Source organism: Alligator mississippiensis, chromosome 2, assembly GCF_030867095.1.
Source record: "Alligator mississippiensis isolate rAllMis1 chromosome 2, rAllMis1, whole genome shotgun sequence".
Lineage (NCBI taxonomy): Eukaryota > Metazoa > Chordata > Crocodylia > Alligatoridae > Alligator > Alligator mississippiensis.
The window spans coordinates 28,313,462-28,557,254 of record NC_081825.1 but is presented as its reverse complement, the minus strand read 5'-3'; the positions used below and the strand labels follow the sequence as shown (position 1 = coordinate 28,557,254).

The 243,793-nt window shown below is 42.6% G+C and overlaps 1 protein-coding gene and 2 long non-coding RNA genes across 3 annotated transcripts; 1 reads left to right on the top strand and 2 right to left on the bottom strand.

Moving 5' to 3' along the window:
- Nucleotides 1-2,080: 2,080 nt before the first annotated feature.
- On the bottom strand, nt 2,081-2,794 carry LOC132248512 (uncharacterized). The gene has a single exon (XM_059721572.1). It carries the CDS (start codon nt 2,792-2,794, stop codon nt 2,081-2,083), a length of 714 nt encoding a protein of 237 aa, XP_059577555.1.
- Nucleotides 2,795-11,940: 9,146 nt separating this feature from the next.
- LOC109281167 (uncharacterized) lies at nt 11,941-118,842 on the top strand. The gene is made up of 4 exons (XR_002087731.2): nt 11,941-12,030; nt 33,027-33,238; nt 110,443-110,567; nt 113,645-118,842. It is a non-coding gene; the product is annotated as an uncharacterized LOC109281167 (long non-coding RNA).
- A 5,282-nt stretch (nt 118,843-124,124) lies between these two features.
- On the bottom strand, nt 124,125-128,464 carry LOC132248511 (uncharacterized). Its single transcript, XR_009459709.1, has 3 exons — nt 128,409-128,464; nt 127,359-127,455; nt 124,125-125,569 (listed from the first exon to the last, which is right to left on the bottom strand). It is a non-coding gene; the product is annotated as an uncharacterized LOC132248511 (long non-coding RNA).
- Nucleotides 128,465-243,793: the final 115,329 nt, after the last annotated feature.

Sequence of the window (243,793 nt, the reverse complement as noted above, 5' to 3'; positions counted from 1 at the left end):
TAGCAATGAGTTCAGCCTTTTGAGCTGAAACAGATGGGTTTAAAGGTCCTGCTTCTATCACATTCTGTGTAGTCACGATAGCGTATCCGGATTTTCGAATTCCATTCTCTATAGTCGAGCTGCCATCAGTGTAGAACTCCAGGTCAGCTTTTTCAAGAGGTCTGTCTCTCAAATTTGGTCTTGAAGAATAAACAGCTTCCAATGTTTGCAAACAATCATGCACAAGATCTGGTGTGTCACCCATAGATGGCAACAGTGTTGCTGGATTTACATTGCGAGAAATGGCCAATTTTATTTCAGGCTTATCTAGGAGGATGGCCTGATATCGAGCCATTCGTCCCGGAGTTAACCAGTTCCCTCCTTTCTGTTCCGAGACTGTAAGTACTGCGTGAGGAACATATACAATCATTTCATGGCCTAGGGTTAATTTTTCAGCTTCTTGTATTAGCAGACAGGTAGCAGCAACAGCCCGGAGACAAGCAGGCCATCCACATGACACAAAGTCTAATTTTTTTGAAAAATATGCCACTGGTCGCTGCCAGCTACCCAATTTCTGTGTTAAGACTCCCACGGCTACCCCACCTCGGTCATGCACAAAAAGGGAAAAAGGCTTACTCATGTCCGGTAGTCCTAAGGCGGGTGCTTCAATAAGAGCCTGCTTTAACTGGCAGAATGCTTGCTCACACTCTTCAGTCCATTAGAGTACCTTTTCATCTCTGTGTGTTGCCTCATATAGAGGTTTTGCAATAACCCCAAAATTTGGAATCCAAATCCTGCAAAAACCTACTGTACCTAAAAATCCTCGTAGTTGTTTCTTTGTTATTGGGGGTGCCAGCCGGCATATAGCTTCTTTTCTTTCAGGCAACAGGGCTCTCTGACCAGGCTGTAATTCAAATCCTAAGTATGTTACTTTCTGGGATATAGGTTGCATTTTATTTCTGGAAACCCGATATCCTTGTTGACCCAGAAAATTAAGGAGGCAAATTGTTCCTTCCAGGCAGCTTGCTTCAGTGGTGGCTGTTAAAAGCAGGTCATCCACATATTGCAAAAGAGCACAGGACAGTGGCAATTTTAGCCTGTGTAAATCCTTGCTTAATGCATTGCCGAATAGGGTTGGGCTGTTTTTAAATCCTTGGGGTAAAACAGTCCAGCACAACTGAGTCTTAATGCTAGTATCTGGGTCTTCCCATTCAAATGCAAATATTTCCTGAGATCCCCTCTCTACCGGTATACAGAAGAAAGCATCTTTTAAATCAATAACCGTAAACCAGTTATGATCTGGGTTCAAAGCAGATAGCAAGGTGTATGGATTAGGCACAGCCGGGTATATACACACAACCACTTTATTTACAGCTCTCAAGTCTTGGATGAAACGATATTCATTACTCTTAGGCTTCTTCACAGGCAAGATGGGTGTGTTAAAAGCTGATGTACATTCACGGAGAAGGCCATACTCCAGGAACCGTTCAACTAACGGCTTCAGTCCTTTCCTGGCTTCCATCCGCATTGGATATTGTTTCACACATGGAGGCTGGGCCCCTGGCAAAAGTTGAATCTTCACAGGGTCAGCATTTTTAGCCTTCCCGGGTCGGTGACCTGCCCATACCCATGGAACAACAGCATCGAGCAGGGTTTGAGGAATATCCGGTGTACTTTCCTCTCGGAGAAGGCCGAGAAGGCAAGCCTGCAAATGCCACCCCTTTTCAGGAGGCACTGTTAAAAACATTTGCCCATCCTGGAATGACAACGTAGCTTGCAGTTTACAGAGGAGGTCTCTCCCTAAAAGGGGAACAGGGCAGTCTGGCATGTACAAGAATTGATGGGTAACTTTGGCCTGCCCAAGATTACAGGTCATTGGCTGTAGGAAGGGTCGTGTTACTGCCTTCCCTGTAACCCCTACCACCGGTACAGTCTTTTTACTTAAAGGTTTCAGTTTTTGAGTTAAGACAGAATGGGCAGCACCTGTATCGACGAGAAAATCTACCAATTCATCTCTGTCCCCTAGTTGCATTTTAACCAGAGGCTTGTCAGGGGACACTGGGATCTGGGTTATCTTTCCCTCCCGGGCCTCCGGTCCCCTTCAATCTGAATCCCTTCCAAAAGCGAACAATCCACTGCTCTCCTCTTTTTTCTTTTCACCTTCCCCAACTTTTCGATAAGGCCATTCCCGCTTCCAATGTCCTTTTCGTTTGCAAAAGGCACATTGATCTTTCTCTAATGGACCCCGTCTCTGCGGCTGTCTCCAGGATCCCTCATCTCTAGGTTTTCTCGTGATTGCAGCTGCCACTAGGGCTGCCTGCATTTTCATCTTTCTCTCCTCTTTCTTATCCTGTTTCTTTTCCTGAACACTTTCTCGGTTAGTAAATACTTGGTAAGCAATGTCTACTAGTTGGGAAATAGGCATACCTGTTGCTCCGTCTGCCTTCTGCAATTTCTTTCTAATGTCTGGTGCACTCTGACCTATAAAGATCATATTTACCATGCGAGCGTTCGATGCATCCTCTGGATCCTCACAAGTGTATTGCCTGAAAGTATTGTAAATTCTTTCCAAAAAAGCACTTGGGGTCTCATTAGTCTCCTGTCGAATCTCATACACCTTACTGAGATTTTGAGGTTTTTTCACAGCATCTCTCAATCCTCGGAGGATATATTCTCGATAGGCACGGATGGAGGTCATATCTTGGTCTGGTTTCCAATCTGGCTCCTGGATGGGGACATGATCGTCTCTATTTCCTTGCAGGTTCCCTGCAGTAATTTCCTTTTCCACGTACTCACGAGCTTTGTTCACTACCATTCTCCTTTCCTCTGGTGTCAACAGGATATCTAAAAGAGACTGAACATCTGCCCAAGTTGGGTTATGGGTTTTGAAAATAATTTTAAACTGGTTTTGTACCTTTTCAGGATTCTCTCTCAAGCTGGGGTTATTGTTCTTCCAATTATACAAATCTGAGGTATTGAAAGGAACGTGCACAAAGGTTCGATGGTAGGTTGGCTCACCGTCATCTTCGAGAGGCCCGGGTACCACTTGTTCTCTTAGGGGAAATACCCCATTTCCCTTCCCACGGCCAGGATCAGATTCCCTGTGATGTTTTCCCTTAACCCCGGAGTCTGCTTCTAACTGTACTCTCCACCCTCCTCCCGGGCTTATATCAGGAGAAGTCAGGGAGTCTGGAGATTGCCAAGCACCTGACGGCCATGGTTGGCGCTGTTCCAGATCCCTGGGTCGGGGAGTATTTACAACTTCTGCCTCAGGGGGGGAAAAAGCAGGAAGAGCAGATGCCAACGAGGAATCAGATGAATCAGGAGGAGGAGGAGGAAGAGGAAGAGAATAAGGTAAAGGCAGCAGGGGGGGGGGAGCCTCCGGCTCCGGACAGTCCAGGACAGGATTTGCAGTTGGTCGAGCCACAGCCATCTCACAGATCCCAACTCCCTCCCCCAATCCACATTCCTCCAAAACTTTTTTATCTCTACAAAGAGACATAAACACTTGCGCATACATCAATTCCTCCCATTTATCATTCTGCCGGCAGAACAAAATCAATAGTAAGATGGTATTATAATTAACACTTCCCTCCTGAGGCCAATATTCTTTATCATCTAGCTGATAGCGTGGCCACGCAGTTTCACAGAAGAATTTAGCTTTCTTCTTAGTCATAGGATCCTCACCAAACTCTGCCCAATGTCCCAATACACAAGAGAGGGGGGTACATTTCCTAACCTTACTGTTAATAGTACTCATCTCAGGGCTGCCTTCCCGGTTCTGACCGTCCGATTTACCTGGGATCCAGGGATCTGTTCTTAGTCCTTGTCCTCACAAGGGAAAAAATCACTGGTCTTGGACTCGGGCCAGACAGAATACTTACAGAGATAATCCCAGGCAGACGTACTGACGGTAGGCCTTATGCCCTTTCTACCCTCTCACCCAGGTGCCTGTTACTGATACTTTCACTCTATGGCATTGCACCGTTAGGCTACTGCCGCCTCAGCGATCCAGCTCCTCCTGAAGCAAAAGTCTCACCGGGAAAAGAAATCCCGGGGCGCGCCCGACATTTGATAAGGAAAAGCAGATCAGCTGGTCGTCAGTTAGTCCGGGCAAAGCTTATCTACGGCAGTCCCATCTGGGGTGCCAAAAACTGTTAGGCCCCAGCTCAAGTCTGGGTTCGTGCCCGGTATGCAAAGGCCAATAAAGATACCAGGGGTGAAAATATAAAAAAGATTTATTGCTAGCAATAAAAGGTGTAAGCGGAATAATTTCACAAAACAAGCACAGCAGATATGCAATACTGAGCCCCTTATATACAAGAGTTTGAATCTTCATAAGCATCCTTGTTTGCTAATTGGTTATAAAGAAGTGACGCAAGGAGTTCTTTACTGAGCATGTCTCTATACCTGTGTTTTAGCTATGTAGCTCATTAACATACATATGTTTCATTAGCATATATCTTCCCCGCCTAGGGGTGTGATTTTTAGTATTTTAATGAGCTCTTTGTTCCAGTAACTCTGATTCTGTTTTTGTTTTCAAGCTTCCTCTACCTAAGACTGTCTGCTCCTTATCATTGCAGATGGGCATTCGTCACATAACATTCACTTTTGCTTAGGCTTTGCATAGTAGTTTCTAGGTCAAACCTTACACTAGTAGTATTCTACCCAAAAAGAAAAAAAAAATCCTTAATAGTATCCAGAGTTAGCAGATATTTCTGGCTGCTTACATACATTAAAAAAAAAATATCAGAAGTGTGTTACTTTGACCTGGCTCTGCAGCATCTGTGTAGATTGGCTGCTTCATTGTGGCTTTCGGGCACTTTTAACTCAAGCTGATTCAATCAGCTATTACATAAAAGTGCCAAACAGCCCTACTAAAGTGCTTGATCTATACAGATACTGTAGAGCTGGGTCCAACTAAGATGCTGAGTCTTCTAGACGTGTGATGGGATCAGCGTGGGGGCACACCGAGTTTAAAGAAAAGGACTGCTTTTTTTTTTTTTAATGTCTGCAAGCAGTCTCTTTATGTTAAATAATACAGAGCCGTGTTTGTGAGGACAAACTATCTGTACTTTATCCTGACTAAGTGGGCAGAATTTTAAACTGTAAGAGCCACTAATGCTAGTCTCTTAAGTTTTCCTGTCCCCTGTATTTCTGAAATATGATGTAGCCAGATTTCCAACAAAGTTTAGTACTACTTAGGCATTTAAATAAGATTTTTAAAAGTGTCTGGCACACAGCTAGAGGTGGATCCATTGGTTGGGAGGGGGAGGTACAGTGGCATGGTTGCATTCCCATTTGATTCCTGGTCCACCCAAAGTTTAAAACCAACTGCCTAGAAGTGGCAGCAGACTTCCTATTCAGGCAGCAATGGTGGAGTAAATTGACTTCATGGCTCATTATAATGTACCTGATTCCTTCTCAACTCTTCCACAGGTGTTAATGATCCTCTCTTCTTTTTTAATAGTCTTCATGTTTCATTAATCAAGCTATCCTTTCTTTCGCAATTCACCTGCCTATTTTGCTGCTCCTGGTAGTGCAGCTCTATTTCACAACCCTCCAGACTGCTTTTAACTCTAGCTAAAAACATTAACCGAGGTGTGGAAATAACTGTCAGTGGGCAAGTCTACATATGTGCATTTAATGAGCATTAGCCCAATTTCAGGTGCATTAAGGGTGTGTGTCTACATGTGTGTACCCTTACTGTACCTTTAAAATGGCAATTTTAGGCTATTTGAACCTAAATTTGATACCTGCATAAAGCAGGCATCAAATTTATGTGCAAATAGCTAAGTCACATTAGCGAATGTGTAGATGTGCTAATGCACATTAACGTGGTGTGCATCAATGGATAGCCACCACTTAAATGTGCATATGCACATGCACTGTGACATCGCTATTTGCATCTAAATTTTATGCACCATAATGTGCATTAGCGTGTCCACTTGTAGATGCACACCTAAATCACCTTAACCAAAGATGCATTAAGTTTAGGCACATGTAAATACACGTGTAGACACACCCAGTGAAACATTGTGTGCACTGTTGAGATGCTCAAGAAGGCTAGATTGTGTTGTATTAATCTGAAAAAGAGATGTCTATTTAATTCTGCCAACTGCAGGACTAATGAAACAACACCTTTTGATTATTTTTGCCTGCTTTGTTGTGTTTTTTAACATAATATATGATATTGCAATTTAATGTAGATCCCATTTATATTTGCTTTTGTTATGAGTTATATAGCCATAAGGCACTAGCTTATTAGTAAAACTTTTTGTTTCTTTTTAATTTGATAAAGCATTGCTTTATAAGCGATAAAGCACCACATCATCCATAGTGCCACCCCTATAAAATCCTACATCTACCCATGCACACACAAGTTCTTATTGTGATGCTTATGATAAGATTTTGCAGCATATATTAGACTCTTGAAAATCTGGCCCTTGTTATTCCACAAAAAGTGAAACTAAGCCAGTGGTTCTCAAACTTTTTTTTGCAGACCATTTGAAAATTGCTGAAGATCTCAGTGGACCACTTAACCTTTTTTTTGTTCTACAAATCAAAGCACACCACTCATATTTTAATATCAGTAGTCTTACCTTACAAGTACAGATATTCTCGATTGTTCCGCAAACTTTCTGCGGATCACCTGAATGGGCCATGGGGCAGGGGGAGGTCTGGGGGTCACCCAGGATCAGAAGAAGCACCAAGATCCAAGGGAATATACAGAATCTGAGTACAGAGACCCAAGAGATCCATTTTGGGAACTGAGTCAGACATCCAGAGAGTCCGTCAGAGCATGAGGTCAGGAGGCTAGCCAGGTCTGGTATCCAGGGGATCAAACCAATTGGGTCAGGGAGCCAGAGGGGTCCGGCCACACTCAGGGCCTGTGGGCAAGGCAGGTTGAGTATCCAGAAAATCTGACAGAGTACCAGTAGCAGCATAAACCAAGGGTACAGCAGCCTAAGTACAAAGTCAAAGCTTGTTGCCCAGACACTCCCTCTTCCAGGCCAGGAGTTTATACTGGAAGGGCTGACCACTCCAATGGTAGGGAGTGGGATTCCTCCATTTTTAAAGCAGTCTACGTGTGCCAAACTTCTGTTCTGTTACAGGTATAGACTGGTTTCCAGTCACTTGTACCGGTAAAAGTGTAATGTCCATGCCTGGCGTAGAAGTCTTTTCTGTTGTAACTGTTGGTTCAATCTATGCAGGTTAGACTAACTTGAAAAGATTCAATCAATTCAGGCTCAAGCTTTTTGAATGTCTGTACTTAGCTACTGAGTTTAGTAATGGAAAAGATTTATTAGGTCATCCTTGCCATCTCTTCACCATTTCAGGATTATTCTCTTCAATGGTGCTAGGTACAGACATTTAAAAAGCCTGAGGCAGAATCAGTATAAGTTATACGGTTTTCTATCAGCAGTGTAGTTTTGATCAGTAGCGAACAGAACATACATCAAAATGGTTTATATGTAGCTTGAAGTTGCATTGTAACTTGTAGTAGCAAGTATCATAAGAAATAGGCAAACCTAGGAAAGTTTGGGATTGAATTCTGCTTTTCACCACATAAACTGTTCTAAATCTGAACCTATGTACTCTGTGCTCCAGGGATGGGTACACAGAGTATAGGGCTATTTATGCAGTCACATATATACTTTATTGGATCTATCTTCATTTTTGTCTTCTGCTAATGAAGTCCCAGAGCTTTAGCTCTCTGGAGAAGGAACTACTCCTATTTTTATTCCTATAATTTTGTGAAGGGTTCCTAAGTAAAGTGCTGACACAGTACCATGTAATTTTGCTATGATGTTAATAATGACACTAAGTCTGCCATATTGAATCTTTCAATAAAGATTTTCAGTTCCTATCCCTCAAGCTGACTGGAATTTTTTGCTTGTTCATTCATGTAGAGATACAGTGAAGCAAAAGGCATATTACATACCTGTAGTTCACATGGTTCTTGTCATTTATGCTTTGTCCTCTCACAAACTATCTACATTGTACCTCAGTAAACTAATAACCAGAATAAGCAGTTTTCTACTAGTATGGGACAGTCATAGATTTTTTACATACTAGAACAAGAGAGTAACCAGTAAAAGGGCGCATCTACATGTACCTATTTAAGGTGCACTAGCCATTTTTAAGGCACATTAAGGGTGCAAGTCTACATGTGTGCGCCCTTAATGCATGTTAAAAATGGTGATTTTAAGCTATTCGTACCTTAATGCACATATAGATGTACTAAGACACATTAATACTGTGTATGTTGATTGACTTGGGACTAACTGTATGTGTAGACACGTGCTTAAATTGCCTTAATGTGCATTAGGCAAATGTGCATTAAGTTTAGGCGTGCATAAATGCAGATGTAGACATGCCCAAAGAAATATAAATCAAGTCACTATTTCATCTCTGGATTGTTCCCGGTGTAGTGCATCTATGTGCCGTCCCTTAGACTGGCTTGAGGAGCCTTTTTCTGTGAAATGTTAAGCCTAAATCTTGTCTTAAGAACTTACAGTATGAAGTTCTTCAGGGAAACTTTTGGCTGAATGAGGAATAAGCACAGATGTCAGGAAATGATCATAACTGCCCACTAAACTCAGTGAAATTCAGAGTTTTCTGTCATTTTCAGGAATAATATCTTACTTCAAATGTAGAAGAACATTTCTTCTAAGACAGTATTTTCACTCTTATGAGGACTCTTCTATTTGGCCCCAAGCTCCATTTTATGAAGAGAGATTTTGAAATGACAATATGATTGGAAATGTTGTCATGATTTGTTCTCGTTATAATGAAAAACTTTTTGTGTTTGAAATTTCCGTCCACTTTGGTGAATCTAGGAAACATTGTGAACGCCTGTGAACCAGCTTATGAAGCAAACCTGAAAGTGGCTATTAAAACAAATGCTGTTAACTACTCTGTTTTCAATTGGCATTTTACTGAAAGGGGAGGTACTGAAAGAAAAATTAGATTTTAAAAGAAAACTTTAGGCCAAATTTTGGCTGGCGTTTGTGCCTGTTTGCATAAGGAAACACTTTAAGCCGAGTTCCCTTCAGAAGGACCACATCACAGGCTCTCTGCAGAAGCTCAAGAAGCAGCTTTTCATGGTAGAAACTAACAGCCAGGAATGTATATTTTAGTATGTAAGTACGCTGGTCTGGCCTCATTTACCCTGTTCTGTGAGGGTGACTCATGCTCCTGGAAGAAGTAATTTACACAGAGGGATTGTTCATGGGGCCATTGTGGTCACACCATTAACACAGCAATCATTGCTGTAAGGCTTAATGTCTGCAATAGGAATGGTGTATCATTGCACCACCATAGTGGGACACCACAACCCCACCTCCCTCACTGCCCCTCCCTGTTGCCTTTGGGGTTACTTGGGTCCTAGAAACCACTAACAGGAATTGGGTCTATGCCCAGCTATTGCATATGGGACACAAAGCTTCCTTGTGCTCTTTCTTCCCCTGTATTCTAACAATGATGCCAATTTGGAAAGGAAACTGAAGACAACAAGAATTTAGCCCATAGTCTGGAAAACCCAAGATAGCATTAGTGGACATGGTTGAAAATGTTTTACCACAATGTTTTTCCTGCCAAAAATCTTAATCAAACACAAGTTTATTTCTTTCAGGAAAACAATTTGATGGAAATTTTATTTTTCTGGGAAAATTCTAAGAACACAAAGGACATTATTTAATTTCAAGGAAGTTTTTTTGGTTTTTCAAAAAGTGTGATTAAAATCAAACTAGAATAAAATTGTCTATTAGAAATAAAAATTAATTTTGGTTATTTTTGTTTGCTTTTAAAATAACCTGGGGGGAACCCTTTTTTTATTTTTATTTTTTAAACAAAATCTAGTCATTAGCAATAGAGGGAACAACATCCCCTTCCTCGCTTACTTTAAGTAAATGAGTGTTATGTTGAAAACCTCCCTATAACCAAATATCCTTTTCTCATTTACACTTCACATGGAAGTATTAGGAATGACAGATTTTAAATCTGAAAAAGGCTCCACAGGGCAGTCTCAAACGCATTTCTGAAATGCCATGGAGAAGAAATGTAACCACATCCTGTTGAATATCTGGATAGTAATAACATGGTGTGAAATGTTGAAGGGGACGTGTCCCTGTTAATTAACCTCTTTGGCCAGCTTCCTTTTGTTTGGTGCCAATTCCCATATGGAACCTCTAAAGCGTTCCTTTACCATGGATGGAGAATGTGCGGTGTGTACTGCAGTTATTTTACTTAAAGGTAGGTGTAAATGATTTTTAAAAAGTCCTTTGCAATCTCATCTCATAAATAAAATAAATATTTATACAAAAAGGTTTAAATAATTACCTATTCATAAAGAAGTGGTGAGCTTCTAACTAGTGGATGGTTTACCAATTCATGTAAAATTGAAACTGGTCTAAACCTTTGCCAAGAAGGCAAACTAAACCAAATCTTTTCTTCAATTAAACATCCATTATTTCTAGTGGTGTTATATATTTTGCAGTTACTTTTGCTTCTGTCCCCTTTGATTGTAGCTGAGGCTAAATGCACAACTGCCCAAAGAAGAGTGTTCTGTCTAGCATGTTCTCAACCAAATGCAAAAACAACCATAAATCTCGCAAGAAAGCAGGCTTTCTTGAGAATCCCAGCCCCTAGCCTTAGTCCTTCCTGCAACAATCAGTGGGAGCCTGTTCATTGCTTTTAAAGGGAACTGGCCCAAGTCCCAGTATTACAGATCTAATTGTTCTGGATAGTTTGCTTGGGTTGAAGTTTAGATAAGCATATTCCCATTTAATTCTGTACCTGAACCTGATTGAATTCACAACATGGAGGATACATTCAACACTAGTTTCTATTTTTCAAGTTCTGAGCTCAGGGATTTGTGTTTCCTGTGCAACAAATAATCCTATCACTACCATGATCATGCAGGAGTGTTATCTTTTTCAGTGTTTTCAGGCAAAGAGCAGGGCAAAGAATAACTCATTCAGAAAGGCATAAGCTTGAATAAGCAACAACTGCCTTCAGAAGCGAAAGACTGCATTATAGCATATACTGTAGGCTGTTGAGGAAATACAAAACACATTTGATACAGACAAGGCCCTTATAACTGGCTCTCTGGCTTTGGTCTAGCTAAACCGGGTCTGTGCTGCCTAATATCACTACCTAAGAGTTTGGCTGAGTAGTCAGGGAAGGAACTGCTCACAATTTCAAATTAAAAAGTTTAGATCAGGAACCAAATTTTACAGCTCAGAGCAATATTTAATGGGTCTGGGTGCTAGTGATTGATTGTGGTCCTTATTGCCTAACCATTACAATATCATTTTTACAGAAGGACCCAGTCACTAACAACACTCCGAACTCTCTTGTTTCAGCCTGTGTAGCTTCATTACGGACAAACTAATTTTACATGACTGATTTTAAGCTGCATTTAAAGCAGTGCTGCATTTGTAACTTCTAATCTACATATGTGTTCTGTTAGTGATCTGGGATCTTCTTGTTGTATGTTTAAAGCATTTCAGTTCACCTTTAACCACAAGTTTCTATAACATAAGAGGATGCTGTTTCAACATCAGAGCTATAAGCTCAAGGGTCTTCAGGAGCCTGTGACCCTTGAAGCCTTTTGGGCTGGACAAACCAACAATCAACAGAGGCCACAGTCCCCAGGCTCTGCCACCCCACCTTCAAAGCAGCTGTGGGTGCTCACACAGCAATTTCCTCCTCCATAATCTGACAATTACAATGTAGTCATGGGGCTTTTCTTTCTCTCTCTTTTCCCCCCCTGTTCTTGGTGCCTTTTTCAGCTACGCAGTTGTCAGAAGTCTGGCTTCAATGGTCTGAAGGGAGACAGATACTGATAAATTCCCTTTTGATCTCTGCTCTGCAAAACCACTCAGTCAGAAAAAATAGAAGGGTCTGTATGCGTAGGGGCTGGAGGATGTGAAAGGCAGAAAGCACCCTCTCATGCTAGAGTGAATATAGCTGCCATTTCACATTAGATCTAAAAGGGGAACATAAAGAGTTTTGTATATATTTTGCAAATCAAGACAACACAGTGTAAGTAAATGAAACCAGCTAATTAATTGGGGATAATGATACTGATTTCCTTTGCAAAGTGCTTTGTGATCTATCAGTGAAAAACATTATATAAAAGTTATATAGTATAAGAGGAATGACAATTGCTCTGACCAAATAATTATTTTATTTAAAGCATATTTATGACTATCAGTATTGAAAATCTCAGGTTTATAATCTTGAAAAATCTACTTTGATGCTATTTTAATGAGATTGAATAAAAATTAACTTTTATTTTGATGAGAACATATTAACTTGCATGTATAATTTGAGGTCTCATTTGTACAACTCCTAATCATGCTGGTGAGTTCTTACACAAGTGGTTCCATTGAAGTCATTTGTGTCTGCATGAATTTTTGAGTGCATGTATAAATGTGTTCTGCAGCATAGTGAGCTGACATAATGGTAAAACTAAAACCTTTCATATACAGTTTAACAGTGTTTATACTATATTATTTGTAGTTTTTAATAAGGTATCCAATGTGTCTTTTGCTTATTACACCACACTATGAAGAGATCATAACTTGGTCCCAAATAACACTGTTTGCTAAATACAAGTCCAAGTTACATGCAGATACTATGGCTGGTTATAGTAACTTCTCAAGCACATAGTACAGTAAGAAGTTCTCACAGAAATTTAAAAAATACCCTATCCATATGCACTGCTATATGGAATATACAAAAGCAAAAACAAAGCTGGTTATATGGCTCTAATTTAGAGTTGTGTTCTTAATTCAAAATGCTGCATTTCCAATGGTCAACAAAAAATCTATTATGTTTTCAAATAAACCATTTCCTTTTCTCTGGAGGCTTACAAGGTTTTGATGCAACAAGTTGTATTCTTCCACAAGGTCTTTAAACCTTATCACGGAACGTAGAGTATTTTGACCTAGTATTTTTACAGGAAATCTCAGCTTAATATAAGCAATGTTGTAGTGGGTTTCTTTGAACCTTGTTGCAGCTGCTGGGTTTAATGCCACCCTTTAGTTGAGATAGTTTTGGGAGAGCATCAAGGTCCTTTAAGGAAGTAAAAAGTTGAAATGATCAAAACTTCCAAACTTAAAACACAAGGCAGGTGTCTCTACCCATAACAAAAGTAGCAGAGGGCCATTTCTAAATAGTATTTTGGATGTATATGTGTGCCAAAAGCATAAGGAAGGGGGAGACTAGAGCACCAGCCCTGGGCACTGACTTTGGGGAGATCACACAAAAATAACATCACGTGTGCTGTTAGCTTGGCTGCTGCCACCATCATCACCAACTCAGCCACTGATGCTGCCCCATGTGCCACTGCTGCCCAGGGCGCTCAGGTGTCCAGTTACGGCTCTGCTGTATACAGACACTTGTACACTCAGGTCTCTCTTTATGCAAATTTGTTTTGTGTGAATTTGCTTTCATGCAATGACCTTATTTATACCAGAAACCTGCTTTGTGCAAGAAAAATTTGATCTTATGCAAAGAAGCATGCAATGCGGCTATGCAGTGATGTGAGTGAAGCACTGTGGGAGGGTGAGTGAAGCAGTATTTGATGCCAACACACACTTGCCTCAGTCTTGCATTGTCCATTGTTCCAAGCAGTGCTACACTACTTGCACTCGTATTGTGGTGCATCTATTTGTCTTTATTACTGAATTTAGTGAAATGTATTCTAAGTGACCTTCTAGTGCATCTCCTAACCCCGCTCCTGAGCCAGCCATGAAGCGAAAAAGGAGACTGGTATGTATTCCTATTGATTACTAGGGGTGTGCGAAACAGGCCGTATTTGATTTGGATTTGGATTTGGATTTGGGCTGAATCGGGGACAATGATTTGATTCATTGATTCAGATTACTGTCCCTGATTCAATTTGGCCAAATCCAAATCTGAAGATTCGATGCTGATTCAGAGAATCATCAATTTAGCCATAGACAGAGCTTTAAATGTTTTTTCTACATACCTCGAAGTACCAGGTGTGGCTCATGAAAGCTGCGATGGTGGGGCAGGTGGAGTGTCCCACAGGAGTATGGTGGGGCCCCGCACATGCTTGGTGGCAAACCTGGAAGTGGACTGGAAGTACTTCCAGTCCACTTTCAGGTCTGCCGGGGATTGTGCTGGGGGCCCCCCCTCACCTTGGCAATCGGCCACGGGGGGCCCCAGGTGCCCCCTGAGACCCAAGAGGCACCAGTTGCTGAGCCTGGGTATGGGGGGGCCCTGCTAGCACGCTCCCCAGTGGACCCGGAAGTGCTTCTGTTCCACTTTCAGGTATGCTACTGAGTGTGCTGGGGAGCCCCCAAGCTCCTGTGGGATGCTCCATCTGCCCCACCATTGCAACGTTGATGAGCCACCTGGTACCTAGAGGTATGTAGAAAAAACATTTAAAGCTGTGTCTATGTCTGAATCTCTGAATCTTTCCGAATCAATTCAGAGGGTTCAGATTCGATTCAGAGAGATTAAAGGGTCTCCTGATTCTATTCAGATTTGGAGATTTGGCCACTGATCAGGCTGAATCTCTGCCAAGTTGAATCAGGGACTGAAGCTTCACACAGCCCTATTAATTACATGTAATAATGGATTCACTTTATTTGAATTCACTTTATGCAAAGTTTTTTTGGAACGCAACCCTCGCATAAAGAGAGCTCTGAATGTACAGGCACACAGGAGAGACAATTCAGGTGGAGAAGCAGAGGCAGAGCTCACTCACAAACTGAGAAGAAAGAACTGGCATGTGGCTCTAGGAGAAATCTATAGAATGGGCTGCTCAGTAGGGATTTTGGCTGACAGAGGCTTGAAGCTGTGAGAATGGAAACTGTCTGTGGTTGTTTGTTTCCTCTTGTGCTCAAGAAAGTAGAATGTCATGTTTTCATGTAAATAAATGGAATCACACAGAAGACATTTGACTCTATCATCAATTACTCCTATAGAAATAACCTGTAAGATCATGAATATTTGCTGGCTGAGAGCAGCAATAATACCTTTCTATCTACCTTTAAAATTAATTATGGAAAATGTTTTAAATGTAATTATTTTACAGTATAACAGAAATCAGACATGCTGACAATTTCAGGTATCTGGTTACAGTTGAAATTAAATTCATTTTATTAATTCATATCACAGTCTTGTCTATGTTCCTTCTAGTTTGTTCTTAGTGTTTCCTTTGTGGTGATCATCTTTTCTTTCTTCTCGGCCTGATGCTCATTCCACGGTCAAGCAATCTCCAAATGGTGATTTATCATGAGTATTATTCTGAGTCGTAACAATCAGTCAGACCTCTAGTTTCCTGGCTTCTAGTGGTCTATCCAGTAAAAAGGTACATTTCTAATGGAGCTTGGTTCATTTTATCATTTGCTATTACTTGATCAGGTTTGTGCTCTTACCCTTTCTGACTCTCTCAGATAGGGAAATGTTTTGTTTGCACAGATCCTAGGTAAGGGCATTGGTGACTTATGTTCTCCCCAGTACATACCTGAAGACAGAGTTGAACTGCTGATAATATTTATTATTAGTCTTCACATTAGTTCTTTTTTGTTGTTGAAAAGCCTTCAAGGTTTATGGACAGCACTGTCAAGGCTGATCCTAAGGAGGGCTTATGTCTACTTCAGTCACGAGGCATTATAATTGGTTATAATTGAACAATCTGTAGGGTCAAAATCCTGGGTTGGAGTGTTATCAGAATTCTCAGGTATTACTAGGTATTACCTGATAGGGCTCACAACATGAATACTTCTGCTATGACCCCTTGCTATTATTTTACTTATAATAGTAAAAAGGAATGGACAACAATACATAAACTAAGTAACAACCCACAAAAGGTAGATCAACATCATAATGTCACTGCTAACCAAGCTGCTCACCAAATGCTTCTCAATGGAAAAAGTCCCAACCCCCCAAAACAAACAAACAAACAAACAAACAAACAAACAAACAAACAAAGCCCAACAAAAAAACCCCTCAGACTGGAAAGACCTGGGTTTTACAAGCCCCTTCCTAATGACTTGAGTTGAATGCTGGTGTTAACACATTGAAGACCAGGAAAGCAGCAAGCCTTGATGACATACTTACAGAACAAATCAAGACATTTGGGCTCCAGACTTGAGAATGGCTCCTTTGCCTATATAACACATGCATAGTCAGTCAAAAAATTCCAAAGATATGGCAACATACTTAGGTAGTGGCACTTCTAAAGCCAGAGAAAGAGCTTCAGACCTGTCTCCCTGCTATGCCACACATACAGATTGTAGGAACAACTGATATTAAACTGGTTGCCCCATACGTAGATAAATACCTAATCTCCAAATAGGGTGGCTTTTATCCTGGAAAATCAATAATGAGCCAGCTGCTTAACCTAACTCAGTATATTAAGGATGGTTTTCAAAGATGCCAAATCACTGGAGCTGTGTTCATCAACCTAACAGCTGCCTACAATACAGTTAACCACTGATGACTCCTCCACAAGACCTTGGAAATGACAACAGATCTACACCTTACAGAGCTGATATGAACCCTACTTGAAAGCAGACATTTTTTTGATGAACTGGATGGGAAGTGAAGCAGATGGAGGAGGCAGATTAATGGCCTCCACCAAGGAAGTGTACTTGCACTGCTAATCTATACAAATGACCAACCAACTGATTTGGAAACAAAATGTTTAATCTATGCAGATGACCTGTGCATAACAGCCCAAAACACTGGTTTTTGACCATGTTGAAAAATCCCTAATTGTGGCATCCCTCATACTACATTGAAAACCAATTACTTGCCAACCCAATGAAAACACAAGTATGTGTCTTTGCTCTGCAAAACCATGAGGCTAACTGCCACCTCAACATTACATGGTCTGGGACCCCAGTATCCCACTATCCAATTCCAGTTTACCTTCGATTCACCCTTGACTGAACCCTCTCATACAAAGAACATACCATGAATACAAAAGCAAAGGTAAGCGCAACATTTAATATAAGCTCCCCAACTTGAAATGGGGAGCTAGCCCTTCAACTATCCAAACCACTACTTTGACTCTCAGCTTCTCCTCTGCTGAGTATGTTTGCCCTGTATGGGAGAGATCTGTACATGCTAAGCACATAGGTCCCATCCTGAATGATAGCTGCTAATGCATCACAGGGACCACATCTACGTGAGATGCTATATAAACAAGTACTAAATGACTGTGCAGTAACCTGAGTTACTGCGCAGTAGCACTGATGAACACCTTTTTGTGATGTATTAGGCTACTGCACAGTCAGTGTCTCATGTAGATGTGGTCAAGATGTTGAAGCCTATCAGCTTAAACAGTATGGACTTGTTGGCTGGCACTGCTTTGTCTGACATCAGAAAAGCAATAGCCAGAGGAATAGAACGATTGAGACAAACTGAAGATGTAAGCATCTGTTATATGACCATCCCACAACACACAAATGTCTGCAATTATGTAGGAGCTTCCTCACCAGCACCTAACCTCTTGATGCCACACTCAAGGAGACACAACTACAGATATGGAATGAGAGGCTGAAGAAAAAACCTGACAGAAAAAATGGACTTTCCAGCAGCTGAGTCTTTACCACCAGAGTCTTACAAACTATGGCAAAGGTGGTGATCCCTCAACTGCCTACACACCGGAGATGGACACTCCACGGAACTAATGAAGAAGTGGGGCTATACCATGGGTTCATTGGCACAGAGCCTCAGACTATGCAACACCTGCTGCAATGCCCACTGCTTAAAGGCACATGTACAAGGAAAGACCTTGCCAAGCACAATAAACTAGCACAAGCATGTGTAACAAAATGGTCAAATCAGGCGTAGAGACATGAGAAGAAATCTCGACATGTGGTGCATCTTCTGTATTTGTCTTTGGTTTAATCAGTTTTCAAACTGGTATCCCAGCCAGTTTGTGTGAAGACTTATGTAGATGTAATGAGGGTTTCAAGTGATGGCTTTAAGTGGACTGGTTTTCATCAGCATTCTTAAGAATTGTCATGCATTTTTCATGCAGAGGCTTTTTTCTTTAACTCTTAAAATGGTCTTTGCATTCTGCTTAGGTTTGCTTCAGGCTTTTTTCATAGTTCTTTATTTACCCAGTCATTGTAAAGCTAGTACAGGGTGTTCTTTGAGATACGCGGAAAGGGGAAGACACAAAGACTTAAATCCTATATGCCTCTAAAGTGCCTCTGGTGGCCAGTCCCATTCTGTCCTGTGGAGGTGCGTGCTAGGGCTGTGTGAAATTTCTCTGGCAGTTTTATTTTGATGCTGTTTTGACTGTTTCGAGCTTGAAACAGCAAAATCAAAATGAAACAGAGAGCTTTGAAACAGCCTTGAAATGAAATGAGGCAAGTCAAAATGTTTTGAAATTTTCGAAATATTTCAAGTTTTGAAGCTTAAGCTGGACTTGCCTGCAGGGAAACAGAAACAAAAGTAAGGAGGGGGAGGAGTGCTCTCATTATTGACTGTGTAGCTGGCCAGTGACTGTCATCCTTCCCTGAGGTCCCTTCCAATCCCAGTGCTCTGGGGGAGGGATGGAAAAACAGCATAAAAGACAGCATTGTTTGAACTGCCCGGATTTCTGCCTTGGTGTCAGTTGAGTGGTGGTGCACCTTAACACACACAGTGTCACCCACCCATGTCCCGAGTTTTGCCTGTCAGCAGCTAGAGGTGCAGGGCCCCAGAACCCAGACTCCCCCCTGTACCTATCTCCTTGACAGCTGGCAGGCTTTGTGGCCGCAGCAGGGCCTAGCAGGCCTGCAGTCTCCTCCCTTCCCTGCCCTTCCCCACCATGCCCCAAGACAGACACAGTCCCACAAGCACCCATGTTACGCGTTTTGCCTGTCAGCAGCCAGAGGTGCAAAGCCCAGAACCCAGAAGCCCTGCACCTATCTCCTTGATAGCTGGCAGGCTTCATGGTCTCAGCAGGGGCTAGCAGGCCTGCAGCTTTCATCCTGCTGTATCTTAACACACACACTGTCACCCATGTCATGAGTTTTGCTTATCTGTAGCTTGAGGTGCAGTTTTCCCCAAACCTCTGCACCTATCTCCTTGAAACTTGGCAGGCATCATGTCCTCCAAAGGGGCTCCCATTCCTGCAAGTTTCATCCAAATCAGACCAGAACTGACAAAGTTATAGGTTGTTTTGAGCTTCCCCATTATAGCCTATGGGCGAAACATCAAAACAGCAAAACTGTTTCAACGAAACGAAATGGAACAGTGGTTTCAAATCAAAACAAAATTCAAAGCGAGACGCTATTCAGTTGAAGCATTGAAACACAAGTCGAAATGGGATGGTGCCATTTCACACAGCCCTAGTGTGTGCCCCTGCTCCCCTGTACTTCTCTAGAGGGCATTCATATTCTGCAGCAGCTGGCTCTACTCTGCTCCAAGGAGATGCTGATACTAATATTTGCTTGTTGAATTGGTGACATTTTCTTCAAAGTGGTGAATAGTGGCAGGAGGCAAATGATTAAAAGCAGGAATGGCCAAGAAGTTCCTTGGAGCATTATTCAGTATATATTAACAGTGGCTGAACTGCAGTATTGGATGGTGAGGTGGGTCTTCTACATGGTCAGAACCAAATCTACACATTTAATGGAGTTTTTCATTGTGCTATACATTCCTAATGTTTTCCATGTCCATGAAAGTGGGACTGAATCAAAAACCTTTTAGTAGTCTATCTATATTACGCTGAGAGTATTTTTCTTCATTTGGCAGTCTTCATGACCAGCTTGTCAGTTAGAAATTGCTCTTTGGTACTACTTTTATTTTATTTCCTTCTTTTATGTTCCTATTATGAGTCATAATAGATCTGATCTAGTATGATTGATGTTAATAATCTCCTCATGGGTAGGAGTTGTGATTGATCAGTAGCTGAAAACTATTTCATGATCCATGCTTTTATTTTTCATAATTAGCATCATTGTGGCATGCTTTATCCATTCAGTGATTTCTCCTAGAGGTGCTATGCTAATTTCAGACACAGTGATGTAAAGTGGTTAAGTCAAAATCTATGGGTCCACAGATTCTAGAATCCAATTATTTGTTTTCTTGAATGATATCTTGAACATTTTTGTTGAGCCAATTTTTCCCATTTATGAACCTTTTTTCCATCAACTATAATCCACATAGTACCATTATACTCTGAATACGGTAGTCTAGATGGCTATGAGTGGGGCAAGAATACATTTGTGAGGCAGTAATAAGATGGTGATGAGACCTTGGATGGATCAGAATGAACAGGATATTATGAAGAAAGAATATACTAGATTTAGACATAGATTGGATGTGAAGACTTAGACATCCAAGTTGAAGATGCCCTAATTTTTTGCTTGAGGAAAGGGTAGGATGAAAGTGCTCACACTAATTGAGCAAGGAATTAGCTCATAATAAAGATATAGATTTATTAGTTATTCATTGTCACCATACGTATAGGAGTTGAATTTGTGAGACATTATGAATGTTCAGTATGAATGAGGTACAGAGACTTGTGGATCCCCCTCTTGTCCTCCTGTCTCCCCCACCCTAAGGAAGTTGGAAAAGAAGGAGGATTTCTGAAGGCCAATTTAGAGGAACAATAGTAGGGCAAGGAGAGAACCTAGCAATGACAGAGTCATAGAAACCAGGGGAAGACAAGTTTTCAAAGAAGATCATGTTTGATAGTATCAAAGATAAATGATGGGCGAAGAAAGGTGAGGGGATGGAGTACTGGTTCTTAGCTGTGGCTAGGAAGAAGTCTTAAGAGACTTTGGCAAGCATGGTTTTATCGGAGTGCAAGAGAATCTGGAGTGGAAAGGGTCTAGAATGGAACTGAAGAAGAGGAATTCCCAATAATGATTTTAAATGGTATATTCAGTGAATTCAGAGATGAAACAGAGAAGTGAAATGGGGAAGTAACTGGAGAGGCAAGGGGGCCAATAATTATTTTCTTTAAGATGGCAGAAACTAAGATATGTTTGTAATATGAGAGGAAAAATGCAGGTTAAGGAGGAGAATAAAGGAGAAGATAGAGTGGGGATGAGCATGATTAGTAGGGGTGTACGAAGTGGGCCCTATTTGATTCAGATTAGGATTCAGCCTGAATCGGGGCAGTGATTCAATTTCTTGATTCGGATCACTGTCCCTGATTCAATTCGGCTGAATCTGAAGATTTGATGCTGATTCAGAGAATCAGAGATTTGGACCCAGACACAGCTTTAAATGTTTTTTCTACACGCCTCGAGGTACCAGTGTGGTTTGTGAACACTGCAATGCTGGGGCACATGGAGCATCCCACAGGAGTGTGAGGGGCCCTCCACGTGCTCAGTGGTGAACCCCAGGTCCACATCCGGATCCACCAGGGAGTCCACAGGGGGTCCCCCTGCCATCCCCCTGGCTTGGCGATCAGCCACGGGGGGACCCTGGGTGTCCCACCCCAAGACCCAGGAGGCACCAGTTGCTGAGCCAGGGAGTTTGTTGGGGGGGCCCCCTGCGCACTCCCCAGCAGACCCAGAAGTGGACTGGAAGTGCTTCTGGTCCACTTCTGGGTCTGCTGCTGAGCACGCTGGGGAGCCCCCCATGCTCCTGTGGGATACTCCATGCACCCCAGCTTTGCAGCATTCACGAGCTGCGTGCTACCTAGAGATACATAAAAAAAACCATTTAAAGCTGTGTCTATGTTCAAATCTCCAAATCTTTCTGAATCTCTATGAATCAATTCAAAAGGTTCCGATTCGATTTGGAGAGATTAAAGGGTCTTCTGATTCGATTTGGATCGAATTGAATCAGGGACTGAAGCTTTGCACAGCCCTAATGATCAGGGTATCTGATGGAGTTACTGAGGGAAATGGAAGATTAGAGGAGGAGAGCAAATGAGGATCAAAGTTAAGTGTGAAGGACAGTGAATCATAGAGCAAACCCATCATATCAATGTAAAAAAGGAAGAGATGGCAAGTCAGAGAGGGCTCAGAAGAACTTGTGAAGTCATCAGTTCTGTTACAGTGGTTGTGGCAAGGCTGAGGGAAAACTGAATGATCTGGCATGGTAGATAATTCTGAAAAAGACTAAGTGACTGTCAGAAACTGGAGTCACAGCAACCGAGGAATATCTATGTATTTTAGAAGCGTTACCCTTGTGACTAAGGACTTCTCTTATGGAAAAAAAGTTGCAGGACTGGGACATATCTTTTGTGGTTTATATTGTGTTTCATCTGAGGATTTTAACCTGCTACTACAAACTTCAGGGTCATAGCCTTCAAATACATCTGTGAATTAGCAATTACCTGTACTTAAGTTTCACTTATAATTCCCAAGCCAGCCTTGCATCAGGGTGGTAAGAACCTATTGTGTCCCAGTGGAAAGACACTGGGTGGGAAACTCACCATTCACAGTCATTCCTGGACCTCTCTGAAATATGGAAAGAAACATGCTCTCTGGACCACCTCCTAGACTAGAGTTCTTTATTGCCCTTTCTGAGATGAGCTAGCTCTGTTCACCAGTGTGGTCAGTAGGAAACCCAAGGTAGGCTGTAAAATGTGCTTAAGAATCAGAGTAAATTAGCCCCACTGAGCTACATGATACTGTGGTTAAAGTGCTACCAGTACCCAAGTTAGATAGCTTAATACTAATGCAGGCATGGTGAAATGCACTCTCATAGTGGAGTAGGAGCCCTCTTGGCAATCACTGCTTTACTGAAAACAAAGTTGTAGTGAACTTGGAGTGAAGATACTCCAGGGGCAAAGAGTCAGCATGGATTCCCCACAAAAATGTCTTGTCCTCCTGCAAACTCCTGCAGGTCCTAAAGTGTTTCCACTGGTTTATTAACCAACTCAATGAAATTATTCCTCTCCTGTATGAGAAAGGATCAGGGAGAAATATCTTTGAAGTTAACCAGTTAGTTTCCTCTTGCAGGAGACCACACTTATAATCAACATTTTTTTTTCTGTTTTCAATCTCTTAAAAGGGGCCTTTCTGTTACTTCAAGTGTTCAATTACTGCCATGAACATCAAGTAGGTTTGTAATGAATATTCACAGCAATTTGCCAGATGCAAAAATGTCTTGAGTAATACAATTAAGCTTAAATTTAGATTCACAAATTCTTTCTTACATTAAAACTTTATAGGAAGAGTAGAGAAAACCTACTTTAATAATAAACACATAATTAAAAACACTCAAGGTGCATGTACATGTTTTATTAGTGATTAAAAGCAATAATATGTTGCAATTTATTTATGTAGGCTGGTTTAGCATCATGTTATGTACCAGTTACACAGACATGTGCCACGGGCTTAGTCATAAAAGTGTGGAATGCACTACTAACAAATGTAACTGTTTTTTTTTTTGAAATGGGTCACAAAACTCCTCTTTTTCAAAATGGAAAACCACATATTATCCCTCATAAAGAGCTCAGTCCAAGAACAAGTTGAAATAAAGACAGTCCTTAGAGAAACAGCCCTAGATCCCACCCCCAAATCAGTAACTTAATGGGAAAAGAAGACAAGAGAAAAAAGGCTCCTTTCTTACAAAGAAACTGCTGCTTGTAACAGAGCGTAGATACTATGATGACATCAAAATGACATTATTTATGAAATAGGAATTAGAAGTGTAGGAGTCTAAGATAATATGTCTAGGCACCTACCAAAATTGCCATTTTGTGATTTTCATAGAAGCTGTGAAATCAGTAGGTCCCCCATGAAAAAGCCTGTTCCCTGAGAAAAAGTGCAGGAAAACCGCGAAAAAGCAGGAAACAGCTAGTGCATGAGTGGGGGAAAAAAAGGCAGCTGAAAACAGAAAACAGCAGGAAGCCCTGGTGTCCTGGAGCATGGGGGGAAGTAGAGGGGAGGAGAGGGGGGGAGAAGGAGCAAATGAGAGGCTAAGCCCCTGACATAGGCTCAGTCCAGGAGCCAGTCAGGGGCCAGCCAGGGAAGCTGGGGGCGGGTTTTGGCACTCAGTTTTAAAATGCCTGCAGGCATGCCCCTGCAGCATGCCTGCTTGCTTCTGTCTGAGAAAGAAAGCGCAGACATGATCACCAAGAAGACTTCCAAGACCATCAAATACGTTTCTGCTATGGACCATACAAGACAGTATCCTGTAGGGACCCTGCACATAGATGGAGGCAGACTCTTGTGTACTTCCTGCAATGTAACTGGATGTGTCCAGGAAAACCATCGTCGATTGTCACTTGGAGTCCAAGGCACGTGTGAAAGAAAGACTGCTGCATGGGCTGAGGGTCAGATCAGGAAGCAAGAAACCATGTCCTCCCTATTTAAATGAACCATGAAAGCAACTTGACAAAATAAGAGTCAGCATTTTCCCCTGTGGAGGCTTTTGTGACAGCCAACATCCTGCTGGAGAAACTTGATAACCCCAAGTTAAAGGACTACCTGAAATAAAATCTGCCCGCTGTTGGCAGTTTTCTGTGTGCCAACAAGCTTCATCGGACTATCTCCCTGCAGTGAATTCTTCACATGTAGAGTCCACAAAGGCTGCCTAGGCATAGTATCATTCCTTTTCCATTACGGCTAATGAAACTACCGACCCTTAGGACAACTATGTGATGCACATTTTATTTATACCAGGGAGCTGGACTGACTGGGGCCCGCCTGTGTTTCAAACTAAGCCAGTCCACCTCCTCTCTGTCAATTTTTTCACCTTATCCCAAGCAATCATGAAGGTAATTGTCAGCTGTGGTGAAGACTTCAACAAGATCTCAGCATTCTTGTCTGATAATGCCATATATATGTAGGGAGGTCCCGGACAATTGGAAAAGGGCAAATACAAGGCATTTATACATGTGCTCTGGGAGCGGGAGGAGGAGTGTGTGTGGGGGTGCTTTAATTAGTGCATCTCCGAGAGCCACTCCAATTAAAGCGCCCAGAGCATCACATGTATCAGCTTCCCCGTGCTGAAAAATGGCAGTTTTCATTAAAGTGCCCCGCCACTGTTTTTCAGCACAGGGCTGCTGTTACACATGACGCTGGAGTGTGTTGGAGTGCAGTAACTACTACACTTCAGTAGTAGTTGATTGAGTCAGGTCTGACATGCTGTAATTTCCCATAGTGCCCATCTTTAAGAAAGGGAAGAAGGAGGATACAGGGAACTACAGACCAGTCAGCCTCACCTCAGTCCCTGGAAAAATCATAGATTCATAGATTCATAGATGTTAGGGTCGGAAGGGACCTCAATAGATCATCGAGTCCGACCCCCTGCATAAGCAGGAAAGAGTGCTGGGTCTAGATGACCCCAGCTAGATACTCATCTAACCTCCTCTTGAAGACCCCCAGGGTAGGGGAGAGCACCACCTCCCTTGGGAGCCCGTTCCAGACCTTGGCCACTCTAACTGTGAAGAAGTTCTTCCTAATGTCCAATCTAAATCTGCTCTCTGCTAGCTTGTGGCCATTGTTTCTTGTAACCCCCGGGGGCGCCTTGGTGAATAAATACTCACCAATTCCCTTCTGTGCCCCCGTGATGAACTTAAAGGCAGCCACAAGGTCGCCTCTCAACCTTCTCTTGCGGAGGCTGAAAAGATCCAGTTTCTCTAGTCTCTCCTTGTAGGGCTTGGTCTGCAGGCCCTTGACCATACGAGTTGCCCTTCTCTGGACCCTCTCCAGGTTATCTGCATCCTTCTTGAAGTGTGGCGCCCAGAATTGCACGCAGTACTCCAACTGTGGTCTGACCAGTGCCTTATAGAGGGGAAGTATCACCTCCTTGGACCTATTCGTCATGCATCATGGAGCAAGTCCTCAAAGAATCCATTTCTAAGTACTTGGAGAAGGTGATTAGGAACAGTCAGCATGGATTCACCAAGGGCAAGTCATGCCTGATCAACCTGAATACCTTCTGTGATGAGATAACTGGCTCTGTGGATGAAGGAAAGCAGTAGACATAATATACCTTGACTTCAGCAAGGCTTTTGATACAATCTCCCACAGTATTCTTGCAAGCAAGCTGAGGAAGTATGGGTTGGATGAATGGACTATAAGGTGAATAGAAAGCTGGCTGGAATGGCAGGCTCAACAGGTAGTAATAAATGGCTCAATGTCTAGCTGGCAGCTGGTATCAAGTGGAGTGCCCCAGAGATCAGTCCTGTGGCTGGTTTTGTTCAGTATCTTCATAAATGATCTGGAAGATGGGATCGATTGCATCCTCAGCAAGTTCACGGATAACATGGATAAGCTGTGGGGTATAGTAGACACTCTGGAGGGTAGGGCTAGGATTCAGAGTGACCTAGATAAATTGGAAGATTGAGCCAAAAGACATCTCATGAGGTTCAACAAGGACAAGTGCAAAGTCCTGCACTTAGGATGAAAAAGTCCTAGATACCGCTACAGCCTGACGACTGACTGGCTAAGCAGCAGCTCTGCAGAAAAGGGCCTGGGGGGTTACAGTGAACAATAAGCCTTGTTGTGAAGAAGGCTAACAGCATACTGGGCTGCATTAGCAGGACCATTGCCAGCAGATCGAGGGAAGTAATTATTCACTTCTATTCTGCACTGTAGAGGCCACATCTGGAGTACTAGGTCCAGTTTTGGGGCCCCCCACTGTAGAAAAGATGTGGACAAGTTGGAGAGAATCCAGTGGAGGGCAATGAAAATGGTTAGAGGGCTGGGGCACATGACTTCTGAGGAGAGACTGGGCTCATCTAGTCTGGAGAAGAGACGACAGAGAGGATTTAATAACAGCCTTCACCTGAAGAGTGGTTACAAAGAGAATGGAGCTAGACTGTTCTCAGTGGTGGCAGATGACAAAACAAGGAGCAATGGTCTCAAGTTGCAGCATGGAAGATTTTGGTTGGATATTGAGGAAAACTTTCTCACTAGGAGGGTTATGAATCACTGGAACGGGTTACCTAGAGAGGCTGTGGAATCTCTATCCTTGGAGGTTTTTAAGTCCTGGGTGGACTGATTTGTTGGTCCTGCTTTGAGCAGGGGGTTAGACTAGATGACCCCCTGAGGTCACTTCCAACCCCAATTTTCTATGATTCTGTGATTCTATGATTCTGTGTGCAAGGCTTTCTCCTATGTGCCCCAAGGAATGCTGCCCAGTGCTGTTCATGTCACTTGCAATGCACACATTCTGTCCCTAGTAAGTAACATTTGGTGTGCACAGTTTTTTGAGATGGATAGCCTGGTGTCTTTTTTCAAGAAAGCCTTCAAACACTGTCCAGGTCATAAGGTCTGGTTCAGGTGGGCCATCACCAGTCAAAATGGGGACTCATGTGCCACTGTGCTGCCGCCACCAGAGTCTGTGCTCACACAGTGGAATTCCTGGTTCAGCACAGTCTGTTACCACACCAAGCACAGGCAGCACTATCAGCAGATTGTGAGTGAGGGTGCAGGGAGGCTGCTCCAATGCACTTGTAATTACGTGTGTTGGAACAGACTAATTAGCATGCTCCAGCAGCCTCTGCATCTTGTGTGTCAGTGTCCCCACATTTCAAAATGGTGGTGGGGATACTTTAACTAAAGCTTGTTTGATTAGCTGTAGTTAAAGAGCCCCTGCTATCATTTTGAAGCATGGAGATGCCGATACACAAGACACTGCAGGCACTTTAATTAGAACACCACCCTCCCCACCTTTGGAGAAAGTGTAAAAATGCCCTGGAAATCACACTCAGCACACAGTGCATGCTCAAGCTTCGCAGTCTCTTGGAGTGAGGTGACATTTGTGGCTGACAATGCCACCCAGAGCTCTTGACCTGGTTTGAAGCCTGGGAGGCAGTGATTCACCACAGACACAACAAGGTGATGGACTTGATAAGCTGAGTCAAAGACAGAGCATCACAAGAACTGTCAGGTTGCCTTCATGAAAACCAGCACAGTAGGGAGTTCTTCTAGGCAATAGCTGTGAAATTGAACCATTACTACAGATATGACCCATCACTGCCACCATGGTTCAGATAGCTGGCTGTCCCCTTCCTTAGTTCTGTTCACATTTTGGACCCAAACCAGGTGTCTCGGCTGAGTTGTGACCCTCAGTTGCTGAAAGCAATCCCATGATGGGATAAAGAGCATGACAATGAACATGCTGCCTACATGAACTTTGTGAAAGAGTGCCAGATGTCTGTGTCCGTGCCTGTGTTCTGAGACTCTGGGACTGGTTTCCAGTTTTATGCCCTGGCAGGATGCTACCTCATCATTCCAATGAACTAGGTGGATGCTGAGCATGCAATCTCAGTGTATTCACCCCACAGAGGAAGAGAATGCCTCCAGCCACTGTGTCTGGGTGCACCATGTTTGCATTTAATACATAGCCTTAACTGCCTGTCCTAAGGTTAATGTTCAGTTTCGGGAAAGTCCTTTTTATAATGTCCTTTAACATAGTGTATATAGTTGGTATTAGTTACAATTCATGTGCACAGTACAGCTTTGTTTTCATAAACTATTTCAGTTTAGAGTTTGATTTAAGTGCTTAGATGGTATTATTTAATAAAGTGTATATAGGTTGGTATTACTTGCAATTCATGGTCTCCATTGATTTATTTTAATAGGATATTTTACTTTACATATTAATTAGGTGCTTAGACTGCTTAATAATAATGCAGCAATTAATGGCTTCTATGAGCTTTCCTGCCGTGGAAAGCCATTAAGCGCTTCCTAGACTGCTTGCTAACGTGGCAATTAATGGCTTTCCCAGGCTTGATCAGGGATCAAGCCTGGGAAAGCCATTAAACACATTCTAGACTGCTGGCTAACATGGCAATCCCCTGATCAAGGCCAGGGAAGGCATTAATTGACTCGTCATCAAGCAGTCTAGGACCCAGTTAATGGCTTCCTTGGGCTTGATCCCCTGATCAAACCCAGGAAAGCCATTAACTGCATCCTAACCTACTTAATAACATGACATTTAATGGCTTCCATAGGCTTAAACCCCTGATAAAGCCTTGGGAAACCATTAATTGCCCCGTTAATAAGCAAGCCCCAGTTTAGGGCCATCTGTCAATCTTCAGGGAGGGGTGGGACTTTCAGTGCCCCTCGGCCAATCAGAGGCATGAGGGTTTGCTGAGCTCCACCATGAAATGGTGCCAGGACAGTGAAATTGGGAGGCAGCTGCCCTGAATTAGGTAGGTACCTAAATATGGAGCAAGAGCTTCAGCTGGTGCAAATCTGCACAACTCCACCCAAGTCAAGTTTTCCACAGGTCTAGCAGCACAAATGGGCTACATACCTGCCTTAAATAGTCACCTGGAGATTTTATCACTACCTTTGGAACTTATCATTTTTACCTGAATCTAAGACCATGATTTTAAATTTAAGATGACCCCCCTAATAATTAGATTCTATAAAAGAAAAATTATGTTTGTTATAATTTTCCATTTATAGACACTAATTACTGGAGGTCCATCTTAAATTTGTTGTCCTCACCACTGTGTTGGGGAAAGTAGTGACAGGGGGCAAGCAGCCTTTCCCCACCCCCCCATCTGACACCCTGCCATTTTCCTCCCAAGTGGCTGCACCTACCAGTGCCTTCTCCCCGCATATGCTCCACTTCCCTCTGCCATGTATCTTCCTCACCGGTACACAAGTCATCTTAAGCCATGCTGGCCCCAGCTAGGTAGTAGCAGTGGTGACAGCCTGAGCCCCAGCTCCAGCCCTGGCAAGGGGCTAGTGGCAGCTGCAGCTCTGTCCCTCAGCCTGGGCCTGGATCAGGGCTGGATACGTAGCAGCTCCAGGCTGGAACTCTAATCTAAGATAAAACATTTCTTTCCCCCAGATTGAATGGGGGAAAATAAAGACCTTCATTCTGGACTTGAGCAAATATAGTATATATTTAATTAAGTCAGTGGCAAAATAGCAAAATGATAGTAGCCTGTTCCAAAAATCCCAAGACAGGAGTGTGTTTAGTCTGTCATTGGCATTATTTTGAAGAATGCTATGGTTCATGAAGTTCTAAACTCTTTTGATTCCCTGGGACTATTTAGGTGCAACTGAGAGATACTTTGGAGTATGTTACCTGTTACATTACATATAAGATTATGAGTTAGCAGCGGACAAATTACTGTAATCTCTGGCTAATCAAGCCTGTATATGCATATCTGTATGTCACTTATCATCACTGTACCTAACAACATGTAAGTGTGAGATCTCTAGAAATGTTAGCAGAAAAGCAGAACCTTTGTTTGGAGCATTTCAGCTAAAATGTCACCAGTACCCAAATGTTAAAGATAGAGTCTAATTTTGGCAAACATGGGGTGGATTTTCAAAACTAGACAAACAAAAATCCTGTTGATGTCAATGGTATCAGAGGCCATACAGCATCTCTGGCCTAAAGGTACAGAATTTGGGTACTCAGAAATCAAGGTCAACCAAAATTAGAAGTAATTTTCAGAAGTAGTTCAGAGTAGGAAAGCTGCCAAAGAGGCAGAAATGCTACTTTATGATTTGTTATCAGAGTTACTCCTGTGGATATTATAAACCTTGCTCCCATTTTTGTTCTTTTTTTTTAAAATCATGCTTAAAAAGTCCTCTGTGTGATTCCATTTATAGCACTTTCCATGCTCAGTAGTTGGTTGTATTTAGCTTTTACTTATTGACCTGCTTATTGACTTTTGGGGGAAGGAACGTTGAATCTGCATGTGTACTTGTTACATGACAGATAGACCTGTCATCAGAGATCAGAATTTCTATTCTCTAGAAATGCAAATATTTTGAAATTCTCCCTTTCTCCTAAATTGGGACAAAATTTAAAATAGAAAAATGTAAAACTGTCTTATTTGTTTTGGTATGACTTTAATCTGTGTTCCACTGAGCTGCTACACTGTTTCTTGGAAGTGGTCGTTTGAGTACCCTATATCCCATTTTTTCTCTGTGTTTACTTACAAGATGGATTAAATGTCCCTTGAATGCCTTGTGATCACATAACTTTCATGTTCAATCAGAAGGCAATTGTAGTGCATCATGAAGTTGTAGACCCAGAGTTGCCAATTGTCTGTAAATTTACAGATAGTCAGTAAAAAAATCAGGCTAAAAATGGCATAAATCTATATAAACTTTGGGCTGTCTGTAAAAATTTTAAGCAGCCAGAGCTGATTGAAGATCTGTGGTGGGACAGCAGCTGGACACAGTGTGGAAGCACAAATGAAGCACAGCATTGCCCCCTGGTGCCTAAGCTGAACTGCAGCACCTGGGAGGGAGCTCTTCACAGGGCTTTGTAGACTCCTCCCTCAAGCCATGTGCTACTGCTGCCAATTTTTTCAGCTGCCTATAACATTGCTAGATAACAGGTAAGCTTCTTTGGGGGTAAGGTTTGGAGGTAGGCTGTGGATAGCAGCATGATGCAGGGTGCAGTGGGGGTCACTAGGGTGTAAACTGGATTGTCAGCGCAAGATTTTAGTTTACTGCAGCCTTTTTACAGATTGACACTTCTTTAAAAACTAAATTTGAATTCATCTCTACTAAATGGGGCCTAGTTACAGGGCACAGCCTGGCAGAAGAGTTACATTTGCATTATGTAAAACATATATCAGTAAAAATGTTTGGTTGTTAGTAAAAAGTTTGCAGATTTTCAGTAAAAAGAAAATTCTTGGATTGGCAACCCTGTATAGTCTACCCAGAGATTTTGGAACGCAGGAGACAATGAGGCACAAACTATAACTTATCTAAATGATTACCACAGTTCAGAAAGATAGAAATTAATTAAAAAAATGACTTGAAACAAAACATGGGACTGGAAGAGATTTCCTGTTTCTATGAATCTGGTCTCTTACTGTTGCAAGCAATCACTTTATATAATCTTGTTCATAAATTTATGAGGCTTCAATTCAATTCAGTTAGACAAACCAGATATTTAGATTCAGGTTGACCCAACCTGAAATAAAAAAATTGTTTGTATTTTCCTAATAGAATGGAGAAAGTAAAAAAGTCAAAATCTAAAAGTTGTGGCAAAAAATTCAATTTGGCAGAAGTTGCATTTTCTGTAGAATATCAACTCATGGAAAATTCTTGCCTGGTTTTAATACAAAGTATTTTAGGTGCCTTTTGATCCCTTTGAAAAAGGAGAGATTAAAGGGACTGATGTATCAATTGAGAAGTTTTTTTGAATAATGTAGCTATGCTATAAGCACTGCAAAAATTACACAGTAGAAATACTAGTAAGAAGACGAGCAACAATACTACTACTGCTACTACTGATAATAATAATACTAATACTATGACTACTACTACTAAGTATAAGTGTTGTTGATGCTATCATCATCATTATACATTCATACTGAGATAATTAAAGCATGTAGGGCCTATCTCAGGTCCCTGTTCTGTGAGATAATGGAATGGAAATATAATCTAAATGTAATCCTGCAAACTAAAGCTATCTAAACAATGTTGAAATGATTCTACGTTGCAGATATATTGGCTGCGTCTACATGAGATGCTTACTGTGCACTGTACAGTAGCATCACTGGGCACGAACCATGATGCAATGCTACTGTGCAATAGTAACAAGCTACTGTTCAGTAGTAACGAACTACTGTGCAGTAAGCATCACTAGGCAACAGTGCCAGAATGCTACTGTGCATTAATGCTGGTTGCTGTGCAGTCATTTAGTACTTGGTTATTCACTTGGTAACAACTGCACAGTGGTCATCTCATGTAGACTTGCCCACTCTAGTGTAACTAGATTGATTATTAAATAATTTTTGTTAAGCCAGTGCATTTTCTACTACAGATTGGGCATGTCTGCACATGCAATTAATGTGATTGAATAAACTCCGTCATAATTTGAGCTGGAGTAAACTAATTCAAACGTCACTGTCTATATGTGCATTTAAATGCAGTAATTTACTCCACTGTCAGATAGTATTAGTGTCTGACAGGACTATCTAATGGTTCAGTAAATTAGTCTATGCTCACTTATGCTCAGATTTACATGACCAAATTCATAGGTAATATGTAAGTAGGGGGTTAAACTGTGTGAGATGTGCTACTTCCATTGATTTTATCACCACTGACTCTAAGAATTGTCTATTATTTGAATTACGGTAGTTAGCATATAACAGGGGAGAGAATTGAGCTCTAAAATAAGTCCAGTTTCTTCTAAACTTTTTGCAGGCAGAACTCTAGTTCAACCAGCAGCACCATGACTGTGTCCGCACCCAAAGCATCTCTGGAATCGCAGAACCCTCCTTTGTGGCAGTAGAGTTACTCTACCTCTGCTGAGGGGAGTGTGACTTCTGCTGACATCTGGCAGCTGGCATAAGGCACCTGTGGACACACCTGTTTCCTTTGGTGTCTGCTATAGTCTTGTCTAGATGGAGTCTAAGGTAATGTGTAGTATGTTACACTAGAGGATGGAAGCTACATTCTTAGAAGCTTAGACTTCCTTAAGATACTACCTCTGTCATTAACCCCTGCTCTGTAAAAGCTGAAGTTGATAACCTGGAGAGTTCACATAGATAAACAGCTACCAGTAATCCCCAACTAGAGACATTACACTATGGAAATGGCATCACTGGTTTATTGCTCATTTGGATTAAAGAAAGAATCCCTTTAAATGCCACCAAGACTTGGCAATCCCTTGCAAGTAAACTAAAGTATAACCTATGTGGTATATTTGCTCTTTAAAAAACAGTATTATGATCTTTCTGATGATTTAATACTTTTTTTGTCTTCATGGGATAATTTCCTTTCAGGAATTGATTGTGTTATCAACTCATACCAGCAGTAATATTCCCTCACAAAAAAGTAAACAATATAAAAACCTTGCTGATAAAGTCAGGTTTAGGAACATATAAAGGAGGGAATATGTTTACATAGACAAAATACAATTTTATTGCATACAAAAAATACATTAAGATGTTAAGGTTCTGCCTTAAACCAACAAAACCTAGGTTATCTCAGAGGTGAGGTTATTTTCTCTTCTCTTAATTTGCTCCTTAACCATTTAAAGGAGGAAATTAAATATGACGCAGTTTCATTTGTGGCATTCTTTGCACTCCTCTATATAAGTTTATTAAACCTAGTATGACAGTTAAGTTAGTTCAGCTCAGATACTACTATGATGGAGTAGTCCATATATAAAAACTGAATTTTTGAAATCTGTTCTTATGTGAAATGTACGTTAATATAAAGGGCATTTTGCCTGACCTAGGGCATCAGACAGCTAAGTTGTTCTAGTTTTTTCTCTCTTTCACATACCACAGTAACTCCTAATTCTCATGATCATTAGGCTTGATTGGGAAGCGGTTTCCTATCTCTCACAAGCAAGAAAAAGAAATAGCCCACCCCAAAATAGCCAACAGTTAAATTACTTTCTTGGAATATACAAAGGCCAAAGTTCAGTCCTACTCTGATTCAGACCTTGGACTTGAACATCAGTGTCCCACCTCTCAGGTGACAGTGCAAACTATCCAGTTGTTCACAGATAGGTCTCTGTGGCAGCTGTTTCAAGTTATATGGATCACAAAACATTCATTGGTGTAGATCTGAACACAGCGGAGGCTTCTGATCAAGGGACTATTCTTTGTTAAAGTGTGTGTCTTTCATTTTGACCAGAAATTCCATCTTCATCAAACTACCACACAATTCCCTGAAATTCCCCAAGAAGACTTTTCTAACATAAGCATAAAACTCAAAGCATTTTACACAAACCTTGCCTCAAAGTCCACTCAAAGTCCACTCCTCCACCTCCAAGTCCCTTAAAATAAAAGTAAATTAATGGAGATGACAGGAGGCATGCTCAGGGCCGGGCCTCAAGTCAGCTTGCCCCTCTGTCTATGTAGGGCAGGCCACCCAGTCTCACCTGCCATGGCTTGTTGTTCCATAAACTGGTGTAAAATGTGGGAGGCTGCCCAACTTTAATGCCCCAATGCCAGGGGGTGCTGTCCATGGCTCCGTACCATCCCTACACCATGTCCCATGCCTTGCAGACTCCGGCTTAAGGCCAGGCTAAATTCAGTCCGCTGTTGGGCCTCTTACACACTGTCCCCTTCTGGGCCCCATTCATACTGCCCTCCTCTCACTGGGGCCTCTTCTACTCCACTCTCTCTCATAGGGCCTCTTGCACAGTGCTCCTCACTGGGCCACTCTCAACCTTCGCTGCTCCCTTGAGCAATCCCCTTGGGTCAACAGGCTTGGCTACTCTCATGCTGGCACTGTACACGCAGCCCTTCAGATCACTCGTTCTCCCCTATTATACATGGCATAGTCCCTGTGCCTAACACTGGGCTGATTCTGCCCACTGCCCCTCACTGGGTGACTTTCCACTTTTATATACTCATGGGGGTTGGCCCATGTGCTGCCCTTCAGGCTGCCCTTCAGCCCTAGTCAACACACCCCCGGTGCAGCCCTTCAGACTGGTCTTCAGTCCTACTCTACACCTTGCTTGTGCACAGTCCTTCAGGTTGTAACGATGCCCCCTACCCTGTGCAGGCCCACCATACATTACTGCCCCCTCTCTGGGGCCACTCTCCTGCTCTTTCTCTGCAGGTCATGTACTGACCCCTCACTGGGGCCTCTGGGGTCTTACGCACCTGTGGGGCTCAGGTGTCTATAGATGTGCCTGGCCCCCGTGCCTGTCTCTAAGCCTGGGTGATCCACCAGGATGATGGGACTGGGGTTACAAAGCGCCCCTCCCCACCTTTCACTGGGGACGCAACTGGCTTGGCATTTCTGGGCAGTTCCCCCACCATGGGTACCCCCACCAGGCCATCCTTCCCCAGCAGGGTGCAGTTTTCAGTCATGGTGTCTATTTGGTGCTTCCTTGTTACTTTACTTTGTGTGGAAGTCTTTCAATGCTATGATGATGGGTGGTGGCATGAAAGCTTAAGATCATGAGAATAATTCTAGTTTTATGCCAGGTTTGCACTGGTGCAAGTAAGAGAAGTCCTTCTATGCCTTTTATAGCTGAACTGATCTTTTTGTAATTTGGATTTCTGATTTATAACAAATGAGTACAAAGACATCTGGTCCTGTTTAAGTCAGACACTCTTATGCAGGGTGGATGTAAAATGCAAATTACATCAAATTACATTTAGACTTGTGCAAAGCAGTAGTTAATATATTACACAACTTTACATAGATGTAAACTCTACCAAGTATGAGGAAGTATCCCTGCTTTCTTATTGGTCACCTATAATTATACTTCTTGGTTCCAATTTTTAAAGCTATTTAGTATGAGCTGTGAAGCAAGTTATAGGATTATATTAAATAATACATTAAAAGTTTGATTAATCAGGGAAAGTGTTCTAGCAGTCACTATTACTAACCCAATATGTGATACCTTGTTTGTTTGTAGAAAAGAAAAAGAAAACATCTATAGGAAATTCTTTCAGTGGAAAAAAGTAATGGGCAACCAAATACATGGATCTTTTAAATGTGGATTATGATTAACATTTCATAAAGCTTGTACGGAAAGTTCATATTTTTTAATAATAAAAATAAACAAATTATATATCTATATAAATATATAAATATATATATGTATAATGCCTGGTTAACAGTTTGCTATCTGAAGTGGTTCAGTGGTTGATCTGGTTTTGTTTGTGCTTCATGACAAAGAAAATTTGTTAGACTAAGTTGCCATGGTTTTTGCATCTGGATTTTATGATGTTTGGCTTTATAATGGCTGTATACAGAACTGATTTCAGGATTTAAAATTTTGACTAAATGTAATTAGCTTAAGTGCCTAGAAGATGAAAGTTTATTTGCTTTATACTGGATTAAAGCATAAGTAGCAAAGGTAGTAACAACAGACTGTATAAGTTATCTCTAGCTATTGAAGTTCCAAACATCTACATACTAGTGTAGGACAGTGGTGGCCAGGAAGTTCAGAGTTGTTTAAATTTATTAAATTTGTAGTAAAAAAATACCAAATATGTACAATGAAATACAGAGGTTAAGTGAAAACACAACTTGCATAATGAAGTGTTTGATCATATTTCTTCACAGAAATGTTATCATAAATGGGTTTCATACAGGTTTCCAGCTTGAACAGTGTAACAAGCACATAAAATTTCTTGGTTTATTATACAGCCAGGTTTTTCTCACCTTCTTTAGCTTTGATAGCTTTGATCCTTGCTGCCCTGGGCACAAGAAGATAAGGAGAAGGGGGATGAACAGGTGATTATTAACACTAAATTCCATTGTGGCAGCAGTGATTTATTTGAATCACTAGCATAGGAAAGCAGGCGCCATAGCACTGACCACCAGATCCCAACCCCTTGCAGCCCAATTTTACTGTTTATGAATCAGTAATATGTGAAAGTACAATTTTAGATAACTGAAAATAAGATTAGAATGAAGTCTGAATGCCAAAACATTTCCACATGGGAAAGATCACTACTGATTACCAGATCTGGAATATATGCAATACAGATAAAACCCAGCCTTGTAGACAGAGGCTACTGGCAGATGGAACGCTTTTATCTTTTCGAAGGAGATAAACATGCATGCTTGAATGGTATTCTTTATTTACAAGAGCAAATTAAATCAGGTTTTTTTAACACTTACACATTCATGTAAAACACATGTCATCTGGTAATTGTTTTGAACTGTCTTTAGTGCATTAAAGCTAGGCTTATTTACTGCTTTTGTCGTTACACAAATTTCTTTTTTTTCTTTTATGCTTGATTTGTAGTTGACTGAAATTTCTTCACCATTTCAAATGATCTTTGATAGGACAAACGCTCAAAACTCTTAAGCGCCCTCCCTCCTTCCCCCCCACCTGCATTTCTCCATGGGTAGGACTTCTCTTTTCTTTGACTTAGTTCTGTTGGTTCTACATTTGGAAGTATATGAAAGTACAATGAATAAGATGTACTTAAATACATTTAATAGCCCCATTTGCCCAATTTTTCTTTGAAAGGTGGACACTGCAGTGTATGCCTATGACACTGATCACCTATTCTGAACCTAATGGGATGGAGGGTTCTTAGACCTCCTCTGGCAATGGAGGTGGGTTTTGGGGCCAGGAATACACATAGGACTACAGCCCACCCTCACTCACCCTATAATGAAACTATTGTGGAGACTCAGGTAAGGTTTATAAATATATTGTAAAATCACAAATACAACAAAAATAAGAACCTCAACAAGTGAGACTAGTACAACAATTATATACACTGGTTTGAATATAACAAACACTATAAGCAAGACTGCCAAAGGGCACAGCAGAGGGCAGTGTCAGGGCCTTTTTAAGGCTCGCTGAACCACTGTGACAGCCAAGCCCTCAGTCTTTTCCATACCGTGGACTCAGACCAAGAATGAAGGGAAAGGTATTTACTAGGGCTGTGTGAAGCTTTGATTGCTGATTTGATTCGGCAAAGATTTGGCCCAATTCAATGGCTGAATCTCCAAATCCGAATCTAATCAGGAGACCCTTTAATATCTCTGAACTGAATCAGAACCCTCTGAATCGATGTGGAGAGATTCAGGAATAGTCGACGATTCAGAGATAGACACAGCTATAAATGCTTTTTCTGCATACATCAAGGTACCAGGTGGCTTGAGAATGCTGTGATGCTGGGGCGCAAGGAGCATCCCCTAGGAGTGTTGGAGGGGGTGGGGGCCCCGTGCGCTCGGCAGCAGACCTGGAAGTGGATCAGAAGCACTTCTAATATTTACCAACTCCAAATGATGATTGAGGTCCCAAATGAGTACAGGTAAGTCTTCAGTTAAATAGTTCAAATAATCCAATAAGTCATCCCTCACACACACAGTCACAAGCAATCCAAACTCAACCAAGCCCTCTCAAAATCAATCATCAATCAATAAACCAGCAAACTAAATCATCAACTCACATGCACCAATCATTCCCAATCGTGCACCCAAAATCCTCACAGGATTCCTTTTATACCAACAAAGACACTCCATTTGTCGATCATCCTCCAATCAATCATGCCCATGTGCATACAACACCCATAATAGGGTACATCTGGCACTCAGGTCTAGCACACAGCACTACAATGAACCAAAGAGGCTACTGCACATGCTCCCAGATGGAAAGTGGGTCATTGACATCATCATCATTGAAAGTCCAGCTGTTCCAGAACCTTCCCACCTCTAATCAATGTACGCATGCCTAGGAGGGAAATCCATAATGGGACTCTGTCCAACATCTTGTCACAAAACATTTCTAACATCACACCCATATACCCATATACCCCACATTTTCAGTTTTTATGTCATGCAGAAAAGGGGCATGTTTGTATTGACTCTGTAAGTCAAACTTTTAAAAGTGTTTGCAGCTCAAAATAAAAACTATATTTCCATACAAAATAGTCATATTTCTAAGCAAAATCCCCTGAAGTTACTTTTTTCATTGGAGTGGACCAAGTGGAAAATGCAAACACCATAAATATGAAATGTAATAACACTGAGGTGGTAATATTTCCAGCTATGGATATCATTGTAACTGCTAAGTCTTAAAATGCCAGAACATCCATCCCCCTGCAGGCATTTCACCTCACAAATTATTTTTTCCTCTTTTATGAGCCTCTTGTGTAGTTCCTACTGACGTGAGAACAGATAGGTTTCACGTTAGTCATTTTTTCATTGGGAAATACTCTGTGGATTCAGCTATGATATAGTCAGCTGAAGGTTTGCTTATTTAACCATTTAAGTAGCTAGAAAGCATAGTGTCAACCTTTGCCTGCTAAAGTGTGCTGGTAACCTGAGATATATATACTTGTCCTCCTGATCAGTAGTGTGACTGAGATACCAGCTCTGGGCACTGACTTAGTGGGGTTGTGAGAATGATATCTCCTACTACTGCAGGTTCTTTACTTTGGTAGCAGAAGCAGTGGCAGCTGCTGCCACTGCTTCTGCTACCAAAGTAAAGAACCTGCTTGTTAGGCCTCTGCTCCCAAGCTCTCTGTACCATCCATTACTGTCTGCCTTCCCACTATTGCTCAACAAGTAATTGTAGAGAAAGCTTCCTTGACCTGACACTTCCTGGCACTTCTGATCCCACCCCTAAAAACTTATTTGCTGAGTATATGTCTTCTCGGCAAACAGCATTGCCAGTTATTGTTCTTTCCCCACTTCTGTTGAAAGCATTGATGAAGCAGGTTACCCTCTACTTTGCTCCACAAGTACTCATGCCAGTGGGCCTACTTCACTGACCACTTAAAAAAACAGGGCTTTTCCAGAACATTTTCCCAGAATGCCCCTTCAGGCAGCAAAAGCTCACAGTGGGCACATCTACATGAGATGCTACATTGCTGTAGCGACAAGCTACGGTAACGTAGCATCAGGGGGAATGAACCATGATGCCGACACTACTGTACAGTAGCAACAAGCCAAGTAGTACCTTGTTGCTACTGCACAGTATGGTCTGAAATGACCCATGTGCTGCTGAGACTGCACAGTAACAGTGGTTACTGTGTAGTCATTTAGTACTTGCTAAAGCACTAAATAAAGTACATGCTAAAGATAAAGCACAGGTACTAAATGACTGCACAGTAAAAACTGCACAGTCTGGTTCATGTGTAGATGTGCCCAGTGAGTAGTTCTTATGGTGTGATTGCTTCCTATTTGAAAGGTGGGACAGCATGCGCCTTCACTGTGTATAAACTGCTCCACAAGAACTACATCTGTACACACTAATATTTCATTCTAAATGGAAGCTAAAATGTGGTAAGTTAGCCAACAATGAAAGAAGGATAAATTATGGTGGTTTAGCTTTCGCTTACTCCAAGAGGTGTTAAAAGGCCACATACTATGTCCCTGGTGAATTTGGAAGATACATTTTTTTATTTACTGGATAGACTTAATTTGCTGTTTCTGTGAGGCCAAAGTTTCATTGAACATGAACTACCAGGGTCATATAATAATCAGCACATAATGCCAGGAGTGAATTATGTATAGAAGAGATGAAATCAGTGTCCCCTAGAGGGTTACAGTTAGAGAAAATTTGGAGGAAAACTGAAAAATGTTTGTCTGGAGAAGAAGAGAAGTAACAATGTAATTGTCTCTGTTAGGCTGGTAGGATTAGATACATTTGAGTCATTTTTATATAACTTAAATTTGAAGTTAACAGGAAAGAAATGTATGAGTCAGTATAAAAATTAGACATATAAAAGTGTATCATGAGGCTATCTGTTTCTAGTCCACAACTTGTGTACAGTTAGAACTGTCTCAGCTATTTATCTTATGCTCTGGATTTATGCACCATCTCTTCTTTTAATAATCACAGAATTTCCTTAGGCTCCAAAACCTGGCACTTCATGACTAAAAACCTGGCACTTCATGACTTCACACATATATTTCCCTTCAGAGATTAATTACACCCAGACATTTCTTTGAATCAATGACTCAAAACCAGATCTCTTTAGAACAGGGGCAGGCAAAATATGGCCCTTGGGCCGGATATGGGTTGCCAGGCAATTCCATCTGGCCTGCAGGGCCCCTCCATCAGCCCTCTGTAAGCCCTGGGCTGCACCTCTGCAAACTGGTGCATCCCTGCAAGAGGTGCAGTTCTGGTTGATAAGCAACTACCCCCAACCCCAGCCTGGTGTGATCTGCCAGGGAGTGCTAAAGACAAGAAGCTCCTGCCTGACAGGCTTTTACTGGTGACCCTGTGGCTGTTCCCATCCTGCAAGACTGGAAATGCAGATAAGGGCCCAACCAGGCCAGGGCCAGGGACTCCCACTAGGGGTAGGGGGGCCGGGAGCAAGGGGAGCTGTGCACTATGGTGCCAGGTGTGGCTGGTCCGACACATTGCCACCACATGTGGCCAGGGACTGGGGTGGGAGGGCAGGAGCTGCATGGGACTGGCCAGGTGGGGCTGGCCCTGCTTGCTGCCACCATGTGCAGCTGGGGACTGGGATGTGAGCACAGGAGCTGCATGTTCTGGGGTCAGATTGGGCTGGCTCTGCACATTGCAGGAGCACAGAAGCCATCTCCTATGCAGCTGGGTTGGGCTGGCCCTGCTCACTGCCACCACATGCAGCTGGGGACTCAGGTGGGAGTGCAAGAGCTGCACACTATGGAGCTGGGTGGGGCTGGCCCCACTCACTGCCACCACAAGTGGCTGGGGACTCAGGCGGGAGTGCTATTGGGCTGCGTAGGGCTGGCCCCGCATGGTGCTGCCATGTGCAGCCAGGGACTGGGGCAGGAGTTGTGTGTTACAGGACCAGGTGGGGCTGGCTCTGCACGCTGTCACCACCTGCAGCCAGGGACTGGGTTGGGAGCACCGGGAGCTGTGTGCTATTGGGGAGGGCAGGGCAGAGCAGGGTTGGCCCTGCTTGCTGCCACCACATGCAGATCCAGGGACTGGCACACTCCAGGGACTCCAAGGGCCACCCCGTCCACACACACACACACACACACACACACACACACCCCACCCTGCCCTGATCATATCCCCAAACACATCCACACAATTCTCCCACACACTCCCACACACTCCCACCCCCCACCATACCCATACACCCCCCCTTCCCACAGCCCCCACCCTAACTACATACCCCACACCCCTCCATACTCACTGCCTCAGCATACCCACACTCCACACATACACCCCCCATGCCTCACCACACACACAGAACCACTCCACAATGACAGAAGCCCCACATACATCCCTTACCCCCTTACTGCCACAATATACAAGAGTAAGACTGTATTTTGAGCTATTATGAAATCACCCCTAGATATACTACACAAACACACATAAATTAGGAGAAATTAAAAAAACCCCATATGTTATAGTAGATGCTTGATTATTTTAGAATATGATTTGCTTTTTTTCCTGTTTCAAGATCACCCTCCTCCCAAAGGAGTACTTCTGGGGCAAGGGGAGGGACTTTTAGTGGCAAAGGTCAGGGCTTAGGGGTGGGACTTCTGGTCTCAAGATAGTGATCAGGGGCCAGGGCACCTGTCAAAGGGCTACCCTTGTGGCCCTCAACAGCTCACCATAACTCATTAAGCAGCTCTCCAGCTGAAATAATTGCCTTCCCCTGCTTTAGAATAATATTTATTACTTATAAATGTTCATAAATAAAAGGATAGCAATTCAAAATGAGAAAGAACTTGTCAAAAACTAGGTTTAGCCAAATTGTTGTTATACTTACAGTACATATTTTCTTGTATACAACACATCCACCAAAAAAAACCCATGCACCTTGTTTTAGGAAGGCAGAATGTAGAAATAAAGATTTTTTTAGAATTATGGCCAACTATGTGCCATAGAGTAAGTCTTCATGGAAACGCAGATTGTCTGGGAAGTGTGGCATCCCAGGAGACAGTGTGGGTGAGGTGGCAGGCAGCAGGAACTTTCTGGTGTGGCAGCAGCGAGGGCGCAGCTTCCAGCTCTCTGACCCAGCACTGTTCCATTGGAAGCTACATGTGCATCACAGCCAGGAAGTGGGGGGCTGGGAGAAGCGCCAGTGGCATGGGCACAGCTTCCATCCAGATGGCATCTGTGCCAAGGCTAGGGAGCTGGAAGGTGCTTCCACGGTACTCCCACTTCTTCCTATCCCTGCCCCAACCTCATTCTGGCCCTGGCACAGCTACAATCCGGCTTGCACCACAGCTGGGGAGCAGGGGACTGGGAGAAGTAGTGATGCAGTGACATGGGGACAGCTCTCAGCTGTATGGATAGCGCAGGAGTGCAGGGAAAGCTCCCCTCCCCTACTCCTATAATTCCCCTCCCCCCCACTGCTGATGCCACCTTGCCTGCTTCAGACCAGGGTCAGATTGTTCCAGCCTGCAGATTGAAAAAGGTTGATGGCCCCCATTCTAAGCAGTTCTTTAAATACATTTCTGTAAATAAAGTGTTGTTTCTACAGCACAAGGCTCATCAAGATAGTACCAACATCTGCCTTTGTGCTTTAAGCACAAGCAACAATGCTCAGACAATAACTATAGCTGTGAGAGGGTTAACATAGGATTCCCCCGCTTTATCTTGTGAAGTTGGACATAAGCAGCAACCTTCATGACAGTAGCATGGCATGCACCATGCATCCAAGCATGCTTCTTTTTCCAGTGAAGAAGACAGTTTCCCTGCTTAATATGTGCACCCCACTTTGGGTGGGATTGATTTGGTGTGGGGCGGAAGGTGCATTTTGAATGTGAGAAAATGTGGTATATGACGCACAATAATAAGGCATAACAGAGCTCTAAACACAGTTTGTATTTTATCATGTCTCTCAGTATTTTAGACCTATTCCTGACACTCATTGTAGATCTTTTTTCTCCTTTTGACTTTTGGCTAATAACCAGATAATATTTAAAATTCCTCCCTTTACCCTCACGTCAACATTTGTTTAGACTATTCCTTATTGCTGATTTTGAAATAACTTCACATATACAAATTAGATCTCTGATGATATAAATAAGCTGAGTTCTGCATATTGCAGTATTCGCTATAAAAATGAGTGTTGGCAGCACTGGATACTTCTAGGGAGGTTATCATGTGGCTAAGCCTAAGTGAAAGGGCTGTTTACACAGCTCTTTAAAATTATACTATTACAGGGCTAGTCCTTTCACCCAGAGAGCTACAACCTTTGAAATACTATTAAACCTGATTGTAGAAGGTAAGGAGAACACAAAACTATTTATTGACTTACAATGAATAAAAGGCTAAAGAATCAACTTTGGTAATTTTGACAGACTGAAACAGCATTAAGAAAATGGCAGAAGATTTGCTGGGATAGATTGACCTTGTATTAGAAAGGCTCTTAGACTTTGCAGGTGACAGAGTTGGCTCTAGAATAAGGTATAAGCAAGGTGACTGGTAATTCTTTGCAGTCATGTCTATTTTTATATAGCATGTATAGAAATCAATCAAGAAAAAAAGGGATTTAAAGGGAACTAAACACAATGTAGAAACATGCGTGAAGACAGAAGTGTCACAGAATGAAACTTTGATTCAAATGGAAAGGACAGTTTATATCCCTTGGACAAAGAAGTAACTAACTATAGCCAAGTAGAGTTGTTCATCATTTGGGCTAATACAATCACTCTTGTGAAGAAGAATAATGCATGCAAATACTATAAATATTCACATACCACACACTTTTCCCACTAAAATCAGTCCTCCAAATTTGGTGTGTGTGTCTTAAGCAGGGAAACTAATATTTTTTTTGCTCGAATAGAAGTATGTTGACACTGGGGTCTAATGCTACCAGGATGGCTGCTCTTGTCTCTGGCCAAAGTAAGCAGAAGGGTAGAGTCCTGTGTTAACCCTCTCACAACTATAGCCATTGGCTGAGCACTTAGTCTGTGCCTAAAGGGCCAGCTGAGCTGGCTTAGAGCAAGTGAGTTGCTGCATGCAGTCTGTAGTATCTTAATGAGGCTCCTGGTGTGGAAGCAGCACTTTATTGTTTACAGAAACTTATATAAGGAACTTTTTTACTGTAAAGAAGTCTTGCTGCTGCTGTTGTAGGGATCTTGGGCCTAGACTTGCTCTCCTGCCAGATCAGGGAATTCCTGCTGCCTCATCCAGGCTGTCTCCTGGGGATGCTACAATTCCTGGACACGCTGAGTGATTTTACATGTGCTCCAGGGGTGGGGATGGGGCACTTTAATTAGAGTAACTCTGAATTCTGTTCTAATTATTAAAGTGCCTGCAATGTCTCATGTATCAGCACCCCTGTACTTCAAAATGGCAACGGGGGCACTTTAACTAAAGCTTGTTCAATGTTCAAACACATTCAAATACATTCAAGCTTTAGTTAAAGCACCCCCGCCACTATTGTGAGGCATGGGAACACTGATACATGACATATAGAGGGTGCTGGAGTGCACTAAGTAACACACTTCAGCAGCCTTGATTAATTGAGTCTGCTCTGGTGTGCTGTAATTACAGCAGGTTGAAGCAGCCTCCCCACACATCTACAGGCACCTACTATGTTTCCAAGAAGACCTTCTTTGTGTCACAGTGAGCCATGACTGGAAAAAAGTTTTTTCTACATTCTGCCTTCTAAAAACAATGTCTTTGTCTTATTTGGGGGTATATGGTATGGGAGAAAATATGGTATTCATATTAGACCTTCATGAGATTTAGGTCAGGCCCATATTTCTTTAAATTTCAAACCCCAGAAACATATAGCCTGAAAAGGAATACTCCATGCCCCCTATTCTGGATCCCTAGCATTACAGTTCTCTGTCATCTGCACTGTCAGGGATTCCTCAGCTAACAGCTGTACCTAGAGACCCCTTAAAGGGGGATTCCAAGACATAGTGGTGGTTTCTGGTACCATTAAAGCACTCTTAAGTTATACCAACTTTTTTGCAGATTTATCCCTGGCTTCTGGTGGAGAAAACACTATAGCATACATCTCCCAGACTATACTATCACACAGTCTGTGGACCTATGGTCCCAGTAGGCCTTCCACAGATTTGGGAAGAGAAATGGTACAACAGGGGCCGTAGGTCTTACTTCTAGAATGAAGTGGGATTTGTACACAGAAGAGAGGTTTAGCATGTAGAAGCTTGGCTGCCAGTTTCCCCTGTTACAATCGGATTATTTTTCTGAGTAGAACTGATTTTTGGGCACACTGATCAGGATTCTAATTTGGGGATCTAGAGTCTGGAATTTGTGGTGCCAGGGTTTCACCCTGTATGCTCAGCCATGCAAACCATTCACTTAGGACGATGATGTTGATGATAAATGAATGTCCCCACACTCATATATTAGAAGCATCAGGGCCAGAAAGCCAGCAACTGGTAGAATGGTCAATGTCAATAAGACCTTGGACTCCTGAAGGAGGGCCATAAGGGCACTCATAGATGATGTGGTCAGCTGTCTCAGCTTGAGCACCACAGCTGTAGCCGGCATTGTCGGAGAGGCCCCGAGAGTTCAGGCTTGCCTTAAACTGTCGAATGCCTGTTCTGAGGTAGTTAAGAGCAGTTCAGGCCCTGCAGGGCAGCCTCTATCCTGAGATGAAGAAGCTGTTGTTGGCGATTAAGTTCTTCAGCTTCAATTCTTGTACAGCATATTTCCTGTTCCACTGATGGGAGGTCCATGCTATAGGTGACATGTCGTCTGCATATTTGATGAGCTTATTGGCCGGAGCAGAGAATAGGTTCCAAGACTTCAGCTGGTAGTTGGTTTTCTGGCTTGTGGCTACCAGGCTGGAGTGCAAAGAATCGTCTAGAAGGCTGGAGTTCAAAGAATGGTCTGGGTGGTCAAAGAATAGTCATGGCAACCGTCTTTTGGTCTATTCCACCAGGGCCTCTTTGAGAGAAGCTAATGCCGCACACTTTTGTTGCCGCCCTCACATTTGGATTGCATCCTCTTAGGAGAAAATAAGAGACTGACTGATATAGCTATAACCAAATAATCAGGTACTGCTGCAGTTTTAGTGAAAAGTAATAATATTGATGCTTAGCTTCTGTTTTAGCATTGTGATATATATATATATATTTTAGATTGCTTTTTATTTTTGTTTTCTGAGCACTAAAGGTAAATACCCTGCCTGACTTTCATTTTGAAAGCCTTGATGTGTTTACTAATTTCAAACAGTATAGACTAGAAATCAGAACTTTTTTGATACTTCACAGAAAACATTCTTTAATATATACATTCTTAGTTTTGTTGCTGTTTCATGAATGCTCATATAACTGTCCAATGCAGACTGAAAACTGTTTGAAGGCGTGGGCCATCTCTTTTTATATGCTTGCAAAGGGCTTTGATCATGAATTTGGCTAGCAGCATATCTCGTAAGTTCAGGCTTTAGCCAGAAACTTTCACTTGACCTTATTGGACACCCTTGCCTGGTACATGCAGATTCATAGATTTCATAGATTCATAGAGTCTAGGGTCGGAAGGGACCTCAATAGATCATCGAGTCCGACCCCCTGCATAGGCAGGAAAGAGTGCTGGGTCTAGATGACCCCAGCTAGATGCTTATCTAACCTCCTCTTGAAGACCCCCAGGGTAGGGGAGAGCACCACCTCCCTTGGGAGCCCATTCCAGACCTTGGCCACTCTAACTGTGAAGAAATTATTCCTAATGTCCAGTCTAAATCTGCTCTCTGCTAGCTTGTGGCTATTATTTCTTGTAACCCCCGGGGGCGCCTTGGTGAATAAAACCTCACCAATTCCCTTCTGTGCCCCCGTGATGAACTTATAGGCAGCCACAAGGTCGCCTCTCAACCTTCTCTTGCGGAGGCTGAAGAGGTCCAGGTGCCCCAGTCTCTCCTCATAGGGCTTGGTCTGCAAGCCCTTAACCATATGAGTGGCCCTTCTCTGGACCCTCTCCAGGTTATTCACATCCCTCTTGAAGTGCAGCTCCCAGAATTGCACACAGTACTCCAACTGCGGTCTGACCAGCGCCTGATAGAGGGGAAGTATCACTTCCTTGGATCTGTTCGTCATGCATCTGCTGATGCACGATAAAGTGCCATTAGCTTTTCTGATGGCTTCGTCACACTGCCGACTCATGTTCATCTTGGAGTCCACTAGGACTCCAAGATCCCTTTCCGCTCCCGTTCCACCAAGCAGGTCATTTCCTTGGCAGTAGGTATGCTGGACATTTTTCCTTCCTAGGTGCAGCACTTTGCATTTCTCCTTGTTGAACTGCATTCTGTTGTTTTCTGCCCACTTGTCCAACCTGTCCAGAGCTGCTTGCAGCTGTTCCCTGCCCTCTGGCGTGTCCACTTCTCCCCACAGTTTTGTGTCACCCGAAAACTTGGACAGAGTACACTTCACTCCCTTGTCCAAGTCGCTGATGAAGACATTGAAGAGTATCGGTCCAAGGACCGAGCCCTGCGGGACCCCACTGTCCACACCCTTCCAGGTCGATACCGACCCATCCACTATGACTCTCTGGGTGTGACCTTCTAGCCAATTTGCCACCCACCGGACCGTGTAGTCATCCAAGTCACAGCCTCTTAACTTATTCACCAGTATGGGGTGGGATACCGTATCGAAGGTCTTCCTGAAGTCTAAGTATATGACGTCAACCCCTAGTCCTGCGTCCAGGTGTTTTGTAACCTGGTCATAAAAAGAGACTAGATTAGTCAGGCATGATCTACCTGCTATGAACCCGTGCTGGTTTCCCCTCAGCATAATTTGTTCTGCTGGGCTCTCGCAAATGTGAGCCTTGATAATATTTTCAAAGACTTTGCCAAGGATGGAGGTGAGACTGACTGGCCTATAGTTGCCTGGGTCCTCCTTCCTCCCCTTCTTGAAAATGGTGACCACATTGGCCCTTTTCCAGTCCTCTGGGACCTGGCCTGTGCTCCACAAGCGTTCAAATATTCCCGCCAGTGGCTGTGCAATGACGTCAGCCAGTGCCTTCAGTACCCTCGGATGGAGCTCATCCAGGCCTGCCGACTTAAACGCATCCGGTTCCTCCAAGTGACTCTGCACCATCTCAGGGTCTACACATGGTAGTCTGGCACCCTGCTGCTGCCTCTCCACAATCCCAGTGAGAGACTTGTCTTGCCCCTCACTTAGGAACACTGAGGCAAAGAACTCATTGAGGAGTTCAGCCTTGTCCCCCCTTTTTGTCACCAATTGCTTCTGCCCATTTAGTAGGGGTCCTATTCCACCCTGGGCCTTCCTTTTACTCCCTATATAGCTAAAAAACAATTTCTTATTCCTTAACTTGGGATGCCATCCTCAGCTCCATGGTAGCTTTGGCCCGTCTAACTGCCTCCCTACAAGTGCGAGCAGAGGAGGTATACTCCTCTTTGGTAATCTTTCCCTGTTTCCACTTTTTATATGCTCCCCTTTTAGCCCATAGGCTGCTCTGGATTTCTCTGTTCAGCCAGGGAAGCTTTCTGGCCCCTTCTCCTCTTTTTCCTTGCATCGGGATCGTCTGCCTCTGTGCCCGAAGGATCATTTCCTTAAGGCACAGCCACCCTTCCTGGGCTCCCATCTCTTCAAACTCCTACTCTGCAGTGCATCCTTGACTAATCGCCTGAGTTCATTGAAATCAGCTTTCCTAAAGTCTAGCAGTTTCACCCGACTAGTTACCTTACCTGCTTGACGTCTTATGATGAATTCTATTATTTGGTGATCACTATCTCCCAGGTGACCACCGATCTGTAGGTCCCCTACCATGTCATCCCCTGTTGCCAATACCAGGTCCAGTAAGGCATTCCCCCTACTGCGACCATGTACCTCCTGCATCAGGTGGAGGTCCTGTACACAGGTTAGGAACCTGCGTGAACGGTGGGACTTTGCTGTCTGCGTCTCCCAGCAGATGTCCGGGTAGTTTAGGTTCCCCATGACTACTGCCTCCTTAGTTTTTATGGTCTCTGAGAGCTGCCTCAGGAGCCCCAAATCTAGCTCTTCCCCTTGGTGTGGGGGTCTGTAGCAGACCCCTACCACCAAATCCCAGATCATGCAGTACACAAGAATTCCCAGTGCTCAGTCAACAAAATCATCATAGGTCAAAAGGCATCTTCAGTGTATGTGGCTCACTGGACTATCATGGTTAAGAAAGACCAGTTTCTGTGGTTAGCTTGATAACCATCTGCATTTGACTCTTTAGCTCAGATAAGCTATTTGCAGCTGAGTTGACTAAGAGCAGTAAGGCTGCATGAAATTTCGCTGGCTGTTTCATTTTGATGCTTTTTCAACTCATTTGAACATCCCACAGCACAAAATGATGCACGATGTGGAGACTTGGTGGAACTCCACATACCTGATGTTTGAGAGGCTGCTGGAGCAACAGAAGGCCATCCATGAGATGACCTTGCTTGGGGAGATTGGGATTAGCAGCCCCCTTAACAGAGCTGAGTGGGATACCATCTCCCAGATCTTGGTGGTCCTCAAGCCCTTCCTCAAGACCATTGAGACCCTCAGTGCTGGTGATGCCCTCCTTAGCCGGGTGATCCCCATAATGAGGAAACTTCAGAGCCAAATAGAGAGCTTCTAGGGGATCTGTCCCAGCCACCTGTGGAGGGTTCGGGATTGAGAGTATGGTCAGGAGTAGAAAGGTAAGAAAGATTTATTGACTTAACAAAAACACAACTACGCATAGTAACAAGACAAACAATGACAGACAAAAGCAATTCACGTCGGCAACTTATCGGCAGCCCCCTCTGATGCCTGATACACAGCAAGCTTCTATTTCTACAAAGTTCAGCAAAGTCAGGCATCCCTGAACAACACTGTCCAAAGGGGTACAAGGAAGGACCCTGGAATGCAGTCCTTGGGCTCCTCGAGGTCCACAGGCCCACTGATCCAGGCAACACCTAACTAATCCTTTTCACAGAGCTGTATCTTCCTTCTGAATGGTTTCCACATATTCCAGTCAATTTAAAGCTTCTGAATGATTCTGATAATGTACAACCAATCAGATTCCTTTTACTTCAACTGTCCTTAGACTGACCAATAAGCAGTACAAGCCTTACATTTCTTTGATAAGGTAATTTTAATTTTAACTATGCCACAGGGCCTTACTACTTCCAGGCTTTGCTAAATTTACTAGGCTTTACTTTATACAATGCCTCACTACATCTTAGACTTTAATTAGGCTTTTAGCAACAACATATAGCTTAATAGCTAAACAAATACAGAAAAAACACTTCGTTTAATCTTCATAGAGCCTTCAGCAAGCACCTTTATTACACAGACATAATTTCAGCTGTCACAGGATCAATGTTCCAGGTTGGAGCAAGCTGCTGTCACCAAATGTGCAGGCACTGGTGAGGCAGTTGAAGGAGGGCATCAGGAAACAGCTTGAACCCTTGCAGTCTAGTTCGGTCCATGTGCTGGCTGCCATGTGTGACCTGAGGGTGAAGGGCAGTGTATGCAGCAGCCAAGCCCTGGATCAGTGGACAGAGGTTCTGGTGAAGAGAGTCAGTGAGGCAGAATGGTGAAAGCGGGGGGATGTGGAAGAGGGAGATCCACTGTCCCATACTAGCACACCATCTACCAGTCAGTCTCCAATGTGGGCCAAGGGCCTGGCTTCCATGGTGGGGTCCAGAGGCACAAGACCCTACCATCAGGCAGCTAGCACTCAGGCATTGGTGGCTGCCTATCTTGCTGAGGATGTGAAGCTGCTGCTGTGCAACCCCATGGCCTGCAGGGCAAGCCACAGCCAGATGTGGCTGGATCTGGCCACAGTTGCCCGGGAACACCTCTCCTGTCCACTGACCAGTGTTCTGAGTGAGAGGGTGTTCAGCATTTCTGGGGTGTAGTGACACCCCACCACACCTGCTTGGATCCTGGTTTGGTGGAGTAGCTGGTGTTCCTCAAGGTGAACCTCTTACTGCTGGGGTTCCCCAAGCTCCAGGTGCAGATGGAATGAATGCCCCAGGTCCTAAGCATGACCACTAAAACTGAACTCTGCCAGGGTTGGGGGGCAGGGTGGGGGGTTGCTGGCAGTGCAGCAGCCCCAGGAAAAGCCAGGACTGAGGATCCCCCTGGTGAAAGGTGGGTAGGAGGTGCCATAGCCTCCAGCCACCATATGCATGCACACAATCCTGGCTGGGGAAAGCCCAGACCTGTCACATCTTTGACAGGCCTGAGATGTGCTGGTTCCATTGGTGTTCTGAGGCTCCAGGTGAGCTCAGCTTAGCTGCCTGGGATGCCAGCTTTTGGGCTAAAAAACCCTTCGTCAGGCTGAGAAAGCACCTGCAGTTGGTGTGTGTGTATGCTGTTTCTGTATGGAAGGAATAGTAAAGAAGCCAGAAGCTGGCATGCAATGCAGGCAAGAAAGCCAGTCAGTGAAAATGGAAATGGAGGCATCAGGGGGTGAGGGACAGGCCGGGGTTAGGGGGAAGGGGGATGTAGCAGTGCAGGTAAAAGTGGAGAGGTACCTGGGGAATCAGATGTCCAGTGGGTTGTAGTGTGTCATAAATCCAGTGTCTGTGTTGAGTTCACGAGTTTCTGTATCTAGGAGGTTGATGAAGTGCAGTTCATAGACTTGTCTGTGAAAAGTGGTTTGTAAATTCCCTTGAGGATCAAGCCTGAGAGATTGGAGACAGGTGGAGTTCTGTTCTTGTCTTTGATAGATTTTTGGTGTGCACTTATTCTGGTGCGCAGTTGTTGCTTGGTGTCTCCGTGTATTTTCCATCAAGGCACTTGGTGCCCTGATAGAGATATGTATTTGTAATCTCCCGTGCTGTTCACCTGTTTGTTGAGTCTGTAGGGTCTTTTCTGGTTTCGCCGTTGTTTAGGAAAGATACAGGTTTGTTAATGGACTGACTTTTGGTCAGTCTCCCACAGGGTCTCGCCTGCCACATCTTTGTTGGAAATTATTTTAATTGGGAGGAAGATGGTCTAGCCCACCTCCCCTGGTGCCTTCCTTCAGTTGTCCTGATTGTCCTTCTTGCTTGGGGCTCCACCTCCCCTACACCCCATTTGATGCCAACCAAAGGTGTTGCTTCCTGGGCCACTAGCACTGGTATTGCATGCACTTCAGTGTTTTGGCTGTCTTAATTTACGACTGTGGGATCTGGACGTTGCTTTGTCCGAGTGTTCCCTACTGCACGCTTATCTTGTCTATGTATCTTCTAGACCCCGGGCTGTACTGTCCCCTGGCATCCCTCTCTCACTTCCAGTTTGATACTTGCCATTGGTCAGACATGCATCCATCCCTGTCCTATCTTGCCCTGCCAGGATCCAGTCTGAATTCTTGGTGTCTGCCTTCCACAGTATTTCTTCAGGTAAGTTATTGAGCCTTCCCTGGCTCTGGTCCTTTGAGAAAACCCCTCCCTGGGGGAACCACCACGTCTCTACAGAGGGACTCTGCTCCTGTTCCAGCTCCAGCTCTGGCTCCTCCATGCTGGTCAGGGACCTCTCTTCTGGTTTCCCTTGCTGGTCTTCCACCAGGCTTTTTATCCCAGCCTCTGGGGTTCGGGCAGCAAATTGGCCCCGGCATGCTGCTATAAAGCATGCCAATGCTGATGTGGGAGCTGGTCCTGGCTCCTCCTGGCTTTGCCACTTTTTTCTTTTTTTTCTTTTACCATGGCGGCCCCGTCTGCCGTGGTTTCACTTTTGCTGTGCTCCTGTTCCGGTGTGGCGTCCCGCCAGCTTCACTCTTTGCCCAGCTGCGGTAAGTCTTTTCCACATATCCCCCCACTTCAGTTGCCTTGTGGTGCAATAGATTTTGGATCCTGATCATTAATTGTCTTGGCAAGGGTCCTGTGCAGAGGTAAGAGCTGAGGTAAGTCTTTTCCACAGTATTGTATTGTGAAAATATCTCTATACTGGAGGTATTTTTGGCAGGTTTTGTGTGTCTTGTCATGGCATGGCCTGGATCAATTCACTGTGTTTTGGGCTGTAGGAAGTTGGCTTCTGGTGATGAGGTTAGCGAGTGTTAGTGCATGTTTGAATTTACAAACCACTTTTCACAGATGGGTCTATGAACTGCACTTCATCAGCCTCCTAGGTACAGAAAGTCATGGACTCAATAGAGACATTGGAATTCTGACACACTACAACCCGCTGGACATCTGACTCCCCAGGTACCTCTCCACTTTTACCTGCACTGCTACATCCCCCCTCCACTCCACCCCAGCCTGTCCTTCATCCTCTGATGCCTCCATTTCCATTTTCACTGACTGGCTTTCTTGCCTGCATTGCATGCCAGCCTCTGACTTCTTTACTATTCCTTCCATCCAGGAATAGCACACACACACACCAACTGCAGGTGCTTCTGTAGCCTGACAAAGGGTTTTTCAATCTGAAAGCTTGCTAAGATATATTTCTGTAACTATTCCATTGGTCTGCTGAAAGATACCAAATTAGATTGACCCAAAGGGCCTTGTGTGCCAGTGCCATGTCCTTAGACTAACACCCCTAGCAGCTGACCAGAAGGATGCACGGCCCTGGGCACATCTAAGCCCTAGGGTTGGGGGTGGCAGGAAGAGTTGTCTGGCAGCTGCTGGAGAAGAAGCTTCTGTAGGAGAGGAAAGAAAGGCTGTAGTCTGTGACAGTTTGGCTGCCTGAGATGCTGCTGGTGCTGCTGTGCTGCTTACTAAGTTATTTTTTTTATGTGTTGTTATTTAAAGTGGTGGACCAGAATGAGGCTGTAGGGGAGGAGGAGACCTCATTGTGGCACACTACTGTGTCATGTTGAGGCCTTAGCGCCAGTAAGGTCATGTCTTAACACATACGCCATGTCACAAGTTTTGCTTGTCAGCAGCTTGGGGTGTAGTTTCCCAGAAACCCCTGCACCTGTCTTCTTGAAAACTGACAGGCTTCATGGCCTCATCAGGGTCTACCATTGCTGCAATTTTCACCCCGCTGTGCCTTAACACACACACACACACAGTCACACGTCACGAGTTTTGCTTGTCAGCAGCCTGAGGTGCAGTTTCCCAGAAACCCCTGCACCTATCTCCTTAAAGCTTGGCAGGATTCATGGTGTCAGAAAGGGCTACCACCCCTGTAAGTTTCATCTGGATCAGGCAAGAAATGACAAATTTATAGGCAGTTTTGTTCTTCCCCATTATAGCCTATGGGCAAAACGTCAAAACAGCGAAACAGTTTCGACAAAATTAAACAGAACAGTGGTTTTGAAACAAAATGAAACTTGAAATGAAACACTATCTCATTGAAACAGTGATGGTGCTGTTTTGCATAGCCCTGAAGAGCAGCCTTTTTTGAGAATCCAGGGTAAGATTCAGACTCACACTTCTGAATCCTTTAGTGCTGTAGCCACTCTACTTTTGTTCCCTTAAAAATGCTCCATGAGTGCCAAGGAAACCCCGCCTGGAATCCCCAGGGCCTCAAGTGTGGTAATTTCAATCCCCATAGAAGAATAATGGGCCTAAAAAAATCTAAAATTAAATCAACAAACTGAAAAAAAGGTGGAGTACGAAAAAAGTGAACAGAGCCAACTGTCATTAAGACTGGAACTACTCCTAGAATCAGTTACGGATAAACTATTCATATGCAAGTTAGGTGTTACTGTTAAGATTTGCAAATTTTAGTTTGCAAAGTTGAAAGAGAAAATTATGAATTTTCTCTGCTCTGGTCTCTCCTTGATGTTTCCTTTTTCTCTTTCTCCTAACTTTGGTCTGAATTCAGCACAGCATTTAATGCACAACATTAAAATTAACTTAAAACATATGAGTTGTACCATTGACTTCAGTGCTTTGTTAGAACAAAGCATTTGAGTCTTTTCCTAAAGCAATGGGACAACCTGTGGCATGAGATCCTAACCAGCCATCAGAGGTAAAATCTAGCTTTCAGTTGAGTAGAGATCAGTGTGAGAAGATCATCATAACTAAAGTGTAAAAATCTAGCTAGGGAGATTTGCTTTTAAAATGCTATCTGCCAGTTGGTTCTTCAGGATTTTGCTAATGGTTCAGTTCTCCAGTGATAGCATTTATGATATTTAGTGTACAACTAATATAACAAGCTAGAGATGAGTTTTTAGCAGTGACTAGCTATCTTCACACTAACAGGCTGATTGCATGACTGATCGACATCTCTTGACTGCAGCAAGAATGTTGGTGTTCTCAGGATCTTGCAGGGTCAGGCCATAAGTTTTCTTTTTTTTTTTTTTTAACTGTGGTCCTACAAATATAGGTATTACTACTATTTTTCAGGTCTAGACCTACTTATGACTCAGAGAGAGATGTATAATTAGAGCAGCTCTACACATAAATCTTTCAAGTAATTGTCCTAACAAGTCCTCCTCTAATTTACAACCTTTGCAAAACAGCACTGTTTTTGTCTTTAATCATTAAAGATTATAAGTTAAGATAATATTTGTGACCATACCATATAAAATACACACTCTCAACTTGGTGTTTCTGGCTTTGTGATCTCATTTTTTAAAAAAACACAGGACACAAACAACTTCTCTGTATCTCCGCTTTCAGTTATATTCCAGATCTCAAAACAGTGGTTAGCTTTTATCTGTGCTTTATCAACTCCTTTCTTGAATGGCTTTAAGACCCAGGTATAGTAATTTAAGCTCTTCCCCAGATTTCAATAATGGGCATTTATTGACAGAGTAATTTGTACCGCTGGATGAAATACTCAGGAACAAACCTATCAAGATGGTAGGTCATGTTCTTCTACGATAAAAATATATGAGCATGTGACAGCACTTGCTTTTCATGTTGTTTGCATTGTTGTACCTATTTAATGAAATATACACCGTGATGATTCCAGATCCCATTCTAATCAATGGGAGTTCTTCAATTAACTTCAGCATGATCAGGTTTCACCCTCTGTTTATAAATGGAGTATCACGGGGAAAAAATCATGTATATTGAACTGATTTTTATTTTTAAAATGATATTTGCTTCACAAGAAATCTCCATTTATTGCTGTAACTCAATGTCATTTCTCCATACATCTACTGTTACAGTATTTAATTCCTACCACAGTTAAATAAGTACCATTTTGTATACCCATATATTTCTCTTTTTCAAAAAAATCATATTTCCATTGATCTGGGCTTATGTCTGCTTATTCTATAAATACAACTTAATATATATTACAAGAAACAAAAATTAAAATGGAGTTTAAGAGACTACAGAAAGCTAAATGATGTTTTAATTATACCCAAAGCAAATTATGAACTCAGAAAATCTAGAGTTCAGCTTAAATTTAAAAGTAATCCTCACATGCTAATATAAAGAATGTAGGCAGGCCAGATTCTTTGGGTAGATATGATATCTTTTATTAGACCAACTGAGTAGTTGGAAAACAGTGTTTTGCAAGCTTTTGGGCGCAATCACCCATTGTGCCTGAAAGTTTGCAAATAACTTTTTCCTAACTACGTAGTTGGTTTAATAAAAGATATCACATCTACCCAAAGAATCTGGCCTGCCTATGTCTAAGGATGGCTACAACCAAAAACCCAGCAAGATAAAGAATGCACAGTTCAGACATTCAAACACCTTTAATAGTGCCCTATGGAAACACAATACAATAATTCTGTGATTATGATGAAGGCATTTCATATTTTGCGGCTCTATATGATATTAAACTGTTTTTTTGTTTTGTTTTTTTTAACCAGTAGATTGTATAGCATTGTTGCATAGCAGAGTTAAGGCTATTTAGGAGTCATACTGTGCATTTATCATCTTAAATATGTTTGGATTTCTATTGTGTTTAAGCTTAATCAATGAATAGACTGATGCACAGGCTAAATTTCTAAAAGGCACATTTTGTAATTAGTTTGAAGTTAATGGATTTCCTAGTTCTCAGAACAATTGTGTTCTGTACCTGGGAAGATGTGCTGAGTAGGTCATATAAAACAGAAAACATAATTTTTACTTTAAGTACAAAACAGAACTCAGTATAGAATTACAGTATCAGGACATACAAAAATATACATCCCTCTGTATGTACACACACACACTTGCACACACACATATGCACGCACACACAGATATGACCCGATGCAAAGCTTACTGAAGTCAGTTGGAGTTTTTTCCATTGACTTAGAAGCCATAAAATTAGGGTTTGAAGGGACCTGAGTAGGTCATCTAATCCAACCCCCTGCCCAATGCAGGACCATCCCAAACTGTGGCTGCATACAGATGTTCAGGGAGGTTAGATTGAGTTTAAAATGGCCACCCAATCCAAGGTTCAGGGGGATTGGGAGGTAGGTGGGGTTTGCAAGAGGGATGGAGGAAGGCAGGGTCTGTGGGGAGATCAGGAGGAAAGTGGTTTTTGTGGGGGGACTTGGTGGGGTCCAGGAGAGTTTATTGGGCTCAAGGGGGGCTCTCAGGGACGGGGGGGGGCTTGGAGGGATGCAGGGGGCTCTCACCCCCACCCACCAGGACCAGCGGCTATTTTTAGCCCTCTCACCCCCTCCAGTTGAACAATGCCTCCAATGAACCAACCCCTCCCTACCCCAACATATTTTCTCAGCTCCTGGCACTGGCAAACACCAGTAAAACTGGCGCTGGGAGCAGATTACAAGATGGGGGTTTGGCAGGATCAGTGGGGGCCTGGCTGGTCCATGGGGGGGTGGGGTTGTGTTGGGAACTGTACAGAAATTCAGTACAGTTAGGTTGGTCTAAAAATGGTCAACGCAGTCTAAGTTAGACTTCCTTGGAAATAGGGTCAACTTAGATTGGATCTGCCATTTTTACACTGATCTAAACTTCCTGATCTTCTGTACAGTTTGCACTTAGATCAACTTAACTAGGGATCTAAGTGTAAGGTCTGCAACCGAGTGAACTAAGTTAGATCAGGTGGCTATTTTTAAAATGATCTCACCTCACCCTAACCTTCCTGAATCTGTATGAACCCTACATCATTCTAGCTAAGGCTTTGTCTAGCCAAGTCTTAAACACTGCTAAGGATGGAGATTCTGCAACATCTCTGTTCCAGTACTTTACTATGCTGCTAGTGAGAGAGTTTTTTCTTAATATCTTACCTAAACTTTGCCTGTTGCAACTTTGGACCAGTGCTTCTTGTTCTCTCATCTGCCAGCACTAAGAACAGTTTAGCTACATCCTCTCTGGAACCACGCTTTAGGTAGTTGGAGGCTGCTATTAAATCCCCTCTTCAGTCTTCTCATCTCCAGACTAAATAAGCCCAGCTCCCTCAGCCTCTCCTCATAAGTTATGTTTATCAGTCCCCTAACCATTTTTGTTGCCCGCCCCTGAACTCCCTCCTATTTGTCCACATCCATAGTGGGGGGCCCAATACTGGACACAGAACTCCAGATGTGGCCTCACTGGTGCTGAATAGAGGGGATTAATCACTTCCCTTAATCTGCTGACAACGCTCCTACTAATGCAGCCCAGTATGCTGTTAGCCTTCTTTGCAACAAGGGCACACTGTTGGCTCATATTTACCTTATTGTCCACTGTAGACCACAGGTCCTTTTCTATAGACCTTCTGCTTAGTCAGTCCCCAGTCTGAACAAATATGCTTTGGTTCAGGTCCATAATCACAAGTAGTCATTGCCCCCAAATTCTTACTTTCAAAATAGGCAGGCTGAAAGAAAAATCATTTTATATGGGAAAATACATTTACTTATTTATATTCTTGAGCTTAGAAACCCATAGAAGAAAAAACAGGACTCATACAATGATGTGATGGGTAGCAAGTTTAGGCTTTGTTTACATTAAAGGTGTCAAATATATGGCCTGTGGGCTGCCTTTGACCCACAGACCCTTGCCATCTGGCCCCTGGCACTACCCCTGGATCTGAGCAGACCCACATGGTGTGTGTCTGTAATGCAGAGCCAGTCTGAAGGCTGGATATGGCCCACGGACCCCATCTCCCTCTCCCTGCCTCAGCATCCTTATTTGATTGGTGTGCCAGCCAGTCCGGTACTTGTGTCGTGTATGGTGCGGATCCTGGTGTGGATGGAAGGGAAGCCACCTGGGGTGCGACATCTAGCTAGATCAGCAGCTGAGCTCCACATAGTGGCTGCCCATGCAGGACTGTGCCACAGGTGGGGCCCCATCCAGCCATTCCAGGATCCACGTTGCATGCAGCATAGGTCTCAGACAAGCTGAAGCAGCAGCTGCATCAGGTGTGCTGCGAGAGGGGAAGCATAATGGAAGGAGGCCCATGGGCTGGATCTGGCCCATGGACCGGTCCCATGCCACTTATCAGTCCTATGGGACAGTATGCATTTGACACCCCTTCTTTAAATCATGTGGGAAGTGCCTTCTACAGTGGAGGATCTTGCTGATAGAAAGCCATTGCCTTTTTTAGGTAGTGAATAAAACAGGCAAATTATATGGTGCTTTTTCAGCAACTTGCAATGTGCAGCATTACTACTATTAAAGGATCTTGAAGTAGAAACACCTTTCTTACGTTGGCATTCATTCAACTTATAAATTGATTGTACAAATATCGCTATGTGCTACCACATTTCCCAAATTGTTGATTATATTAGTAATACTTATAGTATAGAGAATTATTTTATGCAACTGTGCTAAAAATCTCCCTGCCCTTCTCATGTTGTTACTGAGTTACTATCTGGATCTTGTTTTGTATCTCTTCTGGTATATGATTATATTGTGCATTTAAATGATCTTCATTTGCATCTCTTCTGGTATATGTTTACATAGTACATTTAAATTACTTTCATTTAAAACACAATACACTTGCAAATAGGATTTTTCCAGGACACAATTAATTTTAAGACTTGACACAAGTTGTGACCATATTGAGTTCTATAGGACAGTAAAACCAGGATTAGAATGTAATTAAAGCCAATGATAAAGAGTGAGCTCATGGGGTAATGTTAGACTGGAAGAGTACAGACAGATCAACAGGATGTAAATTCTCTTTTTAACTCTTCACCGAGTTAGCAGTTTTTACAGCAATTACAGTGTGTTAGAAATTCCTGATTAAATCTTTTCATCAAAGATCAAAACCCCAGTTTGCACTGGCTTATGAAAATACTTTCAATTGTTATTAGCAGACCTTAATTGCACCAATATGCTCTTCAGTGCTTAGAAAGGCCTTTGTTCTTCACAAATAGTAATACAAAGGTAACAGCAATACTTTAGTGGCTGTTACTGCTTGGATGCAAAATAAGAGTCTTTAAGCTTTAAAAATCTTCTCTTTCAGAGATACCATCTTTTGCCGGAGGCTAAAGGAATTAGGGGATATTTACATGATTTAAGGCTAATTTTATACCATATTATGTTCCTCCTTTGGTATGGAATGAAATATAAGAGGAGTTGATTTTTAAATGTTAATATTGGTAGAATGTAATAAAACTATTGTTTGTATGGGAAATTTTCATACTAATCTGGAAGCAATATACAGTATTTGAATTGTGTAACTCAGTGGTCAGCAACAAGAGAAAAAACACCATGGAAGCTCTGGAAAGATGTTCTCTAGAGCAATGTCTACAAGAAAAACTAATATATATATGCTTTGATACTTGAAATAACAATAGAAGTGAAATATGAGTCCTAAAACCTTGGTTTTTAGGCAATGGAAAGGAAAAAGAGAGATGAAAAATGGAAGTTAGTGTAATGTGACAACGGACATATATCTCAATCAAAATAATTCAGCACACTATTTCTAAAACTGCATTTTGACTATCACTTGGGCTTTCCCTATGTGTATTAATTACTAATAAAAATTTGGTAAGGGAAGTAATGAATGAATAGGTACAGAGTTAAGTATGCCTGTTAGTTTCTCTGCAGAGTTATTTAGCTCCAAACAACCACTGAGAAAAACACAGTTACAGCATTATGAGGCCTATTGTTTTATACAGATGTAAGACTTGAATACTTGTTGAGAAAGACAAAAATAGCTACATACCTTTAAAAAAGTATTTGTGCCACTCAGGGAGAATTATATGAGGAGAAGATCTAATAAGGAATAGTATGAAAGTCTATACTGAACCAAATATTTTAATATGTAGTGTAAGTCTAATGACTTGAGTGGGTAAGGCACATGATTAAGATGACAGAAGCTAAATTGAGGTGCAATATTTTCTTTCATTGGTCCCAGGGGCGACGCGTAGGGGGTGCACGCGGGTGCATGTGCACCCCCTGAGCATGGTGGCCTGCAATTCCTGCTGGCCGCTGCTGCTGGTGCCAGCCATGGCTGCGGGTGGTCGCTGTCCCGTGGTTGGTGCTCACCATCCCCCCTCCCGCCACTGACAGCATCGGCCACGGCTGTGGGAGCTCCCCCACTTACCACCACTGGCTCCCGCCACTCCCACTACTGTGGTCCTGATGCCCCCATGCCCCCCCCAGCCTCTGGGGGCACGCACCATTCATGATTGGTCCTACTGTATAATTGGGAGAGATGTTAGACAAAATTTTGAGTAAAATGCTCCTCTTTAGCTTACCGAGGCAACCTAGAAGAAGGACATGTTGTGCCCAAAAGCCTGTCCTACATCTGTGCCAATGACACAATTACTCTAATAAAAGATATTACCTCACCACACAAATCCTACTTCTCAAGTTTTCCCTGGACAACATTACAACATTACTACATTAATGTCCCAGAGTCATTCTGTCATTCCACCATCCTACCACCTACCTCTGCCTTGACTGTAAAGAATATGTTTTATGTTCCATGACAGAAAATATCAGTGAAGCCATATTTTCTGGCAAAAAAATGATTGGTTCTTTATGCACATATTTACTTGATTTGGCAACCTAGACTGGTGCACAAACAATAGCGCTACTGGCTCCAAACATGTAAGCCTGCACCAGAGTGGTTTGTGGATCACAGTTTAAATAAACCTCAAGCATGCAGGCTGTAAAATTATGTGCCAAAACAGCTCTTTCTTTGACTTAAAAGTTCATGTACTTAATATTAGCACTTTCAAGCCACAAGTTGTAAATTTTTAACAAAATATACTGCACTTTCATAGTTGTCAAATTTCCAGACAGTGTGAAGTCTCAAACTTGAGTGATTCTGGTTTGTTTTGAACAGAAACTGAAAATCCCCTACAGATCTTTTTTTTTTTCTTTCAAACTAAGTTCTTATATACAATTTGACTTTTCTTTTGCCACGATCCCAAGGCTTTGTTATAAGTTTCTCTCAACAAAATATCCTTTTACATTTTTGCCTGTTGTGTGTTTTGTTTTAATGATAATATTTAGCCCATGCGTAACACTTTAAATCTTCAAAATAGCACTGAGATTTTAGCTTGAGTAAAAACTTGGTCAGGGCTTGACATTTTTATATTTTCTATTAAGTGTAACATTAAAAAAAATACACATAAAGTTCATTTTACAAGAACTTTTAAATGCTGTTTGACCAGCTTGGCTTTGCAAATGAAGTTTGAATATATAGTATATTAGAAGAGAAGATACTATTTTTATATTGGAATATAGTAAATGGAAGAAAATTGTCATAGAAGTGCATTGCTTTAAAGGACTTAACAAACAGTTCTAATACCACGATATCAAAATACTGCAGACTTGCAGTTTTCAAGACAAACACAAGAGGGGGCTTTTAGATCCTGTTGTATCTCACCTTTAGTTGTGGCTATACAATCTTTCAGCAAAACATTGGACTTGAATAGCATATTTATATTTTAGGGCTCTCGTTCTTGTCTCTACTCAGCTTTATATTGTTGTAATCCATAACTTTTCAATGAAATTACATCACATGTATACCAGTGTCAGAACAAGTTTTTTCATTTACCTCCACGGCTGGGAAAATGTTGTGTTGAAATGTGTGGGTATATTTAATTATATATTATAGACACATACTCCCAAATCTTCATGACCTTTGTGTGAAGGTTGCTAGACTGCACAGTCCACAAAAGAAAACAAACAAGCAGTTAAGTCATTCCACACCCCATTTAAAGTCCACTCACCAATTTCTCTTCTCAGCCCTAACTGTTTCCCTTCCACCACCCACAGCCCACATATTTCCACCCTCAATCCAGAACAACCAGCATGCACCCTTGTACTGTGATCATGTTTGTTGGTTATACATTTCTGTGTTTTAATGATTACTCTAGGGTCAGTGTGGCTTTCATGAATTACACTCCAAGTTAGTCTGCATGTGGTTTTCTATTGGGGTGTATAAATAAGTGAGATATCATGTCATACTGTGAATGGTAGCTAGCTGTATGTTATATTTCACTAATGTTTAGGGAAATGTCTATGAATGGATGATCTATGTTGCTGGCAATTGTTCTACATTTGGTATTAATTTTTTAGGAGGAAATTATAGTATTGAAACCTACAAATTTGTGTGTCACACCTAAGAGCTTAACGTTAAGGTTGGTTGTCCAGGTTGTGGGTGGAGGTATGTGGGCTGTGCCAGGTTGGAGGAAGGCGGGTATTAGAGACTGAGAAGGGGAACTGATTCACGAAGCATAGATGGCATGTGGAATTCCTCACTGGCTTATTTCCTTTCTTTTAACAGTTTACCTTGATAGGATTTACAGTCCAGCCAGAGTTGCTGAAAGTTAATAGTGGTTTGTTTTTGTTTTTTTGAGGGAAACCACCAGCTTTCTAAAATGATGTGGCAGTGCTGATAATTATTCAGCTCTATAGCTTTCACCACTTGTGTCCATATCCCTCCCTCAGAAGCCTCCATGTCCTATTTGCCCTGATATTTGTGAATCTTTCTTTCCTTCCTTAATATTTCCTGTGCTCTTAGGCCTTCTTTTTTCAGTCCCCCTCTCAACTCCCAGCTCCTCAACACGCTCCTCCCATATACCCACTCAGTTTTAATGTTGCTATGCACTGTCACTTATAAATATGCATACTATTTTATGAATTATGTTTGAATATTAATTTCAACATTAATATTGCATACTGAATATGGTAGAACAGTTGAGGACAGGATGCAGAGCTGGTGTGTGGATGGGGTAGGAGCAAATGAACAAACAGGTATGTAGTGGGATGTGGGGCTGTAGAGATAGGTAGATGATAGGAGACCCTTATGGAGGTCTGATATGTATTGGATGCTGCAGGGAAGTATGAGCGGGGAATGGAACTGTTACTGGGGCTGAGGATTCCACCAGGTCCTACTGTCAGCAACAGGCTCAGGTTCAATCATAGATTCATAGATTCATAGATTGTAGAGTCGGAAGGGACCACAATGGATCATTGTGTCCTACCCCCTGCCCCTGGCAGGAAAGAGGACCGAGGTCAGATGACCCCAGCCAGGTGACTATCTAGCCTCCTCTTGAAGACCTCCAAGCTAGGTGATAGCACCACCTCTCTTGGAAGCCCATTCCAGATCCTGGCCACCCTTACTGTGAAAATTTTTTTCCTAATATCTAACCTAAATCCACTCTCAACTAGTTTACACCCATTATTCCTAGTCACTCCCTGGGGCGCCTTAGTAAACAGCGCTTCCCCTATTCCCCGTTGACCTCCCCTAATAAATTTATAGGCGGCCACAAGATCTCTCCTCAGCCATCTCTTGTGAAGGCTGAAGAGATTCAGCTCTCTTAACCTCCCCCTGTAGGGTCTATCATGAAGGCCACTAATCATGCAAGTGGCCCTCCTCTGGACCCTCTCCAGATTCCCCACATCCCTCTTGAAGTGCGGCACCCAAAACTGGACACAGTACTCCAACTGTGGCCTGACCAATACCACATAGAGGGGGAGCATCACCTCCTTTGTTCTATTAGTCATGCACCTGCTAATGCACGACAAGGTGCAATTGGCCTTGTTGATGGCCTCCTTACACTGCTGGCTCATGTTCATCTTGGAGTCAATTATGACTCCAAGATCCCTCCGAGCTGCTGAGAAGGACACTCCCTAACCTATAGGTGTGCTGGGGGTTCCTCCTTCCCAGGTGGAGTACCTTACATTTATCTTTATTAAATTGCATCCTATTTCTCTCTGCCCATTGATCTGACCTGTCCAGGTCAGCCTGAATCTGCTCCCTGCCCTCTGGTGTACTAACTTTGCCCCATAACTTGGTATCATCAGCGAACTTGGAGAGGGTGCTCTCCATGCCCTTGTCCAAATCGCATCATCTACAGCAGGGCTGTTCAATGACTCAGTAGCCAGGGGTTGCACCCTGTGCAGGCAGCTCTGGGGCCTGCATATCACCAAGATTGCAGTACTGTGAGCCAAGGCCCTTCCCTGTCTCCCCCAGACAAACTTTCCCATTGCATAGTGCATTCAGGCAGCTGCTTTCCCTGCTTCACTCTGTGCATGGGCAGCCCCCCTCCACTGTTACACCATGCTACCCTTTAAAATGTTGTGCAAACATGCCTCTCATTTCATCTACACACGGCCGAGGTTCCTTCTGAAGACCTAAAAAATAACACTCTCTTATGCCCCTGATCTTTATGCTCTGCCTAGAATAAATTACACCTCCCTAAATGTCCTTCATAGGCCATACATCCCCAGTAACAAATACTGAGTCCATGGTATTAAAAAAGTAAAACTTTACCACAGGTACAGCAGACCACAAACTAGTCTTGAAAACCAATAGTCGTCAACAGTATTTGTGACTATATACATACACCTGTAACTCTCACCCTTGAGGTTACTTGGCAACCAGTTAGTCTGTAAGGCGCCACCCTGCCCTACCTCCTGCCTGATTGAGACTAATCCAGCTAACCACCTTTCTAATCATGATATTAGTGTCCCATAAAGCACGGATTTCCTGCAATAGTTCTAGCAGAAAAGTGCTGCCCAGTCTGTTTCAGGAGCTCTACCACCTACCCAGTGGTGTAATTAGGGGTGGGCAACTGCGGTATCAGCCCCGGTGCAAGAATGGCTACCACCATTGCTGGCCTACCTGCCACTACTGCTCTGGCTACTGTTGTCACCTAGAGCACAGAAATAGCTTGTTATGCCTGTTTACCTACCCCAGTCTAGTGATGACAGCTTTACCAAGAGTCGTCCCTCATGTTTTCACCAAAGGACCTTGGCACACAGATGAGATTTACGGGAGGATGTTCTCAGATGACCTTAGGATTTGTAATGAAACATAAGGGAGAAGGTGGGCTGTTAGGTCTGTAGAGCACATACCAGGTTGCTGCATATCAAGGACAAAGGCATTATGGTATATGATTTTGGAATGTAAAATTGCTGCAAGCAGGGTAAATTTTGAACTATCCATCCCCCTAGTGCTACTATATCATAGAAAGCTTATCTTTTCCATTGGAGAACTTGGTATCTGGCTTTGTTAGAAACTAGACGCTGGACGTAATTAACCATTGACTCAATTCAGGACTGACAGCTTTTTATGTTCCTGAAGTATAATAAAAGTTAACAATATTAATATTTCCTCTCCCATGCTGGGTTCATTCGAATGAAGCAAGCTCCTTGGAGATTTTACTAGAACATTTATTGGAATTTAAAACTGGGCATAACTTCTATATACAAAACTTTAAAAAGTAATGGTCCTTCTCTCCAAAGAAATCATAGCAAGCCAATGATCCAGAAAATGCTTCTGAAACTATTTATCATTTTGTCTGGTTTTTAATACTTTTGATATGGACTAAAACATCTGAAGTTGGCAACTATTGTCTAGTCTCCCACCAGATTTAATCTTTGGCTAATACATAAAAGTTCACAACATTATCACACATCCAAAAATATCTCAGTAAAATTAAAAATGTTCTTTACATTTAAAAGCTGAAGTTGTATGACAAGGCATTTGGTTAATTTTCAAGTAGAAGAATAATTTCTTATTCTAACCTTACCATTTTAATCACTTCCTTCCTGACCACTCCATTTTAGCACTATGTAAAAACTGTGTGTCAGATTCACACTTGGATTTCCCTGTGGAAATCCATAGATGGAGTCATGCCCACTTACACCAATTCTGAATTTTCCGTGTTCTTTTTCTGCTGCCTTTGTACATTGTTCTTGGTCTCACTGTAACCTGTATGGTACTATTTTGTCTTCTCTACTTGCTGAACTCTTAGCAAGAAAGGGGTGATTTGCCTCCCTAACATAGACCTTCCAAAGCCACCAACTGTGGTCTTTTGATCTGCAGTAACGCTGGGATGTCAAACATGAACCATAGGGTACATTCAGCATATGGAGTCATGTCATCTGGCCCACAGGGCTCCTAGAGAGGTTGGGAATTTGGGGGCAGGGTGGGTGGGGTAGGGGCCCTCCACCAAATCCAGGGTACAGAGCTTCACTGGGGATGCACCACTCCATGGTGGGGTCCAAGTGATGGCTGTGTTAATTCCTGAAGCTGGTCACCCTGCTTCCACTGCCACTTACTCCAGCACTGGATGTGGGTCCAGGTGTGGCTTGCAAGAAGCCCCATCATCTGGGTCCAGCCCAGGGGGGAAGTCAGTTTGAGACCCCTGAAATTTCAGAATATGACATTTGGAAAGGATTATTTAAAAATATCCAGTGTGGGAGTGAGTTCCATCAGAGGTAGGGAAATTATCTCAATTCCTGTTAACATTGTGGCAAAATTTTAAGAAGGGTCTCTTGACCCTCCTCTAACACATCACTAAGTGAAAAATTGGGCTGTGTGTATTGAGCAGGTTATCTGTATTGTCTTTCTGGATCCATGTACAACTCTGTATGATTCACAAGGGCATTGCTAAAGGATCTTTAACTCTGAAGTGGTCTGGTGGTATAATGCTAATAGAGCCTTGAAAGCTGATTAATTTATAACAGTGAGGGAACAGCATGTGCTATGAATATTTCTGCTGGTGAATAAAATAACAAGCATTAGGTGCAAGACCTCTGGAAAAAGGAAACAAATTTACCTGTACAATTCTAATCTACAGACTGATCATTTGTAGAGCTCTGCAGATTCAACCTTCCTTGGCAAAAGTCTATGTAGTTGTCACTCACACTAAAGGGACAGAGGTCTGCTATGCCAGTTCCCAAGCAGTATGTTCATAACAGCAGTTCTTGTGTGCAAACATCTCTAGCTGCATTTCAAGCATTCAGTTCTAGTAGGGAATATTTCTTTAGTCATGAATCTTTTTCTCTCAAGTTCACAGCCAGCAAATTCCTCATTCACGTCAGCATGAAGCATTCCTTCCAATTTCAGATATTCATTCAATTCAGGCTACAGGAATTGGTTCTTCAGCTATACAAAGGGCACATCAGTTTCTTTGAAGTCCTGTGCTTTGAAAAATTCTTTTCTCTTTATTATATAAAGTTGCTCTCTCTTCTAGCAGCACAATGGGATAGGAAGCTCTGGGCTATGGAGGTGCCATTAGATCCAAGTCCAGGGTTTAGACAATTTCTTCTGCTTATTTAATAATAGACACAGTTGAATCACTTCTTTGCCTCATTAACTTTTCTTTGACAAAGTTTTCTTGACATACCCTGCTCTTTATTGTGCTTTGGATCTCTTGTAAACTTTTATTCCTGACTTGTCAGGGGTTTTATGAGGGAGGGACATTAAAGCAAACACATTTACAGTTGCAGTCTCCTATTCAGAGGCTGCTAGCTTTTGTTTTTACATCTCCCCATGTAATTTCCTTTGCCATATGACATATGACGGGATAATAACTTCTAACAAAGCCATCCTTTTATGAAAAGGGTGAGAGGAAATGATTTAATGGCTCATTCTCACCTTAAAATATATGAAATGATGAGCATCTGTGCACCCACAGAACACTCTTGTTTTGGTTTATGTATCATCACTGTTATATATAATATTCTATTATTTATTAATACATAAATAATAGAATGTGAACAACAGCATTTATAACTTTTTTTCCTAGTGAATTCACAGAACTATCTGGTCACTGGCAAAATATAATAGATTCTCCTCAAGGCTGTATGCCAGGATCTACATGGTGAAGACTAACACTTTTCTCCTGCATGCCATATCTATGTAATCTCGAGTTCCATCAGCTATGACAGAATGGTATTGTGAATCACAATTAATTTCCTTTACAATAGTGTGGATAACTTCATGGCTCATTAGACTGATGATTTCATTCTGAATTGTTGGACTTGTGTAATCTTGTTTTCTCTTCAGCTAGCTTCCCAGGGTCTCATTGTCATTTCTGTGAAGCTTCAGTAATTCAATAAAATTCCCTTCATCAATCTGATGGCCATGAATTGCCAAGCCTTGTCTACTCCAATAAGGTACAGAGAGTATTATTTTAAACAGCGTGCAAAACTGGTCTCTTCTAACATTTAATCTTGCCAGTCTTTGTCCAGTGATGCTGCAAGATGTGTGATTCTGATATTACAATCAAAGTGAGCATTTTGGTAATATTTAAAGCTAGCTGGTACCCTGGAGGCAGCCCTGGTGGATGGAACTGAGCCATCAGAAGTTCCTGTCCCTTTTCTCTCCTCACTACAACTGTCCTCTCTCTGCTGCTGTAGGAGTAGCTCACTGTTGGGTGATAGAACTATGACATCAGACATTGTGCAGCATCAAGTGATGGGTAAAGGCCAGATGAGGACAATCATGTTTTATATGACTATACAGTAGTAACAATTACTGCTAGAATTCCATGGCTTGGCTTAATTACCAGGCCAGCACATTATTTATTGAATTATACATAGAATGTGGTGCTTTCATGAATGACATTGTAGGAACATGTAGTCAGACTTCCTTATCATGGAACAATCTAAATGAAAACTAAACGGCAAAACAGAGAGGGAGAATGGGCATTCACTACATCTTGCAGGTTTTCAGGAGGGGCTGAAGGCAGCAAGTGAAGAATCTTTTTATACATGAAGAAGACAATTGAAAGTTCTTTTTAAATCGCTGTTATGCTGATATGTAAACAAGAAGATGTGATTGTGTGGTTGTTTTTACCCCATTTCATTAGAGATAGTCACCTATACTCAGGACCTGGGGCACATCATTATACAGCCCTTTGTTTGTACCATCAGGTCCATTATTACATGTAGTCTTCGGAATTAGAAGTTGAGAGGTAAGGCAAAGGCTGCTCCAGTGATTAGTGGTTTTGGGAGTCCCAGGTACAATTCCTTACTCTGTTCTACCCTGCATAGCATAGAGAAAATTAGGTAACCTCTAAGTACCTTATCTCCCCACCTGTAAAATGGGGAGAACAGCATTTTCTTATCTCCTAGGGGATGATGCATCAAAGAATATGAGGTGCTTAGATGCTACTCTTATGGGGGTCATATAAATGCCTATGGAGACCTATTTTAAATGCCCAATGACCTGAAGATACTTGTCAAATAAAATGTTCTATGATCATATACTTCCTTAGATCACATTTCAACCAAATATGATATTTCTTCTATTGACAATAAAAAGACAGCTAGTTTAGAAACACCACAGACATTATGCAGGTGCTATTTGTTGGTTACTCATCAAATCAGTAAGCTGATTCATTTGCATGTGTCGCAGAGCACTTAGGTGCCCTGCTCCTAACAAGGGAGAAAACTGCTAGGGGAAGAGCCCTAGCAGTGAGTAATGAGCCCAGCTGCTGGTTGCCAGGGCAACCAGAGGAGGTCAGCTGACCAGAAGGGGCAGGGCCTGGCTCCCATATAAAGCCCAGGGGCTGAGGCCAGGCTGGCAGTTCCCTGCCAGTGGCCAAGGGGGAAGGAGCTGTCTCAGGGAAGAAAGGGGAAGGAGTGACTGCAGGAGCAGCATTTGACACTGTGGAGGGATGGAGTATTTTCCGGTAGGCTTGAATGATGTTTTAGCCGGGCGGCTTTAATTTATGTTACAGCCCAGGGGCTTGTGTTTTGTTGCTGTTTAAAGACCGGTGGTTTGGGTGAGGCTATTAGGGGTTGGAGGAGGCCTCATAGGGGACCCACAGCAGCGTGGGTACCCCAGTGCCAGTGAGGGCGCAGCATTCGGGGTGCACTGACCCCAGCCCCAGGAGAGGGGGGTGGCCCTCTGAGAAGCCCCAGGAGAGGGGAGTGGCCCTCTGAGAAGCCCCAGGAGAGGGAGGCAGCCCTCTGAGAAGCCCCAGGACAGGAAAAGGGGCCAGATTATAACAAGGCTCAGACTGAACAACATCAATTCCATCAGCGAGGCATGGGCTGCAGTGTAGGGGAGGAAACAGAGCCGCAGATAGCGCCCCCTCACATTGGGGCAGTAAAAGGGCAGCCTCCCGCTAATTAATATAAATTAACAACAAGGCATGGCAGGCAAGAAGGCAGGCGGTTGCCCCAGGAACAGGTGTGCGAGCCACATTTAGATTGGCCCAGAGCGGACACTTGTTATAGCATGTAAAGGACAGTTATCAAGATCAATTTTAATGTTGAATTGCATTAAACATGATGGAGTTAATTAAATGAAACCATGTGAAGTTCTGCTTTCTAAAATATCACTAATATGAAGCTAATATAACAAGCTCTGTCAATAAATGAGAAGTTTTTTGTGTTAATGGCAATGTACAATACTAAGCACCAAAATGATGGTAAAGAAAAAGGATGAATTATCACATGTGTAATTTCATATGGCTTTTGGAACCATGTGCTGTGTTTGAAATGTGCTTTCAAAGTCTTTCAGTATTTTCCTCCTCCCACCTCCTTGGGGTATGTGGATTCTGCTGCTATGACCATTGCACAAGAGATGCATAGACAACTTTTATACACTGCAGCTATTGGCTAGACAGTCTTTCATCACCATCATACTTAAAAGGCCTCTATTGTGTTTTCTTGAATAACTGGCACCTCAGTTTCTCAGTCTGAGCATTTAGTGAGTGTCATGAGGCTTAATCACTACATTAACAGCGGGCAGGCTTATGCATTCTTTTATCACTGACTTTATCAAATTATAGTTGAGTTACTTCTCTCTCAGTAACTGTTATATTGCCAGGATGGTTATATTGTCAATATAGATATACTTCCTATAGAATTAATATAGATTTAAGAGTACAACTTCACTACATATATCAAAAGAAATGCCATCTTTAAGCTAAGCCTCACCAAAAAGTAATTATTCTCAGCCTAGACAAGCAAGAAACACCCTTCTCTTTATATTATTTGAGTAGAATTCCACTGTTCATTTCTGGTTTTTGTGCTCGCTTTGGCAGAACATATACTGAATTATGCATATGATTCTAGCTTGCTTCATTTGGTCATTCCACAAATTCATATTGTGACATCAAAGTTCCTATCATAGTAATAAATGATGATGTCATAGCTAAACACTGCAGAGCGATATAATGAAATGAACTGGAAAAAGAAACAGTTTAATTAGAAAAGAGGTTTTTTTGATTATACAGAATTATTTTAGTATCAAGCAACAATGATAAGGAAATGCTGTGCTTTGTAACAACTGTAATCATGCTGTAGTTACATTGCTTTTACAATGTAATTACACTGACTAACTATGGCTAATTCATAGAACTTGAAAATTTACTGTGTGACTAGATTACTGATAATGAGCCCTTTCTTTTCATATTTAATTCATGTATTTTTTAAAATCTGACTGTATTAATTGTATTTTATTTACATTATAAACCTTCTAGTTCTGAGGATTATTGGATGTTAAATCACATGCTTTAGAAAGCATAATCATAGAATAATTACATTGTCCTACAGTGTAGCTAGAGTACAATTACTACATTATAAAGTGTAATTGAAATACTTTTTCTGCATATGACAGCTGAACTGGCTTTGATTAAATGTAGTTTTGAATGGAGGCCAATCTGTGTGCACTGGTCCTTTAGTATGTGGTATTACAAGATGCAAGTGACAGTCCTGAGCCCCAGTATAATCTTTGCATTATATTGGTTATGTTGTCATTGGCTTGATTTAAATATTATTTGGAGATTTTTCCTTTGCATGAGGATAAATCATAAAGCTTCTACATGAAGTCTTTCATCACATTCTTCCTTGAACCCAACATAAGGGGTATGATGGGTACTGAAGTAAGCATGGTTGGACTGTGCTATGACAGTAATACTCAGTTGGCACACAGTACCTTGGAGGCTGATACAGTAAAATTATAAATTGAAGCAGCCTTGGGGTGGCTCCAAACTTCTAGGAATGTAGAGTTGTAAGATGTATGGGTAATATTTGGCCCATCAGCTGTAAGCAGACTGCTTTACAACTTGACATCAAAGTTTAAAAAGATATCTTCTGTTTTTAGGGAACCTCTCTAGTTAATGATTTGCATATGCTCAATAATTTTCCAGATGCATTTGTTGAGGTCCATTGGAAAATCTGTTCAAGTTAAGTTTACCTTTATTCATTTATTTTATAAAGTGTTGTAATGTATAAATATGTGGTATATCAATCTGGGAACTCTGAGACAAGAAAACATTTTATTTTATTCCCACAATGTGGGTTTTTTGTATCTTCTAAAGGATTACTATTTTCTACTTCTTACCATTTTGATTCTTGGGAAAAATAAGAGATGCAGGATTTTATTCCTTTGGGACCTCTTCAGTGGTTTCTTGACTATCCATCATAGTATTAGTAAGTCTAGACAGTTTAACACAAGTTGTATACTGTTTTCTTGTGATCTTAATATCTCAAATTACACTCCCCATGGAGTACAGTCTTTTAATACTATAGCTAAATTGTTATCCACGTCAGTAAAAGGGGCCTGCTTTCCCTGTTTGATCTAGGTGAAAGACTGGCCGTGGATTGCATTTTGACATTTGGAAATACTGGGGACAATTACCCAGCTGTGCACCAAAAGCGGGTATGTTTTTCTCCAGTAAATTGCAGGTATTTTACACATAGTTCTCAAAGAAACTCCTAACTGTATGCATTAATTCTGTGACAAATCTATCATAGGCTTTTTTTGCAAAGCAGGGAAGAGACTTAGGCTTACTGAGGATTTATAAAGAAAAGCAAGTCTATGTGCCAAACTGTCTGTTTCCATTTGGAACTAGCCCTTTTTATAATTACATAGGTTAGGTCTTATGGGCATCTCTCTCCAAATAGTACAATGCCTTTACTCCTTGAGATACAAGACTTCAACAAGAGTGATATGGTTCACTTACATTTTTCTTTGTAGCGAGCTGTGTCAAAACCCTCAGTTTGGCATAGCCCATTCAAGGCAACAACTCCAGATTTGATTTCTGGGTAAATTTTAAAGATGATGATTTTGATGTATGACACTCTGAGTGGTTAGTGATATGGTTTTCTCAGAAGTTGCCTTCAGACCCTCATGGTATTACTTATTTCTCCTTGTATACGCTTTCTTATTAAAACCACCACATCCTGAGAGCTACAAATGCTCCCACTGCATGGGCAGCAAAGAGAAGTGATTTCCTGCTCTGCATTCTAGTTCACTTTTTTAAGAACACCTTAAGTTTCAATCTCTGTAACCCTCCAGCAACAAACTGAGATTGACCTGGGACTTTTCTCCCAAACTCTTTTTGGACTTTGTCCATTCTGCGCCATTGTTGCTACAGCCACGAACAATCCTTTATCTGGTCCCATCCAGATAAACACTTAACTCTAGCTGAGATCAATGGCTACTCAGACCCTGTGAAGAGCCAGGCTCTTGGACTCTGCTCTTCTACCCTGTAAAGTCATGGAGAACTTTGCTATCAGTTTCAGTGGGTGCATAATAGCCATAAGCAACAAGGATGTAAATTATAGAGAAACTTCAAAAAACAAAAGGAAAATGAATTCTTAAAAACTACTTATTCATCCATAAAACACACGTGCTAGGGTTTGGGCTAGTTTGCAAATTAAAGTAACCTCTCAGGAATTTTAAAATATGGTATTTTGTTGGTATTTTTGTGTCAGAAGGATAAGATGGGTAGACGTCTCACATAAGAATGAATTGTTTTTAAACTAATTAACCAACATGCAAATAGGCATCAAGCATGTATGCATCCTAATTCTACCTAAGTTAGTCTGAAATATATATTTTGTGGGCCATGCCAGGAAATTCTTGAGAAAATGTTAGTTTGGATCGGCGAGGGGTAGGGAGTGCACATGCACCCCCTGAGATCAGCCATGCACCCCCTAGAAGCTCCAGCTGCAAAACTGGAAGTACCGCCGGGAGTGCACTTCTGGTTTTACCGCTGGCTTGGCGATTGGCTACTGAGGAACCCCCTGCCTGATCAGCGGTCAGGCACTGGGGGACACCCCCCCCATCAGTGATCTGGTGCCCCCCCCCCCCAGATTCAGTAGCCCATGATTCAGTTTCTCTACAGACTTGAATTTCAAAATGCATTTGTGACCTTTGCAATTTTGTATTTTATTGTTTTGCATATTCATTGTATTTTGACTTTCATAAAGAATCTTGAAAAGCCCTTTTTTTACTCTTTGTAGTTTGTCCTGTTCTTCCAAATGGCATATACTGAATTTAACCTTTTTAAATTTCTTTCTTTTCAAGCCAACATTTTTGGCTGATGTTATTTAATCTTCAAACATTGCCTTTAAAAAAAGTGCTATTTAATTAGTAGTGTAAGAGTGATATAGCTATGATGATCCAGAAATTATGCAAGAGGCAAGGATTTCTTAGGGTGATATGTTTTATTATACCAAGCATTTAGTAGATCTAGACAAGCTTTTGAACACAAAACATTCTTCCTTAGGTCTGACTAGATGACTCAGGCACAGCATAGTAGAACAACAGTAGTGGGAGTCAGTGCGAGAAATTCCCAGGGGTAGCAGACATAATTAGCAGAAGAAAAGACGCTGATGACTGGGCAATCAAAATCTATTAAAAGGGTGGAGGGTCATTTTCACCTTTCATGTGTGGAAAGAATTCAAGAGTCAAGTCAAATATAATGTGCCATAAAACTGGTATCAATGTTTAGACCTTGGTTCTTAGTATCCAGGTAGCTTATGAATTTTTCTTTCTAAATTCACCTTTTAAATGGGTTAAGTAGTTTTTTATTGAGCATGGGGATAGTGATGTCAGAGAGAGCATAGCTGTTCCATGATAAATGCGCTCCTAATGGCATGTGTATCTGTCCTTTATATTTTTTTTCTATGAGTGTAGCAGAGATCCATTCAGACTCAAGGGAAAACAGCAAGCCCATTCTCCCAGGGCAGGCTCTGCTGCATTGCCTGACAGGCAGCCAGCATGTGATAAGCGTTCCCTAAGCTCCACGCAGATTGGGACAGGGGGCAGAATCTCATCCCCACATGGGCCTCAGACTGCAGCCCAGAGCAGGTAGCTGGTGCATGGAGCACTACCTGGGGCCCAGAGGCAACAGCTGAATGGGACACTGAACCCCTCAGGGGCTCCTAACACTTTTTGGCAGCAGCCAGGCATGTGGAGGCAAGCGAGGGGCCAGATTGGCTCATGCTGGCCTAGAAACACCTGTATAACGATGTACCAATCCCAGGACAAGGGGAATGCATTGACAGATGAGGGCTTTCACTGTGTTTCCCCACAGATGCAGGGAACAAGGAGCCCAGGACCTGCAGCATCTGAGCTCTCTGAATGGATGTTGGATCACCATGCTGCCAGGAGAAGCCAAGTACCCTTAGGGGCTGAGCCAGGTTACTTCATTTTCTATGTGGGCTATGTCCAGCTGACTTTGAACTTTCAGTAAAACCAAGTGAACATAGCTGGGACATACTGACTCTGGACAACCTGGCTGCTTCTTTCTCCATCTGAGCTGCAAGACAGTCACTCAGGATGGCCAGATGTGAGCGTCCAGCACCAACTAGAGCCCCGAGTGGAAAGGGGTGGGGTGTAGGGGAGGAGGAGCCCCACATGCTGACCAATGCTAACCTCAGCCAACTCTCTACGAGTAGGTACTACCTCCTTATATCTCTTTCTAACTACAATAAGTCATGGTAGGTGAGATTTGAAAGCAAGAGAGTGAGACAACCACTCAGTGTGCAGCACACAGACTCCATCTTGATGTAGCTGCTTGGCCTGGGTCTTGCTACAATCAGAGTTCATGCCTGTGTGTAGTTGCTATTTAGTTTCATCCAAATAGTTGCCACAAGAGTGCATTAAATTATGCCAATTTTTCAAAAGTGCTCAGAATCCTAGGTGCAAAGGAATATTCAGGAGAGTTCAGCTCTTATTTAGAGTGGCCCAAATTCCAAAAGAACTAAAATTGTATTTAAAGACTTTTGAAGACCTGGCCACTTTATTTGGGCACCTGAAGGAGACCTGAGAAGTTCAAAAAATCTAGCCCCATTATTATTCTAAAGCAACAGACTGTTCTACCCTTAATAGAGTGCTGAGAATTAAGATCATACTATCATTGTGGATGTAGAAAGACAGAAATAGGAGGCTATTCTCTGACTTTAGAGGCATGCATTTAGCTCCTGTTGGCTTCACTGGGAGCCAAGTGGGTAGATCCAACTGGTCTCTTTGTAGCAGATAGATCCCTTTATGCTTTTTTTGTGTGCTTTCCATAAATCTCTCTCTCTCGCTCTCTCTCTCTCTCTCTCTCTCTCTCTCTCTCTCACACACACACACACACACACACACACACACACACACACACACACACACACACACACCCCATTACAGATGTAGTAGATTCCTGTCTGGCACTGAAATGGTTTTAAAGTAAATCAAATCAAATATATTTTTCTAATGATTTGTCTAACTGTAGCACCTAGCTCCCCATTATCATGGACAAAGATTCCACTGTTTTAGATGCTGAAAAAACAGTGTTCCAACCCTGAATCCCCACAACTGGCACAAGAAAGAAGGAGGAGTTCTCACTTTTTTATACAGAAAATTATAGAGGTTAAGGTCACAAGTCAATGGACCAAAGGGAGGGAACAGGTAAAAGGGAAAGAACATCAACACTGTGGTAACATATACTCAACACCTTAATTCCCCTCCCCGCCCCGCCACACACATCTAGAGGTGTCCCCAAACAAGCCTTTAGTTTCTAGAGCATTCAAACTACAGTGCTCAAACTGAACCAAGTCTGAATTCACCTCCTTCAGTTCACAGTCCTGGATAAATGAGCCAATGAAATCTCCAGCTCTACTGTGCACTCCTCTGTGCAGGGCTGATCAGGTTCCATGTGCATGCTACTCTCTCTTTCCCTTACTCCTATAAAAAGCTGTGTTTTCCTTGGGGTTTTTTGGGAGTTGCAGTCCAAATTAACAGACATCACAACTCTGGAGATTGCCTCCTGGCTCCACCTGCTGTTACACATGTTATAGTCACATTAAAATAGAATAAAGGAGTCCTTGCCCTAGAAAATCTTACCATCTAAATATAAGATGAGAGGCATAGGTGGTGGATGGCTGAGGCTAGTGGGGCTTATCCCCCACAAATGCAGGCAGCCTGGACACTGCAGCAGAGTGGAGGGATGGGCATGCACAGACAGAGATGAGCAGCTGGAGCCTGCAGGTGGTCAGGAACTCAGCCTGGCCCAGCTGTGTGTGGAGCAGTGCCCAACAGGTAAATGTGTGGATAGGAAGAAGCACGGGGAAGGGGAGGGGTGTGGGGAGGGCAGAGTGAGGCCTCAGCGGGGAGAGGGGAGTAAATAAGGCCCTGGGGTGGGTTGAGGGATGCTTGGAGCTCGAGCAGCTTGTCTAGGGGCATGGGGGGATCCTGCCACTGCAGGCTGGGCTGTGCACTCTGCTGCCAGTGCTCAGCCCCCACTCCCGATCATATTTTCTTCCTCCACCTATGATGAGAGGGAATAGATGGATGCAGACAGAAAGGGCAGTGGCAGGAAACAATGAAGCAATGTTGATCAACATGGTGGTTAGTGAATTCAGCACAAAATAGTGGCTCAACTGTTGTCAAGCTTTTGTAAACATCATAGAAAAGGAAATTTTTAAAGCAAGATTTTAAGAAAGCAGCTTGGCAGTGTTTCTGAGGAGTCCCACTCCCCCAAATGTAAAGGTGCAGCATTGGAGAAAGTATGGAGGTGCTTGTTTGGAAATGTTACATGTGCAAGGGAGGCAAGAGGTGACCTCTTGTTACTAAATGAGAAGAGGGTGTATGGTAGAGTTCATGCCCAGTGTAAGCTGCCGTGTGGGGGGTTAGCACCACCAAAATGTGTGCAAAGCAGCAATTTAAAAGCCAAAAATCTGGCATCAAAAAAGGAGACAGGAGGAACCCTTTGAGTGTATTGATGCCTCCCATCACAGAAGCAGCTTCTCCAAGAAGCAAAGAACTTGCCAGTGTAAACACAACTGTTGTTCTGCTCTTACTGCTGGGGCCACCGCTAAGAATGTGCAGAGTGCTAGAGGGGAGGGAGAGACACCCCCAGTCTCCATTGCCCAGAGTTCATGCCCTGGTCACCCACCCATGCTTACACTGGATGTGGTGGGAAAAGGTCAGAAAGGCCTATGAATGTGAAGATGAGGAGCTTCTGTATGTTCTGATGCAAAAGGAGCCAGGGAGAGGTGCAGCAAAGGGGATGAGATGGTCAAAGTTACAGACCAGGAAAATGCTCTTTGCAGCAAATTTCTAGACAGATATAGAGTGGAGTGGTGGAGGAGAGTGTCACAGTAATGTGATACTGTGACTTGGATGAGAGATTGCAGCCTTTAGCAAGAAGAGTTGACAAGAATTGGATGAAAGGCCCATTTCAGGTTGGGCTCAGAGGGGAATTTAAGTGTAATTTAGGTGCAGGTCCTTGCAGCAGAGACTAGAACCCATAACATCCACCTCCACCGGGGTAGGTGGCTATCACAGGACAGACACCACTCTGCTCTTTCTTCCCACCCTGGATCTCTTCTTGCACAAAGTTCACTTCCTTTCTAGTACCCACCATGTAATATAAACCCTATTAGGTGTTAATTAAGAAGGGAGGCTCCCTACAGGTCACATGGATGCTAGTGTGGTGCTCCACATTCTCTCAATTTTGGTTTTCTTGTCCCTGGTCCAGATAACTGGTCTTAGGCCTTTCTACTCCACTGCCTCCTGCACTCTTGTTTCTCTCAGCAGGACCTTGGTGTGTTCTGCACTTCTCTGGGCTCACTGGCTCTGTGCTCACTGAGCCCCTTCTCATTGTTGGCATTGGATTTATGACCTGGATACCTTGTTTCAGGTGGACCCAAGCCCTCAGGCTGACCATGACTTCTCCATTTGCTAATGGGGAAATTTTACTGATACACAGTGATAGCAGATAAGAATAATGCAGGCAAGGCAAACAAAATAACGTCCCCTGCCAATTCTATATCTACCAGTCCTAGGGCTGTAACAGAGGAAAGATACATCTGGCTGGTACACGAGCTTCATCCTGCGGTTCTTTCTTGAATGTCAGATGCTAGCAGCCTAGAGATCAAGGGCCAAGGCCCACCCCACCATTGGGGTAGGTGAGACGGGCTGGTGGTGTGCCCTCTGTCCTTTGTGGCCTTGGGTTCCCCCCATGGGGACACTTTGCTGCTCTGAAATCCTTCCTTTTGTATTCTTTCTCTCCTCTGACTCTTAATTCCTGGGTATCCTTGATTGGTCTCCCTGTGATCATCATGCTGTCCACGTTTGGTTCTGTCAGCATATTCTTTTGTTTCAACAAACCCATGACATGTGCATATCTTAATTTGATCATTTACCAGCATCTTAATTTGGGCCATCCACCAAAATCAGAAATCACAGGGGCTCTGCAGCTGGTAACTGTGACCTGGCCAATGTGGCAGAATCTCTTATATCTGTTTTGGGGTTTTCAGGGAACACTGTGGCAGAGCTGGCCCATCCTATACTGCAAAACCTAGAGCTCCAGGGGGCCCTGCAGCTAAGGGGCCCCCTTTATCTGGCTGCTTACCACCCGCACCCCTCCTGCTGCCTCTGCCAGCTTCTTTGGGGCAGGGGGCCCTAAAACTATTTCTTGAAGGGGGCCCAAAAAAATTGTGGGCCAGCACTGCACTATGGTATATATCTTCAATTTCCCAGCATGAGTGTCTGTTGACTTCAGACATGGTGGGTCTTGAAGGAAACTGTCAGAAACAGGCTTTTAGAAACCAATTAACCCTTGCCATTGCTCTGGACCATTGTTCTAATGCAATATCTACTTGATCTACAAGCCAGTTCCCAAAAGCAAACCTCTAAATATCATTTTCTATCCATTAGTCTTCTATACTCCCCCATATTCTATTGCTTTCTTTCTTTGTATGTGACCCTGCTCTGGTTCTTCCAGGGGCCTCCTTTTTACCTCTTTTCTAGTCCTTCCTGGCCCTTCAGCTAACTAAACCAAATCAGGCTGCCTCAGCTCTCACAACACATAAAAAAATATATTCCCCTTCCCCATGGTAACTATGACCACCCTGTCTCTAAGCCCTGTGCTTGGGCTTTACTGTCTGTCTCTTTAAGGCTACAAGTCTTCCTGCTGTTTCACCAGTCCACTGGCTTTGGGGTAATGCCTTATAGCTCTTCCTGCTAGAATCCTAGCTGCTCCCTCACCACAGGAGAGGCACTCTTTTGATAGTGGTTGTCTCCACTCTGGAGCTTTCCTCTCTCTCCCCTTTCAGGTTCCTGCATCTGCCTTTATGGGCCTGGGACAAGCTGCTCATTACTCTGCCCAGCTGTCCCTCATTATCACTGCTGACTTCTTGGGTGCCTCCTCCCTTCAGCTGGTTAGTTCCCATAGCAACCTGACCTGTAGGCTGACTTTTGGGGCTAAGTTTCAGGGTTCTATCCCTCATTCCCTGCCCACTGCCACAGTGGTGTTATCATTGGGCTACAGAGAGATGCTCTCAGGAACCTTTCTGAATTTTACCTTAGGCAATCATTGGTTAAAAAACAGGAAATAACCCAGCAGCAGGAACCATAACCCAACTAAGACTCCCTTCTCACAGGAGAGGACCATAACTTCTGTATTACAGAGTCAAGCTCCCTCACGCTTATTTTCCTTTTGGCCCCATGATTCTTGCACACTTGACTGCCCAGAGGCTCAACTTCAACAGGAAGACTGGAGAGGTTCTTCACCCAGCCCATTTAAAAGTGTGATGATGATTATGGTTCTCTCTTGTTAAGTGGGAGATATATATTCAAATCCCCTCAGGCTGGCTAAGGCCTAGAATCCAGCTTTCCCTCATCCTGGGTGATTGCTCTCACTACTAAATTAAAGACGGGCATCAACTCCACCTCAGAAGTGTAACTAGGCATAGTAGATTGTAAGTAAATAGATGTAAGTAATGTGAACTCTGAAGGTGCAGACATAAATTACATTTGTCATGTGATCAGCCCCTTGAAAGTGGCTGCCCAAAGCCATGTCCAAACAGAAGAGCACAGCTGCAGAGCACTCAGATAGCACAACAAATTTACCCTCATTTTATGAGGCTTCAAATGAAGGTGCTTCAAAGCGGACGGCCTTCATTAACTTCTGTCTGCTCTGGTGGCCGGGCTGAAGCTGTCCACCTGCCCCGCAACTGGGGCAAACCCTAGGAGATCTCTCCACCCCATCTTCTCTCCCTCCTATCCTGAGACAGCACTAGGGATCGGGTGGGTGCAGGGTTAGGGGAAGAAGTTGCACACAGGCAGCCTCTCTCATTGGATCAGCTCCAAATCGGAGCTTGATTCCCCACCCTCCTGATCCAACAGCTAACATCTGTTTTGTCCTGTAGTTCTTCTTACTGGTTCCCCCTAAGGCAACTTTGGACATTCTGAACTGCTTGAACTTGGATGCACCTGCCTATACCCATTCTCTGTATAGAACACCTGCATAGTCATACCTAAACCTGGTCAAAGCCTGGTCAAATTTTTTAGAGGCACTTAAATCTTCCCATTGACTGAAAAGCGATTGTAGGTGCCTAAATATGGTAAACTGGATTGGTTTCCAGGCCATACTGCCTAGATTTTAGGCAATGGAAACCTAAATGTAGGTGCCTCTGGGCAATATTAGATATGGTCCATAATATAGATGAATGAGGCCAAGTCAAAGGTGGTACCCAGGTTTCAGGCTCGAGTTACAGGCAGGATGGTGATGTAACCAAGAAGGTGGTAATGAAGGAGATCAGGGTGGGGATATAAACAGTTCTGTTCATTTTCAGCTTGAGGAAATGGCTTGACATCCACAAGATGTTAGAAAAGCCAAGATTTTAATTTAGATAGAAGGTGGCAGGTGTAGAATTGCACCTTATAATAATTCTAGGCTTTTATTTCTGGGTAATTCACACGTTAAGTGCACAATATACCATTGCTGAAGATATTTTAACTCAATTCATTAGACACATATATATTGAAAACTTCTTCCTGTTCACAGAGTTGACACATTTCAGGTTTTCACTGCAGTTGACTGATTTCCTTTTCTTTTGAATTTTGATAAATATATTTTACCAAAACAGCTAATCCTGAGCCTTCCAAAACACCCAACTTAGAAAAAAGTAAATTAAATGTTCATCCCAGCCCCTGCCACCCCACTTTTGGCCAGTTTTTCATCCAAGCTGATTTCCAAACCTTTTTTCTATGTTAAGAGCTTATTTGAAACTAGGAAGGACTTCAGTAATTAAAAAAATGCAAAGCCCTAAGCTTTCCAGTCCTGAAACAGCACTCTTCATTTTCTACAGTCTGAATTGCAGCCCACTGGTCAAGAGTTGACAAAAAGTCCTAACCATCGGACAGCTCCTATAGGTTACCCACCTTTGAATGAAGGCATATGACAAACAGGCCAGATCTGACCAAAGATGGGCTTCAGCAGCATTCAGAGGTAGAGGGTTTTGAATGAAGGCACTGTCCCTATGCTGCCACAAAAAGAAGTGGCAGCTGCGGGTACTCCTCCTGTGCCACCATAGACAAGCGGTTGTGGTGACTGGGTCCTAGCACTCATCCACATACCTGCTTCTGACCCAGGGTGGCTCATTCTGGCCCACATCTAGAAAAGATTGCTCACCTCTGCACAATTTCATTTGCTAGTGAACAAATGTCCACCATGCTATAAACTATATTTGCTGTCTGAATAGGTAGATGATACAGACTGAACCACCTTCCAGTCTATAGGGCTAAGTACAAACATTCAAAAAGCCTGAACCTGAATTGATTCAATCTTTGCAGGTTAGTCTAATCTGTGTAGATTGTACCAATTTGCAAGTGAAGAGACATTCACTTTCCAGAAATGCAGCCACATGCCTGCAGTGGTTCAGGCTAGAAGCTGGGGAGTGCTAGAGCAAGCCATCCCTTCCCTTTGGCAGCAACCACAAGGCTGGAGGGAAGCTGACCTCCCTGACAGGCCACAGAGTATGAATGGGGAGTGGTTTAAACCCCTGCCCTGGACTGCAGTGACCCCAGCTGGGGTGTGCCTGGAGGGGGAAGGGGGCAGCAGCCCTTGACAGGTCTGTCCTCAAGGGGGGAGCATGGCCAGACACTGGCAAGGGCAACACTTCAGGCAAAGGGGGAGTAGAAAGAGGGATTAAACTCCCTTGTCTCTCCTCTCTTCCATGGGCACAGGAACCCCACCTGGGGTCTGCCTGGCTTTCCCCCGCTGGCCACTTGTGCAGTAGGGGCATAACCAGAACTGGCTGGTATGGCCCCATCCTCCTCCCACCTCATTTGGGGCTGGGGCTGAGGCTGGAGCTGAGGTGGGGTGGGGCTGAGCCGGGCCAGCCCATGGGCACTGCTGAGGGTGGGTGTAAGGGAGCTGTCCCAGGCTGGGCTGCGGGGGCAGGGCCCTTCCCAGCCAGCTACGGGAGTTGTGCATACAGATTGCTCCTGGCTCCCTGTGCCCAGGCCAGGCTGGGCTGTCATGGAGCTACAGTCAGCTGGAAAGGACCCTGCCTTGCAGCCTGGCCTGGCCCAGGGTGGCTCCTCTGCACTTGCCTTCAGCAGCACCCACAGCCAGCCTTGCTCAGCCCTGGGTGAGGTAGGTGGATAGGAGGGCTAGCCTGGGCCGGGCCACAGGGGCAGGGCCCTTCTCAGCCAGCTGTGGTTCTGTGACAGCCCAGCCCAGCATGCATCGATGGCAGCTGACTGGGCAGCGGCTCAGAGGCAACATTACTGCAGCTGCAGGAGGGCACCTTGGCAACTGGACTGGCCATGTGGGACAAGTCCTTTGTGCCTGCAGCTGCCTGGACTGGCTTGGAGGTGCCAGCAGGCCCAAAGCCCAGCAGCCACCTGCTATGGAGGCTCATGTGCCTGCAGCTACCACCACTGCTGCACAGTGCTTGCTTGTCTGTCTATAGCGGCCATGTGAGATGGACAAGCAAGCATTGTGTGGGGGGTGCAGTGATGGTGGCGGCAGCTGGGCTTTGGCACCTCCAAGCCTGCCCAGATAGCCACAGGCATGAAGGACTCATCTGCCAAGGCCCTGCCCCTGCCACCGGAGCAGCAAGGGAGGACGGGGGGAACCTGGCTGTGACTCTGGCTGTGGTCCCTCGGGGAGAGAGGAGGGAAGGGGTTTCTCTTCGCTGCCCTTTCACATTAGGGGGCCATGCAGGCCAGCATCTGGTCACACCCCTGCCCTTGCTCTGGCTTGAGAGTAGAGGGATGGGGCTAGCCCTGCTCTCTGGAGCAGACGGCAAAGCTCAAAAGCATGCTGGGATACTGGGGGACTCTGATTTAAGTTAAATCAGGCAGAAGTTCCATAAATTGGTTTGACCCAAATCAGTTAGGTCTGATACTACCAGGTTTATCTTAAACCAGTTTCAGCCATTTTGAAACTGGTTTATACGCACTGAACTTCTTATAGAAACTTAGGGTTGGAAGGGACCTCAGGAAGTCATCTAGTCCAAGCCCCTGCTGAAAGCAGGACCATCCCCAACTAGATCATCCTGGCCAAAGCTTTGTCTAGCCATGCTTTGAAAACCTCCAAGGTTTTGAAAGCCTCCTCATTCATGCGTAATTTCTGTCCCTAGCCTAGAAGTGTTTAACCATTTAGTGGTTAAGGTGTTCCCTACAGTTGGTTGAGCTATACAGGCAGTCCTCGCACTTAGGGCTGGGTTATGTTCCTGGAAAAGGCGCTGTAAGTCTAAACGATGTAAGTCGAATCTGATTTTCCCATAGAAACAATGTTATAATAGGGGAGTTATATTCCTGACCAAGGGCCTGATGTCCAACTTTTTATAGAAATGACCATAAACACCATATTTAAATCAACTATTTAATCAACTATAAAGATATACACTGTATAGTACAAAGCTTTCTAAAGTGTACTGTATATAAATCGATTAACCAGGGCAATACAGTAACTAATCACATACAATTTTATTTAATCAGAAGGTGAAGGAACACCTTCATCAGGGTCATGGAATTCATAAGGGCTTGTTTGGGGAGATTTTGGGGAGACTTAGGGACACTTGATGGCTTTTTGAGAAACTGATCCAGGGATGTTTGTTTTGCTGCCTTCTTTTTCTCATTGTAAATTTCCCTGTAGTGCTGCAAGTGTGAGGATCCAGCACCGTAACTAATAACATGGGGGTAAATGGCGGAGCGCCTCAAGTGCAAATCACCATAAGTCGAAATGGCATAAGTCAAGGACTGCCTGTACTTGTTCTAGACTTGATAAAGTAAAACTGGTTGCTGTCATCTAAAAGTTTGCTTAATTAAAGACTCCAGGAGTGGCCTTTGATGGATTCCTATGTATGACCTTTAAAATAATTTAGTACATTTTATTGAACTAACCAAATAAAATGTAATTCAGTGGCGGAATTAGCGGGGACTCTGAAATTGCAAGGAGTCTAGTTCATGGTCTATAGTAGCTGCAAACATAATAGTGCCCCTATTCTTGCTTTAGGGTCTATTCAAACGACCACAATGTATCCAACCAGAAAAAGTTAGTCTGAGTTGCAAAGCGAACTGCAAAGCTTTTTGAGTGGTTTAGAATCACTGAAAGTTTTACATTAATAGACTCTTTATGCAAATCAAACCTACATGCTTATTTGAAATTGGATCCAGTGTACGAAAACAGATTCCCCCATTTTAGCCTCCAGGTAGTTACACATTAAAACACCATTAAATCCAGTTTGATACGCCTCCAACAAGTTTACAACTGGCTCAGGTTTACAACTACTTATAATAAAAGAAAGCTACAAGAGCAATGTCCTTAGTACATTAGTTTAGCAGTCCTAAAGCAAAGCTCTCCCCTTCAGAATGAATGAAAAAGTAGGCTCTGTGATTAGCCCTAAAAGTTAGCATCTAGTGGATGTCCATTTTTGGCCTATATGACTATGTAAATGAGGGTTGTGACTATTCCTATACAACCCCTAGCACACAATTATACTGATTCAAAGGTGCTTTGTACAGGTACAGCTTCTTTCCCTTGCCATATATGAATACACTATTTCAGTAACCCACTGGTGAGTGTTTTTTATGGATCCCTCTCTGTGTCAAACCCAGAAAGTTGTTAGTTATTACAGCATGTGAGTTGTTATAGCTGCTGTCAAGAGTCTTAGCTCTTCAGTTTAAGCTGCAAGCAGCTTCTGCCTGTGGTTCTGCAGGTCCCTGCAGCAAAAGAGCAATATTGTGATACCAATATGATGTTTCCAGCACTGGCAGGATCACTGTCACTTTAATTATACTTGTATACATTTAAGGTGGCACAACTTTTGTGTGTGAGCACAGTCTGGAAGCCTGCTGGATTATATTGGGATACAATTCCAGATTTGAGGATTGCATGGAAAATGTTCTCTCAACATTAGAGAAGTACTAGCCCTTACTGTCTCACTGATTATTAAATGTTGTGGCAAAACATGGGGAAAGAACTAATCTCTAAGGGCTCCTATATACATGCAGGGAGGTTGCTCCAATGCACTGTAATTCCAGTGTATCAGAGCAGGCTCGATTAATAGAGTCTGCTGGAGCATGGAAATTAACTCACTTCAGCAGCCTCCAACATCATGTGTATCAGTGTCCCCGTGCTGAAAAATGGCAGATGGGCGCTTTAACCAAAACTTGTTCAAAGACCCTTAGTTCAAAGCTCCCTAGCACCACTTTTCAGTGCTGGGACACTGACACACACGACACTGGGCGCTTTTAATTGGTGCAGCTCTCTGAGCTGGGCTAATTAAAGTGCTCTTCCCCCTCCCCCCCCACCAAGCCTCCCAGAGCTCATGTATAAATGCCCTAAGGTAGCAAGTGAGAGCAAAACTAATGCTAAATTGCACTCTGAAGTGAAACAGAAATGCATGTTATTCCTGGAACACTTAAGTAACATTGTTCTTATGGCCAGTTCTACTAAGCAACCGGGCTACTGCATTCTGCACCAGCTGGAGCTTCCAAGTGACTTTCAAGAGCAGTGTGTTGAGATTGTGGCATAGTAATACAGCCAGCCAAGAAAAAAAGACATGACTATGTGGAGGGAAAAAAATGAACCCAAGGTCAGTTAAAGTGTCACTGCTGAACTCTCATTTGTTCCTGTATTTCCATGTGACACAAATGGTTTAAAGTGCAAACCTTATTGCTGACAACGGGAACATCGTAGTAATGTGTACAAATACGAGTTGCCAGAACCATAGAAAAAAACATTCATTCCAATTTTCAGATTTTTTCTTGCAAAACATGTTTCCATGCCAGAGATGCAGCTCCTTACTTAATATATGCATCTCCTGGTATATTGTTCACCTTGGAAGTCAATATACTGAAATGGATTTTTGCACATTTTAAAACTTGTAATTGCCTTTGCTATTTGTACATCCTAAATAACAATCAGACAGCCCAAGCAGAAGACAGATCCTTTATTTAGTGGAATGGCAACCAAATTACACAGCATTCCAGCTTTGCTGGACAGTTCTTTTAATTGGTTTTGATATGGGCACTTCTGATGACTATTATGTAGTATCACAACTATTATGTATTATGACACTATAGGGCATGTTTACACAAGATGCTATGTCACCATAGCAATGAGCTACTGCACTATAGCTCATTGCTACAGCACAACAGCATTGCTGGGCACGAATTGTTACGCTGACACTACTGCACAGTAGCTCATTGCTACTGCACAGTAGCAGCTAAAAATAACCATGTGTTGAAATGGGACTATGCAGTAATGCTGGTAACTGTGCAGTCATTTGGTACTTGCAAGTACTAAATGACTGCACAGTAATAGCTGTGCAGTCCACCATACATGTAGACATGCCCTGTAACATGTAGTTTGAAATGAATATATATATATTAGAGCCTGATCCTGCAGCAGTTATTTGAGCAACAGTGAAGTCAACCGGTGAAGTCAACAGTGAAATTTAGTTTAAGTCAATGAGAATAAGTTCTGGCCTTCAGAGTCTCTTCTTTCTTTTAGCCTTTAGGGTCTAACAAAAGAACAGAGCAGACCAAATCTAGAGTCTTCTTCATACAAGAAGACCAACTGTCTTCTATGTCTTCCCTTGTCCTTTCTCTGAATAAACAAAGTTTATTTGCTGCATTTGCCTATTTTTAATATGGTCTGTATTATTCTGTGGTCACTTACAACAAATCAATGGTATCTCCTTTAATGGTGTTGGACTTTTAAGTACTCCGTTGTAAGTTTGAATAACTGTCTTGAAATCAATAGGGTTACACTGTTATAACAGGGTAGAACTGCTCTTTGGCAGCAGTTGAAATTTCACATAGTTTCCTGGTACTGTACTACAAACTTCTAAGTTATACTACAGATGCTCAGTGGAATTTAGGAACTGTCATAGCTATGAATCAGACCCATTGTCCAACAAGTTTACAGTTTTGTTTCTGACAACAGCCAGTATCATCAGCAACTAAAGAGAGAGGTATAAGAAAGTTCTTGAAGGCAATTGTAGAATAACTTGCCCACAAAGACTGGAACATAGGGTATAGCTAGGGAAAAAGTACATATGAAAACAAGGAGGACATTGTAAGACAGGCTTGAAAAGAGATTCTCCCTCTTTTTTCTAAAGATATGTGTAAATGAGTTCCTCAGTATTTAAAGCACCCAAGAGTCATCCCTTTTATTAAATATTTAGAGTAAATTCTATTTAAAAAATGCTGGATACTTCTTTTGCATCCAATGAATATTCATTGGGAAGCTCATTGGTAAGTGCCTATTCAAAACTGAAAGATCAAAAGGGAACTGTGTCAATTTTGTCCTTTTCTGGGTTGACTGCTATTTTTTGATGTAATAAATTGCCAATTTTGGAGGGGTAAAGAACAGAAATGGAAACGAGTATGCCTTTCAGCAGACTTTTGACTGTGCCATTATGAATAGTCTCCAAACAAACAGCTTGTAGCAGGCCATTCAAATAGTAGATAGACATCCAATTGTTAACCATGCAAATAGCCATATCCAATGGTCAGACAGCTGTTAGCTGGCTTTTAGAATGATTGGTAACCAGATTTCAGTAGAACTTACGCATGCCTACGGGGTAAATTCTACTGGGTCTCATCTTTTCCTGGAAATCTTATTAATACATTTACTATGTTTTTTGCACTCACAAATGTTGAGAAAAACTCATAAGAGTTTATTAGTAGGCATGACATATGCTTCTTTAAGAAAAGGAATGAAAACCATATTTATGTGTTATCTTGATCATCAGCATTTATTCCCTGCAGGAATTTTATATATAAAATTAAACATACTTCGTATAACTATTGTACAGCCTTTGTACTTCTGAGTATATGTATGTGTTATATATACACACACACACAATGTTTATATGCTTCTATATACAGTTCTTAGGGACATAACCACAGAGCTACACCCTGAAAATGCACACAAGTGGAGCATATAGTAGTCTTGAAAATTTAGCTATTGATGGGCCCAACCACATTGTCTATGAGAGTCTTTTATGTGCGTTTCTTTAGAGCACTGGAGTTTTACATCATTAAATTAAAAGTTTTATGTAGTCTTCTCATCACTGTGAGAATCATTTCCATGTTGCAATGATGTATTTTATCTGTTGCAGTATATTGCAAAAAGAATTTGTCTTATGTCACCACAAATAGAGACAGTTGATTTTTATATCTAAATTTAAATATATAAATGGAAAAAAAATCAAGTGCAATTTGATCATTTCATGTAATCACAACAAACATCTGGACTCAGATTTGGCAATCAGATAAGCAAACCATCCAACAGACATATGTGCAATTAAATAAAAGAACACCACCAGGGGTAATGAGACCTGATTGGGACTATGCAACTTTATGTGCATAGAAGGATCATGTAAAGGCAAAATATATTCTCACATAGCATGCACTGTAAATTTAATTTTTAGTATAGCTACAGGTCAAAAAGCATTCCCTATAAATAATTTGTATGTGTCACAAAAGGGATGGTGGTCTAGGGATTCAGATACTAGCCTGTAATTTGGAAGAGCAGGCTCCCAGTCTTTGTTCTACCAAAGACTTCTTATGTGAACTGTACCTAGCCACTTAGGAGTAAATCATTGGATGACTTGCCTACCAGAGTCTAAAATTAACTCTTTAGCTGCTACCTAATTTTTTAAAAGCAGCATTCCCTACACATTCATTTCTGGACATGCTGAGGATTGCCTGTCCGGAGCAGCTAGGCACCTACTGGGATCCAGCAACGATCTCAGGAGTGGACAATTATTTTGGCTGGAGAGATGCTTTTGGTGAGCTGTGGAGGGCAAGGGTAGCCCCGTCCCCTGACAGGTGCCCCACCCCCTGGTCACTGGAAGTCTCACCCCCTAACCCCCAAACCTTTCCCACTGTAAGTCCCTCCCCTTACCCCTGGAAGTACTCCTCTGGGGGAGGTGGGGGTTGCCATCTTGGAAGTATGTTTGTGTAGTGTATATAGAGGAGATTGCATTATAATACAAAATAAAGTCTTATTCTTGTATATTCTGTGTGGGGTGTGTGTGTGGTATGGTTGGGGTGTGGGGTGTGTGTGGGGAGTGTGTGTGGAGGGGATGTGTGTGTGGGTATGGAATTTGTGTGTGTGTGTGGGATGTGGGGGAGGAAGTGAATGTGTGGGGGGGTTTGTGGGGGTTGTGGGTATGTGTGTGGGGGGTAGGGGTGCGGAGGAATGCGTGTGGGGGCCCTCCCCACATGCTCCTCCCATGGCGCACATCCCCTATTACCAGGAGCAGCAGCAGGCAGGCCCTCAGGGTGCGCATGGCCCAAACAGGCAGAGTCCCCTGGCAGCATGTGGCACATGGCTCTGGCCAAGTCCTGGGAGCTTCATGTGGTAGCATGGAGTGGGGCCAGGCTGGCCTGGCTTCATCTCATCAGGCTCCCTGTGGCTCATGTGCAGCTCCCAGGAGTTGGCTAGAGTTATGGGCCTCCTGAGGGGAGCCCCACATGATGGAGCCAGCAACCTGGCACTGCTCCATGCTGCCATGTGCAGCTTCTAGGATTTGGCCAGGGCAGCAGGGAGAGAGGCTAAGCCAACCTGGCTCCATTGCATGGGCCTCCCTCCCACCCAGCTGCAGCTTCCCCCCTGCATCTACCACCACTTCTCTACCTTCCCCCCAGAGTGCTGCAGCAGGGACAGGAAGAGAAGCCACTGGAGACTGGGGGGAGCAAAGCAGTTCCCTGGGTGGCTGCAGCAGTGGCAGCAGCCTCACCCAGAAACTGTATGTGCTGACTGGGGCCAGGGCCCTCCTGCAGGTGAGGATGGAAGTGTAGCACACTGCTCTGGTAGGAGTGGGCAGGGCTCAGCCCATGTGGAGTGCAGCAGGGGCAGCTGCGGGCCAGGATATAATTAATTGGTGGGTGCCCTCCCACAGGTTGGATGAAATTGCCTAGAAGGCTGGATTCATCCTGCAGGCTGTATTTTTTTTGCCCCTGAACTATCTGCTCACTGTGCTTGGGTTGATCAGACCTCAACAGATCATACTAACTAGATTAGGCCCTGCATAGAAAACCATGTGGGAGACCCAGGATCAATTCTTGTCTTATGACTTCCATCACCTCTAATCACCAGGCTGTGGGTTGTTCTGGAACATGGGCATTTTCTCAGTCCTTCCTTCTGAAGTTTACATTTTGCATCTAATAATGAAATATTTGTTGTGTTAAAGAGAAACTGGACATAATTCTACAGCCTAGTTGTTAGTGCACTTGTCTTGGACAGGGGACACCAGGATTTTAGGATTTATACCAATGAATACCAATGTATTTTACTTTCTTATTTATTGCAGCAGGGTCTGGAACCTAGATCTCTCCCTGCCTGTGAACGGCTTAACTGGTAACTAAAGGGTTAATAGGCTGCAGTATCTTTTTTTCTAGACTTATGATTTTAACTATGCCATGAAAAGTGGAATAGTTTCCACGGGACACAAAGACCCTCACAATATCATATAGGCTAGTGGCTAAAGTGTTAAAAAGGTGGGATATGCAGATTCTCGTAAAGGAGGGATTCAACTCAGATGGCTCATATTCTAGGTGAGTATTCTATCCCCTGAGGTAATTAAGAAAAAAGGGGCAACGGTACATGCATAATTAGCAGTCCTGTTTTGTGAGAAGGGCTGGAGTAGGCATTCAACATCAGAGTATGGGAGACAAATCTAGGGTAAATCCACATAGCTCTATGAACTTCAGTAGACTTACCCTGATTTATAGCAGCTGAAGATCTGGCTGACTATGCCTGGTTTGCCTCTTGCTTTGCTAGGATATGACATATTTAATTGAATATATATTTGATTCCTTATAATAATTGTGGGCCTGATCTGGGTCATGTTAACTGAAGTATCAAAGTTACACTTAGTGACTAACTTAACTGCTTTCAAATGAGAGAATATATGAGCCAATGCTATACTTCTCCAACTATGGCAAGATGTTGCAAAAGACCCTGGCAGCACACATTGCTCATCTGTTTAACTTCACTTTTTATCAATAGATTCTTCATATTCACCTAGACCATAATATATATAATATATATATATATCTGTAAAATATGTTGAAGTGCCCCCAGATTATGGTTTTGCTCTTCTCATTTCAATCAGAATGCAGTAGCGAGTAAATGACAACTCCCTTAGAAGAGTTAGTTAAAAATGGAAATTCTGGTTGACCCTTAACAACAGTGGTGCTAAGAGGCACTGCTTTGATAGTCCAGAAGTTGAAAATTTGCAAGCCACCCTACAGCAAACTTCCTGAGACTTCTAAACACAATATGACACAGTCAAATTGGGAAGGGAAAGTAAGCTATTTATCTGCTTTATTTTAAATAGACCTCTCTTTTTTAAGTAGAACCATTAGTTTTTATTGATGGGACTAATGCTTTTCATTTTGCCCAAATTACAATAGGAAAGGAGATGCTTAAGGGTAACTGGGTGATGAAAGGACTACATTAGTGTACAAGTCCAAAGGCTGCTGTTTCCTATTTGTAATGCTGAATCCACATGCAAGTCATATTTAAGCTATAAACGGTGGCGCCTAGGGAGTATACACTTAGATTGCCTTGAGAAATGACATACTTTTATCAAATCACCAGATGGCCCAGTATTGAAAAACCATTTTCCTGAACAACATAGTTTTTAATATACCTACATTTAGTTAACTACATGGGCATTTCAGTGGCTCATATGCCTTAGTTAGCATACTTCTCCTTACCTTTCATATTATTTTATTTAGGCCTTTGATAGTTAATTATATTTAGTCTGCACAGATATAAAACACTTTTAATAGTCAGTGATCTTATGTAGTTCAAATAGCATCATATTTTTCACCACAAAACAACTTTGATAAGACTCATTTCCTCATATCTCAGAAAAAATATTTTTACAGGGGAGTGATTTTGGTCAGTTGATACTATAAGGTTTTGGCTTTCTAAAGAAGCTTAGAATATTACATGGGTGACATGGGGCAAGGTAGCAGAATAAGGAGAAGGATATAAGCTATAAAAAAGCAATGTCCTAGATTGTAATTTTAATTATTCTAGTGTAGACAGGAAGACTCAGCTTCATTATATTTGAATGGCTTCTGTAATCATACAATCACAAGAAAGTAGGGTTGGAAGGGAACTCACAAGTCCAACACCCTGCATAAGGCAGGATCATTCTTGAATAAATCATCCTGCCAAGTGTCTGTCTGAACTGCTCTTGAAAGTTTCCGAGCATAGAGAATTCACACCTTCTCTAGGGAACCTATCCCAATGCCTGACCACTCTCAGATTAGCCTCTTCCGATGGTCTTTACTTTAAGCAACAGTATTAACCTCCAATTTTCAAAACCTGAAATTTTATTAATTATGGTTTAAATTAGTAGGAAAATAGTGGGAAAGGAAAGGTTTTGATAACTTACTTCAAGGTAAAGTGTCAGAAAGGGTTGTTCTGATACAAAATGATGAAGAAGAATAAGAAAAGCATATATTTTTATATGTGTATATGTACATCTTGCAAACCAAGCAAAGCCAACTAAAGAGTAGCTTACATCTCAGGATTCTTAAGTGCAATGTCAGTATAGCTATCTGGAAGAGATCCAAAAGTAAGAAGATCACTCTGTATCATAAGCATGTACATACAATGCTAGCAGCTTGAGTGGGTGGTAGGGTTACAAAATACTCTGGTGTTCAGAGGTGTTGAGCTCCATATGCTACCATAAACACAGGGGTAGCTGCAGAAGCTCAGGACTGCTGAAAACTAGGCAGCTCATCTTCCTATATAGCTATTGAGATATTTCTAATGTGTCTGTCACTGTAGTAGCTTAGGTGCCCAAGTTGTCTGATATATGTGACACCATTGTTAAATAGCTAGATAGCAGCTGGATGTCAAACCTGCAGTAAGGGGCAGGCATATGGTCTGAGCCACCATAGGTACTGTGCATCTGACTATAATTCCTATGAAAATAAAAAATGAAAGGAATAAGGAGTAATTGGGTCTTTCTGTTAAGAATACAGAAGAAGAAATTGATAGCAACCAAACAAGGATAACTAAGGTCAGTTAAAATTTGTAGGGATGTAGAAAATCACGATGAATTTTCTGCTTGCCAGAAGGGAGTAAATAAGGTGTTTAAAATATGTGAGCACTAAAAAAAAGAAGGGTTGTTCATAAATGAGAAGCAGGATGGAAACTAGCAATAATTTTCTTAGTGGCTGAGATAGTGTCTTTAAATCTGACTTTAATAAGAAAAATACTGAGAATGAATGTCATGTAAACCTAAATCAATCCCTAGTAAAATAACAAAGCAAATGTGTAAAGAAATTTTACCAAATCACTTGGCCGTCTATTGTGGATTTTCTAAAGCACTCCATGACAGCCTAACTTCGGTCCCATTCAAACCAATGGTAAATGGTAAAGCTCCCACTGACTACAATGGGAGTAGAATTAGACCAGCCCTGAGTGCCTTTGAAAACCCTGCCCTTAAAGGCTAACTGAACCATCAACAATAAAGCTCTGTAATGAGTAAACCTTGCCAGGCAGCTTGTTTATTTGTTTTTTCTTTTCTTTTATGGGAAAGTATTACAATGTTCTTAGATGATGAAAACGGTCTGGGAAGATATTTGAATTCTAGTAAAAGCTTGATATTGTTTCTCATGAAATCTTATACCTTAAAGTTCATTTAGTTTGGCTTTCTTGCAGAAAGCAATACTGTCGTATGGACTGGAAATGAGTTGAATGGCTGTGGATAAAGTAGAAAATAAAGGTTGAGTGGAACAGAGGTGTGTAAAGGAATGGCAAAGACAATAGTCTGAAGTCTTAGTTAACATTTTTATTAAGTGCCTGTAGGAAGAAATTTGCTGAAATTGAAATGGGTAAATTCTTCAGGGCAAGATTTTTCCTCATGACAATATTTTATACAGCACCAAACACACCACTAGCAGTTACCCCCCCACCTCCCCCCCCACCAGAGGAAAAAAATATGACACTGGGCGCATCTATGTGAGATGCTGTGTCACCATAGTGATGAGCTACAGTGATGTAGGCCATCACTATGGCAACATAGTGTCAGTGGGCACTAGCTGTGATGCCACTGCTACTGCGCAGCAGCTTGTTGCTACTGAACAACAGGGTTGAAAATGACCCATGTGCCGCCGGGACTGCACAGTCAGAGGCACATGCAGACATGCCCACTGCGATCTTGAGGCTAGAAACACAGGGAAAATATGATGTTAGACTTCAGTGGGGAAGAATCCAAGATCACCATGGTGGAAAAAATAATTCATAATACTGATCTTTGTTGGGAGTGATTCACTTCTAATAACTAACAGTTACTCTGAAAGGAGTAATGCCAGCAAAGGAAGAGACAAGCTGTGGGTTGGGGACAATGCTCAATACATTAGATATAACATGCAAGCTTGTAATGCAATATGTCAGCAAAAAATCAGTTTCCACAGAGGTGTCACTGGGCAGGAAAATAATGGAATATATACTAAGGAACAGAATAACAAAAATCTGTAGGGCTCTGGTAGGACTGCCTTGAACATATTATATTACAGTCTATAAACTACACTGCCAGAAAGATGTACAATTTGGGCAAAGCCCATATAAGAACAGCGAGGATGCGAATCCAAATAATAGTTACCTAGACTGGCTTTTGCTAAGTATTAAATTAAATGTGTTAGGCAGACTACTTCTATTAAGCTGACTTTTGTCTATATGTACTTAATCTCATTTTACTACAACTCACCATGATGTGAAAATCTCATACAGACCACCCTGAAGAAATGAAATATCTTCAGCCTCTAAGCCTGTGCTTCACTTTTTGAAAGAACTCTTTTAATGTAACAATGCACGTCTTTTTGCAATAGAGAAGTTGTATTGAAGATAGGGTTTCCAGAGAGTACCATATTCAAGGTCCTGGTTAAAAAGGAAAGACTAAAGAACGGGAGTTACATTAAGGAAAAACAGCTCTCCTACTGAAGTTATAGAGGGAATGCCCTTTCATTTGTCTTTCTTGTGCTTGAGGGAGTGCGTGTCTGCTAGGGCAGCAGTTGGCAGCCTACAGCCCATGGGCTAGTTCCATCCCACCAAGCAATTTTTATCTGATCTGCATATGTTGGCAACAGTTTGATGGCAGGGAGCTTCTGCAGCAAAGATATTTGCATACGTGGTAGTTGGGTAGTGGAATGAAGCAGTGGTGGCTGGGTCGGAAACACTGGACATACCACACTAGCTCTTCATGTCTAAGTACAGACAGTCAAAAAGTGCGAGGCTGAATTGATTCAGTCTTTGCAGGCTAGTCTAAGCTGCAGATATTAAACTGAGAAACAACTGGAGAGACATTCACTTTTGATTCAGGAAATGTATCCACATACCTGTAGTGCTCAGGCCAGAAGCTGCGGGGTGCTAAAGGACAACTCTCTAGCACGTAGCCAGCATGGGCTGTGTTCCCTTCCTCTTCCTGCTGCCCTTATGGTCTCTGGGATTTGCAGTCCAGAATCACAGAAGTAGGACTCTGTAGGATTGCTCATCATTACCTCTTCCTGCTTCTAGGTGCAGGGATTTGTAGTCCATAGTTGCAGCCAGCAGTATGTTTTTACCAGGGCAGCTCTGTACTCAGGGAAAGGGGAGTTTAACTCTCCTTCCCTGGGAATTAATTTAAGTCCCCAAGCTGGGAATTGCCTGGGGACCAGTCCCCCCACCCCCACAACCCTTCTCTGCTGGATAGCCCAGCCCAGCTCAGCCCAGGACTGGAAAGCATGCTGGGATGCTGGGGGACTCTGATTTAAATGGAACTGGAAAGGGGTCTGGGACAGAAGTTTCATAAACCGACTTGATCCAAATCAGTTAAGTCTGATACTGCATTCAACTTGTTTATCTTAAACCAGTTTCAGCCATTTTGAAACTGGTTTATGTGCACTGAACTTCTGTTCTGTTACAGGTTTAAACTAGTTTCTGATCACTTAAATGGGTTTATGTGTAACTTCTGTCCCTACCCCATGTGCTCTCAAACCAGAAGTAGTTAAGTTGCCTTAGTGAGGTTGTGTGTGTGCCAGTAGGCTCTGCCTCTCAGCCTCCTATTAGCACACGCAGTGTGCCTCATTAAGGTGATTGCACTACTTTAGGTTTGAGACGTAGAATGTGGAGCCTGCACAGTGTGTCTCAGTACAGCATTCAGATGCTACAATAGGGTGCTGTAGAGATACTCTTTGGATGAATGTACCAGTAGCAGGGGTGTGGGAGGGAGGTGGCAGGGGTAGGGAATCATGCAGGAGGACCTGTTGTGAGAACAGCATTAAGCATTGTGTAACTAGAAATGTATTGCATGTCAAGCCTTTCTCAGTTACAGGTAGAGCATAGACCTTGACAAAACTAGCCAGTTAGAGGCACTGGGCCAACAATCTCAAAGAAATCTGTGTTCTGATGTCAATGCAACAGCCAGCTAGAGATGAGGAGTCAATACCTCGTGCGACTGGTATCTTGAGAACATGAGTGCTTATGGCATGTTTCTAATATGATACAAAATACAGCCAGAGTAACAGTTTTCTTTTATCAATCCACCAAAATGCTTCAACTAAGAAAGAATGTATCTGGCAAAAGCAAGAAGGCTGTTCATTCACACGCAGTCCCATCACCAACCATGAATTAAAAGTGATTTCTTTTTGTGATCTTTTTTTCATGATATTTGGTACTTCTCTTGAAAGCCCCAGCTTCTGGAATAATTATGTGGCAATCTCCAATTTCATTTACAAAAATTTCTAGGCCTTATGGCTATGGAAAAAGAGTTTTGAAAAGGTGAAATATAAAGGCTAAAATACAAGATGACAAATACAGGCATAAAAGCTATGTTTAAAAATCTCATGATCTCAAAGTGATCTCATGATATTTGAAGGCTAGATCATGATCCTTTTTTCTTTTTTTAACATTTAGGCCTGGTACTATTAAATTGGTACCAAGTATAATTAAAAAAAAAAATAGGTTGCATTAAATATAAAATATGTTTTGGTACCCACCAACCACCAGCCTGACTTGAATCAAAGACATCTATCTAATTTATTTTACCTATCTACATGATCTGTCCCTCCCTCTTCCTGAAAGTATTTTTAAACATCAAGAGTTAAAATCCTTTTGTTTTTTGTTACCAGTCTTCAGAGCCATTCAATCCCATTAGTATTATTTTCCATGTAAAGAAAAGGACATTTCTGACACAGAAGGGCTGTGGTAGGAGAACGGTTTGAAATATTTTATGGTGAGAAATATTTGGAACTTTCCTTGTTGGCTAGAGATGTATAATGTCTAAGCCAAGTGTCCATCTAGGATTATGCAGTAAAACTTTCACTGGTGTAAGAAAAATGAAGACTTTCATTTTGTTTTATATGGCCTGTCATGCTGCTTTCCAAACTGATTGTCTTTCTGTATGGTTACACAATTACTTTTAGTGAATCACCTTTTTAATGAGAGCAGAAGGGAAACAGAAAAGCAAACATTTCTCTACAATGTTTTCAGAAAGGCCCACTGGAATTTTAAATGGGTCTTATTTGGTGTACTTTGCATAATTTGTTACACTAAATATGAAACAGATTTCAACTGCAGCTGTAGCGCATGTGTTATTCAGCACAGCTCAAGTCTTACCAAATGCAATGTCTAGCTAATTTGCAGTCTGTTAAAATGATAATCTTTGGACAGAGTGACACTGTCTAGAAATGCCGTCCAGCACCAAAACAAAACAAGCTGTTGGGGGCAGGAGAGATCCAGCTGAGGAATGACACAACATTTGTTGCTTGTCACCTTTTTGGTAAACTTCATTATTACTTCATGTTATATAGGCTGAGGGAAAGAGCAGCAAGTCTCCCAGCACTCTGTCTGTCAGTAGTGTTATCCCCACTAGGGAACACAAGCAACAATAGGCCTGTCTGTGCTGGGAGTTTTCCAAACTGCATCCATCAAGGGCCAGCCACCAGCATAGTTACACCATTGCAAGCCCTAGGTGTAGGTAGTCAAAACTGTATGAACTGGAATTTGTACCAGTTCAGCAGTTTCAAGGAAGGACAAGGTGCTCTGGACTAGAACTGGAGCAGACAGAACAGACTGGGTGAAATAGGAGAGAGGCTGTTCAAAAGTGGTTATGGGGACAAGTTAGGCAAGAAGATAGCAATACAAGTCCTATGGACAGGGCCAATCATGTAATTAAACACTCTGTTACAATTCACATGCACAAAAAGTCTGAATTAAGGCTTCCTAGACGTCTTTGTATCTGGCATTTCCTAACCCTGATTCTTTAACTTTGTATGCTTTTATGTTCCTTTAAAGCAGTTTTAGTGCAATCTATGTGATCTATGGCTTCCATACACATGTCCATTCCTAACATCCAGCTTTGTGCATAAAATGTAAGCCTATTCAAAACTCATAGACCTCAAAGGTAGGAGACTCAAAATGACTGACTTCAGCATTTAGAAGTGATTTGGTAAATGCTTCTGCCATATACTGCTATATTTCTTAGTTAAAACATGGTAAAATCCCTCTCTTGAAAAGGACTGGCTTACTCTGCACTAAATACATTCCTTTATGAAGTCTATAAACAGTGAAGGTTGGACTGTCAGCAGAATTTGAACATGTGACCTTCAGCATGAAAATTGAGGCTCATCTGTTGGAGCTAAAGGGCTACATTCTTTAGCTAACAGCTATAATATACTCATTAACTTCCAATATGGCTCAGCCAATAGGAAAGGACAGAGACTTACATTCTTTCAGACAATCTTCCACTTAAAGATCATCTGCTGACAACAGACTTGGCAATGTTGTAAGGCTTTAATTGTAAGCTGTTGAGAAAACCTTACTGAATCTTCCAGGGGAGAGTTCTGGGGCTGCCTAGACACCCTAAAAATCAGAAAAGCATTTGCAAAGGGCCTGCTCTTGCTCCAGTAGAAATCAGCACCACAATTCCTGACTTCATGGAGATCAAAATCACACTCTTCATTTTCAAACAAAGCATTTTCCCCAGCTTTGTTTTTAACTCTTCTCCTTGCTGCAGAAGCTCCTTTTCTTCTCCTTCCTTTGTGTCAACTCAGTTATGAAGAGTTTTGGTTGGCAGGAGAGAACTGTTTTAAAGTGTCATTTATTCGTATTTGGTGTTAAGCAGACATTGCAGTAAGTAGAAATGATCCAGATAATACAAATATAAATCCTGATGCTTTAAAGATAAACTAAGCTTGACTCAGTCTAAAGCCTTCTGCCAGGAACCGCTGACACACTAACCAGTTATCCTGGCCTTCAGGTATGGGAAATATCAAAGGAAGGAATTTTAAATGCTAGGTGTGCAAAAAGGAGACAGCAAATATTTCCAGACTGGGACAAAGGACAAGAAGGTGATGATGCTAGAAGGCAAAAGAGACAGCAGCTACTGTTTAAAGAACAGAGACTCCCTTTCACCTCGATGACACACTTTGCTAAGTATGGGAGAGTGTTTCAAATATATGTTAGGTATTCATTTCCCCTTAAGTCAACAGGAGTCAGATGACTCTTGTCGCTTGCATCTTTCCAATTCTTCCAGTGTTGCTTCAGTTCTGACTGATATAACCTCATTCAGGAGATCTGATTGGGGAATGGATGCCTCAAAGATGGTACTAGACTAGCCTGAACCAAGGTGCAAAGGGGCAGAAGGAAAACACATTTTTGAAATAGCTGAATCTAGAGGCTGTCTCTTGGACCTGCCTGTCCAAATGTGGGGAGAAAACAGGGAGACAGGGCTAACAGCTAAGTGGTGCTTGTGTAGGCAAATAGCTACGTGTTTGGCACTTAGCATGCAGATGAATTACACATAGCTATGCTTGCCCTGCACTTCCTTTCTGAGCATGCACTATGGTAAGTTCTCAGAAGGAAGAGGCTCACCTGAGCACCTGCATGCTGCCATGTTAGTCCCAAAACTCTAGTCACAGAAAAACCAGGACTAGTGGATGTTTCTGGTGGCAGGAGAGTGGCCCTCCTACTTATCTTAATTACTCATACACCATATGTACCTTCCTCCCAAAAATCAGTCCTCCAAAATTGGGGTGTGCATCTTAAGTGAGGAAGCTGATTTCTGCACTGGAATTGAAACACTGGAGCACTGTAATATTGCTATTGTGGTCTGTGCTTCTCTCCCAGCCCAAAAGGGAGGGGCAGAGCGCATCCTTCAGGATCACAGCTAATTTTAACCCTGTGATAGTTGCTGCCAAACCGGCAGTAGCTTTTGGTTGAGCAGCCAAACCCTGATGCTAATTTGGCAGAGTCTATGACAGTGTTAAAACTGTAGTTCTGAAGCTGCAGATAGAAATTGAATGATGCTGCTGAGTCAGCTGTTTCCCTCCTGCACAGCCAGCATTTAGCCAGGTTGAATTGATGCTGTGAAAATTAAGTTTTTGAAAAAATCTTTTTTTCCCTTCATTCTGACTTCCCCAAACAAAGTGTGTCATATTTAGGGGCATGTGATTTGTGAGGAAATATAGTATTAGCCCAATAGCTGGGGCACTTGCCAAGAGAGTAGGAGAAACTCAGGCTCTAGGCCCTTCTTGCCTACCAGGGACTTGAGCCTATATTTTCCCAGTCAAGTTGCCTAACCACCAGGCCATGTTGGGCTCTACCCAAAGCATTCACCAGCTTTCCTCTTGAAGCTGGCAACCAAGGAGGGAAGATATGTAGGGCCAAGAGGAGGTGATAAAACCAGGAGCTCAGTGACATGTTGATGTCCTAGAAGAGTAGGGGCTCTGGGTTTCTAACCTAAGTCCCTTCTGCCAGTGGAACTCTCATATCTGTTTATCCAGTGGATTTTAAATATTGCATGGGAGGGCCCTCCTCTTCCTCTACGTCTTTTCCTCTTCATCTGCTCCACTTCTGGCAGATATACAATCTATTCATCCTGATATACAATCTATTCAACAACAGGTATAAATAGACTCTCAACTGCTCATAAATGCTAAAAAATGTTGCTATGCCAGTTGGTAAGTGTCACTTAGGCATCTAAAGGTGAAACAGAATTTAGCCCAAAGGATCTGAGGGGAAATGTTACCATCTAACTTGGCTGGATGAGTTTTGTAGACTTCCAGACTTATTTTGTCCTGCATTAATGTGTTCTCTCTTTATTAGACCTCTGGACCTTCAGGAATGTTGTGAATATTATGCCACAACCACCTTCAGCCTCCCAGAAGTAGTGAAGTAATAGGACCTGGAGCCCACCTCATTCAGGCTTCTCAGTCAAAAAAGCACAAATGGAGGACTTCTTTTTTTATCAGTTCAAGAATTATTTAGAGGAGATAGATGCTTTCAAGTCAGTAGGGCCAGGTGAGATGTACCTTATGGTACTGAAGTAATTGGCTAAAGTAGTTTCAAAGCCATTAGCTGTCATCTTTCAGAATTCTTGGAGGTCCTGAGTATTTGGAAAAGGGCAAATATATGGCCCATCTTTAAGAAAGGTTAAAGAAGGATCTGAGAGTTACAGACCAGTCAGTCTTACTTTGATACCTGGAAAGCTCATGAAGCAGGTCAAGGAAACTATTGTGAAGCACCTAGATGTGTTCAAAGTGATCGGGATTCACCAACAGCAAGTCATGCCTGACCAACCTGATTTCCTCTTATGATAAGGTGACAGGTTTTGTGGACGGGGGTAGAGCAGTGGGTGTAATATAGGCTTTTGACACTATCCCACAACATTATCTTTAACTAGCTTAGGAAATACAGACTAGATAAAAGTACTGTAAGGTGGATACATAACTTGCTGGATAATCATGCTTAATGGGAGCACACATCAGTAGCTCAATGTCTAGTTGGGAGGATGTTCCTTAGGAGTCTGTCCTGGGACTGGTACAGTGTAACATCTTCATTAATGATTTGGACAATGGGATGGAGTGGAAACTTAACAAATTTGCATTGACACTAAATTGGGTAGAGTTACAGACACTGGTGGGTAGGGCTAGGATCCAGAATGATTTGGATAGTCTGGAAAAATGGTCCATAGTCAATCAGATGAAATTCAAAAAGGGCAAATGTGAAGCTCTGCACTTGGAAAAAAATAATTATGCACACAAATACAGACTGGGGAATAATTGGCTAGGCTTCAGTATGGCAGAGAAAGATCTGGGGGTTACAGCAAACCATAAGCTTAATATGAGCCAGCAGCATGCTCTTGTTGCAAAGTAAAAAAAAAAAAAAAAAAAAAGCCAACAACATCCTGTTGTATTAAGTTAAAGGTAGAGGAGAGGATGAGCACGGTAGGAATAATCACCTTCCTACTATAGCCATAGAATTGGTGTATGACCAATTAAAAAAATTAGATGTACAAGTCAGTGGGATCAGATGATTTTCACCCAAGAGTGCTGAAGGAGCTGGCTAAAGTCGTTGTGGAACCCCTGGCAAAACTCTTCCACAACTTGTAGCGCTCTGGAGAAGTCCCTGAGGACTGGAAGAGGGCCAGTGCTGTGCCCATCCACAAGAAGGGCAGGAGGGGGGACCCAGGAAACTATAGGCCAGTTAGCCTAACTTCCATCCTAGGGAAAATCCTAGAAAAGTTCATCAAGGAGTCTACCTGTGATAAGCCTGCAGAAGGTAAGATTCTGAGCGACAGCCAGCAAGGCTTCATTGGGGGAAGGTCTTGCCTTACCAGCCTCATCTCCTTCTACGACCAGGTAACTCGCCACCTGGACATGAGAGAGCAAGTTGACATTGTATACCTTGACTTCGAAAAGGCCTTTGATCTAGTATCCCACAATGTCCTCATGAGAAAATTGGAGGATTGTGGGCTTAACTCCAAGACAGCCAGGTGGGTGAGAAACTGGCTACAGGATAGGACCCAGAAAGTCGTAGTGAATGGATCTATGTCACTCTGGCGAGAAGTGGGCAGCAGTGTCCTGCAGGGGTCAGTGCTAGTTCTAGTATTTTTCAACATCTGTTGTTAACGATTTGGATGTGGGGGTGAAGAGCTAACTGGCCCAGTCCGTGGATGACACCAAGTTATGCAGGAACGTGGTCATGCTTGAAGATAGGCTACAGATACAGGCGGACCTAGACAGGCTAGCAAGTTGGGCAGATTGGAACCTGATGAAGTTCAACGTTGAGAAATGTAAAGTGCTCTGCCTTGGGATGAGCAACCAAACAAACTCCTGGAAGATGGATTCAGGCTCAACATTAGGAAACATGTCTTCACAGTCACGGTGTTCAGACTGTGGAATAAGCTCCCTGTAGAGGTAGTGAAATCACCTACCCTGGAAATCTTTAAGAGGAGACAAGACAGTCACCATGCTGGGGTCACCTGACCCCCAGTTATCTTCCCTGCTTGGTGCAGGAGGCTAGACCTGATGATCTTCCAAGGTCCCTTCCAGCCTTACAATCTATGAATCTATGATTAAAAATCAAGGGAAGTGATTCTTCTGCTCTATTCAGCATTGGTGAGGCCTGTGTCCAGTTTTGGCCCCCACACTTCGAAAAGGATGTGGACAGCCTGGAAAGAGTCCAGTGGAAAGCAACAAAATAATTAGAAGCCTGGGAAACATGACTTATGAGGAAGGTCTGAAAGAACTAGTTATTTAGTTTGGAGAATAGAAGACTCAAGTGGGAGAGGGATTTGGTAACAGTCTTCAAATACTTGAAGGGCAGCTACAGAGAGAATAGAGATGGATTTTTTGTCTAAGGTCAGAGTGGAAAGGACTACCAGCAGTGGTCTCAAGCTGCAGCAGAGGAAATTTAGGTTGGAGATTTAGATTGGAGATTTTCTGATTATGAGGGTGGTCAGGCATTGGAACACGCTACCTACAGAAGTTGTGGGATTTCTATATCTGGAAATTTTCAGGAGCAGATTGGACAGCCACTTGACTGGGATGGTTTAGTCAGGGATGATCCTGTCTTGAGCAGAGGGCTGAATTAGATGACTTGATGAAGTCCCTTGCATCCCTACTTTCCTATGATCCTTTGATTATGGCAGAAGTCCCAATGAACATGGGAAATGTATGCTGAGCACAGATGACAGGGACTAAGATAGCGCACCATCTGTAACCACAGAGAGCCAATGGACAGGGAGCCTCTGTTGGTGTAAAAAGACAAGAGCTTTATTGAAGCTAGTAAATTCAATGTAGTCTCTGGTGTCAATGGAGGTATGTTCCTTCTGATTTTATTCTCAAGCATTTGTAATTCAAAACAGGATGATCACAGTAGTCAGAATACCAATGTGAAAGAGATGGGGTTTGCTTCTCCTTTTGGTTACATTGGTGTAAATCAGGAGCAATTATATCAGTTCTCTCTGGCGATACATGTGTAGAGATAAATGCAAGTTAGAAAAAAATCAGGATCTGTAGTCTGATCTGAACCCTTTTGGAATTGATGGGAGTTTTTGCATTGACTTTACTGCACTTTGGATCAGGCTCTTAGTTCCTTAGATTACAGCAGCAGGGCTTCACAGAGTTGCCAACATTTCTACAGTAGTCAGCCATGCTCTGCTTCACTGAATCTAGGAGGGCCTTGGGGGCATGCTCCAATGAATATATTTCTACAAAACAAAACCAAGTTCTTGAGTGCATTCTCTCCTTGTTTGCCATGTAAATAACCTACTAGACTGCATGTCAGGGAAGCCACAGCTGTGCCATCCCATTTCATCTGTGCAAAGCGTCATGAAATCCTATGATGCCAAGTATAAATGCTAAATCAGGCTACTTTACCAATTTAAATAGTGAAGATTTATATCTTCCTTGTGTTTCCAAGATCTGGCTATCTGGGTGTCTCTGGATCCATTAAGAGACACTTTAAAAACTAAAAGAAATGACTGACTGTTTTATGAGTCAAAGTCCTGGCATTTGCTTTCAGACTGATTTTTCCCCATCCTCTTTTCCAATTATCATTGCCTTCTTTATAACTTTATTATGAAGCTGGCAGTACAGTTAACCCTAATCAGATCAAACATTGCCAATTTTTTTTATCAATGCTGCTCTAGTCTGATTTTAATGAACAAGCTAAAATATGCAGTAATGTAAAATGCTGGCAACACTTCTAGGAGCAAATGCAGATTTCCTTTCTTCTTTTTCTTTTGAGTAAGAGAAGAGCAAGGGAAAGGAGTTTGAAATTCAGTAGTTTAATGTTGCCTAAACACTGAGTTTTAGCATAAAAGAAACTCTGAGGCTGTTCGATGTGTCAACAGGTCAAAATACTTCCCAGTTCTTCCGGCTACTTAATAAAGTACCAACTGTTTGAGGATTTGACAAGTCCTATGGGTCAGAAAACTCATATTAAACAGTGTTAAAGCATTTTCCCCCTTCAGTATTGAACCAATGTTGTATGATGTAAAAGGAGCTTCTCCCTTCTCTTATTCTTGCCATACAGGGTAAAAACACTTCAATCTCTTCTTTTGAGGGGTAGCATGGAAAACCTTTCCTTTCTCAACATACATCCACATTTCCCTACTGAAAAGTGAAGATACTGAACATGAAGGGGATAACGGGAAGTAAAAGGAGTGGGAGGCAGGACTTTAAAGGACTTGTAGTAAGGAAAAGAAGCACCCTTCTTCTCCATTTATTCCTGTAGTCTGTCTTAACTCTTTTTTCCTCATTCACCTCTTTTTGCACATCTTTACCTTTTTTTCCTAACCGGTCTCTTTTCTCTTTCCTATTTCACGAAATCATTTTTTATTTTTTCATAGAACCATAGAAAATAGGGCTGAAAAGGGACCTTAGAAGGTCATCTACACCAACCCCTGCTCAAGGCAGGATTAGCCCTTCTTAAACTATCCCAGCAAAGAGTTTATGGAGATGAGAATTAACAAGGACAAGTGCAAAGTCCTGCATTTGGGACAGAAAAATTGCATGTTTAAAAAATTGTTTAAAGATGGGTTCTAGATTTGCCTTCTTCCAGTCATTTGGGACCTCACCTCACCTGACTTCCATGAGTTTTCACATAACCGTCAATGGTTCTTGCAATGTCCCCAGCCAATTTTTTGAGCATTCCTAGGATGAATCTCATCTGGCCCTGCTGACTTAGAAACATCCAGCTTCTCAAAAGAATTTCTAACTTGTTCTTTCCCTATAGGCTATTTAAGTATTTATCTCCTCCTCTGTCCTTACTACTTGCTGTGCTTATTCCCTGATAGATGACTTTTTTTGTTAAGGCTGACATTAAAAAGGCATTAAATGTCAGCTTTCTCTGAATTGTCCATTCTTGGATTCTACTCCTCATTCACTAAGGAACCTATATTTTTCTTTATCATCCTCTTACTTTTAACATATTTATAGAAGGCTTTCTATTTTCTTTGATGTCCTTGCTAATGCTATATAAATTTGGACCTTCATTATTTATGTACGTATATTAAAACTAATCTATCCAGAACTCTAAACACACGTTCCTGAATTCCAAAGCTACCATCACAGGCAGATGTATCTTCTTTGAAGGAAACCTATTGAAGACACATACTTGAGGAAAAGTCACTCTGCAATCAAATGGACAGACACTCCTATTCACTTCATGCTTACCATTTGTAATGGCTAGATGTTAAATATTTTAAAGCTTTTTCTTTTCTTTTTTTCAGCTTGTCCTTTATTCTCTGTCCCAGGACATCTAATTATTAATATGTCTGCTAAAAAGAAAAAAATCCCAACCTCTTTCCAAAACTAGTAGAGTTTGCCTTGCTATGGTTAAGGAAGAATTTCTGTTGCTTTGTAGCTCTCAAGGCAATAAATACCTTTTGAGATTGATAGAAGGCTTAAGCAAAGATGAAGCATTTTCTGAAGATTTTCCAAATCTGTTAATTGTGAGCATACTAAGAGGCAATGGGAATGGTTATAGTTGTACAATAAGCCACAGTCTGAAATATTATGTCTTTCTTTCCTTTAGGCTCTCAATATTTTGTTCAACTTCTGCTTCATAGGCCAGCAACAAATCTAGGAAAGCTTGGGGCATGGAGACTAATAATAATTCAGCTTGGGTGATATTAGACCTGACTGACATCCTCAAATACAGTAAGTGGATTTTGAAGTGAACAACTTATGTCTGTTTCTTCCATGAAATAATTTAGTGACCAGGTTCATTTTGCATGAATCAGTGTTTACAGTGCACTTGTGAACACGGTGAAAATTGCAGATCCAAGGGCCATGTTGCACATTAAATTTAGACATGTTAACTGCACTTAAAACACTGGCATCCACATGCTCAAGCAGTAAATCAAGTGCCAGACATTATATGAGTTCAAGATAGTGAGGGGTGTATACAATGAGATGATTATCCGTCATAGCCCTGGCACTGCACTAGAACCAGTTCAAGACTACCAGTGGCAGGTACAAATCCACTAGCAAGTGTAGCACCCTTTCCTGAGCTTAGGTCCCCATGCATCATACCACCACCAGCAGAGAGCTGGCTTGCCCCAGTGTGCCAGGGCCAGGTACTCCCAGGCTGGGCAGTGCTTGGCATACAGTAGGGAGGGTGTGGGGGTTTTATGTCCTCATAGGCAGACATGCAAGCTGTGATGCCCAGTTTTGAGGTGGGGGTGGGAGAAGGCGGAAGAGAGACAACCAGCTCCAGCCCTGTTCAAGGCAGGCTGAGATCATAGTAAACATTACTGTATGACTGCTCAGAACATGTTCTAACTTTTAATATGACACGGTAATGTTTCCTACGATCTAAATAAAACATGTGCTACAAGGCCTTAGTATCTCTTTCTGTCTTTCTGGCATACACACTCTTTGCTGTGGTCTACTTAAAGAATATGAAACATCAGTGTAAATACCAACATATTACATGAGTGCTGCATAACACAGTTTTTCAAGAACAGGGGCTGTCTAGTGGTGAGGGCTCAATCTTACAATACTTTGACAAAAGGGAAAGAAAAAGAAGAGGAAAGAAATCACATTGACTTCAAGTGATGTATTGCCTGTATAAAAATGAGCAGGTTTCAGCCCAAGTTTAGTAATTATCACAGTATTTATACAGTACACCTTCAAAGGGTCATTTTGTTGATGTCCTTTTTTTAATGAAACAGCAAATAATAAGTAACAAGTGAACAATCACGTTGTCTTTAATTGGCATCTCATATGTTTACTGACAGGCGATCAGCCCATCAAAGAATAAGAGGCATAGCATGGAAAAAATGTGCCAGAGGTAGTCATCTCTTATATCCCCTCCCTTCATGTTCTCTTCTGGCTTACAGGCATAGAAGTAGCAGAAAGCAGATGGCTGGACAGTGTCACGGAGTGCAATGCATTCTGGGAATCTTAGCTTTTTAGCATGGCAGTGGAGTTTGCTGCTGAAGTCCATATTCAGAGATCAGAAGACAAATGTTTGGGGGCAAAAAATGGGGTCAATTCTCTCCCCAGCAGCAGTGAATGCCACTGCCATTCTATAGATCCATGATTCCCAGAATGCCTTGCACTATATGACACTCATTGTCTGTGTTGATGGCTTCCTGTAGCCAGAAAGTGCAGGCAGCAGCAAGGAAGGCAGTAGCCTCAGGGTGAAGGCCCCTCCTCCCACATCCTTCTGGTGCCTCTCTCCTTAGGCAGTCCCTGGGGCACATGGCCCACTCACCAACCCCATGTTATAATGTTACTATGACAGTCTCATTTACAGCATGACTATCAGCTGATATGATACAGAGCAGTGGTTATCAACCATTTTAGTATCGAGGCAGCCTTCCATACCGTTTGTGAATTGAGTGGTACCCAATTTCAAAAACTAATGTATATATTACAGTGCTTACCTCTCTGCAGAGGGGTTGGGCAATTGAGGTTGGGGGACAGTCCAAGAAATGACAAGCCTAAGCCTGACTTACTTATCTTTTTAGCTTATGTGCTTATTTCTTCATACCTTGCTTATCTCTGCATACTTTGTGGCACCCTTCAAAGGATCTGGTGGCACCCCAGGGGGCCCCAGCCCCCTGGTTGAGAATTACTGCTATGGAGGAACCAGTTTTGTAAAAGAGAAGCACGTGAAAGGCCAGAGTAACTTTTCCTTTTGATGTGTAGTGCTATATTGCAGCCATCTAGTTTAATCTTACTAATAACCCAACCCTGCAGTAGCATGTTGAAACCACATGAAACTTTAACAAATGCTATAAAACTTTAATGCTAAACTATTTTGATGATTTTTAACTACATTTATTTTACAGTTATGAATAAAAACCATTTAGCAAAATATCAACATTAAAATGTGTAATTCATTATAGTACCCAAACACCAAAAGCATTTGTACCACAGAGCTGTCACAGTATAATTTAACTGTTATCTGTCTTTCTTAAAACAAAATCAATATCCTATTCTGGTTTGCACTATATCTTTCTCTCAATGCCATAAACAATCACTTCTTCACACTTTTCTGCAACTAACTCCCTCTTTCAGTCCCACACTTCTCCCCTCCCCCCCAAAAATCCTCTGCAAATACAATTCCGGAAAGCTATATTTTATTTTGATCTGTTCCTCTTTTGCCCATGAAAAAAATCCCTAAACCGTAGACAAGCAAGTGTAATATATTACCTCTGTTGGCTTAGCTGGACAGCAGCAGGGGCTTGTAATAAGGATGTGGTAATACACCACAAGGAATCTGTAGACTCATAAAACTTGACCTTATAAATCTCTACGTTTATCAATTCCATACAGCAGCCACTCCCCGTGGTGGAAGTCTCAGACCAATAAACCTGCAGTTGATAATCATACAATTTATCCTTGATTTTTACCCTCCTTCCCTCCCCTCCCTCCCCAGACCAGCTAATCATACTACATTAATAATGCCAGAAAAAAATTGGAATGTCATTTTAGAATAAAGATACTACCTCGTTGTGCTCATTACTCTGCATATAATTAAGATGGTAAGCAAACTAATTTACATGGATAGTAAGGAGGCCTAGAAATGCTTAGTCCATATTTGTTTGTTTCCCTTGCTTAAAGGACCCTCTCACATAAATTGCTGATCTTTTTTTTTGTGCTTTATTTGGCTTCCTGAAACAGATCAGCTTAATAATACTTCTTTGAATGTTTATAATTTAAGAAATAAGAACATAAGTGTGAGCTGCAGGTATAACTATTGGACGTGTCCTCTTTTTTTTAAGGTTTCCAGTTCCTTACAGTGTGAAGATACATGGAAGTCCTGGCATAGGGGAAACTCTACAAGGGGTTGGAATAGTGTGAAGCATCAGAGTTGCAGAGGCTGCCGTGAAGCCTTCATCCTGGCTGCTCATTCCTCCTTTCTCTGTCGTGATGGGGGAGAGGCTGGAAGATGTGGATAACCCTGCTTATCTGCCTATTTAGTATTTATATTCTTATAGAGTTCCAGGCCAGAGCCCATAGTATTAAGTACAGCACAAGTTGGTTGACTTTCTTCAGAGCTGTGCTCTCCTGAGGTACACAGGATGTACCCATCTTATCTTAGCACCTTGCTTCCTACATAGAATATGGCAGGATTTGCTGCTAAAGACCTGATTCTATACTTCTTGTATATCCAAATCTGGATGCCTAGGGTTGCTGGCATAGGTCCTAGCTTTGCCTGTACGCAGTGACGAAACAAGAATTCTTGGATTCCCAAGCCCATGTCCTTCTACACAAAGTTTCCAGTTTCACCTATACAAAACTGCCAGGCTAATTACAATGTTTAGTCAGTCAGAAATTCAATGATCTAGGTAGTGCTTAGCCAGCGAGTATGAGGATTAAGTTGGGCTTATTCACTTGATATCATGCTCCTTTTCAATGTGATTCTATGGTATACAGAAAATGCATAGTGGAATTTTTTAGTTTCATCCATGATAACATGCAAAATTAGACTCAGTTTGAGCTGCATAAGACCTTGTGATTGCTATACAGACAAATCTTTCTTGCTTCAGAAGAAGAAAAGAATATCATCTCAAGATTAAGATCATATTGAATAACTGACCATTTTGATGTATTTCCATGATTCTATGAATGAAATTGGCAGTTTTAAGTTTAAAGGGTACAATTTTTGTCTCCACTTAAGCTTTTAGTTTCAGATGAGACCTTAAAAAAGTCAAAGTTTGAGCTGCTGTCTATGATTACTAAAGGTTCTGTGGCATTTCTCCTCAGAGCTGGGATTTTTTCTGAGTCCTCAGCCAAGAAAATACCCTTTATTCCTGTTACCATGCATCACTCTACTTCAGTAGCTTTTTTGTTGTATTTCAAAACAGAACTGGCTTTTATTTAGTCTATACTATGTAGAGTTTGAGAGGTGCAGTGAGATAAGAAAGGCTATAAATATTTAAAATATTACAAATGAGAAATGAATATATATCTGCCTTACTTTTAAGGCTTTGCTTGCCATTGAATGCTCCTGGGTAATCCCCAGTTACTGTGATGTTAATGAGCATTATGCAAGGCAGTTCAGAAGAGACTTGATCCTATAAATTCTTAGTTTAGGCAAATAGTTTAATTGACTTCAGTGAAACTATTCAGCATCAGATAAAGCCCAAGTCTACAGCCCTTACCCATGTGAATAGTCCCATTAACCTGAGTAAAGTTGATTGCATCTTGTTCAGCTTTGCAGAGAAGTAAAATTTCTCAAGCAAAACCACTGCAAGCTATATAGGACTGACCTATTTGCACCTTGGGTTTTGAGTCCTGATGTGGGCCAGATTACAGCCTTGCACACTGGATAGTACAACCCACCTCAGAACTTGTGGGTAAGAAGATGAAGTTGGACAGAAGTGTTTGCTTTCAGTGTCTCTTATGCTTCCCTGAGCCAGTAAAAGGTGGGAAGTATATTGTACCCTGTAAAGAGGTATTATTGCAACTTCCTTCCCTCCACACCCAATGGGGGAGAAGAGGAGAAATTGTGATTCAAAGGCACTGTTCATTCCTGATAGTCTCACTGAAGCACAGATACACATCTCTCCCTGCCCCATTACTAAAGGATGAGCATAAAGGCTCAGTTTACTTCCATGAATTCTGGGGAATTTAGGTCCTGACTTTGTGAGCTATGAGAGCACCCAATATAGAGCAGGATAAATCTTGGAATGGTGGAAGAGGAGGGAAGCACAACTAACACTCAGTATAACTGCAGATGTGTCAGCTGCTAGGGTATGAAACAACACAATGAGCTGTAGAGAAAATATTCTGGGAAAAGGAAACCTACACGTAAATCAAAAAATTGAAACAAAAAAGCAAATAAGCTTTTTTGTGCAGGGAAATAGCAGCCATCTTCAGGAAACCAATTCAACCTGACTATTAAATCACCATGAGAATAAGCAAAGTAATAGCAATGGCAGGCCAAAATGGGAGTTCTTTTTCCAGTATTATTTTTTCCTCAAAGGCAATCTTGAAAAGCAAAAGCAGACAGTTCTCATTTCCCTGGAGTGGAGAGTCTCAATATATATATTGTTTTTAGGATTTTTTTCTTTAATGTAAGTTTGTAGCCAGGCCTGACTTGTATTCTAAGCTCCTAATCAAGTGATCATTTTCTTGATTGTTTTAAGGGTATATTTATACTTGTTAAAATTGTGGTGTGATATGCTGGCCTATAGAACTCAATGGTGATTTGACATTCATTTATATAGGGCCAGAAATTCTACATGTAATTTGATTAGTTATGTACAGCAATTCTGTATTTAACTAGCACTTCTCATGAATTATATCCAAATGGAACAAATATTGTGTTTTCAACAGAATATGATGTCTGCCAAAAAGTATTTTTTAAATTATATTAATATTTGTTTCTATTCTTTATCAAGTCCAGCAGAAAATGAGACTATTTAAAATGTGTATCCAAATGTCTGGTAATTGCCCCTGCAAGGGTTGAATATAAGATGGTAAACTGTAAATGGTGGGGCTTATTTTGCAATCACTGCATATTTGTAATGCCCATCGACCACAAGAATTGTATCCCTGTAAAAAGAAAACAGCTGATATACTTCTTATGAGGACAATCTTTACTCATAAACCCAGTCCTATCAAAGACAGTCATATACAATGTTTGGGATTACTTGGATGATCTATGTCAGGTCAAACTGCTAGTCATTTCTGTATTATTTCTTGCCTTATTGGCTCCCTAGGGCCTGATGCTGCAAATACTTATTGAGGCTCTTAGTTGTCCAAGTGAGATGTGAGCAATCCTGCTGAGTACCTGAACACGATCCAAGGCAAGGTACCTCAGGTAAAAATGTACTGTATCCACACTCGGAATCACATGTGTCAAGGAAGTATAAGCTATTACTGTCTTAGAAGTTGCTGAATGCTTCCTGTAACTTTACATTAAGTTCTTAGAAGTGATCGATGGGAACTGCAACTGCTAACATATGGCAGATTAGGGTCTCTATGGCCCTGGCTACATGTTATACTTAAGACATGATTACTTGGTTAATCACACCGTAAGTTGTGACCCAACTACAGATTTAACCAATTAATGGTGTGATAAAACAAGCAATAAGGTACAAAGTTATTCCACAAAACTGTGGAATAATTTTGCAGCTTGTTCTAATCATGCCGTTAATTGAACATGCAGCCAAGGGGGAGCCCCATCACCTGAGGCACTCCCAGCCACTGGGGTGCACCACCCACTGCCAGCTCCGCAGTGAGGGTAGTGGGAAGAACGCTGCTGCTGCTGCGAGCCTTGTGAGGTGTGGGGCTTGCACCAGCAGCAGCTTTCTGTGTGCTGCCCCGCTGTGAGTCCCAAGCTGATGGTGGCTGTGGGGCTCACAGCTGGGGCAACAAGAAGAAAACTGCCCCTGCTACAAGCAAGCCTTGTGCCGTACAGGGCTCACAGAGGGGGTAACAGGGAAAATGCTGCTCCTGTTGCAAGCCCAATAGCCAACAAAGCTCACAGTGGGGGCAGCATTCCCGGTATTGGCCCTGCTGTGAACCTTACAGCCAGTGGTGGCTCAGGACTCACAGCTGGGGCAAGACAGGGAATGCTGCCCCAACTGCAAGCCCTGCTGAGCCCTGTTAGCTGCAGGACTTGCAGCATGCGAGCCAGTGCTAGGGGAGCCCAGGTTTGTGACCCCAAACTCCCGCTGCACCAATTAAAAGACACGATGGGATCTCATGTGCAATCCCACAATTGCACCTCCTGCCACATATGTGTGGATCATGCATTATAATCTCATTGTGCCTTTACCTGCACATGTAGAGGGGCCCTAAGAGTGAGAACAGGTGTTGCAGTAGTGCCTGCTCCTGATCCAATCTATGCAATTTAGAGAAACCTGAATAGATTGGATTGATTCTGCCTTGGGCTTTTTGAACGTCTGTACTTAGCCTGGGACTCCATCTGGTGTGAGGACCATCCTGAGCTCAGTCTGACAAAGGGTTTTTATGCCTGAAAGCTTGCTAAGAAGAATTTTTCCAACTATTTGAGTTGGTCTAATAAAAGATATCAGATTTACCCAAATAATCTTGTCTGCCTATGTCCTTAGACCAACACAGCTACAACCTACACCCCTGTATTGAAATCCATGGAATTTAAGCACAAATTTAAACACATAATAAGAGTTTTGCTGAATTTGGAACTAAGGAAATTCAAGTTAACTAAATATCTGTCCCAGTGATCAGGCTCCTAATTTTATGCTGATTCTGGGTGGCATCATTGGTCTGCTATCTAGCTTGTAACAAGGGGCGGCAGCACATTGTTGAGCTGAAGCTGGTTTGGGAATGACTTTTGGAGTAAAAAATCTAACTCCTGGTCTGCTCACTTCTTTACTACAGCAGCAAGAAATGACAGATCTGTACCTTTTGCAGCATACATGCCTTGATATGCTGGCATAACTATGCCACTGGTTTTGTTGGAGGGCAGAATCAGGGCTCTTTTTGCTTCCCATTTTTTTGCTTCCCTCCACAAGGATGGGGTGCAGTAGTTCTGCTAAGCCTTCAGAGTAGTGGTACAGTGCAAGGCAGTAACAGGGCTATTTTCATCCCCTGTATTTGGTGAAGATGGTATATAGTATGGGACATGATCTGGCTTTCATCACCTCTGTGGCATCCTCTAATCAAACTGTCTCCTGCTTTGTGTGCAAAATCTGTGTGTTTTCTAAAAACCTAACTGTGTTAATACCTTTTCTATCCTGCAAAAGGGCTTCCAACATGTGATTTTTGAGGCCAAACTTCTATGCAAGGTTTTGGGTTTTTTTGGAGGGGTGGTGGGGGTTAGTGCTAAATTAAAGGAAACGGTTGTGTCAAAAGAAAAGAGGTTAGGACCAATTCAAGCAAGAAAGCTTTCAATTTAGATAACTGTAATGTACTAATCTATTCAGCATATTTTTTTCTGGGGCTTGCATTTATCCTTTTTTAATTAAATCATTTCTAAGCTTTAAAACTTGGACAAAAATATTTTATTGGAATTTCATTACCATTGTTTTCCTTGGGAAGGCAGCCTATAATCTTCATGATATTATTGTAAAGCCATCACTAAGCAACATGCTTTGGCATTTGTATAAGCTTTTGTCCTCCTCCTTCCTTCCACCCAAACGCACACATTTGCATTTACTGTTAAAATATTATGGATGCTGACACCAGTTTAGCCACAAGACCCAGTGTTAGACTGCCTCTAATTGATTTAATTATTCATAATTGCTCAGCTGGGGCTTATGCGTACTTCAGCATGATTAAGGGAGAACATACAAGTCTGGAGCTAATGATGTGTTCCATCATAATTTACAACCGTGAAGTCTCTAGAGCTAAATTGTATAGGCATAGTACACTTCTAATCCTGTTTAGAATGCTATTTCAAAACTAGCCCCAACAAACAGTTTTGAGGCACTACATAGTTTCAAGGACTGATTGGAACAGTCTTGAGACTTTTTGTTCATTGGCTTGCTTGTTAAAATAAAAAAAAAAAAAAAAATCAAGAGAATCACAAGGTAAGCTGATGTATGTCCGTAGCGTACATGGTTTCATTCTAATACTTTTCCTTTCATTGCCACCTCTTTCCTATATCTGCTACTGATCTAGTGCAAAAAACAAAGTAGTGATATTTTACTTGGAAAATAGTATGGCATCTGTGGTCACACACATATAAAAGTTACTTCTGTTGACAAGATGCCTCACAATGATCACACTGTCGTTTTCTTAATTGTCACCAAACATGTTTTCTTAATTAGTTCAAGACAAGCAATTCAGACAATGCTGGCTATGTTTTATGAGACAACATCTTTAAAAATTAATTATGAGGGACACTGTCTGTCTTGTCTTTGGACAACACTTTGCACCTTGTGAATGCTATTGGAAACAGATAATAATAATGATAATAATAATAATAATCATACTATAAATGAAACATTATTTCCAGCCATTTTCAGTAACTAGATTTCTTTTTAAAAAGGACTTCTCATGAAGGAAAGAATATCTTGTTTTCTTGAAGGATATGTTTGCAAAGAACAAAAGGGAGTGGTTCATTGTGAATGATGAACATTGTTCAGAGATTTTATATAATCATGACATTTTTTAGTATTAAGTTCAGCATTTCTGAATAGTGAATTTATTTAACCCAAGGCTGAATTGGTTGGGGGAGGGGGCAAGAGAGAACAACCAATTTTTAGGATTCAGTTCAAGTTAATATTAGGCAGAAGGAGAAATGATGCAAACTAGAAGGTGTACCTTTCTTATTCTAATATTAAAGGCAGACTGGTTTCATCCAGAATAAAACCCTAAATGTTGCTAACATGGTGTTAACTTGATATAGTGCTTTGTATTTTGAACGTCTCTGAACAACCCAAAAAGAAGCTTATTCTTCCATTCTTGATTCATTGCACTGAATTGTTTTTGGACCCTTGGACAGACACAACATGCAGCATTTAGAACTGAAATGTATTATCAGAAGGATGCAATTACAATTATTTATTTAAGCTGGTTCTGAACCAGAGAATCCTGATATGAAGCTGGAGCCAGTAAAGGCTTGAAAAACTACTGACAATAAGCAATTCTTCATGGAACAAAACTATTACAATAGAGAGCCTTTGATCTTGCCTGTCTCCTGTTGCCAATTGAACTTTGTCACCATGCACTGTCATCCACAAGGGAGCACTTTTGAATTAAGCAGTCTACAGCAATTTAGTCTGTTCCAGCTTTGAAGTGCCAACATCAGTCAGGCCAGTACTAACTTTTTTCATTAAAAATTTTTTTGAGTTCTCTTAGGAGTTTTGCAGTCCTGGCATTTAGATAACTAAAGTCAAGAAACCAAGGCACTAAGACATCAAAAGCCAGAGGGGCCTCTAAAATACAAATGTGAACAATCATTAGGCTCTAATGGTGCACTTCATTAATGTCCACTTCAAAGCAAAGGTTTACTGACTTTGGGATTGACTAATTTACACATTGTGGGAAATTGCTGCCAGCCATGCATGTAACCACTAAATGTTTCTGGAATAAATAGAAACGCCCTCTTCCTTCAGAAATCAGGAACTGCAAACTGAGCCTTTAATTGCAAGATGGCCTTTCATTTGAATTGGAATAGAAAACCTGTCTGGTGCATAAATCACTAAAGCTGTGTGTAGTTATCACACAGACATGCAGATGCCAATCAGCATCTTTTTGCAAATTCCTCTCTCTCCTCCATGCTTAACCCTAGAAAACAGAATATTTTTACAGATATTTTTCTTCTGGAAATGTTCCTCTTTTTGGAATATTCACTGGAAGCAGGTGAAGTGATCAAAAGGACTTCAGGGAATTAGGAACCATGAGCTCATTTTCAAAAGTGATTTCTGGCACTTGAGAGGCAAAATCTTATTGAAAACCAATGGGACAGTCTCCTTAATTACTTGTAACTATGGTTCTTAGGTCCCCAAGGCATTCTATAAACATAAGAGTTGCAGTGCTTTAACTAGATACTTAGGCACAGTCACATCAGTATAAATTGCACTTTTGTGCTGATACACCCGTATCCACCCTGAAAGATGCACTTGTATATCAGCAAAAAACCCTTCAGCAATCCCCACTTTCACCTCCTTCTACCCATTAGTTTTGCTTGTACAAAGATGCACACCAACTAGATCTAAGTCATTTATGCACTTTTGATATTCATCAAATTCTCTCAATCAAAAGCAATAGCGTTAACAAGCAAAGTTATGCAATGCATGGTCCAAGCTATGCACTTGTGTAGGGAAATTTGAGATATTGTGGCCTGATTGGCAAAAGGGCTGAACACACACAACTTACCACATTGTCAAGGGGAGCTTGCAGACATCCCAACAAGTGATTTGTGTTCAAATACAATTCTGTTCAACTGAGTTAGTTGACATGATGCCAGCCATGACTTGGAGGTCAACACAGCCCAGAAAAGATTGTGTTCAGCTGACAATATGCTGAATATAATTTGTCCTGGTCTAAACTAACCACTAAGTGACAGTAGCATCCTGCCACCTATCTTGATTGTTCCCAAACTTGTATATGTTATGAAAGTAAATTATGTTTGAACAAGTCCCACTGCAGCTATAAGATCTCTGCACCTCTGAAAATCAGGTTAATGGCTTTTAATTATGAAAAGAAATTTGAAAATACTCTACCAAAAGGGCACTAGATAAGGTTTGCCAGATAGCCACACCTTATCATGCATTCTTGGAAAAGAAAATCTCTTAAATTTGTATTGACTAAAATTTGGGGAAATAGTTGCCAATGTATATGATAAAAAAAAATAGGTAAAAACATACAATTCTGCTGCTTAAAGTTTCAACTAACTTTCTTAATTACAGAAAATGTTTAGCAATTTCCCTCTCCTTGCAACATTTTAATAAAAATGCTGCCTTCATGCCTGGCAGGGAATCTGACTTGCCGTGGGCAAGAATGGCCAAAAAAAAAAAAAAAAAAAGGAAAAAAAGAGGAAAAAAAACCACTTAGCAAACCACAAATTTCAGAGACCTAGTCACATCTGCGTTTTATCAGCTTTTTCCGGATAGTATTACACCAAACAATTGTCTGCAGATCGGTAGACAGCTGAGACTTTAAAGTGCTGAATTACTGAGAAAATGCTAGAGATAAAAAACAGCACATGTATCCTATCAGTGTAATGAAACCAACCTGCTGCTAGCGCCATAGTGCCTTAGTTCTAAGTACCCTGTAGAGGAACGGAAGGCTTTCATTTTAACTCTTAAGAGGAAAGTAAGGGAAAGAAGAGTAAAGGTCATCTAATACCAGCCTTAATCACAGAACAGAAATACTTTTATATATATGAAGAGAGGAATGCTTGGTGTTCAAAATAAAACACCAACTGCAGACAACAAGAGTGTGTCTGATCATATTGGGGCTAGCATTTCCTGCTGGAAATTCCCAAGCTTTACCCTGATGTCAACTGGAGTTAGAGATCTATGGAACACAGCAAAGGATGAAATGAAAAACAAAACACTAGTCACTAAGCTCTGCCACATAAAGATGAATTCAATCTACTAGTAAGCTCGCAAACAGAAGGTAGATTATTCAGTATATCAGCCAGAAGGTACGTTGGAAATGAATAATGGATATTTCCTGAATCGAACATGGTTATTATGCATCAGGGCTACTACTCAATGACAGATGTAAAGGTAGAAGTTCTGTTTAGAACTCCAAATAGCATTGTGAAAAGGCTGAATATTTATTAGATATAATTTCAAACTGATGTAAAGCACTCCAATTAATGAAAGGAAAAACTAAAAATTGAGTGGATTCAAATAAGTTCCTTTAGTTGTGTTAAAAGTGTTTATTTTAGAATACTTCACTTGTCATCATTTGGCTTTACACAAGGATTTCAGTGTAGATAAAGTCTGAGATTTCATTGCTAATCCTCTCTCACCATGATATTTAGACAGATATCAGAAGTGGATTTACTCATAAAGGCCTAACCCCTGCCTCTTCTCTCCTCCACCAAGTTAGGGGTAAACTCCTGGAATGAAACCCTGGTCTTACTAAAGTCAGTGAAAATCTTGCCATAGATTTATAAAAAAACCAGGCTTTCACCCTATTGCCTTCCACTGGAATAGGATCTGGCCTGAAGTGACTGCATAGTAGAATAGAGGAGATTTACTTCTTATTGCTATTTGACATTTTTAATATTGCAGCAGCCAAAAACTCTAATTACCCCTTTTTTCTAGGTGTTGTACAAATACAGAAATAAATATGGTGCCTTGCCCAAAGAGATTAAAGGACACCAATTTACAAGGAACGAAAGGAATGGAGGTAATCCAGTATTAACAATTTTGTATTTATACGCATTTTTATTAACTTTGTACTTTAAGGCATCTGCCCCAACTCACCCTCGGCAAACATATTCAAAGTTGGCTAATTTCTTGTATTGTGGCAGAAGCATGTAAAAGAGTTGAAGGGAGATTAGCTTTCAGGCAAGGCTTCATTCCATGAATAAAGGGTAGCATAGAGGAAAGCACAGAGACATTTACTGGGGAATGGAGAAGATGGCAGCTGATGCAGGCACCATTGGCAGTGTGACAGGGGCAAATGAAGATAGGTAGGAAAAGGTGACTAAAATCCTTTAGGCTAAAACAGCTGCACGCCCTGTTAAAAACTGTCCATCCTCTTAATGCTTGCTACTTTTTATTTAGTGGGTGTTTTCAAATGTGTCATTTTGCAGTGCCTCACATTTTATCTAAACTATATAAGAGGCAATCATTATTGGGGGTGGAGGTGGGGGGGCATCTTTAATGGACCAACTGCATGGTTGAAATAAAGTAAGCCAAACTTTTGAATGCAAGATATTCTTCATCAAGTCAATTCAAATCAGACATTCAAATGATTCAAAGACATTCAAAGATATCACTCCCCCAAAATGATTGACTCTTGCATAATTCCTGAATCATTATGGCATTAATGTCACTCTAATATAACTATATGCACTTCCTGGAATTGGACACATTATGCAGATGCATAATTAAAGTGTATTTGGATATGTGGAAGTAAATAAAATCATGAAGGGAAAAAACACTCCATGCATTTCAAATAAAAGCCATTTTTAATGTACTCTATTATGCAACTAAGTGTGAAACTGAGGGAAAACTTTTGTGTGCAAGAACTTAAATTTAACTTCACTCATGCTTCTGTTTATTGGCATTTTTAATGACACCTGGTGAAAAACTGTGTAGTTCATAAGGTTTTTTGTTGTTGTTGTTGCTTTAAAAGAACTCTTCCAACACAGGCTTCTTAATAGGATGTCTGAATCCCTCGAAGTGGAATATAGGCATATAGGTGGACTCATCTGAAGATCCAAATATGAGATCTAGAAATCTTTTATATATCCCTTCTAATCGAAAATTGGGCTCTGTACATCTTGAACACTTCTGGAAACCTACCGGCAGTTATCCTTTGCACTACTTCATACCTTACTAGCTACTAAAGGCAGAGTAGGTTGCTTATATATTGTATATTTTATAAGCAATATAAAATATTGTATAAATTGGATATTCTGTGTTGAAGGAAGCAAATATTTAGCTGTTTTGAGATTAGCATAATGTTGAAAGATGGGATTATGTTTCAAAAAACGTCATGGAGCAGTATAAGTATATGACTGGACTCACCCTATCTAGTATGGTTTCAGGGAATTTGAGTGATGAAATTAGTCCCATCAATATACAAATATAAAATATTTTCGTTTTGTTTACAGAGCTAGGATTTCAAAAGTTTCCAAGCAATAGCGCATGTCATTCACTTATTGTTCCAATTCCTTTCTTCTTTAATGTTGATTGATTTGAAAAGATTGCCTTTAATTCAAAAGCTGTTTCCATTTTAGTTTTCATCTTTCTGTCATGTTCCAAATGAGATGAAATTGAATTACCCACAAGGATAAACAAAAGAGTTTTGGTTTTCCTATTTGGTTTATCCCCCAAGGATTACAAAGATTGCAAATAAGCATCTTTCATTTCTCCCACCTCCACTCCTGAGAACACTCATCAGGCTGGTATGGTCACTGATGGTGTAAATTCTTTAGTACAGCTTAAAGTTTGCACACCAAGATATTAGGATTAATTATGCCATCTTTCATGGAACTTTGTTTGCAGTCCCACTCTGTGCCCATAGATCATGTCTTCACTGAAGTGCGGTAGGTAGTTCAGCTTCTAGAGATGAAGTAGCTTAAAAAGATAATGTCAAAGTTACTAGGCCAGAAAGTTTACATATATTTTCACAGTCTTGTCTAGATGGTTTGACCTTTCAGAATCAGAGCTGTTCATGGGATATAATTATTTTTAAAATTGATTTTTGTTAAATAGGAAAACCAAACAACAATCCAATGTTTTGATTTTTTGTAGGGCTAAGTATAAATACTTGATAGAACTGCGTACCTCCAGACATACAATTTTCTTTTCATGGAGAATATAGTGGGAGGTGCTCTATGCAAAGCAATGTAGAAGTAGAAAGTACAACAGTAGCAAAACACACCAAGGGAATTCCATTGTTATAAAAGGCATGTTGTGTCCAGTATATGTCCCTCTAGAGGAAATACAGTTGCAACATATGTGCTGTGGCATATTAGATGCATATCTGAATGGAATGGGAAAGCAGGTCATGCAGAAGCAAACAGAGGCCCATACTTCAGTGCCATGCCTTAGTTTGATGCAACTCATACTGATTGAGAACTATGATGTGCACAGAGACAGAGAGAACCATGAGAAATAGTTTATGCAGTATTAAGCACAGTGTTTGTATTTTATCTACCTTGTTTTTCTGGGACTGTACAATGGCTCACTGTACTCATGCTCTCTTTTTTAAAATCATTTTACTATTTCCCCAATTTCTTTCATTCTTAATACAGTTCATGCTGTGTGCCTTTCTTGTGAGCAATATTGTGCTTAGCACAGCATTGCACCAGTTAGCCACATTTGTGTACCATAGCCAATGGTATTTTAATTTTCATAATATTTCCTTACATAAGGCCTGCTGGGTGAACTTGGGATCAATTTGACTTTCCTATACAGGAGAATATACATGAGGCTGCTGGTTCATTGCTCACCAAACAAAGTCAAACACTGATGTGTGTGTATTAAATTTCCAATCAGGCATAAAAAAAAAAAAATCTAAAAATAAAATCCCTTAAAATAAAACAAACACTTTAGGAGTCCAAAAGGTCAGGCCAATCCCCTCTAAACTAATGTCAAGATGCTGTAGGTCAATATTTTTGGCTTTATAGGCTTGAAAATGTCCTTTAATATAACTAAGGCATCTCAGATCTCATCCCTGCTTAAGGGCAACCTAAGAAAATATAGCTCTTGTAACAGCCTATGAAAAGTGGGAAGATAGAACTTATCCTGAAAATGTTTAGTGAATAAAAGGACTACAGACATGCCTTTGCTTAGCACTTTTGACTTGTATACACAGTTGCTGGAGCACTGCAGTGATTTACTGGGATTTGCTGAAGTGGCACCCTGGCTTCTTTTATGGTTTGTTGTTTTAGCCAATCATGTAGCAAATTGTTTTCCTTCCAAGACAGTTAATCTAGGTTTGCAATTGAATAGCATATACTCAACATGCTACTGAGTGTCAGGAGTGTTTTACAGCCCTTCTGTCTTTTTATTAAATCATAATGGGAAAGGAATCAATATTAGTTTGTGGGATTTTGGATGTATATAGATGCAAAGCTTAAGCACCTTTTATAAAATAAAGCCTCTTTGACAAGCTGTTGGCTTAGTTTCTGGGTAGGGCTTAACTCTACATTTTTTGAAGAGAAAAAGACCAAATCTTGTTGGTGCTCTATTTTTAGTTGACTATAGGAATAATTTAGATTGGGGATATACTATGCAGCAGAGAAATAATAAAATAGATCAACTAGATTATAAAGTGAAGCACAGATTGTTTGCCTCCAAGACAGGGCATGCAAAAACATTTTACAGGTATAGTCACATTTAGGTCATTCTCATCTCATACCCCATTAAAGATTCAGCTGGAAGAAGAATTGGTAGGGAATGTAGCAGTAGATGGCAGCTTGGGCATCAATGACCATGAGATGATTGAGTTCAGGATCCTGAGGAAAGAAAGGATGGAGAGCAGCAGAGTAAGGACCCTGGACTTCAGAAAAGCCAACTTTGACTTGCTTATAGAACTCATAGGCAGGATCCCCTGGGAAGCCAGTCTGAGGGAGGGAAGAGTACAGGAGAGCTGGCTGTACTTTAAAGAAGTCTTACTGAGAGTACAGGAACAAACCATCCTGATGTGCAGGAAGACTAGCAAGTATGGCAGAAGACCAACTTAGCTTAGCAGGGAACTCTTTAGTAAACTAAATCACAAAAAGGAAACTTATAAGAAGTGGAAACTTGGACAAATAACTAGGGAAGACTATAAGAGCATTGCTCGGGCATGCAGGGATAAAGTCAGGAAGGCCAAAGTGCAGTTAGAGTTGCAGTTAGCAAGGGATGTGAAGGGTAACAAAAAGGGTTTCTACAAGCATGTCGGTAGCAAGAGGAGGATCAGGGAAAGTGTGGGTCCCTTACTGAACGGGGGATGCAACCTTGTGACAGAGGATGTAGAAAAGGCTGGAGTGTTCAATGCCTTTTTTGCCTCACTCTTCACAGGCAAGGTCAGCTCCTGGGCTACTGCACCAGGCAGCACAGTTTGGGGAAGAGGTAAGCAGCCTTCAGTGCTGAAAGAACAGGTTAGGGACTGCTTAGAAAAGATGGACATGTACAAGTCCATGGGGCAGGATGGGATGCATCCAAGGGTGAGCAGTGGGGGGGGGGAGCGGCGAGGGGAGCGGTGGGAGTTACAGGGGGGAGTGGTCGGGTTGGGGGGAGGGGAGCTGGTGCATCTAAGGGTGTTGCAAGGGAAGTTGGCTGATGTGATTTCGAAGATGATGGCCAATGGCTCTGCAAAGTCATGGAGATCAGGAGAGGTCCCAGATGATTGGAAAAGGGCAAACATACTGTCCATATTTAAGAAAAAGAAGGAGGATCCAGGGAACTATAAACTAGTCAGCTTTACCTCAGTCCCTGGAAAAATCATGGAGCAGGTCCTCAAGGATTCCATTTTGAAGCACTTGGAGGAGAAAAAGGTGATTAGGAACAGTCAACTTGGATTCATGAAGGGCAAGTCATGCCTGACCAACCTGATTACCTTCTATGATGACATGACTGGCTCTGTGGATATGGGAAGACCAGTGTATGTGATTGTAACATGTGGGCCTTCCCGGGGCTGGTCAGACGTTGGCCCGCCCACTTGTTCCTGGGCTAACTGCCCACCTTTCTCTCCTACCACGCCTTGTTGGAAAATGATTAAGATATTACACAGACAGGAGGCTGCCCATTTTCCCGCCCCGCTGCCAGGGGGCGCTATCTGTGGCTCTGTTCCTCTCCTACACCACAGCCCAAGCCTCACAGATGTTCCCTCCAGCTAGCTAGCACTGGGACCTGAGCTCCAGAGTCTCACTGGGATTCTCACTCCCCACCGGATCTCCTGTTCCCAGCACCCTCACACTGGGTTTACTTGGTACACACACAAAGCAACATACACCAGGTCTTGTGCCCACACACTGGGCTCCAACCCCTTCCACACTCTTGGGGCTCTGAGCCCTGCCCCCAAAGCCCTCCTTGGGCAATCCCCTTTTCCCTGGCCCCAGGAGCTTCCTTAATAGTTCCCCAAGGCTCAGGGTCCCACTCCCCTGGAGCTTCATGCTGGCTTCTATATGAAGCTTCATGCCACCATCACAGAGTCTGGGTGCTGCTGCAGGTCCCTCCACCAACCTTGGCCCTGCCTCAGTGCTCCACAGTGAGCCTGGGCCACCCTTACTCGATCTCAGGTTGGGGCACCTTTTATCAGGGTGGTAACTGGCCTGGTATTTTCTGGGGGCTCCTGCACCACTGGGACCCCCACCAGACCAGCCAGGAGCAAGAGCATCCTGGCCATCCCCATCAGCTCCTGCCCTTACCTCCTGAGTTGTTCCTGCTGCAGCTCAGCTAGGCAATGTTTCTGCCTGGCCTAGCGGCAGCAAACTACACCCTCTTTATACCTGGTTCCCAAAATGGCTGCTGCCATCAGGCACCTAGTAGCTGCCTGACTGCCCTTAAAGTGGCAGGCACCAAGAGTGCCCTGACACAGTGATATACCTTGATTTTAGCAAGACTTCTGATACAGTATCCCATAGCATTCTCACAGACAAGCTAAGGAAGTATAGGCTGGATGAATAGACTGTAAGTTGGATAGAAAACTGGCTGAAGCATTGGGCTCAGAGAGTAGTAATGAATGGCTCAATGTCTAGTTGGCAGCCAGTATGAAGTTGAGTGCCCCAGGGGTCAGTCCTGGGGTCCATTTTAATGTATTTCAAACAGTGGAACTGGCAAAACATATATATTTTTTATCTTTATATAGCTCTTTTTCCCTAAATGATCCCAAATTATTTCATGAGCGTTGCTGAACAAGAATCAGCCTGGACTGGATAGTGATGGATAGGAGTACAAAGAGCTCTGAATATATAATGAAAGAAAAAGAGGGGATATTTTATCAAAATATGCCTTGTACAGGAAGCGCCATGGATTTTTTAATACTCACAAAGAGCCACCAAGGCCTTGGGTTTTCAAATCCCCTCCCCAAAATATTAAGCTATATGATTCAGTGTTTCACTGGAAAAATGAAGGTTTGGATACTACTTTGCAAGAATCTAAAATTCTGGATTCAGGGAATCCATATTACTAGCTAATCTATGTAGTTACTACTAGTATATAATAAAGATGTTGAATTGTTCAAGAGAAAACTAGAAGAGTATTGGTTAGAGTGGTGAGGTAGTGCAGATACTAATGTGTACTGTTGATAACCCAGAAATCACAAGTTCAAGGCTCTAGCAGACACACTCTGAGCACAGTCCTGTCAGATACCAGTGAATCTATGAATGCTGCTAAATGCTTTCTTGCAAGGGTATGAAAAAGAAAGGAAGTGTTGGTCATGGATGATTTAGGAGTAGATATTCCTATGTACTACTGTGGGTATATTTCCCATGCTTTTAGGCTTTGCTTGTTGCCACATAGAGCCAGGAAGGGTTTTTGCCCGCTTCTGTTGTTATATAGAGGCTCCCGTCTAGAAGGACTTACCCATTCACTTTGGGTCAGTCTGACTATGCCATTTGGAGTCAGGAAGGAATTTTATCCCATGACCAGGGTCTTTCTTTTTTTGTCGTTCTTTTGGTGGGAAAGGGGTCATGGTCCTCTCTTTGGATCTCTTGAGTGTATTTTAACAACCCTTGCAACAGAAGAACACCGACTGCTGTTGTCTCCCTGGTTTACCTGTGGTAAGTTCGCGTCCCATGTCCTGTGGGTGCGTGACAAGGTTATCTGTGTAGTTTTAGATATCGATTAGACAAGGAGCAGCGTTCCCTCTAAGCTGTGCAGTGTGTGTGGCTGCGCAGGCGCATCTGGCAGTGCAGCATGAGCATGCCTGCGTGGCCATGCACACCACACAGCTTAGAGGGAACACTGACAAGTTGTCTGGGATGGTTTGGGTAAGGATGATCCTGCTTCAAGCAGGAATTTTAACTAGATGACCTCCAGAGGTCCCTTCCAGCCCTACTTTTCTATGATTCTATGATCTTAACATGGCATTTTAAAAAGATTTGTTTCTTTAGACAATGTGATTCAAATATATGGGCTGATTAAGATCAATTGATCACTAGATTCTGTCTTGTCATAATTTAGAATAATTTTATTTTTCATTAAATATTTGATATTCTGTCTTTTTAATGATGTAGAGCTATAGTGCGTTTACAGGTTTATGTTGTTGTTTATGAATTTGGCAAGTGATGGCCAAGGCTTCAAACCAAAAGCCTTGCGTGAATTGCAGGGGTCAAATTCTATGCCCTGAATTGCAGGTTGGACCCATCCATAAATTTACCCAGATTAAACCCTAAATTTCACTCAAAATGAACATTGTCCTTGGGATGGTTCATTAAAGCTTAAGAACCCTCAGGAAAGTAATGCATTCAAGTACCTGCCTCTACAAGGCAATAAATATGAATTGATTCATTAACAACTCTTAAACCAATACTGTATTATAAATTTAGTGGCATTAGTGGAGGAAAAATAACATTTTCTTTTGTTTAGTGTATATTAATTGTGAATAGAAACAGTAAAGATAAGCATTTACCAACTCCACTAACTTTAACAGTCCATTCTGTATGACAAAGTTAAACACAGAGGAAAGAAAAATACTCTTGGGGAAGCTGGGAAGCGCAAAGAAAAGGCAAAAAAGAAAAAAAGTGGGATGTCATGTTTGTTTTTGTTAGCTGAATACTACTGTTTGAAGTCTATTCTTGTTGTTAGATTACTTTATCTGCTTCTCCTCAGGTAACAGACACTATGCTATCATTTTGTATACACTCTACTGATAGTGCTATTGCACTGGGGCATTGAAGTACATGCCTTTATTTATTAGAGTGCTTTATTTTCCCCAGATCTGTAGACAAAACCAGCCCATGAGATGGAAAACCAGCTTGCTTTAATTTTGCAAGTTTAGGGCAAAAATGTTAGAGTTGGGGGAAGGGGCAGTAAGAAGAAAACCAACCAAAGATCACTGAAGGAACAAAAATGTTTTCTAAGCAACTGATAAATATAAGGAGAGAAACCGGCCTTAAGAGAATCCATAGTAACCAGATCAGCTGTGAGTAACATTTTTGGAAGCACTGAAGTGACTTATGAGTCCCAAGATGGTTCTTTGGGATTTGGGCTCCTAAATCACTGAGATGCTCCTGAAAACTTTACCCCACTACCAGAATAATGACTCTTTTCCATTTATATAATAACTTATTCTGAAGGATCTTAAAGCATTTTAAAGGACTCTTTCTCTTTCTCTCATTATACATATATAATATAGCCACAAAGAGAGGTACTATTTCACCTGCTACTGAAATGCACCCACTTCTTTTGTGGAACAGGGATGTTTTCTCACCACACACAATAATGTAGTTCAAGAAAAGGGGCAAAATAGATTGGGGCATCCCTGCCTAATTATTCTTTCACTGAAATCAAAGGCTGAAAACGTATTGGTTCCAAAGGGAGCAGGAGGAGGATCCAAATTAGAAAGTTGGCTGGGACATGGAGTGAATGCCTTTATATCCACATGAGATGCCCTGGGAACCTTTGTGATGAGTAGAGATTAGAAATTTAGCTTTGTGTTAGAAAGACAGTCTTTCCAGCAGCACAGACCTAAGCATATTCTGAGACCAGCCCCAGAAGACATACCTGTACTAGCTTTACTCATGCTAATTTTCACAACACCAGCAAAGACATGATGGCACAGGCCAGAAAGCCTATTATGTAGCCAGTGACCTTGCCAGGTGTGTTCAGGTCATGCTGTGTGTCTTCACTGTTGTTGCTATATGAGCCAGCTCAATGAAAGTCACCAGAGTAATGCCTACCCATGCAGACACACCTTTAATTGTATGATTGATGTCACCTTCATCAGGGGTACAGGGGATTGTCCATTGCAGAACTGGAAATATCATCAATGGTTTAATTGGAAAGAACATTTCTGGATAATTTTGAAAGTGAGAAAAAGGCAGTACAAAGAACTCTAAAACAGTAAAAGCTCTGCTATCCAGCATCCCCCCAGGAATGGGGGATGCCAGATAACAAAATATACTGGTTAAATGAGTGGCCCTAGCCGCCGCTTCTCCTGCAGCATCTGGGGTGTCCCTCTGCCCCTCCTGCCGCATTGTCATCCCTCTTGCTGCATCGCCGCCCGATCCATGGGCCCTGCAGGCACTGCGGGCCAGGGAGGCAGGCCCCACACAGCCCCATGCAGCCTGTTATGCCCCCAGCCTAGGGGGCTCAGAGAAACCGGAAGTGCCGTGGTGGGCACTTCTGGTTTCACTTTATCTTACAAGCTGGCGCACTGGTTAGTAGAGCATGCCAGCTTGGAAGATGCCGGATAGCACAGCTTTTATTGTATATGCATAAGTCTGCTGCTCAGTTAAACAGGAATACAAAGGGACCTTCTACCTTGTTATCTGAAAACACAGGCATATATGAATGAGAAGAGCTAAACAGTTAACTTTATTGTAGATCAGTAGGTAACCTCTTCAGACCCTTGGTCTCTCCCTACATAACTAACTACATAACTGATGGAGCATCTTCCATAACCAACTTCCTTAGTCTCGTCAGTTAAAGAACATCTTTAAATTTCAACTTCTATCACTACAGGGAGGATCCCAGTGATAGGAACCTTGACACTGACTGTGGCAGCGAGAAGCCAACTGCCACCAAAAGAGACCTACCAAAAATGCATGGAAAGCTCCAGTGGAGGGATGAACCAACGTGTTTGATGCCAATGTTGAGAAAAGAAACCCTGGAACGGGCAACGGCCTGCTTTATTAGTGTGTGCCAGCTCTGATTGGCTGGGTGGAACCCAGATGACAAGATAAAAGCCTCCTGGGGCACAGAAGATGAGGGACTAGAAGTCCCTCATCTTCTAAACATCAGGACGTGGCAGAAGAGAACATCAGGCACTATAATACTCAAGTCAGCTGGCCAAACTGTCTGCCTGTAGGGGTGAGAAAGTAGGGTGGCATGCCAAGTGGAGTAGATGCCCTGCCAGAGAGCTGCATGGTCATCTATACTGACATACATGTTTCATATAAAAACCGCTTAAGAAAACTAGTAAGTGGTACAGATTAGAGATGAGTCAGTAGGAATAGCTTGTTTCTTGGAAGCACACATCTGATATTTGTATTTCACTGCTTAACAGAAGCATAAAGAGTTTTGGGGTGAGAAATGGTAGCATAAAAGGACAAGTCTAGTAAAGCTTACCCATCACCTCAACTGGTTTCATTCACTTCTTATACTCTGAGCAGAATTAAGAGTTTGCCTACCAACCCATATACTCATGTTTGGTGAAAGAGTCTTTGGAGTGAAATTAGACAGTTTGCAGCATATCTACATATAATAATACTCTCTGGGCATGTCTATACATGCACATTTACTGCGCAGTAACTGAAATTACTGCACAGTAACCGAAAATTACTGCGCAGTACGAGCAGTGTCTACATGTGCCTGCCCATACTGTGTAGTAAATATGGCGACTTACTCTGAGTTGGGTATAAATTTGATAACTACATCATGCAGGTATCAAATTTATGCCCGATTAGTTACTGCATAGTAACACACATGTGGACGCCTTACTGCACAGTAACACTGTGTGTGGACTGACTTGGGACTAGTTTTATTTCCAAATTGGTCCACATGTAGCATTGCTGTGCTTTAATGCCAGGACATGTAGACACCAGCCTAAACCCGCTTACTGCACAGTAAGTTACTGCACAGTAAATTTAATGTACAGTAAATGCATGTCTAGACATGCCCTCTCGATATAATACATATATAATCTCTACATATAATAATAATGTCATTTTCTTGTCCTTGGTTTCCTTTTTATACTGTACCACTGTGGGTAAATAAATACATAAAGCAAAAAAAGAGCCAGGTAATAACTAAGTGTTTTTATCAGTAGATCTCAAAGCACTTTACAAAGGAGGTCAATATTATTATTCCTATTTTATGGATAAGAGGCAAATTGTTTTGGGTCATCCCGCAAATCAGGTTGCATGCTTTACATTTCTAATGCTATTACAAGGGAAAGTAGAGGAGCTCACTGCTTCCTTAGCCTCCAATGCAGCTTCATTTTCCTTATTACCTGTATTATTAGAGGTGAAGAGCCTAGATCCTAAGCTGCTGACATTCAAATCAAATGGAAGTTTCTTTAATCATGGGTTTTTAGCTTCTTTTTGAACAGGTGTGATTGTTTTAACGAGGATTCGTTTTTATTACAAGGCTTCTCAGGCTGGAGTAAAGCAAACATGGGTAAAGCAAGTATCATAATACTTGAAAATTTGCTCCCCAAAATATACTACTTAATTATCAGTGGGTTTTGCTTTATTAGCATATTTATTTTTCAGTTTAACTGGGCCACAATCATTTCAGTCTTTCTCTTTATGTAGAGTAGGGGCCCTTTATCTACATCACAAAGTGAGTGTGGAATATTTTCTGACAACCAGGTTATCAGTGTTCAAACAGTGAGTTGAACATTGAACTTCTTAAAGGACTGGGTTTTCTGGGAAATCCCCTCTAATCCTCTAATACAGGGGTTGCCAACCTATGGCCCACAGATTGGATCTGGCCTGTGAAGGGATTGTATCCAGCCCATGGAGAAAGGATGGCAGGGGAAGTGGCATTCAGCAGTTGGGGAATTGGTAACAGCTGGGTTGCAGGCCTTAAAATGTGCTTTGTTAATTTGGCCTGCCACTGCTCAAAAGTTGTTACCCCCTTCTCTAATAGGAAGATTTCCTTCTCTGGTGGTACTGAAATAAAGAAGAAATGGGAGCATGATAATACATTCAAATGATGTCAGAGAGGAAAGCCAAATCAGCACTCTGAGGTTTAGAAAAGAGGGGCGTTGTTATGTGTAATAGAACCCTAAAACTATTCTGAATGGGATTTGAAATGCCTTCAAGGACAGCAGGAGCACCATGCCCCACAAGTTCCTGCACAGACAGCTTACAGCTGTAGTCAAGGAACCAAATTGTTCCCTCAGTTACATCTGTCCAAGCACATTAACTTCACTGGGATTGGAGTACTATCAGTGAGGATCAAATTTGTAGGTCAGTCACACAGTGTAACCTAATATATGGAAATAATCAGGCCCATATTATACAGGGCGCTTCACATCTTTCATAACAGACTTCCTTTCAAGGCCATGCCCATTAACGATGAGACTTTTATTTTCTACCCAAACTACATCCTTCAGTCACTAGGCATATTTATATCTTAAGATCTTAAGGCATTAAAGAAATTAATAATAATCACATTTCCTATAACTTGGCTACAAGTCCAGTTTTGTAGGTGTACCTGAACTTACTCCAGATTTATAACTATGTAACTGAAAACTGAATTCAGTCCCGTATTTTTTTCCTTTGAGCACTACCTAAAATAGACTGCAAGTATGTGCTTTGTTCTTTGCTTATGGTAATCTACTGTAACATAAACTTGTAGGTCTGAATTTACTTTCATTGTTTTCATAATGAATTGTAGAAACACCAGTATGCAAATGATTGTCAGAAAATGTGGTGCTGGTGGTGGTGGGGTGTTTACCTCCCCTTTAAAAATAAAGATTTGTAGGCTCTTGATACCTAAAGGAATCATGTATTCCATCTGACTACATACACAGCTCAAATATTTTTTTCTGAAGCTGGATTAAAGCACAGTTTAAAAAAAACAAACACTGAATTCTGTATCAAGGACTCCAAGCAATTGTGACTCCATCTCCTCCCCTCCTAAGCTAAAGTATAACGTATATAAAATATAAGACGTGTTAAACAGCCAACCTGATATTCATGATCTTCATGAATTGCTGGCTGTTCTTTTCTTATAGGGGTTGATAACTAGTTATCTAATCAAAATGCATAAGCAGTGTCTGCCCCTTCCACTCCCAGACCCATTCATTTTCTACACAGGATCTCTGCTTGGGGTAGTATAATTGCTTTAGACATAATTTACTGCTTACTTGGTAATGCAGCATTTCAGTCTCTGATAAAAACCATATCAAATCACAACACTGGTCCTGAGCTTGAAAGGGAGTTAGTATAATCGTTTTCTTACCCTAATGCATTGCCATTTCATTTTTGCAAAGTAATGATTGTTAAATGCTGGCTCCAAAGACGGGCTTCCGCTTCCCAGCCTGCCCATTCCTCTCTGTCTGGCTCCTTTGTTGTACATGGAGGCAGCAAAGAAACTTTTCATGGTTTTGAAATTCATGTGAGTAGAGTCACTGACCAATAAGACATCAGACACCTGTCCTAGTGCAGGGCAGAAATATAATTATCCCAGAACTGCCAGAGAGGAGAATAATAGTCTGTGATGGTCTAGGAAAGTAAAGGATTACATCTTGGAATTTTTGTGTTATGTTGTGTTCCTTCCCCTAACTCTTAAATGGTTCTGTTTATTAACTCAATTGCTGGGAATATTTCATAATAAAAGTAACATAATCACTCATGTGTAACATGAGTTTCAAAGGGTCTCTCCAGAAGAGGGCTGCTGTAAAGTTGTTAATTAATGTTTTTTCAGGGAATTAGAATCCCCAATAAGGATGCTGTACAGCAGAAGTAGAAAATCAGGCTAATTCTAATGAATGTGGGTTTTGCTATTTACTGCAATGGGATCCACTTTGGAACTAAGGTTGCTTATGTGCAGAATCTTTTTTTTTATATGTGAAAGGGAGATTGAGATGCCTTCCTAGAAACATCTCCCTTATCCCCAGGATCTGCCAAGAGCCCCCTATAGGTATGGTGAAGCAGTAGCATAACTTGAGCAGGGTGACTGGGGTTGCTGTCCCAGGCTCTGACTTGCGGAAAGGGGGAATTGCTTCCACTGCATCTACACAGTCACGCTGCTGACATGGCCACAACTGGATGTCACTGCTGCCCTTGTGTGTGGCAGTTGCCCACAGTACCCAGCTGGGTCATTATGCCTTTGCCAACAGGGCTATTGCAGGAGGCAAACAGATCTCTTCTCCTCCCCTTGCTCTTTTTTTCCTTGAAATATCTAGCTGGAAACAGGGAGGCAGATGCTGCAGCTGTAGCTGCCACCCAAGTCTGGGAGGAAGAGGGGAAGACCTCAAGAGAAGCAGAAGTGAAAGCCTGAGGGAACTGATGTAGGGGGTTGAATTGATAGAAGGGGTCACAGAAATCAGATATGATGGGGTCGAAATAAATAATGGGATGGGACTGATTTGTGGATTAATGGGCAGAGTGAGGAGGATGGGCAGATGTGGGGGTGATGTTAGGCCACCCTTTAAAAAAAAAATCTACTTCAATCCTGCCAAAATATACTTAAATCCTGACAAAAATCAAGGCGAGCTGGGTAACAGAAGGGAGATGTCACCTCCCCAGCTATCTCTTTGGAGCTTGGTAGAAAGATAATATTCTTTAAGGCTTGATCTGTGGTGGGCAAATAGGATAATTCTACTTTCCAGGGCCGGGTGCTTTCTGGCCTCTGCTGAGATATGCCAAGGTGGCCAGTCGGCATAAACTGTGGTTTGTGCAAAATTTACATATGCTTCCAAACCTACTTTCAGTTATAACAGTGTGACCCCTTTGTCTTCAGTGGACATCCATGGAAAAGGAGCAGAACCTGGACCAAGTCTCCTAGGAGCTGGGCTGAGATAATCCATTCATTTCCCATGGGTCACTGAACAATCATCAGATGTGTCTGACTATTGGTCACTACTGACAAGTGACCACTGATGTTTCAGCAGAACTTCCCAGTCCTATTCCTACTTTACTTTCACCTTTTCCACTAACACAGAACTTTCTTGGATCACTTGCTTCCCTCATGTTGTGTGCCTGCATTTTGAAAGAAGGTGAATGGAAGGTATGTTGTTTGCACATTGTTATGAAAAGCTCAGTTAGGCTTTAATAGAAAAGCAGAAACGTTTTAGGAAAAGGGGAGGTAGCCCTGTTTTGCTTTCTTTTGTGATAGTTTACAGTTCACAAGCCATCAAATATACTCTGCTTCATATTGGGACAATGAGCTATACATTCACAGCATGAATTATTCAGAATTAAAAACATAGTCTGTGAATCACATAGTGAAATTCTGCCCCCAGTGGCATCCACCTAGTCCTGCTGAAGTCAGATTGTTTGGTTCTGATAATCTGTTTTATCCTTATTGGAAAAGAAAAGCAATAACTCTCATTTAATCTGATGGAGTGTTCTTGACCCAGTGAAGTCAGTGGGTATTCTCCCCTCTTTCAGAACCAGATCCATAGACATGACTGTATTTCCATAGTGGGATATCCATGCTGTAGTTAAGAAAAGAGTTAGAGGTTACTGAAGACAGGTAAGCATTCATTGCCAGCTGGCTTTTCTATGTTGTTAAATCTAGTGCAAACTAAGTTTGTTCTTTGAAGCTGTAAAATGTTCTACTTTTACTTTGGCAACAAAGTAAAGGTCAGTATTTAGCACAAGCCACTATGGTATAGAAAGAGACAACAAGCATGAAAACAGGGTTTACAGTGTATGAAAAGGTAAAATAATAGGTACTCTACAGTAGATAATCTCCTTTTTTCAAAGAAGAGAAAGAAAAAAAGATTTGTTACAGCTGGGAGTCAAGAAGCCAAAGAACTTTACAACAAAAAGTCTTTTCTGGTGTCTACTGAAAGTTAAACTCTCAGATCTATGCTGGCATCACTACTTTTAACACATAACTCAAGACGCTTTACAACCAATACTGATGCATGTAGAAGACTTGTCTATTTAAATAAAAAAGAGATAGTAAACAGCTTTCTGGGCTTCAAACAGTGCCACGTTCTATTCACATGTGAAAAAGCTGTTAAAATATTGTCAGGGCCATAGAAATCAGGAAATTAAGTTAAGACTGAAACTCTGCCCTTGGTTCACCCCTTGTTGTGTTAACACTGTAGCTCTCATGTTATATAACATCACCTAGTATATTCCAGCTACTTGGAAGCGTGCATCAAATGCATTCCAAGGAACAACGGGGTGAGTTCAGGATCAGGTTTTAACCCTGGATTGGGGACCTTAAAGGCTAAAGATTTCAGTGGGAATTTTGCCTGAATGTAGGTGGTAGGGTTGGGCACTAATATTATTTCTGTGGATTTGAAAATGTTGCTAATACTGCATGTTTACTATCTTGATTTCCTTTTCCTTAAATATTGTTTTTTTTCAAACTTAAAAACTATTTGAGATTTAAAAAAAAATCTTATATGTGCCCTGTAGACTGTTTTCAGGTGTGCATTTTTTACTTGACCAACTATAAGCATTCTAATTGATTGTAAGAAAGCTGGAAAAATTGGGACGTTCTTTCTCAATTTTGTTTTGTTTCCTGCTTTCTCATTTTAAAGGTGATTTATGTACTGAAATAAAAGGATGCTCATCAAAAAGTAGGTAAGAGCTCATTGAATGGATTCTGGCCCTGATCCCATAAAGAATCACCCATGCCATGTGCTTAAATACAAACTTGGTATTTGTATGCTGGAAGTGAAGTACATAAATAAGCCTTTGCAAGGCTGGGATTTGTGACTGCCATGTTGGAATACATTTCTATACCAGATTCTACTACCTTCTGTATACTAGTAGTAGTCCCAATGAAATCAGCAAGATGCTTGTCAGATTAACGGTGGGGCAATTGGGCCTGCAGTAACTCTTTCTTGGAATTTTAATACATCAAACTTTAGTGAACAATAAGCCACATTTTAGGTGCATCAATGTAGTTATTAACCTTAACTATTTTAGAAGTTAACTATCAGTCCAAGGTATAGGCTAAGGACATAGGAAAAAAATCAGATCAGAATACACCTATTTTCAATTTCTTTATGGCTATTTATTTATGTAAGGACAACTCCTGTAAGAGCTCACCAGTGGGAATAAAGGGTTTGAAAATAATTATAAACTTATTGGTACTCTTACTAAAAATGTAGATATCACCCCTGGATTGTTTTAATTGCTTTAAATCCAGATTGCAGCCTAACTCAAATTAGGAGCTGAAGCAGGAGATTATTACAGAAGGAGAATAAAGATTCCTAACTATATCTCTGCCATTGCAGCTGCTCTCATTTAACTGATAACGTTCTGGTAATTTAAAAAGACTTTACCATGAGCTTAAGCATACTTGTCAACTTTGTACTGAGACTGGAGTGTATTTTCTGGTGTTTGAACTACATGCTCAGGTAATTTTAACCTTCTGGTTTAAATCCAAATGTTTCAATTGCAGGAAGCACTATGTTCTCTTTACACATCCATTACCTCTAGTGAATTCAATGTGTCATTTCCATCAGAATAATATTTGTAGTAGCTGATTTTGGATTGCTTTCCTGGGACAGAAATTTAGAGGTTTTAGTTTTACGAACTGAAGAACTAGCTAGAGTTTATTCTCGATGGATGAGTATTTTAATAAAATACTATATGCCAATGTAATGAAGTATAATAGGTAGAGGTGATGGCCTCAGTTTTTTGAGATGCATTTCTCCACATTTCCAAGTATCATTCACCGAGCATAAAACATCAGTTAGTAATAAATAATAACTTATTCATAAATGACAAGTAGGGCTGCAATGGACCTCTGGCAGTCATCTAGTCCTACCCTCTGCCTGAGGCAGCATCATCCCAATCTAAAACATCCCATACAAATCCTTATTTAACCCATTACTAAAACTACACAATCAACCCTGTCATACTACTGCAAGGCATAGCAGCCTAACCTGCTAAAGGAAAAGCAGGCAGACAACAACAGTCAGTGAGCTGCTGGTACAAGGATTGTTAAACCATGCTTGAGAGATCCAAGGAAGAGCCTTCTCCACCCCCTTCCCCACCCCCACCCCCCCACTGCTGAGAGGATGGCAAAAACAAGCCCCTAACACGTGTAGCAGCAAAGGGAGAAGAAAAATCCTTCCCCGCTCCATGTGGCAACCAGCAAAGTTCAGAAACATGGGAAATACCCAAAGCATAGTTTAGGCATAGGTACTCCTAGATCATCCCTGACCAATGCTTATTCAACCTCTTCTTGAACACCTCAGTGATGGAGATTCCCCAACTTCCCTAAGCAGTCTTTTCCACTTCCTCACTGTTCAAACAGAGAAGAACTTTTTCCTGATAACCAATCTAAACCTACTTTGCTACATCTTCAAATCATTGATCCATGTTCTGCTCTCTTCAGCGAGAGAGAAAAGGTGGTCTCCCTCTTTTTTGTGGCATCTCTGGCATGAATGTGTAATGGACTTACTCAGAGCCTTCCTCTCTCACCCTCACACTAGCACACGCTCTCTCAAACACATATCCTTATAACCTGTGAAAGAGATAAAGCAATCCATAGCCCCTGCAGTTGGAGAAGCACAAAGTCTGCTCCCTCTAGTCAGTGTCAAATTAGACCTTGGCTCTGCATGTGCTTCTCACAGTCTGAGTTTTTTAACTGACTTGAAAAATTACTTAAATGTTCTGTGCCTCAATTTCCCCTTTGGTAAAATAGAACTCATCTACGGTCCTACTGGAGGAATGCACACACTCTCATCAGATCTCAGAAGCTAAATGGCCCCAGGCTTGTCTAGTACTTGGATGGGAAAATAGAAGTCCCTATAACTTATTCAAGTTATAAATCTTTGTAAATCTTTTGAACCATTTGGTGTTTACTGCATAAATAAGACAACTATGAGCATATCAGAGACACTGAAGATGTAAATGATGCAGGTCTGTGGGCCCATAAACCTGCAACTATTAGGGAGACTGTGCAGGAATAAAAGACTGCTTGTTCCCTCTCAGTAGTTCCCACTGGCTGTACCACTGGTCTGGCTGAGTCTGAGATGCCTGCTGCTTAGCACCAGGATGATTTCAGAAGAGAGCTTTGAATTAATTTTCAAATTTTGGTACACTATTCACTTGAAAATTTAGGCTGGTATAAATTGACAAAATCAAGTCAATTTGTTTTAAAATGGATTGAATTAAAATAAAAATCTAGCTTTTAAAAAGTCATTAGTACTGAAACAGTTATGCTGAATGCTACAGCTATATTTCAAACTTCTGCTGCCCAAGTCTCAGTCTGCTTTACAAATGTTAATGACTTTAGCCTGATGAATTCCCTCTGAAGCAGCTAAATACTACTATCCTATTTCTTAGGTATGGAAGCTGATATGCAAAGAGAAATATGGGGACTGTTCCTGACTTACAGGCTTTCATTGGAACAAAGATTTTCCCTTAAGTTAGAAAGTCTCGGGAAGTCTGTGGCTGAACATGGAGGCCAGGGACAGATATTACACATAAACCAGTTTAAGTGATCAGAAACTGGTTTAAGCCTGTAACAGAACAGATGTTCAGTGTACATAAACCAGTTTGGAAATGGCTGAAACTGGTTTGAGATAAACCTGGTTGAATGTAGTATCAGACTTTACTGATTTGGCTCAAACCAGTTTATGCAATGTCTGTCCCAGACCCCTTTCTGGTTTAAAATAAACCAGACTTCCCAGCATCCCAGCATTCTCTTTGGGCTGGGCAGGGCTCTCTGCTCCACAACAGGGCTGGCCCCTTCCCTCTGCTCCCTGGCTGCAGCTCCAGAGACTTCCAGGCTGCTATTCTTCTCTCCTTCACTAGTCCCTGCTAAGCAGGAATTCTCCCCTCCCCTCTGCCTTGCTTAGGAGGTGTCTGTGTATTAGCTAGTAGACCACATGCTGGATACTATCCCTGCTGAATCAACAGGCAGAATCAACAGGTAGCTGGTAATGTGCCCCTGTTGTTTTCTTAATGGGGTGATAAACACTAAGTTAGGGGTGATAAACACTGTTTTCAATTCCCTGCTGGGCTAATCAGAGTGTCCTGCTGGGGCCTGGCCATGCCCCGCTCAGCTCAGTGCTATGGAAGGAAGGGAGGGCTGCTCTAGCGCCCCCCAGCTTCTAGCCTGAGCCACTGCAGGCATGTGCCTGGGTTTCTGGGATGTGTGTCTGATCACAAAACTCATTCAGCCTAGCCATGTTAGACTAATCTGCAAAGATTGAATCAAATCAGGCTCAGGCTTTTTGAACGTCTGTCCCTAGCCTAAATGAGACACTTCTCTTCAGTACCACTTCCATATTTTAGTTAGAAGCCTATCCTTCCTTCCTTCCCAAAAAGGAGAAATCAGTAATGAAAAGACCTGCTACAGAAGACCAACCTCTTTCCTTTCTTTCTTTTCTTTTTCAGTATTGTAGGCTGGACCCAGGAGACCAGCAAGGGTATACTTTGATTACAGGACCAAGATAATCCAACATTATTCAATTTCTATGACACTATATAATAAAGACAATTAAAATTTTACCTCTTTAGAGGAAATCATTTATTATCATTCTGTGATATTTTGTGTTTAGAGGTCTGGTTTCTAAATACATTCAGGTCCAAGGGTGTTGTTATCACAGAACCTAGATCTAAAAACTTGAGATATGATCTGATGTAACAGTTAGCAAGAAGACATGATACAAATAAAAGTGGGGCTGAGGGTGGCTGAAGTAGATGACTTGGGTGAACTACCATCTGTTTTCATAGACTTGTCCTTCCTCAACTTCCTGCCCTTCCTCAACTAACATGTCCTGGACAGTGCAAGAGATTTCTACAAATAGATCATAGCAGAGATAGTGTCAGCCTAATCTAGCCCTATAAAGGGCATGTCTACATGTTCGTTAATGTGATGTAGTTACTGCGGTTGACCAAGTACTAAATCTATGTACAATAACTTGTGCTACTGTACAGTAGTCCCAGGGCATAGGTTTTTAGTGATGCTTACTGCACAGTAGCCTAATACCACTGCATAGTAGCATATTGGCATGTTTTTTGTCCAGCACACTACTGCACAGTGTTATTAGGCTACTGTGCAGTTAACATCTCATGTAGATGCATCCAAAGCCATGCTGTGGCCCTGTCTTGGGTAGTCATATAAGGTATACTGCAATCATTTTCAATGAGCCAGCAGGTCCAGGCTATCACAGACAGCTTGGACGCATGTAGGGAAGAACAGGATGCATGGAATCATCCTTCTTTACCTTCCCCCAACCATGAAAAGAGCAAACAGAAATTTAACTCTTGAGCAATCTCCCTCCCAAATGTGTACATGAAAGAAAGAAACAAACTACGTCTAACAGTAAATTGCCAGGAACGGGGTGGTGAGTGGGGGTGCAGCAATAATCATCTGAGTCACAATTTTGTCCTTGAGCATCACTTGAGAGAGCAAAAACTACAGAATCAAACCTGTGAAGCATCTGAGGCTCCCCTTTAAGGCAAACAGTTTGCTATCTTTGGTACAGTGATCCATTTCTCACTTCTAATTAATTTTGGGCAAAATTCAGACTGCTACTTAGGCACCTCCAGCCTTGGTATGAATTTGTGAAAGACTGTGCACGGAAGTGTCTCTCTCCAGAGTTTAGGTACCTGACTTAGATAAATTAGGCCCTTCCAACCCCTCAAGATTACAAAGCACTGAGTTTTTGTCAAAGAGAGGCATTCAACTGACAGTTAAATTGTTGGTGATGCTGCGTCCTTCACCCTTTTACATGGCATCCTAATGGTTAGAGTTCTTATCAAGTAAATTGGGAGACCTGGGTTTTAACCCCTCGTCCCTGAACTCTTTATCCTTTTTATATTAGATAGCTTATCTGCATGCTACTTAGCTACAGAACCCTGTAAAAACTTTGCAGAACACACAGAGTGATGTGGTATATTTGAGGGTACCACTGCCAGGCACAGTGAGTTCGTTGTTTAGTCCTGGCCTAAATGGATCATTATTTAGAGATGCATGTTCAAACCCCGAGTAGATAAGAAGGACCAAGAACCAAATTATTCTGTTTCCTTGGTGAATGCCTTAGTTGCTGGGCAACTGGACTTAAATGTAGAAGGGCTGCCCTCCTTCTGCACCTAATATCTACTAGTCATGGGTTTTTGCCAGGTACATTTAAGAACTTAAGCTCAACCAGTATTTATTGTCTATATTGCATATGGAATAAAAGCACAAACTGTGTGTATGTGCCAAAAATGGCAGTTACATGACTGGAAAAGTGCCATTTGGGCATGCAAAGTGAAACAGGATTCTCCCTTGACTGTGTGTTTCTTATTTTATTTTCAGCCTAACTTGAAACCTTTAAGTTTGATTTGCAGAGCGTCAGGGAGCTCACAACTGCAGTTAAAAGCTGTGCTCTCAACCTATTAAATGCTCTGTGATGCTATAAAAATAATGATGTGAAAAATCAAGACCTCATCAGCTCGGACAGGGTAACTAATATTAGTAGATACTTCTGAGCCTAAATTCTTTGTACTTGTTTGCCATCCCATTCCGTCATCTCCTAGGAGCAGTCTGAAATTAAATTGATTTTTTGTGAAATATTCAGCATCTATAGTGACGAGCATCAGAGAGAAACCCACAAGGAAATGTATGATTCTATCTTCAGCACAGGGTTTGAATGTTGTATAGCACGTAAGGCCTGGAGGCACACACTGAATAATGAGGAAAAAAACAAGTTATTGCATAGTTGCTCCCAAATGAGTACCATCCATCTGAAGGACGCATGACTCCTATGGAAACAATAATGTGATTATGTAATTCAAAATCGCATCATAATGTATTTGCATTAGATGGCTAAATTAAAGTTGTACAAGATCCTTATTTCTAAGTTTTCTTATCTTTTAAGTTTTTGACTTTGCGACCTTAATAAACTTTTGAAGTCGGGGGGGGGGGAGGGGGGCTCACGTTGAATAATACTTTATATTCAGTCACATTTGAAGGCCTAGAATGTAAATTCTTGGTTTCCAGCATGTCGCTTCATTCTCTCACCCCCTGTTGTTTGTAAAAAGAAACAAAGACTAGGATTTCATCTTTTTTCCACAAGTACAACAAAGGTAAAATTCCAGCTATTAATAAGTAGCAGGTGTTACATTTTCACTCTCTTTCTCTGCTGACTAGATCAATGACTTATCCATTGCAATATTATGACTAGAGATGTGCTAAGCTGTCCAAAGTAATTAGTGGCAAAAGAGGGATGCCTGCTAATCCCAAGGTAGTTTAACTAATTGGCATGAATTTGTTTCTCATTTTTGTTCTGAATTTCCACCTTGTTACCTTCACTTGTAGAATGTCAAATGGTGTTACGTTCTGGCAGACACAGTATTACTTTGTGCAACATAACATAGTTCTATGCGGCCTGATGACCTTATCCCTTTCACTTTTCAAAATACGCTAGAGTTAATAATAATTCAATAGGTGCAAACTAGCTGTTACAGCAGAACGTCTTACGTGACACGTGCTATGCACTTTGTTTAGGGATATCATTTCAATCATTTCAGTAAACACATTTTTACCCTGAAGATTCAGATTTATTATCATGTGGTGAACTTCCTGTGGAACTTTCTTCTTTTTTTTAAATAATTTTGTTTTTGAGTAGTTATTCTGAAGGTTTCTGTGGGATCATTTGTTCATTGTCCATGAACATGTAACACACTGGGGAAGACATGTTCCAGCTAAGAAGAATTTTGCCTGAAGTTTAGTGTAAGCACCAGAGGCATAACTACATGTGAGCCAGTCCTCTCTCCACATTGGCAGATCCAGGTTTTTGAGACTGGGGGGTATGGGAGCAGCAACTCGCACAGCAGGGGTGGGTGGCTGTAGTGCTCCGCTCCCACCCCTTCCCCAAGCCAGGGCAGGCAGACCATGCTGAGGGAGCAGCAGCTGGGAGCTTTTATTTAAGAGTCCCTGCATCAGGTAACAATTTTCCTCCCAAACCCCTGCTGTCAGCATTCACTCCCTTCTAGCCCATGTTCAGTGGCACCTCTCTATCTTTCCCATTCTGCGTCCCCCCCCCCCCTTTTTTTTTTGTTTTTGCACCTCTGGGCACAGGAAGAGGGCACTTGTCTGCTACCACCACTGTCCTGACCGCTTCTGGCCTGCTCCACCCAGGGCTGTGCTGGGAGCTGGACTTGGCCATGGACAGTGACAGTGATAGGCAGTATCTCCCTCCCTGTGCTGGCTCCCATACCGGCAGGGAACACGTAGGGGGACTGAGCAGGAAGAGGGAACCCACCCTCTGTTGCCGCTGCTGCTGTCTTCAGCCAAGTCTGGCTCCTCATGCAGCTGCTCCCTACAGCCTCAGCTGGAGCGGGGCAGGAGCAGCTGTGGTGCTCCCCTCCACCCCCAGGTCAGCCATGGATGGTGGCAGCGGCAGGCAGGTCTCCCCTTCCTGTGCTCAGAGGCATACGTAGTGAAGGGGCGGGCAGGGGGAGTGCCAATGAGTATGGAGGGGAAAGAAGGGGTTGGTGAGAGCAGGTGGGTATTCTCACCTGCTTCGTGGACTTTAAAACCGGTCCTCATCAGCTGCTCCCATGGTGTGGTGTGGACTCTGTGAGGGACTCAGGTATCCGGAGCTGCTGAACTACACTGTGGAAAGCAGGGTGCAACCGTGCCACCCATACTCTCTCTGGATCTGCCCCAACCCTCTCCCTTCCTCCCATATAGTCTGGCTCTGGAGGCTCTGGCAGTAGGCAGGGCACCGGAGGAGCAGTTGATGTTTGCAGCTGCTGACAGGTGATGTCACCCCATTTTTTGCCACAGGTGCCCAGGTTGAGTTGAGTGGGCAAAAAGCTTCATGTTTGCAGTAGCAAAAAAATCAAATGACATCTCCTCCCAGCAAGCTCTGATGCTGCTCCACAGAACCACATTTCCCGGAGTGCCCTCACTGACATGCACTCCTGCGCACTGCTGCTTCCTGTAGAAGCTGGAGCTGGAAAGTGCTGGAAGACGCAGAACAGAGGATGGGAGGGTGAGGCATAGTCTGCTTCTTTCTGGTGCCCCCCACCTTAGGCAGCACCTCCGACTCTTACCCTGCTCACTCACTCATCCCTGGCTATCACTGATGTGTCAGATAGTGTGGGAGCCAAGCCATCATGCAATGTACTCATTAACTTGTAAAGTTAATAAACTGTAACCATGATCCATTTTTTTCATGGAAGTAATGCTAAAAAAGAATTCAGTGCAGCCTTTCAGGGGACTTGTATTTGGGACGTACATGACCTCTAGCTAGGCCAACATGGAGCTCAAAGTCAGGCCTGCTCTCTGGCTTTATATGGAAGTCAGTCTGCATTAATCAGGGACCACTGAATGAATGATGTGCAAATAGAACAATGGTGCTGACATACAGGAAATAGGTTTGATGAATAACAACCATTTTCTATCCTCTCCACAATCTATGGCATTTTTTTTCCAAGCACAAGAACCTAGCTGCAGATGATGACTGTTCCTGCCATGTAGACAAAGATTGCCTTTCATTCCAAGGTGATGGAGATTCTGGTATATTATTTCAATGCAGTGTGTGGTCCTGATTAACTGAAGACTAACTCTGCCTAGTGACTGGAACAGAGAGTCCATATGCTTTACTTCAGTTCCAGCCTAATCAAAAAGAAGCCCTCAATGATGCTAGTATAAAACTACCCCAGGCAGAAGACGATCACCTCACACTTATCATTATTTTCTTACAGTTATAGCGAGACAAGAAACATGACCCTTGCTTTCCTCCCTGCATTAGGACAGAATTTCACCTATAGGTTGGGCCAAAGCCCTAGCAGCAGCAGCTACCTAGAATCATGGGATTGTGTTCATTTTTTTCATAAAACCTGAAATAAATGATAGAGAAGATCTTTTAGAAACAAACCAGAAAACATGATTCACATATGGTACTGCTTTTCTAATGCAATGCACAACCATAGTTTTGTTCCTAAATCTTTCTATTTTCACCCTTCATGACACTCGGCATGATGTTGTTTGTGGTTCCTCCTCCTATGCTTGGAGAATGAATATGGAATATGCCAGTAGTTCATTTTCAGGACAAAGAATTGTTACTCTTTTAAAAACTGAATAGTAAGTTAGAATTCAGAGCCCTGTGGATTGTTTCAGTTAGCAGAAGAAAATGATAATGGACCCAGGCATCTTTGATGCAGTTCATTTATTTACAATTTACCATTTGATCCACTCACTTCCCAGTTCCTGCTGAATCTGGGAAGGGCTTTTTTTCAATGAGCCACTAATAGCTGTCTTTTTTTTCCCCCTGTAGAATCTTCTATTTGAGATACATCCTGTCTATTTGGTTATAATCAGAGAATCATTGGGCTTGAAGGGACCTTCAGGGTCAGCTGGTCCAGTGGGGAATTAATTAACTGTCACAACTTTTTCAGATTCAGTTTCTATATGTTCCCAGTTTTGGAGTCGGACATTATGAATCCTCGCTCCTGATACCTCCCAAGATGGCCTGTATGGATAGCTTTGAGTTCGTCTCTGGGACCCAACTATTTCCTAGCTATTATTTAATGCAGTCTAGTTAATACAGCTGGGGCACTTCCCAAAGTTTATTTCTAGGATTTCCTCATTATTCCTAGGGTCATGGAACCAAATCTGTTCCCTTGTTTTAAATGTCTTCCTAAATGTCCTAATATCATAGAATCTATTCTTTATACAAAAAGCTTCACATTTTCCTTGACAAAGGTATAGCCTTTTTTCAGTTTTGGACTGTAAAATTTTTATTTCTCCTGAGAGGCTTAAATCCCTCGGTTCCTCCAGTTCCTCAGTATGTACTAAAAAAAGAGGATTCCTGGGTCCTTTGCTTATGAGGCCCTGCAACATGGCCATCTGGGTTAGTTATCAGGATTACCATGTGGTGCCCAAGACTTTGTGTGAAATCAGAGCATTGCAATTTCCAACCGCCTGACATGTCATCCTTCAGAGTTTCTGAATCAAAAGAGTCATTGTGCAGATGCAGGGTCTATCTTGACCACAAATTTTACATAAATAGTGATAGAACTATTGTACAGATTTAATCACTACCTGGAATTCCTTTTCGGTGGTGCAGTAATTCCTTTCCAGAGAATGCAAACTCCTGTTGTAATAAACTACCATCCTCTCAAGTTGCGTGTGTTCCTGTGACAATACTGCAAGCACTAGCACCTGCATACAGAATGGAAGGATTTCAAAAGCATGGGTAGGCCAAGAAAAGAACAGTTACAAGAGATATTTTTTTATCTATGAAAATCCTAAACCACATGCTGTTGCCACTGAAATGGTTCTCTTGCCTCACCCAATTTAGGCAGTGATTTTTTTGTATGGGTTAAACTCCCAGAAAAAACCTTCTTGAATAGAAGCAGTATCCTACAAAACTCTACACACCTGTGAATGTTTGGGGAGCCCAGCAGTTCTGCACAGCTCCAGGGCTTTTCATCAGTGAAAATCACTCCCCCCCACCTCTCGTGTGCTCAAGATAATTTAATTAAAGTGGCTACAAGAGTCATTCTAATTAAAGAACGCACAACATCATGTGTATTCAGTGTCTTGCACTTTAAAATGGTGGTGGTGGTGTTTGAACTAAAGCTCGTTGATGAGCTTTCGTTCAGGTGCCCCCACTGCCATTTTAAAGCATGGGGACACTGAATAGATGTGACACGGAAGCTGCTGGAATGTGTTAATTAACACGCTCCAGCAGACTCAATTAATTGAGTCTGCTCTGACGCATACTAATTATCGGAGCAGATGTTCAGCATGTGTATAGGTACCCATAGTTGCTATCAGGGGGTGTGTATGAGGATTATGTTTAGAAAGAGAAAATTGAGCTTTGTGTGGTAGAAACACTAGAAGTTCAAGCATTCACAACACTCAGTCTAAGAATGGCACGCATGTTTCAAAATAGACCTCATCTGATGTCTAACTTGCAACTGATAGGGATTAGACTGATTCATAGATTCATAGACTCATAGATGCTAGGGTTGGAAGGGACCTCAATAGATCATCGAGTCCGACCCCCTGCATAAGCAGGAATGAGTGCTGGGTTCAGATGACCCCAGCTAGATGCTTATCTAACCTCCTCTTGAAGACCCCCAGGGTAGGGGAGAGCACCACCTCCCTTGGGAGCCCGTTCCAGACCCTGGCCACTCGAACTGTGAAGAAGTTCTTCCTAATGTCCAATCTAAATCTGCTGTCTGCTAGCTTGTGGCCATTATTTCTTGTACCCCCAGGGGCACCTTGGTGAATAAAACCTCACCAATTCCCTTCTGCGCCCCCATGATGAACTTATAGGCAGCCACAAGGTCACCTCTCAACCTTCTCTTGTGGAGGGTGAAGAGGTCCAGGTGCCCCAGTCTTTCCTCATAGGGCTTGGCCTGCAAGCTCTTAACCATACGAGTGGCCCTTCTCTGGACCCTCTCCAGGTTATCCACATCTCTCTTGAAGTGTGGCGCCCAAAATTGCACGCAGTACTCCAACTGCGGTCTGACCAGCGCCCGATAGAGGGGAAGTATCACCTTGGATCTGTTCGTCATGTATCTGCTGATGCACGATAAAGTGCCATTGGCTTTTCTGATGGCTTCGTCACACTGCCAACTCATGTTCATCTTGGAGTCCACTAGGACTCCAAGATCCCTTTCTGCTTCCGTGCCACCCAGCAGGTCATTCCCTAGGCTGTAGGTGTGCTGGACATTTTTCCTCCCTAGGTGCAGCACTTTGCATTTCTCCTTGTTGAACTGCATCCTGTTGTTTTCTGCCCACTTGTGCAACCTATCCAGGTCTGCTTGCAGCTGTTCCCTGCCCTCCATCGTGTCCACTTCTCCCCACAGTTTTGTGTCATCCACAGACTTGGACAGAGTACACTTCACTCCCTCGTCCAAGTTGCTGATGAAGATATTGAAGAGTATCGGTCCAAGGATCAAGCCCTGTGGGACCCCACTGCCCACACCCTTCCTGGTCGATACCGACCCATCCACTATGACTCTCTGGGTGCAACCCTCTAGCCAATTCGCCACCCACTGGACTGTGTAGTCATCCAAGTCACAGCCTCTTAACTTGTTCACCAGTATGGTGTGGGATACCGTATCGAAGGCCTTCCTGAAGTCTAAGTATACGGCATCAACCCCTACTCCTGCGTCCAGGCGTTTTGTAACCTGGTCATAAAAAGAGACTAGATTAGTCAGGCATGATCTACCTGCTACGAACCCGTGCTGGTTTCCCCTCAGCATAATTTTTCCTGCCAGGCTCTCACAAATGTGAGGCTTGATAATTTTTTTGAAGACTTTGCCAAGGATGGAGGTGAGACTGACTGGTCTATAGTTGCCTGGGTCCTCCTTCCTCCCCTTCTTGAAAATGGGGACCACATTGGCCCTTTTCCAGTCCTCCAGGACCTGGCCCGTGTGCCACGAGCATTCAAATATTACCACCAGTGTCTGTGCAATGATGTCAGCCAGTGCCTTCAGTACCCTTGGATGGAGCTCATCCGGGCCTGCCAACTTAAAGGCATCCAGTTCCTCCAAGTGACTCTGCACCATCTCAGGGTCTACGCATGGCAGTCTGGTGCCTTGCTGCTGCCTCTCTACAATCCCAGTGAGAGACTTGTCGTGTCCCTCACTTAGGAACACTGAGGCAAAGAACTCGTTGAGGAGTTCAGCCTTGTCCCCCCTGTCCATCACCAATTGTTTCTGCCCATTTAGTAGGGGTCCCATTCCACTCTAGGGCTTTCTTTTATTCCCTATATATCTAAAAAACAATTTTTTGTTATCCTTTACTTGGGATGCCATCCTCAGCCCCATGGTAGCTTTGGCCCGTCTAACTGCCTCCCTACAAGTGCGAGCAGAGGATGTATACTCCTCTTTGGTAATCTCTCCCCGTTTCCACTTTTTATATGCTCCCCTTTTAGTCCATAGGCTGCCCTGGATTTCTCTGGTCAGCCAAGGAAGCCTCCTGGCCCCTTTCCCTCTTTTTCCTTGCATCGGGATCGTCTCCCTCTGTGCCCGAAGGATCATTTCCTTAAGGTACAGCCACTCTTCCTGGGCTCCCAGGACTGGTTTAACAAATGCTTGGATAGCTCCCTTATTGATACAAGTTACCCTTCTGTCTTCCGGCATCCCAGTGTACATGGCTTCTGCCTCCCTCTGCCCCTGCAGGAAAACACTAGCAGTCAGGCCACGCTCCACTACTACAGCCAAGCGCAGAACAAACACCACCTCTAGCTGTCTCAGGGCGAAAAAAGCCCACTCCTTCTTCCCAGCTCTGCCTTGTGCTCTGGGTGGCAGGGTAATGTGGGGGGCTTAGCAGAGGTGTCTCCCACATGTGACCCAGACCTCTGGACACCCAAGACCTTGGGCCAGACCCCCACATCACTAAGATCCCATGCAGAAATTTTGCAGTCACTTCACATCGTTCCAGGTGTCCATGACAACCTGCTCCCACCAGTCACTGCTGGTCTTGCAGGCCATAAACCACCACTTGACAGTCTGGAGGTGCTCCCACAGCACTCTGGAATCAATGGCATCCAGGAAGGCTTTTCCTTCATTGCCCAGGTAGAAGTAGTTGGTTGATCAGCAATGCTTGATGGCCACAGGATCCAGTAAGTGGTACTGCATGGGACACTAGGTTCCTGAGTCCTAGACAGGAAGGTGCATGCCCACACAAAATCTGCTGAGTCATTATGTGTAATGTCCTACAGCCTCTGGTGAGAGTTGGACAAAATGACAAGTACATGCAGCAGCTCCTGGGTCCATGGGGATGTGCACAAGGGGTAGGGATCTATGGTGGGATCTGGACAGGGAAAATTATGTGTTTTCACTTAGCAAGAGAAGGGACTCACCCTGGGTCTCTTTTAGAGGCCTCTGCCCCTAGTTATGCTATTGGGTGGGACATTTATTCAGTGTAAAGTAATTGCTTACAAATCACCTGACACACCTGTCAGCGAATAGAATTTCTACAGGGTACCTGTGAGGTATCGTAATTAGAATTAATCACCAAGTTATTAGATAATCTATAACCCACAATAATAATTACATAAGCCACCACCTCAGACAGTGACATTTATTGCTTATCTTTCCAGAGTTACAGTTCTGAGCACATTTTTTTTACAGGAACTTAGAAAGGTGCATTCTTCAGTCACTGTCTCCATCTGAGGTGGGCCCCCAGAAGTGCTTCAGTTTTGGTTCCCTTTTGTCATAGTGTTTGTGGAATGGCTCGTGTAATAACTGTTAGGTCTGATCGCTATTTTCATGCATTTCAAAGGTCCGGTGTAATACAAAAGTTCCCATTATTGTTCAGTTTCCCAGATTTAAAGAAAATCAATACAGCTTGTCCTTGTACTCCAAACCTTGTCTTTTTAGCTCAATACCTTTCTCCCACTCCATTTTCTTAGCAGGGAGAGTGACTTTAACTAGGCATTTGTGATGTTCTACTGTTGCCATCCTTATATTTATAGTCTTTCTTCTCATGGTTTATTTTCTCACAATATCAACATTTGTACTTCTTCCCTGAACAAAACTTTACTGAAATGCTCCCATCAGTTTTTTGATTATTGCTATTTCCCTTACAAAGCAGACAAGTCTTTTTCCAATAGTTTCAAAATGTCATGAACTGGGTTAGAATGTCTTTTCCCATAATTTTGGAGTGTTGGTTGTAGCCGTGTTGGTCTAAGGACATAGGCAGACAATGTTCTTTGGGTAAATGTGATATCTTTTATTAGACCAACTAAATAGTTGGAAAAATTGTTCTTTGCAATATTTGAGGTACAAACACCCTTCTTCAGGCATAGGGAGAATCTGCTGGTGTTTGTGTGCTCTCCAGCAAGTTCAAGTCCAGCTGAGAGTTGGACCATTGCCAATTTATGCTGAAAATTATTGTTGGTATCTGGAAATACCAAGCTCCCCTAACAATCCAAGTGAAGTCTGCCATTTTCCTCTTCTCATAGCTCTTAACTGAGTCTTGGAAAGCTCAGGCTGCCTTCAAGCAACAAACCTAGGGCTTTGTCCAGGTCTAGATATGACAGCTCAAGTCCTGTAACATCATCTAAGCAAGGTCAGTCATGTTGGCTGCTAGAAATCTACCTTTTCTTTCATCTTCTCAGCCATACATTCGGCTTCTGATGTTGAGCCTAGCCAAAAAGGAAGTTTTCTGTAAATACATTGTTTTACATTGCTGCTGCTGTTGCTATTAGATGTTATTTGAGCCTGGTTAAACTGACACTCTTTTGTAAGTTACAAATAATAGAAAACTGTTGGTAAATGTCAGGTCTTACCAGATTCTTCTGACCCATCCAGTTCCATCTTCCACACTTTGATTTTTCTTTCCAATGTGATAGTTCAGCTCTTTAAGTCTTTGCTGAAGTAGTTAGTGAGTCCATGTTGGCCAAATGCTTTCTGGTCTCCTCTACGTAAACTGTCTGATAATACAACAATACAGGAGAGAAAAGGAATATCTGTATTTACAGATATTATGGAATAGTGTTTGTAGCTTTATGCGTCTGACTGGTAACAACTAATGAAAAGGGATTTGTGGGAAGGTACCTTTCTTTCAGAAGTGGGGACAGGCCTTTGAAATCAATGAGTATTGCAGGTATATAGGATGTTTGATAATTGAAATGCTCTTATTCATATCCCAAAGATCATGTTTAGACATCTAACTGTAGCTACTCAAGGTAAAAATGTTGGCCTTTATCATTATTTTTGCAGAAAATTGCAAAAGGTTTGAATGGCACTTAAAATATTTCTTCTAGGTGAAAGTAATTTGAGTCTAGATAGGTTTAATTACCAATACTTGGTGTCCAAAATGTGAACTCTAATTCCAGGGCTATTTTTCTTTCTCCTTCTGCTGACATAATATGTTACAAGAGGGAATCATATGAGGGTGAGAAAACATATTTGGAGACACAAAATCAATCTGAATCCAAAAGATGCAAATCAATGTATTCTATTGTGAAGGAGCAGTTTTACTATTATGTTGAAACATTCCACATTATAGTAACACTCATTAAAGCCAAAACATTTTGAAGCTAAACTTTCTTCCAATTCTATGTTTTATTTCTCAGAAATCATTTTTAGCTCTGATATTTTCTTTATATTTTATTTGACCACAGTTGTTCAGCTACTCCTTGTATAAACAGTTTGTGGATTTGGATCTGCATTTCAACTCATAAAGCTTAATATCCTCATATAGAAATACATATTGTATATTTATATGTAAAGGATATATAGTTTTAACCCATTCATAGAATCATGTACATTCTTGCATGACTATTAAACATTACTAACAAGGATAGAAATGTCTTACGGCAAATTCAGTTACAAACTGAAACCAAGAAAATGATCTTAGAGAAATTGGCCATCTTGTTAAAGTAAAAATAATATATCCTGTTGAACTTCCTTTTACAGGCTACCTTCTATGACTTATTAACTGCCCTTTTACTGTCTGTTTTACAGAAGGCAAGGTAGATTACAGTCATACAGGGCATGTCTACACGAGATGCGTTACTTCACATTAGCGTAGTTTACCATGCAGCAAGCACACACATCTACACCCTTAATCCCACTTAAATTTGCTACCTGCAAATTTAATCCCATTTAAATGTGCAAATGCAGGTATCAAATTTAAGTGGGGTTAGTTACTGTGCAGTAATGAATATGTAGACACAACCCAGGGCAAATTTGCTCCCTGGTCAGCCCTACTACTTGGGCGCTGGTCTAAGGCCAACCCCAAACCTTTGTGTTGGGAGTCTGTCCTGCCCCAGGGCTGGGTTGCCTTTGTGGCAGCCCGTCTCAGGCTGTAAAAGGCTGCAGACATTTTGAACCCTGGAGCACATAAACAGGGAGCACTCCAGGCCTTGTGTGTCCTCCTGGGCAGGCCACAGGCTGCCTGCACTCCAGCGCCACTGCCCACCTCTGCACTGCCATGCAGCTGCCTGGACCACCCTGTCCAGGGCTGTAGGGAGCTGCAAGGTGCTGCAGGCTGCTCCAACCAGGCCTGTCAGCCCTCAGGGCCAGCTGCAGAGAGCTCCTGGCCAGCAGTGCTAGCTCCACCAGCCCACAATACAGCCCTAGAAGCCTTCCTGGAGCCTGTGGGTACTGCAGGACATTGCCTCTGCCATGCAGATGACTATCCCGTTCCATAACTCTGCGCTGGGCACTAAAGGCAACTGTCCAGGCACAGCAGCTCAGGGACAACTGCATGAGGGCTCAGAAAGCTGGTGCAGGACCCACAATGGCCTTCTCCCCATCTGCAGCCATGACCACACCTGTGCCCTCCACCTGGGTCCCATCTGAACCAAGGAAGAGATTGGGGACATTGTGGTACTGTGGGGTGAGGCACAAGTGCAGTGCCAGTTTGAGCAGGGTGGAAGCTCCAACATGCAGATGTATAAGGTTTTGAGTTTGAGTTTCCAGTAAATACAAGTCAGTTTATGAATGGTAGGCACACAGAGACACTTTAGCTCTCTTGATATCAAGCACAACTCAGTGGTTTCATCTGACTTCCACGCTGAGGTTTCAGTCTAATGGGGAAAAGTGTGTGTACATATGCCTGCTGACTCAAACCCTTGAGATTCCCACTTTTCTTAGCCTCTCCTTTCATGTATAGCTTGAGTAAATCACACACAAAAACAAAATGAGTAGATAAACCAAAGACATTTCCAAAACAATGAATGAAATAAGGATCAAATTATGGCTGGGAAATGGGAGTTCCCACCCACAGTACTTCTGGGCAGGAAGCAGCAATGATTTTTGGCTGTCTGCCCTACCTGAGCTGCAGGGAAGATTAAGTGCTGCCAGGCAGTGCTGTGAATATGTCCACATGTCAAAAGTCAGCATCCTGCAGTAATTCCCTGACCTGGTTTGTATGCTGTAGTTTATACTATGCAAGACAGTGCTATACAGAGAAGCTTAAGCTAGCTCTGCATATACTACCTGTGGAATCAGAAGCAGTATAACCACTTTAGTGTAGCACTGCAATGGGGGTCTATAGCCTGTGCCACACTAACATAACTCTACTGCTTCTGGTTCTGGAGCTGGAGTATGCAGAACTAGTGAGGAGTTTTTATATGCTCCTTGCCTTGCGCTGTATAGACATGCCCAAACCAGAGGGGCTTGTCTGGGTGGAGAAAAGCCCAGAGAGCATCCTCAGAGCTATAGAAGGAACACATATGTATCTGGCTTCCACATGTGGACCAATGGCTGTAAGTGAGCACTCTCTCTGTAGAGTTCCTGTCCATGGCCTGCACGTATACAGTGTTTGAGTCACCACTCTTTGGGATCGAGGGCCACCTCCATCCTACTATGTTTGTTTCTCCCTTTGTCCCCATAATACCCACTATGAAGTGTTCATTACATCCCATCTTTCTGATTCTGCTCTGGTTTGCTGTTTGTAAATCCAGAATAATTCTAGTAAAGAGAATAAAGACTACTTATTCGTTAAGCTACTTCTCATCCTTGCTTTGCTAGGACTTCTGGACAGATCACTTCGGTTCTCAGCTTTCTGTCTGGAATACTGAGGTCATCAGGATGAGGCTGCAGAGAAGACAAGTACATTAAGGAGTGTGACATGGTGTCAGCCTGTGGCCTTGAACCTGGGGCCTCAGCCTGCCACCATATGGCTCATCAAGGCTGTCCTGAAGTCTCTAGTAGGGCCTCATCCTCCACCCATACCCTATTACTGGCTGGGGTTATTTGACCCTCCACCTCTCACATACAAACACCTGAACAGGAACAGGAAGCATTTGGGCAAAAGGGCTCTACCTGACCTATAAGAAACTCTGCTGCTTCCTCCAGCTCACTCCTAGATTTCGCTCTCAGTTTAATCTCCTGGCTGTCTGACTTGGCTCATTGGTAACCTAACTCTCTGTCTACTCCTCCTTTGCTCTTTACTCAGCATGATTTCAGACCCCACTCTCTGATTGACCTTGTGGCCCTCTGAACTGGTTTGTCCCCCAGCTTCCACTCACTCATCCAGACCTGGATCAGCACCTTGATCCTTGAGTGGCCCCAGACCCAGCTGCAACATCCTAGCATGACACATGGGAACATAGGACTGGAATGGGCCTCTCAAGATATCCAATCTAATCCATGCATTTGCAAGCAACCATTTTTCTAAAGAGCCCTATAAATTGTTTACTCCAATTCTTCACCACAAACTTTACCAAACAAAACCAAAAATAACCCAGAAGGTGAAAAACAGGGGAGACAAAGGCAGTGTGCACTGCAAGGGTGGAGAATGCTTGGATAATACTGTAATGGTCACCAGATAAGCACACTAAATAAAGCCACTGGATTGTGTCAGCTATATCAGAATCAGGTCCTGTGTTTTAAATTTCTTGCAAACTGGAAGTTTGTGAAAATTGAGAAATGCTTTTGATTGAGGCAAGCAAAGAAACAAATCTGAATAAAGAAACAAACATCTCATCCTGTCTTTTGACTGTTTGCTATTCCAGTTTACACCATGAGAAACTTAGAGATATCCCATTGCTTGCCCCTTCTCAGTGTGTAGCTGTTCCAAAAAAAGCTCCTTATTATTTGACCTTGGCAAGATGATTATATCCTTTTTTTCAGATATAGTCTTCTTTGCTGCAAGCCTTGCCTTTAACACTTTGGGGCAGAATGACTGGATTTCACATGTGTGACACTTTAAAGTTATTCAGAAATTGCGGTGGTGTCATGACTTGCCTTTGTCATTTTAAATGGTGCTTCAGATAGGAAGTATGCTACTCCTGTGTCCTGTGATTTTCAGGGATTCATGTTTTCCATTTCCTGTGGAAAAACACAAATTTTCCCCTTTAAAGGAGGAAAATGCAGATTTTCCCATTTGAAGTGGGAAACTGCAGGTTTCCCTTTTTGCAAACAGCTCTCTGCTCTCTGTTCCAGCTTGCAACAAGCTGCTTGCAAAAAGGGCATGAAACCCTAAGCCCTGGGCTGGCTCAGACTCCCTTTGCTTTCTGTAGCCTTTGGTGTATGTAGGGCTTGCGGGGCTGGGGCTTGGGGGCAGCTGGGGGTAGGCAGCTTGGGCCATGTGGGCTGTGCTGTCACTACTCAGAGTCACAAAGCAGCAGGGGGCACAGCCGCAGCTGAACCCATGTCCTGGTGTGGGGGAGGTGAGGGTGGGGAGAGCTGCTGCTGGGAGGGAGTGAGTTGGGGGTAGGCAGGGGCTGTGGGTCAAGAGCGAGGGGCACTGGCAGGGCTAGGAGGGGGGGCTGTGGTTTGGGAGTGAGGGGCATTGGCATATCAGAGCTTCTTGGTACTACAAAGCAGTGGCAGGGGGCAGGGGGAGGAGGGAGGGATAGCTACAGCTAGACCTGCGTCCTGGTGAATGAAGTGGGCAGGGACAACTCTGATTTTCCATGATAAAAAAGCCAAAATCAAATGCCAAAATATATAGGTATTTAGAATTTATTTTATTATAATGATTGAGGCACTGGTAGGCTTCCAAACTACTTTAAAATTGTAAGTATATAAAACAATAGTGTTCAACTGATACCTCTGTATATATATAGTGGTGTTTAATTTTAATCGCAGAAACACATGGATTTGGGGATTTTGGTTAGAGAATTTGGGGGTTTTTATCAGGGAATTTTGGATTTTTTAAGAGAAAACCAGGATTATATTGGTGATTTGTGTCAGCTCTCCAGTTTAAAATACTGGGTTTGTCTTGGAATACTGAAAAGAATTATGGAGGATGAGGGGGATTTGTTGAATTGTTTGCGACATTTCTTTTCTTTTCTTTTCTTTTCTTGGATCTTTGGCCAAGTTGCTGGATTTTTAAGTATTTCAAGCTTAAAATTCAGGATAAGCACTAGCCAGAACTACTAGCCTAAGGGACAAGGAAGATTAGGGGGAAAAAATTAACCACTGTCACCAGCAAAGGAACCAGTATCAGACCACATTTTGACACCCATATGTTTTGACATCTGTTGAACTTCTCAGGAATAATGGAACCTTCATCTGTAATGCTCACTGAACAAGCTCATTTCCTCGCTTATTGAACAACATGTTTCCTCCTTTACTGACTCTCTTATTAGCTCCTTGCCTTGTTACTCTGATGCTTGGCAAACTTTGCAATTGTTTTTATTGCCTTGTTTTACAATGTGGTTTATAGTGTTATTGATCAGTTGCTAAATAATTTCTTTGCAAACACACTATTCACTTGACTCTGACCTTTCCACTATTCACTTGACTCTGATCTCTCTTGAAAATGGCCTGAGATTACTTTCCCACTAGGTTCACAGTACCTTTCCATCGTGCCTCATTTTCCCTTCTTTTCCCTTCTTCCTACTCTTTTGCCTTCCCTCATCACTTTATTTCTTCCCTTGTACTATCTATCATCTCTATTTTTGCCCTTCCCCAACCTTTCCCCTCCCCTTCACGTTTTCTCTCTATACCCTCATTCTTTCACATCATCATCAAAGGCCTGGCCAACACTACTTAATTTTCAGGTTTGGGATGAAAAGCCAGCATCTCATAATTTTTCACAAAATTCAACCTTCTCAAAACCATGTTATTTTATTATTATAAAAGAGCACAATGATACTAGGCAACTGGTAGGGGGTGAATGGGAGTGCACATGCACCCCAATGGGGCCAGTGCCTCCTCTGACGGCCAACACTGATGCTGTCGGTAGGACTGATGCCCCCTCCCCCCCTGACAGAGCTGCCGCTGTGGGCGGCATCTGCAGGTGCCCCCCCCAGATTTTGGAGGCACCAGTCACTCATGACAATAATATCAAATTGATACTATCTGGTAGATAATTTTGACAGAATCACTGCATCCCTACAAAAAGTTTAGATTTAATTGAATCAGCATTTTAAGATAAGTTTTTGTTTCACCATATCAGCGACCCTTGTTTAACTAACTTCTGAGGGGTGCTTGTCATACGCAATGGGTGTGTCTACACATGCATTTAAGTACAATTAAATTTAATGCACATTAAACTAATGTGCATTCAGTGATTTTTGTCAGGTGTCTACATGTGCAGACACTTGGCACTGAAGTTAGTGCTAAATCCCTGCAGCCCTGCCATGTGCCCCTAGTGGCTGAGCAGACCAGGCACAACAGTTAGTGCTGGGTTGTGTCTACATGTGTATTAATGCACTTCAACAAACTGTGCCTAAATTTGCCATTTTTAACATGCTTTAAGGGTGTGCACGTGTAGACATGCACCCATTATGTGCGTTCAATTAGGCTAATATACATTAATGCATCTCATGTAGATGCACCCAATAATTGGCAGAATTTAGAAATTCCGTCTCATGTGAAACTATATGAAAACACTCTGTTATAACTCAATTGACTTTAGTGGACTCAGTGCCAGCAGAGAATTTGGCTCATTGATTCAGATACATTTCTCGCTTTCCAATATAAATATTTAGGATTCAGTTCTGCAGCCCAGACATATGTTGCGTAGTGCTTAATCCCACAAGAAATCCCGCTGATGTCAGTGGAGTAAGTGCTATCGTTTGTGAAATTGGGACTTCATAAAGTTGGAGACTACTGCTGAGTTAACTAATCTATATGCTCATTCTCTGAAGGGGTTTATAGCCCTCCTGAGCACTTACTCTGCATTATAATATTTGGTTTGTTATAAACATCTGAAGTCTGATTATTTTCAGGTCTTTCTTTTTTATTTTTTTTCTTTAGTCTTAACAAGATTTGAATTTGTATTTTATTTTTCTCTCATCTCTTTCCTGCTTGCTTTTACCATTTGTTTTCCTTCACAATTGGTTCTTTGCACATGGAAAACATTTTGTATGTGGGATGGGTTGCCATGTTAAAAAGATTATCACACCATAGAGTCCATCCACGTTTAGTGACAACAGCACTTATATTTTGCTAAAACTTCCTTTATCTCTTAATCATTATTATCTGACTAAGATTTATGACATCTTCTTCATCCAGAGATAAACTCAATTAGTTGAAAAATCCTTAGCTTGTTAGCCGTAGTCAGAAAACTAACTGCTGTCTTGGATGTGTATAATTGTATTTTCCAGTTCACTGAGCATGTGCACAGGAAAACAGCAACAACCCACAGCAGGGAGTGGTCAGCTGATCCCAGGCTATTCAAGGATCTTGCCTGCAGGCCAGCTTTCAAAGAAGGGGGGTTGGGTCCTAAAGAGCCCAAAGGATTTTCTCCCGACCCTCTTGGGTAATTTACACCAATCCTAAACATGTATGTTTGTCTGAAGTCTCTTTTATCAGCGTGGTAATCCCATTACTGACAAATGAAGATGTAATCACAGTTTATTCAAATAGCTTGAAAGCTTTATCCCCTTTTGAGAGAGAGTAGAAAGTACAATTGGCTGCAATTGACTTCTTTCACTCCTACTGGGACATCAGCAAAGAAAAATGATTTAAAAAAGGCATCAGGATTTGGGGCAGAATAAATACATATAGATACAGATTTTAAAATGGGTTCCTATGGAAGGGGTTTCCTCTTTTTTGCCCTGGTGTTACACTGGGATCAGCGTAGTACATACTCATTCATAGCAGTGGAGGTGAGAGAATTGGGCTCTCTCTATTTGGCCTTTTCAACATTAGCCTTTTTCCAGCAAAAAATTCCCACCATAGCTATAACTAGTGCAGATCTACCAGTGATAGTAACAATGGAGTTGCTAATAAAGAGAGGCCTCCATGAGCCCCTGGCATTCTAATCACTCTGAGCATATCTTGGTGACATGCTGGTTAAAATGCCAATGGCCTATGTACTGAGTAGTCCCCACAATTGTTGCCAAAAAAACTGCACAATAGATAGCAAACGTTAGAGGAGAAAGGCTAGAATGGAAGCTCCCTTGTATATCTAGGCATTTATCAGACAGCCACTGCAGTGTCTTTAAAAAGAAAATAAATCTGTAGAATTTAAAATTGTAGTCCTCCCTTACTCACTTAAAATATATATAATGTCAATATATTATTGTTTGGTGATTATACTATGACATGATAGCCTCCTGACTATGTTATACTGAGGTTTGGTGGCATCAACACAGGGAAGATCATTTTATATAAACTGGTCAAGAGATTATCTTGTTCAACAGAAACCTTCTGCATAGTAGTTTTCTGGCTAAGATGGGACACTAGTATAAAAACACTACATATCTTGGTATTTTTAATTCTCCTTTTAAGCAATCCTTTGTCTATATATTGTCTGTACCGCATGTCTCTCTTTTCCATCTCTTACTAATTCTACAACATGGATCTAATTTCTCAGTTTTTGGCCACAGAAATGTTTTTTATTTATTTTTCTTCCCAATGTCTTGTAAATTGTATTCAGAAGAACTTATGAATACAGTCATACAAGGCCAAGTTCTGCAGTCTTGATGCATGGCATTGTTCTGTGAGAGGCTGATTATCCTGAGATGTTGCTTACCTTCAATTCCCATGACCAAAATCAGTCCCCTAATTGGTATTCAAGTAATTAATGCCAGTGTTATTGGGTTTAATATTATTTTATTTACTTGTATTACCTAGAGTCTTTGAACCAAGACATGGGGTCTGTTGTGCAAATACATAGTAGGAAACAGTCTTTACCTTGCAGCACTTACAGTCTAAACCGGGGTGGGTAATTATTTGGGCTCAAGGGCCTCGGGCCCCCATCATAGCTGTTTACACTGCCCAGCGCGGGCTGGGGGGGGGGGGGGCAGTGCTGGGGCAATGCCAATTGATTCTATCTGGGCCCAGCCACCCTGCACCCACTGGTGGGGGCATCAGATGAAGTGGATAGGTGGGTAAATTCTCCATAGAGACTGGCTCAGAACCCCTATGGGCAGGGTGTGCTTGGCCGGGCAGATGGGAAGAGACCACAGGTGGGTGGGGAGCAGCATCTGAGACTGGGACAGGTGGAAGGGGCTAGGATTAAAATTGGGATCGTGGGGTAGTGACAGCATGGGGCCAGAGCCTGGGGAAGAGCTGTGATCTGCTGCCTACATGTCCCTGCAATGGGTGCTGATGAGCCCCTGCCCATGGAAACAGAGCCTTTCACGGGGACATGCAGGGAGTGAATCACAATTCTGTCCTGGGCCCCGACTCCATGCTGTCACTGCCCCATAGTCCCATCTCCATCCCCAGCCCTGCTCACCTGTCCCGCTCCTGAACACTGCTCCCTGCCTGCCTGCAGTCCCATCCCATCTGTCCTTGGGGGTGCTGAGTTGGTCTCAGTGGAGACCCCACATGCCCTCTTCATCTGGCACCCCCAGCGGAGGGTGCAGGGCAGATAGCCTGGGGTGCTTAGGCAGCAGGGCCAGGTCCAGCAGTAGCAGTCGAGACAATGGCAATGACAGCTGAAAGTGTAAGGGCAGAGAGAACTGCCACTGTGGGGGCTGCTGGGAAGCTAAGTCCAGCCACCACACTACCTCTGCCCCATCACTGCACCACTTGGCCCTGGGGACTATAGCTCCCAGCATGCCCAGGAGCTGTGCGTGGGGATAGGGCAGACTGCATTCTGCACCAGGTGGCACCCTCCCACCCAGGGGTAGTGGGATGGGCTGCAAGTGCCACAGCCTGGGCTACCCCCATGCCTGGGCCAGGTACGGCTGAAGGACCCACCATGGGCTGGACAGAATCACTTGGTGGGCTGAATCTGGCCTGTGGGCCATGTTTTTCCCCACTCCTAGTCTAAACAGGTAAAACAAATCTAGGAAGGGAAACAGAAACATAGAGAGGTGAAATGATTGCCCAGCTTCCCCTACTAAAATGGTGGTAAAAGCAGGAACGGTGCCTAAATCTCCTCATTTTTATGTTAGTAACCTATTACCTGGAGCACACTGCCTTTTCCCATTTGATCTATAATTAAGGAATTAGGAGTGGAGATGATCCAGAGCTAAAAGGTTTGTAGGGATGGAATTTCCTGCTTCTTCCTATAGGAGAAAGGGGAAATATAGCTGCTGGTAGGCTTCATTTACATAAATTATATTGTATTTACTCACAGTCCTACATATGTATAACTTAATGTATCATTAAGTTATATCAAGCTATATCAAGATGTAACCAAATTAAAGAATGTGCATGTCAATGATGCAGGATATAGTCTGGTACGCATGCTGGCCTTTTAGGCAGTTGACTCTGGGCGTTTAGGGAATCTGGAATCATAAAGGGAACCTTGGCTGCAAAACACAGGGCTTTTGGACTCTGGTGGTGGAGCATTTGCTAGATTGCAACATGTAGCAGTGTTGCCAAAATTAAAGGTTTGACAACATTCTGAGTAGAGCTGGTTTGGAGCTTTCTGACTAAATTATTTTTGTTAGAAAATGTTGATTTATTAAAACTGAGATACTGTGGTGGCCTGCCAAGTTAAAAAAAAAAATTGTAAGCTCTGTATGAGGGGGAGGAAGACCCACCATGAAACAAAAAGTAAGGTGTTGGCCAAGACACACAGTGGGTATGTGGAAGAATCAGGATCATGGTCCTATTGTGCCATTTTCCCATAGCTCAGGTGAATGTCTTAACCATCAGGCTTAGGGCAGAGGTCCTTTTTTGCTTTTCATAGGAAGTCTCGGAGAGCTTGCTTTCCTTCAGATTAAAAATACTTTCTGAAATTTCAAAAATTTTGAGGAACAGGAAACTGTTTCCCACACAGCTCTAAGTCCTGATGAAAAAGTATTGGAAAAAAAAATAGGTTTTATTTCTTTGGAATATTGTTTTGTTTTATTTGAGTGGGGTTTTTTTGAGTGTGCTTATGCCCTGCATGCAAAGGCTTTTTAACAACTAAGAGCTAATAAACAGTTTTCTTGCTTTTTTAAATGAAAGGTGAATTTCTAGGTTCTAGTAGTAGGCATTTTTTGTCTTTTAAGACAATAGAATTACGCCGAGTGAGACATCAGCTTCCTAAACACTCCTCACTTGAAAGATAAAGCGAAGCTGGAGTGACTTCTCCAGGGTGCAAAAGTCTGGGCAGTGTATATAGAGACACTGAGTTGTCCACCATGATGGCATGAAGTAAGTTGAAATAAAATCATATGCAAATCTAGCTCTATATCAAATTACTGAACTATGCCTTCTCAAATGCCAATCACTGGCTTTTCAAAAATGGTAGTACCCTAATTCCTTGCCCACAAAATCCCTTTCTCGTATCCTGTATTTAGGTCTTTTTTGTATTTAATGGGGTTAGTTAAAACATACCACTTCTGACTAATTCAACAGAGAGCATCCAACATATTTGCAAATTTATCAGAGTTCACTAAAACAAAGGTTTTCTTATTGCAGGTAGAAAGTAGTTGGGGTAACATACAATACTGGCAACCATTTTTTGTGTGTCCACAAACTTGGTGAGACTGAGAGCTGACATGACTGTGATGGAATTTTAGAATGAAAAAAGGTAGAGAAACTTTGGTTATAAAGAAAAAATATTGCAAAATTCTGAATAAATTCCTGTGAGTTGGCAATACCAAGATATGTAGCTGAGAACTGTCCTTTGAGGCCCATTTGACCAGCACATAGACGTAGTCTACATCAGGAGTGGCAGACTCACTCAGTCTCTGCCCCGGACCAGATCTGGACTGTAGGGTCCCTTGTGGGGTGAAACTGGACATGGCAGGACAAACAGCATCAGGGAGCTGTGGGCATTAATGTAGCTATTGCTTGCTCTCCTGCTGTTGACACTTGTTCCTAATGAGTGTCCATGCTTCAGATTTCAGCAGCAGGCCCTGCCCCCTCTCACCTTATCCCTGAATTCGTGGTCTCTCTAGGAGCCCTGTGGGCCAACTGACCTGGCTTCAAGAACTGGATCTAGCCAGTAGGCCATATGTTTGATACCCCTAATCTATATGATGGGGCTGCTGCTACTTTCTCTATGGTGACAAAGCTAGGTGTACCTCTTTCTGACAGGAGTTTTCTACTACCAGAATTACACCCACTCACTGAAATGGCAGAAGCTTTTTTGGCAGAACATGATCTTTTCATACTGCTTATGGCATAACTGAGTTGGCAGAACTGTGTCATGTAGATAAAAGATATAGTTTATTGTGGTCTGGGAATGAGATTTTAGGTTAGTGGAGCTTACTGTGTGAACTGTTCCCAGCTTCAACAAATTGGACGATTAACACTTGGGACAACAGATGTCATTAGCCATGTTAGTTTGAAGTCAAAGGCCAGGTAGATTTGCATCTTCTGGACTAACTAAGGTACTAGATACATATATAGCACAACATTTCATGGGCTGAAGCTTACTTCATCAGCATCTGATGAAATGAGCTTCAAGTCATGAAATCTATCCTGCCTTCTACAGTGGAATTGGCCACTCCTGTCATAAACTGTTTGGATTTGGCTTGCTTTGCTTTTTATAATAATATGTAATTATTTTCATAATCTTTCTACAAATAAAAGATATATGTAGCTTCAAAAAAGATTACCATATGCTTGTAAAGTGGGAAGAGATACCTGTAGAGGTGACCTGGGGACTTATTTATTATGTTCTTAAAATCTGTATAAGGTTTTAGGCAGTCTTCAAACAGATATTACATTTTAGAAAGGGCTGCTGAAGTATCTTATTGAACTGAGCCATAGTTCCTACTACAGATAGAAAAGATACAATAGTCATTTATATCAGCTGCTCCTAACCTGCAGTATTCCTAGAGCACAGTGGTTCTCAAATTTTCAGACTCAGGATACCCCTCAGAAAATGCCAGTTCTTCATTTTCTCTGATTTTTCGACTACAGAAAAAATAGAGTAATATCTGCAAAAAATTCAGGACAGATTGTTTTTAACACTATGAATTCCTATTTGAAATTTCTGGTGTTTTCTGTGAATTAGGTTTGCACACCTAACAACACAAACATTTCTGGGTATCCCACAGCACCATTGAAAGGATTTTAAGGCACACCAGTATGCCAAAGAACCCTGGTTGAGCATCACTGGTCTAGCACGTATACCTGTAATAAAAATGTGCATGTTACAAAACAGTAAAATTAATAGTTGAAACTGTTTGAATTAAAACTTGTAGAAGACTGAAAAAATGCAGTGCACAGTATCCTTAGTATTGTATTGTGTGACCTGAGTATTTCTGCATGCCAGAAGTATCTTTGGGTAGCTGTGTAAGTCTGGTTGGTGGCTGTCCAACCCAAGATTAAAGGTACCTCACTGGCTAGGACTTGTGAGATATGTGTTCAAATCCTTTCTTCATTAGAGGTGTTCTCTATGACTTCGGAGAAGTTATGTAATGTCTTTGGTCTCTATGCTGAAGGAACATTCTTACTTCATTGGGTATGTTAAGATCATCAACATACTGAAGGTGAGGTACATAGATATGGAGTCTATGTAAGTATTTTTGATAAATGGTAACAGCAACTAAGTTGGAGGCTAGTGTCTGGCCCAGTGTCTGTGTAGATAGATTGGTACATGAGTCTCCTCTTGCTCACTTTAATCTCAGGAATCCAAACACTCAAGCTAGGGACAGAAATGACACACAAACTAGTATAAGTAATGAGAAACCAGTTCAAATCTGTAACATAGCAGCGCTAGGGACAGACATTCAAAAAGCCTGAGTCTGACATGATTCACTCTTTGCAGGTTAGTCTAAGCTGTGCAGCTTAAACTGATTAATAACTGGATAGACATTCTCTGTTAAACCAGGAAATACAACCACATGCCTGCAGTGGCTCAAGCCAGAAGCTGTGGGGGGTGCTAGAGAATGCCTGCCAGCCACTGCCAAAGGGGAGGGAAGAGAGAAACCCTCCAAAGCTCTCACCCCTCTCCTGCAGGAGTAGAGGGGGCAGGGCCAGGCACCAGCCAGGGCTAGCATATGACACGGGATGCCAACCACTAGCCTGGTGGGGGGGGAGGCAGGCAGGCAGCTGCTGCCAGACTGAGGAGTGGGGATGGGGAAAAAGTCCTTTCTCTGAAGTAAGCATGTACTGAACACAGCAATTTGCAAAGCATACAACAAGGAACTACCAAAAATCTTTGCCTATGCCAAGATACAGCTTAGCAAAACACAGCATACACAGCTTAGTCTAGCTTAAAATGTAAACCAGGAAGACAAGAATTAGTTTTACTAATCCTGAGGGCAGAGAGTCTCTTTATAGCCAAGCATTTAGAAAGGCTTTGTTTAGATATGTAGCTCTCTGCATTCTTTGGTGAAGCTGTCTGTAACTTCCCTTAACTACATCTCCAACATGTGTGATGATTGTAAGGTCTTTCCAAACACTTCCCACCTCTCAGTCTGGTCCTGCAGGTCTTAGCTCTGGGCTCACAGGTGCAGGGCTTGGATCTGCACACAGAGGACTAGCTTGCCCCTCTCCCTCTCCCCACCCTCCCTTCTGGGACACACTGTGGAATTAATCCCCTCCCAAGCCACTAAATCCTGGGAGGACAGAGGAAGGAGTTAACTCTGTCCCTGCCTGGCTGCAGGCAGACCATGTAGGTGTGGCTGGGGCTGGCAAACAGCAGCTGTGGTTCCCAGGGTTTGCCAATGGAGGGGCAGGGGGAGAGGGGACAGAGGGAGGAATATGCCTCAAGGGCCATGGCAGGCCAGCGTCTGGCCACACTCTGCCCCTGCTCTGGCTAGACAGCAAAGGGGAGGGGCCAGCCCAGCTCACTGGAGCAGAAAACAGAGTTCTGCCCAGCTTAGAGAGCATGCTGGGATGCTGGAGGAGTCTGGTTTATCTTAAACCAGCAAGGGGTCTGGGACAGACATTGCATAAACTGGGTTGAGCCAAATCAGTTAAGTCTGATACTACATTCAACCAGGTTTATCTCAAACCGGCTTTGGCCATTTTCAACTGGTTTAAGTGCACTGAATGTCTGTTCTGTTACAGGTTTAAACCAGTTTCTGATCACTTACCTGGTTTATGTGTAATGTCTCTCCCTAGCCTAGAAGTTCAAACACTTTCAAAATGGCCAAAACCAATTTACGACAAACCTGGGTGGATGTAGTATCAGACTTAACTGGGTTAAGTTAAATCAGTTTATTGAACTTCTGTCCCAGATCCCATCCATATTCAAGTTAACCCACAGACCCCCAGTATCCCAGGATTCTTTGCAGTTCCCCCACAAAACCCCTCCTTGCAGAGTAGGTGGGTTAGTCTTGCCCCAAGCTTTCTGTTCCAGCTGAGCCCCCACAGCTTCTGGCCTGGGCCATTGCAAGCATGTGGCTACACTTATGGAATCAAAAATGAATGTCTGTTCATTTGCTTATTGGTTCAGTCTTTGCAGTTTAGACTAACCTGAGAAGGTTGAATTGATTCAGCTTTGAGCTTGTTGGCTGTCTGTACTTAGCCTCACTCCCTATTTCTGATCCAAAGCCTACTATAGTCAATAAGAAGATTCCAGTGAGCTTTGGAATGGCCCTTGAGCATCTCAGAAGACCAAACCAGAAGGCTTCAGTCTGCCAAAGCCCTTTGTGTTTAACAGGTTAGCATGCTAAGTTCTGTTCTCTTCTTTACTTGTGCTGCTCACTACTGGAGAAAGCTGATGTTTCACAGCTGTGAGCAATGTAATGTTTTGATGCTCTGCAAAATTGTCAGAAAATCTCTGAAAGTTGTGACTCATTTTGTAATGGGATTGTCCATAATGTGTCAAGAAAATGTATTTTGGTCCAGCTTCTTTTCTGTCCTGCTGGTTGTTAAACTCTGTTTCTTGTTTCAGTTGCCAAATTCAATAGTATTGGAAAGGAACTGCCTGCTGGAAAAAAGAAGAATTGTGATACATCCTGTTTGCTCTTGCTGTGGGAAGGGGTACACCAAGCCAACATATAGTCTGACACGATGCACTCAGCAGAACAGACCCAGGCACAGGGCTGTGGTGTTTGTGTCTAATTGGAAACATCCCCTTTATGGAGATGAGTCATCTGCCTATAAAAGATTCATTCTTTCAGGTGCAACTGCAACTATAATAATGTAGATTTTATTGAATGAGTCATAAAAGGCACCTTCCCAGATCATTTATGATGGCATTCCTGGCCAAGCTATTAAACAGACATACAGCAAATGGAGCCCTGGTGAAATGAGATCCATTTTCACACAGAACAACTTTGCTGAGAGTGTGAGCACAAAGAATACAATATGGATATCATCCATATCTGGTCTAAATCAGCACAGCTCCATTGTGATTTATAGTCACTTATGACCAGACCCGAAAAATATCAAATGAAGTTTTGTCTGAGATCTTAAACACCTGTCCAAATGTTGAAATTCACCCTTAAAGTGAAGTTAAGCCACAACCTGCAGTACAGCTCATCTGAAGACACTAATTCAGGCTGGAGTAGCGGTAAGTGCGTTTTTCAGTAAAAGTCAGCATCTCTTTATAGATGAAGGCAGTCTGAGGAACAGGGCTCCCACCCTTCTCATCTACCAATCACCTATGGGCAAAAACAGAGGAGTGTGATCAGGATCTTTGAACATCTTTTAAAAAGGGTGGGGTGAGAGTAGGGAAGAGGTTAGGGAGGGAAAAGTCCAGGAACTTTCATCAGATTTGGGTCTGGAAGGACATCTTACCCTATTGGGAAAGAAAGAGCAGCTGGTCCAGGGGGATGGATGGAAGAGAGCACTACTTTTCTAGGGTTACTCACAGCTTGGCTGTTTCGGTATGTGGCAGTTATTTCATCTTGATAGATTTTAAAATCCTTCTCCCATCTTGCCTTCAGCATCACTCACAAACCCCTGTTGTTTATAGTTGGCACAAATCTTCCCTTTGTTGTGTCAAGCCCACCTGTACAGCTGGCCCTACTGTACTCCTCTCTAGTAAGGTATAGAAGATATGGAGACGGCCGTGCCACAGAACGTAGCCTGGCAGCAGAATCTGGCTGGACCTGGAGCTGCTGCGATTTGCCATTGTAATGCCTTCACGTAATTCTGGGCTTCCATTTTCTTTATTCTGAGTGAATTGTACTGCTGTTCCAAGTACTAAATTTTCCCATTTGTTGCCTAGTTAATGAACTGGAAATGGTGAGTGAGTTAGTGTTTTTCCCAGTGCACTTGTTTAAGAATCCTGTGAAATATGTAATAGTATGTTTGCGGAATATTTTAGTCCTGCCTCTGTTTAAATCTCCTGCATATAAATATAAGGTAGCAACAAAGGATACCATTTAGATCCTTTAATTGAATGGTGATCCATGATTACTAGAATTCAGACTGTCCCATCCTCCCCACCCTCCTGCAAACAGAAAATGACTTTTCAACCAAAAAAAAGATATCGTGGAAAGTTTTATGTTTTGGTCAACTTTTGTGTAATAAAAAAAAAAAAAAATCAAAACAAAATTTCCATAAAAAAAAAAAATCAAATCGACAGAAAAAACATTCTCAAGTTAAAAACAAACCCCCAGTCTTTTTCCAATGGAAAAAGTGAACATAAATACTAGAAGAGTTTCCAGTTTACAACAACAAAATTATATTTTTGTGAAATTGTTAAACATTTTAAAATATATATTTTAATGCCATAAACTCAGTGGATATGATTGAAAAGACACCAAAGCAATCATTTTCTGTCAGAAAAGCATTTCTATCAAAACAGGAATGTTTTGCATCCTTCCACCAATTTAAGAAATGGAAAAATTATTGAAATCTTCTGTTTCAATATTGTAATGTTTTGTGTCAAAATCACACTTATTTTCAATACTGTTTTGTATTAGGTGTTATAGTATAACATGTCAGAATTAAATTGGATCATTTCAATATTGTTGGAATTAAACATTTTGATAGACCTGATGCGTTTTGGAACTTTTCTTTCCATGCATCTAAATGTTGGAGGTTTATTTCAAATTAGGAGAAAATATTGAAATCTCCAAATTGTTCAGAAAATAAAATTGACGTTTTTGCACTTTCCTGATGTTTCCTTTTTTCCAGTCTGCGTTACAATGATATTTTAGGGGCCAAGAAAGATTGGAATGCCTTAATGAAAAGCTTGTTAGCATAGAAAGTCTGCCCAAAGGCTGCCACTGTGTATTTATGTACAATCAGCTGATCAGTCTCTGAGAGGGAAACTAAATGTTTTTGAATATCAAGCCAAGTTGACTGATCAGTTCCATTGTCCTATACAGTTCTCAGGCTGTTTTTAACTGTATTCAGAAGCTATAGTGATGGGCAACTAATAAACCCATGAAATAGTAAATTTTGTCTTGAGTGTTTAGAAATGCACAGGCTTCAAAGCTGTGGGACTCAGTTCTCTAGTTATATGCAGTCAGAATTTAGATCTTGTATTAATCATTTTTTTGCAAGTTTGAATTTACTGTTTCCTCTGTAAACTGCCTTAATATATGGCACAAAATAAGAAACAGAATGCCATCCTTAATTATATGTTATCAAATTCCTTATAGCATGTTATTATTATTTCCTTATGACTTGTTCTAGTAAACACTAAAAAATAACACCAATTAAGAATCTGGAAAACTTTGTGGGCTCAGTAAATTCTCCAAACTCATCAGAAGCTTGCTCTCTGGCTCTCATCTAGTAGTTCCACTGAAATCCTAATGCATGTGTAAGTGCTTAGTGGTTCAAAACTATAGTGCTCAGCACTTTACAGTATCAGGCCCCAAGACGGCAAAAGCAGAGGCCAGCTTAATTAAAAAGTGCCTGCTGCTAATAGAAAATAAGCAGTAGTTGTTGTAACGCTCCTACGGGGTTTCCCTTGTTGCCTTAGGCATATCTTAAGATCCCGTTAGCAATGCCTGTCTTCGTTTTTGCTTTTCTTATTTAAGCAGCAGAACAAACCAATTTAAATAAATATAAACCGAATGACAGAGCGGGTGTTCACAAGTCTTCTTTAAGGACATGGAACTGGCAAAGTTTCTGATTTGCTTCGGGAAATATGTAATCCCCAAAGCGTGGGATCAGCTGCTGACAATCTGACATTCTTGATTCAAGACGGTGAGCTCTCTACAGTTTTTGCTTCCTGTAGAGGATTCAAGAGGATGCCTGCAACCATTATTCTTTGGGGTGGGAGTTCAGTAAAACTTAGAGGCTATGCAGGACTGGCTTCCCTAGACTGGCAAAAAGCAAGCTTCTATGGCTGGGAGCCCTGCACACCCCAGTTGAAGGGCTCCCAGCTGCAGGGGTGCTTCATAGACCCCTGGGGTTGGGGCATCACCACAGGGGCAATCTCCTCTCCCCATTCCAGGGGTATGTGAAACCGCACATCCCTGGGTCAGGGAGATCACCAGGAGGCAAGCTACCAGAACCCAGTGTCCACAGCTTTGGGACTCTGGGCCAGAGTCTGCAGCTGCTGGGGCTGAGAGTCTCCAGCTCCAGCTGAGCAAGGTGCAGCCCCATGGCTGGGAACCAGCCCCATCAGCTAATGGGAGGCCCTGCTACATGTACAAATTAAAGCTTGATAAAGTTAGCGCGCATTTTTGAAGTCTAACTTTATAGCTGGTTGGAGCTTTTTATTGTGTGATAGCTCCTTTGCACATGTGGCTGGTTTCAAGGTAATTTGCACAATTAACCAGTTAACTGCCCCATACCTGTAATGTGTAGAGGGGTTTTCTAATGTCCTAGCTACATGCCAGCTTGAGCATTTCCTTCTGCCTGCTTGCTGTAAATACTGGTTGATAAGGTACTCTGTCTCATTTTCTGCCTCTTACCCTAATGGCTGCCACATTCCTCATTAGAAGAGGGCTGTATTTAGGATCTGGGCAAAATGAAGTCATCCCCATACATGTGGTGCCTGTAATTATTCATGGTATTTTTGACCCACTGTTATTACATTTACATGAAGAACCTCTGAACGTACACTGCAAGTAGTCCCATTGACGTCATCGGTCAATGTGATTACTTGATTTCACAATGATTAGATGTGTGAAATCAGATAGTAATCAATATACTACTCAGTATTTTGCGACTGAAATGGAAGGTGAAGAGAGTTCAGGAATCCACCTTCCCCTTGTGCCTGTTGTTTTTCTATTAGCATAACACCCCTCATAATGGATGAGGGAGGGCTCCTTTGTGCTGGGCACTGTATAAACATAGAAGCAAAAGACACTTCCTGCCCCAAAGAGTTTACAAGATGAGAGGTGACAAGAGATAACAGGTAAAAGTATCTTGGCTCTCTCCTGCTCCCGACCTGTCGTATGCACATAGTAGCTTTTTGAGACTTTTGTTTTTTTGTATTAAGGGTCTTAAGTTTTAAAGGTTGTTGTGGGAGTGGAGGGGGGGGGGTGGATTGTTTTGTGACTTGTAGTGTACAGGAGACTGGATTGGACATTGTTCTTCAGTCTTCTGGACTGTTTCATGGCTGTCTGCTGGAGCTGAGGACCAGTCTTGATGATGCAAGTCATCAATTCATATTATGTTACAAACTGAAGCAGAGGATTAAAAGGAAATATTTTTCAGCTTGATTTGCAGTAGTCTCATCACCTCAGCAACCTAGCCGCTGTTGTCAGTGGCTTTTTTTGGAGGCATCATGGCAAGAAGAATGTAATAGAGGGATTTGAAGGAGAACCATGAGAATGGGTGAAAGCAAGGTGCTTGTTTGCAAATTTATTGGATGGGCAATGGAGTGTGGGGTTGATTCCTACAGGTTCAATGAGAGGTGACAGACAGGATGAGGATAATCTGGGAAGGACCTTAAAACTGATGATGGGTGCATCTAGTCATGACACTGCAATGTAGAGCCTGTGGGCATCTACATGTGACCAGCAGCTACTTCTCTGTAGCGACACGCTCCCCCAGTATAGTGCGCTGCTACAGCAAAGTAGCTGCTACAAATAACTGTCCGCGATATGTGCGGTGCAGTACAGTCTGTTACTGTGCTGTGATTTAGTACTTCCAAGAGTAACAATGTCGCCATAGTGACATGTGTAGATGTCACCCAATATATACCTAATATTTGATGTACTAAAGACAGGGCAGCCAGTGGGAGTTGCAAAGAGAGGGGTGACATTATCAAAGTGATGGGCTGAGGTAATGATGTTTGCAGAATATTCTGGACCAATCTTAGCAGAACAAGACTGAATTTATCCAACCCAGAAAAAGGATGTTTTAGTGACTGGGATGTGAGTTGATGGGAGTGGAACCACGGTATGATATGATAATGTTCCATTGCATGTTCTAAATGAAAAGACCATTTTAGATGCATGATGTAGCAGCAACAAATCTGAGAGCTATCCAGATTTTATCACGGAAGTGAATAATTAGATACAGTGTACAAAAGAACAAGAGTTCATATTGAGCTAATAATTATCACTGTTTCCCATGCCCTTTCCCCAAAATCCCCCAAACCTATAAATTTGCCAGGGGTCTAAAGCCAAGACCACAATTCAGGGAGACACAGAATAGTAACCTCTTTCTTTTCCAGCTTCTGACTAAATGATAAATCTAGGTTGGAAGGACATGGAGGCTGCCTCAACTGGCTTGAGCAGCCTTTGCAGAAAATTGTGATGTATTAGGCTAGAAATACTTACCAACGGGTATATACTATAAAGGAATAAAGTGGATAACTTCTAGATGCTTCATTGCCTAACATTTAGACCCTTTGCCCCTGAAGTGGAATCCATAACACTGTAATAGATGTCTTGGCTCTCCAAACAGCACATGGAGAGGTGACTCAGGCACCTCAAAATGGGATTCATAGTGGTCAGTACACAGAGTCTAGCCATTAGGAAAAGCTGAGAGCAGGGGTGTATCTTAAATTTCACCATTCCTTGGGGCTTAGGCACATCACTGCTTCCATCTGCTTGGGACTTGCTGTCCACAACTGTCCCATAAGGGGAGGCACTAGTTCTTTTCAAGAACAGAGCAAGAATCACTCTTCTTCTTTTAAAATGGGACCCAGGGATGAGTAAATAGTTGTGATGTCTCCCCTTTATTACTATACCTTAGTGGGTAGTATACTTGCTTAGGAAGTTGTAGACCTGGGGTATAATTAGGGGTCTGCTTAATTCACAGTTTCACAGTTTTCATGGAGACTGAGAAAAATGGCATAGTCCAGAATTGCCAGGAAATATTGCATTTCCCGTTCAATCAATCTTTTAAAAGTTTATTATTGATATAATACACTGTTTTAGAATGTCCCAATGCTTACCACAATACAAAAACAACATAACAATCACTGCAGCCATAGATCTCATGGTTGAGACTCACCGTCTGCTAGTGGCATACGTGAAGGCACCAGTCAGCGCAGTGAAAATGCTTCAGCACCACCTCTTAAGAAGTTAAATGTAATGCTGCAGTCTGCATATTCTATTTAATTGTATATTAAATTGTATATAAATTTATAATATATTTACATTTTGATTTAAATTTAATATTTAGATTCATAATAATATGATACATTATATAATTTACTTTCCATGGAATTTGCTATTAAATTATATGGTATATGCCTTTCCGCCAATCAGGGGTGAGGGGTGAGGCTGTCAGGATATGCCCATGAAATCAGCTCTTTGTGCTGTGACCAGGAGCAAAAATTGCTTTGTCTTGTCACAAGTTAAGTGGGCCCCCTAGGTGTAAGTCCTCCTGTTCCTGAGTGGGTTCAAACTCATCTCCCATCTCCCAGAACCATGTCCACTCCGTCCCTTTTGTTGAATATGTGCCATTCTACAGAAACAAACGAAAGGTTCATGGAGCCAGAGACAGAGGACAAGAGGAAGGATGACTGTCTATACCACATCCTCAACGATACCTCAGTCTACACCATTTCCACACATACCGGGCCTACCTGTTTCCCATTGCACATACAAACACAAAAATACAGTGATGGAGCTATTCCAGGGACACTCCCCAGGTATCACTCTTGAGACTTCTGCTTTTGGAGTCCTGAAACCAACCACTGTGAGCATGCATGCTCAGGAGCTTCACTGCATTTCTGGGTTTGGCACATGCAAATGAAAGTGGGTGGATAGGACAAGCTGGGGAGGACATGCCAGAGAGGCAGTGTAGACATAGCCTGTGTATCTAGCTTACTGATTTGGGCAGTCACCTAATGGGTAGGAACCTTGCTTTTTGGTCCCTCCTTCTCTATGTTGTTAAACTAGTCTTGGATTCCTGGATGAACGCTGTTACCACTAGGCCCGGTGTCAAATAAAGTGTTCACACCTGCCTTTAGTGAGAGGCCTGATTCTACCAGGGAGTGCTAGGTAGGTGCTGAGCATAACCTACTACTTCGGACTTTCCAGGGGACTGGGAGCTCCAGGGGAGGGTAAGCAGAATTAGGCAGGAGATAGGTACTAAGTAATTCAGCTGCAGGAGCAAAACTCTAGGCACCTGGAGAACTTTCCAGTTAATTGGGGAAGTGCTAGTGAGTTTAGGCTTCTCCAGGCCTGGGTGGTAGCTGTAATCTTACAAATTATAACATCTCAAGTTAGTAATTTGATATAAATCAAGTTTTTCACAAGATCATCTGAATGATCATGTTCACTGAAATCTCTGTCAAATTCCTAATATTACTGTTATCTTTTTCTTTATTCCTTAAAGGACTGAGGTTCATCAAAGGAAGATAATCTTGTAGGTCATGGCCATTAAAATAAATGAAGTTCATTTGTATTTTTGGTGCAAAAGAACTAGTGCTTTAGGGACCAGGTCTTGGTAATTTATTTTAGAAGCCTGAAAGGAAAATAAGCATAAGGTTTCAGAGTTTACATTTGATAAACAGTGGACTAGATTTTTTACTTCTTACACTGATGTAAATCAGGAGCAGTTTCATTAAAGTCAGTGAAGTTACACTGTTGAAAAATGGGTGAGAAATCACAACCTGACCAAAAAAGCCTTCAGCATTAATCATTTGGAAAGATCCATTCCCTATAGCACTGAATTTCTAGGAAACAGCACAATATGACATTACAAGGATCCTACTTAGAGACACTCACTCTGCAGATCAAAGCAGGGACTACTGGAAATGCTTTCTGAAGGTATGTGTAACTATAAAATATTTTGAGTGGCTGCCAGTATTTTGTAATCAGTGTTGTAAAGTTTTGTTGATACTCTTGATGTCTGCAGATGTTATGTGGCCTGTGGCACAAAGCTGATGTTCTAAATTACCAATTATATACTTCATGGAACTCTTAGAATAAACTCCTACTTTCCTATTGGTTACTGGATCAGTCTTTAAATGCTAGGAAAGGACCAATATTGTAACCATAGCTCTGTCTCCATAGCAATGTGCAGTTCCATGTTTAGTTTTTCAAGACTTAAAAAAGCAATCATTGTCTTTTTTTTCTCCCCTCCCCCCCACACTTTTTTTGGTTTATAACAGCAATAATAACCTCCTGAGTTGGACATTTCCTGGCAATTAATGACTGACTGTATTAAGAGTCCTTGGCTTTACCGCAAGCCTTCAGATCCTCCAGCCAGTCATTAACTGCCAGGAAATGCCCTTCCCCATAGTCATTATTGCTTAAGAATGTAAACCTGAACTAGAAATTTAATTACATAGTTCCAACTTCCTTTTTGTCTCTTCTACCATCCATCCACAGTAACTACCATGATTATCTTCTGGATTAGTTGAAAGCTATTGTGATCTGAAGTATCACTAGTTATGGCAATACTCTTGGTCAGCTTTTTGAAACCATTTTCTTCTGATTCATTTTTTCAGTTACTGCCTTTCATCTGTTGGTCAACAGATGTTATCTCGTCCTTTCAATATATACATCAAATGAAAAAAAATTAACTCCACAGCTCCAGCTGCCATTGCCAGATGTTATGGTGGTGTTAAAGTGATGTTGTAGGCATGATGATCTAGAAATTATGCAAGAGGCAAGGATTTCTTAGGGTGATATATTTTATTAGACCAACTGTATAGTTGGGACAGAGTTAGACAAGGTTTTGAATGCAAGGCATTCTTCATAAAGTCTGAATGAGCAAGGCATAGCATAGTAAAGAACAGTAGTAGAAGGGGCGGGGGGAATAGAAATTCCCAGGGGGAGGAATAAGGAACTGTATTTTTCTCATGTGATTTTTTTTTTCATCTGTAGCATCTGAAAGCTTGTCTAACTCAATCCCAACTACACAGTTATTCCAATAAAAGATAAGACCCTGAGGAATTCTTGCCATTAACAATTGTATAACACATGACTCATGGCCCTGATTCTGCAATCTGACCCCCTATGGGTTAGTTGTGCGCAATCTTTCTGGGTGGCAAGCTAGGTGAATGGTGCGGGGGTCAGTCCTTGGGCCAGATGCAGTACATGGGATTGGTCTGTGGGCATGGTCCAGCCCCACACATGCTGGATTGGGCCCGCTGTCCTTGCTGCAACCCCAGCCCTGGCCCCCTGTGCACTGGATTGGGCCAGCTGCTCTGACCCAAGGCATGCCAGATTGGGTACACCACCCTGGCTCAGCTCCAGCCCCATGCATGCCAGATCTGGCCCTAGCCCTGGCCTTAGCCCTAGCCCTGGTCCTGACCCTGTGCATGCTGGATTGGGCCTGTTGCTCTGAGTCCATGCATGCTGGATCAGACCTTCCACCCCAGCTTGTTCCAGCACATGGGCCTGTGAGGCTTGGAAATTTGGTGTGGGGGGAGCAGTGGCACTGTTAATTGTCAGTACTCCCCCACTGCTAAATTACTGGACCAGTGGGGAGTCCTGCAGGCCAGATGACACAACTCGGAGGTTGAGCACCACTGCTATAGGTGGACCATGGAAGAGTCTGTCTTCCTGGATCTAGGTGGAGGGGCAGGGCTTGTCCAAATAATAGCTACTATAGCACCTTAAAGAAGGCAATGTGAGTATGCAGTCAGTAGGGCTAACTGCACCTTGTCATGCATCCACAGATGCATCATGAGTAGGTTCAAGGAGGTGATCCTCCTCCTCTATGCGAGACTGGTCAGGCCACAGTTGGAGTACTGCATCCAGTTCTGGGCACCGCACTTCAGGAGGGATGTGGACAGAATCAAGTGGGTCGAAACGAGGGCCACTTGCATGATCAGGGGGCAGCAGGGCAGACCCTATGAGGAGAGGCTACGAGACCTGAACCTGTTCAGCCTCCACAAGAGAAGGCTGAGAAGGAATCTGGTGGGTGTCTATGAATTTACCAAGGGGGACCAGCGGGGAACGGGAGAGACCCTGTTCCCCCACGCACTACCAGGAGTAACAAGGAATAATGGCCGTAAGTTGACTAAGAGTAGGTTTAGGCTGGACATCAGGAAGTACTACTTCACAGTCAGGGTGGCTAGGATCTGGAACCAACTTCCAAGGGAAGTGGTGCTCATTCCTACCCTGAGGGTCTTCAGAAGGAGGCTAGATAATTACCTAGTCAGGGTCGTTTGACCCCAGCTTTCTTTCCTGCCCCTGGCAGGGGGCTGAACTTGATGATCTGCTCAGGTCCCTTCCAACCCTACCAGCTAGGAAACTAAGACATAGAGTACAGTTACTTCATTTCCATCAATGCACCACTCACTAGATTCATAGATTTTAGGGCTCAAAAGAACTACTGTGAAATCTAACTTCTGGTATTAACATAGGGCATAGCATTTCATCCATTCGTTCCTGTACTGAGCTCAGCATGCTTTAGTCAAGCTAGTTATCTTCCAGAGAAGCATTTACTCTATCTTACAGCCTCTTATACACTCTTATGGGTGCCTTTCCAAACTCTTAGCATGCTACTGGCTTCAGACTATTTATCAATGCTGAAACGATATCATCATTTTTGTTCCCTCTGAATTTTAGAAGCTTTGCTTGAGTAAGAAGCCCCAATACATGGACAAATGAAAAGCAAAACCCTAAAATTTATAATATACATATTTGTGGAAGAGCTTCCACTGCATCATTAATTTCTGTTTCTGACTAGTGCAGCCTATATGGCACCATTTAATAATGACTTAGTGTCCTTGACATTCTGTATAACCATAACTACTTACGTACTTCATAAAGTGCCTCAGTGTTAATTGTTTTTATGTACAAAGGGCATATAATTTGGATCAAAGGGCACTTTTTGCAAAGTCTTAATGATGTATTCCAGCACTTGTACAAAATATTACTTCTTGACATGTAGGTCATGTTCTAATAAACAGGAGAACCACAATAATGTGGACATGAAATTTAATTATGATATTATTGAATCATCTCTTTAATTTGAAGTACTTTTAAAAAGCACTGTAGGCCTAACTGCAGCCTACATCAATTCCTTCCAGAAGTGCTAGTATATTATAATAATAAAATAAAAGCACAAAAGTCTTTTGAAAGCTTTTTAATTGTAAACATTCCATTGATGTCTGTTTTGTACTTAAAACAATTTAAAACTTCCGTAAGAACAAAGCTAAATATTATTAAATACTTCTACATTTTTTTTCTTTTCACATTTGTCTATAATTCATTTAATTTTATAGTGCAATGGCTGAAAAAAATCCAGTAAGCTTAAAGTACATGCATAAATAGTAGACCTTATAGCCACCTTTATGTATGATGATAATTAAGCTACTGGATTGTTACGTTTCCTTTCTGAAAATGTATGATATATAATTATGCTGTATGCATTTACATGTGCCTTCTTGGTATAACTTAAAAAAATAAACTCCATATAAAGCAAACAGAAAGAAGCCCAGTAGCTGGATTCTGGCTAGAATCCAATGCAGATTCTTGTAGAGTAGAGCTCTTCAGCGGTAGAAGGTGGTACTTGAGCCATCAAATTTCCATCTCCACATATGCTGTGTCTGAGATAAGGGGAGCGTGGTGATGTGGGGCTTCCTGCACAGAGATGCTGAAGAAGACAATAAGCCCACTTTTGAGGTTTTCTTCTTGTTTCTGGTGCCATGAGACTCCACCCACAGTCAGTGTAGCTCTGATTCATTTTTTGGCATGGCAGGAACATGAGACCACATACTGCTTTGCAGTGCAGTTATTCTTAGGAAGTAATAGGAAGGGAGAAAACTGGCTGTAAGCTGTCAGATGTACATAACAGGAGTGCTGCAGTAATGCACTGATCATGATCTCTTCACCTTACCAGGCACCCACTACAACCAGGGTTGGAAGGGACGGGTGAGAAATATTCGGTCCAGCCAGTTCTGTGTCATCCAGGGAACTTCCTTATGCTGGGGACATTCTCTGAGTAAGACCACTGCTTGGTTTTATGCCCCGTTCTGCCCTCAAAATCTTATAAAAGAGACTTAATGCAACAGAGAATTGGCCTCAACATTTATGCAGAATCAATCCCTTCAAGGGGAATTTTCATGCCAAGATATGTGCTTACCATCTAGTCCACATATTGGACAAGTGTATAATTTGCTCATCTGTATAATGCTAGTCCCAGTTTGTTATCTGTCACTTACACTGCAACAAACTCTGGTTATCTGCACATCAGTGAAGTGTATAAACTTCATAAACGCATAGGGACGGTCACCCCACTGTCTACTTTGTAACATAATTGTGCTCAGTTTCAGTGCATAATTGGCAAAACTGAATAGAAGAGGTCATTTTCAAGGTTTCTAAAACAACCTTGAACTGACTACTGCTGCTACTAGACACATTAAGGCCAGGTGAGAAAGAGGGTAAGAAAATGTGAGAAGTGACTCGTGGGCTGTTCCTGTAGGTAATGAACACTGCTTACCCTGAGCTCCAGTAGTGCAGACTCAAGGTAAGTGCATAGCTTTACTTCATTCAGGAGAATGTGTACTTAAACAAAACACACTGTAAACAACTTCTTCCTTCCTCAGTGAATTTACTTTTCTCTGGATATTCTGATATTAAGTAATTAGCCATATATTAAAAATTAAGTAAGAGTTTTTATCTCCTTCCTGGAGCCCTGGGAAGGCAGTATGCACAAAAGGATGCAGCACTGGCCTAGGACTCGAGAGCTCTCAGTTCCAATCGTTGTTATGCTACTGGCCGGCTGATGATCTTGGGTAAGTCACTAACTGGAAAACAACACTGGCTTCCTTTGAAAAGCGTTCTGAAATCTATTGATGGAAAAGTATTTTGTAAAAGCCAGGGATTATCACCATCAAACGTGAACCTTCAAAGAATTAATCATTTATACTTAAAACACTAGAGTCTATCAGTTGCCTTGTGAACTACCCTGATGGTTCAAATTTAGCGTTTTGACTGGACTGTAAAATCTAATCAACTGAGAAGAGGGACTGGGAGGGAGAAAAATGTTGTTTAAATACAGAAAGGTAGATCCTTATCTCCTGTGGGTCTGTGACAATTTACGCCATCTGAGAATCTGACTCAAATAATTTTGTCACTTTATAGCCCAGGGATAAAATGCTAAGGAATAGAAATTAAAGTCAGTGTATTTAGATGGGATACTGTGTAGAGTGGGATTTAATTATTTTGCCAAAATATCAGCAGATGAATATAAATGAATAACTCTTTTAACATTGTATTGTAAGCACATTGTATAATAGTCTGAGATATTAAACAAGAATAAATGAAATTGTTAGCAAAAAATTATAATCCAAATTATCTTAGTGACTTGAGATTTCCAGTAAAATGCAAGAGACTTAATTCCAGCCTATCATTAACAGATACATTTTCATTGCCCTGCATAGTAGATTAGATGGACAAATTCCATTAAAGGGAGTTGTCCATCTAATTTCCTGCATATGAATTCAGAGTCACTAGTAAAGACTAGGCAAAAATCGAACTTGTCTAAAAATATGGAATAGATCATAGGAAAGTAGATCTGAATGGGATCTAATGAGGTCATCTAGTCCAACCTTGTGCTTAAGGAAGGATCATTCCTGACTAAATCATTCCAGCCAAGTGTCCACCTAACCTGCTCTTGAATATTTCCAGAGATGGAGAATAGTGCTTGTAAAAATGAGGTTTCCATTCTAGTATGCAGTAACTACAGCTTGATCTGAATTCTTTCATTTGTCAAAGATTTATTTCAATCTGCATATTTCACGACTTTCCTAGACCTAGAATTAAGATCATTCCAGGCCAATAATTTTAAACTAAAGATTACAAGATTGAGTTCCAAACATCATTGAAGTATTAGTAAAAGTATAAAATTATAAAATTATAATATTTTAAATATTATAATAACAGTTATAAAATAAAATATAATTAACTCTGATATCTTTATCTCGAAATCCATTTTACAGTGTTTCTCTGCTGGTACCAAACTAAGGGTACAATCAAAGCAGCTATGAACTGATGAAATTTGCATCATCTTTGACCTCTCTCTCATGTTTTACTAACATAGATTCTGATAAAATTGTCTTAGCACTTCTCTGCACACAAGACTAGAGCCGCTTTAACTGCATATTGCTTTAGTTAAATTGCTTTGACTCTAGTTGAGCATGTTTGTGCTGTTATACTTGGGACTACACAGTGCTGTGCTGTGCCAGTTTCCATACAGGTTGGATAGGTGCCAGATTATCTTTTTGCTATCTGTCTGTTCACTGAATTCAAGGCAATTTTTGTGATATTTTGTGGAATGCTTGACCTGTGAGGAAATTCATGTTAAATACCAAATATCTGTTCTATTGTATGTTGGTGTAAGGGGGAGAGGAGGTGAAGGTGACCAGGAGGCCACTGCACTACATCTGAGGTACTGATTAGAGGGCTGCACAGATAGGAGGAGACAGAGGAGGAGATATGTTTTGATTCTGCTCACTTATTCATTTGATCACTGGGAATACTATTATTGTAGTGGTGCTACTGACCTGCCAATATTCTGCCTGCCTTGCCTGGCTTCAAGGTTCTGCAGACCTCAGTAAATCATGGGGGCGCAGATTTCTGTTGGATGGCCTGGAACAATCCCTGAAGTGAGGATACCCTTATTTTCTAATCTATCTGAAAACCTGCAGTGAGATACTACCCCACAACCACTATCTACTAGACATTGAGGGAGCTGGCCAGCTACTGTTCTGGATAACTCAACTTAGACCTGGCTTCATGCTTGAACAAAACCATCTACTGACTTTGGAAAAAAATAACAAAAATAGATTCATAGATTCATAGATGTTAGGGTCGGAAGGGACCTCAATAGATCATCGAGTCCGACCCCCTGCATAGGCAGGAAAGAGTGCTGGGTCTAGATATGACAATACATTTCAATAATGTATTCAAAGTTTGATTTTTTTCACCAACTGTCTAGAGAGCCAGATATGACCACTTTTATTTTGTTTCTTGATTTTTTTCCCATAAAACTGGATTTGTTTGTTTCTTGATTTTTTGTTTTAATTGACCAGCTCCAGTTCCTGGAAGATAGAATATAAAATAATATACTGGACTTTAAAGTTGTATGAGATTCTGGTGTTATACCGACCTTCTGTATCTCTTGGTAAAAGAACAAAGAAAAAAACTGCTTCCTAATTGTTCCTAATTGTTGCACAAACCTTTCCAGATGACAAAAATGATGATGCACACAATGAATAAGGAGAGAGGTAGTTAGCTGTATTAGTCTGAAGTCAGGTAGAAGGCAGGGAAGGGTAGAACCTTAATGACTAATTCAGAAAGGCATAAGCTTTCATAGGCTACAAACTGATAAATCTTAATGAATCATATAGTGAATGAATTTTGCATTGCTTGGTTCTTAGGCAAAATAGGAGATCTGTATAAGCAGCTTTATATAATCTATAAAACCATGGAAGATGTACATAATGCAATGACTGATGAAGGAAGAGAGGAAAGAGTTTACTAATTAGACTAATAGGGGTTAAAAAATGCCAGGTAATCTGTGATGAGTGTCAGAGGTCATCTCCAATTCTCCATATAGTCCCCCAAAGTTCCTGGGACATGCAACCTTACTGACCTAGCCATAAGATTAGACAAGAGCTCTGAGACTTCATCAGCAAACAGCAATTTACTGGTAATTGATAGACTTCTAAGAAAATGTGTTATACAGGAATGAGGGAGAACAGACTTGTCAAGAGAAGAAACTGGGTGTTGGGGAGAGTAGTGGAAAGAATGAAAAGAGAATGGCTACTTTTCTGCCTATTCCTATACTGAAGAGCTGGTACATGAAAGAAGCTTGAGAGTAGCCTCATTCAGATATAAGAGTTCAGAAATAGATTTATATATTCATGCTGATTTACCAGCCTTACAGCTTACCCGAGCAGAGACTTGGTGCTTAATTACTTACTGAGGTATTTCTGGAATCCTAGGAGTTTTTTTAAGCCATCTGAAGTGCTTGATTATTTAAAAAAAATGATGTCTTGATACACAAGCAATACCTAGCTGCATACCATCAGATGCATAGCTGGATGCATAGCTAGATAGTATACCAGATAGATGCATAGCACATCAATATATAGGATAAAAGGTTGTCTATCCCTAATTTGCAAACTCTTCAGGACCTTGTTTTCCTTTGTGTTTGTACATCATCCACCACAATATCCTGGCTGGGATGGTAGGACAATACCACTTCAATTAGTCATAGTCTTCTTGAAGAGAAGGCATGCTCAGAAAAGACTGGAGTGAGGGAGCAATCTACCATTCTCCGGTATGCTTGAGAATGCCTCATTTCTAGTTTTGGCAGGTGTGGAAAGGGAGAGAGAGACAAGGTCTGTTTCGCCATGGCAATCTCAGTAGTGCTAGAAAAGTGGTGTAGACATACCCAGTGACACTTTCACATTGGTATGTTAAAAAGAACTTTCTTTTTTAGCCTACAGAAAGTTTGATCATGCCCCTGGTCATGCCCAGTTCCCTTCCCCTTTCAGCATCCACTCTCTGCCACTATGTGACTAGGCTACTGGGCAAGATTGACCTATGGCCTGATTCAGTAAAGGACAGTTCCTATGTTCTTATGTTTGTTCTTTTGTTACCTTGAGCCCTGCATCACCAGCAGGTCTAAGAGAACGAGCTGGATTCTATTCCTTCTCATATGCGTTGTCAGCAAAACTGTTCACATAGAAGACTTATGCTTAGCCTAAAAGAGCCCAGTTTGGCTTTCAGATCCTATGTTGGGCTTGTAGATCTGGAAAGAAAATAAAAATACACCTTTTTATCTGTAAACTGAGCAAATTTGATACCAAATAACTGGAGAGAAAATGAATGTGGAACCCAATAACACCTTTCTACAGGGTTGTTGTATCAAGAGGGAGAGCTGATAAGTGTGATGAGTGAAATGAAATCACAGAAGACAGATAAAGTTTCACCAGCTCACTCCTTCCATCCACCTTCCTAGATAAAATAATTGTTCAAAAGCCTGGATGGTTTATTTAGTTAAACAAATTTACTAAGAGACATGATTGACTGGTTTTAAGCTGAATGGTCCCAGTAACAATTACCTGCGTTCCTAATGTCCATGAGCCTCAATAAACAGCCTGTGGATTTATGTCTTAGTGAGAACCAGCCTATTAGTTTCAGCCGTAAATCTCATGTGCCTTGTGTGCAAAGTGAATTTTAATAAAAATCATATAAGGAGCCAGACTTGCTAGGCAGGGCTTCACATAGCTGCCAACATTTGAAAGCAATTAATAGGGATCTTTAGGGGGAGGGTAAGTAGAGCCATGCCTTTAGCTCCTGTTGAAATATGCTGGACTCAGTGAACTTTCCTGAAGGACAGAGAAGAAGAGTCTTTGGAAAAAATAGGGGCCATTGCTTCTAAATAAGTCCAGTTGGTATCTGTCTTCTGAGCTTGCAATCTATTCTTATCATCTTATACAGCTTCCTGCCACACAAACAGCATTAAGCACCACAAAAACTACCCAGTAAAATAAAATAAATATACATCTGCGCTCTTGTGAGCTCCTATGCTGAAAATAGATTCTGGCTGTAATGAACAGAAGGGGAATGTGTTATAATAAGCAACGTGTGTGTTCATTTACAAAATTCTTGCCTTTCCATATCCATTGTTTATCCCCTAGCCTGTGAAACTCTGGAATGAGTCAGAAATAAGATGTAAAACTAACCCCTTTTATTAAGAGGTAAGGTAAATGGTACAGTCCTGAGTCCTAGCTACTTGTGCTGTCTCCGCAGTGCTTATCAACTGGAAAGTACCTCTGAAGGCTAAACCATGGATTCCCCTAACACATGGGGCATAGACAGAAGTTATGTTGGTCATGTGATTGGCCCCCTAAAAGTGCTCTACAGCTATGCTGTGATACGTGTACATGGCTGTAGAGTGCTTTTAAAGTGGCTGATCATGCAACAAATTAAGCCTTATCAAATGAGGAATCAGATGGGCTCCAAACTTGTGTTCCCTGGGATTAATGTGTGCCATGATTGAGGCTGTCTGCAGGAAGGGAAGAGGTAGTGGGGAGGGAGAGCAAGCTGCTGCATGGGGTTTGCCCAGCCCGAGCTGGAGGGGTGGGGGTGGATTGGAGCCCCACTCCTCATGGGTCCTCCCCTCTCCCCTCCAGCTTAGGCCAGGCAAAACCCAGCCAGCAGCTTACTCTCCCTCCCTTCTCTCCCCTCTTTTCCTGCAAACAGCCCCAGAGCCTTGGGGGGGGGGGGGGAGAGAGGTGGGGAATAGTGGCAGCTCCTTGGCTGTAGGAAGGCTCCTTGGGCTCCTTCAGGCAGGCTCAATTTTCCCCACCTGACCCCACAGGTGAGCGTCTGCTGGGCTGGGGAGGGGGTGCTCTAACTCATGGCACTTTATGTAGAGCACTGTGAGTTAGAGTGGGGGCCTTTATATCTGTCAGTGCCCATGAGGTATATCAGGAGCAGGGTGCATGGTGCTGTGCCAGTCCTGAAAGGACTGATTCAGTAAATCCAAATAAGCAAAGGCCCTAGGCTGCTCCAAATTCTGTCGCAGCCTTATTGACTTCTGGCTGGCAAAGGAGTAGAGAATGGAAGGGGGTTTTAGAACTGCCTTTCCTTTCAGGTCTGCTATATCAAGTATAAACTTGGTGCACTCTGAGTGTTTATCCAAATTTTTTCTGAGTGGTCAAGTATTCGTGGTTCCTTCTGTTTTTAATAGCTATATAGGATTGCCCTGTGTCTCTGAGTCTAGGACAGCTCTGGCAGTGATAATGGGCTGGACAACCCATGGTTCACTGATTTTAACAGGGAGTTGAACATGGCTTGAGGAGCTGAAGTTACATATCTTAGCACCTATGTGTGCCCAAGGCTAATCAAATACAATTCAGTCATATCCCATATTTAACTAGTCCCTTCTCTTTGGATTTCATGATGATAGAAGATGAACAGCGCTTCTATTTTATAAGTTTTCTTAGGCAGTAGAGGAACAGATCCTGTTATCCTGCGCCATGCATGTGTACCTCTTAAACCAAATGCACTGAGGCCTGGATAAATGATTGGGTGCAAATATATGATCCATTCCAAACTGACTGGATTTGAGCCAGCTGTATCCAATTCAAATGTACAGATCAAGGTTCAGCAGGCTTTGCACTGTAACCCAGGAGAGCTTGTGGGTACCAGAGCAGGATTGGATGCATGAGGAAGTACCCAAACAGTGAGGGGTTGGATAGCCCCACCCTGAGCTTGAGGAGGAGTGAGCAGTTTCCCAGTCCAGCCAACTGTCTTCTTGTTGTTCCAGGTTCATGTGATGTGCTGGTCTAGCTTCACTGAGTCAGGTAGTTATAGAGAAGGTCACTACATCCTGGTAAAGTTTCTATGAAACACACTCCTTTCTCCGTATTCAAGCATAGTTAAGTGCCACTTTCCCCTCAAATATATACATTCGTTAAGATCTGAATTAACATATTTGAGGTCAGATTTGACTGTAATGGTCCATATTGCTTAGCACAGGGGAGTCAAGGAAAAACTAAGCTAATCAACACCTTCCAGGTTAAGGTTCTATGAATCTAAGAATCTCACAAAACATTGAAATGAAAAGCAGAATAGAAGATAAAACTTCATCTTTCTTCTAGGCCAAAGGATCTATCTTGTATTGCAACACATCAGATAAGTTGAGGGCTTCATCTGAAACTCAGTCAGTATTTCCATTGACTTTGATGGTCTTTTGAACCAAACTTTGAAATGCCTTCATGTCTTGCATTGCTGCTTAATTAGGTTGGGTAAAGAGTATAATTTCAGCCTCGTGTCCTTGTCTTAGGGATTCTGCAGAGAATCTTTATGCAGACTAAGTGGCTTTTGCTTGTACTGGATGTAAGTTTGTAAAGTTACATACAATGTCCATAGTTTGGTTCTGTTGTTCCTTAATGGTGCTGTTAGAGTAAAACAGATTTAGTGAAAAAAATATGCCATTGATGTGTTACAGGGTTCAAAGTAAAAAAGAAAAAGAAAATCTTTCCAATGATGTTTCATAGTATCGACTGATAACCTGCCAAATTCATTATAAAAAAGAAGCAGATTTCTTTTTTTAGTTAAAAAGGAACAAAAAAGTTCTCAAATGCCTGTGTGTGGTGTTTTCTAATTTTTAACTGCTCTAAAATGCTGTGTTCTTATTTTCCTAATCTCAGCCCGGAGCACAGTTTTATGATCAAGTTATCAAAACCCTGAAAACAGAGGTTCATAGCAGAAATCTTGACAGATCTTTAGCTGCATGGGTGGGCATTGCTATAGCAATTGCATCTTTAAAAGCCTTATTCACACTATCATTGTAATAGTAGCAGCACCTGCTAGTAATGCTGCTGCAGTCTCTCAGTGTTTCCATTATAAACCACACTTTTCATGAGTTCATTTCTTGGCTAATAAAAGTTTACTCATGGGTGAAAGTTGGCTGAAACTGGCTTTGCCTGGGAACAATTATTATTAATATTTTTTATAAATTTCCCTTTAAAAATCTTTTTGTTATTTTTAAATTAAAGGAGAGAGAGAGGTTTACTGGTTTCAGATGCCTACACAGCACTTACACTACCAGATCTGGCTGCCCTTTTTAGAATTACATGCCAGCAAGAAATTAAAGATCTGATTATCTTGTGGACTGCAGGGCACATGAAGCTATAAAGGTGGCAGTTAAACAACAGGGCCATGGAAAAACAGGGGTGCTGTTATACTGCTCCTATGAATGTGGAGGATATCAATTCACGTCTGGAGTGCATATTACAGGTTTGCCCGGGTGCAAGTGGGCATTGCTAATAGATGAAATACCCTCCACAGTGCTATATGTATCTGCCATCCCCCAAATCCCCTATTAAGAATGAATCAGATAAAGGAAGGGGCTAGAAGACCTTAACATAAGGCAGCCTAAGGAAATATTTATCTATAAATTTGAGAATAAGGGACTCATCAGGAGGCCTGTATTTTCCGTGGCTATGTCGTGTGGGAGTGAGGAGAAGCTCACCACGTGTTGGCCACGATGATCTGGTGTTTCCTTACTACTCCTGTTGATTCACAAGTTGTCTGCTCTCCAGCTGCTCACTTGTATGGTCCATTGCTCTTGCTCCTTTCTTCTACGGTAGCTGCCCAGCACCATGTGCTTCAGTGGACATAGTACGAAACCCTGACTAAATAGTTGGTTTTGCTGTTTCATATTCTGATTGCAAGGTTGAGTATTGTCCTGTTGTAATTTACTTTTTGAGGAAGGATAAAAGGGGTAGTCCAGTGACTAAGGGAAGAAAATAGATATGGAATCCAGGAACTCCTCTGAGTAGAGCCTGATAAACTTTTTTTAATTAATTTAATCAAAACTTTCTAAATAGTTTGGTTAGGGGAAAGTTGGAACTAGATTCATACAAGTCATATAAGAGGAAGGCACCCTACCCCACATTGTTCCATATCTTAGGGGTGAGAGCACTTGCCTAGGAGAAACCCGATTCAATGACATCCTTTGCCTCAGGGGCATTTAAACCCCTACATCTTCCGCAAGAATGCCCCAGCCACCATCTTGCTCATGCTATTCCACTTTGTACAGATAACTACAAATTCAATGGAGAAAGGATTAGGCTGGAGGGGGAGGGGGGTGGAGTACCTCACTACCTGAGTGTCCTAACCACCAGGCAAGAGAGTCATTCTCTACTCTTTTACTCTGTCTCAATGACAAAGTGGAACGGCTTCAACCAAAGGAAGCATTTTATTTCAGCCTAGGGGTTAGGCATTCCCGTGAAGAGTTCACTCTGTATCTCACACACATGAAGTATTTTGAATCAAAATCTCCAACTCCTCAGGTGAGTGCCTAAGGCCCAGTCTAATAGCATTTTCTGAGTCCCTCTTGTTTGAGTTGTTCCACCTGGTATAAAAATTATCATTTAATTAATGCCTAAAAGAGAAAGAGAGTGAGACTGACTCTGGCAAGCTGATTAAGGCTCTTTGTCATGAGTTACAGAGTTACATTCTAGTCCCTATTCAAGTGAATGTTTAAAAGCTTATACAGAGTGCAACAACATCAACAGGAGGGTCTGAAAGCACATTTTATAGCTTGGTGGTTAGGGCAGACTTCTGAGTGATATGGGTCCAAACCCCCTTAAGCAAAGGAGGGAACTGAGCCACATTCTTTCTTCACACTCTGGCTGATTGCAGGACAGACAGCAGGGAGACAAGATGACCCAATCTCCTCTGGTAGTTTGGTAAAGCTACCCCTTCCTTTTCTTACTTTACAAATGTCCAGAGTGTTTTGTGATGAAGGTAACATTTTGTGATAAATGAAACTAAATGTTTTGATTGTTTTCATTTTAGCAAAGAAAAAACTCACAGCTTTTAGATTTGGTTTGATCAGAACCATTTTGTTACTTCCTCTTTGGCTGCCGGACTGAACAGTCATGTATTCAAAGAGCCCTCTTCCTGAGGTTTAATTTTACCTGGCGCACCTACTGAAACAAGTCACTCAACTTCTCTGCCATATACTGTCCATTTTTATGTTGAGGCCTACTTACCTATGTGCCCCACTATTGTGATCAACCTAATCCAAAGTACTTTGCTGCTTTATATGAGCTGGGATACTAACCCCTCTCCCCAGTGTAAACTAATTAGAATTTTCCCCCTTACATTTTCAAACCAAACCAAATTTAAAAGGTTTTGAACCAGCTCAGCCCCATACAAGGCCCTGATTTTTATATTTTAAATACTTCAAAAAAAATAATATTTAGGCCTAGATACAAAAAGAGATTGTTGAAACCACAACACAGGTGCTTTCAGGCCTATATTAACAATGGACTGCCTGACCCCCCAGTTATCATTCCCGGAAGAAGGATAACTAAATCTTACATAGAAGAAAATCACTATTTAGGCAAATCTTTACCAAATACAGGCTTCTTCTCTTCTCACTTACACTTTTCCAATGCTTTTATTGTAATTCTATTGACTTTATTGGCATTGTTCCTGATTTATAGTTGAGCAGAGAATCAGGCCCTTAGACTTCCAATCCTGTTATTTTTGACTAACAATAATTAGATGTTATGCAGTTAAATAACAACAGAGTGGAAAAAACTAAGAGGAATTGTAAATATATCCTAATAATTGTATTGCAGCATAGGATTTATAATTACTAAATGTGTGATAACTGCTTCCTAAATGCCCATGCTCTTTAAACAACCTAATTTATAATTTAAAAAGCTGACAACTCTTAAAGTGTTTTATTTTATCTTGTCTGAAATAATTGAAGAGTAAGTTATTGAAAACCTTTATTTTTCATTAGCCTTAAATTCAGCTACAATTAATGTGCCCAATTTGATTATAAACTGCACAAATTAAACAATAAAGAGCTGTCTAATGAGAAATTAATTATGAGGAACAGAAGAGGAGCTGGGCTGGATAAAAGTAATAAGTTATGGCCTATGGCAGGTTGTGTCAGGTTTTAAAGGAGACAAAGGGCTTTTTCCTCAATGTGTGCCAGTGCTGATAGGGCTCATCACAGATCAGTAGATCCAGAAGCCATAACAGCACGGTAATTGAAACTGCCAAAATCAATAGTGCTGACAACCTTAATTAAATTAAATATGTCTCTGATGAGCTCAAACAGCATGGCAGCGGACCACTTGACCCTTTCTGTGAGCACTGCTTGATAGAATGCAGCACGCAGCATGATGGATTTCACCCCTGAGGACAGTTGGAGCACTCTCGCTACTGTAGAAAATTGCTCCAAGAGTAATGGTCTCCCCAATGTAACTCTATCTTTGACTTACAAAGTACGGGGCTGGAGTTCCTTCCTCGCTGCAGTTTTTGCTTTGCATAGCCACCGCTTTCTCCTGGGATCCTTACAGAAAAACTTCTTCATCCCATTGTCTTTCCCTACCCATCCTTCTCCAAGAAAAAAGGAACATTATCTTTTCAATACAGTTGAACACCTTTATCAGTTGCAATCGGCTGGCTCTGAAACAGTTCTGGCTATTGGTCTGGTACCAGCATTATAGTCAAGGGATCAAGTTAAAATCAGATCACATTTGTTCCTGCTTGTGTCCTCACTTTTTAAAGTGAAAAGGAGATTTGATGGAGAAATGCACCCCCTTAGCGTTACCTTGAAGATCATCCTGACATATATAGGTGGAAAAACGGTATGTGGAAAAGTGTTATTAACGTGCAGGAGACAAAGAAAAACTCTCAGGGCTTAAATCACAGGGCCTGCATCTCAGTTCGACTGTATACTCAGCATTTGTTTTTCTCCCTAGGAAATTGCACAAGTAAATATTTTCACAGAATGCTGTTCTGTTGACTGTGTAGTGCTGACTTCCTAAACAACATGAAATAATCACACCTCGAGGTTTTCAAAATGTTTATGTCAGCATTAACAAACTGTTCCTTCATTATAAGCCTGTCAAAGATCAGAGGCTTAGATTATTGAAGTAGATTCCTTTCAAATGCTAAAGTTGTTGCTGTGACAACTGCAGGAGAGAATAGATGGTTGGAGGTGGACAAACTGTGGGTTTTCCATTCCAAAAGATTTTAAATAATCCACCTCCCTATTTAGCAAAATACTTTAATCACGGTAAACACTGCCCAGCTAAACACAGAGGTCTTAGGAAGGTAAAATGTTACGGTGCATCTAGAAACCTCTGGTTTTAAATCATGCTGCTGAGCGCCATATATATGAATTAGGCTAATCTTAAAGAAACGTGATCTAGATACTGTAATTCTGTTTCATGTATAACATTTTATGAAAGACACCCATTCAATATATTTTGGAGCATTGCTATTCTGCTGGCATCACTTACAGAAATTTATGGCACTTGAAAAATTATACAAAAAAACGATGCCCTTGAATCACTATCCGGGCTTTCCTCTCAGTGCAGTTTATTGCGTTGCTAATTTAAATATCATTCTGTCAGGCAAACTGTTTTATAGCAGCCTTTCTAATCCAGCCTTGAAAACTTTCATATAATCCAAGAGCATCAGAAAGCTACTTGCAAGGTGTGGGGATGAACAACTGAATTTTAGTTTTTGGAACTAAATGGACCCAAGTCACTTTTTCCTTATATTTTTTTTTTTTTTGCTTTAGACAAGTAAAAAGAGTCATCTAAAACTCTGATTACTGTATTATCTTCAGTATGGCTGGGGAAATTTTTCAAAGGTGCAGAGAGCAGTGAGGTGTCAAAGTCCTGTTGAAAATCACTTGGAGTGAGTGTCTCATTCTTATTTGTGTCTTTGAAAAAAATCACCTGCTTTGTTGTGGTGTCAGATAATTTCAGGTCAACAATAAGCAAATGTTTTCCACTTTACTGTATGGTCCCAAAAACTGCTAAAGAAAAAAGAGTATATTTAGATTGAGACCACAAGATTCATGGTGCTTTGATGTGTCCAAATGGGAAAAGGTCTTCCAGATAGATGAGCCTTCCAGGAGAACATTCTCCAAACAGCCATCTCTGTGAGCGGAGGGACTCCAACTCAAAGGCTTTCACTTACTGCAACTTTGGCAGAAGTTGAGAGGTGATGTGTCAGGGAGTGTGTTGGCAGTAGGTGACATTTACTCCCGCGCAGTGGGTCTGGATGCAGCTTAAGTGCCACTTAAGCAGCGAGGGCTTCCACCTGACAGTTCTGTCTCCTTTTCTCTTTGGTGATATCATTAGAGCTTAATAGGCATTATTTTTCTGTCTGCAATTTGGCTGTTTTCCCTTAACTTCCTGCCACCCCACCCTCACACATCCTTTACAGTCAGCCTCCTTCTCCATGTATCCATATTCCTCTCTTCCCTTCTCTCACTCTTCTGTTTGTCAACTCTTCTTTTCCCTCGTTCCATCCTTGTCCCCACTCCTTTGCTTCTATGTATTCACCCATCCCTGCCATTATTTATGCCCAACTGATCATACTAACCCAAAATACCCATGTATCTTATCCAGGCAAGGGTGGTCCAGTATGTACTTAAACTGGTCAATTCTGGCCTATTATCATTAGTTAAGATAAGAGATGAGATTCAGGTCCAGCTGAAAATTATTATAAGAGAACATTATTGTAGGTGTGAGCATTTAAGCAAGGAGCTCAGATGGTGCTTTAGGCAGGAAGCAGTGCCATGAAAAGCTGCAGGGACTTAAGCTATGGGACAATAATGGTAGTTCCAGCACTCAGAGCAAAAGATGGCCACAAATATTTGAAAGGCAGGATGACTGAATCCTGCTCACCTTTCAATGCACCCTGATCTGAGGTCCTATGAAGTGCTGTGGTGTGTGATGAGGATAGAAGAGAACATCATCCCCTTTTTCTCTGCAGATCAGGACAAAGGACTGGACTAAGAGATATACAAGGCTAGAGCTGACAAGATGATGAGAGCTCATTTTTTGTGGCCACTTTCAAGCTTTGAAACGGTGTTTTTGTTTCTCACTGTAGCAAAACTAAAACCTTTCAAATGAGTTCACAAAAAAATAAAAATAAAAAAATGAACTGTGCTAGACTGTTCATTTTCAAATAAAGTTTTTGGAGCCAAAGGTGCCTGGTTCAGGAAGAGGGATCAAAATGGCTGAGAACAAGATCCTGGATTTCTGTATGTAGGAGATGGGGGTGGATATGAGGGGACTGTCCTGCAATAAGAGAGTCAGTCCCTACTCTGCCTGCTGCAAACTGGAGATTTTGTTCCAGGTCACACTGGTTCAGTTGCACTAGGTATGTAGGGTTGATGGTAAAGGTTCGGGTGGGGGGGCAGATTCCTGGCTTAACATATGTCACCCTTAGTGTGTTAACTATAGCCTCACATTGGGAAGTAGGCACAATTTTCCGCTTCCTTATCTCCACAACAGATGAGACAATTAACTTTTTCAGGCTTCTTCCTCATTCATCTCCATTGTTGGCATCCCTGAGGCATAAGCCATTGTTCCTGGTCAAGGTGGAGGTGCAGCCACAGCGTGTTTAGTAGTTGGCTGACCCGTGCCACATTACCAAACAAGTGAGGGGATAAAAATAGAACTAGCGCAACCTCCTAACTTCGCTGGCTTTAAAACCAGAAGAACTGTTGTGCTCCAAGTAACATATTGGACACTATGATCAGAGCAGTTGTGTTTAGTTGTGCTTTGCAACCTAGATACAGGTAAGGGTAACTAATTAACCTCTCATGCTTGTAATCACATCTTATTCTGTTTGTCAGTCTAATGTCTGAAAACAACTATTAGAAAATTGTGATAAAAATGGTGCGCACATGGAATAGGTCATGAGATTTATTTACTTATTTATTAGCATGCCATCCTTCCTGAAAAGGCTCAGGGCAGCTTACCATAGAAGATATGTCTCCCCAGCCCAATCTAAAAACAATCCTTTCAGTCCCACTTCTCCTGCCCTCGTGCCTCTGACCAAGGAGGACTCCATCCCATCTCTGCCCATCCCATACTCACTTTCCAACGCACAGTTAGTGCCTCGGTAAAAAAAAAAAAAAAAATCACATGTTCCCTCCCATCTCTTTCCACTCTCATGCCCACTCCCCTGATGTCATGCACAGGGGTATCTATCCTCCACTATCCCTCCCAAATGGTACCTCCCTCTGTTAACAGGGTGATGTGGCTGTTAACCCCCCAGGAAGCACATTATTTAAGTAAAAAAAACAAATACACCCCTCTCCCCCATCTCTGTCCTACCAAACAACAACACCAAAGGACATTTGACAGCACCTACCCTTGGGCCCTACCCCAAGGCACCCACCCTTGGCCCCTACCTCAGGGCAGCTAGCTCCTTTCACCACTACCCTACAACTTTTTGGCCTTCCCTGCAAACATGTTTTCTTCATGAGAACTTTATGAACAGTGCTCCAGTGAAAACTGATCACTGCCATTTCCTTGGAGTCCATTCCTGTCAAACCCTCTGAGAGAAGCTAAGGGTCTTTGTCTCCAAGTGAAAAGACCCTGCAGGATCATCTCAAGTAGAGCACTGTAACAATCACTCCCTTGCACCCAGTCCAAATGTGACACTTTCACAAACATGGTTTCAGTAACCCAGGAAAGGCTCACCAAGAAGTAAGTCTGAGCAAACTCAACAACCAAGCATAGTCTGGGATCATCCGATAGGGGAGGAAGTGCTGGTGGGTCATTTTTAAAAGAATCTGTGAAGTTAACGATTGTCTTAAGTACACAGAGTTGAGAACTTTGTTGTTTTATACTTTTCTGGAAGGCCTAAAATGGCAAGAGAATTCAGAAGGCTTTAAACTTTATCTGTGAAGTGTTTTGTATTAAATTTCTCTTGAGTTGTAGATCTGTAGCAAACTGTACATGTACACCCCTTTCTTGTTGGGAAAACAGTTTAGAATAAGTAATTCTTAATCTGCTTACTCAAGATAGAGATACTCACTGGAGCCAACTTTTCTGAACTTTTTGTTTTTTTTGGCTGGCTGTTTTATATCTCCATAATCTTAAAGAACCCAAAGTATTTTCTCACTGCCAAGGAAACCCTGGCTGTTTAGGATAGATCTGATTAGCTACAGGCAGCTTCATCATTCAGTTTTACAAGCCTCCTTTCCCTACTGTGGCAGCTGACCTCCTAGTGACCATGGAGTTTGACCCTTGCCACTATGATCTGAATATATATAAACTCACTAATTGAAAGCACAGAGATAGACTACAATGAAGGCTTGGATTAGAAGCTAAACTAGCAAATGACAACATATTCTTGTAATAATTTGGCCTTTTCCTTCTGTACTATTCTATACATTCAGAAGCCTCTGATTAATCTAGAATGATGTGAATGTGTTAGTCTTGTGTCACCCGTCTCTGCAACAGGATAGAATGTTTAAGATGGCAAGACAGATAGCTAGGAGGAAGCAATTTGTATGAGGAGGAGAGTCACATTGATCATGTCATAGAACTAGCAGCAGTAACAAGCACGCTTTTGCCTTAACAGAAAAGACAAGACATTCATCCTCACAAATCAGGTTTCCTTGAATGACTGGAGCAAGTAGGATGTATACAAAGTAGCTGGGTCTCTGGAATCTACTGCTGGGGTACAGAAGATCAAAACAGAAAGACTGAAAGGCAGATGGATGTATAGACAAAAAAAATTGCCACTTTCTTCATTCTTCATGTAACAATTTCTTATGCCTGGAAGCATTTCCCCATAAACATTAGCAAAGTCATTTCACTGGCCTCCTTCTTTGGCTCTCTCATAATGGCTACAAAAAATCAGGAGCTGCTGGTTGGTGTGCTGCAGCCACTGCTAATCCTACCATTTGTAGTCATCCCATTATTGTATCCTCCTGCCATGCCTCATTCTTATGCTTATATTGTAAGGCCTTTGGGTCAAGGACCATCCTCTGTTTTGTGCCTAGTGCCAAGCACAATGTGTTCCCAATCCCTGAACTCTAGGCAGTAATGCAGTACAAATAATAATTCACAATAATAAGCCTCAACTAGTAATTATGAACCCAGTGGGGTGGTTGTATGAGGCTAACATTCCTAAGTGTTAATAAAAAATGCTCCAAGATCTTTATGCAAGTGCCTCAAATCCACAATTTATAAACTATTACCAACTAAGTAACAGTTACCAAGAACCATTAGTGGTTCTATCAGCTGAAGAGATTAAGTGTAGGATTCTTTCAAGAAAAGCTAAATCATATATTAAAGTGCAACAACAGCCCATCTGTGCAGTTACTGAATTCCGGTAAAACTCCATGTGATTTCAATAGATAAGGAAGCATCCTGGAAATTGAGATTTTTTTATTTTTTATTATTATTATTATTTGCTACAAGGCTGTCTTGCCTTGTAAAAAATTAATTTTGAGTTTTGTTTTCACAGAACTTTTCCATTTACTATCTTGATCTGCTGTGGCTAAGTGGTAGAATGATTATGGTATTTTGTTATTGACTGCAACACTACTATGTCTTAACAATATTAGTCCAACAGGATGGATCATGGACTTGGACTCAGTAACCAAAACATATTAGGTGGCAGTGGCACTAATTCATTGATTCAAGGATGATCTCTAGACATCTCATTAATAGCACTAGAGTTGACTTAAGAGTCTAATCCTTGAGTCACAGATCCATTTACAGAAGTTGCAGGTATTTCTGCAGGAGAAAATAGACCATAGCCTGGGATTCCTCTCTGTCAATGGGTGCAATGTGTCCATACCTCTTTCTTCAATCTGTTGCCCACTTCCTTATACTCTGCTGCCATGCCTTGATGGAAACAAAATGAAGGGAAGCTGAATGGTGAAACACAAGAGAACCTGCATCCAATCAACAAAAGGGATATGTCCTCTTCACAGGGCTCCACCTCCCCTACACTCTGCTCTTACCACACCTGTTGAGGGGACCTATGGTCTTCCAATTGTATCCAAGCCACTTGACTAGTGACTCTATCAGTCGTGCAACCCTGCCATGGGTCTTTCCCCACCAGGGGTTCTTCAGGGTATAATCACCCCTGACCAACATCTTTTGTTTTCTATATCATCCCTCTATTGGGTCTAGTAATGGAATCCCTAAACAGGGCTGCTTATTATAAGAGTCCTGCAACCATCGCTTAGCTTCTAAGCTTCCACAATTTGGGGATCATTTCTTATTCAACTCGGTCCCCCTTTTTAAGATTTGTCACCTTTTTTCTTTCTTTCTTTCTTTCTTCTCTATACTGCCCTCACCCACATCGCATCAGTGGCTCCCCAAGCAGTATTCTTCTGTCAGACGGCAACCTTCCTGACCAAACATCTCAATGCATAGATCTCACTGAGAGACCTTTGTGGCCACTCTCCACACTCACAGTCTTACCCCCATGTCCCTCATCTGACTGATGGGTTGCGTGATCGAGCCTCTTCTGCCAGCTACCCTTCACTGGCTTGCTCTGATCCTGAAGTTTGCCTGGACTTAGACCAAGGTTCATCCTGCTTCAGGCTGCTCTTTCTCTGTGCCTCTGCACAAACAGGCACTGCCCGCTTCCAGAGTCAGTGCACTCCCTCCCCTCTATGGGGGTGATGACCTACATCCTTACCCAATTTGAGTCAGCCAGGCCTCCAGGGGGGCAATCGCATCTGATGCCCTGGCTACATGGGTGGTTGCAGCTGGAGCTCATTGGATGCTGGGCTCAATGGCACTTCTGGATTACCTCCAGACATTCTGGTTGACAGTGCTAGAGACCCAGCCTGACCCCAAACTGGACTGGGAAAAGATTCAGCTGCACCCAGGAGCCTGCGTGTTCTTGGAGAAGGGGCCAGCTCTCAGCTGTGCCCGGGTGAGTTTGCTGGCAGTGGCAGTGAGGTTTTGGCATGGCTCCCAGGCAAGGGAAGTGGCAAACCTGGTCACTCCTGGGATCCCACTCATAACAGGGGCCAGGAAATAGCTCCCTGTTACACTCTCCTTTTCCTTCCTCCAGTCTCTCTTCTCTGCTTCAAGGCCAAGATGCTTTACCTTGAAGTAGGCTGCTGGTCAGTTGAGGTCTCTGCATCACTGGAGTCAGTTATCAGCCAGCTCCTTTCAGCTCTTAATGTTAGGATCCCTTTTCTTGAGGTATACCTTCAATGTTTCCTTGTAGCCTTTGCTCTGGCTGCCACAAAAACTCAGGCTGCAACTAAGCTGTGAGTAGAACACTGTTGTGGGTTACACCATGTCTGGTCCAGCACAGCTGGCACTTGAGGATCACCGATTCAATGCTGGTAACATAGGGGGAGTAGTAGATACACTGAAGGGTAGGACTAGGATTCAGAGAAACCTCACATTGGAAGATAGAACCAAAATAAATCTCATGAGGTTCAATAAAGACAAGTGCAAAGTCCTGTACTTAAGATGGAACAATCCCATGCACTGGTACAGGCTGGAGACTGGCTGGCTAAGCAGAAGCTCTGTAGAAATGGATCTGGGGGCTTCAGTGAACAATTAGTTCAATATGAGCCAACAGTGTGCCCTTCTTGCAAAGAAAGATAACAGCATACTGTGCTGCATTAGTAGGAGCAAGCAGGATGAACTAGCACTCCTGCTTGCACTAAACACCTATGACTTAGTGGGGCTAACAGAGACCTGGTGGGATTCATCCCATGACTGGGCGGTACATATTGAGGGCTATAGATTGTATAGAAAGAACAGGTCGGGGAAGAAAGGGGGGGGGGGTTGCACTTTATGTCAGTGAGCAATATACATCAAACCTCATCAAGACAGAATCCGAGGTTGAGGAAGTAGAAGGATTGTGGGTTAGGCTACATGGGGGGCAAGGAGAAAGGGATTTGGTGGTAGGGGTCTGCTACAGACCCCCACACCAAGGGGAAGAAATAGATGCGGGGCTCCTGAGGCAACTCTCGGAGACCATAAAAGCTAAAGAGGCGGTAGTCATGGGGGACCTAAACTACCCGGACATCTGCTGGGAGACGCAGACAGCAAGGTCCCATCGCTCACGCAGGTTTCTAACCTGTGTACAGGACCTCCACCTGACACAGGAGGTGCATGGTCCCACTAGGGGGAATGCCATACTGGATCTGGTATTGGCAACGGGAGATGACATGATAAGGGACCTCCAGATCGGTAGCCATTTGGGAGACAGTGATCACCTTATAATAGAATTCAATATAAGACGGCGAGTGGGTAAGGTAACTAGTAGGGTGAAAGTGCTAGACTTTAGGAAAGCTGATCTCAATGCACTCAGGCGATTAGTCAAGGAAGCACTGCAGAGTAGGAGTTTTGATGGGCTGGGAGCCCAAGAAGGGTGGCTGTGCCTAAAGGAAACGATCCTTCGGGCACAAAGCAAGATGATCCCCGAGCGAGGCAAAAGAGGGAAAGGGGCCAGGAGGCTTCCATGGCTGACCAGAGAAATCCAGGGCAGTCTAAGGACCAAAAGGGGAGCACATAAAAAGTGGAAACAGGGTGAAATCACTAAAGATGAATATACCTCCTCTGCTCGTGCTTGTAGGGAGGCAGTTAGGCGGGCCAAAGCTACCATGGAGCTGAGGATGGCAACCCAAGTAAAGGACAACAAGAAATTGTTTTTTAGATATATTGGGAGTAAAATGAAGGCCCAGGGAGGAATAGGACCGCTGCTAAATGGGCAGAAACAATTGGTGACAGATAGGGGGGACAAGGCTGAACTCCTCAACGAGTTCTTTGCCTCAGTGTTCCTAAGTGAGGGGCACGACAAGTCTCTCACTGGGGTTGTAGAGAGGCAGCAGCAAGGCGCCAGACTTCCATACGTAGATCCTGAGGTGGTGCAGAGTCACTTGGAAGAACTGGATGCCTTTAAGTCGGCAGGCCCGGATGGGCTCCATCCAAGGGTGCTGAAGGCACTGGCCGACATCATTGCAGAGCCACTGGTGGGAATATTCGAACACTCGTGGCACACGGGCCAAGTCCCGGAGGACTGGAAAAGGGCTAACGTGGTCCCCATTTTCAAAAAGGGGAGGAAGGAGGACCCGGGCAACTATAGGCCGGTCAGTCTCACCTCCATCCTTGGCAAAGTCTTTGAAAAAATTATCAAGGCTCACATTTGTGAGAGCCTGGCAGGGCAAATTATGCTGAGGGGAAACCAGCATGGGTTTGTGGCAGGCAGATCGTGCCTGACCAACCTAGTCTCTTTCTATGACCAGGTTACGAAACGCCTGGACACAGGAGGAGGGGTGGATGTCGTATACTTAGACTTCAGGAAGGCCTTTGATACGGTATCCCACCCCATACTGGTGAACAAGTTAAGAGGCTGTGATGTGGATGACTGCACAGTCCAGTGGGTGGCGAATTGGCTAGAGGGTCGCACCCAAAGAGTTGTGGTAGATGGGTCGGTCTCGACCTGGAAGGGTGTGGGCAGTGGGGTCCCGCAGGGTTCGGTCCTTGGACCGATACTCTTTAATGTCTTCATCAGCGACTTGGACGAGGGAGTGAAATGTACTCTGTCCAAGTTTGCAGATGACACAAAGCTATGGGGAGAAGTGGACACGCCGGAGGACAGGGAACAGCTGCAGGCAGACCTGGATAGGTTGCACAAGTGGGCAGAAAACAACAGGATGCAGTTCAACAAGGAGAAATGCAAAGTGCTGCACCTAGGGAGGAAAAATGTCCAGCACACCTACAGCCTAGGGAATGACCTGCTGGGTGGCACAGAGGTGGAAAGGGATCCTGGAGTCCTAGTGGACTCCAAGATGAACATGAGCCGCCAGTGTGACGAAGCCATCAGAAAAGCCAATGGCACTTTATCATGCATCAGCAGATGCATGACAAATAGGTCCAGGGAGGTGATACTTCCCCTCTATAGGGCGTTGGTCAGACCGCAGTTGGAGTACTGCGTGCAATTCTGGGCGCCACACTTCAAGAAAGATGCGGATAACCTGGAGAGGGTCCAGAGAAGGGCAACTCGTATGGTCAAGGGCCTGCAGACCAAGCCCTACGACGAGAGACTAGAGAAACTGGACCTTTTCAGCCTCCGCAAGAGAAGGTTGAGAGGCGACCTTGTGGCTGCCTATAAGTTCATCACGGGGGCACAGAAGGGAATAGGTGAGGATTTATTCACCAAGGCGCCCCCGGGGGTTACAAAAAACAATGGCCACAAGCTAGCAGAGAGCATATTTAGACTAGACATTAGGAAGAACTTCTTCACAGTTCGAGTGGCCAAGGTCTGGAACGGGCTCCCAAGGGAGGTGGTGCTCTCCCCTACCCTGGGGGTCTTCAAGAGGAGGTTAGACGAGTATCTAGCTGGGGTCATCTAGACCCAGCACTCTTTCCTGCTTATGCAGGGGGTCGGACTTGATGATCTATTGAGGTCCCTTCCAACCCTAACATCTATGAATCTATGAATCTATGAGCATTGCCAGCAGTAATTATTTCCCTCTATTTGGCAATGGTGAGGCCACAGCTGGAGTACTATATCCAGTTTTGGGCCCACCACTACAGAAAGGATATAGACAAATTGGAGAGTCCAGTGGAGGAAAAAGAAAATGGTTAGGGGGCTGGGGCATATGACTTCTGAGGAGAGGCTGACGGAACTGGGATTCTTTAGTCTGGAGAAGAGAAGACAGAGAGGATGTAATAACAGCCTTCAACTACCTGAAGTGGGGTTCCTAAGAGGATGGAACTAAACTGTTCTCAGTTGTGGCAGATGACAAAATAAGCAGTAGTGGTCTCAAGTTGCAGCAAGGGAAGTTTAGGTTAGATATTAGGAAAAAAATTCTCATTAGGAGGGTAGTAAAGCATAAAGGCTACCCAGAGAGGTTGTGGCATCTCCATCTTGAAGGTTTTTAAGACCCAGGTAGACAAAGCATTGGCTGAGAAGATCTAATTGGGGATGGTCCTGCTTTAAGCAAGGGGTTGGACCTCCTGAGGTCCCTTTCAGCCCTAATTTTCTATGATTCTATGAACACTGGCTTCAGCAAGGATGCTGGCACTTGTGCAGCAATCTTTCCATTTGATGAAGAAGATTTTCTGGTAGCATCATTGTAATACCTATCCAGGCTCTTGATGAAATGATGGTTGATGACCCACATTTCTCATCTCTGAAGGAGAGTACAGATGATGACTGCATTGTAGACCTGGATTGTGGTGTCTTTCCAGTGATCATAATCAACAAAGGCATGCCAAAGTAACTAGCACACCAAATCCTGTGTTGGATCTCCTCATCATATAATTTGACTTAAAACCCAGTCTGACTGTTTCAAGGGGAATCACTCCTGTGTAAAGATGTTCTTGCAGTGACAAAATTAATCAGGGGGCTCCATCTCCCACACAGCTTTTGTACTTTTGTCATCATAGGGATGGCAAGAAAAAAAAAGGTTTTCCACACTAGTCTTTGACTGCATTTTTGGTTGCTTTTGGCTATTCAAACTCAGTGTAACCCACAGCAGATGTCTAGTACACTTCATGAAATTAGGATATGTAGAGCAACACCAAGGTCCAGTGCATTCAAAGGTGAGCTTTCAATCACCTGTGCAAAATTCTTAGTGGTTAGTGCTCTGTGCATTTCAGCAACATGGGGATTTGACTTTTAATGTGGTGTTAACGAGGGAGCTCAGGACATAGATTAATAGAATTAAAGCCAGAAAGGACCAGTAGATCATTTATTCTGACCACCTGGAAAATAGGTGTATTATATTTCACTCATGCATTAAGCTCAATAATTTGTGTTTGGCTAAAACTTGATGCTATTTGGCTAAAAAAAAAATATTTTGGGGATATCTGTCCTGATATGGATGAACTGTCACTTCCCATGATAGTGTGCTTCTATGGTTAATCGCTGTCACTGCTAAAGAGCTGTACCTAATTCTCTAATGTGTCTGAGTTCAGCATCTACCTATTGGCTCTTGTAATGACTTTCTCCTCTAAATTGAAGAGCCCTTTCAGACCCGGTATTTTTTGCCCTTGAAGATACTGACATAATATAATGAAGTCACTTCTCAATAATCTTTATAGTAAGCAAAACAAATTGAGCTCTTTGTGTTTCTTACTATAGAAAAGTTTTCTCCAGCCTTGAACCACTCTGTAGCTCTTTTCTTCACTCTCATCAAGCATTCAATATCTTTTTGAAATGAGGCATTGGAACTGAACACAGTATTCAGTACTGGTCTGATCAATACCATATATATATGAGAGTATGAAACTCACCTCTCTGCTCTTCATCACTGCCACCTATTTATACAGTTAAGGACTGCAATAGATCTTTTCACCAAAACACCATGTCGGGGGCTTATGTTGAGTTGCTTGTCCACTACAACCCCCTGAATCTTTTACAGATTCCTGCTTTCAAGATACAGGTCCCCATTCTGTAGGGATGAACATTACTCATTTTTCTTAAACAAAGAACATTGTATTTGACCACATTAAAATGCCTATATTGAATGGGTACACATTACCAAGTAATCTAAAAAGCATTGTATCATTGATGTATCCTGATTATTATCCATTCTTCCAATTTGTATGCTTATCTCCAACCTTATCAGCTTTATATTTATTGCCACATCATGCACAGAACCGTTGAACATTGCTGGGTCTAATATTGATCCTTGTGGAAACCTACTAGAAACACTGTAATTCATTTATGTTTCCTCCTTGACTACTTTTTGAAATCTATCAATGAGCCAGTTTTTAACATATTCAACATATGCTTTGTTATTATTTTACTGTGCAAATTTTGTAAACAGAAGATCATGCAGTACTAATTTTACATTTTTGCAAAAGTCTGTTATGCCTGTTGTATGAAGACCAAGGCCCCAGGGGTGGTCATGACCCATCTCACTCCTTTAACTGAGTTGTGTCCCACTGGCCCTATCTGTTCCCAAGCCATCTTAAGAGTGATAACCATGGCTCCACCCTCCCCTGTAGCCATGCCTGTGCCTTGCAGGTATTATCTGAGCAACTTGGATTTTCCTATAGGGGCCTCTGCCCTCTTGACTTTAGCCCACTGTTATTCTGGCTGCTGGTCTCCATCCATGGCCCACTTGTTCTGGCCTCACTTTCTTGACTTTAGTCCTCTCTGTATATCAGGCTCTGGGGCCCCTGATTCCTGTCTTCTCAGGCTTTGGGCCTCCTAGGGTCTGAGGCCCAGGTAAAGTTGCTTTTACCACCTCTGAGCATCCTGGGATCCCCAATTTGGACAAGGCTGCTTATGCATCCCTCAGCTTCTTGGCTCCTCAACCCAGGCCAGGTGGTTCTGGTGCTGCTTGAACCAGGAAGGGGTCTGGGACAGAAGTTTCATAAACTGGTTTCACCCAAATCAGTTAAGTCTGATACTACTGTTGCCCTGGGGGGTCAGGCCAACTCTCAGGATCTCAATATTGCACTGTTAGACAGGAGGGTGTGACACAATTGCACATATACAAAACATACACAAATCAATTAGGTGCATACACACACACACACACACACACACACACTACTAGCTCATGCACATACACATCCAAACCAGCCTAGGCACATGCATACTTATCACGAATTCAAGCACATACACTATACACCCCAAAAGTTAGACACAGATCACTAATTCGATTATCATGCACACAATGCCATATTTTATACACACACACACACACACACACACACACACTAGCAACTCAGATACACACACGAGCAAAATAACCAGTCTAGGTTCATGCACACCTATCACCAGTTTAAGCCCATACACGCTACACACACCACATTTAGACAGAATCAGTTACCAGTTACCAACACCTGCACATCCAATACACATACATGGATTACTAATTTATATACCACACACACACAATGATATCTATATATGTATATATATATATGTATTCACTATTTCACGCACATACCACCCACCTACACATACACACAGGTGAGTTCCTAAGTTGAATGTTGTGATGTGTATGTATGCATGTGTTTGATGTACATGGGATACCTGGGAAAAGGTTAAGATAAGACAGTAGAAGTGTAGGGAGTTAAAGTTACTGGAAATGAAAGTCACCGGGACCGGGATTAGAACCAGTAGACTAGAGGGGCCTGGGCTGAAGAACTGAGGCTCGGGGAGGGGTGGGGGTAACTGTAGGTTAATTGATCTTAATTGATTAAAAGACAACCCCCAAAGCCTGCAGAACAGGGAAGCATGCCAGCACAGAGGCTGGGTTTGGAGCCAGAGCTACGGGGAAGCTGAAAAGGTAGATGGGGACAGGGAAAAATGGGACCAAGGGAAAGTATGGGTGTTAAAGAGGGGCTCTGGGTGTGGGGGAGCCAGAGGATGGCTCCGGAGCAGCTTAGAGAAGTCTGGGAAGCTATGGGAGGGGGAGCAGGGGAGGAGCCTGAAAACAGAGAGACAGACAGCAGAAAATCACAGAAAAAGCAGCAGGAGAGACTGAAAGGCGGCAGGGGCAGCAGGAAAGCAGAGAAAGGCAGCAGAAAGTCACAGGGAAAAGGCAGTAGGAATTGAAAGGAGATTGGGAAACTAGTGGAGGGGGGTGGGGGCTGGAATTGAGAGAGAGAGAGAGAGAGAGAGAATGAGGCTGGAATTTAAGATAAGGAAGGAACTGGGATTCAGTAAAACATGACCCAACTCAGGGTTGCAAAAGACAGTGGTTTTATTGAACAGGGGAGACGGTGACACAATGCCAAATTGGTTCCCTTACACCCACCCACCCACACACAATGGCAGCAGGGGTTAGAGAGGCTTAGTGCAGGGGTTGAAGTCCACGAGGAGAGAGAGAGACAGAGAGAGAAAGAAAGAGAGTCCAAGTTGTAGGAGGAGGTGTGCAGGTAATATCTACCTATCCAGGCTGGAAGGGGTCCTTGTCCAGTAGGTGTTGTCCAGAGGGGGGTCGCTGGCACGGCCTCTGGGTGGATAGGTGGTGTGGCATGGTGCTGGTCCAGATGGAAATGGCGTTCCCACTGGATCTGTCTTCACTGCCCCTTTTCATAAGGGCAGACCTTGTGTGACCCTAGTGACAGGAGGCATGCCCAGGCAAGGGTCAGCCCCTGGTGTACTGAGCATGTGTGCTCCATGCAGGGATGTGCAGTTTCTGGTCTCTGTAATGATGAGAGTTGCTGGTTTTGCAGGGTCCTTTGTCTTTCAAATGCTCGTCTTGTCTTTGTTCCTGGGTGAGGTCCATGGTTCCTGGGTGAATCAATGCGAGGTGATGGCCCAGTCATTACAGGCCATTCAGTAGAGGCCTGCTACCATTGTATTTCAATCATTCCCAATCACACTCATTCATCAGGGAACCAATTTACATGGGAGGGGTACGTGACTCATACAGTTGCAACATGGGATGCCCAGGCAGAGGACAGAAGATGGAGGCTTGACATAAAATGGAAACTTGACATGACTTTGTTTCACTTACAAACACAGGCCTAGACCATACACTATCCATATGAAACAATAAAAATTGGTACAAAAATGATAATAATGCAATATACAACAGTAAAATCAATACAAACCTAATAATAATATAATATACAACAGTGGATATCCAAAACCAAAAACTTGCTACCAAAATAAAAATGTTTAAAGCTTATCCTACATCTTAGATTACTTATACTTATCTATAGGGAAAAGAGAGGGAGAGAAAAAGTCAGAAATGGTTGGGGAAGGGGAGGGAATGCATTTTAAAATATATAAATAAATAAAAGGAAACGGGGGGGGGGGGTTGCTACACTACACTCAACCAGGTTTATCTTAAACCAGTTTCAACCATTTTGAAACTGGTTTGTGTGTGTAACAGGAGGTCATCTTGGGGCTAGTCACTACTTCAGCCGGCCCACCTGCCTAGGGCAGTCCGCCCACCTGGCTTTTCTGCCACGGCTTTGTTGTAACGAAACCAAAATTGTTTCTAGGTAGGAGGCTGCCCATTTAATGCCCTGATGCTAAGGGTGCAAGACATAGCTCTGTACTGTCCCTACACTGTGTCCCATGCCTCGCAGATGGGATCCAAAAATCACTACCCACTGTTACTCACCTGGCCCCTTAACTGGGCCACACTCGGCTTCTGGCCCAAACTTAGCCTCAGTCATCCTTGGACATAACTTGGCCCAGCCTCTGGCCCAAACCTGGCCTCAGGTGTCCATAGATGTGCCTTGGCCACATGCCCCTCCCCCCCCCCCCACTGAGGCCTCAACTCTGCCCCCTCACTGGGGCCTCTCCTTCAACTGGACTACGTACAGTCCTTCAGGCTTCCCATGGACTCTACTCTATGTAGGCTCTGGCAGTCACTCCACCCCCTCACTGGGGCTTCTGGGCCTTAACTGCCCTCAGATATCTGTTGATGTGCCTGGACCCTGCCTCAGGCCCCACTAAGCAGACCGGGGCCTTGTGTTTTTTTGTCAGGGTGTTCTTCCCTAGGCTTTTCTCTCCATGGGGTACCCACAAAGCAGCAGGGGCTAAGGCTTTCCAGCATCCCATCCTCTCCTTTCACTGGGGAAGCACAGGTGTGGCATTTCCTGGAAAATGACCCACCACATGCAGCCCCACCACACCATCCAACCCCAGAAGGGTGTAGTTTCAGGTCATGCCCCAGGACCAGGAACCTCCTCCATCCCCATAGTTTCTACCCTGTCCTCACAGTGTTCTGGGAGCAGCAGTACTCTGGCTGGGAGATGTTCAACCTTCAACCACCCAGTTGCAACTGCTGGCCCTACTCCCTAGGCCTGGTCTTATATCCAAGCAGCCAAGCCCTCCTTCAACCTCCTGGTTGCCATGTGACTCCCTGATTGGCTCTGCTGTCACCTGCAGGCTGCTCTGCTGCCTCCTTGAGCCCTTAAAGTGCCAGGCACCAAAGGTGCCCTGCCACAATATGCACTGAATTTCTGTTCTGTTACAGGTTTAAACCAGTTTCTGATCACTTAAACCAGTGTATGTGTAACTTCTGTCCCTAGCTACTAGATGAAACCTGGTCCTTTGGTTCCAACTTAAACACAACACAAATACAAGTGACCACTTTCAACAAAAATCTCCCTCATCTCTGGGTTTATGCCTTCCTGCCAGCCCTGCTTCCCTTTGTACACTCACTTCTTGGTTCCCATGGGTGACTAGGGTGCTTGTCAGGCTTCCTCTTCCAGCCTTACTCTCCCTGGAGCTCCACTCCCTGCGGCATGCAGGGGCCAAACTGCTGACCTTGCTTCTGGTGACAAGCTTAAATGCTCTGAAGCACTGCCCCTTCCAGTCAGCTGACTCCCCAGGCAGGTGCAGGGGTTTCCTCTTGGACTCAATGACTGCCTGTCCCTTCCTGCTGCAGCTTTTACCCTGAGGCTGCCTGGAATCTGCCCTGCCCAACCAGCTTGTTCGAGTGAAGCTGGCTAGCTCCTGCTCAGCTGTCTGCTTACACCCCACGGTTGGCCTACTGCATTTTTTCCTTAAAATAACAAGAGCCTTCAATTCCCTGTTACACTAGAACTTACTTTTATTAACTACATTTGTAATCTCCCTCAAGAATGAAATCAGGGTTTGTGTGAAGTGATCTATTTCCATAAAACAGTGAGAAGCATCAGTTATATCTAGGGACCTACTGAAATTGAGGAGGAAGGCAGCCAATTTTGAGGACCAATTGTGGGGCCCACTGCCATTTTCATGGGCTTATCACAGTGAGCCCCTCCCATGCCTCTGATTGAATGAGGGTTCCCAGGGGCCCTGCCCTTTACTGCTGATTTGTTGGAGGGCTGTCCATCATGCAGCCCAGTCCTTTGCTGCTGATTAGGCAAGAGGACTGTTCATCGTGTTGCCCTGCCCCTCGCCACTGATTGGTGGAGGGGGCAGGGATATGTGACAGGCAGCCCTCTCAGCCAATCATTAGAGAGGAGTGCAAGGGCAGCCACATCTTGGCTGCTCCCCTTTGAACCAGAGGTTCCCCTCCTATCCCCTCCCTCCACTCCCAGCTGGGAGGCTGGGCCACAACAGCCATGAAGATCTCTGGCTCCCACTGGGGAGCCAGCATGTTATGTTTAGTAAGACTTTTTAATTTTATTTTGCAGATTTTGCAGACATTGTCCAATTTCACAGACAATGCCCAATTTTGCAGTTTCCGTGAAACTGTGAATTGAGTAGGTCCCTATTATATCCATATTCCTTTAGTGCTTTATTATTGAAACCTGTGCCAGCTTTTCCCATATTTTATCTGGAATTGATGTCAGGCCAGTGGGTCTATAGTTATCAGTGTCATACTGCTTGCCCTTTCTGAATATTATCACAACTTTAGCAGTCTTTCAGTCTTCTGTAACCACAGTATTCCAAGATTTAGTAAAAGATATACATCAATAGGCCAGATGTCTATTCAGTCAATTCTTTTTGGACTCTTGGATACAAGTTATCAGGGCTTTCTGATTTTAATATGCTTATCTCTAGCAGATGTTTTTTAACCTCCTCCTCAGTTACAAATGGACTGGAAAGTACTTTATCAAAGTCATGTGATACAATGACAGCATTCTGTTTATTTCTGAATAAAGAACAGAAATATTTGTTGAACACCTCTGCCTTTTACACCTCAGTAGTAACACTGTTACCATATTGGTTTAGTAAGGGACATGTAGTCTTGTCAGACTTATTTTATTTTAATATATTTAGGAAAAAATCCTTTCAGTTGTCTTTACTCCTGTCAGCCTGTGAATATTAGTTATATTGACAATCTATACTAATTACAGACCACTTGAACAGAATAATGTCATTTCTATCCTTTCATTTTGGTCTTGATTCTGGAAGCTTGATGGTGTCTTTCAATGACACTGAATTATGATGAACTGTGTGGCCTGATCAACAAACCTCCAGACTGTATTGAGTCATCTGCATTGAAAGACATTTTATTGCCTCATTATTATACTATTTTGGGAAGAATCCTTAGCAGGAAGGGGAATATTAAGAGATTTTCATAAATCTGGGTCATAGACCCAGAGACCTCATAGACCTTATTGCAAATTTAAAGACAATTATCTTTAGAGCTCCTAAAAGGTTAGATGGAGTTCAAGACCAAACATTCACACAATTGAGAAAGGACAAATCACACATATGAAAATACTTGGTGGCAACAAAGTCATAAGGTAACTCTGATGACTTATTGTTGCAAATCTAGAAAAAAATTACCATTGAGATGTCATACTGCACTCCTGTTACTTCAAGGGCCAGATTCCGATTGTGGTTCTGCAGATGTGAAAATAAACTGATGGAGTTGCCTCAGATTTACACCCTTGCCATATGGGGTATATTTTTTGCACTTGAATTTTTAGTCATGTTTTAACAGGTATTAAAGCATATTAGCCAACATGATTGGACATTCTAGCATAGAAATGATATATATGTTGGCCCTTATTTTTGATTAAAGAACAAATGTTTATTTTCTGTTTACATTAGGATTTATAATCCTTTTAGCTCACACGTGGTAAAAAATAAAAGTCAAATGAAGACAATGCAGAACTGGGCCTGAGTTTCGTAGGGGACCATTCTTATCTTTACACGTATCAGAATCCTCAGACAAACAACAGTTGTAATACCTCTGGGTAGATGTATGGAGGTACAGGGAGAGAAAATGAGAGAGAGAGAGAAAATGACTGTAAAAACATTTGCTTAAATATATTTTGTTGAAAAAGTCAGTCTGGTGAAATTCAAAACTCCCTGATAAAAGTTTTCTCTCCGCTATTGCTCTTAAACTGATTATTTTAACGAGGTATGATTTGAGAGTTTATTTGAGAGTTTATTTCCATTCCAAAAAGCACGGTTTTTCAATAAGATTTGTTCTGCTAAAATCACTTGGGTACTTTTTGAAAAAAAGTAACACTAAAACTTCTAATCTGGCTTTTAAGGGAAGATAGGTATTGCTTTTACAACAAACATTCATTTCTATAGATCAAAGTAAAAACTGCAACACAGATTAAATAGAACAGCCCGCACTAAACAAATGGGGAAAAATGTTAATTATCCTGATTTGCACGCACAATAATTTTGGATAATGCTCAAACAAGTATGTTCACTACTCCCATCACAGCTCCTTTAATGATATAATATTATTTGACCTGGTGCAGTTAATAGAGACCAGAATTACAGTGCAGGAAAAAAAAGTAGACAAGCATGCAGTGTCCCTTTTAGTCTCCTTTTTTTGTAAGTGCTACCGGAATTTAAATGTTTGAGTAGTACTAATACAATATGTCAAATGATGCTGCTGTTAATATTCATGTTCACTGGATTTCAAAACTGCTTGTCATGGAGATTTAGCTGGGGAAAAGATATCCATGAGACAACCATAAACATATACAATCCTTTGCAAGAAAAATATGACAATGCCATTTTGCACACTGGTCTCTTGAATGTATATTCTTCCAGCAATAATATACATCTTGACCTTTTTACAACAGGCTACATGTGCAGACAAGTTTACAAAGAATAATGTGTGATACACGTCTAACATGAAGGAAAAAATTGAAAGAGGGTTCAGCAAAACATTGATTTAATGTGATAAATATGACATACATAAATATATATATCAAAGTCAAATGGCTATGTTTCAAAAACCATTGGAACTTTGTTTAAAATTGGAGGCTCCTCTAAGTTTTATTCTTCTCCTCACATTAATTATAAATAAGGTTGAATAGGAGTCAGAATCAAATTTTCTGTGAAAGAAATGCAGTGAGGAAAAAATAGTCATAAATAAAGTTGTACCAAAGAGTTTTGCTACACCATGATTTCCCAATGACTGCTGCCAATGCCACCACAAAGCATATCCAACCATCTGCTATTATGGGCACTATTATCAGCAGTTTGGCAAATGCAGTGGCAAGGTACAACACCAGTCCAGTTTGTCTTATTTTCTAGCTAGCTTCTGTCCTGGTAAATTATAGTCATATTTATCATGCCCTATGAATGCTTGTTCCTGTCCAACAAGTATCATGCTATTCTGGTGGCTCCACATAAAATTCCATGTAGAAGGCAATGGTTACTTGAGCATTTTCTTTTCTCAGCAGTTCTAGTACAGATTTTTATCCAGGTGCCCTTCTGGCAGAGAATAACAAGTAGTTTTTATGCCCTGAAAAGCAGCTGCTTTTCTTGAGCCCCTTAAAATCATTATCTGGGTTTGCCCACCTCTAGTTATGCCACTGCCTGCTGGTAATATTACCTGGAACAACGCAAGACCAGAAGTAGGGTGGTTTGCAAAGCCAATGAAATGATACATCTTTTATTCAGGAATGTAAAATTGGTCTGGTTAAATAAAATTAGAATTACTCCAAGGAAGAGAAAAGTCTGATGGAATTTCACTCCTGAAAAATAAGAAGGGAAAATTAAAATAAGAATAAAGATTATCACAAAGGCCAGGGGCAGAAATTACATATAAACCAGTATAAGTGATTGGAAATTGGTTCAAATCTGTAACACAACGGAAGTTCAGTGCACATAAACTGCTTTCAAAATGGCCAAAACCAGTGTCACTTAAAGGCGTTGTATGGCTTCGGCCTTCTCTTATTGGGTGCCTTGCTCCCAAGGGACGTCAGGGTGGGATTTGAGCTCAGATGCCACCTGGGTGGTATGGGTGCTGCACTTAGTCACCTGCCATGACTTTGATGTTCTAGTTGGGGAGGCAATTCCCATCAGGTGGCTCCCCCCCGAGGATGAAGACGCTTCAGTCCCCATTCTTGCTTCGTGGGACTCCAAACCACCCCTTTACCTCACGCTTGCCACATCCATGGCCGGGATGGATATTATCTTCTGCCGGTGTCCCGTTGGATGGCTTTTCCTCCTTGCCTGGCTTGCCTGCCCCTAATTTGGGCCGGGTTTTCCTGGTGAGTCTGCCCTTCCCTGTAGCTGGTTCCTTGGCTTCAGGCAAACTAGTGTATCTAAGCTGGCCCTGTCTTGAGCCAGCCAGGGCCTTCAACAAAACTTAACACCCGGGTTTTCACCGGAGGGTATCCCCTGGGATCTCGCCTCCCAGTGCCCTTCTCAGAATCCAAAGTAAAGGAGGAATTTGGAGGAATGGATGAGGGACCCATGTGTCACTGCGCCTCAGGTGACTAGGGGGATGGACTGCTGTTCCGTGCCCCACTCTGGTCTGGCTCCTCAGTTTGGCCGGCACTGGCCCCCGGCTAACTTGGAGTCACTCCCAGTCTTCCCTGTCTTGGGAGAGTGCGTGGTTCCCATGCTGGGTTGCTTGTGCCCGCCCTGCTGTGCCCCCCATTTGGGGTACCTGCTCCTGCTGGTGCCTCCCACCTCCTGTGCTCAGGCCCTCAGCTTTCCCTCTGTAGCCTCCAACTGGGTAATCTTCCTCCTGGCTGCTTGCATCTCCAGTCACTGTCTGTCCTTCCCTCCACTGGCATCCCTGGATCGCTGCTCTCTTCTTCCTCCAGCAGCATCTCTAGGTTGGCGTCCTCCTCTTCCTCCTTCCCCAGCATCTCTGGGTCAGTGTCCTCTTCTCCCTTCCCCAGTGTCTCTGGGTTAGCGTCCTCTTCTCCCTTCCCTCACATCTCTGGATTGGAGTCCTCTTCTCCCTCTGTTCGCCACCCAGCTGTTTTTCCAGTTACCATTTGAGCAGCCCGCAGTTTCCAGAGGCTCCACCCCCTTCCCTCACTGATCCACAATTGATGCGCAAGCGTTTATGTCTCTCTGTAGGGATAGAAAGGTTTTGGATAAATGTGGATTGGGGGAGGGGGTTGGGATCTGTAAGGTGGCAGTGGCTCGACCAACTGAAAATCCTGTCCTGTAATGTCCGGAGCCGGAGGTTCCACTCCCTTTGCCACCTCTACCTTATCCTCCTCCTCTTCCCCCTCCTCCTCCTCATTCATCTGATTCCTCGTTGGCATCCGCTCTTCTTCCTTCCTCCCCCCCCTGAGGCGGAGGTTGAGAACACTCCCTGACCCAGGGATCTGGAACAGCACTGACCATGGCCGTCAGGTGCTTGACAATCTCCAGAACCCCCAACTTCTCCTGATATAACCCTGGGAGGTGGGTGGAGAGTACAGTTAGGAGCAGACTCCAGGGGTTAAGGGAAATGGGGTATTTCCCCTAAGAGAACAAGTGGTACCCGGGCCCCTCGAAGATGATGGTGAGCCAACCTACCGGCGAACCTTTGTGCACATTCCTTTCACTACCTTAGATTTGTATAACTGGCGGAACAATACCCCCAGCTTGAGAGAGGATCCTGAAAAGGTACGAAACCTGTTTGAAATGATTTTCAAAACCCATAACCCAACCTGGGCAGATGTTCAGTCTCTTTTAGATGTCCTGTTGACACCAGAGAAAAGGAGGATGGTAGTAAACAAAGCCCGTGAGTACGTGGAAAAGGAAATTACCGCAAGGTGCCTGCAAGGAAATAAGGACAATCATGTCCCCACCCAGGAGCCAGATTGGAACCCAGACCAAGATATGACCTCCATCCGCGCCTATCGAGAATATATCCTCCAAGGATTGAGAGGTGCTGTGAAAAAACCTCAGAATCTCAGTAAGGTGTATGAGGTTCGACAGGAGATGAATGAGACCCCGAGTGCCTTCTTGGAAAGAAGCTATATGCCGGCTAGCAACCCCAAAAACAAAGAAGTAACTACGGGGCTTCTTAGGTACAGTAGGTTTTTGCAGGATTTGGATTCCAAATTTTGGGGTTATTGCAAAACCTCTGTATGGAGCTACACAAGGTGATGAAAAGGGTGCTCGAATGGACTGAAGAGTGTGAGCAAGCATTCTGCCAGTTAAAGCAGGCTCTTACTGAAGCACCCGCCTTAGGACTACCGGACATGAGTAAGCCTTTTTCCCTTTTTGTGCATGACCAAAGGGGGGTGGCCGTTGGAGTATTAACACAAAAATTAGGTAGCTGGCAATGACCAGTGGCATATTTTTCTAAGCAATTAGACCTTGTGTCATCTGGATGGCCTGCTTGTCTCCGGGCTGTTGCTGCCACCTGTCTGCTAATACAAGAAGCTGAAAAGTTAACCCTAGGCCATGAAATGACTGTATATGTGCCTCACGCAGTGCTTACAGCCTTGGAGCAGAAAGGAGGGAACTGGTTAACCCCAGGACGAATGGCTCAATATCAGGCCATCCTCCTCAATAAGCCTGAAATAAAATTGGCCATTTCTCGCACTGTAAATCCAGCAACACTGTTGCCACCTATGGCTGACACACCAGATCTTGTACATGATTGCCTGCACACATTGGAAGCTGTTTACTCCTCAAGACCAAACCTGAGAGACCGACCCATTGACAATGCTGAACTGGAATTCTACATGGATGGTAGCTCGAGTATGGAGAATGGAATTCAAAAATCTGGATACGCTATCGTGACTACACAGAATGTGATAGAAGCAGGACCTTTAAACCCATCTGTTTCAGCTCAAAAGGCTGAACTCATTGCTATGACTTGGGCTTTGCAATTGGTGGCCAACAAAACTGTCAATATTTATACTGACTCTAAATATGTTTTCCTTGTTTTACATGCTCACGGAGCGCTGTGGAAAGAGCGGGGTCTACTTGATGCTAAAGGAGCAAGCATTAAGCATAGCAAGCAAATAAAAGCTCTCCTCAAGGCAGTCTGGGAACCGAAGGAGGTAGCAGTAATGCATTGTAAGGCACATTAGAAAGGGAACGACCCCTCCACAAAAGGTAATCGATTTGCTGACGCTACGGCAAAGAGAGCAGCTAAAAGACCTCAGACAGACTTGCTGCCAGAAGTAAGTAATCTGTTACCTCTCCTCCCAGACCTGTACCAGCCTGTGACACCACAGTATGGGGAAAGAGACAAACAATTAATAAAAGAGTTTCAAGCAAAGAAGGGGGAGCACGGGTGGCTAGTAGCAAAGGATGGCTGCATTATCATCCCAGCTGCCTGGGTTCATGCGGTAGTAAAGAGTGCTCATCATGGCACCCACTACGGGCCCAGGGCCCTGGTAAGATGGATCAGTCACTATGTAACTGGAGTGGGATTAAAAGAGGCTGCCAAGAAGGTATCAGAGACATGTGAGGTCTGCCAGAGAAATAACCCAAAAGGAGGGAGAAAAGAAACTCCAGGACATCAGAGAATAGGCAATAGGCCAGGAGAAGAATGGCAGGTGGATTTTACCGAGTTGCCCTGGCAACAAGGGATGAGATATCTCCTCGTCTTTGTGGACACTTTCTCTAATTGGGTTGAGTGCTTCCCATGTCGGACTGCCCAAGCCCGAGAGGTGGTCAAGGCGCTCCTACGAGAAATCATACCTCGCTTCGGACTTCCAAAAGAAATAGGGTCAGACAATGGCCCACATTTCATTGCACAAATTACTCAGAAGGTTTCTGAGTTCCTGGGAATCAGCTGGCATTTACACACCCCTTGGAGACCCCAGTCCAGTGGAAAGGTGGAACGTATGAATCAGACCTTAAAAAGACACCGTGCAAAGATTTGCCAAGAAGCTCGACTCAAATGGCCAGAGGCTCTACCCTTGGCCCTGTTACGAGTAAGGGTCGCACCACATTCTAAATTGGGATTAAGCCCATTTGAGATAATGTATGGTAAGCCTTACCCTCTGAGTCTGCCCATGGGTACTGAACAACAGTTACATGTTTTAGGAGAGGGAATGATTAGAGAATATGTATGGTCCTTGGTTTCTGTTTTGTCTTCCATCCATCAGCAGGTACAGGACGTGCTGCAGTCACAGGATCAGTCTCCTGCCCCGGAAAACTGACTATTACCTGGGAGTTACGCCCTTGTGAAAGACTGGAACGAGGAACCACTTTGAGCCAGATAGAAGGGCCCATATAGGGTGCTTTTGATGACCCCGACGGCAGCAAAGCTCGAGGGAATCAAGACTTGGATACATTCCAGTCGCCTAAAGCCGGTGGCTGGACCGGAACAAGAAGGAACCGCTGCAGACTCCGGGACTGGAGGCAGAGAACAGTGGAAGGTGGAGCCAATAAGAGACTTAAAATTCCTATTCAGAAGAAAGGAACTTTAAATAATTTGTCAATTTTTGATCAAGTTTTACAGGCCTTATCATGAAATTGGTCAAGGTTTTATTGTGGGGCGTCCTGATCTGTCCACTCCTTCTCACAAGAGGGGAAAAACTTTTACAACAAAAATTTGACCCTCAGGAAAATGTCTGGATTTATCTGGCCCGGGAAATTTTAAATAGAACGGACTTCTGCTTAGCAGGAGGGATCAATGCTCACCTGGTTTTTACCTCATGCTTAATCATAGTACCAACCCCTTTGAAAATTTTACAAAATTATACTGTGTTGAAAGATATAGATAAGGAAAGTACATATCAGGATATATATAATTGGGGGACTATTGTAAAAGATAAAAGCAGAAACATGTTCTTCTTATGGGTTCAGGCAACAGCTAATGCTTCTGAATGTTTTCTAATGGTTAATTGTACTGGTAATTGCCTTAAATTGAACCAAGGTAAAAATATCCTCTGTAATGAGACCAGTCAAATATCCTATGCATACGCACATACCGTCCTTCCTCGAGGATGGTTTCTAGCCTGCGGGAGAATAATATATTCATACCTCCCAGTGAACGCTACTGGAGGACCATGCACCATTGCCCGGGTAACTGCAGCTCTTCCAAGGAAATCTGACTTAATGCACACTGAGCAAACCCCTCTCAGTGGGAGGTATAAGTGGGCATACACTACTCTCACCGCCGATTGTGATGAGAATGATTCCCCTGGACTTTTATCTAAGACTGAATATGTAGCATTAGCTGTATCTAGGGTGGGGGTTCCGGGCCTCGCTGTAAGTAATAGTAGAAATCTTAATGCAGTGGCCTGTGTTCTAGCAAAAGGACTAAATGCTACATCTCAAGCTCTTTCAGCCCTGAATGCTGAACAAAAACAATTAAGGGATGCTGTCTTGGAGAATAGAGCCTCTATTGATTATCTCTTATTACGACACAATCTTGGGTGTGAAACTTTAAAAGGAATGTGTTGTTTCAACCTCACCGATAATTCTGTGCTAATTGAAGACAAAATTGGTGCCTTACAACAATTGGCACAGACGTTAAAAGAATCATCTAGCTTAGACTTTTCCTGGTTAAATTCCTGGCTTCCCAATTTTAGATGGTTGAGACAGTAATTTAGTATAGTTGTCTTGTTTTGTGTTATAGGGATTATGGTTTGTTGCTGTATCCAATGTTTGCCTGTTTTTATATCTATTTTCAGGCCTAAGGTAAATCAAATGATTTTACAAACAAAGAAAGCTGATGATACTAGATTTGTGTTAAGCCAAATTGCATGGAGCAATCATAATAATAATTAAAAATGCTCCAAAGGGGGGAAATGTAAGGAGTGACCTAGAAGCCTCTACTTGAAGATGAAGCAGAAGAGAATGCTATGTGAAAAATGCCCATCTGCAATGATAAGGAGGAGATAGTCCTAGATAAAGGAGGCTTGAAAACAAAAGAAGAAACAGAGTACTGGGTTAAAGGGCTCATTAAAATACTAAAAATCACGCCCCTAGGTGGGGAAGAAGTATGCTAATGAAACACACATGTATGTAAATGAGATACATAGCTAAAACACAGGTATAGAGACATGCTCAGTAAAGAACTTCTTGCGTCACTCACTTATAACCAATCAGCAAACAAGCACGTTTGTGAAAACTTGAAAACTCCTGTATAAAAGATGCTTAGAAGTAGTAGTGGGGGGTGCTTGTTACGTGAATTATTCCGCTTGCACCTTTTATTGCTAGCAATAAACCTTCTTTGTACTTTCACCCCTGGTATCTTTATTGGCCTTTGCATACCGGGCACGATCCCAGACTTGAGCTGGGGCACAACAGATATAATATCAGACTTAGCTTATATAGGTTAAATCAGTTTATTGAAGTTCTGTTTCAGATCCCCTCCAGATTCAAGTTAACTCACAGGCCCTCCAATATTCCCCACAATCTCCCCCCACCCTCCCAGGGTGGGCTAGCTTTGGCCCAAGATGTCTGCTGTAGTCGAGCAGAGAGGTGTGCTCTAGCACTCCTGGCTTCTTGGCTGAGTCACTGCAGGCATGTGACTGCATTTCCAGAACCAAAAGTGATTGTTTGTTCGCTTGCTTATCAGTTCAGTCTACACAGTTTAGACACCTGTGAAGATTGAATTGACTCAGCCTTGGGCTTTGTAACTGTACGTACTTAGCCAAGTGAAGCCTAAATTGCTAACCATGAAACCAGAAAGAAACATTTGGATCTTTCCATCTCCCATTTTGGGACTGACAGCAGTGTTGCCAACTTTTGTGGTTTTTTCATGAGCCTTATGAAATGTGGGAGTTTTTTTTTAAAATGCTGCTTCAGTCTCAGCATTCAGATTCTTTTTTCCTTTTTTTAGATAAGTTTTGAACCCTCCTGAGAAATGTTTGGGAACATGGTGCATGTGCAAGGAAATAAAGGCTCAGGAAAAACATCTTGTGATTTTTAAGCTATGAGTCATTGGCCCCAGGGACTGCTTATGCACTTTGTATTAAAGAGTCATTGGATAAAATATATAAACAAAGTTGGGAGCAAAGAACAGAATGCAGTACTCCCCCTTCCCAGGGTAGTGCCATCATCACTAGGCTGCAGAGCTGTGCTCCCTCTTGCTTACTCTCTCCAGCCACTGAATATTGCATTTCTTGCTATACAGTGGGCCAGTTTCAAAAGAAGTAGTTGAGAGTACTGTGACCCTCCTGGGTTTTACCAAAAAGGGAGGAAACAAAGTCCCTCTCCGTTCACCCGCCATGACTTGATCAAGGAAATAAAAATATGAAGAGGGAGGTACCAATAATAGAAGGTCTCCTTCCCTTTGAGGGAGGGGTTTCTTCTTTTGACGTATTCCTTGGGGATCCACCTCCCCTACACCCCTTCCATACACCAACCGTGATGTTAAACAGGTGGTGCTTCCCGACTCAGGATCAGTAACGTAGCCTGCAACCATCAGTAATAGGCCATATGCAGGACCATAAAAAAAATAAATTATAAACATCGAGGACTTGGATAGACATGGCCACTTTATATGAAAGGTTAGTGGCATCAACACTTCCTCCAGCAGTAGCATGTTCTTGAATGGAAGTGGCTGTGTATGCTGTGTGTGCTGTGCTTCAGTGTTTTTTGGAACATGTCAGACATGCTGCTGAGGGGATGTGGGGTGAGGCACACCTAGGTTATGAAACCCATATGAGTTTAGGTAGGAAATGGGAGCCCAGATACTCAGCTCTGAAGATGACAGCAGTTTGGGGCATGCATAACAACAGAATGTTAGGTTCTGGGTAAAACTTAGGCTTCTATGCAGGCAGTTGTATAGATCATTCCCTTGGTCTTAGGCACCTGAATCCTTGGATGGAGTCAAATCTGTAGGTGTTCTCAGAACACACCTAGTGGTTGAAGACATGCTGTCCAAGAATACCTTCTAGTGGAATAGTTAGACTAGCTGCGTGGGAAGTGCAGGTTCAAATTTCTTCACCTAGAAAAGATATAGGAATCTTGGTGTAACAGGTATCGTTTCAGAGCTTAGCCAGACTGTGACCCGCTCCCCTGTTTCTGCGGCAACCCCCCACCTTCTCTCCTGCCACACCTTGATGTTAATTAATTAGATGATATTAATTAGCGGGAGGCTGCCATTCTCTAGCCCCGTTGCCAGGGGGCGCTATCTGTGGCTCCTTTCCTCCCCAATACCGCAGCCCAAGCCTCTCAGGTGTAATCACCGTTGTCGCTATCCTTTGCTGCCCCCTCCTGGGCTTTCTGGGTCCCACTTGGGCCTCCCTACAATGCAGCCCCTTATCAGGGGCTCCCTGTGCCCAAACTGGGGCTTCAATCACGCGCCCCACCCCTCTGGGGCTCACCATGCCCCCACCTGGGCCTCTCAAAATGCTGCCCCCTGTCTGAGGCTCACCGTGTCCAACTTGGACCTTCTAATAATACTGCCCCCTCTCTGGGGCTCACTATGCCCACACTGGGCTTCCTAACAATACTGCACCCTCTCTGGGGCTCGCTGTGCCCATGCTGGGCTCCCTCAAATGCCCCTTTCTGAAGCTGGGGTCTATACCCCCGTATGCTGCGCCTCTACTGGCGCCTGGATCCCCACGGTACTGTGGGTCTCCTATGAGGATACTGCACCCTCACTGGCGCTAGGGCCCCACACCCCTGTGGGTCCCTATGAGGCCTCCTCCAACCCCCACTAGCCTCACCCAAACCACCGGTTTAAACAACAACCACAACAAAACAAAAAGCCCCTGGGCTGTAACATAAATGGAAGCCGCCCGGCTAAAACAATGTTGCTCAAGCCTCTGAGAGCTGCCATGAGCTGTCACTACAGTCAGGCTTTCCCTCACCTCCTGCCTTAGGGAACTCCTGCCCCTCTGGCTGCTGGCAGTGAACTGCCCCTGGTCTCAGCAACTTGGGCTTTATAAGGGCCCCCTCTGGTCAGCTGACCTTCCCTGGTTGCCCCGGCAACCCGCAGCTGCGCTCCTTAGCCACTGCTAGGGCTCCTTCTCTAACAGTTTTCACCTCTTCAGGCACAGAGCCCCTGAGTGCTCTGTGACACTTGGTCTCCCACATCCTAGGTGAGTGCTCTAGCCACCTACCTAATGGATAAAATATAGCTAGCTCCTCTTTCTCTACGGTGATATGAGAAAGGGATGACTTAGATACTTAATTGCAGAGAGTTCAGGACAGGGAATCTTGATTGAAGACAGGCATCTCTGTATGGCCCAGAGTGCAACACTGAAGCCTCTAAGAGCAGTGGGCTTCAAACACACCTCACATCAGAATTTGTATTGATTAATTCAGCTGCCATCCTGCTTGGCATGCTGACTTTGGTGAATCCATGAAGTGCTGGAGATGCCACTAAATGGCAGGTATTGCAACACCCAAGTTCCTTTGTGGCTCTTGCTGAAAGGTGTTCTCTTTGAAATCAAAAGATGTAGATGTGTGGATGAACTGAAAATATGTCCTTTTTATTATTACATTTTGTTTCCAGGGCCAAATCAATTCCAAATTAAGTTCCAAATTGTGACTAAGCAGACTTCACTTGTTCAAGTCTGTGTGGCGCTACCACTGGCAAGTATCCTATCTCCCCAGCTCGTCATTCTGGGGCTTCAGATACTCCCAAATCAATGGCAGGAATCCTACATGCAAGCTCCATGCCTGGAGACTTTGGATTTCAGATACCTCCTAGTCTCCCTTGCCCCTAGCCAAAAGGCCAGAGGAGCAAGATAGGGGGAAAGCTCAGAGATACCATGATCAGACAGATGGCAGGCTGACCCCATGTGGGAATCTACAAATGCCTCCAAATGCAAGGATCTTGTCTACACAAATTGAAAATATGTCCTGTGAGCTGCACCCTGGGGTGGTTAGCTTGAGGTACTTGACTAAGGGAGATACTGAAAGGCATTACCTCCCAGCTCCTGCCCTGCACCTCCAGTATGAACTAGGAGGGCTCTGAGTGGTCCTTGCTGTATCACAGGAGAGAGAAAAAGGTTAATTTGGAGTGCTCCATTGCCTTCTACGTTCTTGGGCAGTGGGCGCTCTTGACAGGTTCTGCCTGAGATTACTACAGTGAGTAATAAAGTGATTAGCTCTCTGCCTCAATGCACCCACCCAGAAGAAGCTGAAAACCCCACAGCCTATTATGGCCCCTTGATTCCCCCATGCCCACCTCTGTCCCCACAACCCCCCATTCCCAATTAGCTACCATCCACCAATTAGAGATCACCAGACTGCTGCATGTGCACTCATCTCCTGTGCCTGACATACTCCTCTGCATCAAGAGCTGCACAAAATAAACCACTTAGATGCCTATTGGGCCCTCTGTCCCATGAAGAGGTATATGCCAGGTTGGGTTACCATATGTCCAGGTTTTGCTGGACATGTCCTCTTTTTTGGCACCCTGTCCTGGCAGGTTTTTAAAATTTGAGCAAATTTCTGGGCTTTTGATTTGCCTCTACTTTCCTGGGGACTAGCAGCTTGGCTGCTTGGGGCTGGGAGCAATGGGCAAGGTGACTGGCTGTCAGGGGTCACGTGGTCCGCATGCAGGCCCTGGCAAGCTGCTCCCAGGTAAGAGACTCTGTGTGTGTGTGTGTGTGCGCGCGCACACATGCACACATGCGAGCATGTGTGCATGGGAGCTGTGGGGGCAACAGGTCTGGTGGGGCAGGGGGCTGTGGGTTGGGAATAAGAGCAACTGGCAGGACTGGGGGGGGTAGGGAGTTGTGGGTCCAGAGTGCAGGCACTGACAGGGCTGGGGGAGCAGGGGGCTGTGGATCGGGAGTGAGGGGCACTGGAAGTGCTAGGGGGCAGGGGGGTTTCAGGTTGGGAGTGAGGGGCACCAGCAGGGCCGGGGGAGTAGGGGGTTGTGGGTCGGGAGTGAGGGGCACTGGCAGGGCTAGGGGGACAGGGGCTTAGGAGTAAGGGGCAGAGGCAGGGCATGGGCATATCACTGCCTCCCGCCCCACAATCATATGCCCCCCCACCACAGATGTCCTTTTTGATATTGGAAATATGGTTAACCTAGGTGGCATTTCTCATTTTGTTCCACCTGAGTAGCACAAAAGCAGCAGAACAAGAAAGAAAATTTGCCCCAAAGTCCTGGCTATCCCTCAGGCTGAAAACCATGGTTACCATTGTAGGATAATCTGAAAAATGATGAGAACTTTAACAACCAAGATAAGGATTTCCATTTAATTATGCTGCATCAGTATGGTATTTTATTTTCCTAAACCAGGCTGTTTCCAAAGCATTACCTGGGGGAAGTTACCCGTTGTAATTGTTATTAGGTGATACAAATGTATTGAGCAAGAGGACCAGGGAAGGAGTAATTGGGCAAAAGTAAAATGACATCACCACCTTAGCTTGTCTGTCTGGTGCCATCAAGTCCTATTGACTCATCAGTGTACTGATTATCAGTAGTACTGCAGGGTCAAATCCCTTATGGAAAAGCCAGTAGGGCTACCTCACACTTCATTGCTGTGTGTCTGAGTGCAGGTCCTTTCTTGCTGGCAGGGAGATCACAGGCAAAGGGCCCAGCCCTCATTCCCTTAAAAGCAAGGATAAGTTTGAGACTGATTTCAGTCAAGATGAATCCCAGAAGAAAAAGGGTCTGGCTTGTTTTTCTGATCTATGGGTAAGTTGACAATGTTGTTAGCGCAACTAAAGCTTACATCCTTAATTCCCTTTTAGGTCAGTGAAAGTGCAGCACTTGCAGGACCTGGAAAGATTGTGCCCTTACTCCAAGATTTTCAGAAGTAACTAGTGATTTTGGCTGAAACAGTTTCTAGGTGCTGAATGCAGTAGTCAGTACTTTCTGTAAAGGGTTATGATTTACAGAAAGTACTGACTACCCATCTTCTGAAACTTAAAAATCCATTGAGGTAACTCAAGCTATGCACTCAGGATTAAGGCATCCGAAAAAGCAGTTGCTATAAAAAAATAATTTTGTATTGCAAAGAAAGCCAAGCTGATATGGAAGTCTTTGGAAGAAAAATGCAGAACACTGCACAGTCACTTTTATGAACTTTTCTTCTGACTACAGCTGTAAACTTGTATGTAGAAATTTAATATGATGATTGAATGAGAATTAAAGAGGAGTATTTACTCTTAAAACTGATACAGATCCAGTAAGAATATCTTAAACCTCTCTCCCTCTTTTTTCTTCAATAGGGTATTTTGAAAGAGGCTTATCCTCTGTCTTGCAAAGCTTAATCCGTACAAGCTAAACTTTAGAATTGAATGCAGAATGCAGGTAGAATGCATTTTTCTTTTAAAGTAGAAGGGTGATAGCATGTCTTTTCTGTTCCAGAGGAATAGTGAAGACAAGTTCCACTTGATGAAAGAGCCACAGTTAATCCGTCTCAAGATTGGTGTCTCCATGTAACACCCTGGGGAACAGGAATAAAAAGAAGTGGTTTTGACTGGTGAGCTACAGAGAACAGAGTGCAGGAAAATCCTTGTTGTACAGTATGCCATATTGTTCCCCTAATGTATTTTTTCTACACTCTGAATGAAGGGCTTATGTGCAGTCAAACTGGCTTTGAAGGGGCAGATAAATTGTAATCGTGTCAATGATCTGCCTTGCAGCATAACTGGTGATCAGCTGATGGGTCATGTTAAACCACAGTAGACCTGATTCTGTGTTCATTTCTCATGTTAGAAACAATTTACTCATATGAGTAGTTCTACTAACTTCAGTGAGTCTGCTCTTGGGAATAAGGACAATTCAAATGAATGTGTTGCAGGATCAGACCCTACATAATAGCTCAGGGGTTGTCAACCCCCTAGGTACTTGAGAAGGCCCTAGCGGGTACATGCGGGTGGGTGGGGATGGAGTGCCACCATGCACTATCCTGCGCTGCTGCGCAGGCACCACCCGCCCAGCTGAACATGAGGGCGAGGGATGGTCGCACATATTCGGCCACATGTCACTCTCCTCTCTCCCACCTGCTCTGCGTCCAGCCGCCAGGGGTACACTGATCCAAAAAGATTGAAAACCCCTGTAATAGCTTATTTGTGGCTAATTGTAGAAGATAACAATCTTTCCTTTCCTTATGAGACAGAATTAAACTAAGTATTGTTGACTTCAAGTTTTTTTTACTTAGCTTTTAAGGATAACATAAGATTTTCCACAATTCAGAAAATTATTATTTGTACTACAGTACAGTAATTCTGAAAGATCATTGTTGACATGGAGGATTCATTGTGCTAGGCACTTCTTACGAGCATATACAGAAAGGGAGAGTCCCTGCCTCAGAAGTTGTATCCTTTTTTTGCTCTGTATTATTGTCACTTCTCAGGAATATTAACCTAAACCTGATATTCTGCAGAGAATTTACTTTCGTTTCCCTCTATGCTGATTTGTTGTTATAGGCCATTCAGAAATAAGGGATACTGAGGCTATATTTTTTAAAGAAATTATTATGATGAGTCATTTGTGGGGTGTATAATGGGACTGTGAAGAATTTCATAGACACAGAAAGTGTATATAAGAAAATAAACAACTTTTAGATTACCCTTTAAACATTCCAATAATATTTTCTTGGGATATGCCCTTTTGCTCTGTGATGGGTCATTGCCATATCTGAAAACAGACCAATTCTGTCAAAGCCCTAGCCTAAAAGATGAAAGGTTTTTAAGGTACAATTCTTGAGGGCTAACTGCAGAGCATTTTGTCAGTACTTGCTGTTAATCTGTTTAATCTAGGCTTGTAGATAATGTAATGGGATTTCAAGTGTGCTGATAGCAAGAGTATAAACTAACTTTTTCCTGATGGAGATGAATTAAATATTCTGGTTGTTTCTTACAAGTGGCCATGTTTCTGTGTTCAGATCCTGTCCTGATGATCCTCTCTATTGTACTAAAATTAGTGTTCTGACTCAGACTGGCCATCTGAAAGAATATCTGAGGTCTGGTAAAACTCATAACAGTCTGACTGAAAGTATTTAAAAGATATCTTCCTACCAACCTGTCACATGTTAACATGCTGCCCACACTGAAGTGTTGCTGTTTGGAGTGAGTTTTTGCAGAATTTCATGAGTTCTACAAATCCAGCGCTCAGTGCTCTTCAGTGGTTGTCCACACAATATTTTAGTAGACCCCATTAACACATGTGCACGAGGTTGAATTCACAGGGTAGCAGAGAAAGGGAGGGGAGGGCTTGTTTATATATAGATATATATATCTATATATAGATAGGGCAGTGTAAATGCCCTCATTTTCTGACACCGACAGGCATATCTCCCAGATGCTTCAAGCAGAGTTTCTGCTTCTGGCCTATTAAACTGAAGTTGGCTGAACTTTTTATATAGGTAGAAACTGTTCTGTGACAATGCAAATTGCTTAGCCTAGGGCTTTACAGCAATGTAATCACATAGGTGACTAAATTCCTGGTTTAGACAGGATTTAAAACCGTCCTCTACATGGCCCAGATCAAATATTGCTTACTTTCCCTGACAGCATATGGTTGGCCCAAATGGATAATGAGGCGGTGGTCCATGGTCAAGATGAGAATGTCACCAGTCAGTAACTGACTTGTACTTTGAGGGAAGAGAGGGTGGAGGAGGAGGGAAGGAGGAATTTTGGGATCTTTCAGGATGATTTAGATCAGAGGAAAGTATTATTGTTACTCTTCTTCTTTATTATAATGCAGTTGTTAAGGCAAGTGTCTTTGTAAAACTTGATATAGTTCTTGGAACAGTTCCTCTGCTGATAGAAACTGTCACAGCCACCAGCCATGAATTTGTTCTAATATCTTAATAGTGTTGCTTCTTTTCAGTTTTTTGCTGATCACAATCATTTGTAAATTTTACTGAATGCATACATTTTGCTCTTTTTGCTGGCACTTGGGGTGGGGAGGTGGTGCTTTAATTAGAGTGCCTTTGAGAGCTGCTCTAATTAAAGTGCAGCTGCCTCTTGTGTATCAGTGCCCCTGTGCTTAAAAAATGGTGGTGGGGGTGCTCAAACTAAAGGTGTAGACAGAAGTGATAATTTTCAACCCTATCTACCCACAGAAAGCAGTTTATAGTTGTGACCAAACACAAGTGCACCACTGCAGACAGTTTAAAAATGGTGGATTGAGTGAAAATCTGACCCCTCATTGAATGAGGTATCAGATAAAGATGTTTCAAAATGTGATGACTTTTGTAACTTGTGTCTGCAGAGCTGACAGCCTGTCACTGTTTTCGGAATGGGAGGGGGGAAAGGGAGTGGAGGGAGTTCAGTCTGGGTTTTTTCAGCGTCCCCAGAGAGTGGGGTGGGTATATTTGGACCTCCCCCATCCCACCCCAAGCTCCCTCCGCTACCTTTCCCCACTCTGAAAACAGCAAACACTGGCAGACAGCCCTGGCCATTGCTATGGGAACATGGCTGCAGGCTCCCAGCCCCAGCTAGAGTCCCCTCCCTCTTGGAACCACAAGTGAACTTCTGTTTGGTCTGGGGTAACAGATATCATTCTCAGTTACAGCTGGGAGCTGCACTTCTGGCTGCACCCCAAAGCTCATTCGATGAGCTTTAGTTCAAGCTGCCATTTTAAAGCATGGAGATGCTGATACACCAGATGCAGGAAGCTGCTGGAGCACGGTAATAGCCACGCTTCAGCAGAGTCAATTAATCGAGTCTGCTCCAACACACTGGAATTCCAGAGCATCAGAATAGCCTCCATGCTCCTATATAGGTGCAGTATACACCATGTGTATAGGTTTCCATACAGTTATTACAACAATAGTTGTTTCTGTAGTTTTGTTATGAGAACAAAGTCTCAGCTTGTGTAGAATGACTTCAGTTGCACAGTACCAGTTTACACAGGCTTGGAATCTGGCCCATAGTATCTCCCATTTGAGTATCAGAAAGCACTCTACAATGTTAAATTGTAAAATAGGGTATTTGAGGCTTTCTGAAATATTCTGGGATAAATGTATTTGATTTTTTTCCCTTTTCATCATTCACCCATCTTATAGAACTTTACAAATAATTCACAAGTACATTCAATTAATAATTTGGTTGATTAATGGTCTTTGTAATAGTTTATCCAGAGTGTTATTGTTTGTGTTTTTTACCCAACTCTAAACACTCCTCTCTTGAAGTAAAATAGGATTACCATCTTTTTATGAATGGGGAAACTGAGACATGGAGCAATTAAGTGATTCAACTGGAATGAAATAGAAGTCCTTGATGGAAATAGAACTAGATCCCAGGTCTCTTAAGTCCAAGTCCTGTTGTATTGTACCTACAAAACTATATTTTCATTCTCCTCTTAATTGAAAGTTGCTATCAATATGCTCTAATCGGGGTGCATTTATTTATCCAACATTTTGGCATGCTTTTGAAAAGGGACTGAATGCTCTGTCATTTTATACTATTATGAACTGAATTTGGTGAAATTGTGACTGCTTGACTGATAATTAGCATGTCTGTGCTTTTATGCAGTCTAGGTTTTGGAACAATATATAAAATGGCAGCAAAGTAAAAGCAAAGGTTAAAGATTGTTGGTGTCTCGAGATTTAAAATGGTGCCAGAACACGTTTTGTATCTTTTTGAAGAAGAAGCTGATTTGCCTTTAGAGTGGCTGTGTGAATTTTTTTATTACAGCTCTGCATGCACTGTAGTCTCCTACAGGGCAAATTGCTTTATTTAACATGCCACAGAAAGCTACTGTTGCATCAGGGAGATGGAATGCTTCTCTTAAACTCTAATGCCAATAATTGCCTTTGGACTTCCACACAAAGAAAGTTTTGGTCTTCAAACTGTCTGGAAGGGTTTGTCTGTAATTGCTGCAATGTACAATCACTCCTAGAATAAAAAGGAAAATGACATATATTTAGAAAGTTCAATAAGAACAGTGCAAACAAGCAATGCTATTATCTGTGATGGTGAATAAGCCTCATGTTCTGAGGCTAAGCCTCAGAAATTGTTTTATTGCACATGGTGAGCAGACACATTGTTAATATAAAAGTATAATGAAAGCAATTGGACTAACCACAAAAACACCCTATGAAGCATCCATGTTTGGTTAAACATATTTGTCTGAATTCATACCAGGAAACCAGGCTGACATATTATTTATGTCTGGATTCTTCTCTTCCAATCCGATTTGCAAAATAGGTATATTCCATTTCCATATGGAAAATTTTGTTGCATACATCCTTTATAAGGACTTTCAAGGCAAAATAACTTGCTTTATGTGTTTCACAATTGCTAGTATGCTGGCAACCTCTTAGACTTCCACCATGCTTCTTGAGGAATTAATTTTCCAAGTCCCTCCACCTTAACAAGGTGGTTCATGGGCATGATCAGGTGTTTACTGAAATTTTTTACAGCTCTCCCATAGAGTTCTGCAAGTCTTTCATTTGGAACCTTGACATGCGAAAAGTGCGATGAGACAGAGGTTACTCAGGGGCAGATGAGTGACCTAAAATGATCAAAAGAAATTAGACTCCTGCTTAATGTGACTGGACTTAATTTCCTGGGTGGGGGGGCAGAGTTGGAAACTAGAAAGGAGTGTTTCCAGGGCAATTATGGTTAAGAAAGACTCCAGGAGGCCAGTGGTGATGTGCAGGGGGTGCATGGGGATGCATGTGCACCCTCTAAGAGTGCCAGTTCATCCCTTGACTGGGCGCGCTTGCCACTTAGGCGACAGGCAGGGGGGCAGGTGGGAGCACCAGTGCCTCCTCTGTGAGCACCAGCCGGGGAGTGGGGCTCCTGGAAGTGGCTGCAGTGATTGGCTGCCTCGTGATCCACCAGAGGGGACCCCCCCCCCACATTGGTGAGATCGGCCATGGGAGGACCCCCCCCACCAGTCAGCGAGATTGGCCATGGGGGGATCCCCCTCCCCGGTCGCTGACTGGTCACTGTGGGGGGGGGGGAGGAGCTTGTGCCCCACCTAAGGTGGCATCAGTCACCCATGCAGGAGATTTTTCCATCTCATGCTGTCCAGGGAAGCAAAGAGTTGGCTATTGAGTGTGGAGATCAGAGGTTTTTTTGTGGACATTATCCTTAGGCACAAAATCCTTAGGCGGAAATTTTCCTTAGGCGACAAAAATGCCAGAAAAGGAATAATCTAGGCTTAAATGAAGAAATGACTGACAGGAAATTAAGAATTTTTAATTCCAGAAAATAGTCACTCATGTAGGAGAGTGGTATTTAATCACCACTGCTGTTTGCACAAGATTTCTATGAGTTATTTCATCCTTTGCTGCTTCTTCTACACCTAAGGTCATGATCTTCACTGACTGCATAGTCATTTCTGTAGGAATTAGATGTGCTGCCAGAGGTGGGATTCCATTTACAAGTACTATAAGAAATAAAATCATAGGAGCTTATAAATACCAAAGCAAAGCCTGCCTATTTTCATGCACAGTGTTCCTAGGTATACAGACAATTTTAAAATTATGTTTTCCTCTAAAAATAATGTATTTGAGAGTTTCCCAGATAACCTTGGCATGAGTTCTATCTACATCAGGGGTGGGCAAAATACGGCTGATGGCCTGGCTCCAGCCCACCAAGAGATTCTATTCAGCCCATGGCAGGTCCCTGAGCCCTGCCCAGCCCAAGTGTGGGGGGTAGCCTGAGCTGTGGCATGTGCAGCCAGTCCCACTGCTGGGGCAGAAGCAGCACAGCAGGCAGACTCAGCTTCCCGGCAGACCCCATGACAACAGCTCGCTCTACCTGGCAGCCACTGCAATGTCTCCACTGCCACCGATCCCAGCCCTGCTGCCTGTGCACCCTAGCCAGTCCGCTCCATACACACTGCTGGGGGACCCAGACAGAGTGGGTGGGTGGACAAACTCTCCATGGATACTGGTTTGGGATCCCCATGGGCAGGATGCACTCAGCTGGATGGACAGGATGAGGCCAAGGGCAGATGGGCAGATGGTGCCTATGAGTGGGACAGGCAGGGAGAGCCGGGGCCAGGATCATGAGGCAGTGACAGCATAGGGCTGGGGCTCAGGGCAGAGATCCACTCACCATCTATTCCTACTTGTGGAACCAGTGCCTGTGGTACAGATGTATGGGGAGCAGATCACAACTCTGCCCCCAAGGCCCCAGCCCGACACTGTCACCACCCTGCAATCCCAGCCCCATCCACCAATCCCATTCCTGGACACAGTTCCCCACCCACCTGTGGCCCCATCCCATCTACCCAGCTGTGCGTGCCCTGCCCATGGAGATTCTGCCAGCATAGCAGAATGTAATAAATTAACAATGTACTAAATTACATTGGAAGTAGTTCTGCATGTGGTCTAGCATATATGAATGAAGTATGATAATCAGAAGGCAAATGGTGGCTGTGGGATGTTTTCTGTGGTGTATTAATGTCTTGCCTGTATTAAGGGAGTATTATAAAACAATTTGGGATTCTATTTAGAAATCAGAGATGAAATCTACATGTGTTTCTATATTATATATGACTAAAGTTTAAGAATACACATGGCCATGTGGTTAAATAGGGATGAGTGGGAGAACAGCAAAGTGTTCTAGGAGCTTAGGATGCAGGCTTCTGAAACAACAATGACAGGAACGAATCTGAGAAAATATCGTAGGTTTTTTACTTACATTATCAAAAAATCTGGGGAAAAAAATACTGTGGCTTGATCCAAAGCACAATTAAAAAAAATGCTGATGAACCAAAAACTTGGGCAGGGAAAAGGGGACTGGGAATCATTTTGCATTGAATTAAATGCCATTTCATTTTTTGAAGTTTTTTCCTTCTTTTTAACTAAAATTTAAGAAATTTTTAAATGAATATTGCTTTAAATTGAAAAATCAAAACATTTGTTTTAAGTGTTTGTATTGTTTTTCTTGAAGTGTGACAACTCAGAAAATTCAACAGGGAATTATGACATATTTCAGTGAATCTAAATCTGCGTATTTCAGTGATAAAATGGTTTTGGACAAAAAAAAAAAGTCACAATTATAGTAAGGAGAGCCTTTCAAAGATTGCTGCCTTAACAAACATAAAAAGGGCATTTTGTGCCCAGAAATTTGTCAGCATCTCTCCCAGCTATATAGTTTGTCCAGTCAAATGTATTACCAAATAAACCTTGCTTCTCAATAATCAGATAAAGGATTTCCCTCTATCTCAGGCTTCCTGCACAGCCTTAGGCCTACACATGCCCCTTCTTCCTTTAGTGCAGTTCTTTTCCTCTCCCCATGAAACCAACCACATGTCCAAGTTAATCTCAACACTGTTTTTCCATTCCTGCTCAATGTGTAACTTACACAAAATGTACAAGCCATTATGTATTGCAAAGTGTGTTGTTGTATATGGTTTTAATTAAATATGATTGTGTTTGTATATATATATATATATATATATTTGCTGTGCCATATATACCCATGTTTTCTATATTTGAGTGTCTTGTTTTTTCTTTCCTGCTTGGGTAAGCTGGAAAAAGACAGGAGATACTGCACATAGGCAGTATTTAGATACCTGTGGCTTTTGTTAGGCCTGTTGTCTAGGGGTACCACTGCTGTTTAGTGTAAATAAAAGAGCATGGGAGTTAGGTACCTAAGCAGGGGAAATCAGATGCCTAGCCTGATTGATTAAACTGATCAGTGTTCTTTTTAAATTAATTGGTTGAGAGAAAAGCTGGGGGCAGGGCAAGCCCTGATTGGAAAAGTTTGGGTGATATCGAGCCAGGTATATAGAAACATCTCAATTAAAACTCAAGTTGCTTTTTCTCTGGGGACTGCTGAGAGCTGAAAAGCATCTGGGAGCTATAAAGTTAGTGTATAGCCAAGATCTTCCCACTGAAAGTGAAAGTGGGAGGCTAACTATGCATTACCTTGGTCAGGGTACTACCCCCTGCCATGTTAGTGGTTTTCCCCAGCCAGTAAGAAAACCACCTTGGTGGTCATGGTATTTCCCCTGCCAGGTTGGGCAAACATTAGTGCAGCCCATCACTTCCAGTGGGAAGATCTTGGCTATACACTGACTTTATGAAAATTGGAGACTCCTCCCTAGCTCGCTCCTGTGGCCATATGGCTGAGGGCAAGTGAAACTCCAGGACAACCGAACCCCAATTCTCCAGGCTTGGGCTTGCATGTAGGAAGCCGGCCAAAGAATTTGGAAGCATCTGAAGCCCCAGGCAGGGGTGGAGGATGCTTGCTGGAGCAGGGCCACATATGGTTCTTGAATGACTCATGGATTTGGAATTGATTTGGCTGATTTGACTTGGGACATGAAAAATTTTCCTTAAAAGAAAGAAAATAGCTGACCTGGGAGCCAGAACTGGGGTCCCACCCCTCCCTTCATTGGAGAAGCCAGCTGAAGCTATGTGAAGGGAAAGGCTTCGGTACAGGGGGAGAAAGTTGGTGCCAGGGTTTGAGACCCCTGTTACCTCTGTCTTTTTTCCCTTTTTGTCTTCCTGGCCTTTGAGTGGGATAATACTTTGGAGGTATTAATCCCTGGAGCATGCTGACCAGGGTTGAAGCCTGGAAATTTTTCTGGCAGATTTGGGCCAGGATTAAAAGCCTGGCATGATTTGGGCTAGAGCTGAGGGCCTGGCATGTTTGTCGCTGTTGCAACTTTTCTTTCAGCCTAGCTGTGTGGTTGAATCCCAGCTGATGTTTCACTGCCAATTTTGGTCAGGATTAAAAGCCTGGCAAATTTGGGTCAGTTTTAAACCTTGAGTGGGATAATACCATGAGGGAATTAATCCTGGGAGCATGTGGACCAGGTTTGGAGCCTGGCAGTATTGCCAGTGATCAAATTACACTTTGACTTTTGTGGGGGGTGGAGTCTTCAAAAAAATTAAACTGATCCATTGATAACAAGTCCACCTAAATGAAGGAGCAATCTGCTTGGAGCCCCCGCCAGGTTATGATTTTCAAATCTTAAAGGGGAGCTCTCATCTCTTATGGGAGGGCCCAGTGCCCCCAAGCTCTCCCTTAATTTGCACCCTGAGTATAGCTGGCAGATTTGGCATGCCTGGCATGGTTTGGGTCAGAGTGAGGAGCCTTGCACATTTTGTTCCCTAGTTCAGGCCCAGCACAGAATGGCCTGGCTATCTTTTGTGGCCTAGTCCAGGCCCAACGCAGAAGGCCTGGCTGTCTTTATTTGCCTAATTCAGACCCAGTGCAATAGGTCTGACCCCTTCATTAGTTCTTTTGCAGTTTTCTGCCCCAGTAGAGCTGGGGATTAGTACTAGGGATTTGGGTGTGTGGTGTTCTGATGAACATTGCAGTTAACCCTGTCACAACCCAAAGTTGTGATTTTTTTGTTTGTGTGTGTGCTTCGGCACCACTAAATTATTTCCTGCCATTTTTGTCGCTTTCTTTGCACGGTAGAGCTCTCTGCTGCTAGAGACAGCTCTGGTGCAACGGGGGATTTCCCGCCAAAATTACAGCTTCTTTGCAGTGTGCATTCCTTTTGCATCGTAGTGATGCTCACCGCAAAGAAGTTCCCGCCATTTGTATTAGAGTCCACACCATGTTATTGGCCGACTCCTAATTTAGGCACACATGGCAGCTAGCGATTGGCTTGCTAGCCGTACATAAGGCTTGTGTGGTTTCCGCCCAAGTTGGATGACTCCACGAACACTGGAGGAGGGAGGAGAGAGAGACATTCTGTGTGAAGATCTCCAAGCGCTGTGGACCCTCGTGGATCCGGCGCGCCTCCCGTAAGCAGGCAAGAGAAGCAATAGAGCCGAGCCTACAGAGCTTTCGCTTCTCGCCTCTCCCCGTCGCCGAGTGCAATCCTAGACGTATCCCTTTCCTATAATTTCGGACCCCGCGGAGCCTAGCAAACTCTGGGGAAAACGTATCGGACCCGCGGAGCCTGAATAGCTCCGGGGAAACTTTTCAAGTTCAACTTAATTGGACCTGCGGAGCCTAGCAAACTCCGTGGGAGCAATCGTTTTGTCAGAGTCCTCCAACGAGGGTTCAAGCGGGAGCTGTGCCTGGAAACTTATCCAGCCTACACCGATACCATCTTTGGGTGTAAGTAAACAATCTTTTCAATCAACCGTTACGCCTCCGTGACTAATTCTAACTCGCGTGCACAAGACCACCCTTCGGTTCTCTCCCACCCCGTGTGCCTGGGCTGACAGCCACAGCCCGCATGCACCGGAGACGGGTCCGGTATGACCCCGGTTCACCCCCGGCTTGCCCACGGCGGCCAGAATGGGATCGGAATCACCGCCACGCGTGGCAACGAGGACGGGCTTGGGGCCCGGCCTGCATAAACCCCTCAAAGCCACTATGTGGAAGTGGAGATCAGAGCCATGAAGCTTTGCAGGGAGCAATGAGGGGCCCTTGCAACATAGAAGGACCTCTCGCAGCTCCTTCAGTGCAGCAAACCCCAAGGAGTAGTTCATAGGACTCTCCACTGTGGCCTCCCTCTCCAGCCCATTGCTGAAGGGTAGGTATAGGGGTGCAGGCCCCTGGGACCACCCTTTGGGGAGCCCCCAAGTCCCAGACTGCCTGGGCATGGGTGAAGCCTCCCCAAGAGGGTGCAACCTATAGACTATGCCTTGTAGTTGATGGTGTTTTAAACTGATTTTGGTGTTTTTCTTGTTTCCCTTGCTTTTATTTTCTGTAATAAATCTATCCTTTGTGTTTACACTGCTTGCAAGGAGAGGGTTTGGTTTACATGGGACATCCCACCCAAAGTCAGTGATCCTAGATTTCTGGGTGGGGGCTTGAGCCGCACTAAAGACTTATTGGGTACCCAGAATTTGAACCCAGTCCTTGTTGCTGCTGACTCTTGCTTGGCAGAAGGGTTACACACAACTGCAGGCCTGCAGGCCTCACTCACTCTTGTTCTTATGCCCTTATTCTTCTCTCCATATCCAGTCATTCTGCCCGTGGACCCCCTTGGATTCCATGTCTCACCAGGCCTTTTGCTTCCCAGCCTTGTTCTTTAGACAAGAAGCAATATGATAGACAACAGATGGTAGGACAGTCAGCTGTGGAAAGCTGAGAGGTGTGAAGACTATCAAATAGAGCCAGATACTCAGGTGGCACAAATTAATTCCCACTGATAGTGATAGAGCTATGATGGTTTATATTAACCCAGGATCTGGCTGTATTTTCTTGTTATATTTTCAAAATGGCCTATATCTGAGTTATAAACATTGTTTGTGCATATGAAGCCGGCATTCTACAATGTTTTCTTTTGCAATCATCAGCAAGTATTTTCCCTGAAAAAGATAGAAAATGTGTCCAATAAAAAAATTACTGTGTCAAATATGGAGAGTAAATTCCAACTTTCAAGTCTGAAAAAACAAGGCTTGAGACTGCTTTAAGTGCTAGTTTCAAGGCAGCCCAGAATTATAGAGTCATTACTGACACCTCCATCACATCATTTCTTGGTCATAGTTATGTTAACCTGCTATTTCTGCTAAGCCTCTATTTCTCACATGCTAATTGCAGCTGTCTTTATGATTGCCTTTACTGTAACTATGCAGAGATGATGAGAAAACTTATTCAGGATTGAGTAGCCAGAGTGAGTCAATTGTAGATGGAAAAAATGCTTCAGTAGAGACAATAGTAGAGATCTGTGTGTTAACTGTTCAGTGACCGTGTTATGGCCAGAGGACAGATTCTCTGTTCTGAGTGGTGGTGTTTGTCTTCCATGATGTGTTGGGCACTTCACTTCCTGCTGGAGACAGTGTATACCTTCATATGTTTTCCCTGTATGAGGGATCTTGCAGGATTGGGCCACAAACTTAGAAATCTCACTCTCAGCCAGACCTACAAATATTTACTGAGATCAAAGAAAATCAAAGATTTCTGGTGACAGTTCTACTGTTCAAGTCAGGTGCTCTGGTAAGCTAAAATTTAGATATTAAGCAAAAGACTCTTCCAAACCTTAAAGAGTGGTTCCCAGTCTGTTCTTTTGTTTCAAGATCATGCACTGACACCATGCTGTGTTTAGAGTGCACATCAAGTCACCTGGAGATTCCACATCAACGGTAGTTATGCACAGGCATGAATCACAGAGAGAATAGACCTTTAAACCATTTGGGTGCTTGGGGAAATAGTCTAAGGAATATGTTAGCTCTGCTGTTTGAAGTTTCATCATCCCCCTTCCCAATTCTCTTTTTTTTTAATCTGTTTTTGTTTAATAGAATGAATTTTTAAAACCTCCCTGTTCTAACTGAAATCTTTAAGATCCAATAAATGAACAGTGTTTCATAAGATCTAAGACTACCAATAGTATATTGAGCCAGATTCTTAGCCAGTATAAGTTTGTGTTTCTGATTTCACTAGTTGAGGGCCTCATCCTGTAAGGTATTGTTTGACTCCTGTCTGGTTTTTTTACTGTAACTTTTGATAAAGCCAGGACAGATACCTGTCATGTAAAATATCTGTATTGGAATGGGTGTTGCCTT

Excerpts from the sequence above, each read along its gene's own strand:
- LOC132248512 (XM_059721572.1), bottom strand. The coding sequence starts at position 2,794 with ATGGTAGTGAACAAAGCTCGTGAGTACGTGGAAAAGGAAATTACTGCA.